Source organism: Chiroxiphia lanceolata, chromosome Z (genome assembly GCF_009829145.1).
Source record: "Chiroxiphia lanceolata isolate bChiLan1 chromosome Z, bChiLan1.pri, whole genome shotgun sequence".
Classification (NCBI taxonomy): Eukaryota; Metazoa; Chordata; class Aves; order Passeriformes; family Pipridae; genus Chiroxiphia; species Chiroxiphia lanceolata.
Window position 1 is genome coordinate 34,302,055 of NC_045671.1, and position 253,046 is coordinate 34,555,100.

General features: G+C 39.2%; 3 protein-coding genes and 1 long non-coding RNA gene across 16 annotated transcripts; 2 read left to right on the top strand and 2 right to left on the bottom strand.

The window, feature by feature from the left end:
• Window positions 1–2,202: 2,202 nt before the first annotated feature.
• On the bottom strand, window positions 2,203–9,245 carry RFK (riboflavin kinase). The gene is made up of 4 exons (XM_032675816.1): window positions 8,940–9,245; window positions 7,184–7,335; window positions 5,768–5,870; window positions 2,203–5,221 (listed from the first exon to the last, which is right to left on the bottom strand). Exons 1-4 carry the CDS (start codon window positions 9,145–9,147, stop codon window positions 5,091–5,093), a joined length of 594 nt encoding a protein of 197 aa, XP_032531707.1. The 5' UTR covers window positions 9,148–9,245; the 3' UTR covers window positions 2,203–5,090.
• On the top strand, window positions 8,953–27,845 carry LOC116780613. Its single transcript, XR_004354534.1, has 3 exons — window positions 8,953–9,507; window positions 27,090–27,213; window positions 27,524–27,845. It is a non-coding gene; the product is annotated as an uncharacterized LOC116780613 (long non-coding RNA).
• A 2,443-nt stretch (window positions 27,846–30,288) lies between these two features.
• GCNT1 (glucosaminyl (N-acetyl) transferase 1) lies at window positions 30,289–41,985 on the top strand. 6 transcript variants are annotated; one of them, XM_032676528.1, is made up of 3 exons: window positions 30,289–30,401; window positions 33,117–33,239; window positions 39,597–41,985. In XM_032676528.1, exon 3 carries the CDS (start codon window positions 39,735–39,737, stop codon window positions 41,013–41,015), a length of 1,281 nt encoding a protein of 426 aa, XP_032532419.1. In that variant the 5' UTR covers window positions 30,289–30,401; window positions 33,117–33,239; window positions 39,597–39,734; the 3' UTR covers window positions 41,016–41,985. The 6 variants fall into 6 exon arrangements, with proteins under 6 accessions (XP_032532419.1, XP_032532418.1, XP_032532421.1 ...); XM_032676527.1 differs by lacking the exon at window positions 30,289–30,401 and adding an exon at window positions 30,779–31,219; XM_032676530.1 differs by lacking the exon at window positions 30,289–30,401 and adding an exon at window positions 30,779–31,012.
• Window positions 41,986–79,748: 37,763 nt separating this feature from the next.
• Window positions 79,749–224,634, bottom strand: PRUNE2 (prune homolog 2 with BCH domain). Of its 8 annotated transcripts, XM_032675252.1 has the most exons (20): window positions 224,527–224,634; window positions 189,916–190,019; window positions 189,246–189,447; window positions 187,650–187,813; window positions 180,992–181,144; window positions 178,456–178,550; window positions 139,895–140,053; window positions 132,423–138,918; window positions 131,141–131,972; window positions 108,510–108,589; window positions 107,424–107,624; window positions 102,112–102,288; window positions 97,792–97,894; window positions 94,095–94,226; window positions 93,862–93,948; window positions 89,021–89,119; window positions 87,056–87,091; window positions 86,503–86,541; window positions 84,940–84,987; window positions 79,749–82,686 (listed from the first exon to the last, which is right to left on the bottom strand). In XM_032675252.1, exons 3-20 carry the CDS (start codon window positions 189,254–189,256, stop codon window positions 82,665–82,667), a joined length of 8,934 nt encoding a protein of 2,977 aa, XP_032531143.1. In that variant the 5' UTR covers window positions 189,257–189,447; window positions 189,916–190,019; window positions 224,527–224,634; the 3' UTR covers window positions 79,749–82,664. The 8 variants fall into 8 exon arrangements, with proteins under 8 accessions (XP_032531143.1, XP_032531144.1, XP_032531145.1 ...); XM_032675253.1 differs by lacking the exon at window positions 87,056–87,091; XM_032675254.1 differs by lacking the exon at window positions 86,503–86,541.
• Window positions 224,635–253,046: the final 28,412 nt, after the last annotated feature.

The following is a 253,046-nucleotide window of genomic DNA, read 5'->3' on the forward strand; positions in this document are numbered from 1 at the left end:
AGGCCCCACCACTAGTCTTCAAGTTTTTCTAGATGCCAGAGTTAAAAGTGTAAGTATTTCTGAGTGTTTTGTGTTTCTAGCCTAAGGTAAGAAGTAAGTTGTGTTTGTTTCCCTGTTAGCTTCTCTGTTTCTGACTACCCCTAATCTAATAAAAAAACCCCTTAGCTGTCCTACCAACTTCCTTTGTCTTTAGCCTTATACCATCACAGCAACAAGAGCACAACTGTGGTACTAGAAGGGTAAAACAGTACCTCTGACACATTAAAAAGTGTACACTGACCTATATGTTCTACCAGGTCATTTAAAAACAAGACCCCTCCTACTTGACCTCACATAGTTTTGGATTTTTAATTGATGTTATCAGATGACTGTGTATTATGATACACTCTACCATCAGAGAGCAAAACCCAAACTACTTACTTTCTTACCAGCTGATTTTGCTTTTCCTTTTTGTTGGAATCATTACACAGATCTGGAGAATACAGCAAGGCAAAGCCACAGTTTTTCATGAAGGTGGGTATGAGAAGCTGTGAATCAATCCAAAGCCTTTCCTCCTCACATGAGCAACTACTTCAAGAACATCAAGTGATTGAGACTGGAGATGAAGATATGGTATATACGGGATAGGATGGCAACAGTTCAACATATATTTAAAAAAGGTCTCCTGGGAGACAATGAGGAAGATAACCTTTGAATAGGATGGAAGTTATTTATTTAGAGATCTCTTTACTACTTTATAGATTTTCCGCTTTGATACCTTTCTTACAAAATTATTGCACTGTATTTAATAATTTTCTAGCATGCTAAGCTCAAGATTTCAGTCAACATAGATCATGAGAGGGGCATAATTTCTAAAACCATAATTTTTCTAAACCTTTACATAACTATTCCGTAGGTTTTTAGGCAGCACTCTAGATGTACGCTGGTTTAAGAGATATATTTCTGTCCATTCTGTAGAGAGCAAATAATTTGCCAATACATATGTGTGTACATTGTAACTATTACTACCACCCATTCAAATGTGCCCTAACACATTTACCAAGAACCATGCTAATCACTATGAAAGCATGAAGAGATAAACAGAATGGGCATATTTATCTAATGTCACTGGGATGGGGTGCAGGTAGTTTACTACTGTGGAATTACAGTTGCAAAACAATTCATAATACAATAGCTGTTTCTTTGTTGATATCATCTGATGCACCTATGCTCCTCCAAAGCCAATGTTTTTCCTCATAATCTTTTCCAGTGGAATTGCATTTATGACACGACCTGTTCCACCAAGTAATCCATAGTTTCCATAACAAACTTCATTGTTTGTATGAAAAATATCTGAAATATTCTATACACCATCAATACCTAAGTAATCTTAATTCCAGTGGTTTTAAATAGTGTTTCATCACAAACAGAGAGTTTGGATTTACTGCAAAGTGAAATACAGTCAAGAAGTACACTGGCAAAAGAACTTTTGTCCTTTTTATGATCTTCCTGGGCCACAGAGAACAGAAATAAGCACAGAGTACTTACAACAGAAAATTTCCATTTATCTTTTAAATGGTTCAGAAGTCTGTTGTCAAAAGCATGTTTTCTGACAGATACCAGCCTACACTGAAAAATCTACATGTGACATAATAAAAGTGATCCTTATCACATATACCACCCCAAAGTGTTACACTCTTTCCTGATGTAACTTCAGCGATGCTACAAAGAGGTTATATAAAGGTTTACATATAAACAGTTGCCAAGTGTGGAAGTATGAGATTTTTTTTTTCCAAAAGTGGCCAGAGCCATCCTAATGTGTTTTAAGATACAAGTTTGACTCTCCTTCAGAAGCAGCAGATAAATCTTTGATGAATGTTTGACAGTTGAAGCAGAACATAGAAGAATGCAGTTCCTTCCATCTGAATCCTAAAAGGAACAAGCAGCTTTTGAGAAAGCTCTGTAAAAGAGTGTATAGACAAACCAATTCAGGGGTTTCAGGCTGTGAATTCTAAGGCTCTAGCTTCTGCAAGCTCAGACCGAGGCACTGAAGTCCCCAGAGTGGGGCCAGTTTTCAAAAACAATAAGAAGGCTGAACAATATCCCATTACTCTTCCATCAGTTCAGCATTTTAGGCAGTCACCTCTACAAAGCTTTGCACAAAACCCAGACCACTAACATTGCAAAGAATGGCAAAGGAAAGGAAATCCAAGACAAGAAGGATAATTTTGTCAATTACAGTTCCTTTAGTAATTGGTACAGTGTAGTAACATCAACCAAAATAAATACAATTATTTGTACATAATACAAAAATATAACCCTTCATAAATTTTATACTGTGCTAGGAATTATGCATTGAGCTTAAGCAATGATATATAACATTTTCTCTTAAATAATATGGACAGGTATACTTAGCCAAATGAATGTAATAACATTTTCTCGAATTTGAAGACAAACACATGAAGAGCAGTTTATTAGTTCAGTGTATCCATATACGACATCTTAGCCAGGATTTGAGAGCAACCCAAGTCTTTCAAGTTTTCCCATCGCCACTGTTCTCTATCCATAGCACAGTAGTTCTATAACCAAATGGTGAATTCAATTTTTGATAGTAGCATTTATTTGCAGATACAGAAGAGTATTATTCAGACAACCAGCTTAAGGCACCATGGTTTCCACAACTGACACATGACATTACTGGAAAAAAGAATTTTAAAGGCAGCTATGAGTGTTTAACTATAGTACTACAATGAACAACAATCTATTCTTGACAACACACTTTGTTGACTAGTGTGGCTTTTGTTCTCTAAACAGAGTAGTAAAATATATGATTTTAACATTAATACAATCTGAAGAATGCATAAACTCTTTGCACAAAAAAAATAATTCTCCCTTCATCCCTCCATTTTAAAATGTAAAAAATTCCAACCACCACCCTTGTAAGACAATTCTTTTACAGACTTTTTGGAAATACAGTTTCCAACAAATTATATAGTAGAAGTCCACTAAATCATCTCCATTATCCTTTAAAAGAAAGTATATCTAACTGCTGATAACTGTTGTCCCATGTCCCTCTCCCCCAGTTCTGTACTGAATCTATCAACTCTGCAATCACCAGCACTGGTGGACAATTTATTTAAATGAAATCAAGTTTCTCCTGGAGTCCTAAAGAACAAACACAAGTCCTTGACTTCCTTAAGACCTCTTGATCTCTTCCCTAGCAATAGCCCATGATACTGGCTAAAATTTAAAACAATATGAAGTGAAACTATCATCCTGACAGCACCTGCCACAAAGACCCAAACAGCTACCTTGTCAAAACTCTCTTAAACCTCAAGAGTGAAAAGTAGGATTCAAATAGAATCATAGAATCAACTGGGTTGGAAAAGACCTCCGAGATATCAAATCCAACCCTTGATCCAACACTACTGTGGTTACTAGACCATGGCACTAAGTGCCACATCCAGTTTCATCTTAAAAATCTCCAGGGACAGTGAATCCACCACCTCCCTGGGCAGCCCATTCCAACGTCTGATTACTCTCTCTGTAAAAAATTTCTTCCTAATTTCAAACTTAAATTTTCCCTGGCAGAGCTTAAGACCATACTAGGATAGGACCGTAATAGGATAGAATAGGATAGGACAAGGAATAAATTAATTAAATTTCACTACAGAAATTGTGCATTCCATACTGTACACGGTAGTTCAAAAAACCACAGCCGAGACACATTCACAGAATCATTCAGAATTTCAGAATATGTTTCAGACACATCACAGGCAGATGTCAAAAGGCTATGGTCATGACAAAGTCACTGCAGCTTACTTGCTTCCATTCCATTTATCAGAGAAAAACAAGAGTAGATTTGGCATCACACCTTACATACTTGGAGAAATATTTTCCAAATTACTATCAATTCTGATAGTACTCCCTCCATTTACCTATCACAGAATAGCCAGGGTTGGAAGGGAGCTTCCGAGATCAGGTCAAATCCCCATTTGTATTCCTGCATTTCAGAGTAGGACTGTCTGCAACTACTTGTAATAAATAACGAATATCCACTACAGTGTTGACATATTATGCAATGAATCCCCAATGGCTTTCATTTGTGTACTTGTCTACTTGGTCAGCCAAAACTTTGGCTCTTACCTGCATGTCGTGCAGAGCATTAATGAGATTTTTCTGTGCCTTACAATAATGCCAGCCTTGAAGTCAGACATTTTATTGACAGTGCAGAGAAAGACCTCAAGATTTTCCCCATTTTCTCATAACAAATACCAGCAGCATATAAAATGCACATTTGCCTCTCACTACCTATTTTCCCTTTAGGTTCAATGAGCAGAAATCTTGTAATATTGTTTCTGCATCTTTTGCCCCTGAACTTTTACAGTTTATTGACTTTCACATTCATTTCCTGAAATTAAGTGAAACACCCCCCCACAGGTCATGTGCTGTCATATGTACAAGCAACTATGAAAAAGTATAGCTCAGATTCCAGTAACATAATGAGCAACAGTGATTTCCTCCATTTCAAATAAACTTAAAATAAATAATTTCAATTAAAGCAAGAGCTTAAACCATGACAGCAATGTAATATATAAAAAATAAGACCTATAGAGAATTAATCTTGCTATTGTTACCTGATCATATCTAACCACAAGAAATTTCTGACTCAATCAACAGCAAAATTTCCTAAGCTAAAATCCAGATCTAAGAATGACATAAAACAGAAAAGAAGCTGGAATAACATTCTCTATGTTAAAAACAGACATTCTTCATTAACTGAACTATCCATACCCTAGGTTTACAATTAACTTTGGTCATGTTCTGAATATACTCCAATTTCTGAACAACTGGCAACTTTAGGATACAGAATTTATCTGTAAGGACCTATTACAGCCTTCTAGTCCTTTTGCATGACTGGGTTAATGTTGAATTAACCAAAGAAAACTGAAATCATCTTGTATGATTGGTTCCAATCTCAGTTACCTAACAGATATACGACAAAAAAGCACCTATGAAAGCAGTGCAAACGTAAAGGCTCCATGACAGGGAAAGAAAATAAGAAAAAGAAGTTCAAACAAACAAACAAATAAAAAACTGTATTGTTTTTCTCAGTGGTTGTTTACTATTTTGCCTTCTGGCAGATGAAAGAAGTTATCTTCTTTGAGTTTAAGATGTTCCGATAAATCTAGCTGTCTTTTTGCTTCTTCAATGTCTTCCTGAATTGCTGAAATGAGCGCCTCTGAAAAAGGTAAGAATATGGGTATTTAAAAGTTGGTCTGAATTTTGAACACAGTATCAAGTGAAAACATGGGGTACCACAAAATATCAAAAAACAATCACAGAAGTAGAATACAATTATGAGGTCTAAAGGCAGAGTTCTTTGGGTTTTCAAACATGACAGAGTTGCATTTTTACTTGTTACAAGCACTACTCTCTTGCTTTTCCAAAAGACTTTAGCAGTTCTGTTTTAATACTAACAGTATTGAAATACTATCAGTATTGAAATACTACTGCATTTGAAAGAGAAATTAACACGTTCAACTGATGCTTCTACAACAAGTCCTTGATTTTAAATTACTCCACAGACAGGTGACTGAAAAATAGTTTTCTAGTGGAAGATGTGGGGGTATGGGTTTGGGTTTTTTAGATAATGAAAACGTTTTACTGAAATTTCAAAGATTAATAGATAAAACATCTCATAATAGAAGGAAAGACAAGGAAGACACAGAACTTGCATGAGTAAGACATAAAAGAGATTAGTTCGAGGGAGACCTCCAATACTGACCTAAGGAATCAAAGTTTTTTTCCGGTCGAATATATCCAACTATGACTATACTAAGAATTTCTCCATAAAAGTCTTCCTTGAAGGTGTGGATAATATGTGTTTCCTAAAGGAAGAGAAATAAGTGGGCATTTATTATGAACTTAAGAGTTTCTTTCCCTCTCTGTAAGCATGTAGACCTAATATCCATCATTCAAATTTTCCTCAACAGAGAACAATAAAAGGGACGTTTAGTTTAGAATGTACAATGGAAGATTAAAACACTAGGGCTTTAGTTTATATCATGAAGAAGAATTACATTTTGCATGAAATTTAAAAAAAACTACTCACTTAAAGAGTATTCTGATAGCCAAAAGGGAAAAAATAACCAAACCAGAGAGACGTTACTCAGGAGAAATGCTTCACCACTTCTCAGAGGTAATATTTCCAAGGCAGGAAATCTCAAACAAAGCTTAATGTTTCATCATCAAGTTGATGCATCCAAATAACTATGAAGATTTTGATTGAAGCAGCTGGCTTAAGGTGAGCTTTTACAACTAGCTCACATTGGAATTTAATGATAAAATTCAAGAACAAGTGCAGGCTGAGACGCAGTTCCACCTTACACTCAAAAACATTTTATTCACATCTGCCTCTTCAAAATAGGTCGACCCATAGCATATACCAGCAGAGCTATCATATGGGAAGCTTTGAACTACTTGCTCAGGAAACTTATCTGCAAAAATTTTTAAAAGTATACATTTGCCTAAGACAAACACTTAATAGCGGAGATTCACGCCCAAACAAAATTGTTTTCAATAAATAAAACAGAGCTCTGCAAGACTCAGGGAAAGCACCAGCACCTGATAGCAAGAAAATCACAGCTCGAGATTTTAACTTCTCCATCCTATTATTACACACCTTCAAATATTTATTCTGTATATAAAGCCACATCACCTCATGTTTGGATTCCATAATTTAAGAGAAGTATTAATAAAAAAATCATTGAAAATTAAGATGCTCCAACATCTCTTATTTGAAAAGCAGATACACTGCAGAAAACTATAGATTATTAGTATGTTGCAGCTCATGCTAGGGCTCTCATAAGCGGTAAATTCAATGCATTTATCAACTTATGCTTAACTTGCTATCAGCAATTCGAGCAACCATCATTTCAAGTAGTGTTATACTTTTATTTTAGAAGTAATTAAGAAATGGTGGAATAGAAAGAACAAAATAAATTTTAATCACCTACATGTCTATACTTGGGGGATAGAGAGAGTATATTCTTTATAGAATATAAATATGATATAGATACCAAATGCATTTCTAAGAGCAAATTCCTAGATCTCGTTCATGAATTAAATTCTGCTTATCTTATTAAAATTCAACATCTGGCTCGTGTTACAATAAAAATCTCACACAAAGCAAAATTCTTACCACTGATTTCTTAGTATTCCTATAGAAAGGGTTCCATCCTATGCTCAAAACCATTTTATGTACATCTCCATTTCCAACACAGGCCCATCCATAGTATATACCAGTAGAGATATCAGGTGGAAAGCTTTCAACCACTTGCTCGGAAAAGTTAGCTGTAAAAATTTTAGAGAGTGTAAAATGGGAGTGAATCTGTAAGTCAAGGACATAACAGGATCTTCAAATACTGAAAAGCCAAACTCTGCCTATGTACTACTTATAAATGTAACACTGGCATTCATGAGAATAATGCAACATGCCATTTGGTAAAGTATAAAACAACTTCATAAAATTCAGCCCCTGTGGCAATACCAGAGGTATTACATCTATCTTGCATTGGCCTCTTTAGCCACCAGCACGCTTGTAGCAAATGTGGGTAGAGTCCTTCCCAAATCTTCATTCGCGAAGCCTGGCCATGATGATGACATCTTTTACACATGCTGCATTTTACAGTTCACTTTCTCTTCTTCAATAATAATTAATAAACATGCCATATATCCAGTCAAAATGCATTTCACCTTTAGGATAACTATCATAGCTTTAATATGGTGAAAGATGAATTAAAAAATTTAAGTTTTTTCTGCACTGTAAAATAGCATCCTAGAACTATTTATTTGTTAGTAAAATACTTACCTATGAAATAAAATATGCAGGAATAAATGCAATTATTATTTAACCACTTGTCAATTTTGTACGAGTTGCCTTTTGGAGACATCTGTGGAATTCTATAATTTTCTTTGAAAACTACAAAATTATAGCAAAATGAAATTCCCCTCTGATTGAATTTAACATTCTCTCAAAATTAATATCCTACTTCTATTTACTAGGTGGGTAAATGTCTTCATGCAAGACATGAAGTTGATTTAAAATATACATTTACTGCATTTTTATCAAAGCTAAAAAACAGTGACCCCCCTTCCCTGTTCCACAGTACCAACACAGCATTTATAAGCAATCAAGGGAAAAATGTGAAATCTTGTCAGAAATTCAGCACCACGAGAGTGGTCTCGTAGAGTTTCACATCTGTTACAATTAGTGCAACATGACTGCTGACTTCAGTGGTTGTTTAAGGCATTCAGACAACTGAGAAAGATAAGGAATAGGCAAATATATTCGCTGTAGGCGAAGCCCACCTACTCGGTTTTAACCTCTGTTTTATTCCCCCTGAATCTTTCTCCTTAAAGCGATTCCCAATACCTACTCCCTTTCATGTTCTTAGATTTATCAGAACGGTGCCATAGCACCGTGCATGTGATCACTTATCTACATGCTGCAGACCATCATGACTAGACAGAGATCGCTCAGAGAAACCGCTTAACAGACCGAGGGGCGGGGAATAACACAAAAGGAGAATGCAAGACTCTAAGCAATGCAGGAGGAAAAAAAGGCTCAGGAAAAGGCTGACACGGCACAAGGCAGGGCTGTTTTCGGGAAGCCAAGTCACGACAATAAGGCAGCACTGCAGGGCAGCCGGGCGGCTCCTGGGCTGAGGCGAGCTTAGTCACGGCGCTCCCGCACCCTGACGGGCAGGAGCACGGTGCGGATGCGGGTCCGGCTGCGCTCGGGGCCCGACAGGGACCGGCTGCAGAACCCCCGGCCTGGGTTCTCGCCGGCGGGAGCGCTCCTGGGGCTCCGTGCGGACCCCCCGCCGGGCCCAGCCGAGCTAGGCAGACACCCCGCCCGTGCCCTTCCCGGGAGGTGCCGCCCCCGCCCCGCTCACCGGTGGGGATGCCCAACTCCTTGGAGCCTCTGCCGAAGCCCTTCACCACCTCCCCGCGGCAGAAGTACGGCAGGTGCCTCATGGCGCAGGGCAGAGCCGCCAGCACCGCCAGCCCTGCGCCGCCGCCCCGCTCCGCCGCTACCCCTTCGCACAGGGCGCTACCAACTACAGGGGAGGATGGGGCGGGGCGCTCTTGCTTTCTCTCCATACGGCTCTCCGGCGGGGCTTGCCCGCCCTCCGGAATGGGCTCGTCCGCCCCGCATGCCCAGTGCGCTGTGTCCGGCGCCCGGAGGCGGTCTCGGGCGGAGCGCGAGTGCCGGCGCTGTGGAGGGCGGCGGGCGCGGTCCCGTGTTACGGTAACAGCCGTGGCCTTCGCTCCTGCCCGCGGGACTCTCACGCTCCGCGCCCCGGGGACAGCAGGGCCCGGTCCCTCCTGCGGCTTCGTGCCATGGAAACTGAGCAGTGGCAGCTGTGACTGTACTGCACCAGCTGCCACATCCTGACCCTCTCATCTGAAAGGCTGCGCGTCGCACCCAGGGCCCACGCGATAAGGATCGCCGCTCCCTTGGTAACTCTGGGTTTGCCTTTTCGTTTAGAAAAGGCCAAATGCTTCACTGCACAGCAGACATTTGTGAAAACTGAGAGCAGAACTTTTTGTTATGTGGTAGTAACCCACTGTAGTTGCTTGTTTAAGAAAAAAAAGGGTCAAACTGAAACAAAACCAAAAACTCCAAACATTTTTACTCACGTCTGATTTACCATCATGCTCACATTCCTTTTCTGTCGTTATCATCGGTAGTGCAGGGATCTCCTTTGGACAAAAAAGCACCAGGAAGTGCTCTTCCTGTGTTCACTCTATATAACTTAAAGAAAAATGAAGGGTAACAGAGCATTTCCCTTCAATTCCTGTCTCCAGTTGTTCTTTATCTTTTTATGTTGATAAAGCTCTTTAATGTATTTAGGTGATTAAACCTCTTTTCTATGGCCCTCATCTGGCTCAAATAAATTTGAGTTTCTCTAAGTTCAAAATAGTATTAGGTGTGAAAAATGTCTATAATCTTTGTAAATTACAGAGCAGCTAGCCTGCCAGCAGACAGTCTGTATCAGTGATACATAAGGCCATTTGAGTTCTAGTGTCTCATTCAGCACTGCTGTTCTGCACATAAGCATATTTGTGTTTAAACGCATAAGTATCTAGGAACACCATCAGAATCCCTGAAGTGAATTTGCAGTCTTTTCCCCCTTCTATTACACACTTGCTGATTTCACCAGTTTGATACAGGTTTCGTTCGCGAAGCCTAGCCATGATGACAAGAATATTTCAGGACTTCCTTCTAATTTGGTTAGCTATTTTTTAATGGGGAAAAGCTTGTAAACATCTATGACTTATGCTAGTATTTAATTGCATTCCAAGTAAATAACTTTTGAAAAACGGGACCTGTTCTGAGAAACTGACTTATATGTCATACTTTTAAAACACTGTTACCACTTCATGGAAGCTGAGGTCACAAGCTATTTTACATAAGAAGGCAAAACCAAATTTTAAAAGTGATTGTACCTTAAACTTAACTTCTTCAGTTTCTTTTATCTCAGTTCCCCACCATCCTTTTTAGGCAAATGTTTAAATTCATTACTTCAGTAGCTTTTGAGTAGCTTTGACCGACTTACAGAATCACCATATATGTAGCTGTTACTGAGTAACAGAGTGGTGGTAGTATATATGTAAGGAGGAAAAGTGGAAAAGAAAGATATTCTGAGTATGTACTACCAGATCTATTCTGTTCTGCTGTCTCTGAGCATGTAGAAAATAATGCTACAAAAAATGTTTTAAGTGGTATTTCATAATGGAAGTGTCTTGAATATTAAGTCCAAATCTTGAAGTCATTGCCTAGTTGCTTAACTAGTGACAGACCATTAACAGTTGACAGTGTGACCCCATGGCCACTAGTTTATTTCAGCCGAAGCAGAAGAAACCCTTATTTTCCAAAACTTGTTTCTTCCTGATAGCAACGAATCATGCAGCAGGTTCGTATTTAAGGACATACATATTTGTATTCTTTCCTCCCCACGCCTTTTTTTTTTTTTTTTTTTTTTTTGTAACGAATCCATCTTTTCAGAACAAATGTTGATGTTCTTGTGACATCCACAAGATGGCACGCGTGGAATTCTTTTTCAACGTCTATAGGTTTGGGCAAAAGGTTTACAACCTCTGTCACCAAGAAGACCTTGAAAAATACTAAGTCGAGGAACTATTTGTTTAAGAACTACATGGTTAATTAATTTCACAGAAGTCTAAACGACGATTTCTCTCTCATTCTGTCAAATAGTTGAAACATTTTTAATTTTTATCAGTTTTCATGATGGGTAGCTGTGATCCAGCTACATTAGCCCCCCTTGATACTACGTCCTTGTTTTTGTTTTGTTGTTAATTATATCTAGTTCATATTGGAGGGGGGGATCTTGAACGAGTAGAATTTAGTTAACTAAAATTTAGAGTACTTAATTCTGCTAAAATTTAGTAGAGTTAGTAGATATGTTTCCTCCAAAAGCGTCATCAAATTTTAGTGATGAGCATGTCTGCTGGCATTGTCAGTCAAGAGAAGAACAGTTTGATAGTTCCTACTTGCAGTGAGAAAACTCGTGCTATTTCAGGCAGCTAGGGAGGAACTTCTGTTCCCTGCTTATACTACTGTACCTACAGTTATTGTTGTTAGTGGAAGGCATTTATATTTTTTTTCTAGGATGTATATACCGCCATAGAAACCAGAATAAAGAAAACAGAGCATGTGTTATGTGTAGGGCCCATGTCAGGGTACCTGATTGAATATAAGCTTTGCGGACTCATCATACCAATATTTATTGCACTGCAGAACATACTCTGTTCCTGTTGGTTTGCAGTAAAACGTAAGACTTGTATCGCATTACAGCCCTGTGCCAGAGTCCCGTCTCCTGCTCGCGTGCTGCAAAAGCCTGCATTTTTATGCAGGGCTTAAGGTGAGAGCAGGAATATCCTGTTTCCTCCATGTGATATGGAAAAATAGCAAAACCATATCTGTTGGATACTGGGATATTCTAGCCAGACTGGAAATTCTGGTTACACTAGGCTCAGTGAAATATTCAGGAGCTGACTCAGAGAAAAAAATGCCATGTAGTAAAACTAGCAGCATTTTATCCAGCTCCTTGGAAGTTTCCATTCCCAGAGTGACAAAACTCTCATTGATTCAGGAGTTCGATTCAAGGACACTCTGGCAATCCTTAATATTAGTGTGCTGAAACCAGGTGATGAAATAAAGATATGTACTAAACAGTCATGTAAGTCACTTGTTAGACAAATGACAACAAATACCTGCTTTGAAAGTATTTTTTCTGTATTTTGGTCTGGAATAGGAAACCAGAGAAGTTAATTTTTTCTTTTTTTCCTTTTATTTTTTTTTTCTTTATTAAACAGTCTGAAGTTTTGTTCTAGTTAAATAGACCTAGGTATTTCTCCAAGGAGAAATACCTGAACTTTAATGTAATGGCTACCAAGACTGCATTAGATTACAGTGAAGCAACAGGTATGATTAATATCTGCATAATAAGGCGTAGGTGATATTATCTACTGAACATCTTCTAGTAATGACCAATCATTCTAGCAACTACCATTTGAATGGTGCTAAACTATGTATGAGAGACAAAACTGGTTTGATTACTACTGGTTCAATTCAGATATTGCAGAAATATAACATAAAGGTATAAAGCTTCATGCTTTTGAAAGTTTATATCCATGTGTTCAAAAATTCCTTCAGCCTTTGAATCACTATTTCTCTCTCTACTGCCTTTTCTCCACACCAAACCCTCAACTAGCTTCTTAAAAATGCGTAGCATTGCTTTCAACTAGCTTCCCCTTTTCTCTGCATAGCCATTGTATTGTGCCATGTGGACCTGCTTCATGTTTAGTGCTCAAAATTCTCAAAATTTTAATCCTGCTGAAGAACCCAAGCTTTGCTTTTTTTTTTTTTAACAACAAGTCTTTAAATGCATTTTAAATGCCCCCCTAATTTTCCATTTTCCAAAAATAGTTTAATAGATGTCTTAGATTAAATAACTGTGACCTAACTAGCTCTAATTAAGTTGGATCATAATGATCATAATGGTCCTTTGAATGTCAGGTGTGTATCACACATATTTTTTTTCCAGCCACAGCTGGCCCAGATCAAAATGTTTGTAACCAGTCAATCCCATATTATAAAAGCAATTAAAACCTTTGACTTAAATTCTAAGTTGCTACAAAAGGAAAGATACAACATAGCCCGATTAATGGTTTGGCACAATCCTCAGGAGAATCCTACCAACGGAGGCTTTGGTAGCACAAGAAAAGTAATACAGGGCAAGGCATCTCAGGGAATTTATTACCTTGAAGATAACTAAATGAGATTCTCATATGTTTGAGAGTCTCTGTTCCAAAATACCTTGAATTTCTCAACAATCAACACAGATTGTTACCCGGAATCCCACAATGAAATGTAGAAGAACAAGACTAGGGATCTCAGTGACGTACATTAGGAGATGTTTACTGTATTGTCATGACGTGTGCAATGCCTTGCAGGTAGAAAGATGTTAGACAACTTGGAGGTTCCTGTCAAGCTATTTCTGAACAGTATTCCTGCAGAAATAAGTGTTTTCAGCTCATTAAATTGAAGAAATATCAGAAATAACTTCATTTCAGATTTTGGTGAGTATGTATAGTTTCTGTTTCTGGTAAGTTGGAAAGCAAACAAAAATTATATACCGAAATATTTTCTGACCTAGAACTTAATACTACTGGGCTCTTAATTTCTGCTCTTCATTGGGAAGAACAGAAGGCAGAAATGCTAAAGGCTTACAGAAAAGGTAAGAAATCTGTCAAAAGGAAGAGCCTCTTAAATGTGCATAAGCTTAAATGGGAATGAGTACAGAGATAAAAGGAGCAGATATTTGATGTTTATGAAACTTCACGAGTTTGGGAAGACTTTACAAGAGAAAGTAAACCAGTTTGTCAAAACAGTTGTCTTTACTGCAAGATGACAGGAAGAATAAAAAATTGAACCAGTGACCACTGAATTAATTCATGGAAATACTGTGAATAACAGTACCCTCTCAAAACCACAAAGATGTATTGCCCCAGTGGGGGCAATAAATTTGCTTTTTTATGTCCAGAAATAACCTGGATAGGCCCTCACCTTATTCTCTTTGCAGAAAGCTGAAAAGGTTTTATTAGTGTTCAACCTACATAGGACAAAGCTTTTTTACACATACAGTAACATCAGAAAGAGTAGAAGATGAAAGTTATTGTCCTAGTGACTGACACTGCAGAGAAGAGGCAATGAAGAAAATAGCTGTAATGTTGATTACCAGTTTTTAAGATAATTTTCTTTTTCCTTCCTTGAGCTTGCTTTTCCAGCCTTGATCACACAGTAAGCAATGACTGAGCAAATAAGAAAGATTCTGGTGAAAATATCTCATTGCTAAAAGGAACCTGTAGTTTATAATACTCCTGCTGTCACCAATATATGATGCTGGTTCCGAAGCATGCCTGCGTTTGTGACAGCACTGCCATCTATATAAGGCAACCACTCTTACATTTAGTGATCTTCTTTCTGTTGCCTACTGAAGAAATAGGAGGTGATTGTCCCGCTCTGCTCTGCACAGGTGAGGCCTCACCTTGAACATTGTGTGCAGTTTTGGTCACCCCGATATAAGAAAGATATTAAGCTCTTAGAGAGTGTCCAAAGGAGGGCAATAAAGATGGTGAAGGGTCTTAAGGGGAAGCCGTATGAGCTGCTGAGGTCACTTGGTGTGTTCAGCCTGGAGAGGAGGAGACTGAGCGGAGATCTCATTGCACTCACAACTTCCTTGTGTGGGGAAGAGGAGAGGCAGGCACTGATCTCTTCTCTGTGGTGACCAGTGACAGGACACAAGGGAATGGCCTGAAGCTGTGTCAGGAGAGGTTTAGGTTGGATATTAGAAAAACCGTTCTTCACCCAGAGGGTAGTTGGGCACTGGAACAGACTCCCCAGGGAAATGATCACAGCACCAAGCCTGACAGAGTTCAAGGAGCATTTGGATGATACTCTTGGGCACATGCTGTGACTCTTCGTGATTGTCCTGTGCAGGGCTAAGGGTTGGACTTGATGGTCCTTGTGGGTCCCTTCCAACTCAGCATATTCTGTCGTTCTGTGAAATAGCCCTAACCATCACTCATGTCTGCCACTGCAAAGAGATCCTTCTCCATACATGCTATTTGACCACAACCGTGTGTTTTCTGAACAGAGGAAATATTTGCACAACAATGAGGGTAAGTGTTAGCCATAATTTCCACAGTTGATTTTCAGGCTGCATTCCATATGCTGTGCACACATCCTGGTAATCCTGCAAGCAGCCTGTGCCAGACGCATCAGTGCTGTGAGTAGAATGGTTGCTCTACGTCAGCTTCCCAAAAATTGCCTCACTATGGACAGACTGCAGTCACTTGCCCTTGCCAGTAAGCATGGCTGGGTGCTGCCCTAACCATTTGCTTAGTCAAACTAAAGCTATGAATACAAAACGCATGTACAAAGAAGAATCCCAGAAGCAATACAAGACTTGCTCTGAATAATGCAGCTGGTATGTTTGTTGCTAAATTAATTACATTGTGGAAGCAATGTGTGCTACTTCTTCAATTCTCCCAGTTAAGCTGCACCCATCAGAAATGAAAAACTTGTTTTTCTCATTGGGAATTATAATTGAAAATCACTCCTCCCCCCTACCCTCCCAAAAAAACCCCAATTAAAAAAGCCCCAAACCAAACCAAATAAAACTAAACAAAACCCCAAACCTCAGGACTGTTTTAGGGCATCTCCTATTCCACTTACTTTTTGAGGGGTATCCTGAGCTGCAGAGGTTCAAAATAGCTCATCTGACTCCCTGCTGGGTTCATGCGGAGATGTTCTAACCAGTTTTTCTACATTATTAATATCCCTACCTCCTGCACTTGGATTGCGCATTTTGCCCCACACTATTTACCTTGGCAAAGAAATAGCAGTGGGAACCCATAATTTATGCTACTAAACAGGTTGAGCAGAAGATTCAGTAGAGCCTGCTTTACCTTACAGAACTAACCATCTCCCAAACTCAGCATTTTTCAAACCCATCATCACTGTAGTATCAGACAGGTTTAATAAAAAGAATCATATATCCCTTCGTTGGCTAAAAAAATAAACCAGAGATTCATGACTGTTGTCAGCCCTGTACTTGCACTTGTACTTTGCAACCAGAATGTACTAATGTGGAATAAATATTTTGAGATATTGCAAAATATTGTGAGTGAAAAAGAGCATCATATTCTGGGGTGGTTTGAGTGATCTTCCACTTCCTTCTTTGACAGAAGAGAAGAAACAGTCTTTTTAGTTTTCAGATTGATATTTTCTTACATCAGACTAGTGAATTCAACTGTAACTAACTGTCTCTAGAGATAAGAAGGTGACACAAAAGCATTCAAACTGTTTTGTCTGATATAAAGAGTATAAAAAACCCTAAGTAAACAAAGATTTTCTTCTTTTAAGGAGAAATCAAGCCATGGAAGAGAATCTGTACAAACATCTGTTTTGAACTGCATATTGGTTTTTATGCCAAATATTTAATAAATTTTTACAGCCTATAGTAGGCCTGTAAAACAGAATATAGGTTTCTAAACCTGTTGCCTTTTGGAAGAACATAGAATCATATAATAATTTGGGTTGAAAGGGATCTTAAAGATCCTCTAGTTCCAACACCCCCATTACGGGCAGAGACACCTTCCACTAGACCAGGTTACTCAGAGCCCCATCCAACCTGGCATTGAACACTTCCACAGATGGAGCACCCACAACCTCTCTGGGCTACCTGTTCCAGCACCTCACCAGCCTCACAGTAAAGAATTTCTTTCTTAGTTTGAATATATATTAACAATTTAAAGCCTTTACGCCCTGTCCTGTCACTACATATCCATGTTAGAAGTCACCCTCCCCCTTTTTTATAAGCCCCCTTTAGGAACTGGAAGGTTGCTATAAGGTCTCTGCAGAGCCTGACTGATCCAGTCTGATCAACACCAACTCTCTCAGCTTCTTATTCATAGGAAAGGTGCTGCAGCCCTTTGATCATCTTAGTGGCTCTCCCCTGGATTTGCTCCAACAAGGCCATGTCTTTATGTTGGGGACCCCAGAGCCGGACACAGCACTCCAGGTGGGGTCTCATAACGGCAGAGTAGAGGGGCAGAATCACCTCCCTCAATCTGCTGACCTCACTGCTTTTGATGTAGTCCAGGATAGAGTTGGAATTTCTCATGAGCAAACACACCCAAGTCCTCCTCAAGGCTGCTCTCATTCCATTCTCCTCCCAGCCTGTATTTGTGCTTGGGATTGCCCTGATCCAGGTGCAGCACCTTGGACTTGGCCTAGTTGAACTTCATGAGGTTTGTGCAGGCCCACCTCTCAAGCCTCTTTAAGTCCCTCTGGATGGCATCCCTTCCCTCCAGTGTGGTGACCACACCACAAGCTTCATGTTGTCAGGAAACTTGCTAACCTAATACCAAATGACCTAGCTGTTTGATATATTTAGAAAAATCTTTGAGAAGAGGCTGTGAAATAACATAACATTAGCAAATAGAGTTATGCTTTTTCTAGCCTTCCGGTTCACCACACTGCCCTGTTCCTGGCAGCTCACTCTCCACATCACTCCTCAGTAGACAACTCATAATCCTCCAAAATGTCAAATTTAGAAACAAAGGAACAAACAAGGAAACTCCATCAAGCTTGGTGCTGTGACCATTTCCCTGGCGAGCATGTTCCAGTATGCAACCACCACATCGGGCAAAGAACCTTTTTCATAATATCTAACCTAAACCTCCCCTGACACAGACTCATTCTGTTTTCTGTGGTTCTATCACTGTTCACCACAGAGAAGAGATCAGTGCCTGCCCCTCTGCTTTACCTTGTGAGGAGGCCATAGACTGCTATGAGGTTTCCCCTCAGTCTCCTCTTCTCTAGGCTGAACACACCAAGTGACCTCAGCTGCTCCTCATACAGCTTCTTCTCAAGGCCCTTCACCATCTTCATTGCCCTCCTGCGGATGCTCTCTAGAAGCTTAATATCTTTCCTACATTGTGGTGCCCAAAACGGCACACAATGTTCAAGGTGAGGCCACTCCAGTGCAGAGCAGAGCGGGACAATCCCCTCCCTTGACCAGCTGGTGATGCCCCCCAGGACACGGTTGGCTCTCCTGGCTGCCAGGGTACTGCTGACTCATATTCCTTGCCATCAGCCAGGACCAGGTCCCTTTCTGTGGGGCTAGTCTGCAGGCTCTCATTCTCCAGTGTGTCCACCCATCCAGGGTTGCTCCATTCCAGGTGCAGAATCTGGCACTTGCCCTTGTTAAAATTCATATGGTTGGTGATTGCCCAGTCCTCTGATTTGTCAAGTTGTCCATATATATGTTTGCCAGGAATACGGATTATATTAAGTTCTAACTCATAAAAAAAAATAAGTAATTTTTATTCAGAAATCCCAAAGTTAAGGTAAATATTTCCTGTGCATTATTTGGTATTATATCTAGTGATTTTTATTCAATCAACTCTTGGTCCTGAACCAATTTCTGAAGAATCATGTCTGATACAGAAAAGGTCCTTTAATGTGTACTTGCTTTATTAGCAAATCCTGAGTATGTTCAGCAATAACCAATGTGATTAACATCTGCTACTTCACTTTATGCCCCTTCACAATTAGAATGTGCAATATTTTGCTGTGGTGAGAATGACTATTTTTTTTTATCTTTTTGACTTCTAACATAGGAGAGAGTTTCTTTCTTTTTGTGAGAACACCAGAGTAGTTTCCCAGAATAGTCTAGCAATACATTACTCTTCTTCATACAGAAGGCTGCAGCACTATGACAGAGAAGCATAATTGTCAACTCTGGACTTCACTCTAAGCTTTAAGTGAATATGTTTTGGGCCCAGACCATAAATTTTCTTGAACATATCTTGAAGTATTAGTCAGAAGGTAGCTGCAAGAAGCAAAGGCTGCAAAAGATTTGGACAGTCATGTCAATGACGGCAGCAATGCAATCTCTACATCTATGCAGAATATTTAATCAGTAAACCTAAAAACACTTAACAGAAGAAATAATTGCCCTAGCTATTTAATTCAGAAACCATAGATACCAGAAAATCTGTACATCAAATCCTCTTTCTTCTCAGTTTATATTAGAAACACATTTTTGCAAAGGCACATTTTCAAGTTACAATATTAGAAAAACTTCATATTTACTTAAGTACAACTTTTCAGATTGAGATAACCTCTGTTTATTTGCCATCCTTTTCTGACTTAGCACTAGAAAATAACAGACTACAGGTCTTCTTACACAACAGCTTTTTTACATCAGATTATTGAGAGAATGGTGATTTGCTTCAATGATTTTCTCTACTGTATCCATTTATATCACTACAGCTTGCTGGTGTCTGCTTGAATAGAGATTTTTAGCATAGCACTTGCTTATAATCTTCATTTTCCTTACTTTAGACAACATGGGGAAGAACGTGCTGTCTCAGAGTATAGGATGGTTTCTTTGATGGTAAATCAAAAGTTCATTGATTTCCAGGCTGTTTTAAACCCTTCTGGTGAACACCATGCTAAGATACAGCTAGCAGCCAATCAACAGATTAAAAAACTTTAGGAGTAAATAGAATGTCAAATAAATTGATTAAATGAAGATATTTGAGTCACAAGGCTTTTGTACTGGACAGCAGTCTCTTCAAGGATGCAGTTCAAATCCTCATCTGTAGATCTTGAAGGAAAAATGGTTTTCTTCGGGGTGGCAACAATCTGACTTCCTAGCTGAGCTACAGAGATGATTTTTAAGTATGTGCCAGCAAACAAAGAATATTTGGTTATAATATTTTTCCATACTAAACATTTTTACATTATAGTGCAAAATTCTGAATTTTGCTTGCAAGTCAGGTTTGTTTGTTTCTTTGTGTGTTTGTTCATTTTACATAAATAAACCCCTTTTTATATAGAGTTGTTTTGCAGTTTCAGTAGGTTGCCAGCAGCAAAAGATCCCTCTGAACTTCTTACAAGGAAAATGGTGTGCTATTTTTCAACAGTTCCATTCTCTCATTCTTTTGAGGACTATTGTGGACTTAGTACTGATAACAAGAAATTAAACCCTTTCTTTCTCACAAGCTTCTTACCTGTAACTCATCATCAAGAGAAAAATACTTCCTGCTTTTTTGATTGTTTCATTTTTTAAAATCTGCCATAAAACACCACCACCTATGAACACTACATGATAAGACAAGGCTTAGAAATAGAAGGACCAATGGAAAAAAAATCAAAGAGATCCAGCAGAAATTCTGTCCCTCAGGAAGGTATAATGGAGCTGCTGGGAAAAAAAAAAGATGAGAAATGTGCTTTTTCTTTTTCATATTGGCTTGTATGGGGCTGTGCTTTGGATTTGTGCTGGAGACAGTGTTGATAAGTCAGGGATGTTTTCATTACTGCTGAGCAGCACTTACACAGTGTCAAGACCTTTTCTGCTCCTCACCACACGAGTGATTGGGCTAGGGATGCACAATGATCGTTTAGATGAGGGGATTGAGTCTACCATCAGCAAATTTGCAGCTGACACTAAGCTGGGGGGGAGTGTCGATCAGCTGGAAGGCAGGAGGGCTCTGCAGAGGGACCTGGACAGGCTGGAGAGTTGGGCTGATTCCATGGGATGAGGTTCAACAAGGCCAAGTGCTGCACTTTGGCCACAACAGCCCCCTGCAGCGCTACAGGCTGGGCACAGAGTGGCTGGAGAGCAGCCAGGCAAAGAGGGACCTGGGAGTCTGGGTTGACAGGAAGCTGAACATGAGCCAGCAGTGTGCCCAGGTGGCCAAGAAGGCCAATGGCATCCTGGCCTGGATCAGGAACAGTGTGACCAGCAGATCCAAGGAAGTGATTCTTCCCCTGTACTCAGCGCTGGTGAGGCCACCCCTGGAGTACTGTGTCCAGTTCTGGGCCCCTCAGTTCAGGAAGGATATTGAGGTCCTGGAGCAGGTCCAGAGAAGAGCAACAAGGCTGGTGAAGGGACTGGAGCACAAGTCCTATGAGGAGAGGCTGAGGGAGCTGAGGCTGTTCAGCCTGAAAAAGAGGAGGCTCAGGGGAGACCTCATCACTCCCTACAACTACCTGAAGGGAGGTTGTAGCCAGGTGGGGGTTGGTCTCTTCTCCCAGGCAACTAGCAGTAGGACAAGAGGGCATGGTCTTAAGCTCTGTCAGGGGAGGTTTAGGTTAGATATTAGGAAGAAATTCTTTACAGAGAGGGTAATCAGGCATTAGAATGGGCTGCCCAGGGAGGTGGTAGATTCTCTGTCCCTGGAGGTTTTTAAGATGAGACTGGATGCGGCACTTAGTGCCATGGTCTAGTAACCACAGCAGTGTTGGATCAAGGGTTGGACTTGATCTCAGAGGTCCCTTCCAAGCTGGCTGATTCTATGATTCTACGGGTTGGAAGGGGACACAGCTGAGACAGATGAATGCAATTGACCCAAGGGATATCCCAGATCATATGGCATCATGCCTAGCCTAGAAACAAGGAAAAGAGAATGAATGTTTGGAGTGATGCCTGCCCATGGGAAGGAGGGAATGAATTCCTGGTTTTGTTTTGCTTGTGTGCACAGTTTTTGCTTTACCTATTAAACTGTCCTTATCTCAACCCACAAGTTTTTTCACTTTTACCCTTCTGATCCTCTCACCCATCTTGCTGTGAGGAAGTAAGCAAGCAGCTGGATGGGAGCTGATTCCCAGCTGGGATAAAACCATGAAAAGAAGAAACTTGGTTTATCCTGCATATTTGAGATTACTTTATTAATTGATATGTAAGTGAAACTACATGTTTATCAGACTGTACTAAGGAAATATACTAAGTATTCTTGACCTAGAAAGTATGAAACTGTTTAAAGGTATCATGTATGAAGAAGAAACTTAAGAAATTCTCCCAAGAGACCTCAATTTTATAGGCAGTCTTAAAATCTTAGGGAAACTCTTGTTCAGCATCTATCTGTGACAGACATGAGACACTCAAACCTGAATGAAATGTTTACATAAAACCCAGATTTAAACTTTAGGGGGGGGGAAGGTGTGGTGAATTGCAGAATGTAAATTGACTAGTCTGTAATTAGGACCCCACATGTACCCTCCAGGGCAGAAAAATAATGGACTATGTGACCAAACCACTAAATCTTGGAAGCATAAAGAAACAAGACAGATTTGGAAACTTAAGTCTGCAAAATCAACAGGACGAGTTTGGAAAGGGCACTGGGAAAGACTGTATAAGGTATAGTAGAATACATAACCCAGCAATATCCATCTTTTTGATAAAATTGCTCCATTTCCATAGTAGAAAAGAACTCCTACAGAAGTACTGGAAAATTCATGTGTTCACATTTCATACTATTGTGCAGTTTCTCAGGAATCACATATATGGTGTGTATGTGTATGGAGACTGACTGCCCAGAGGGACAGAGACAGACATTCTGTTGCCAGCAGAGCAAATTTTGTTTAAAAAAAAAATCCTTAAAATTGAAATCCTTTTGAAAAATTTTCAGCTTATGCCAGCAGAGCAACCCTGCTATAAAACAGGAACCCACAATAACAGATAAGATACAGGGAAAGTCTAACTGAAAGAAAATCCAGAAATAATAAAAGTACTGTCTATTTCAAAGAAATTAGACAAAATGTCATGAAGAAAGCAATATGAGGAAATTATAAGTAGGTGTTGAGAGCCTGATGATAAAGAAAGAACAAAGTAAGGCAAGAGGTTAATGCTGTACATATAAATAACATCCAAAGGCACTTTATATTCATGGTCCTAAGCTGGCATTAATGTTTGCATATGCCCCAAAAAAAGTGTTGATACAGAATTCGTTTTTAATCCTGTCTACAAGTAGCAACACTGGACAGTATAACATGAAATTGTATTAGCTATATATGCTATACTAACAACCCTGAAGTCTGCGATGTCAGCAAAATGCATATAGGAAGCTTAGCACCAGACTAGCAGTTGTATAAAAACTAGCAACAAAATACTGTCATTGTAAAAATATTATAACTTAAAGGTGCTGCTCATGTGATATAGGATCACATGAGTTTACTGTTCATAGTGGAAAGAAAATAGATGTTTAACTAGCAAAACATGAGCACAAGAGAATATAAACCAGTTTATTGTGAAATTGTTCTCACAGCTTGTATTGACTTTGCATGGCAAGGTTTTGGTAGCAGGGCGGCTGCAGGAGTGTTTTTTGTGAGAAACTGCTAGAACCTTCCCCCATGTCTGACAGAGTCAGTGCCAGCAGCTCCAAGATGGACCCATTGCTGGCCAAGGCTGAGTCCATCATTGACAGAGATAGTGCCTCTAGGATAGCATATTTGAGAAGAGGAAAACTTGCTGTGCAGGAGCAATTGCAGTCAGAGAGAGGAGTAAGAGTATGTGAGAGAAACAGCCCTGCAGACACCAAGGTCAGTGGAGAAGGAGGGAGAGAAGGTGCTCCAGGCACCGGAGCGGAGGTTCCCCTGCAGCCCTGGTACAGACCATGGTGAGGCAGCTGTGCCCTTGTAGCCCATGGAGGGCTGTGGTGCAGTCTATGGAGGACTGTCAGAGCAGGTGGATGCCTGAAGAAGGCTGTGGCCCCATGGAAAGGCGCCCACTCTGGAGCAGGTTTGCTGGCAGAACTTGTGACTCCACAGTGACCCATGCTGGAGCAGTCTTTTCCTGAAGGACTACATCCTGTGGAAGGGACGCATACTGGAGCAGTTTGTGAAGGACTGCTGACTGTGGGAAGGACCCAAATTGGAGAAGTTCATGGCAGGGACCATGGCAGGGACCCCCACTGGAGCAGAGAAGAGTGTGAGGAGTCCTCCCCTTGAGAAGGAAGGAATGGCAGAAACAACACATGATGAACTGAACACAGCCCACATTACCCATCCCCATGTGGCACTTGTGGAGAGGAGGTAGAGAAAATCAGGATTGAAGCTGATCCTGGGAAGAAGGGAGAGGTGGGACTAAAGGTGTTTTTATGATTTAGTTTTATTTTTCCTGAACTTAATATTGGTAATAAACTTGTTTCCCCAAGTTGGGTCTGTTTTGCCCGTGACAGTAATTGCTGAGTGACATCCCCCTGCCCTTACCTTGACCCACAAGCTTTTTGTTATATTTTTTTTCTCTCCCCTGTCCAGCTGAGGAAGGGGACTGATGGAGCAGCTCTGGTGGGCACCTGGCATCCAGCCAGGATCAACCCACCAGCAGCTGTAATAACAGACCACCTTCAACAAAGAGAAGGAGAAATGAAACAAACTTTACTGGGAAAGCTGAGTTATGAAACAGTTAACAGACAATCATAGGAAGGGCTTGAGCAGAGCATTGCAGATACACAGTCTGCAGTCCTTTCAGCAGTTTGATCACCTTTTAAGCAATTATGAGATGAGGCTCCGAAATTCATGAAATGTCTCAGAAGTGTAGATGACAAATGAAACTGACTCAAACATTAGTTCAGAATTCCTGGTGTATACATAGACATACGTCTCCATGTATGTATGTATGTATATATGTATTTATTTACATTTGTATACATAATATTGGTATTGATTTATTATTACTTTGGGAAAGGGGAATTTCTAAGACAATTGATACTTTTCATAAATAAAATTTGAAATAGTTAGAAAGCTTCAAGTTTGTGTCTTTTTTTAGTATCTTGGGAGGACTTCAACTGATTCTCCTTATGGTCAAAGTACTAGCTTTGCCAGGCTACACCAGGCTGATTTTTCACCACTTTTGCCAAAGCAGCCAGCAGGAGGGGACATTCATTCCTCCAGCAGAAATGTTAACGCCAGGCTTGCTTCTCACATTTTCAGTGCAATCAGCAAGTCACACTTTTTAGCTGGATCAGAGTAACAAAAAATAACATAAGTGGTTTGATTCGGTTTACTTGGCAAAGTCAGTGGGGTGAGGTGGTGGCTGCAGGGGGAGGCCTTGTACAGGACACAGCTGGTTCCAGACAGCTCCAAGATGGACCCACTGCTGGCCAAAGCTGAGTCTGTCAGTGATACTGGTGGCACCTCTGTGATAATGTATTTTAAAAAGTGTAACAACCACTGTATAGCAGCTGTGAGAGAGAAGAGTGAGAAAAATGGAAGAAATAGTCCTGCAGACACCAATGCCAGTGGAGAAAGAAGGGGAGGAGGTGCTCCAGATGCTGGAGCAGAGATTCCCTGCAGCCCTCTGGAGAAGAACACAGTAGAGCAGGTTGTCCTGCTGCACCCCATGGATGACTACTGTTGAACAGATATCCACACGCAGCCAATGGAAGATCCCATTCTGGAGCAGGTGGATGCGTTTTGAAGGAAGCTGCAGGCAGTGGATAGGCCATGCAAGCTCCTGGCAGGAGCAGCTGCCCAGGGCAGGAAGCCATGCTGGAGCAGTCTGTCCTGAAGGACAGAACCCTGTGGAAACGACCCACAGTGCAGCAGTTTGTGAAGGACTATATCCCTTACAGGGACACGGAAAGGAACAGCATCAGGATGAAGGAGTGGCAGAGAGGAGCAGTTGCAGACTGATCACAATGCTCTTGCCTCATGCCCCTGCACCACTCAGGGAAAAAGAAGTAGGAGAAGTCAGAAAAGAAGGGGTGAAGTTGGGCCTGAGAAGAAACCAGAGGAGCTAAGGGGAAGGTGGTTATAGTTTTTGTCTGTTTTTTTTCTCACTATTCCACTCTATTTTTAATTGCAGTAAATTAATCTTTCCCAAGTTGAGTCTGTTTTGACCATGATGGTAATTGCTATGTCCTTGTCTTTATTCCAACCCATAAGCTTTTCCCTCTAATTTTCTCACCCTGTTCCATGAAGGAAGCAAAGCAAGAGAGCTGGGTAGGCATGTGGCAGCAAGTCAAGGTCAAACCCACCACAATGGTACAATGAGAGGCCCCTACTTTACTCAGTATATGTTTTACAGTTAATTTTGTCAACTCAAGGCTCCTATCCACTCCACACAGTTTTCAATTCTGTAATTAGCACTAACTGCCAGCCAGTGTCCAGGAAAGAATTTGTCCCAGGATGTCCTTGATCATACGGTACTGACGTAGTTCATTCATACTAAACTTATTTAAACTTACCTGAAAAAATTGTCTTTCAAAAAGTATGACAATTCTGTGTAAACACACAACAGCTAAAATAAAAGAATATCTGTAGTATATATTACACATGGTCTGAGCAATAAAATATGACCTTCCCTTATTAACTTTAGGCATGAGCCATGCTCGTCCCTACAAATTAATACTCACTCATACCAGAAGACACTTTGTTCCAAAGAGAAGAATGCTACAATGTGCTTCAGATGTATTTTTCTTTATTTTCTTAAATGGGTTGAGGTGTCTTCCTTCTGTCAGACAATGTTTTGTGTTAAAGTGGTTTTGGCAGCTGTGATCATCTTCTTAGGACCTTTTATTTCAACACACGGTGTTTGCATTTCTCTGGCCCCACCCTTGACTTATGTAGAGGCTCAGCTTTCAGCAGTTCATCTATTTATTTTTTTTCCCCTATTCAGGTAAAAAGCCAGAAGTATGGGGAATCTAGGGCAAGAGCATCTCTTAAAATTTACAATAAAAGGAAATGTTACTAGGTATGTTTCCAGAAAAGACAGTACGAATTTCTGGATTGTAGCAAATCTTTCCTTAGAGAAGGCTAATGTAGTAAGATCACAGTCTCTTTATTTGAGAAACCTTCAAGCCCTAGTAGAATTCAAACCTGAGGTTAAGATCCTCTGTCTATATGAGGTTATATATATATTAGGATCTTGTATATTCCTAAAGCTAGGTCTGAACTACCACAAGAAACAGATATTTACAGATATTTATAACAGATATTTATAAGACACAAAAACTCAGTTAACATTACAACATGCTAGACCATGCTACTTTCAGGAAAAGGAAACTTTTACTTCCTTAAAACCGGTAAAATTGAGATGATACAAGAATTAGCAGTAAACACTAGGCTTAAAAAATGCTTTGCAGCTTAAACTTTTTGACATAGCATTAAAAAAATCTAAGGTATTTAGAAATGTTTTGTATTCTTTACGTTTTCCAAGAAAAAGCCTAAAAGCCTGAAGGCAGCTGTCAAATTACAAATGAGATCAACTTGGAGAAAGCATAAAGACAGCTGTCCCCTTAGTGGAAATATATTTAAGCTATATTCCCCTGCACTGTAACTATGTAAGTTTAGCCATGCACAAAAAACTATTCTTGAAACTTTCTCAGTGTTGTTTGTATGCCCTGTTCACACTGGATTCTTGGTCTTACCATATCTATGAAATACTCTTGTACAAGCTGATTTCATTCCAACCAATAAAAATTCACAGCAAAATCATTTATGTATTTTAAATTTCTTATATTTGTGACTTGCTTTTTGTTCACTTTTGTCTATATTTTGTCCCTAAGTTCCACTTTTTCTACTGTTTTAATTTCTCTGTCAGTACTTCCAAAATTGTAAATGACGTAACCTCTTTTCACTGTTGCTTTACAGCTGCCATACAGTCACATCTGTCAGTGGTCTGTCACTGACAGATAGCAGGAAGGGCAGCTTGTGGACTCTGTCATCTTCATATTCCGGACTCAAGGTTAGAAGAGTAAAAACCAGGTGCAAACCCACTTCATCCATTTTTTTTCAGGATCAGTTGACAAAAACTATCCATGAAAGGAACCATAAGCCAAACACTTATGGTCCTTGAAATGTTACAAAGCTGCAATAAACAAATGAGTCTTTGACAGCATGGTCAGCCAAGGATCACCACCTCTGTAATCATGTCAGTCTATGGAGAACTTCACTTTCTATCTGTGCAAGAGTTAGAGAATAAAAGACTTCTTAATTTCAGCTACCTGAAATAACTACATTCAGTAATAACTTTAATGCTTTTTTTTTTTTCTCTCACAGGAAGTACTTGTTAGAGGTACTTTCTGTTTCTGCACAAATATTCATCAACTCTGGTTGATGACTTTGCATCACACACTTCTTTGCATCTTTAGCTGTGTAAGTAATTAGCACAGGGGGGATGGAAAACCATGAGAGTAAACATCTGCCCCCAAAGCTTACCCAATTCACTCTCTTAAGAATACTCAGTGTTGAGCTCTGCTGTTACTTACTTGTACTGCAATTGCAATTCTGCGATGCATTGCAGGTGGTTTAGCAAGAGAACAAACACTTAAATTTATGCTTTTATTTTTCTAATTTGCAAGACCAACAGGATACAGTCACTGCTTGTAATCATAGATCATTACTGATGATAAAACATTACTCTTCATGGGAAAAACTAACAGGAAATCTTGCTCCCTCCCCACAGATTTCTCTCTCCTGTTACCAGCCTCTGCTGGGTTTAGAGACAAAAAGCTTTTTTGGCATGGTGCTCCACAAAGAACCAGAAGTTCAGCCCTATAAATAACAGACACACTAGAAGACTCCCTTTCCTCCCCCAGATCTGTTAGGAAAAAGGGATGACTGCCAAAACAGCACGCAGTTATACACACAGGGTGTACATACAGTGAAAATTTTCTTGACAACTAACTATGAAGATTTGAGGTTATGCAGTCCATTCCTAAAATAAGCTGTCTGATCCAGGTGGTGACACATGGAGGCAATTCCCCCTTCTTCTGGCAGCTATTTCCTAGTGAAAACCTTGAAGCCCAATCTTCTCATTTTCTTGTCAGTTTCCAGCCTCTTGATCCGTGCAGATGTAGGACCTTTCAGTAGGAGCTCACAGCTGGGATGAAGTAAGGACAGGAGAGTCTATTAGATGTGCCTTCAGCTGCCAAATCATGGTGCACTCCAGATAATGCTGATGTGCAGGGATTTTAGGGGAATCTACAACCACTGTTCAAGCTGCTGCAGGCTGCAGCACTCGGGATTTTTTAATGAGGTACATACTTTTATTGAACTTCCTATTTCCTTGAAATTAATTTTCTGTTTTCTTTCTAAGTACTTTGGTAAAATAATAAGAAGCTGGTTGTCTGTAAGCTCCACATTTATGTTTCACAGCTCTCCAACTCCCGTGGAATATGTATCATCGGACAGATATCTGATGGGAAAAAGCAAACAAGAAATCAGAGTCTTCTTCAGACTTTGTCCAGGCACGTTTTTACTCTTCACTGCTGTTAAGTTTCACGCACGGCTTCCCAGCCAGGCCAGGTGCCTTCCCACCCCATCCTCTCTTCCATCTCTTGATTCTCCCCCACTGACCCACTTCAAACCCACATTGTGTGCAGAAGGCCAGCTCTGGGTAGGCTGGGGAGCACTAGCCCCACTGGGTCCCCCTGCTCATGAACGCTGAGCCCGCTCAGCACCTAAATGGTTGGACTGCTGGGATTCATGGCTGGGCTTCGCGAACGAAGATTTGGGAAGGGCTCTACCCACGTTTGTTGCAAGCGCGTTGGTGGCTGAAAAGGCCAAAAAGGCAATACGAGATAGGCATGTCCGGTTGCATGTTGGGATTAGAGAGCAGTGATAAGTAGCATGGAGCTCTTGGGGACTTCAGGTTGGATATCAGGAGGAATTTCTTCGCTGAAAGGGTAGTCAGGCATTGGAATGGGCTGCCCAGGAAGGTGGTGGAGTGACCATCCCTGGAGGTGTTCAAGGAACTACTGGACGTGGCACTCAGTGCTCTGGTTTAGTTGACATGATGGTGTTTGGTCAAAGGTTGGACTCAATGATCTTGGAGGTCTTTTCCAGCCTCAGTGATTCTGTGAACCTGTGATTCTTCGTGGTGGCTTTCCCCCTTGCCCCGAGGTGGCACCCGGCCACCAGCTCCGGTGGGTCCGTGGCCGTCTGGGGCTATGCCCTGCGGGTGTTTTCTCCTCCTGACGGGGAACCGCGAAAAAGCCCTTTGTTGCCTTGAGTCGCACAGGAGTTGTCCCCGTCCTACGTGGGTTTCAACGCTACCGGCATTACCAGAGGAAGCGTTAAAAAAAAGTAAAAAAAAAGGACAAACAAGGGCCATTGCCAAAACTACTGGCGGCGTCTCGATCCAGGTAAAGACGGGGGCAGGGATGGGGCGGAGAGGCGGGGGCGGGACACGCGGCCCGCGGAGGGTCGGGTCGGACTAGGAGGTGGATGGGTGGGTGGTGTCGTGAGAGGTGCGGGGCCGTCCGGTGGTGGACAGGCCAGTGCAGGGGCCGCAGTCCGGCGCCGGCCGCAGGCGGGACGTGCCGTGTCGCCGGGCTCCCTGCGGGTCCCGGGGCTGCCCCGCCCTGCACCGAGCGCGGCCCCGCAGGTGGGCAGTGCCGCCGGACCGGGAACGGCGTGGCACCGGAGCGGGTGGCGGCTCTGCCGGGCTGGCGCATCGGCCTTCCCGGGCGCCCTGCCCTTCGGAGCGGAGCAGCGCAACTCCAGGAGCGGCAGGACCATCGGGCAGGTGCGGCACTGGAGCCCAGGGAGGTGCATTTTTGTGCCTCTCTCCTTATTTTTCTCCTCTCTCCTCCCTCTTCCCTCCCCAAACCTTCCGTCCCCAAACCTTCCCTCCCCTTCTCTCTTTTCCCCCCTTTTTTTCTTTCCTTACCCCCTTCCCCCCTCTTCCCTCTTTCCCCACTTTCCCCCTCCTTTTCTCTCCCTTTATCCCCCTCTCCCCTCTCTCCTTTTCTCTTTGGTTGTAATTATTTTGTTTTCCCAGTCTTTTCCCTTTTCTCCCCGTTTCCCTTCTGCCTTTTTGCTCTGCTTTTACTTCTCCACGCTTCCTTTTTTGTTTGTTTGTTTTGTTTCCCTGCTTTCTGTCTATCTCTCTGTCTTCCCGTCCTCCCTTTGCCTCTCCCCGCGGCAGTGCGTGCAGGGGAGCCTGGGGCAGGCCGCTGCCCTCGGAGGGTGGTGGTTGGGTGTGAAATCTGTTAGCGAGCGCAGAATTCGGGGGATACCTGATGCTCGAGGTGTTGCAGTCCTGGGGTGTGGCTTCCCCTCCACCCCCCTCAACTCACTGGAACTACCTTTTTCTTTCCTTTTTTTTTTCTTCAGAATTGAGAAACTGTTTAGAAGGTTGTAAATAGTTTTCTGTGGCCCAGATTGGGTGTGAGGACTGTGAAAGAAGCCTGACAGGAGTTTCAGTTATGTTCTGGCACTTTGCCTCCTTTCAGTGTTGCTCAAAAAAGTAGACTTCTTTGTGGGAAAGGGGAGGAGTGGCAGCAGGAGGGAATTGCCATTTTGGAGTCTGCTATTTTAATTTCGTTTTTAATGGAATATGAGGTGGGTGACCACAGAGCTGGCAAGAATGACAGTCAGAAATGGTAGTGAGACAAGAGGGGACAAATATAGCTTTCTTGTCTATTTCAACTTGAAAATCCTTGTGAAAAATAATGCGGTATTTGTAGCTCCAGCTGGAGCTCAGTTATGATGGTACATTGCTTTTGAAAGTATCTGTATACAAAAGAAAATACTACTTATATTTTGTCTCCTCATTGATTTTCTACTCTGCCTATAATAAATGTTAGTTATCAGCATAATGTCTTTCCTATGAAATCTGAATTGTCTGGGGTAATACTTAATTCCTGAGGCCAGAAGAGCCAAAAGTTGCTTAATAGAACCCTAATGCCTTTGCCAACTCTACCTTTTTTCTAACATAAACCAAATGCAGAGGCAAACATACAAGCTAAAGGTTTACAGTCTATCTGCTGAGAATATGGTGTTCACGGAACAAAATCCCGCTCTTCAAATTTATTACCATTGTTACTACGTTGGAAAGCCCACTGCTTGTCTTATGAAAAGATTTAATTTTGGTTTTTTTAATAATCTCCTCTCTGTTTTCCTTTGGCTTTCAACATCATTCAGAAGTTCTCCACTTGCTTTGGTTTATAAGCTCCTGAAACTTGCTCTTGAGAACACCTAACTATCAACCTAGAATTCTGTCTTAGGAATGGTGAAAAAAGGTAGTTCCACAGAAATGCAGCATGCCCAACAATACAAGTAACTTGTACTATTAAGTTTACTTCATAGCTCCAAGGACACAATTTCTTGCACTGTAAAGCATTATTATATGCAGGTTAATTGTGGTGCTGTTAGAGGAACTTGATAAAACAAACAGAAACCTCATCTGTGATAGGTTATCCCAGAAAGCTCACTGAGGAACTCTTAAGTGTAGACATGGCTTTAAAATGATGGCTTCTACATAGGGCTAAAGAATATCTCCTCAGAATATTTTATATGTTGTGCTTGAAGAGGGATCCAAGTAAATTTGACAGCCTCTTCCTTCTGCCATGAAATTTAGTTCTGTTTTTAGATTACCTTTCCTACCAGCGTGTCCCATTCTGAAATACGGCATTGTCCCAAGGCAGCAATCAGCAAAATTTTGTAGGTGGCCGTGAGAAGTGCAGTGACTGCTCTTGTTTCTGGTGAAATTATAGTTCCTACTTTAGAATTATGTGAAAAAACTAGATACATATTTTACTTTGAAGTAGCCAAATTACCTTGATAAACACCGGGCAGTTTTACTGGGTGTTAAATAGGATGACATTACTTTAAAGATTTTGTGATTTTTTTGTTTTGGGATTTCTGTGTAATTTCAGTGTTAATTGCCTTAAGGTAAAACATATCTTTTTGTCCACGCTAAGAGTCACAGAATTCTTGAGGTAGGAACTGGGCACTGAATGACTTTGCCTTAACATCTTTACTCTCCTTAGTTGAAATTTCTTACCATTAGCTCTGTTGGTGGGGCCTCTAAGGATAGACAGGAATGCAAATAGTAATCAGGCTTTGAACTGTTCTGCATAAGATTTACTTGATACAGTAGTACAAGAGTATACTAGAAAGGCTAGTAACTTTTTTCAGTTTACACTTTACACAGAGTGTATGTTCATGTGGGTTTTACTCATTTTTTTAAACACAAATATTTTAGTGTGTCAGATTCCTAACATTTGAACATAAGCTCTCCAAAAATAACCCAAGGGTTTGAATTTATTTTCATCCTTTTTTTAATCTCTGAAAAAAACAGCTATCTACTTTTATCTACTCTCACTATTAGATTTCCATGTAGTGGTGAATGTAGCAGTACTAGCCATTTATGGAGTTTTGTTTAAAAGGGACTAGAAATGTGTGGATTTTTTTCTATAAAAAGGGAGTGCATTTTTCTCTTTTATTATTTTCTTAGGCAGCTCTGAAAGAAAAGCCCTGCTCCTGCAGAGTGTTGTCAATTGCAGACAACTGTACCCACATGAAACCCTGCTGCTGTCTCTGCATGATTTCAAAGTTAAGAGTCCCATAAAGCCTAATGGTAAGCCAACTACTCAGCTTATGACCAGTTCTCATTTGCACTAAGACTGAAAACTATCTAATGGAACAAACATGAGTTCTCTGATCCAGCTACAGGCGTACCTACTTTCAAGATTGTGCTGCTTGATATCATGGAGAGGCTGAGTAAATGTGACTTTGCTCTGTCTGGCAGATCTCTGCCAATAGCACTGTGTCTGTTCAGTCTGTCTGTGCTTAGGCATGTTTGTGTTCATGCAAGGTGCTTACAGCTTTAAAAATCACTTCCTCATCAGAATTAATGTTTTGCATAACTGAATCTGAATGGAAGCAGGCTAATTGTAATAACTGGGATCTGTGGCTTGGAAGCATCCCGGCTATGCCTTGGTAAAATTCAGGGGCTTTCCAGCAAATCTACCCTCAGTAGAGAGACTTATTCTGTAGTTTTGAGGAAAAGGTTTGTATCTCAGGTGGAATTTGTGAATGGGGAAAGAGAACAGCAAGGTCAACACTACTTACTGTTCTCAGGGGTAGCTGAAGTTTCCTTATATCTTCCCTTCCTCCAAAGTGAGAACAGAGAAAAGTAAGTAATTTCTGACTCTCACTCCCCACCCATCAAGATGATTACTTGTCTCCTGGCCCATCCCAACTACCGCTTCGGACATGGATGTACTCAGTACTGTATTTTCCACTTGGCTTTTCTTCAATACATTTCTGTAAAAATAAAAGTCTCATGTTGTCATGCATGGATGTAGGATGTTAGTGCAACTGCCAGGGAGTTTTCAAGTAACTGCTGTAAAGCTTTGATTAAAAGCTCATGTGTCTGTGGACATAAAATAGAGGCCTATGCATAATGTTCATGTTGCTGGGTGCTCTCCACAGTACCTTTATGCCAAAAATCACTGAAGCAACTACAACACAGCAAGCATCACTGTCTGCTTCCTCTGATACTTGTTAGAGGAAGCAGAATAGGAAGAAAAATGAAGGAAACTTTAGTTTAGCAGCCCACAAGGCTGAGAGAGTCATGACACCAGGACATTGCAGCTAGGTCTTCAAGACCTATCAGATCTTTCTTGCTCTTGTTAGAACTCGTTTTGATTTCCTACCAGCCTCTGTGATGCTTCCTAACTCTAAGGTCTTTCCTGCCTTTTTGCCAGCTTTTAACAAAATGTACAGGCTGCTGAAGTACCCCAGAGTACTTTCTTACCGTGTACCTGCTGCCTTCTGAATTTCTGGTGCTGATACTGGCCCAAGATGTATTTTGGAGGCTGCAATGCTTCTGCTAAATCAGTGTTTGAAGTGTTGCATCAACTGTTTTTCCACTAATACAAGAGAAGAATGAAGTGCCAAAATTGAAAGATAACTGCTTTTTCTCTTTTATTCCTATGCCACCAGCCCCTAATGATTTTCATCTTATTGTGACATTGATCTGTGGACCATTTCGCTGCAAGCCCTAACTGCTTTTTTGGAGGAAAAATTATACTTTGAGTGAAAATGTATTGGTAATTGATTAAATACAAAAAATATTTACTTAATTTACTATTTCACTCTGCTTTCTAAATTGCTTCAGGTAGGACAGAGGAGGACAATGTGTTTTAGGTGAGCTGGCATGAGGGAGGCCCTGGAGTGCCAGGAGTCCCCTTTTCCCAGTACTGGTGTTGTAACTCAGGCAGAGTGAATAGCCACCCTCGCATAAGGCTGGTTAGAGGTTGCTGTTGCTTTTCACCTCATTTAGGAAAAGCTGAATCTCTCACTCCCAGCTATATCAGTCCAAGTGAGAGCCTACAGCCCTGAGCCTGCGTTTACTGGACTGTGGCATGGCGAGGGGAGATATCCGTGGCACCGCAGGGCTGGTGGCTCCCCATGTCAGGTCTGTCAGGGCCTGGTTAGGAGCTGGGCAGTTGGTGGGCACAGACATGCCCTGACATCAGGCACCTCCCTGGCTGACGCTGGACTGGATCAGCTTGTCACTGTCTGTGGCCAGATTGTGGGGCTGGAGACTGGCCCTGCAGTGGTGTCACTGGTGTGCAATGGGGTCACAGGGGAGCGCAGAGGGGGCTGGTTGGAGCTGTCAGGGGCTCTTGTGGCCCTGCCAGCAGCCAGGATAGCTGATGTTGGAGAGCTCCCTAGAGCCCAGATGGTTCAGTCTGTTGTTGTACCCCTCCTGGCCTGATGTGTGGTTGGCAGAAATGTGGGGTCATTCCTTTCACCACCAACACATCATGGTGTCAGACCAGTTGCGTTGTGAAACTTCAGCTGAAGAGGTCTGCTGTGCTGGCAGCCAAAGGCTGGTGTCCACGATGCTGGACTGAGGCTCACACCCTTTGTCAGGGCTGGTGTAGCAGTGCTCTACTGGCTCTGTGCCCTCACAAGCATCCTTGTTCTTAGGACTGGCAGCTCCAGTCCAGCCTGTCTGCATAAAACCTTCATGTGAACTTTGGTCTCCCTCCAAGTTGTGGTATGATCTTGTAAAAGTTTTTTGTTTAGTTGTTTTTTTGGGCTTTTATTTGAAACCTAGGTTTCTTTTGGGATTTTGTATTTGCTTTTAAGGGTGGGTGAAGCCAAACTTATCTAAAATCATATGCTGAGCTGGACTCGGAGGGTGCTGCTCCCTCCTGTCTGTGGCTCCTTTATCATAAATATCCATGTAGTCTACTGCTGACTCATTTCAGTCAGTTCCATGGGCAGATTAGTAATTTAGCGTGTACAATTAACTCAAATTTATATAGTGACCAGCTAAAGACATTATTACTGAAATCGGCTGTTTTACAGTTGCACCTTTACAGTTAAATAGTATAAAAGTTAAATCAGAACCTAGTTTTTACCAAGACTGCTCCCAAACTACCAGGTGCTTAATACTTGTTCACAAAACAAACTTAAGATGCAAATGAGCCAAGTGATATGCTCTCTGACACCAAAGAGGTGTCAGAAATGGAGATTTAAATTAGGTATAATAATACTTCTTTCCATAAGGTCTGTTTAAATGGTGAACACGAGTTTCTAGCAGAAATCAAGTTGAAATTATCTTGGATTTGTTTAATCATGCTGTACAGTTTGTATACAGCAGTGAAGAATAATTTTGGCAGGAAAGAGGGAAGCGGGCAGCTAACTCAGCCTTTGTACTAACTACTCCAACTACCAGCAACTGCTCTAAGTTTCCCCTTTTAATGACTACTGCATCAGAAATACAGACTCTGACTTGAGTAGGAAGCAGTAAAAAAGGAAGTGGGTCAGGTATGTAACTTCTGCAGCTGAACTTCAGTTGAGAGCAAGATGAAAGTTGCCAAATAAAGCTGTTTCTCTGTGGCGGCACAAACGTCTCTCGGCTCTCCCACAGTGCAAAGTGCTGCCTCTGAAAGGGTATTCTCGAGTATGCACACTAAAACTACGCAGAGCTAAAGAAAAAGATGTTAAAAGCTTTACTGAATGTAGTCGAAAGCTATATTAATGAGAATTCTAGGCTTGTTAAGAATATTAGATGCATTATTAGATGGAAGGTACCAAATCTTACCCTGTAAAGGTCAGCTTCTGTGAATGGGATATGATCAGGTTTTAGGACTTAGAAATTGCAAGTGTAAACAAATAGTAACTTACTGTTAAAACTGGTCAGAGAAGGCAGTGTGTCAGTGAAAAAAAATTTGACTGTGGGGAAAAAAATCTCCATGTAAAGATAAGAGCCACATTAATGTGTAAATGTTTGCAGATCTCTCATTTTGGTATAATGAACATGCAGGGTCTTATTACAATAGGGGAATTGCACCCAGCTGGGTATACAAGGCCTTTCGGAAAGAGATTCTTTATCCTGCTTTCAATTAAGGTTTATTCTGAAACTGGAGTGGGAAAGACTTCTTAGCAAGCTTTATTCTCTGAAAATTTTAGAAGGTGAAGACCACGATGGTCACTTTCAATTAAGACTGTTTCCCTGCATTGTAAAAACAGCAAGGGGGTAGTAATCTTCTTGAGTGTGTGTTACTCTTCAGAGATAGTGGTCCTCTGAAAACTAAGAATAGGATAAAATGGTAGTGCTAACAGCTTAAAGAAAGTATTCCGACTTCCGTCACCTAAAGCGTCACAAATATAAGTGTATTTGAAGTACACTTTAAGTTCTAAAAAAGTTTTAAGTTGTTAGGCAGAAAACAGTAATAGACAGTGTCACATACATAGCTTGTATCCTTCCTTTATTAATTTAATATATGATGAATATTATTTTTATTGGATCAGATCTACCAGTCAAAACTAGCAGGACATCAAGTAAGCAAGTGTGTGATAAAGTTATAAAACATGTTAAAACTTGTTCTGACTTACGTCATTGTGTTCAATGTCACATTGCAAACTGAAAGCTGGAATTGTGGAATTTTTCTTTTAAAATTTTATTTTAATTCAAAGTGTGAATGTACCTCTCTATGTTTTCAGCTGTAATTGCATGCTAGCTCACCTGGCTACTTGTCTTAAGGGTTAAAATTTAAATTTTCTTCCAAACAAATGTCTACCTTCCCTAAGATAAATAAGAAATGCAGGATATAATAATTAGACTTGCAACTCTGAAAACGAAGTACACTTTACAGTAGTTAAGATGTTTATATAATGCTGTTAGTCACAAATTCATGTCTAGTTTGTGGTCTCTGCTTGCTCTTGGCTTGAGCTACAAAATGCTTGATTGTAGCAACTTATAATACTGCTGATCCTCATGGCTGTGTCAGACATTTGTGCAGTGATCCGCACCTGCCCCCCATCTCCTACACGTGTCAGCTCCCTCAGTTTGCAGTGCTGTGGGCAAAGTGGTGGACCCAATGTATAGTGCATCCCAGTGGCAGCATTACTAATAAAAAATTCTGATGCCAGGCCTCAGTTTCTTAAATGTACCTATTCTGAGATGTGCAAGTAGCAGGTTAAGAGCCACAGTTGATGAAGTAAAAGCTAAAATGACACTGGGGTAGCTTCAATAAAAGAGGGCCAGAAGAAGGAAATTCTTATGCTAAACAGCCTATTGCAAAACCCAGAAGTGGATGCAGTACCATTTCTTTTTCTTAAAGTTTCTTACCAGTTTTTCTGAGTAGCTGTTATTCTTAGAGCTGTTCAGAAAGTTATTCAGAGGTGCTGTTTTTTTCTTGAAAGTAGCAAAAATTTAAGGAGCTTTATATCTCTCAAATACTGGATATTTCATTAACTTACAGATTCAAATTTTGGAAGACATTCTCTGAAAACTGTATAGGCTTTTGCAGTTAGAGGTTGAAATTCAAACCTGCACTAAGTTATTAGGCAGTGAATTTGTGAGTAGAAATGGCACTTGAGTAGCAATGTTAAGTTGTTTAAGGATATCCTGTTCTTGATATTCAGGTAAATATCAATTTACCTGCTTAAGGTAGTACTTAGAAAAAAAAAAGATATCCAGTTCTGTAATACACTTTAGTTTTCTCAACAGCTACAGCTGTAGCAGCTGCATTACTGTGCAGTGATCCCTTCACAGAATATCTGAAACAGAAAAAAGGTGCTTAAGAGGAAGAAAAGCTAACAAACAAAAATGATGTAGTGCCTGTGAAAAGATGAAAATAAAATTGTCATATTAGAAATCTTACTGCTACTCAACCTTGCAGCACATTTCCACATAAAAACAAGTGTGTTTAAAAAATGGTAATACAACGCTGCTGTGCTCTTAGATTTGTGCATTTGCAGTGACTTCACACACGTCAGCTTGAGATACAGGTGATAAGTATTATCTTTTACCTTAAAAAGGTATTTCAGCAATTCACTAACAGTTGTTCTCACAGCTCTCTCAAAACTGAGGTGCTCTGCTATACTAATTTCCCCCCCTCTTCTCATCAGCTATTTACTGCTGGTATTTCTAAGCTCATGCACAAGACATTGAAGAGACTGTACCTCACATAAAAATGTTGAAAGGCCTCAGGATCTTCTTTGCCTTTATTGCCTTCTTTTATTGTGAGAAATAAAGCATGACTACCATCCAAGAAGTGTAAGTTTTAATGATAATGTCAATGTCAAATGTCTGTCAACACTGAAATGGGTATAAAACGTTCCTGTCAAACTCTGAAGCATGAATTAACAAGAAATACTTGCTTCTCAGTAATGTATCTGACTTAAATTTTGTTAGATGCAGCTGAATCAGCTCTGTTTTCTTACTGAACTTTGGTTTGTAGTCTTAGTACTGTGGAAATAGGATTTCACAAAAAACTATCTGCTTCTCCCAGTCTTTTTCTCGAAAAATAAAATAATTTTATTCATTAATTTCTGATTTTCAACAGAATATTTTTGGCTGAACTATTCATCTTTTTACTGTCACTAAACAACAATGTGATTATTAATTAATAATTTTTTTAAGAAATGTTTTAGTCTTTGAATGACATCATATTTCATTTCTTTTTAGGATTTTTCCTTCCATTTTCCTGACAAACTCGTCAAATTCCTGAGAAACACAAACTTGTTTCTGAAGTTGTTGATGCTGATATGAGCAGAAGGGAGGACATTTTCTTTTTTAGCCGTGCGAAGCTACCTGGTATTTGAAATGCTGAAGAGGAAATTACGGTTTTGCCATAATTTGCGCTTCAGGCTTTTCTTGGGTCTAACTCTTATTTTAGTAATCATTTCAGTTTTGAAAGTTAACCAGAAAGAAGACTTCTTAAATCAGAGACATCTAGAGCTAACAAAAGAAGATCCTATCAGCAATGTTAACTGCACCAAGATTATTGAGGGGGATGTAGAAGAAATACAAAAGGTAAAGCTTGAGACATTGTCAGTGTCATTTAAGAAACGCCCCAGGCTAACAACAAATGATTATATTAACATGACGGCAGACTGTGCCTCCTTCACCAAGACTAGGAAATACATTATGGAGCCTCTCAGCAATGAAGAAGCAGAATTTCCGATTGCTTACTCAATAGTGGTTTATCACAAAATTGAGATGCTTGATAGACTTCTAAGATCAATCTATGCTCCACAGAATTTTTACTGCATTCATGTAGACAAAAAATCTCCAGAATCTTTTTTCACCGCTGTGAAGGGAATAGTCTCATGTTTTGATAATGTCTTTATTTCAAGCCAGTTAGAGAGTGTGGTATATGCTTCATGGAGCAGGGTGCAGGCAGACATTAACTGCATGAAAGATCTCTACAGTAGAAGTTCAAACTGGAAATACCTAATAAATCTATGTGGTATGGACTTTCCTATAAAAACCAACCAGGAAATAGTAGAGAAATTAAAAGCCCTTAAAGGTGAAAACAGCTTGGAAACAGAAAAAATGCCTGTTTATAAAGAAGTAAGGTGGAAAAAACGCCATGAGATTATTGATGGTAAAATAAAGAACACAGGCACAGACAAACAACTACCACCTCTGAGTACTCCAATTTTTAGTGGTAGTGCCTATTTTATAGTTAGCAGAAGATTTGTAGAATATGTATTAGAAAGCAGCAAAATACTTAAGTTCATTGAGTGGGCAAAAGATACTTACAGCCCAGATGAGTACCTGTGGGCAACAATTCAGAGAATCCCTGATGTCCCAGGTGCAGTTTCTTCTAGTGACAAGTACGATGTTTCTGACATGAATGCGCTGGCCAGGTTTGTCAAGTGGCAGTACTTTGAAGGTGACGTGTCCAAAGGTGCACCGTACCCACCATGCAGTGGAGTTCACATTCGCTCTGTCTGTGTTTTTGGGGTAGGAGACTTGAACTGGATGCTACGAAACCACCACTTCTTTGCTAATAAGTTTGACACTGATGTTGACCCTTTTGCAGTAAAATGTTTGGAAGAGTATTTGCGACACAAGGCTTTGTATATGCAAAAGAAGTGAAATACTGTATGCTCCTGTCATAAAACATAGGTACAAATACTATACTGCTAAGTACTTTGACACATAACAGCAATGGTGGTGATGCTGATGATGGGTATAATAAACCGTGTTGATGTAGTGGTGCTGATGCTGTCCCTGCCTTGTCCATGGACAAGGGGAAGAAAAGACATGTCTAAAGTGAATATGGGGATCCCTGGTATTGCACACTGAGGCTCAGAGCTTTAGGTACAAAATCACAACAGCAACTTTTGGAAGGCCAACTATTTGGAATATTTATTTTCTAGAAGATGTAATTAATGGATTTCCTTTGGCTAAACTGTTTGTTTTAAGGCTTGGAAAATGCGTGTTATTCATGGTTATTCTTTATTTTTTTCCCATGAATGCAATGCTAACTGGAAGAGAAAGATGAAGGGTTGGGGGGAATGCAGCTGGACTGCACAGACTTTGTTCTGAGTACTGAAAGACTCAGGAATATAACATTAGAAATTATCTGAAAACTATGCAAAAGGGGATATTCAAAGCCAGCTGTCATAACTCAAGTTAAGTCTGCTTGCTGCAGTTCTGTTACATGTAATTCTTAGTCCTCTTGAAAATTTTGTCTTTAGCATGGAGTATTAAGGAATTGCATTTAAATTTTTGTAGCCAAATCTTGCTTTTGTACTCTCAAAGCCCCCTGATATTGTGATATAAAGTGTATACACTAGTTTGTAATTACATCTTCTCAGGGAAATTTCAGTTTTATGCCTGATGAGATTTAGACTTGTAATTTTACACTTTTTAGTGTACTGGGAGTCTTGCTTTTGGATTCAAAATGACTCAAATTTCTCAAAAACTTAAATGCAGTAGTGTCTAAATGTCACTGATGGAACTGCTGGTTTCTGCTTTGTGTCAAGCTCAACTTGCATTCCAGATTATTTTAACATTGAGTACAGAAAAATAAAGTTATTTTTCTAAATGATGTTGCCTCTTCCCACCATAGAAGAACCTCTAAAAGCACCACCAGAAAATCCTAATGATGAAGACCTAAAATGTTTTTACTGTAGGTTTCCATACAATTGAAGCTGCAGCTGAGGTAAGTCCTACCTTACCTCCATATTAGCATTCATTCATGTGTCTGTGCTTGTTTAGGTTTAGCCGGTGTGTTTATTTGCATCTTGTGGTGAAAGGGAAAGGAAGACGTCAGGATGATTTTTGTTCCAGTTAGATCCCTGCTTAGTTTAGCTGCTGTAGTGTGGCACAGAAGTGTGGGGGTGAAATAACAGGATATTGTGAGGGATGATATTTCTTTCTGTATCAATTCTGGTTTGTCATGCATAGTTACTGCCAGGTGTCTCATCTTACTCCTGAGATGACAGTGGAATTCATTTGAGGCAAAATAGACTAAAATTTTTGTTTTGTGAACTGTTGCTGTAATGGTATCATGTGTTTCTTACAAAGGTGGTTTGTCGTGTTTCTCCTAAGGTGTGCCTCAATACTTAGACATTAACATAATGAACTGCTTATTGTTCATCATGCAAACAGCTAGGGCGGCAAGCAATTTAATCTGAAGTAGAGCCTATTCTTGCCAACCCCTGCCTTCAAAACCACCTGAAAGCTGTTTAGGGAGACTTCAGAGAGTTTCACGTTAAGAGGTAATTAAAGCCTCTTAGAGCTAAGAAATGAGCTAAGGCAGTTGAGGAAAATTCCCTGTCTTCCCCACCCTTTGGCTTTTCTGCAAGAATGCTCTTGTAGACAGTTATGCTCTACCACCTTTGCACAAGCTACGAAAAGGCTTAACTTCACTGCATATAGTATTGGGAAGTTGCAGGAAGTCATGCTATATTTTTAGCAGAAAGGAAGTCATTTGTTGTTAAGAATTTGCACCTGAAGACAAGCTACATGAATAGCTTCTATTGAACTGCTGGTTCAAGTAGACTGAAAAAAACTGATGATCAGTAATAAAATGTTCTGTGCACAGGATGGACTGCTGACTCAATTGCTCGAAATCTGCTAGATAGTTAGAGCATCAGCCCCTTTACCTACCTATTTCAGCCTGCTTTTACTCATACAATGAATACTTGTCTGTATCTCTGTCGTTAATGATACTGCTACTATAAATAGTGAACACTTGATATGAAGACTAGTGAAGCGCTTGACTACCTGCTTCAATTGTTACTGTTTAGATAGTCAGGAGAGATCCTGTGTAGGCTCACTGTGTCTTCTGTACAGAAGGAAAAATAGGAGAATATTGCTGTTTAGTGTACATTTTCCGTAAGATGAAGAATTTCTTTTTCTTCTGGGGAAAGTGAACTACAAAAATCCCACCTTCTGAAAACTTCGAAAAGAGACACCTTGATCTGTAGAATTTAAATGGTCTAGGAAGATATTTTCTCAAAAGAACTCTTAATTTCTTCAGAAAGTACCAAATGTGCCAAAGGAAATTACTGGATAAATTAAGGGTATTGCAGCTACACAAGCAGGAAAACCACCATCACCAGCTATAATGGGTAAAGAAAGCAATTCAACTTACATTAGTGCTGTCCACACAATCAGATTCATTACCCAGTGTGCAACAAGCTAATAATTACACTGAGAGAGACACGGATTGTTTATTCCAGATGTCTGCAAGCCTGGGTGCTCAGTGGTGGTCCACAAATCAAGCATGACCCTCCAGACTTTTCATGCCATTATTTATACGCAGAAGTTCAGAGTTAGTAACTTTCCAAGTACAGTTCCTCTATTACGATCGGTTAGTAATTTCTATACAAGTTACTTAACCCCTATACATGCTTAGGAGAGGGGGTCTTCACGGGGTAGGGGTCTTTTTGACCTGTAGGCATGAGTTTTAGTATTATAATGAACATAGTTCAGCTATAGGATCCATGGACCTTGAGTATTTTACCAAGTTTGCAATGTATACGTAGACATACATCAACATCTTGATTTAGTACATTCTTAAAGCTTGTTAGTTCCGGGATGTCGTTTAGTAAGGGTTGCTAACTGCTGCCTGTTCCATTTCACAGAATATTCTGAGTTGGAAGGGACCTACAAGGATCATCAAGCCCAACTCTTAAGTGAATGGCCTGTACAAGGATCACACCCACAACCTTGGTGTTATTAGCAGCATTCTCTAACCAACTGAGCTAATCTCAGGGTCCACATTGATTAGGTCTCCTTTCTTGCTGATTAGGCGTGAAAGTTTATGAGTATCTTACATCAAAGAACATCCTGACTTAAGATAATCTTGACATATTCCACATTTTGCAACATTAGTTTTCACTGAATCTGCCAAGAAACTTAGGCAAAATAATCATAATAGAATCAGGCAGCAATAAAACTTGAAATCTAGATTATATCCCTTACTGATATCTGCAGTTTGTTTTGGTTTTTTTTATATCTTGTCTCAGTTTTCTACTAGATGCTTAGAAGACGGGAGTAAAAGTCTAATACTGATGTGAGTGAACATGAAAGAAAAATGCTTCACTGATACTGCAGCAAGAAGTTGATCTTGATGCTGTGCTGAAGACACTGCAGGCTCCTGTCAGGAATAGCCAAAAATTAAAAACTTAATAATTACATCAACCCTTCAACCATTAATTCTGAATACAGTAATGCTCTAATTCAAGAAAACTGCTGGTTTGCTCTGATCACCTTCAGGTTCCAAATCGGGAAAGAAGTGAACACATAGACTTGTGGCAAAATGGATTGAACGTGGAAGCTCGCTCGACAGAGGATGGAGCACTAAAAATTAAAACTCTTATGGTGGGTTCAGCTATGGTGCTGCCCAGGGCACTCTAGAGTACCTGGTTTTTCCAGTTCCTGCTGCATGTACCCAGCTTACACCAGCTTTCACACAGTGATCCTGTCATCCTTTGGGCAGCCAGGAAGCGAAGTGTTTTGCATTCTGCCTACTGCATAACGCTTTCTTTTCCCTTCCCCCCCGCCCCCCGTTTTACTTTTTCTATGTTTCTGTGTTTTCTGTTTCTGTGTTTTAAAGCTGGTTCATTTTCTCAGTCCAGCTCACCACCATTGCTGGGAAGCAGTGATTAGCCACTGAAATTGTTGAAGTACTATGTATGCTATTCAAAATCCCCTAACTTTTCATTTAATTTTCAATACCAGATTTTCCGAAAAGAGCTCAGTGCTTTGAAGACACTGCCCTAGTTCAGTCCCCACTTAACACATAAGCATTTTGAGTGGCATTAATAACAAAAATTTGCTTGGTTTACTGAAATTACTTGTGGTAACATAGTATCCTCTGTCACTAAGGGTCATGGGGCTGAAAGCCTTTTGGGGTCAAAGGCTAATTTGATCGCAGAACTTAATACTTGTGCTTTCATCTCCTTCCTGCCTGAGGTTTGGTTTGACAGGGAGCATGTATTTGGCTCTCACTCCTTGCTATCTAGCATAAGAGAAAATGACAGAAAAGCTACAAGATGAACACCGCAGTTATAACTAAGGTCACTAGTCAGATCACCATTACTTGGTGCATTTTCAAGTGGCCTAGGTTATAACATGAGTGCATTACAAGACAAAAATGAAAGAAGAGGCCATTTGCTTCAACATACTTGTACTGTGCTGATCAGAATGATATAGTTACTATTGCTAGTTCTGAATGGCTGTGACAGTCTTTAAAAATGTTAGTGGTGGATTTTTTTTTTAGTCACAGAATAAATAAAATATTGTAGTGAGTACCTCTTCAATCAATTAAAATGTGGAAAATTGTATTACATAAAATGGCTTCCCAGTTCCAGTTCCTGTTCATCCTTAGCTTAACACTTCAATAATCTAGATAAGTTTCCGTGGTTTTCAAATTCTCTTCTTTCCAATAGATCATTTTAGGGCATTTTAATGTCCTAGACTACAGTGTGGTGAATTAATAGCAACCTGCTTTTGACAGACAAGGAGCCCTCCGTGTGCCTTAGCAGACATAACAAGCAATACCCTTTAGGTTAAGTTCTTTATTCCAAATCAAGCCACTCAACTTTTTCCAGATATACTTAGTTTTCAAGAACCTGCACTAAGTTATTTTCCTCATGTGTGTCCCAAATACGTAGCCTGAGTTTTTCTGTTTTGTAACTGAAACGATTCAGTTTCTTACTCTTTGCATACAAATAATAGTTCAGGGTTTTTTATTCTTTTTTCCCCTTTATTTTTCCTTTTTTTTCTTCCCTTTTTTTTCCTTTTTTTTTTTTCTTTTCTGGATCAGCCAGTAACCTCACACAGATCCTTTGTATTTGCATTGTCTCCCTTATTTGCCTTGCCTTATGTTTCAGTGTCTTCAGGCAGGGAAATATGTTGCTCAGTGCCCTCATTTAAATACTGTGGCTTTCAAAGTGAGTTTTGCTCTTGGAGTCTTAAACATGGTTGCATTCTTCTAGGATCTGCCAGTATTTGTTTTAGTTTGTCTGTCTTCTGTGCCTGTAATGGAGCTTGGCAAGCAAACAATGCAACCAAGTCCTTGAAGTAAACCAGCATATTTAAAAATATATTCTTTTACTCAAAAAACTTAACTTTTCTAAGATTCCTCAAAAAACTCCTAAGTTGTGCAAAAGATGAAAACAAATTCCACTAAGCAGAACATGTCAGGATGGGCTTTAAGCAGATGCCGCTTGTTAAAATCCATGTCACATACTGCAAAACAGGATGCTGGAACTTTTTGTGACAGATCTAGCTATATTTTTCAAAAATAATTTCCTTTGGATTTAGGAATCTGGGCCTACTGTGAGATCTAGTCACATATAGCTGATGATAATTTATCCTGTACCATGAAATCATACTAATCTTGCCTACATTAATATTTTATTTTTTTTATTACTTTTCAGGGACTTTACCCCCTCATTATCTCATTTAAATAATCAGTATTTAAGACATCTTTTAGCAGAAAATGTCTAGTTACTAAAATCTTCAGTATCTTTATTGAAATAGTTTGTCTACATCAAACATCTTTATTTCTCTTCCTTTCAGCCAACTTGTCTTTGCTACTCAAGGGAATGGGGAGCAGAAATGGTCATAAGGCTTCAAAGTGTATTTTACTAATTGGTGTGTGATAAGGAAAGTGATAGTTGTGGCTTAGCATGAACAGTTACGAGTGAGTCTTTAGTATATTTTGGCACCAGCCCTGTGAATTGCATTAGTGATGCTGGAAACAGGGATTTTCCAGTGTTGATGTGAAATCAGTTTAAAGTAGAAAACATACTGGAAGAGTATGTTGATACACATCACGTATCACTGCTCATAATCCCGTTTAACAACAGACTGTTGTTAATTAAACATGTTGCTTTCACCAGGCAATTAAACCTTAATTACCTTTTTGAACCACTACATTATTAGGATGATTTTGTAATACCTCATCTACAAGCAGGAGTTGAAATGCTGTTGACCTCAGTCCCAGCCACCCTTTATGCCTTTTCAAGTTCTGAAAAAATCAGCAAACCTGTTTTTAACAACATACCAAGCAGTGCTGTTGCAGGTACCTGTATGGCATGTCTTTGCCAAGCGTACAGAGCAAGGAGGTGCTCTTATGAATTAACATACAACACTTGTAAGCCTTGCATCCTGACACATACAATTTTTGTTGCTACAGGGGCCCCCAGGAGCAGAGGGGATTTGCTTTTACATTAGAACAAACCCAGGTGAACCTACACTGGGGCAGTGAGACTAGGAGCATTTATTCTTTCCTTAGTGCCTTAGTTGCACCACAGCACTGAGCAGCTGTTGCTTGTGAGATATATAAAGCCTTAACAACAATCAGACAGCAATGAAAAACTAAATATCCAGACTATACAACTATTTTATGTCTTTAAGCACTTATAATACAAGGTAAAATACAAGCACTACACATACTCTTTCCTTCCTGTCTTCCTCTTCCCTCTCCCCTAAATTTAATTTGAATAGCTGCCATGCCAGGAAACTCAGCAAACAAAATATTTAACTGAGATAATGTCCCTGCTCCCTAGGGCAGCAGACCTCTGAAGAGCACTTATTCTTTTCAAATGACCAAAACCAGAAGGGCTGAAGAGAAAGTTAAGTATGTTTTCACAGCACCTAGTCAAACCTTTTTGCCTTTGCTGCTTTTTAACTTCTTCTGCCTGCTTACATAACTGAGCGCACAGTGAAGGAGGTCTATTCCTCAGTATCTCTAGTTTCATAGAATACAAGATTTCTCCCACCCTTGCCTCCTCAGTTCATGGTCTTCTGCCTTCTTTTCTCTCCTCCTGCCATGAAGAGAGGGGACATGTGAAAGAAACACTAACAGACCTTGCCAAACATTACTTCAGGTGGCCAAGGTATAGGGAGAAGTGAAGTTTCAGTGAAACTACTTTCAGATGGGTTTACAGATCCTACTCATGGCAAGGGTACTTCACTGGTGTTGTCCTGAAGGCTGTCTTTCCCCCATTCCCAGCTTTCCACTCCAAGGTCCCAGCAATATCTAGACTGAAAATATGCTGTAAGTCTCCTCTACTATGTACATAAGCAGAAGAATCCTTTGGTGGATTATCTGAAAATCTTTCTAAAATGATGCAATAATTATATATTCAGATACACTTGGGGAAAAAAAAAAAAAGGTTTTCTTCAGCAACTGAAATCTTTCTGGATACTTCCTAGGACCTAGAGAATGGATTAGATCTTGTATGTAATGGGTGACTTTGTTTCTCAACTTGGTAGCTATTTTTAGCTTATTTTTTTATTAAATCCAGCATCTCAAATGCTTTTAAGAATAATTGCTTATGCATGTCTGCCTTTCATTTGTCAGAGAACAATTTTTAAAAGATCCAGGATTTTCTTTTAAATGAAGATTCCTTAGCTGCCGCTGTCAAGGTCAGTTGTCATCAGGATTCTTAAAATAAATACTCTGTGAAAGAGGAGTTGTTCCTAAATGTCCCTGATCTATCCCACATAATCTCAGTATTGTTCAGATCTAGCTAAACCAGTATAGAACTACATACTGCTAGGGTTTGGAAGTCACATTGCTTTTACCTATGAATGTATCAAAATCTGCAGTCAATATAGAGGCCTTATGCCCTTCTTGACCTTTGAGGGTTGAATTTTTACTGAAGAGGTACTGAAAGCAGCCTGAAGAACACTCAGAAAGTATTAAATCTGCTAGACTGCAGCTCAGCTGTGTAATCTATGCACTTCAGTTGATTTGCATGAAACTATGACAACATGAAACTATTTTCACCAACTAAGCATCTTTCTAGCACTAAAAATGTTCACATGTAGAAATTTTTTAAATGAGAGGAAAAATCCTCCACAAAGCTACCTTTCAGCGTCTTAAGATGAATAGACTGGAACAGTCTCTCAAGAAATTAAAACTACATTAAGAGCAGAAAACACTGTAAAGTGACAATTGTAGTGGAACAGAATGACAGTCAAGATATCAAAATACTTCACATAGCTCTGTCAAAGATGCTATAGTCATGAATTGCTTTTTAGCCAGTGGAGGTTAAACAGCATATTTGGACCAGCTATTTGATGGAGGGCAGTGATGTAGTGACCGAGTCTGAGGTACTTGATGGCTTTCAGTCAACATTCCCATGGCCCTAAGACCAGTTGGTCTATATCCAAGAGTGCTATGGGAGCTATCTGACATCCTCAAAAGGCTGTTCTCCTTCAGTTCTGACAGGTTGTGGAGATTGGAGAAGGCCCCAAATGACCAAGGCAAAGCAAATGTATCCGTCTTTAAGAAAGGGCAAATGGAACAATCGGAGGAACTACAGGCTGGTTGCCTCATTTTCAGTCCCTTGGAAAATCATGTGTGACACAAGAACTCTTGGGCATATATGGGCACACAAGGCAGAAGATGGAGATGGGCTAAATCATGCCTGATCCGATGGATGATCATCTGTGATAAAATGACTGGCTTTGTGGATGAGGGGAGAGCAGTAGATGATGTTGGCCTGGATGTACATGAGCAAGGCTTCAACAGACACTGTGAGGAAAGGCAGCAAGCTGGACTGGAGGAGGGCAGCTTTGAGGTGTCTGCTCTACCTACAAGGAGGTTACCAGGGGCCAGGCATTTTTGTCAGTGGTGGCTTAAGTAGAAACAGGAGACTTTCCAGATAGAGAAAGCCGGCTTAGGGAATTTCCATAGCAGGGTAACTAAGTACTGGGACAGGCTGCCTGGAGGGGCTGTGCTTTCTTTGCCCTTTGTGGAATTCAAACCCTGGCTACATAAAGCCCTGAGCAACTGTGTCTGACCCTACAACTCAGCCTGCCTTGGGCAGGGGTTTGGACTGGAGACTGCTGCACTCCACACCAGTCCATATAACTGTTTTCCTATATTCTTCCAGCAGTTATGCAGTTACAAAACCACTCCAAAGGAATGAGAGCTGAAGAAAATATTTCCAGAGTCAGATAACCCATTTCTTATAAACCACGTTTTAAATAATATGTAGTACCTGAGGTTTGCTCATTTTTCCTGTTGCACATACCCACTTTGACACTCCCTTTAAATATTAGTCCCCACAAAGTCCCAACATATTGCTCATTTTTCACCTGTTATTTTTAATTTAGTATCCCTTTCCCAAGAAAACTGACATATCTCTGTGGTGGGGGAAAAAAAGTTTTCCCCCTGAAGTTATAAAATGGTAAACCCCCAGGGAGTGGCTACCCTTGGGGTTGAGCCAATGAGCACTTCTGCAAAATATAAACATATCACCCAGACTGGAAAAGAAAGGTTGTAGTAGTTGTTGTTGGAGAAGTGGCCATGTTTCTGAGGCCACGAGGAGAAGGGGCAGGAGCCCCTCTTGGGGGCTATGCCCCCCCCACCCCAGCCTCTGGCTTGGAGGGCTACAGGGACTTGGAATAGTGTTAAACTGGACTAAGGTCTGTAGCTGAGAAACTGGGAGTTTTTATCCTCCACCGGAGCAGTGGCAGAGGCAGCAGCATACAGAGGACAGTGGCAGAGAGCCAAGAGATAAGAGAGAAGCAGCAGAGACAGCCAAGGAAGACACAGAGTTGTCTGAGAGAGAGAGCCAGCAGCAGAGAGAGAACTAAGCTCTACAGAGAGAGAGAGAGCTTGCGTAAGAACTGAAACAAACTCCCCAAACCCTTCTGAGACCTCCTAGAAAGGAGGAGGAGACAGACTCTTACTTGAGAAGAGTCTTGGAGTGCTATAGCACTGAAAAGAGAGAGCTGAGAAGCTTGGGCATCCCGGAACTGGACCAGGAGGGCTGAAGGAATGCAGAGGGGGGCTTTGCCCCCCCCCCCCCCCCCCCCCCCGCTGTTAAGCAGAGCACAGGAGCTCTGTAAGGGAATTTGAATCCCCTGAAGATAGGGACCGTCACGAAGACCCCTGACCTTCGTGATATGACGTAGTGAAGTGACCTGTGTCCCTGTGAACACAGCCCACGGAAGAGAAGACCCTCGCTTAAGTCGAAGGGCCGAGAGGGGCTTGGATACCCCCCTCATGTGTACTGGCAGAGATCCAGCTACAGCTGCTGCATGAAAGAAGAGAGCCTGCTGCCCTAGAGACACTGCTGCTCTGAAAGTAAAAAGGATCTCTTCCTTCTTCCCTCCTGGACTTTTATTTGGAGAGAGAAGAGATTTGATCCATTGTAAATACTGTTTTATCATGGTAGAGATAGTTGAGATTGTGTGTTTAATGTATTATAATATTCATTTGTACAGAGTACAGTCATTGTAATATAATCCTTTCCCCTCCCATTTTAAGTCTCATGTGTTGTCTGGAAAACCCATCTCACATTGGGCTGAGATGAGGGAGGAGAGCTTGAACTCAAGAATTGGATCTTGGGGCTCACAAACCATGACAATCTCTCAGGGATGAAATTTTGTCAAATGTTTGCTTACATGAGTGGCAGTTTCACTCTAAGGTGGGCACACTGCTTGCTACTTGTAATGTAAAGGTATCTGCCCATTACTGGCAGTTGCATTTCAGAGAATCCACTTAGCCCAGGTGAAGCTGGGAATAATGATTATTTGAAAAAATCTGGAAAATAATGAAGACACTTAGGACTTTCTGGTACTGTTGTGACCACTGTTTGGCTCTGCCTGTCTCCTTAAATGAAGCTACAGACGAATCCATTTGTGAGATACAACAATGGGATGGTAGAAGATGGTTCCTCACTTTTTCTTGGAGTATAGTTAGAAGGAAGATGTACTCTTGTACAAGTTCCCCTTTGGACATAAAGAGGAATCTGCACAATCAAGTCAGTCTTCTCCTGTGTGCTGCTCTAAGAATGTATTTGGCTTTTGGCCATTTAAAGATTGGTTAGTAGTTATAATAATGATGTAGCTGCTTCATAAAAGTAGATGTAATGATGGAGGAAAACAAATCTTTTTTGTGTGATTATTTTCATGTGTGCTCTGTCTTGTCGAGGAAAATTTGTGTATCTGGACTTGTATGGTATTTTTAAAAACAACTGTAAAAAAGGCTAGCAGCATTTGTGTTGGTGCAGCTTATAGTCTCTTTGTACAGGAGCTGATACTTAAAATAGTTTAGACTGAGAAATTACATTATGGAGGCCCTTGATGGGAACTTAATACCTAATATATAATCTTAACAATCCCATGCAAAATCTTGTTTTAAAATTTGTACATTAGAATATACCAATGGTAGTAGTATTCTTTATATAAAGGCATTGGAGTTAGAGTAGTATAGATTATTTTTGACAGAAGAGAGTATTTGGTTAATATTTGTTAAGAGCTACTTTCCTTAAGTGATGGAAAAAAGGAAATATAATTCCACCAAAATTATTTCACTTTCTACTGAGTGCTCCATGTCATTTGTTGGCAAAGGTAATGGAAGAAAAAAAAATCAGCATCAAAAAGGGAACATTAAACAGTTTTTTAGCATTAACAGCACTGGCTCCAGTTTTCTTTCCCATATTTGATATTGCCCAAACTGCAGTAAAGGACTATGATTCAACTTGTATTTCAAGCTCCTAGCCTTGGCCAATTCTCAAAAAGAACTGAAAGCACCTATATACCACATTGAATAGTTATGTTCAAAATTACATCCATACCCCACTACACCTCAAGTTAGAGGCATCTTCTTCTATCATATTCTTACCTTTGGACTTTGATCCTTTGCCTAAACATGTGTATTTACACATCTCTTTCCATCCAGCCTGGCCCATGCAACATAGCCCAGCACCTAGTTAATTTTTAAGACTGCACAAAGACATATTGCTGCAGACACATCAGAAAGCTTTCCTTTCCTTCTCTTCCCCTCCCCTCTGTCTCAGACAAACAGCACACACTCTGTTTTTTTTAAAGAATGAGAAATACATGTCTCTGTCCACACAAGAATTTGGTCTCTCTTCTGAAGAAGTCACCAGCTTTGTAGATGCAAGTGGGTTAAAGGTAAACCCTTCTCCATATTATCTATTGCCTTGGCCAGCCCCATGCAGGTAGGGAATGATGCACATGCTGCCAACATCTCTCTGTAAAAACCTTTTAAATGCAGCTCATTGTGTACATCTTCACTGATGTTTGAAGATCTCTGTGCAGATATTGCATGCTATTCACACTTGTAACTCCTAAGGAGGAAGTGTCACTCTCTCTGTTGCCAGGTTGCTTTTGTCTTTCTCTGAGGTTGTGGTACAAACCAATAATATCAGAGGCCCACTACCAAGCTGAAAGGGTAGTTCAGACTGATGGTAAGTCTCAAGAACTGACATCTGAAAAATGCCAGACAGGAGAAGTCAGGAAAACACAACGAAGGAATACAGGATACAGTAGGCTGGACTTTGCATAGTTTCAGAAAGAAAAGTTTATCAACCTCAAAATGCTTATGCAAATGAATCTTAACTGGAATAAAAAACCCCAACCTTCACTACCCTGCCTTTTGTCTATTACCAGATAGAAGATTTTCTGTCTTTATTAAAAAAATTGAAGAATAAAATTTCAGCCAAGGTGTTTAATGAGAATCTGCAGAAAAGGATTACACTGTTGGATAAAACATTGTCAAATAACACTTAAGTATATATCAAGAGGCCCTTTGCATTTTTTCTCACTGAATAGATTCCAGTGCTGAAGTTCAACATGCAAATCCTGGTTTCACAGCTACTCAGTGCACATTATCATGTTATTCCTGCCACAGGGAGTCCAGCTGCTGGGCAGATCTGAGGCCCTGTGATGTCAGTGGCTCTACAGTGTATTATATGAGGGTCACACAGTACATTTTTTGTTAGACAGAGAACATCAGCAGAGGTTTGCAAAGCACAGTGACCTGTAGGGAAATTGAAGTTCTCTACATTAACTTAGAGCCAAAAACAAGTCTTAAAAATAAGCAGTGAAAAGCAGAGCCAGTGATGAGACTCTGCTTAGCACAAGCACTTGCTTTTTTCCAGATAGCAGGGAGGTGCTAAGAAGGGACAGAGCAAGCAGTGTTACATGTGAAGAAGTAAAGTGGCTAGGGAAGCCCATGTAAAGCTTGGGAACGCAGTAGTGTAGAAAAGAAAATGGCATAGATCCATTCACTTTTTATGGAGTCCTGGCAGTGAACACATACTCAGTGTGTCATGGCGGGGGGGGGGGGGGGAGAAGAAAAGTTAGCTACAGTATGACTTTTACTAGAGCTAAATATTGAATTATCTAGAGGAAATAAAAGGCAGCAAAATATCACACTGATTTTACTGTAACTTTATCCAAATGCCCTACTGTGGCAAGTATGTAAAATAATAGGAAGGAGAGCACTTCCTCCAAAGGAAATACATCACAAAAATCACAGAGCAGTGCACTAAAAGTCAAGTGAGATTAATATATTTTGTTATACTGAGGAAAACAGAATGAGAAAATAATGTGTAATAAAATAGGTTGGAACTGGAAAAATGGACAAAAAGAACCAGAAAACAGGAAAGCTGACAAGAGAGAGCAGAAGGGAGGAACAGAAAAACTAGTAAGGGGGTGACAATAGTAAAATGGCAGAATATGGTGGAAACGGTTGTAATGAAGTTTTGACATCTTAAAAAGTTGTCTATTCTGTCTGTTCATCTGTAATCATCCTATCCACCACTACTGTGCTGAAGTGTTACAAATGACTTAAAATTTTACTTGTGGGAAACTACAAGTTTCTGGAAACAGAAGTTGTAATGATCCTGACTGAGAGACCACTGTACATTTAGGAGCCAGTGATTCACACCACAGCTATCCCAGACAGGTGCTATATGCCCAGTCTGGCTTCCATGCTGCACTGAGTGGTGCCATGCCCTGTCATGCCACGACGTGCCTTGCCACACTGTGCCATGTCATACCATGCCACACACCTTCCTCTAACACAGCCTTTGCTTGGTGCTGGAGGAGCCTGTGGGCAGCTCCCACTCAGCGCTGTTGATAAAGCCTTGTCTTTAACAGGGCACAAGAAATTCTGTGGAGAATGTCTTTGTCTTTTGACAGTAGAAATTATGAATACAGTTGCATTCTTGTTAGGAGATTCTGTAACAGCTTGAATGACTGGCAGGGGTGACTGGCTTGCTCTTTCTGCAATGAATAGTGTCTGCAGGGTGTCTTTCATATGTGTTAGCACTAATAATTAGCATTGTGAGTGATACCTTACTACATCTGAGCACTTTTCTTACTGGGATGCCAACAGACCTGCATCTCCAAGGCAAAATGAGAAGTCTAAATGAAAATCACTCTAAGGAGCTAAAACCAGCACATAGTAATAAAACTAAACCAAAATAAAGCTAAAATCTTTACACTATGTTCCTAAGAACAACTAATACAGTCCCCTTCCACCTGCAAAGTAGTATGTATGCATTCTGTATGAATGACATCAGGCAGCGCCAGAAGATTTGACAGTAAATGGAAATAAAATCCTTTCAGAGAGACACCTAGGGCTTTTCCTCCCTGGAAAGCTAAATTTCTAGCTTGCCTAAAATGGAACAACTATTTGGGAAAATCTTTCCTGGTGGGAAATTAATTCAATGTAATAATGCCTTGATACTTTTTTAAATTTAATTCTGAAATAAGGCCATTCACACTGACTTTCACTAACCACAAAAGCCTGAGATAGCTCCATAGATAGAACAGTGCAGATCAGGATGCTCACTTTCATCTGAAAGTTGAAAGAAAGGAAGTTAAGCATCACATATCAATCATCTGCAGCCATATCCTAGTGTTTTCTCACTGTGCATCTATTACCTTGCCTAAATCATAGCAGGAAGGCCTCTGGTACCCACTAGTACCTTTTCACCTAGTCTGTTTTTTAGACCTAAAAGTAAAGTAAATTGAATTTTTAGGTTTATTACTACCAGACAGCTAAGACGGCTTTTCTTCCTTTGGGAACACACACCCTGCTTACTATGGTGATTTATGAGATACTGTAATCCAGACATTTTGTCATGAGAAGTACAGTCATTACAACTAGTATTAAAATATATTCCAGATAATTCATATGCACTAAATGGAGATCAAGCTACATTATGTGCTTATACTGCAAGAAAACCACCTTTTCCTCTGTATCCTCAGCATATAGGTGATTTTGAGATATTGGGTCCAATGTTAATGAATTACAAGAGTGCAAACCCAGCATCAGCAAAGACCTGAATCAGTGCAAGAGGGCTGCGTCTCAATATTTTTTTCTATTGCATACAGATCAGAAAATGCAGTCATAGCAAGCAGGTCTGACAGAGAGTCATGGACATAGGCAACACTACTCCAGCCCTCCTGCTACTGCCAGCTCTGCAGATTTAGTTTCAGGTAGCCCTAGGTGAGGGGACTGGTCCCCAGCATGATGGTCTTCTGGGGCTGCACATGTTTGGCAGTGGCCACTCAGGCACTGGGTTGGCCTTGGTCCAGGGGGCAGCCAGAGGTGAAAATAAACAGGAGGCTTGTGCATCCTGCACCTTGACTGAGGCAGGCGGGCACCAGGTTGGGGGACAAGGTGCTTTGTGTTTTTTCTACACTGATGCTGTGTTGCGCTTGATGTGATAGTAAAGATCGATTTCCCCCATCTCCCCTCCAAAAAAGGCACATACCTTGTCAGATTTAAAAATCAGAGAATTCTAGATACCTTAAGAACTAGTGTAAGTTTTAAAATACTTTTTATTCACCAGAAATGGAAAAGGTTAATGGTAGAGACGGGTTACAGCCATCTACTGCTGGCAAGCTAAACCACCAAACACATAATATACGTGTTTCAATTTATGTTATCTTTCCTCAGCTAGGCTGCTCATGTTTAACAGTATCATTGCCACAAGGATTGCACAGTATCTATTCTTAGTTCTGTCACCACAACTAAGGAAACATTAAAACCCACGGAATATTTTTTTAAAGAAGCTGTTAACTGACTCACTTCAACAGAGCCAATTGAGGTGTGTCTGACAGTACCAGAAAATCTTCAAACAGAAGCCTTTTAGCTAACAGTAACCAGCTGGCCCCATCTCACTATTCTTTCACCAGTGAAATATTCTCAATTCCTCCATTTTATATATTTTTCCAGTCCTTCCAGGATCATGTAGCATCACATGTAGACATGCAATTTTTGTAATGTCAGCCACTTATAAAAATTAAAAATAAGGCATTTAAAAATCTAATAGTACATTATTCTCACCACATACTTGAAACAATGAATACAGTTTTATGCCTTCATTCATGTAGACCTTTATGTAGTTAATTAAAAAAACCCCATGCATTTCTAGATGAAAAATTTTTATTTAGACCATTAAATAACATTACTGTCTTCCTAACAGAGAAATGGAAGAGAAGTACAGCAATTTATGTTTGTGTTTAGATAGACGCATACCTGTGCAAACACAAAAAAGTTAAAAAACAGGCACAATGTCTTTGCAATAAAGAGAGCTTCTATTGCACTGCACAATACATAATTTTTCAAATGCCAGAGACGGTCACACTATTTGTTAAGAAACCCTGGAAAGAACAAAATAACAGGAAGAAGAGAAAACTTTTCCCCATGCCCCTTGCACTGCTTTTTATTTCATGTGCAATACCTGACTCCACATACAAGACTAACAGAAGAGCAGCCCTGTGCCTAACCTTCTCCCAGTAATGAGGACAGTTTCCATGGAAGAGGACATAGGAGTCTGAATGCTCAAAGCCTAAGAAGGATATTTGTAGGTGAATATCCTGCCCACAGAGCAGATATTCAAGCTTGCATACTAACGAGGTCCAGTTGTGCCAATGCAAAAGAAAATCTCCTTCAGCCCCATGCCTAAGGATTTACTTGTCTCATCTGTATCTGGATCCTGGTTCAAGCAACATCTAGATAGATAGGTACTAAGCAGCTCAAGATCAGGTAGTTTTGGGTAGCAACTGAGTAGCAGGTTTTATTTTTGAGACCAGGTTGTGGAAAGAAACAGATTGCAGTTTAGGGCTCATCCAACAACAAAGGGACTGAATCCTACTTTACCTGTGCGCATCATTCAGTGGATCTAATTCAAGGTTAAACTGACAGTCCTCTGAAGAAACACAATCCCAAACCCACTAGCATGTCAAGTCCTTTTCCCCTAGTTTACTTTGAATCAGTAAGTGTCACCTACTTGAAACACATTTACCTTCCACATTTCTTCAGTCCCCTGTTTATTAGCCTTGTTCTGAACACAGGAAGAAGCTGTCTGGAACAAATTGGTCTCGGACACCATCTCACCCGTCACCTCATCAGGACTGTTGAGGCCATCTGACATGCATTTTTGGCTCCAAAAGTCACAGTACTTGGCTGTAGTGTGGTGCACAAGAGGACTTCATGCCAGCCTGGTCTCCTAGTTGCTATTCTACAGGTAATTTTAGCTCTACTTGCCTCAACCAGTCTAGCTTTGCATCTTCCTGTTTGTCTTTGCAAGGACATACTAACAGCCTTAGAGAACACTACATGGGTTAATTTCATTTTTCAGAGCTGAACATTCGCGTATTTTCAGCTCCCTTTCTTTTTCCATCTGGTAATAAATGATGGGAAGTCCTGCAAGCAGTTGCAATACCTTTGGGAAGTTTGGTGCCTATAATTTGTTTCATATATATTACCCACTTGTAATTTGTTATGTTGACTGATGACTTGTTCAAAGACCTTTTAGGCTCAGCACTGACTCTAGCACTGCCAGGAACAGGCTAAACAGAATAAGGATTCACCTTGTCTCCTGTACAGGTATATTAGGTAATCCCAATCTTGTTTATAAATCCAGGGTAAAGAAAGATACCTGCAGATGTCATCATGGCTAGGGTTCATGAACGAAGATTTGAGAAGGGCTCTACCCACAATTGTTACAGGCACGCTGGTGGCTAAAAAGGCCAATACGAGATAGACATGTCCGGTTGCAAAAGGCACAGCAGAAAGACTCCTTAGGTGGAATATTCTGCAAGACACGATTCTTTCTGCGTTGTCTTTTCTCCTCAAGGGTGATCCTGCGTGCTTTCTCAAAAGAAGCAGCAGCATTATAGATGGTGTGTCTCCAGACCTCCCAATTGGAGGCCAGAGTAGACCAGTTATGTTGATCAACATGGCCAAGGCTGAGATGTTGTTTCAGGGAGTCCTTGTATCTTCTCTTCAGGGCTCCTCTCTTGTGGCAGCCGGTGGCACGTTCACCACAGAGCAAGATCTTAGGGAGGCGGTGGTCCTTCATCCTTGAGACACCTGCAGATGTATCCTATAGGGAATGAGACCAATACCTTGACTACCTCCAACTGGGTAGCAGTACTTTGTATTCTCAGGGTTTGTTCCATGCCTAGACTGAGAGAATTACTGTGCTAGTTTTGGTCCCTGGAGGTGTTCAAGGACAGAGTGGATTGGGCTTTGAGCAACCTGGTCTAGGGGAAGGTGTCCACTAGTCCACAGCAAGGGGGTTGGGACTAAATGATCTTTAAGGTCCCTTCCAACACAAACCATTCTATGATTCTATGATATGTTTATGTTTGATAACTAAACCAAATATGAGACAAATAATTCTTGTTTTTAATTTTTCCATGACTTTGCATTTGGAATTTCATCATCAGTAGATAAGGACAATTTCTTTATGGTAAAAAAAAAAGGTCTTAATAATGCAGTGGTCAAGAAGAGCTTTATATCATGAAATATCATGATATTTATATCATGAGCTCACTTCCCATCAATTTTTCCTTGAGGCATCTAACTTTCATATAGCACTTTACAAGATTTATCCCAGATCTGTCTCTATTGAAATCAATCTCATGCTATTTTTATTCTATTGGTGGTTTCATTGTAAATGGAAACTACCAGCAAATTCTGATGTACAATTACAGTGCTGGTTTACCTATATGCAGAAAAGGACCTATTCTGCCTTTAAACTCGTAAATGAAAGCTGAGGTACAATTGTTTTTCTTGGCTGGACATTTGGTTACTAGTTCAGGCTGCACAGCATAAAGCCTGTTTGTTTAAGACTCATAGGAGAGCAGAGGTCAAAAAGGAAAGCCAATAATTCATTTACATAAAAAAAAAAATCCTTAAAAGTTTAGACTAATTGTTATGACAGATCAGGTTTTGAAAAAAAGAAACAAAACCTGTTTTGTAACTTACAAACCAAAAGTCATCAGGAAATTCCAGTTCCACAGATGTTCTACCATTACCTTAAGGGTCACTATTTGCTTTAACTTCCCTGGCTTTAAAAAGGCTGTAGTAGCTCTTTACTTTTATTGGCCAATTTACATTTAACTTTTTGAGAGCAGTGGGGAAATCCTAAGGAAATGGGTATACATTCTTTAATATTTTATTGATTTAATTTCTTACAGAGCACCCTTTCTGGGATAATTTTTTTCTGTTTTAAATTACTCAGATATATATTCTTGTGGCAATGAATTTGCTTTAATGATAAACTCAATCTCAGTGCTAGCCATCTGTAATAGGTCATTTCACTCCTTAGTGACTTCACTGACTTCAGTTAGTGTTTCTGAATGCTGCTAAACATGCTGACTGCAAAAAAACAACTGGATATTTGGATTTAGCCAGGTGTTAAATTTCAAACCACTTTGTTACTTTACTGTCCTGATTACAAGCTAGCTCTTTTTCTGTATAAAAAGGGAAAAAAACCAAACCAAACCAAAACAAAACAAAACATCCCAAATGGTCACTCAACAGTAGCACTTCAGCCACAAACCCACTAAATTGGTGGTGACTGGTGAAAGGTTGGACTCAATGATCTTGGAAGTCTTTTCCAACCTAAATGATTCTGTGATTCTGTGAAATGACCCCTGATTATCCAACCCTCTCCAGCTGTCCAGAAAGCTGCGGGGCCATGGCACAGATCTGCCTGCTCTGAGGCTCATTCCAGCCTTTCTGCTGCTGCCATTGCCACATCTCTTCCCGCTCCATCCTCTGCAGGAACAGCAAGCCCAGCTGAGGGCAGTGGCACTGGTGATGCCAGCAACAGCAGAGCTGAGGATCAGAGCAGCAGCAGGGGTGCCCAGAAAGGAATAAAACTGAAGCTAAGTGTGAAATTAATTGCACACAACACAAAATATTAAAATACTGGTTTCAAATATACTTGTTTATAGCAAATGCAAATATTTCTGTCACAACTATAGTAAAACAGAGACAATCATTGTGCCCTTCAAGGACAGGGATGTGTCATGAACCACCCAGTTGTCTTAGTCACTTGCTGACACACTGGGGTAGCTGAGGTTTTCTGTATCTAGATTTGAAACTTTCTTTCATAGATTTCCTAAAAATTGGAACTATGTCTCTGCAGATGCTTTCCCGGGTACTTTATTTTACTTTTAGGTCTAAGCCCTAGGCTGCCCATTATTTTGTCAGCTCAATTCTCAATGAACTGTTACTGCCCAGAGGAAAAATATGGTTTTATTATGTATTATTTTCCCTGTAAGGGATTAGTCAAAGTGAAGATGGTTAGCAATTGTATCCTTTTTAACCATTTTGGCACCCCATCCAGTTGTACTTATATCCAGCACCGTGTCATGCTGGGCTGTTCTGGGCACAGCATCACAAACATTTGCCACATGCTGTGATTGTGAACCCTTCAAGGAAACAGGAGAGGCAAACTGAGAGGCACTACTGTTTGGATGCAGGAAATACTACTTAGCCAACTTTCTGCTCTGGTTGTGGTGGAATACAAGTTCTCCATGTCCCATCCCCTCAGGATGCAAAACAACCACTCCAGTGCCTGAATTAGACCAGGTTAGCTTCAGGAAATGTTTATCACATTGAGCAGTGAATTCCTGTTATTGTTTCTTGTCTGTTTTCATGGAATAGATCGGCTTCTACATCTTTCCCTGTAAATATGTCTAACATTTGTAAATACCTCGGCTCTCCCAAGTTTAAGACTCTAACCCAGACAGATCACTTCTGTATCCATCTGAAGGGAATTCACTGATGTAAAGGGTGTCTCAACTGACTGTGACGTGATCCTAAAGTCACTTCTGTTCACTTCAATCTGGAAATGAGGATTCAAAGCAAAATAATTATACAGGCCTGACTACAATGACACACATTTTCCTTCTGTCTAAAGGAATGTGAACAGTAGTTAAACTGGAGAAAAATAACTGTTCTGTTGAAAAGTTATGAGCACATACCTGTGGAAACTTTCAAGAGATTAATAAATAAGACCATCTGAGTGAAAGAGGCTTTTATTCTCAGCTTGAGACTGCAGTGGGTGAAACTGATACATAGCCAGATTAATATCAGGCACTCTCAGCAGACCTGAACTCTCTCATTCAGTAGCAGTTACTCCTGTTCTGAAGTAAAAGGTTTAGCTAAGCTGTGATTAATATTGTATATTGATTTGGTGTGAGCACAGTGAAAAAGAATTTTGAAAGTAATTATATCTGCCAATTTGAAGAACTACTTTCCACATTTGATAAACAGAACAGCAAACAGAAGACAGGAAGTCTCTGAAAAGAAAACTGGTTCACATGTGTGGAAATGTATGTATACTGAGAATGTCTGGGGGCAGGTACTGAGATAAGTAAGCCAGCTGAGGTTGCCTTTATGCTCCTGAGCAGCAGCCATCAGTGGGCTCACCCTCCTGCCACAGCCTCCAAGTCAGTGCACTTACCTTTTAAAATATTGCTGGTTCTTAAAAACAAATTTATAGCACATCATAATGTGAGGATATAAATACCTTGGCAACACATGGTATCTTTCCTGAGAAAATCTGTGTGGCTGCTCTTACACTGGTTAGTACTTACCAAAAAAATCATCTAGGAATGCAAAGAAACCTGAGCTTAGATTTTTTAATTCTATGATGACCCTACTGATCTTACCCTCTGATTATAGCAAAGAACAAAAGCACAGATACAACCTTCTGAAATTTTTACACTGAAATCCATGCAGATACATTTAACCTTCAAAAGGTGTTAGCTGACCATTTCAACACTATTGAAATTAAATTCATGACCAGTGTGCTCACAGATTAAATTTCACGCATTATTTGATCCAAGTCACAAAAAAGAAAGAAGCAGAACCACAAATGTAATCAATGTGTCACGTGAAGCAACACTTCATCCTAGCATTCATACAGAGAGCTTCTGCTCACCAATGTAAGTGTTCACATTTGAGGAAATGAGAGAGGTTAGCTGGTTGTGTTCAACTGCACACATTTGCATTGACTCATTCTGGAAAGTTTTTGTCAAGATGAGTATCCACGTATTAACTTGTACTACTTATCAGGGTACTCCCCACCTACCTGCAGTAGGGATGCTAATAAAACACTTTGGTCTACTAAAAATAATAATTGTTAGTAGACCAGCTCCTCCTGGTCTTTGAAATGGAAGATTGTTAATAAAAATAATGAGTGAATTGTTAGGGGATTGCAGTAGGACTTGAAAAAAAACCATAAAAATAACAAAATGATTCACCTTTTGGCTAAAGGAGTCTGAGTTCACCGTTCCAGTTAAGCAATCTCTTCTTAAAAAATGCCAAAATAAGTATTCAGATTAGAAAGCAATTTCAAATACATTATTTTTGTTTATCCAGACTACATTTAATCTGGTGCTAAGCACAAGTTGTGTTACTTAAGTCATCTTTGCTCCTAGATGTAAGCAATGAGTGTTCAGGACTTACCATGGTGTTGTGCTGGCAAGCACCAAAGGCAGGTAGCCAGTACTGCTGCTTATAAATGTAGTAAAGCATGTGAATGAGTATATTGCTAAGAAAGCTATTACAAGGATTACAAGGTTTTTTTATTACATCCTTCCATTCCTTGGCTTTACTTTCTACCTGAACCTTCCCTCCTACATTGTCAAAATGTTACCTTAAGGAAAAGAGGAGGATGATACCATCCTTCTGAAGGTCTGAGAGTGAGGCAAGGGGACAGGCATTCTAGTTTGTATGGTCTTGTAAGATTTTCTTTGTATTTGTAAGGTCTTGGCTTAAGCTGTGCTATTCCACTTGCTATAGCACTGGAATAGCTACAGGCCTACTTAACACACAAAGATCTTTTAAGAATAATACACCTAATGTTTATCAAACACTGAGATATTCACAGGCTGAGTCATGCCAATGGGTTTGGCGATCTATTTCCCCAAACCTTCCTCTTCCCAGAAGTAAAAAAATAAACCATGAAAGGACATTTAATAGAAAAGGTAAGGAAGTAAAAGTGAAGGTAATACACAGAATAATTGGAAAACTATGTAGCCAGTATTGAAATGTTGAGAGTTCTGAAACTGAAAAAGGTCTCAATGGTGAAGTGCGGTAAAATTTGCAACCAGACTTTTCCTGTGGGATTTATATAGTTGTAGAAATTGAGCCAAATGAATATGAATTCAGCAGTGTTGTCAGTAGCTACCACAGATTTGTTACTTGATATATTTTCCCACCTCACGATGCCTGCTTGTCCCAGAGAGAAACACTGTTCAGCAAACTGCAAACCTGGAGGAGCTTGGTTAGTTTTATTAAAACTATTTCCTGAGCTAAATACAAGAGCTGATATATACTAGATAACCTTTCAAATGAAGTTGTGTAAGAAAGCCTCATAATTAAGTCTTGCATTAATACTTTCATTATGGAGCAGACTATTCCTGTATCATTCAGGCCAGTCCAGAACTAGTTCTATCTGTTAGCAGTTTTCTCCTTAAGGAGCTTTGCAATAACCTAATACTACAATGCTCCTTAAGGAGAAAACTAGAAACTAGTCTTTCCTAGATTTCACTACAGTTATGGTAGACTGTTCCATTGTTAATAGAATAGCCAGCAAATGTAGGTATGTAAGTGTACTGGCCCTACACTGGTATTTTACCAATGCAAATAGTTACAACCTATTACACACACTCTCAGAAATGCGAGAACAGAGGGGAAGAGAGGACTAGAGGAAAGCTCAGGGAGGGGTGTGCAGTGAGGCAGCAGCAGCCAGGCTGTGTATAGCCAGAGGTAGGAGTGGATCTGGCAACTGGTAAAGAGGTGATGTTGCTCTGAGCAACAGCCTCCCCGCAGGCTACTTGGGAAGCAGAAATAGCCCAAGCCTGGCTTATGTGAACCAGCGGTGAAAGGAAGGCATTTGCTGCCTGCAAGCTGTGAGCAGAGTAAGTGAGGTTTCTGTGTCTGAGCCACTGCAGGGTCTTAAAGGCCAATTCTTTCAAGAACAGAAAAAAAATTATGTCTTTATACGTGTATTTAACTTTAAACTGTGATCTGACTATAAGGAAAGAAGCTACCAGCAGATAGGCATGGTCAGGTTTTCATTTTTCTCATCAGTATACTCTGGAAAATCTCAGCTTTTCAACCTGCATCACCAAATGACTAATCTGTATTTTTGACTAACCACATGCACCCAGTTTCTAATTCTTGAGTGATCTTTGGACAGCTGACAGAAATGAATGTCTGCTAATGACTGCAGCAGTTCATGACCAGTACTTCCACTTGTGTTTCCCAAGCAGAGGCACTGAACAGGCACCTATGTAATTTCCATGTTGTAGAAGTTACATAGTTACTCCTATGTAACTGTGTAACTTCTACATGTTCAAAAGGAGGTGCAATCAAACTCTGTTCAACTTTTTGGATAGAGCTTAATAAACATAAAAAAAAAAATAATGGAGACTCACAGAATTTTAAACTTATTCAAATCAATACTGAATTTAGGAAGGATGTTTAAATAATCTCGGGTTTCCTTTTCTAAATCCACTAAAAATGTTTTCTGGTTCACCTCCTTTTTTATGAAGTTATTAGACTTGTTTCCTCTCTTCTCCTCTTTCTTCTCTAACAGCTGTTGTCAGGGCTACTTGTGTTGACTTCCTTATTTGCGTTTCTTTAATGAAGACAAAATCACCAGGCACCCAAACAAAGTCTTAGGTGAAAGCAACACAATATTAATCAAGACTTTCTCTCTCACACACTTGCACATCTCTATCTGCCTTCAGCTGAGCAGTTTTAATCTACTGGACTAAGAACTACTCCATTTGATCATAAACCTTACCAACCATACATGGAGAGACTTGTCTACCAGATAAGTGGGCCAGCTCCAACACCAGTTCTTCCTATTATTTAGGACTCAACTTTTCCATACAGTAAGCTCAAAACTTGGTTTATTTATTGAGGTCCCCAAAGTGAAAAAAAAATATCCTCCAACAAATCTTTGAGGTTTTATTGCCCCTCTATCAATAGTATATAATGAAAGTGAAAGAATATATGTAGTAGTGAAGGTATTAATCATTATATTTTACTTTACCTATTTGAATATTCTTAATCCCTGTGCATGCAGAGAACATCCCTCATATAGACTTTGGATCCTCCACAATATTAAGTACAATATACCTGATTTTAGAAAGACATTTAGCTAAAATACATGGTATAAAAGAATTCTGAAGGGATAGGAACAATAATGATAACATGTTCCTGCCCTGGGTCACAGGCTGCAGCTCACCTTCTGGGTTAGGAGGCCACCCAGTATAGTTCAGGAGTGTATGGGCACATGGAAGGCCAGAAGAGCCTGAGGAAAATATCAAGGAATATTCTCTCATTTCCCCTCACCAGTAACTCTGAAGGGCTGTCACACATTTGCTCTGCCATGCATGCCACATGGATTAGTGGCATGACAACAACTTCGTTGAACCAGTTGCCAGTATATGGGGTAGGTTCCTTACAGCCTCCATGACAGGAAGAGAAATCCCAGAAATCATGGAGGCAGGCCGTGAGCACTTGCAGCAGCTTGGTGGCCTCCATGCTTCTCCTCCTGTGGGAAGGAGGGAAGTGCTGGAACCAGTTGGGCACTTCATGGACTTCAGATCAGGATGCATGGAAGTGCAAAGTAACTAAAATAGGTAGCCCCTCCAAATATTGTTTCCCTATTAATTTACAAAATCTGCCCACAATTCACACTAAAAATAAATAAGGAAAAAAAAAAAGGCAGCAAGTAGCAGTTAGATGTTGTGTTTTCAGATGGTGAATTATCACTGAAATAAAGTTAGAACTAAAACCACTGCATTTTTGCAGTATACCTAAAGAGATTTATAGATTTATCCTGTTGGTCATAAAAATATTTGTACCCCTGGAACACCTAACTTGATATCCAGCACAGCATCAGGCAGAGCAAAAGCTGCAGATTTTAAAGCTTGAATGCAACATAATCTTTTTCAGCTCTGGCTGTGGTCATATGTTTATTCATCTATACAGATGTGCATACATATATATATATATACATGTACCAGATGCAACATGTCATGGCATATCATGTCTGTACACCTAGCTGAGTTGTCACCGCTGTTTCACAGTGAGCTAGTCCAGGAGCTTCAGGCCACTAAAGATCCTAAGAAACCTTGTGCTCTCCTTGAGATTCCCACTGCACCACATTCCTATTTCAAGAGAAGGCACTTAACAAAATAGTGATGTTTGAATTAGAAATCTGAAAAGACTAAGCCTTTTATCAACAGTAATTATTCATTTGAAGTTGGCATAAAGTTAGGAAGCTTATAAATAGAAAAAGTGCTAGGAAGTAAAAACACCTAGTATGGAGCAGTCTTAGTAAACAAACAAAAAAACAAACAACTTATCAAGCTAAACAAGCCAGATGGAAAAAGAAATCAAGAGTAAGCAATTATGGATAAAAACCAGTGTCTCTTCTGGATTCTGTTCAGCATTCACAAAAAAAAAAAAAAAAAAACACATTCCTGCCCTCATCCTGCTCTCTTTCCTGTGCTGTTTCTGCGCACAAGAGAGGGGAATGGAGCACCAGCTTTGCAGAAACGTGCAGCAGTTGAAATCACAGTGGAAAATGAGAAGGGTGTCTAGACAGCGACAAGAAGGTGATTCTGAGGGGACTTTGCCCTGCTTTGTCCCTGTCTGGTTTGGCACAATGGAGTGCTTTTTTTCCCCCCCACCCCCAGGACTTGTTAGACCTGGAAAATGAGTTAACAAAACTGGTGACAACATTGTGTGGGTTCATTACACTAGTCTCATGCTTTTTTGCTCACTTCACATTCTGGTAATTACAAAAACACTCCACAGCAGTACTGAACCTGCCTGACAATCCTCCCATTAACTGAAAATGTCACAACACCAATAGCATTTAGATCAGTGTCTAGCTGATCACTGCTCTGTGTATGGCAGAACAGGCGCCTAAATTCAGGTTTAGCAGGCTAAATTATGCTTATTAACAGCAGCCTGAGTTTGATCTGGTGTACTGGTTTTGGCTGGGATACAAGTTAATTTTTCTCATAGTAGCTTGTATGGTGCTGTTTTTGATTTGTGACCAAAACAATGTTGATAGCACACAAATCATAGAATCATAGAATGGCCTGGGTTGGAAGGGACCTGCAAGATCATCTAGTTCCAATCCCTCTGTCAAGGACAGGGACACCATCCACTAGACCAGGTTGCTCAGAGCTCCATCCAACCTGCCCTTAAACACTCCCACGGGGCATCAACAGCTTCTTTGGTCAACCTGTCGCAATGTCTCACCACCCTCACAGTAATGAATTTTTTAGTTATTGCTAAGCAGCACTTACACATAGTCAAGGAACCTTCTGTTTCTCACCCCACTCCACCAGAGAGTGGGCTGTGAGTGCACAAGACATGGGAGGGGACACAGCCAGGACAGCTGAATCCAACTGACCACAGGAATATCCCAGATCATATGGCATCATGGTCAGCATATAAATCTGGCGAGAAGAAGGAGGAAGGGGGTGTAATGTTTTTGTTCACAGTTTTTGTCTTCCCAAGTCACTGTTAGGCGTGATGGAGCTCTCCTTTCCTGGGGATGGCTGAACACCTCCCTGCCTATGGGGAAGGGTGTATGAATTCCTTGTTTTACTTTGCTTGGATGTGTGGCTTTTGATTTACCTATTAAACTGTCCTTATCTCAACCCACAAGTTTTCTCATTTTTACCCTTCCAAATCCAGCTGTGAGAAGTGAGCGAGTGAAAGAATGTGGCAGGACTCAGCTGCCTATGGGGGTTAACCCACAACATCTGTGAGATGCGTAAGGAAAGCAGAAAGCTCCAATGGAAGCTGCAAATGAAGAGACAATTCTTACAGGTACTGTGAGTCACAGCCTGACAGACAGAATAGAGATTCCAAATATCCAACTGCTGAAAATTGGACAAAATATTATTTGAAAGGAAATTTTTCCAAAGAAAATTGTTTCCAGAGAAAATAGCAGCAGCCAGAATCTATGAATCTTTCCTTCTGGGAGTACAATGATCATCTGGATAGCATAACTTCATCGGCAGACCAGGTTTTGGGACTTGTGTGTTTAGTAAACATGATCATATCAGTGATGGAATTCCACCAAAGCCAGCTCTTCTAGTTAAAGAGTATCAGACCAGCTTTAATGGATCAGCAAGGTCTAATTTTGCTGCTTTATCCCCAAATCTGTGCAATGTTAAATTCAATTGCTTTCACCATACTGGTTTTCTTTCATCTTCCACTGGTAATGCAGTAGGAAGTGAGTCAATGGACAACTTGAGGTCTTTTATTGCTATATACATCTATACCATCATTTACCACTGAGACACCTTCAAGAGATGGCAGCTTCTCCACTGAGCACTGCTGTTGACCCACTAAGTAGCACAGGAATTCTCTTCTGAGGCAATTAGTTTTGAGAGGTTTGTATGTTTGTTCCCTTCCCTTCCCTTCCCTTCCCTTCCCTTCCCTTCCCTTCCCTTCCCTTCCCTTCCCTTCCCTTCCCTTCCCTTCCCTTCCTTCCCTTCCCTTCCCTTCCCTTCCCTTCCCTTCCCTTCCCTTCCCTTCCCTTCCCTTCCCTTCCCTTCCCTTCCCTTCCCTTCCCTTCCCTTCCCTTCCCTTCCCTTCCCTTCCCTTCCCTTCCCTTCCCTTCCCAAACCTTCCCTTCCCTTCCCTTCCCTTCCCTTCCCTTCCCTTCCCTTCCCTTCCCTTCCCTTCCCTTCCCTTCCCAAACCTTCCCTTCCCTTCCCTTCCCTTCCCTTCCCTTCCCTTCCCTTCCCTTCCCTTCCCAAACCTTCCCTTCCCTTCCCTTCCCAAACCTTCCCTTCCCTTCCCTTCCCAAACCTTCCCAAACCTTCCCTTCCCTTCCCTTCCCTTCCCTTCCCTTCCCTTCCCTTCCCTTCCCTTCCCTTCCCTTCCCTTCCCTTCCCTTCCCTTCCCTTCCCTTCCCTTCCCTTCCCTTCCCTTCCCAAACCTTCCCTTCCCTTCCCTTCCCTTCCCTTCCCTTCCCTTCCCTTCCCTTCCCTTCCCTTCCCAAACCTTCCCTTCCCTTCCCTTCCCTTCCCTTCCCTTCCCTTCCCTTCCCTTCCCTTCCCTTCCCTTCCCTTCCCTTCCCTTCCCTTCCCTTCCCTTCCCTTCCCTTCCCTTCCCTTCCCTTCCCTTCCCTTCCCTTCCCTTCCCTTCCCTTCCCTTCCCTTCCCAAACCTTCCCTTCCCTTCCCTTCCCTTCCCAAACCTTCCCTTCCCTTCCCTTCCCAAACCTTCCCTTCCCTTCCCTTCCCTTCCCAAACCTTCCCTTCCCGAACCTTCCCTTCCCAAACCTTCCCTTCCCAAACCTTCCCTTCCCTTCCCTTCCCAAACCTTCCCAAACCTTCCCTTCCCTTCCCAAACCTTCCCTTCCCTTCCCTTCCCTTCCCTTCCCTTCCCTTCCCTTCCCTTCCCTTCCCTTCCCTTCCCTTCCCTTCCCTTCCCTTCCTTCCCTTCCCTTCCCTTCCCTTCCCTTCCCTTCCCTTCCCTTCCCTTCCCAAACCTTCCCTTCCCTTCCCAAACCTTCCCAAACCTTCCCTTCCCTTCCCTTCCCAAACCTTCCCTTCCCTTCCCAAACCTTCCCTTCCCGAACCTTCCCTTCCCTTCCCAAACCTTCCCTTCCCTTCCCTTCCCTTCCCTTCCCTTCCCTTCCCTTCCCTTCCCTTCCCTTCCCTTCCCTTCCCTTCCCTTCCCTTCCCTTCCCTTCCCTTCCCTTCCCTCCCTTCCCTTCCCTTCCCTTCCCTTCCCTTCCCAAACCTTCCCTTCCCTTCCCTTCCCTTCCCTTCCCTTCCCTTCCCTTCCCTTCCCTTCCCTTCCCTTCCCTTCCCTTCCCTTCCCTTCCCTTCCCTTCCCTTCCCAAACCTTCCCTTCCCTTCCCTTCCCTTCCCTTCCCTTCCCTTCCCTTCCCTTCCCTTCCCTTACCTTCCCTTCCCTTCCCTTCCCTTCCCAAACCTTCCCTTCCCTTCCCTTCCCTTCCCTTCCCAAACCTTCCCTTCCCTTCCCTTCCCTTCCCTTCCCTTCCCAAACCTTCCCAAACCTTCCCAACCTTCCCAAACCTTCCCAAACCTTCCCAAACCTTCCCAAACCTTCCCTTCCCTTCCCTTCCCTTCCCAAACCTTCCCTTCCCTTCCCAAACCTTCCCTTCCCTTCCCTTCCCTTCCCTTCCCAAACCTTCCCAAACCTTCCCTTCCCAAACCTTCCCTTCCCAAACCTTCCCAAACCTTCCCTTCCCAAACCTTCCCAAACCTGCCCAAACCTTCCCAAACCTTCCCAAACCTTCCCAAACCTTCCCTTCCCAAACCTTCCCTTCCCTTCCCTTCCCTTCCCAAACCTTCCCTTCCCTTCCCTTCCCAACCTTCCCTTCCCTTCCCTTCCCTTCCCAAACCTTCCCTTCCCTTCCCTTCCCTTCCCTTCCCTTCCCTTCCCTTCCCAAACCTTCCCTTCCCTTCCCTTCCCTTCCCTTCCCTTCCCTTCCCTTCCCTTCCCTTCCCTTCCTTCCCTTCCCTTCCCTTCCCTTCCCTTCCCTTCCCTTCCCTTCCCTTCCCTTCCCTTCCCTTCCCAAACCTTCCCTTCCCTTCCCTTCCCTTCCCTTCCCTTCCCAAACCTTCCCTTCCCTTCCCAAACCTTCCCAAACCTTCCCTTCCCTTCCCAAACCTTCCCTTCCCTTCCCTTCCCTTCCCTTCCCAAACCTTCCCTTCCCAAACCTTCCCTTCCCAAACCTTCCCTTCCCAAACCTTCCCTTCCCAAACCTTCCCTTCCCTTCCCAAACCTTCCCTTCCCTTCCCTTCCCTTCCCTTCCCTTCCCTTCCCTTCCCTTCCCTTCCCTTCCCTTCCCTTCCCTTCCCTTCCCTTCCCTTCCCTTCCCTTCCCTTCCCTTCCCTTCCCTTCCCTTCCCTTCCCTTCCCTTCCCTTCCCTTCCCTTCCCTTCCCTTCCCTTCCCAAACCTTCCCTTCCCTTCCCTTCCCTTCCCTTCCCTTCCCTTCCCTTCCCTTCCCAAACCTTCCCAAACCTTCCCTTCCCAAACCTTCCCAAACCTTCCCTTCCCTTCCCTTCCCTTCCCTTCCCTTCCCAAACCTTCCCTTCCCAAACCTTCCCTTCCCTTCCCTTCCCTTCCCAAACCTTCCCTTCCCTTCCCTTCCCTTCCCTTCCCTTCCCTTCCCGAACCTTCCCTTCCCTTCCCTTCCCTTCCCTTCCCAAACCTTCCCTTCCCTTCCCTTCCCTTCCCTTCCCTTCCCTTCCCTTCCCTTCCCTTCCCTTCCCTTCCCTTCCCTTCCCTTCCCTTCCCTTCCCTTCCCTTCCCTTCCCTTCCCTTCCCTTCCCTTCCCTTCCCTTCCCTTCCCGAACCTTCCCTTCCCTTCCCTTCCCTTCCCTTCCCTTCCTTCCCTTCCCTTCCCTTCCCTTCCCTTCCCTTCCCTTCCCTTCCCTTCCCTTCCCAAACCTTCCCAAACCTTCCCAAACCTTCCCTTCCCTTCCCTTCCCAAACCTTCCCTTCCCAAACCTTCCCTTCCCAAACCTTCCCTTCCCAAACCTTCCCTTCCCTTCCCGAACCTTCCCAAACCTTCCCTTCCCAAACCTTCCCTTCCCTTCCCTTCCCTTCCCAAACCTTCCCTTCCCGAACCTTCCCTTCCCTTCCCTTCCCTTCCCTTCCCTTCCCTTCCCTTCCCTTCCCTTCCCAAACCTTCCCTTCCCAAACCTTCCCTTCCCTTCCCTTCCCTTCCCTTCCCTTCCCTTCCCTTCCCGAACCTTCCCTTCCCTTCCCTTCCCGAACCTTCCCTTCCCTTCCCTTCCCAAACCTTCCCAAACCTTCCCTTCCCTTCCCTTCCCTTCCCTTCCCTTCCCTTCCCTTCCCTTCCCTTCCCTTCCCTTCCCTTCCCTTCCCTTCCCTTCCCTTCCCTTCCCTTCCCTTCCCAAACCTTCCCTTCCCTTCCCTTCCCTTCCCTTCCCTTCCCTTCCCTTCCCTTCCCTTCCCTTCCCTTCCCTTCCCTTCCCAAACCTTCCCTTCCCTTCCCTTCCCTTCCCTTCCCTTCCCTTCCCTTCCCTTCCCGAACCTTCCCTTCCCTTCCCTTCCCTTCCCTTCCCTTCCCTTCCCTTCCCTTCCCTTCCCTTCCCTTCCCTTCCCTTCCCTTCCCTTCCCTTCCCTTCCCTTCCCAAACCTTCCCTTCCCTTCCCAAACCTTCCCTTCCCAAACCTTCCCTTCCCTTCCCTTCCCTTCCCAAACCTTCCCTTCCCTTCCCAAACCTTCCCTTCCCTTCCCTTCCCTTCCCTTCCCAAACCTTCCCTTCCCTTCCCTTCCCTTCCCAAACCTTCCCTTCCCTTCCCTTCCCAAACCTTCCCTTCCCTTCCCTTCCCTTCCCTTCCCTTCCCTTCCCTTCCCTTCCCTTCCCTTCCCTTCCCTTCCCTTCCCTTCCCTTCCCTTCCCTTCCTTCCCTTCCCTTCCCAAACCTTCCCTTCCCTTCCCAAACCTTCCCTTCCCTTCCCTTCCCAAACCTTCCCTTCCCTTCCCTTCCCAAACCTTCCCGAACCTTCCCTTCCCAAACCTTCCCTTCCCTTCCCTTCCCTTCCCAAACCTTCCCAAACCTTCCCTTCCCTTCCCAAACCTTCCCTTCCCAAACCTTCCCTTCCCTTCCCAAACCTTCCCTTCCCAAACCTTCCCTTCCCTTCCCTTCCCTTCCCTTCCCAAACCTTCCCTTCCCTTCCCTTCCCTTCCCTTCCCTTCCCTTCCCTTCCCTTCCCTTCCCTTCCCTTCCCTTCCCTTCCCTTCCCTTCCCTTCCCTTCCCTTCCCTTCCCTTCCCTTCCCTTCCCTTCCCTTCCCTTCCCTTCCCAAACCTTCCCTTCCCTTCCCTTCCCAAACCTTCCCTTCCCTTCCCTTCCCTTCCCTTCCCTTCCCTTCCCTTCCCTTCCCTTCCCAAACCTTCCCTTCCCTTCCCAAACCTTCCCTTCCCTTCCCTTCCCAAACCTTCCCTTCCCTTCCCTTCCCTTCCCTTCCCTTCCCAAACCTTCCCTTCCCTTCCCAAACCTTCCCAAACCTTCCCTTCCCTTCCCTTCCCAAACCTTCCCTTCCCTTCCCTTCCCTTACCTTCCCTTCCCTTCCCTTCCCTTCCCTTCCCTTCCCTTCCCTTCCCTTCCCTTCCCAAACCTTCCCTTCCCAAACCTTCCCTTCCCTTCCCTTCCCTTCCCTTCCCTTCCCTTCCCTTCCCTTCCCTTCCCTTCCTTCCCTTCCCTTCCCTTCCCTTCCCTTCCCTTCCCTTCCCAAACCTTCCCTTCCCTTCCCTTCCCTTCCCTTCCCTTCCCTTCCCTTCCCTTCCCTTCCCTTCCCTTCCCAAACCTTCCCTTCCCTTCCCTTCCCTTCCCTTCCTTCCCTTCCCTTCCCTTCCCAAACCTTCCCAAACCTTCCCAAACCTTCCCAAACCTTCCCAAACCTTCCCAAACCTTCCCAAACCTTCCCTTCCCAAACCTTCCCAAACCTTCCCAAACCTTCCCAAACCTTCCCAAACCTTCCCTTCCCTTCCCTTCCCAAACCTTCCCTTCCCTTCCCTTCCCAAACCTTCCCAAACCTTCCCAAACCTTCCCTTCCCTTCCCTTCCCTTCCCGAACCTTCCCTTCCCTTCCCTTCCCGAACCTTCCCTTACCTTCCCTTCCCTTCCCTTCCCTTCCCTTCCCTTCCCTTCCCAAACCTTCCCTTCCCTTCCCAAACCTTCCCTTCCCTTCCCTTCCCTTCCCAAACCTTCCCTTCCCTTCCCTTCCCTTCCCTTCCCTTCCCTTCCCTTCCCAAACCTTCCCTTCCCTTCCCAAACCTTCCCAAACCTTCCCAAACCTTCCCTTCCCTTCCCGAACCTTCCCTTCCCGAACCTTCCCTTCCCTTCCCTTCCCTTCCCTTCCCTTCCCTTCCCTTCCCTTCCCTTCCCAAACCTTCCCAAACCTTCCCTTCCCAAACCTTCCCTTCCCAACCTTCCCTTCCCTTCCCTTCCCAAACCTTCCCTTCCCTTCCCTTCCCAAACCTTCCCAAACCTTCCCAAACCTTCCCTTCCCTTCCCTTCCCTTCCCAAACCTTCCCTTCCCTTCCCTTCCCTTCCCTTCCTTCCCTTCCCTTCCCTTCCCTTCCCTTCCCTTCCCTTCCCTTCCCTTCCCTTCCCTTCCCTTCCCTTCCCTTCCCTTCCCTTCCCAAACCTTCCCTTCCCAAACCTTCCCTTCCCTTCCCTTCCCTTCCCTTCCCAAACCTTCCCTTCCCAAACCTTCCCTTCCCAAACCTTCCCAAACCTTCCCTTCCCTTCCCTTCCCTTCCCTTCCCTTCCCTTCCCAAACCGTCCCTTCCCAAACCTTCCCTTCCCAAAACCTTCCCTTCCCAAACCTTCCCTTCCCAAACCTTCCTTCCCAACCTTCCAACCTTCCCTTCCCTTCCCAAACCTTCCCAAACCTTCCCTTCCCTTCCCTAACCTTCCCTTCCCTTCCCTTCCCTTCCCTTCCCAAACCTTCCCTTCCCTTCCCTTCCCAAACCTTCCTTCCCCTTCCCTTCCCTTCCCTTCCCTTCCCTTCCCTTCCCTTCCCTTCCCTTCCCAAACCTTCCCTTCCCTTCCCTTCCCTTCCTTCCCTTCCCTTCCCAAACCTTCCCTTCCCAAACCTTCCCTTCCCTTCCCTTCCCAAACCTTCCCTTCCCTTCCCTTCCCTTCCCTTCCCAAACCTTCCCAACCTTCCCAAACCTTCCCAAACCTTCCCAAACCTTCCCTTCCCGAACCTTCCCGAACCTTCCCTTCCCTTCCCAACCTTCCCTTCCCTTCCCTTCCCTTCCCTTCCCAAACCTTCCCTTCCCTTCCCTTCCCTTCCCTTCCCTTCCCTTCCCAAACCTTCCCTTCCCTTCCCTTCCCAAACCTTCCTTCCCTTCCCTTCCCAAACCTTCCCTTTCCCTTCCCTTCCCTTCCCAACCTTCCCAAACCTTCCCTTCCCTTCCCAAACCTTCCCTTCCCAAACCTTCCCAAACCTTCCCAAACCTTCCCTTCCCAAACCTTCCCTTCCCAAACCTTCCCTTCCCTTCCCAAACCTTCCCTTCCCTTCCCTTCCCAAACCTTCCCAACCTTCCCTTCCTTCCCTTCCCCTTCCCTTCCCAAACCTTCCCTTCCCAAACCTTCCCTTCCCTTCCCTTCCCAAACCTTCCCTTCCCTTCCCTTCCCTTCCCTTCCCTTCCCTTCCCTTCCCTTCCCTTCCCTTCCCTTCCCTTCCCTTCCCTTCCCAAACCTTCCCTTCCCTTCCCGTCCCGTTCCCAAACCTTCCCTTCCCTTCCCTTCCCTTCCCTTCCCAAACCTTCCCTTCCCAAACCTTCCCTTCCCTTCCCTTCCCTTCCCTTCCCTTCCCTTCCCTTCCCTTCCCTTCCCTTCCCTTCCCTTCCCTTCCCAAACCTTCCCTTCCCTTCCCTTCCCTTCCCATCCCTTCCCTTCCCTTCCCAAACCTTCCCTTCCCTTCCCTTCCCTTCCCAAACCTTCCCTTCCCTTCCCTTCCCTTCCCTTCCCTTCCCTTCCCTTCCCTTCCCTTCCCTTCCCAAACCTTCCCTTCCCTTCCCTTCCCTTCCCTTCCCAAACCTTCCCTTCCCTTCCCTTCCCAAACCTTCCCAAACCTTCCCTTCCCGAACCTTCCCGAACCTTCCCTTCCCTTCCCTTCCCTTCCCTTCCCTTCCCTTCCCTTCCCTTCCCTTCCCTTCCCAAACCTTCCCTTCCGTTCCCTTCCCTTCCCTTCCCTTCCCTTCCCTTCCCAAACCTTCCCAAACCTTCCCTTCCCGAACCTTCCCAAACCTTCCCTTCCCTTCCCTTCCCAAACCTTCCCAAACCTTACCTTCCCTTCCCAAACCTTCCCTTCCCTTCCCTTCCCTTCCCTTCCCAAACCTTCCCTTCCCTTCCCAAACCTTCCCTTCCCAAACCTTCCCTTCCCAAACCTTCCCTTCCCAAACCTTCCCAAACCTTCCCTTCCCAAACCTTCCCTTCCCAAACCTTCCCAAACCTTCCCTTCCCAAACCTTCCCAAACCTTCCCTTCCCAAACCTTCCCTTCCCAAACCTTCCCTTCCCAAACCTTCCCAAACCTTCCCAAACCTTTCCTTCCCAAACCTTCCCAAACTTTCCCAAACCTTCCCTTCCCTTCCCTTCCCAAACCTTCCCTTCCCAAACCTTCCCAAACCTTCCCAAACTTTCCCTTCCCAAACACCTTCCCTTCCCAAACCTTCCCTTCTCTTCTTGTTTTTTACATTGCATTTCTGGTCTCTGTTTATCCTCCTTGGCACAGTTCACCTCCTATTCTGTCATTTCTCTCCTACAGTTATTTTCCACTATGAAACACTTTGTTCCACATGCCCCTCCTATTGCATCTTGCTCTTTCTGTATTTAATTTGTTTCCTTATTTACACTTACATGATGTCTTCTGACTCAGGCTTATTCTGTGCAAGTCACTGAGAAATATGTAAAATTTAATTTTCTGAATTTATGCAACATTTCCCATTTTTTCATCTTTCTCTTCTATGATGTCTACACAAGGGCTGAGAGGGTTTTATTCTACACTGAGTGAAAACCAGATTAAGCCACTTATCTCCAGGGATTCCATCATTTCTTTAAATGAGGGGGAAAAAAGAACATTTGGAACAGAGCTCACGTGCTTCTTTCAAATAAAGGCTCCAGGCAAACAGGCCTGCTATGTTTCAGCAGCTCTCCCCAAGGAGAATCAGAATTTGGAAGAAGGCTGGAGCCTCAAGCAGAAAGATGCCTGTAACCCCACCTTCCCCCAGTCATTGGTCATTTCCCTGACCTGTCCTTCCTTCCCCTAGTTTTTCTTTCCCTGACTGATAATTTTAGCTGTGTTCCTTTTTTTTACATCATAAACCCCAAATCTCACATTAATATTCTTTCTGTTCCTTAGGTTGACTGTTTGATGCAACATTACTCATATTTCAAAGGGATGAAGACAGACATGAAATTTTACAGTTTCAATGGCTTAACATTGTCCTAAGAAAGCCAGTACTTTGTTTTCTGAGTCACTCTCTCACTGAGGCCTGCTTTACATACCAGGCCTCAGGGAGGAGCATGGCAAGTACTCTGTGGATTATTTTCCTACCATTGCTGGAGGCTGCTTTGCTTGCTGCCTATTGAAATACATAAAAGAGAGGCAAGCAGATAAGGTTTTGACATCTCTGATCTGAAGTTTCTTTTAACAAAACTGAATCTATTTTAGTAGTAAGTTATGACCTGGCTAAACAGATAATACTGGGAAGCAATTTTACGCTTTTTAATTTTTCACCTGAAATAAAGAAATAAATTTAATTCCTTTGAACAGTGAGCTTGACAATCCAATAGTTTTTCTGACAGACTAGATACTGTATGAGAGACACAGCACACTTTTTTTATCTGCAGTAGCCCACCACGGAGGTCACATCTCAAACACAAAAGAAACCTCCTTCTCTGGAGTCAGCATTTACTCCCAAGACTGTTCATAGATTACTAGCTAGAGTTAGGAGAGGCACATGGGTCTATTGGTCTCGAGGCACTTAAAAATCATTTAGAAATAGTACTATGCTGGATTCAAATTACTTGTTCATGATACAGAAATATTAGCTTCAAATGCCATTTCTTCTAACTTTATAATCCAAATATGACACATTACAGTGATAACAGAGTATGGTGCATTCTCACACCTAACATATTTCTGGATTTAAGACCAAAACCTTAGTTACTTAAAGAAGCGGCAGTATAAATTGACCCATTTGAAACAGACTTAGATTGGGATGTCAGTGGGCACAAGGTACCATGCAGGTGAGAGGACTGAAAGTCCACCAGGTCTGACTCCTTCCTTCACTGCAGTCAATAAAGTTGTTAATCTGCTCAGGATGGTTTCATAGTCAATCTGCCCTGTAGCTTCTGTTTTCTGCCTACTATATGAGATGGACTGACACTATCTATGTATTTGACCTTCAGATAATAGCATGGACACAAAATAGAAAGCAATGTGAAGAGCTCCTTCTGCTTTGTTTCAGGAAAAATATTCCTAGTATCAACAAAACAAGGATTTGAATACATAGAGATGGAGACTAACAACATGAGACACAAAAGTGACTCAGTTTCAATTTCTGGAAGGACAGGTAGGGAATGGAAAGTAAAAGAATATTTGTAACTATGCAAAGAACTGTGATTTAAAACAATCAAGTGTTTCTACACATCCAGGGAATAAAAAAACCCCACAACTTGGAGTTGAAAGGAAATAGTTCTAGTGGTTGGTTGCAGTTCTTTATTTCTGATTCATATGTGTATATAACCATACAATGATATTAGATATCCTTGTATTGCTTAATCTATAATTTAAGTCAGCATAGGTATTTTAACAAAAAAAATTGCAACTATTCTTTTATATTTGATCTGAGCGCTCTGATACACATTAGAAAAAATCCATATATAAAAGCTTTTATCTGTGCAACTATACATACTATATTCCTCTTTCAACAAACTACTGATTTAATAATATTGATACATTATTGTTAGTATAATATAGAATTGCAATATCATAACATTAAAAAACTTTCCAAAATATATTAATAAGCAAAGATAATCACACCTTGATCTTGCAATCATTTTTGAACCATCACATTGAGGCCCCATTTTGTTTTAATGTGACATTTGGCTTAAACAAATTCCTTCCATCTCAGGCTGCCACTACCAGTCCACCCACATTAATCAGGTTAATTCATATACGGCTTTACTGTTTAGTAATTTCATACAAAGCCTTTAGAATTAAATTAATCTCTGAACTGACATCCACCACTAAAATCACAAATCTCTTATACCCACTTAAGTCTCAGACAGTGAATAAAGATTTTTGATGAAGATCTGCTTTGTGCAGAAGTTTAGCAAAAACTTCTCTCACCTACAGCATAACACAAGTCATTGGGCTCATCCTAGGTGGCCTAAACTACAGGTCTAGAAAAGATGCGATTTCATGCTACTAAATGCTTTTAATAGTTTAGATCCTTGTGAAGCTTAATTAGCATCTGGAAGTCAATACAAATATTAATCTGTACATAAAACATTATCCCCAATGTACTAAGTGACAGCACTTTTATAAGGCAGACACAAGCCAGGATTCAAATATCTGAGAAACGGTGGAAACTACCAGGTCCTAATTTAGGGCAAAGTTATAGAGCAGCAACAATGGTCAGCAGGATTAGGTCCTTCCTCTGCAAATTAACAGGAACTGACAGAAAGATGTGATACACAGCAGACTAGCAAGTATGACAGAGATACCAGGCACCACCTGTCAGTACAGACTGAAGAAGGGCACACATTTCAGTTTTTTATGCTGAGCAATAAGAAAGCCTTCTTTTGCTTTTCTAACAACATTTTCAATTTTCATTGCAATAGCTGAACAACTATGCACACAATGATGGACTCTTGCTTCATTGCTTTCAGGCTATCTTGCAAATACAAGATAGAATCTGACAGAGTCGGAAATGTGCAAACCACAGAACAAAACCATTGAACTTCTAAATGAAGGACAAAAGAGAATTTTCAGTTTAGATCCTACTGAAAAATCAAGGCTCATGCTGTCCCGCCTCTGCTTAAATTTTATTTCCCAAGAAACCTTTTGCTTGTTTTCTCCTTCATTAATAATTCCAGACTGAACACAGGACTAGAGCTAGAGCACACTTAAAAGGTGCAATTTATCTTGAATAGTTATGTCCAAGGACTTATTTACAGACGAAGTAAAGAATCGACAGATATAATACTAGGGTATATGAGAATCTTGTGAAGAAAAGAGTAATATTTCAGAGAGTTTGTAATACTATTATTTTCATTAGGACTTCCCAAAAGGCAGGTGAGTCAGGAGGTTTGAAAAGTGCATGCGTGTGTTCATTAGGGAAAGAGAAAGCATTAGTCATATTCTTGACTCTTGTCTTTTTAAAGCAGACAAACAGTATTCACTTGATAATTAATCTGCACTCAATGCAAAAGCACGGTCTGAAAAATTGCAGATATTTTCCAGTAAATATGAGTATTTACCGTAGTGACTTTTATGCCAGTACACAGGACAGCAGCAAACAAGAAATGCTTAGGGCTTTTTTCTTTTTCATGCTTTTACTGCTGTGTACTGTGACACAGACAATAAACTGCATTGTAAGATTTATTTTTACTTTAACATGTATTCCTAACAAATGACTGTGACTTGCAACTTTAGATTTACATGTTTAACTTTTGGCTGTTAGTAGAAAATACTATGTGATTCATATTCATAGCATTAATAGCCTTTACAATTGGAGACAGAATGTCATTTGAAAGCTCTCAACTTAGAAAAAAGGTTCTGGAAAAAGCAGATTTAGAAAACAATAATAAAGTAATGCTCCAAGGATTTTAGAATATATGACAATCATTTACAGAATTAGTTGATTCTTCCTCTGGGAGGTCTATTATTTTTCAGTATATCAGTCTTTTCTCTGACCAAATAAAAAAAGTCATTAGGGTTAAATGAAGATAGAAGGGCTTTTCAGATAGCAGGAAACACAAATGCATAGAAGCATGAATGCTTTGAGTTGGAAGGGGCCTTAAGAATCACCTAGTTCCAAAACCCTTGCATTGGGCAGGGACATCTTCCACTAGACCAGGTTGCCCAAAGTCCGATCCAACCTGACCTGTTAAATTCAAGGAAGTCCTGCATCATTTCTAGAATTATTTTTAAACAACACAGTTGCTGCTGCTCTGTGACACAAGCAAACTAACATTTATTGTAACAATAACTATTCCACTCAGCTATGCATAAACACTAATATGCTGAAGACAAAAATGAAAAAATCCCCATCCTCATTGACCCGTTCATGAGGCACACTGTTGGTAAAATGGTATCCTTTGAAACAGAAATTGCACGCACACAGAGAAACCAGTGCTAGATGATATAGCTTTCCTAAAGAAAAATCATTTCTGAAAAACAACATAAATAACCAGGCCCCAAAATTCTGCTGTCTCCATGGCAATAGGACTTCTTTTGGTCTTCTTGAATTGCTGAATGACATGGAAAAATTATGAACCAAACACAGTTGACCAAATCACTTATTGTACACCATGGTCGCGAGTGTCTGGGTGATGAAAATCCAAGTGAACCCTCTTCTTCAAATGCCCGGCAGGGATGCTTTTTATTTCAGGGTCATGTCGATGCTATTTATTAAAGACAGAACAACAAAGAACAACAACAACAATAAATTAATCAGCACTATGAAGCATGTGACTAGTCTTTTTCCCAATCCTAAGCTCCTGCAAAGTGTTGAGTATCCTCATTTCTCATTTACTTCAATGCAGTGGTGTTCAAAGATTTACACACATCCTATCTACCATCCAGGAAAGTACGCACCTTAATAAGTTGCATTACTATTCTATGGAAATTAATTACTATTTTTCCAGCAATTCCAATATGAAGTAGACACCAAATGTGGGAAGATCCAGTGCTGGAATGACACAACAGTGTCGCAAGATATGTGTGGCCCTAAAAATGTTTCTAAGAGTACAATTTTGCTATTTAGTGCAAAGCACGTCATCAAATACTTTAGAAGCATTCTTTAAAGTAAAAAGTTGTCATCATAAACGTTGCCTCAAGACAAATTTTCCTAAAAGAATATGTAACTATTTAAAGTTTCCTTTTTATATTTATATAAAAATATTTTATATAAATTGTGTAACAGTTTATTTATAAACTGTTACACAATGCACAGGGTTACTTAACAGTGACTAGTCTTTTTTAAATCATGGGATTTTTTTAAGTCATGAGGAAGTGCAAGGAGTTGAATGAAATAGAAGACAAGGGAGCATGACAATAGACAAAAGCATTTGGAATAGGATGAAAAAGACAACAAAAGCAAACTAAGAGCTGGGCAGACTCCAGAGATGTTCCAGCAGAAAGCATACAGAAGAAACATCTGTGTAAAACTGCTGTTCTCAGTGTGGACAGATTTACACGAGAAATTCTTTTTCCTGAAGAAGTGACACAAGAAATAAGGGATATGATCACAGGAAAATTACTGTCACTTCTGATGACAGATTCATATTTATGCAGAGAAAATAAATGGAAGGAATTAACTTTAATTTGGCCTCAAGTATATTTATTTTAAATAAATATAAATTCTTCTCTCATATTGCTTTTTGCTGCTCAGCTTATCTTTTGAGAAAAACAGAAAAACTGTTCAAGCCACAAAAAGATCAAAGTCGTAAGTAAATAGTCTTTAACATGTTATTTTCTGTTCCTATACTTTCAAAAGCAGTCCTCATATTGATTCATTACAGAGTAAAACAGCACCCTAGGAAAAAAAATATGCTCAGAGATATAATGTTAACTGCTCCAGGAATCAGGAATTTAGCTTATGGTTCTAACATATGTATCAGATATGAAAATGTGACAGCTTACTAGAGTACTGTTTTATTTTTAAAAACCAAAGCTACATTTTATTTATGCATCTTTTTGCTACACGTACTTCTAATTATTTGCCTGCTTATCAATACTCATGTTATTGATGGAATCTTACTGAGGAGTCAGGTTTACTATATGATAGTCCCTGAACAACATTCCAGGGTGAGACACCACTATATTTCTACACACCAACCAGATGGGTAGGGATAGCAAAGTCCTCAGTCACTCCTCCCCTGTACACACTAGCCAGGAATATACTCTCTGCTGCAATAGCTGGTTCTCCTGACATGCTGTTCTAGCAAGGAACTGTTAGTGCTTGTGTGACACACTACAGCTACAAATACTCTCACTGATGAACAGTAAGAGCAGTGCAGGGTTTTCCATTTTCATGCTTCAGTTACAGTATCAGACAGAGGAGCAGCATACCAGAGGACTGACACATTCCCATTTCCAAGGGAAACAGTGCAGCTTTGAAAGGAAAAGATGTAAAGATGCTTGAGGTTTAATCAGGAAAATAACTATGAAAGAAGCTGAGAAGCAGAAAAGCAAAGAGAAGGCAGATGATGAGAGCGTGGTCCAGAAATCAAAATAAAATACAAGACTTTTTAATCTCTGAATGAGAATGGCAAGCTTACCTCTTTACTTTTAATTGAGGATAAAGCATGGGACCATCTTCACTCTGATCATGCTGCACTTTTTCTACCTGCTTTTCACATAACTTAACCTGAATATCTTCAGGCTAGGAATTATATCTGTCTCTGCTTGGAAATGGTCAAGGACACTTCAAACACTTTTGCAATGCAATACAAATATAATAAATATTCAGTACAAAATATATAAATTATATAAAATACAAATTTGATAAAGCTTAATTGCTTTTTCCTGAATATTACCATAAAAGTATTTAGGTCTCTAAAAAGCTTTATGGAGTCTACCCAGCCTCAGTTCCTAGCAGCATGGTTGTAAAATAATGTTAAACTGCAATGACAGTATTAGGCATAAGTTCTTACTCCTGCTCCACTGAAGTAATTTCTGGATCATTTGAGAGGCAGCTAGTTCTGGATGCAAGGAAAAAGAGGAGTAAACATTTCTTCTGTGTTTTTTGTCTCTTTTTAAATATGACATAAAATTTGAGGATGTAATAACTAACTGTAGTGAATATCTTTAACAGCACAACACATAAATGTTGTTAAAAATGTAGTGATCTTAGTGATCGGAACACACATTAGTTTGAGTAATAAATTTTTAAGCTATTTCTTTAAGTCGGGGAAGGGAAATGCACTACAGTGACTTCATACATCCAACAGTAACAACAATCAGTGATGCCTCACATGAATATTTAGTTCCCCTTTCACTTGCTATGCTTTCACTACTATTTTAAATGGAGTAACAAGAAAGCAGCTTTCTTCCAGAGAGTTTTCACCGTCACATATACAATGCATTTGAAAATGTTTGAATAGAAGAGACAGAAGTTGCATTTCAAGGCTGGGTGGGTTTCTTTGTTTAACAAAATATTCAGGTGATATCAAATAACCACTTATGTGAATGCATTGCTTCTGAGGCAGTTTAACTGCTAGAATCAAAAAGCAGTGGGCAGTGATTTGGATATTTCTCTATGGTTGTTTTAAAAACCAGTCTCAGGAGAACAGGAGGAAAATGTGTACTGCAAAAGAAGAAACAGTAGGAAAAAGTACAGCAGAGCAGAAGCTGTAAGATGAAAATCCTGAAGTGCATAAGTTGAAGGAAAGAGACTGAAAAGAAACTCCAGACCTCAAAATCTTTGGTTATAAAAACAAAAATGGGAAAATGTTATACTAGAACCAGCAGACACAGGCTCCTTTTCCAGAATCTTTTCTAAAATACACATATGAAGAAAGTGCACTGGATACTTTCTAAGCTCTTCTCAATGAGTCAAGTCCTTCTAGTTAAGGATTTCTTTGGTACCTTATACCATACTGCCTCAGTGTCAAAGCACATAAACTCATAACTCATAAGGAGTTATGAGTTTAAAGTATCTGAGCATCAGCTGCCACTGATTTATTAAGTGACCACATACAGTACAATATTATTATCAAGTAGTACAATATTATTACCAAATATTAATTCCCTGGCCTATCCAGCCAATGCTGGAAAAAAAGGAGAATTTATGTACCTAACTTAACTGAGAATGAGGTACAAGAGCTAGACCTAATTTAGTAAGTTGTAAAAAAAAAAAACAAACTACTTTTTTAAAACTGACATAACAGATGAAGGGTAGAAAATGTTTAATGATCCATTTTAATGGAGTAAATAAGTGATTTCAGTCATCCCCATGACTACAGAAACCATAATCAAAAAACAGCAAAAAAGTTTTTTATAGCGTAAGGGTGTGATTCCTTCTTACTGAGACCCAGCAGTACAAAAGAAGGCTGCTTTTACTGAGAGGGGAAATCAGTTTACAAATATGACAACTTACACAGTAATTGAAACTACAAGCTGATTGTTGTACCAAACATATAGCGTACTACTACATTCAAACTATTCCTGTGAAACAAGTAAATATAACGCCAGCATCCAGCTGAAAGCTATCTTACTTAGCTGTTTCTGAAGCTTCCCTCAGCTCTTCGTCCAGTCTGCACGAGTAAAAGTTATTGATACAAAGAAACAGAGAAGCAAGCAGAGCATAAGAGAGAAGCAGAGCAATAGCAGAGCAAAGAACAAGTATAGTACATGCTTCTAAAATAGGATTTAGGGCACATTGACCCTAAAGCTCCTCAGTTCAGTATGATACCATTTATCCCTGTGCTCAACCCACCTTAAATTTGTAACTCTTACTGAGCTCATTTGGAGGCAGACAGAGAAGCAGCAGGGGTCTGAGGCATGCCTAGTGGACAAAGCTGAAAGCATTTAGTTGCTCTATCAAATAATATTAAACTAGCTGCAGCCTGGGCCAAGTCAAGGACATTTACAGTTCAGTGAGTTTTATTTGCAAGGGAGGCTGATCTCAACAGCTTGAAGGGGAAAGTAAGATTCCACATCATTGCAAGTCCTCTCTCGTTCAGCTGTTGAGGTCGCCTGCAGGTGAAAGGCTGTCACACAGATTCACTCCATTATGAGAGGCAGCAGGGGCTAGAAAGCAGGTTTTACCTCATTCTTCTCTTAATACACTTCTCTTCATCATACCTTACAAGATAAGAGTGGACGAAGGAAGAGAAAAGATGTAAAATATCATATATACAGCAAGCACATTGTATCCCACTTCAGTAAAAACTACCAACTAACCACACAACCCAAATACTATGTACTTTCTACAGGTGGGATTCCTCTTGAGCACAGGTGATGTATTTGTTCTTGCCAATGGAGCAATTATGAGGCCAAAAGATTAAATGTAATTTTCTACAGGAACCTTTCTCAACTTGCAGTAGAAGGGAAACTATCAGCTGAACACTGCTTTCCTCCCTGTGCTTTCGGAATAACCACTCACAGTGTCTTCAATACACAGAGCCACTAAATCTTGACATCACAGCATCTTGAAAATGCTTGCCACCAATAGGCACAATTGTCACCTTTCGAGTTCTATCTTTTTCAGCAAAATCATGATCTCTCATCTGGCTGCTGATGACATGAAGTAGGTAGTTCCCTAAAATTTCTTCAGTTTTAAGTACTAAAGTTTATTTGGCACTAATGCTGTGATCTTTTCACCTTTGGTCTGAGAGGTGAATGGACTTCCCCAACACTACAAGGAAGTAAAAATGTGTATAACACAGATGTGTATGCTGCTGCAGCCTAACAGTAAACACAGCAAGGAAACAGAGACAGAAACTGAGTATCACGCTAAGGTTTCTATCAAAAGGAACTATAAGAAATTAAAATTTTTATAGGAATCAAAAGAGGGAGGGAGAGAGGGAGGGAGGAAGAAAGGGAGGGAAGAAGGGAGAGAGGGAGGATGAAAAATTGTTAGGGATGTTAAGACATTATGGACATGTCTTTCTCAGTTGACTAACAATCTCTGTTCCACATTCTTAGCATCACTCCACCTCTGAAAAAGTTACAGCAGCAAATGAAATTGAGTGAAAGTCTCTATGACCTCTCATTTCACAACTGTAATTTGCTGCTTTCACAAGTGCCATTGCCAGAACTGAGCTTCCCACTTGCTCTCTGGAATTACACCATTAGCTCGATGAAGGAAATTATGTTGCTTTGCAACTAATGTGAGACAGGTATGAAAACTCCTGCCTGGGTCGAAGAGATCTATGACAGCTCCAAAAGCTGTCACTGAAAAACCATAAGGAAAAGACAATCATACTTATGTATCTGCTCATCAAATTACTTACTAGAACAGAATGTTTCGCTGTTCAAAACCTAAGACATTTGATAAAGAGAACAATTAAAAAACAAACAAACAAACAACATCCCTGAGCAGGATTGTCTATTTAATAGAAACTACATGAAACCCATGAATTTTTCAATCAATCATGTTTTCTGTCTTGGTATATGATTCCATTTTGTTGTTTTCAGGTCTGAAAAGAAGTCAGTTAGGATGAGCAATAGCAATCAACTTCCTACAATTTTTTAATATATACTTTCCTTACTTTACTTTCCTTTTAATAGATACTGCCCTTTAAATGCCTGCATTTAAAAAACTTCTGGACATAAGTGGCAAAAACTGAGAAACTGTCTTTCAGTGGTTCTGGATTTAAACATGAAAATCAACAAGATAAGGGAAGGTGAATGTACGGACTTTCGGTGGTCTCCTATTGAACAGGCTATCTTTTAGTTATTGTTTCAGTTCAAAGCCCTGTATGACTAAAACTTAAAAACACTTTTACTTAAAAAAGTATGGAAAAATATGGCATAGATGATACCCGTGGAAAGGTTAAACTATTCTCCTTCTCCCCAAGGAGAATATCTTTATTGTGTTTTGTGTTTCCATTATACAGTGGCTTCCTGCTTCTGAGTTTGACAGTAAAATGTTTGTGGAACAACACATAAACATTTTTAAGATTATCAGGAAAGTATTTTCTGGTTTTTTTACAGAGTCTTAAACATTATTATTAGTTTGTGGAAATAGTTTCCATTAGAACAAGTACATGCTTACTGTACATCACTTACTTGACAATACTGTCTGGTATTTGCACATATTCCATTGGAATCATCTCATGAAGCTCTGCCAATGTGTTGACGTACTGTATCTTACTGCTGAACTTAGAGCTGAAACACAGAAAAAACCGTATTAATTGACTTTGTCTCCCAATCCTTTATGATATATTAAAAATAAATGAAGGCATGTATTAAATAATTAAGCACTTTGATATTCATATTTCAATTACAGAGCTCAGCTAATCATGAGCCTACCTGAATTCTAGTGACGCTGAAATTGAGTCTAGACCTTTGGCTGTTCCTTTCTTAGGCTGAATCACAGTATTTAGGACATTATAAATTGTAATGCCTACCTGCTAGACAATGCAATTAGCTTTACAGTTTGAAGGAGATGTGTTAAAATTCTGAAAAGAATCTCTTAGAGAATACTTACATATAAAAAGAGATGGGAAGCATTCACTTAACATGATCATAATCATCACGATGGTTAACAAGTGATCATGATGACTTAGCATTTCTATTTTACACTGATTCTCAATCAAACATAATAAAACTGAACTTCCTCATTTGTTCAGACAAGTACAGATATGATTGTGTCTATTCTTACTGCAGAGCCTTCTTATGATGAAATACCTTTTTTATTTCAGCTGTGCTAAATGACTCATTTATTGTGGTTGAAAAATGATCAGTTGGAAAAAGGCTAAATTGTCCACAAAACACACTTAAAAACATAAGGCTATTCACTTGGCTAACCTAAGTTATTTGATATGTATGAGGTTATGAGAAGTCCATCTCATTTGGCTCATACAGCAAGGCACGCACACTGGAGCAGGCCAATGGTCACATTTAGGATGCAAGCATCACTCACAATCGACCAGTCAAAGCATGATAACATACAGGTAATTCTTAGCATTTTATTCAAAATGTTAATCATAGACTGCAGCATCAGAACTGCCAGCTAAAGTAACTTGGCAAGCTGCAAGCCAATCAGAAGCTTCTAAAGATTGGGGAGCAGGGCAGATTTAAAAAAATCTTTCAAAGGTTACTTTTTCCCCTTGAGGATTCTCCTGGGTCCACTAACTCCACTACAGTGACTGACTTCTAAGGAATTCCTTCATGTAGAAGTCAGTATATGGGCCAAAGTAAGTCCTTGTTTCTTTCAGACTTCAGGGAAAACATGCTGCTAATAGTAGTAATTTCCTATTATTAAAATATTTCCATCAAGTGACAAATACGTTTCACAGATACTTATTTTATTAGAAATCTAATTCCTTACCTAACACAGATCAAATGATTTTTGGTGTGAGCATCTGGTCCTAAAAGAGTACCTAGGATCTCTCTCTGCTACCTCTAGTTCTTTCATTCTGTTTTTTCAGACAACTGTTTGTAAGTTGAGTCCCAGACTCCACCAAATTTGCTTGACAGTTTTTGAGGTAAAATTGAGATAGACTTGAGATTAGCACACCCTCAGTGACTTGACTGTCCCTTGCCATTCTGATGTCTTTCAGGTTCTTAATTTCTACTGTTTTGTTCTGCATCTCAGCTGAAATACAGTTAAAATAATGTTGCTCACCTTTAGCTATCTCACTGAAATCTCTGCTTGCCTTGTGACCAACTCATTTCTTACTCCAAAATTCCCACTGTGCCTGTCAGTAAACAGCTTGGGGCTAGCAAACTAAGTTATAGCCATTGGGCTTCAAACCAATCAAGCTTCTGTCTCCTTAACGCTGCTTATTACTGAATTGACTCTCACTTTTCACGCCTCAGGGAGTTGTTTACTCAGCTTTCTCATAATGTTCTTCTGTCCTCAGTAAGGGTTCAAACACCTCATGTCATTTTTACAAGTCACACTGGCCATGTGTCCTGCCCACCTTTTTCCCCTCTCATTTGTTCTTCATTTTCATCTTGCACAGAGACTCAGTCTACTTGGCTGAAATGGAGAGTTTTAACTGGTCTCTAGAACCGTGTAGTTCAAGACTCAGCAATTCAGTACATTACACAACAACCAGTGAAGAATCAATTGGATATTGCCCCTACTGTGGGAGAAACTCTTAAGGCCATACAGCAGGTGAAAACTGGCAAGGTGGCTGGGGTTGATGGAATTCCACCTGAAGTCTGGGAGTATGGGGGCCAAGCACTCCATGCTAAATTCCATGAGTTTGTGGTGTGCTGTTGGGAACTAGGCGAACTACCATCAGAGCTTCGTGATGCAATCATCATCACTTTGTATAAGAAGAAGAGGGATAAATCAGACCGCTCACATTACCGTGCTATTACTCTGCTCTCCATTGTTGGAAAAATCCTGGCAAGAATACTCTTGAACAGACTAATACCTGCCATAGCAGAACTTCTTCCTGAAAGCCAATGTGGTTTCAGAGCCAATAGGAGTACCACAGACATGGTATTTGTTCTCAGACAACTGCAAGAGAAGTGTAGGGAACAGAACAAAGGTGTCTATGTAACCTTTGTTGATCTTACAAAAGCTTTCGGTACTGTGAGCAGAAAAGGTCTGTAGCAGATTTTGGAACGTTTAGGATGTCCCCCCAAGATCCTTAAAATGATCATCTCACTTCAGGAGGATCAGCACGGCCAAGTCAGATATGGCAATGCACTTTCTGAGCCCTTTCTAATAACCAATGGTGTGAAACAAGGTTGCGTTCTTGCACCAACCCTATTCACAATCTTCTTCTGCATGATGCTCCAAAGGGTCACGGCAGACCCTGGTGAAGAAAATAGTATCTACATTTGATATTGTACCGATGGAAGCCTATTCAACCTAAGTCGACTGAAGGCCCACACTAAGACCTTAAACCATCTTGTCCATGAGCTGCTTTACACTGACACCGCCACCCTCGTCACTCACACAGAAGTAGCTCTGCAGGGTTTAACATTCTGCTTTGCAGAGGCTGCTGAGCTTTTTGGGCTGGAAGTCAGCCTGAAGAAGACAGAAGTTTTCTATCAACCAGCACCTCAGGAAGTCTTCCATCATCCCCATATCACCAGCGGCCAATCAGAGCTCAAATCAGTCCAGCAGTTTAATTACCTAGGTAGCCTCATCTCCTCGGAAGGTAAGATTGATGGAGAGATAGACAACAGATTACCAAAGGCAAATAGAGCTTTCGGAAGACTCCATAAAAGAGTCTGGTGAAATAAACACTTGAAGAAAAGCACAAAGATCAGTGTTTACAGAGCCATAGTGCTGTCTACTCTCTTATATGGGTCCAAATCATGGCTCATCTACCGCCACCACCTGCAACTCCTAGAATGCTTCCATCAGCGCTGCCTCCGTACAATCCTAAACATCCACTGGTCAGATTATGTAACTAACATGTCTGTTCTAGAATAGGCAGCACTTATGAGTATGGAGGCCATGTTGCTGAGAACACAGCTGCGTTGGGCAGGGCACGTCTCAAGGATGAAGGACCACCGCCTCCCCAGGATCGTGCTCATGGTGAACTTGCCACCGGCTGCCGCAAGAGAGGAGCCCCGAAGAGAAGATAGAAGGACTCCCTGAAGCAACATCTCAGCCTTGGTCACATTGATCTTCATTGCTGGTCTACTCTGGCCTCCAATCGGGAGGTCTGGAGACACACCGTCTATAACACTGTTGCTTCTTTTGAGAATGCATGCAGGATCACCATCGAAGAGAAAATACAACACAGAAAGAATCGTATCCTGCCGATACCATCCAAGGAGTTTTTCTGCTGTGCCTTTTGCAACCGATCTTGTCTATCTTGCATTGGCCTCTTTAGCCACCAGCATGCCTGTAACAATTGTGGGTAGAGCCCTTCTCAAATCTTCATTCACAAAGCCTGGCCATGACATGAGTATCTATAGTTTTGTACCACTAATTTGCTTTGCCAAACTATTTAGAGCAAACATTTTCTCCTGTTTGTCAATGAAAAACCTGTAATCACTGCTGCTCAGTGTAATCATTTTGAATAAAATACCAATGAATCATAATTACTATTGATAATTCCAAGTATTGTTTCTCTGTTACTCTGGTATTTTGAATTGTCACTTTCTCCTCGGTCTTAAAAGATACCACATCTGAAAGAAGAAGCTCCATTATGACACTCTGCCTTTTGCACTTTGGTAGTGATAGGAGAAATCATGTTTCCCCATCCAAATGTTACCCTGTCAGGCCAGAGTACTCTGTGACAGACACCTTCAGTGTCTTCATCTGCAGTCTGGGAGCAGAACTCTCTGAGATCTGTCATGACGTATGTCATTCACTGTGTGGCTTCAGTAGAAGATGCTTCTTCTCTTGCCTGAAGCATCTTCTCACACCTGTCAGTCTGCTCTCAGGATTTCAACTGCATACTTCCCTATCTGCTTCAGTGATATGTGAGGTCTTCAAAGTCAGTAACAAATTTTTCTGCCTTTTTACTAATCAAAGCATATTTTTTGGAACCAGAACTCCTATGCATTTAAACACAACAGGTTGCAGGCAGTCCTCCAGTATGAGCAGCAACTGATTTTTAAAAACCAAGAACTGTAGCTTAATATGGTCCTATAGCCAGGATTTTTTATATAAGGTGATTTTCATTACATGCAGTCCCCTTTTCTACATGCCTTTGAGCTGGGCTCCAAACAAGACAATTTCAAGAGACTGAATTCCCAGTTCTCCATAGGCATACCAGCATACAAAACCATCCCTATGCTGTCTGCAAGTAGATACTTCTTTAAATCACTTTTTTCCCCCCACTCACTTTAGGAAACTGAATTGTCAAAATCCAAACATAAGGTATAAAATGAGCACTCTTCAGTGAAAGATTAACAGCTATGTTTGATGATTTAGGGCACTTATGTATTCTTAGGGACATAGAAAATCACTGCTATTTATTACATACCTTATAAAAGGTCGTGTCACAGCCAGAATTGTCCTGATAAACCATGATGGATGAACAATTATAAATGATTTCAGATTCTTCCGTAATCTAAGTAAAAAAGCAATGGTTTCTTAAAAACAACAGAAAACCCCACAAAAGATACAGAAAGATCATATACAGTGAACACTGGCATACAGGGGAGTAACAGAAATGGACAGTGTTTAAAATAATGGATTAAGGAAAATATTACTGACCGTCGATCAATCATCTGGTAACATTTTTTCATCCAACCCAATCCAGGCATCCTCCTTCTTGGTGTTGCTCCATTCAAGTAGACAATCATATAGTCTTCAGCTACCATCAGCTCCAAGGTACTGATTACATAACTGGTAAAAGTACACATGTCAGTGAGCACAAACTGTACACTACCTGCTTAAGTCCAAACTAAATCAATCTACTAGGAATAAATCAAGGCAGATTAAGCAATTTATTACAAGAGAAGCTTATCTTTTCCTTTAAACCGAAGCAAACATTTAGCACTGGTCACCATGGTACCTGTAGATGTATAACTAGAAAGCCACCGTCTTACCTCTGTCTTCAAAAATATGTGGTTTCCTTACAAAAATACTGTTTCTTAGTGAGTTTTCAAATCTCATTGGAGACTTTGCCGTTTCTTAAAAAGACATTAAATCACAGGATTTTGCAAGGGAGAACATGGCAGGACCATGTGAAGCCCTAAGAACTTCTAAAATTAACTACTGAGAAACTTCCAATGATTAAGTTTGTTCAATGCAAAAATAAAAAGTGTCAGGAGAAGACAGGGGTGAACTTGTTTAAAATTTTTGTGATCCTCACACTACGGCTACCGAGTCTGTGACTGCAAACTACAAACACTTTGAAACTCAAAGCTAATAAAACTTGTCCATCAACCTGACTTCTGATGGGAGAGATCACTCCATGACATAACTTCATTCTTCATTTTGTGAGCAAAACACTCCAAACACTCATTCATCCTACCCAGAAGAGCACACTACTCAGTCAAATGCGAGGACAATTTTAAATTCTTGTCTGGGACGATATGTGCAGATGCTCCACTCAGTAGTCCCTACCTCATCTGGCAGCTGATAATCACAGGAATATTCAAATTGTTTTCTCTACTAAGCAGCCTCAAGGCATGCCTCTGTAAAAACTCGAATGAAAAACCACAAGTCACACCTTAAAAACCTGAATGCCTAAGTGCATTCACTACAAAAGGCAGTTCTATCCCTCAGCACAATGGCACCTTTCACATGTGTGTGGGAATGTTCACAATCTAATCTGACCCTGAAATTCCTTAGGATGCAATGTCTTTAAAAGAATTGTAGGAAATCTAGTTCTGACCAAAGAGAGTGATATTTTACCTGGGCATAAAGTAGGCAGCCATTAAGTAGACCAGTTCCATGCATTTGATAAATCCCATCTAAATCACTACTCACTCAATGCATTTCAATGCTCTTTCTTACCTTGCAGTTGTGCATTCCCTGCTTTTGCCTGATACTTGTAAAGGTTCATGTCTAACAGTGAAATAGCAAAGCAAGGGATTGCATGGAGATTTTGATGCATAAAGCTTAATTTAACTGAACCTACTGACCACCTGACAAGTTACGAAATTAGCCCTTCTCACAGGGCACAACATCTAGTGCTTTAAAGGCATTGAACCGTACAGAAGTTTGTGTAAGTACTTACCAAAACAGTCTGAAGAATATCTGTGTTTACTAAGGGCAAAGGGAATTGTGAATATTATGAATAATCAGTTATAATAAGAACAATCATAAAGGACTGTTATGGCAAAAAAGAATCTCTGCTAGTTTTTTAGTCAGATCCCACTTATCTCACATACTTTCATTCAACAGCTCTTATCCAATTTAGATTGTGTTAGACCATTTGCCATTTTAAGGATGCTGAGCTTCCTTGCAAAGCTTACCTATCTAGTAATTTCTTATTATTTGATAATAATGGCAATTTCTTTATTATTTGAAAAGGTGGACAGAATTTTTCTCATTGACTAGAACAAATTCCTCACTCTGCAAGCAAAGCAATGGTTTTGTTTTCAAAGTGTGATTTTTCAAGTTGAGATTCTTCTAAAAAATTTTTAATGTGTTGACTGTGTCAGGCAGCCACAAATTAAACAGCAGAATTTTTTGTGCGGTGCTTCATTATCTAGAAGGAGTGTTCTAGAAGATGTCTCAAGCGTTTTGGCCCAAACTCCATCCTTCAAAAACAGTTTTACAGGAATAGTCAAGATAACAAACAAGAATAAGATAATGGGAAATGTGAAAGGAATCCAGATGGGAAAGTAACTGCAAAACTTGGCAGCAACTGAGGACACTTATTAAGCAGAAACTAGAGGTGGCCTATACATTGCACGTACATTATTATCCATCAGAAATATGCTGCATTAAAAATGGAAAGAGATTCAGTGATTTGCAGGTCTCTCCAGATTGCTATATAATTCAATAGTAAAGAATTAACAAATGTTTAAATATATGAGTTATTGCACATTTAGTAAACTGTTGCAATCCCTCTACTTCTATGCAATTAAAAGGCCTACAATTGGAAGAAAGGGGCGAACTAATTTTCCCTTTTCTTGTTGTCTCAGAGACAGCAAAGAGATAAGCCTTAAAATAAGCTGAAGGTTCACAGCCAACCTGAACACTCTTATACTACTACTCCAGACAAAGTTATTTTAAAACTGACTTTGGCAGTAACCTCAAGCCATGTGGAAAAGGCTCTTAGGGCTTTCTCTGCAAAGTCCATTTACCACCAGCTCTATCTGGACAAGGGTATTGGTGAAGACAAAGAAGAACTATTGAATGCCAGTCACAGTTATTCTCAGCTTTGTTCCTTACTTACCAAGTTGCAACCACTGTAGTAATTCCTGCCTACCTTTTAAATCACTAGGCATTGTGTATATCAGTTATCAGATATAGATTACATGGGGCTCTTAGAGGCTCTACCAGGCAAATGATAGCAGTTGTTCTGACCAGGAACTAAAGCACCCATTCTTGTTTTTCACTCATAAAGACAATGTTAAAGGCATTGGCTATCACCAAGTGCATCTTCAAGGACTGGAATTTTAAGGAGACTTTGGTCTGTGCTCTAGTGCCCTGTAAGCTGCAAATGGCAAAGGCTAGGTCTCCTGCTGGCTTTAGAAATGACTTACTGGGTTTTAGCACAGAAAACACTAGATAGATTGATTTTTTAACAGCTGTAAGTGGAAGTAGCTGGAGATACTTGAGGGTAGTGTTGCCTTCCCAATTTTTGGCTGCCAAAACAAATTGCTATTAGGAGTAATTTTCCTGTGATAAATTTGGGGGTTTGTGGCCAAATTTGTGTCCTGCCCAACTGGCCCCTGCCACTTCTAGATGAAGCAGAAGCAGCTGGAGTCAGGAAACATACTTAGAGCTGTTTGTGTCAGTAACTGCCATTTATCCTGTGTTTTAAAAACAAGTGTCAAAAAATGGCCCTGTGACTTCTGAACACAGTACAGCATATATTAAAAATATATACAGTGATACATCATGATAATATACAATCAACAACACACAGTGAAAAACAGTCTAGTGGTGTAAGCTGATTGTTCTCAGCGAGAGATGGAAATCACTAGTGAAACAGTGCAAAGACTGTAGTCCCAAGGAGTTGAAGATACTGCATTCCTTGACATTTAGGGAAATACTACAGTCAGATTTGGTACTGATAAATACATCTTAATTTTGGAAGGTGAATGCATAAAAAATAACAAAATAATACTCCAATGAGAAGTTTATCTAAAACTACTGTTTTCCTTGTCATTCAGATCACTCCACTTCTAATGACCAAAATTACCTCTTAATTAAAGACAGGTTACCTCTCACTGTATAATTACGAGTACTAACTCAAAAGACTCTGCTACATTGCTTACGTATCACTCACAGGAAAAGGTTTTCCATGACATAGTTGTAATCAGTTCGACTGCTGTCTGGCAAGAAGCATGCTGCAAACACAATGATAGCATTCAGACCATCACCATAATATCCTGTGGAAAAAACCAAAAAGGCATTTTTATCTTTGTCAAAGGCTTTTAACAGGATAAATTTAAAAAGAAATCTCAAAGTCCTGTAATAGAGCTACTATGTCTAATGCTGAAGCAGACTGAAAATGTACGAACTATCATCAAGTCATAAGGACGTATGAGAGTCAGTTGAATTCTCAAAAAACACACTTAGCACAACTATTAGTAAACTTTTTATAGAGACCAGCAAAAACACCTTCTAAGCCTTCTACTTAAGGTTCATTGCATCTCTGTGGCAATTATGTGCTGAATGCTCACCTCAGATTGAGTAATAAGGGGCTAAAGAAAATCTCCTACATTTGCTGTCTTGCATTGTTTGAATGATGTTTCGCAAAGTCTTCCAATCCAATATCAGTTGGTTTGTGCAGCTCCAATGGCTTTAGGATATTACAATTATGACTCCATACCACTATACCTTAAGAGCTCCTGGGGACCAGTTAAATCCTTTCTTGCAAGTTTTGTGTAAATTACTTTTTTACCTTGGACACTTCCAATCATCCAATTCTGGCATTCTCTGGGCTGCACCACTGCCTAATAACAGCTGTAAACCCTCAAAGCTGTAGCACTACCATTCTGGGGTCCAGGATGTTCCTTGTTACCCAAAATAAAATATTATCTTCTTGTGATGGATTAATGATGGTTAGTCTTCTCCACAATCCTGTATTAGTAATGATAAATAAAAAATACTCCTGCATTTCAGTTTTAAGTTTTGCTTAAAGGATACATGCAATCAGGAGGGAATTTATAAAGATGCTGTAGAAATGGTTGTAAATAGATAGCACTAATGATGCAGAGAGACAAAGCTGGATATACTCAGAGAACAACTCAAAAGCTTTTCAAAAGAATCTATGATGATAATGTTTGTGAAGATGATAATGTTTGTGAAGGAAGAAAACTTTCATTTCCCTCAGAGATAGAAACACATTCCTGACAAAAATTAAAGGATAAAACCACGACTTAAACAACCCTTCTAAAAGGAGATTTTAAGACTTCCACAGTGCTTTTTTGATATCAGAGGACAGCATCTAAGTCTAACTAAAATGCTCATGGTCCTGTTTTTGGCACAAATTATTGTTTCAGCTAGATTATTATAGAATTGTGCTGTGTTTGACTGGGATACACTTAGTTTCCTTCACGGTGGCTAATACAGGGCTATGTTTTGGATTTGCACTGAAAACAGTGTTGATAATATAGAAATGTTTTTGTTATTGCTCAGCAGTGCTTGCACAGAGCCAAGGCCTTTTTCACTTCTTGTACTGCTCTCCCCCCCAGTGAATAGGCTGGGGGTGCATAAGAAGTTGGGAGGGGACACTGCCAGGACAGCTGACCCCAATGGACCCAAGGGATATTCTATACCATATGGCATGATGCTCAGCATACAGAGCCGTGGGGAGAAGAACGAAGGGGGGAAGCTGGGAGTGATGGTGCTTGTCTTCCCAAGTCACTTCTACTCACAATGGAGCTCTGCTTTCCTGGTGATGGGAAGCAGTGAATGAATTCCTTGTTTTGATTTGCTGGAGTGCACAGCTTTTGCTTTACCTCTTTAACTGTCCTTATCTCAACCCATAAGCTTATTCACTCTTACCCTTCTGATTCAGCATAGGGAGGAGTGAGTGAGTGAGTGGCTGTGTGGGGCTTGGTTGCCAGCTGGGGTTAAACAACAACAGGAATAAAGCAGTATTTCTTTCCTCTTCAGGCTTCAAATAGGGAGGACATTTCTTTCCTTCCATAAAATTAAAAGAAAACTTTAAAAGATTTTATATCATGCTGCCGTAAAGTAATCTGTCCAGCTGGCACAGGAGTTTGATAGTAAGAGCACATTGTGGCAGGTGTGCCCACTAAAATACACAGAACAGTCCAAAGTTCATGGAAAGCAAAATGATTACGTGCAGATGCTAACTAACAACCCATGGAAGAAAAACCCACAGATAAGCCTAAACCACTTTTCCTCACACATGCTTGAAGAGAAGGAATGTTCATCCAAGGGAGAAGTGCATTTTAATTCACCACTAGAAGGCAGTAAATGCCATTTGCCCAAATTCTCAGCCTATGCAAAGAGAAATATGTTGAAGACAATCTCATGCCTACACTGCCAAGTCTACTCTCCCCTTTCTTATTTTGTGGCTACCACATAAATTCTGCATTTGCTGTTGTCTGTCATTTGTCAGGGAGGAATATTCAATAGACCATCAGATCATCAAGATTGCTTGACTTCCAATTAACTAATTTTAGTCAGAATCTATTATTAATCTTGAGGTTAAAGAAAAGATTCCTGGCCCTCTAAACACTCCACTAAAGTATTGCCAAGCGAACTTCATACAGAATAGGCCTAGTTGCCATAATGCAGAAACTATTAGAGCTGTGCAAAGTCTTCCCACAATCCATGCAACAAAATGATTTTGGTTTCCACATCTCCAGTTTGCCACTTCATTTAATCCAGTCCTTAACCTACTTTGATTTGGCTAGATATGAGGCAAAATTTCCAATTTAGGCACCGGCAGACTGAAACTTATTGTTCTATCTCACACTGTTTGTCTAATGGCTAACTCCACTGACCAGCACCCTTTCAAAAGTAAAGGAAACTTAATGCTCTTTATCTTAGATTTGAGTGATCTAACAAAACAAGGTGTCAGACACGTAAAATTTGAATTCAAATTATTTCATACTGAGAGTTGAACTGAGTTACCTAGACTCCCATCGATAACTGTGCATTATTATGTACCTCACAATTGCCATCAGAGATGTCTGCCAGAGCTACTTATTCACTCGCTAAAATGGACTAGTATCTATTCTTCACAAATGCTGATATACACATATACACCAGCATCTACTAGGAAACAGTTTTAACCACAAATGTATATTGACTAGTTTACAGCATAAAAAAATATATAAACACAATTAGCAAGGCCCCAAAGTATTTTGTGTTTGTTTCCTAAATTATGCCATCTGTGTCTGTTTGCTAAACTGTGTCTGAGGTGTCATCATATTCATAAATCTTTGATGGTGGTGTGGTAGTGCACAAATGCTTGGAGGTTTGAACATTATTAATTCTGATTTAACCTTCTGCACACTGGTCACCATTAATACCTGTAGGCTAGCATTTATCTGCTTTTTAATGTAAATGCGCAAATCTGAGAACCACATCCTCAGGTAATATAATTAACCATAATTTATTTATGTCACTTTTACCAGATAGAGATTCAACACTGAAAATATACTGGAAAAAATGGCTGACCTTTAAATGATGTTACAGATCAACAACACTGTGACAAAAGCATCCTCATATAAACTCACAAATCTCACCTCTGAGAGGCTGAGTTGCCTACCTCAGGTTTTGCAGGAATAGAACAACTCATCCTTACACAACACTTTACTTAACAGAGAGTAAAGAGAGTCCTTGAAAGATACAGAGTCCAAAGATAATCTAAACCTGAGACAAATAGGAAAAGGCACTTAGAAAGCTTTGTTTCTCTTTCTTACGTTAATATCTAGAGTAATATTTAGCCATTTGTATTAATTTATACAAAAGTGTACTAGTAACACCAGAACTACAAATTCTCCAACTCAGCATATTCTGTGATTCTCTGAGGAGGCTGCGGAGCAGATGAGCAAATTAGACAATATAACAAGCATACAAGGTCATTCTCCTACTTTAAATGTTTTTTCGATACATTATTTGATTTTCATTAACAAATTACGTGAAAAAAACCCATAAACCAGTTCCTGGTGAAATGCTGCCAACAACTATAAATGGCAGAAAAACAGCATAGGGAGCTTAGCCAGATGAATGAAAACCCCAGGGCTTTCTGTATCTTTGCTTTTGCCACTCTACTTCCTCATGCAAAAGTTTTTGTCAAAACCCACAGAATAATGTTTTCAAAATTTTATTTTGCTGTAGGTCAAAAGCTTTTTAACTTGTTCAAGACAATTTTAGCCTACAATGACCAAATTGCTCCTGACACATGTATGTCAGTTTGCTGCTCCTGAAATAGCTTTGAATTTAAAACACTTATTAGTCATTGCCGCACTGAATTGAAAGCCAAGTTGATTTTAAGCCAAGGCTGAAAAATAAAATTTTCTCTCCCCCTGCCAGTATGATAACAGAACAAAACCAGAAATCATGATCAATAAAGCATGATTTTTTTACATCAATTTAAAAAGTACTTATAGGCTTTTCCTACCTCCATGTGAAATGACCTTTTTGTATGGTTCAATGACTTTCATATCAATTCTCTGTTCTTGTTCTCCAATAACGACCGTTCTCCATAACCTGTTGTCCTCTCGCTCCTCTTCAGCAGTGTACTCTGGAATTGATTCAGATTCTTCCTGAGAAGCATCCTTCGTAGCAGTATGCTCTTCTAAAAAACAAAACTGTATATATTACCTCCTCCTGTATATATTGTATATATTACTTCTAAATACTGTTGCTGTTACATACACTTGAAATGAATGACTGGAATTAACTGGATTCTTACAGTACTAGTATAAGTAAGAGCAGAATGTGATCATCTGACAGCCAGTCAATGAGAAGTATCCATTTTGTAAGACTTTTCATTATTACGAACACAAAAAGAACATCAGCAACTATCACTGTGAGGAATATTGCCATGGTATTTTTGGTTTTGCATCCACTTGGTAAAACTGAGTAGCTGCTCACTGGTTACTGCACCATAGGCCTTTTAAAATGTTTGTGTTGCAGGTATAAGAACTATGCTGGAAAAAAAAAAGGAGGAACTAAAAGTGAACACAGGAGTACCTCCTGTCTAGAGAGGAATTATCAGAGAGCTATAGCTTCTCAACTTTTTCCCAGTTTGTCTCCAATCTCTTCACAATCACCATCAGAAAACATGAAGAACACCCATCTTCCTCTGCTTCAGTCATGCTGACTCCTCATGTAAGCACAGTAGTTGCCTCCCCCAAGGACTGTGGCTGAGGTTAAATACCAGTTTTCTCATAGATATGAAGTACAGAGCAGTCATGCAGTCCGACTCGTTCTATGAGCACCCTTGAGAGAACAGGCACATGTAGTCCACAGGCACAATGACCACAGTAAATAAACTGTATGGCTGACAAGTGACTAGGAAGTCTCAAACACAGCCCCTCTGCTGGATACTCTTAGTTTCAGAAAAACTGTGATGTAAGTAATAAAATCTATATTTCCATTGCACATGGACGAGATGGTTCTTAACTGCATTCCAGTTTTTCAAATTTAATGGCTGTTTACAGAGAAAGTGACAGGAAAAGTGATTATGTCCACAGCTGGAAATACTTATTTTCCCTCTTTAGTTTTTGTTACAACATACTGTGTTTTCCATGGGGTAAAAAAAAATTCCTCTTTTGTACTATTTTGCAATATTCTGTATAGATATTGTTAATTTACCTTCATCGTAAAGATTCTGCACATTTTATGCATTACGCATATTTGAAGTAAATTGTTCTTTTTAAAGCATTATTCTGGCTGTGAAGTCATAAGAGCAGAATTTTATTTGCAAATCAATAAGCGAGGTAACAGTAAACAAAGATACATTGAGATACATAATGACATACACGTGTATACTTTAAAAGCTGTAAAAATCCTATTTGAAAATACCAAAGAGATCTATGAGATTTAAGAATAAACTAAAAGAAGCAAGTTTAATTGACAGGAACTAAAGAACACAATGTTTCATAGATGTCCTCAAACCCTTCTATGTATTGGGTTATCTACAGATGCCTCTGGTTAATGTTGCTTCTTGAACTACTCATACAAACTGAAGTATATGATCCTTAAAACACACTAGTTTATTGTAAAACTTAAATCAATTATCTTTATGAAATTAGGAATACGATAGTATACTGTGTTTATACCACATATATCTACACAGAACCTTTAGGCACAAACACATATGTGTACTAACTCTTAAACTGTAAACCTTGCTGATAGTTGCCTGGGAGAAGAGACCAACCCCCACCTGGCTACAACAAGGTTTTCTCCGTTAAAATCTATCAATAATTTCACAAAATTTGTTAGAAATACCAAATTTCTCTAAGTACACACAAAAAAGCTATTAAAAATCTCTATATTAGGTTGAGTATATATTTTTTTGTTTTGTTACAGTATGACAGGAAGCTGAACATGAGCCAGCAGTGTGCCCAGGTGGCCAAGAAGCCCAGTGGCATCCTGGCCTGGATCAGGAACAGTGTGGCCAACAAGCCCAAGGAAGTGATTCTTCTCCTGTACCTGCACTGGTGAGGCCACACCTGGAGTACTGTGTCCAGTTCTGGGCCCCTCAGTTCAGGAAGGATATTGAAGTCCTGGAGCAGGTCCAGAGGAGAGCAACAAGGCTGGTGAAAGGGACTGGAGCACAAGTCCTATGAGGAGAGGCTGAGGGAGCTGGGGCTGTTCAGCCTGAAAAAGAGGAGGCTCAGGGGAGACCTCATCACTCTCTACAACTACCTGAAGGGAGGTTGTAGGCAGGTGGGGGTTGGTCTCTTCTCCCAGGCAACTATCAGCAAGACAAGAGGGCACGGTCTTAAGTTGTGCCAGGGGAGGTTTAGGTTAGATATTAGAAAGAAATTCTTTACAGAGAGGGTAAGCAGGCATTGGAATGGGCTGCCTAGCGTGGATTCTCCATCCCTGGAGGTTTTTAAGATGAGACTGGATGTGGCACTTCGTGCAAGGGTCTAGCAACCACAGTGGTATTGGATCAAGGGTTGGACTTGATGATCTTGGAGGTCCCTTCCAACCCAGCTGATTCTATGATTCTATGACTAACAAAGTCTGAATTTCTACTGCTGCCTGTCTTGTATTTTCTGTCTCTAATATGAAGTATTGTTAGGGAATTATACTGACAGAATATCCCCCTCTATAAAGATCATGACTGAGGCAGAGAACGGTAGCTAGCAAAACAGTTTTAGTGAAAAGAGGCTGGGCTAGGTAACTTGCAGACTAGTGCCAAAATTGTGTTTGGGGTCTGATAATTATTTTTTTTTTGGTTGGTGAAAGCGCAGATGATGAAGAATGACAAAGATCCTGATAAAACTTCTGATGCTGAAATCAGACACATGAATTATTTTTTGATAGAAATTATACAAGACTGCCTCTTCCTCATGAAGTATCTCTGCTCTACTGCCTGGAGTGTTGATTTTGCAGAGAAAGATGCACTAGTGTGAAATTCAGAAAGGACATAAACATCTGCAGACAAAATAATAAACACTTTTACTTTACAAATAATGCTGATTTGGGGGTAGGCCTTTACTGATATTCATGTATGGTCTTCAGAAATGCAATTCTTATGCCATCTAAAGCAACTATAATAAAAAAATTATTTCAGAAGCTAGCATGGGTTCTGAAAAAGAATGTTTAAATGTATGGTATTAGTGACAAAAAGAAAACCACTCTGTGAAACTGATGATCAACCAATCTCTAAACAAGTCAGGTGCTAGTTTGAGACAAGTATTTTAGTGTTTCTGCTCTCATCTATTTTCTTGCATATTGCAGTTATGATGATTCTTCTTCAACATTCTTTTAGACAAACGGGTTTCAGTATTACTTGTAATACAGACCCATCAGTTTTTCAGTGATGAGGAAGACCCCTGAACCATGACAATAGTCTTGCTTTTCTCTGTTGTCTTTCATAGCTTAAAGGGACTTTCAACAGTCTCATCATGACAAGTTAAAAATCATTGCTCTCTATGGTCTCAGCAGCTACGTCTTCTCGTTATTTACTTTCCTGGGTTTGACACCGGTTAGAAACATTAAACTGTGGGAGACTCCAAGTGCTGGTAACATCAGAGTGCATACTAGTTAATGGCAGAGTACAAAAGTACAAAGATAATAAAGGCTATTTACCATGCAATTAAACCATTCTTCACTTTTCTTAAAACTATAATCTTAGCTATCAAATTCATTTTATTTATAGCTAACTTCTTTTATTATTCTTTTATTATGCTGGCTTCTTTTGATAAAATGTTGACTTTTTTCCTTTTCTACTCTCTGTTCATGGCTCTTTTTAAGTGGAAGACATTTTTGTTACTAAGTATGTCTTAAACCAAACTACACAACTGCAAAAATGTCACTAAAAACTCAGGGACCTTGAGCTCTTCACACAGGAGTTCAGGGAAACTGGTCCAACTTTAAGAACTGAAGGAACCATCACATTCAGAAAGCAGCAAAAAAAAACCACTGGGAAGAATGCTTGCCAGAAATACATCTGCCACCAAAATCACTAGAGCTGAATTTAATTATTTGAGGGCTTAAAGGCAAAATCTGTTCTACTGCAGGCAGAGATTTCTTTTCTCTCACACGGTAGTCACAACAGTCTAAGCAGGTTAGCTCGCGCGTGTGTGTGTTAACCTTTGCTATAAAATCTTCTAACCATCAAGCAACTCATCTCTATGCTCTGCATCTACCCATAAGGATATCGGCCTTCTAATGAGAAGTAACATTAGAGATGCTCATGCATGATTGAGTACACAGTAATGCTTCTTTAGCAATATCACTTAAAATGATGAAACTGTTCTTGTATGCTCAAGTGACCTCACTAGCACTAGAGAATGTAAATGCATGGGAAAATTCCGTTTAAATTGATCCAGTTTTTAAAAGTTTCTTTCTGCTGTAGGTTGTAAAATGATCACACTCCTTTTTCTGTCAAATAGCTTATTATCTGTATGATCACATCAGTGATTACAGGTCTTGTATATTTTATGAGGTACCAGCGAGGAATGAGTGTTAACACCCTATTTTGTACATCACGAGGGTAAATAAAGTGAGTTAAACAGTGTAAAACACTTTCACATCATATTTCTTTGAGAGAAAATCCTTAATATGCAAAGGAGGAGTGAAGGGTGTATCTATACTGCATGGCTAGTTCTCCTGAGAAACGATATTTAAATAACTGGAATGAAGAATTCTGTCGTTCCATCACCTGAGCTGGCTTTATCAGGCTATGCACACCACCTTCCACATCTCAGCTTCTCAATCATACATGGGAATAAAACGTCGACATTTCTTCCTAACAGAAGACCTCTCAGCACCTTGTGTCTACCTCACTTATACACTGCAAGATCTTTGGTGCAGCTTATGTCAGCTGCACAAAGTTATATTCCCAAGTACTACTGACGTAACTGTAAGCTAGAGCTGCCCAGCGCTGCGCTGCGCTGCAGTTAGCTACAGCGTTCTCTATAACAAAGATCAATTGCTTTCTTCTTGTTTTCAGACAAGTCCTATAGTACTGGACAAAGACGGGACTCTGAATTTGATTCTCTCTAGGTAGCTGCTCTTACTTTATTAGATCAGCTGTACTATTTTTTTCTGCACTCTAAAAAAGTAGAAGTATACTGTTTTACACAGGTGAAAGGTTAAAAAATAGCAGACAGCAAAAATAACCTGGATGCCTAGCATTAACTCTCAAATGCTTTAACCATCCTGATAACCTCACAGACATGAGACTGATCATGTAAGCAGTAAAAAGAAAAAAAAGATGAACTCTGTGTTTACAATTTAAAATATTACCTTGTCCAGTGTATTCAAAAGAGTCTGCTTCATCAGGAGTGTCAAGGTCATCTACATTGATGTCAATTTCATCTGGTGTATCCAAATTGTCATCAGAAAGCACAGACCCTTCACTCTGGTCCAAAGAGAGATTGATGTTTGGAGCAGTGAGCTTTATCCTTCGGGGTTGGGAACCATTAAGATCAAGAGAATTGGGAGGTTCTTAAAAAAAAAGACGAGGAAAAAAGGAACTTTATCTACTCCACACACAATTCACCTCCCATACACTTAAAAACCACTTCAAACACACTGAGACAGATCAATTTTAGTAACACCATGACATTTAAGACCACCTAACACAAAACACAAATATCAACATTGCTATTTAGTGAAATAAAACAAGCATTTACAGGAACAGTCAGTGTAGCTCAGAGCTGCTAAATTATGCAAAATCCAGATTCTGTTTTCTGCAATCATCAGACAAAAATCAGGTATTGAACATGCTCTGACCAAACTGCTTAAGAATTTAAAGAGCAATATACAAGTCATTTGAGCTATGAACCAAGACACTGCTGAGTTCTGGGAAAATTCATAGGAGTGAAACCCCCAGTAAATATTTATTTTCTCATGCACTTGGTGCTACTTGAATGGTGCTGATTTGCAAGTAGTTATGTCTTTAGTTTTAACTATGCAATATCTTAATACAATAATAGAAATAAAAAAACCTTCAGTCTCTTAATCAGTCTTAAATAAAAATAGTCTTCAAAAAGACAAAAGCTAGGTATGCCTTTGCCCCTTGCCTATATGTTGTGTGGCCCATTTCAAGCTGTTCTAACTTGGTTCGCTTAGACAGCAGTCAATTATAAAGTAAATAATACAGATTATTAAAACTTCACAAGGACTAAACAATGCACAAGAGAAAATGTAACACTACAATTATTATTTCTCAAATGAAGAAAATAATTGACTAAATAAAGCAAACTTAACACTTTTTTCTTTTTGACACTGAACTGATTCTTTACCAGCACAGAAATATCTTTCTCACTGCAAAATTAAATGCCATGGGAATAAGATACAACTAAGAAAACGAGTTAGAGCTTCTCTCACCAGGTCTCATCTCTGTAGAACTGGGGCTTAGTACACCCTCAGATAAGGGGATGTCCATTCCCACATCCTCTTCTACCAACCTGAGAGGTAAAATACAAAGTAAAATCTTAAAGAGATGCATGGCTTGACCTTGGTATCAATACAGCTCATGTGATTACAGGGAACCGAAAAATCCTTCAGCATAGCCAGTTCAGAGTCTGATCACAAAACTGATGTGAGAAGCAAACACAGCTGTTGTAATTGTACTGTGTCATTTTTACCCCTAATTTACACACATTTCTGTAGAGCCTTTGGAGACTACGGGGCACAGATATCCACTTTTACCTGTATCAAGACACAGGTTGACAAACAGCAGTGTTTCTCATTTTATGCAAAGGAAGTTGGTCTTTTGTCATCCAGCAAACTAGATACATGATTGCAGAGAGCTTCAGTTTCTCTTTGTACAACAGTATATTCACAACTGTATATACATTTACTGTATAGCAAAAATGAGATGAGTAGGTTTTTTCATTCTTTTGGTATCAATTGTGTTTTAGAACAATTCTGATCCAAATTAGTAGTACTGAAGCAGTTGATGTACTGCACTGAAAGAGCTCAGAAAGTACAAAAATGAAAACCAAAATTACATCATGGATTTTCAAAGACTAAAATGTTGCAAAATATCCTACCTAGATTCCATTTTTAGGATGGTACTAAGAAATTACATTTAACTTTCATACATATATAAGACAAGGAAAAGGCATTACATGGTGAAAACAGCAACAAAGGTGGTTGAATGCTTAAAGAAATTGACTTGAACTGTTTTCATGTCTATTTGCTATTCAAGCATTCTACAAAATACTTGCTGGAAGGATGGTTCAACTGTAAATAGGAAACAATATTTTACATTTTCAGGACACTCTTGACAACTTCCAAACCATTTGCAATGAAAACGTATGATTTCAAGAGAGCTTCATTCACTTTACCAAAATAACTGTATTATTGTATAAATTATATTACTATCCCAAAGTGTCTATTCCCACCCCCCCGAAAATCTGAAGAATAGACCATTTTTACACTTTGACTAACAGAAGTGTGATGAGTTCAAAGAAGGTACTTTTCTCTGCCACAGCATCAGCTAGCTATGTTATGAATGATTCAGCTGAATGGACCCGAATAGGCTTGGCTTGTTGCTCCTGCAGTTTCTTCCTACCTTCATTTTCCCAATGAGAAGGACTATCCTTATTATCTTACTGTGTGCAGACAAGACTCTTCTGGTCAATCATTGTATCAGACTGTGAGTACAGTTTCTCTGATTTCTTATTAATTTCATACAAATTAAAAGTAATTGTGTATATGTAGGCCTGCCAAAGGCTTCACTGTGTTAAAAGTTGAAAAAGATCTTTACCTCAAGCCCCATGCCATCAAATTCCCATACAGATAGGGAAACTAGTGAACTCCCACATTTCTGTGGGTCCATAAAGAGTACAGAAAATTTAACGCTATGGTTAAACACTGTTGTGCTGCTCAACTCATAACCAAGCCTTCTCTCTCAATAAAAACTTGTTCTACTAATTTTGATTTTATCCCCACATTCTCTATACTGTATCTTTCACAAGTACAGAAATGAACAGCTTAATAATTTTTACAAAACATGCCAATTGTGGAATACGTTTAATTACTGTCAAATAAGGCTTGAATAATCTTTCTCTTTGGATACACAAAATAACAGTGAAAAAACTTGATCAAACTATCCTGCTTATGAATAAAAAGAATGGCACAAATTGTCTATAAAGTACCATTTCCTTTTTTTTTCCTACTGTAGTGGTTTGGATCTTGTTTTCCCCCCAGAGGCTAAGAAAAGTGGTAACCCTCAAGGGGTGGAAACCCCTGGAAGTTTTGAAGTTCTGCCCAATGGGCGCTCCTGCAAAAAATGTAAACATATCACAACCAGACCGGAAGAGAAGAGTTGTAGTTTTGGGTTAGAAGAAGTAGCCATGTTGTAGAGCCACGAGGAAGGGGCTCTGAGCCCCTCGGGGCCTCTGGGGCCTCCCAGCCCCTGGCTGGGGGGGACTGCAGAGACTTGGAACAGTGTTAGACTGGACTAAGTGTCTGTAGTATGCTGGGAGATGTTTTTCTCCATGGGCGCAGAGCAGCAGCCGGCACTGACCAGAGAAACGGTGGCAGAGAGCCAGGACAGATAAGAACTGAACCGAACAGCAAACGGCATGCAGCACACTGAGAGAACTCCTGGAAGGAGACAGAGAACCAAGAGAGAGCCAACAGCAGCAGATGAGAGCAGAACTAGCTCTACAGACAGAGTTTGGGGTAAGAACTGATACCAGACCTCCCAAAACTCCTTTGAGACCTCCTGGAAGGAGGAAGATGATGGACTCTTACTTGAAAGAGCCTTGCAGTGCTACAGCACTTGCAGAGAGGAGCTGAGAAGCTCAAGGCGTCCTGAAGCTGGACCGGGACAGCCAAAGGAATGTGGAGGAGGCCTTCGCCCCCCCCCCCGCTGCCTGGAGACAGAGCACGGAGCTCTGCAAAGGGGAATTTGAATCCCCTGAGGAAGGGAAATGCCCCTGCATTTCGTGATATACCTGTGGTGACGCGAGTCTGGTCCCTGCTGGCAGTCCACAGGTGAGGCCTTTGCTTGGAGACCCCCTTGTGTGTATTGAACAGAGATCCAGCTACAACAATCCAGTTACTGCTGCATGCATGAGATGAGGAGACCTGCTGCCTTAGAAGAGACTCCTGCTTTGAGACTGGAAGGGATCTGTCCTTCTTTCCTTCCTGGACTTTTATTTGGAGGGGAGAAGAGATCTGATCCATTGTAAATACTATATGTCATGGTAGAGATAGTTGTGATCGTGTGTATAATGTGTTATAATATTTATTTGTACAGTCATTGTAATATATTCCCTTTCCCCCATTCTGAGTCTGGTGTGTTTTGTCTGGAAAGAATCATCCCACATTAGATTGAGATGTGGGAGGGGACTTAGACTAGGGAATTAGGATTTTGGGGCTATCTCAAACCATGACACCTACTCTGTAGAATTATCTGTGTTCAGAAGCACTCAATACCATCGCAATTTACTTAGAAAACATAAATAAATCAGTAGAGTATTTGGCTTATTTTTTGTGTGTCTATTCAATTCATAGTAAAATACGTATAATGAAATATAATTCATTCAACTGAACTCACTATAGAAAAATTTGAATTCTGAAGAAGTTCTGTAGGTAACAGCCAGATAAGGTAAGAAATCATAGTAGTGGAAAGAGTGTGGGGAGAGGATGAATACTTCTAACCCATTTTAAATTCAGAGTAAGACATTATTTGGTGCATTATTAACCTTTCTAAAAATAAAACTATGAAGAGTTCTTTGGTTACAGCAGCTCAGGACTAGTCAGATGATGACTTATGGGTACTCAAGGGTTTATGTTTTGGTTGGACAGAACAGGGTTGTGATACAGTCACATAAACCATTAATTTATAATACTTCTTACAGCCTTATCAGACCAAATGGCAATTCCTTACTGAACAAGCTTTGGAAATTACTGCAGGACATTATTTGAAAGGAAACACTCAAAGTTGTGTGAAGACTAGGATACAGGAGAATAGTGAATTTTCTGGGTTTCTGTATTAAAAAGAGACACTATTCTCTGCACAAAACAAAAATGTTTGAGCAGAATGAAGATCGTCTCTGTATGATAAGATCATGACTAAATTTTGTATACTCTATCCCTACAGAAACAGTGATAATCATAACATGAAAAAAGCAATTTCACACAAGTCATTAATTCACAAATTTAGAGTTGTCTAAAATATTTGCAATGCCTGGGACAGAATTTTTCTAAGTCATGACATTTCTGGGAATGCATTAAGACTGCTTTTCTCCCTGTGGCATCTCTATTTGCTGCTTTCCGTAGAGTCTCTTACACTTTCACAACAAAAATTCGGCTTTCACTGGGACCACTACAGCTGAGTTATACCAGAATTTTATATCATAGTTGTGTTTAGAAGAAGACTACATTTCTAGGGATTGAAAGATATTTGTGTTTCAATTTCTGTTGAAATACAGCTACAGGCAGTATACTAAAAAATACCCCTCACTTAGGGATTACAGTTAAACAGCATCAGAATTTGTCTGTGAATCTCTAATTTTATTTTGTTGGCACAGTGTTATTAATGTCAATAATCCATATTGTTCATATTTGGTTATTTAATTTGTTCTGTGGTCCTGAAAACTCTGGACCAAAGCAGGCATTTAAAAATCAGTTTAAGTCCAGTACCAAAAGCTGGCACAAGCTTCTCCATTGTATCTTCAATCACATAAAAGATGTTACCACCTTTCAGAAGATTTTTAGCAGCAATTAAATTCCTGTGGGTTTTTTCTCTGTTTGTTTGGGGATTTTTTGGTGTGGTTTTTTTTGTTTGGTTTTTGGGGGTGGGGGGATGGGGGGGTGACTTTTTTTGCTTCTTTTTGGTTTTGTTTTTTTAAATTGTGTCAGGTTCTTACTTACTGTCAAATACAGCCAACAGACTTTTTGGAGAAGAGTCTGACTCGGAAGCTAGTCCTATTTTTCCATATGCCCTGTGCTTTGCCCAAACAGATTAAATTGTCCTTGCCAGACATACATGCCTTATGTTCTGTGAAACTTCCTATTTTTTAAATGCCAAGTTAATATTTGTTCAGTCATAAATTAATAGGCAATACAGGCATCTTTCAAATCTCATGGCTTTAGAAAGCCAGTCAGTGAGTATGACTTCTGTGACACCACCTTGACATATGGCTCCAGAATTGCCATCAGAATGAACAGGATATGGATGAAGGTTGTTTTCTAGAGATATAGCTTCTCATTTTCTCAGAAATTGGATTTTTCTCAAAATTGGCTTTTGAGAGCATGTTATGCTGAGCAGTTCAGCACTTTTCAGAGTAATTTCCGGCTGTGTAGAAGCTCTCGGCAGAGCTCAGCAAGAACTCTAGTAATGGAAGATAGACTCCAAAAACTTTAAAATAAGTAACTATCTCCTCTTCCTTTCCCACAGACTACGTCACATACTTCCAAAATCCTGGCTTATAAAATTGCCTTCCATACATTGCAACTGATGCCATGGATGATCTGGTCAACAACATTAGAGAAAGAAAAATATTTTTATTTTTAATCCCACCTTAATAAACACTCCTTATTGAAGAAATAAATTATGTTACTTTAGAAAGGTCCATTCTAATCAGATATGATTTACTGGATTGATAAAAAAAGGTTCTTTTACTTGGAACAGAGGTCAAAGTCAATTAAGGGGTTTTGTGTCAAAAATGACTTATTTTATGTTGTACACAGACAGGTCATTAAGGATCAGGTACACTGGGAATCAAGTTACTGATTATTTGCTCTGATATTCAGGTCAACATACTTGTTCAGAAGCAGCTAAAACACCCATTTCTCAAAGGTGGATCAGAGGCAGACACTAAATTCATATGAAAGGAGGAGAGTTTGGAGGCTGAAACACTTTCCTTGCTGTTTTTGTAAAACATTCTTACAGCTCAATAAATTAATAAGCTTTAAAGAATTGAGTGCCCTCTCAAATCAGTGTTTCTCCAAATAAAAGTTATCCTTCCTGACTTTTCTAGGTACAGTAGCATTCTGCTATTTTGGAAAGAGCAGCTCTGAATTTCACAGCAATATGTCATAATTCCTATGGGCTGTGCTGCGTCTCCCTTGTGTCATCTGTGATATATATCACCAGTTTCCCAAGGTGCTCTACAGCAATTATATTTCAAGAAGTTAATTTCTTTAGTCTAAAACAAGAAATGTCTACAATGCGCTGCTCTGAATGAACATCTACAACCCGCAAAAGAGAACAACATTAATCCAGCGGTGACTGTCACTTCTATAAAGCAAATTCCTCCAGTCCAACCTAGCACAACTTACCAGCCTGACTTTAAATTGTACACGTTTTCCCACACTTCTGTACTCACCATTGCAGAAATTTATTCTGAAGTGAAGCCCACAGCTGCCAAACACTTTTCCTAGATAAGTAAATCACATTTCCTCCATGTTGTTTCCTCTATATACAGAAATACTTTTATACTTAATTTTTTACAAGATGTCAGAAGTTTTTTATGAAGTTTCAAAGCACGATGAGTAAAAGGAATGACCTGGATGAAATCTCCTCCACTCATATTAATACTTGCTTGGTTTGGATATTAAATGGGAGGAGGGGAGATGAAGTACAATGAAAAAGTTATTCAGAGACTAGACATATAGGCTTTTTTCATATTCTCAAATCCACACATAATGCAGGTACACCCTGGTCTTGGAGGGAAATAAAGTGGGCTATAAGTCCTGCTTATAGTCCACTTCCTCACTGGTTTGCAGTGAAAAATTGAGCTGTTTTGAGAATGAATGCACTAATTATGAAATTTTTGGTATGAAAACAAGAAAGGGAACTTTAACTCCTCCTCCAATTACTTTTTTAGCACGCAGGCAGCACAAAGTCCTTCTCCTTTGAACTCCTCCTGTCTCCACCCTGTGAGACCACCCTTACGCAAGTCCAGAGCCCAGGAAAACAGAAATGAGAACTGGAGGGATTGAACATAGGAGTACAGTATTTTCCTTAGAAGGTATTAAAAAGTATTTATCCAGTAATGCCTGTCCAATGACTCTCAGCACAGCTCCATCTGTAAATGCCCTTAGGATTAAGGAGTGTTAAGTGTGTTGCTAGGCCAAAGGCCAGTATCTTGTGCAAACCCATCTGTGGCCTTTCTGCTGCCTGAAGCAACCTACTGATGGGTCTCGTGGCATTTTGATTGCTCCACCTGGAAGATGTCTAACCTCTTTCAGACAAAATGAGAATTCTTTCCTACTAAGGAGCAATTAAAAGCCTCAGAAGTGGAGCCTAATGCAAATGTTCAAGCACTCCACAAACTACAATTTACATCAAGAAAGAGTTTACACACGGTGTTTCCTTAATTGCTATATTATTCTTTGTTTACAATTCTGTGCTACAGAAATTCATACGAATTTAAAGCCAAAATATCTCACCAGATATCTGACTTAGAAGTGGTGCTTCACTATCACCCATCTCTGTAGCTACTTGTCATGGTTTAGGTTGAGCTGGCAACTAAGCACCTTATAGCAACTTGCTCACTTCCCCTCACCCCAGTGGGATGGGGTAGAGAATCAATACTAAGACTTGGTTGAGATAAGAACAATTTAATAATAATAGTAATTAATAACAACAACAGCTTTGTTCTCAAATCATGATTGGTCCCCTTTCTGGGTAAATCCCCAGTTAATATACTGGGCATGATGTTCTATGGTGTGAAATATCCCTTTGGCCAGCTTGGGTCACCTGTTCCAGCTATGCTCCTTCCTGACTTCCTGTGCACCTACTTGGTGACAGGTCATGAGACACTGAAAACATCTTTGACTTAAGGTAAGCACTACTTAGGAGCAATTAAAATATCAACACTATTCTCATACTGAATACAAAACACACTATTGCATCAGCTACTTAGAAAAAATGAACTCTATCCCCACTGAAACCAGGACACTACTCCAACATTCATCTCATTCACCTCACCTCATATAAAAGGTATCAAACCCCACTCTGTTATCACAATTAAACATTTCACACTTTATTTCATTTTTAGAAATGAAACTGTTTTGCTGTTTTGCATTTCTATCCAAATAAAACATCTTTCCCTTTCTTTTGTACATTATGTATGTGTGCTCCAAGTTTGTGGCTTGTAATTGCTATGCCACTTCTGCTCAGAAAAAGATATGAGAAGTTCACAGACCATCACTACAGTAGTATGTTTTAAAATAACAGCAAACGTCTACTTTCTACTTTCACTACTTTTTCTTGGAGTGCTCAAAAAAGACAGAACATAGTCACTGTTCTTTGTTTTAAATAGAGGATGGTTCTTCCAGTTAGAGATGCAACTGCATAAACTATGTCACAACTGAGATATGTTATTTCATAGACCTTTAATGCTAATGGACTCAAAACAAATTCTAATTTAATCTGTGTGTGTTTGCATGTTGATACTTATCATCCATGTAAAATGGGAAGCAATGTTCTACAAACTCAGAGAACTGCTGGACATACTTCAATATCAACTGTGTCTACAGACAAAAACAGGTGCTCTAGGAAACAGTGTTACTACATAATGTTGAAAAATAACACCTGAAAAAATATGGGCTTTAGTGTAAAGAAAGTTTGATGAAAACACACAGAAAAAAAAACAGAGAAAGAAGTCAGAAACATTAGTCGCCAAAACCCCAAATGGATTGTGCACTTAGAGATAAAGAAACCCATTCGCAATAAACCCAAAATTACTTCCTAGTCCTTTGCTACAAAACTTCTGGACAAAACCCAAAAATTTACACTGATGCCTACCCAGAGATAAGAGACCGTGGTGTGAATTTTTTAGGTTCAGCAGAATTAATGATCCCTAAACTGTAGCAGAGTATGCAACAAATCAAAGTGACATATACTGTACAAGATTTAGTCAATATCAGTCAGAGACTATGCTTCAACTATATCTTCATATCAAGAAAATGAGTATATGGGAAGGAATCCACTCCAGGATATCTGAGACTATAAAAAAAGTAATTATTTTTACTCACAGTTGTGTAAAATAATTATACTGTATACAGGTGACTTGTAAAATGGATTACTTTTATAACCTCCCAAGACCTGCATTTAGCAACCATGTGTTAGTATACTAAATTAACTGTGTTTCTATTGCTATTTATTTAGTAACTTTTAATCATAAATTAGTTCAGGAAAAATCTATAGATTGAGTACTAGAATTTATGCATAACATGAGACTTTTATTCCTGTATCTGGATGCAAACCAAAAAAAAAAAAAAAAAAAAGCTGTGGTGATTTGTATGAGCCAAAAGGTTTACTAATCAAATGTCAACTAATCATTGTCATACTGCTTGCTGCATAGTAGATAACATGCTCATAATCCCGTTTTACAGAAAATGATGTCACTTACAACAGGTACAGAACAAACCATTGCTAAAAATTAGTAAAAATCTAAGTTCCTTGGTTTTCATACTTCATTTTTCAGACTTAAGTCTTCTTTTATTGGTTATGCTGTTACTCCGTGTTTTCCATGTACTGACAGTTTACTTCATTTTCAGCATGACAGTCGGATGAAAAGGTTAGGCATGTCAGCAAGAGATAATATTCTCTCTGTAGAAAAATCCTGTATTCTAGCCACAAGATTTGAGAACATGTTAAAATTCTCACTTTGGGCCATTTTTAACCATTCTTTATGAAAATGTTTCCTATTCTCCAATCAAATTCATTGTTTAGTATTTATTTACCTACTGATCTTTTTCCTCTTTTCAAATCAGTACTGTAAGCCTCCTTTTTTCCCCAGGTCATAGTAGTAGGCTCTCCTGGCTGCTTATATCACTTTTTAAGACTGTTAAAAAATATAAAGCACATGCCTCTGCTTTCACTGCTGCTAGGCAGCCACATGCTGTCTGTCCTCACTCCCTGCCAGCTTCCTCCCTGTGCCACAGCACAAGAGAAGCAGGTAAAGCCATGGAGGGACAAATCTAAGTAAACAGGCATAATGGAATTCACTAGGCTATTTCAGCAACCTTATGCATACGCCCATGGATGAGGCTGGCTTATGGAAGGAATCCAAGGCTCCAGGCTTCTTCAATTACCTGTGACTTCCAGCCATATGAAATAAAAACATATCTTAATACAGAATGAGGGAAATTTAAAGACCCAAACCTAGATGTCTTGCTGAAATGGGGTCTTAGAAATGCAAGCCAGGCTGATGCTGCCCACAGGAGAACCCAGAGTCTCCAAAAGTCTCTTCCTAGAGGTTTGTCACCAGCAGGCCATAGGATGCTACAGCAAAGACAGTGCAACCCAATGCACAACTATTTCTTAACTTATCTTGTCCTTTCTGCATCCCCTTCTGCTCTAGAGAGAGGGCCATCATCCCTTCATGGTGCTTTTCAGAGCTACTAATCATCTAAATAATATTTCCAAAAATAATTTACCATACTTTGGGCAACAGCTTTATGAGTTAAAGACAATAAATTATTCACTGTTACAGAAGAGAATCAGAGAAATTAACTTTGAGAGTGTCCATTAGTTGTGAGTTCCTGATACATGATGTCTAATAACCTTTGGCTTTTTTTCTGAATACGTAGCATTTTATAACATCTATATGGCATTACTGATCCTCATGACTACATCCCACCAAAAAAAACTGGTATCATCAGATTCCAATGGCTTCAGTTTGGCATCCAAAAAAACCGAACTCAGTTAACAGTCAGTGGAGAGGGACATATGCAATTCAAGCAGCCTCTAACTCCTGTGACCTGCCCCACACCTCATAATAACTTCACGGCATAAGCACAGACAGGAGCCAATTCTTTAGGGCAATATTTTCCAACTGTATCCATAAAATAGTACTGTCTCCAACTACATATTTTCCAGTCAAGTGCAGAACCTGCTGCTTCCTAATACTACCAATATTACCACTCCAAAAATATTCCCTTAAGTCAATATTCGGTGTGCAAAAACAGGTAGAGAGTAACAAATGCTAAGACAGAAATAACAGGTCACTAAACATCTATTTCTTTGCTTTGGTATTGCATTCATATACCACCATATAGTCTTGCCCTAAGAGCAGGGTTAGGTGCCTCTGTTAGGTGCCTACATCAGTGCTCCTTAATCTTTACTGAGACAGTGGAAAATTGCCAGGATTAACAACTCAAACGTGGTGAGCATGCATGATGGGTGCTCCTCCATCAATACTGAAAGATCACAAGGTCTGGCGAAGTGCTGTGTAGGTTCGAAGCAGTATTGGCATTTAGAAGGCATGTTTCAACTCATCTGATCTCTCTGCTCTTAATAAATGTTGTGAGTATTGTACAAACAATATTCCACAGATCTCAATGATCTGTTAAGCAATAACGACTGCTGAACAAACATTACAAATATACTGTAACATGATAATGCCAGAAGGGAAAGTAGAAGTTAAATCAATCTGATTCAAAAGATTTTTAGGTGTAACCCGAAAATATATTTTCTTTGAAATTTGTATTTCTAAAATTTATTAAGATGCCAGGCATAATCATATATCTGGGACCTGATTCTGACCTTTTACTTTCACTGAGCAATTAATTATTCCTTTAGAAAACTCTGTTTTAGTTTTCCTCACCTTAAAACCAGTTTTCTTTCCAGAATGTGGAGTTCAAAGTGACCATTTTCCTGCCATACTGTGCTGTTCATCTGACCATCATCAGAATACCTGCAGCTTCAAATGATGCAACTAGCACATGAACAGCACTTGAAAAAGCAGTGTGCACCTTCTACCCAGTGCAGCCACCTGTACTTTCAGGAAGTATGCTAATGCTTTAAGAGTAGTTGATGGGGTAGAGTTTGCAAGAATAGAAGCTGAAAAATCTCTAGGAAGTTTGAAAATTCTCACTGTACTTGTGTGTGGGGAACTCCCCTCCAACTATTATTACAATCTACACCTTATCAAACATATTTGTTTCCAAAGGAAGACATGCTCAAATAACACAGTCATAACCATTAGTTCTGAAACTGAGGAACATCTGAACTTCCATGGCTATTTCCTGGGCTTTTCATAGAATCATAGAATCAACCGGGTTGGAAAAGGCCTCAGATCATCAAGTCCAACCCTTGATCCACCACCACTGTGGTTGCTAGACCATGGCACTAAGTGCCACATCCAGTCTCATCTTAAAAACCTCCAGGGACGGAGAATCCACCCTAGGCACCCCATTCCAATGTCTGATTACTCTCTCTGTAAGAAATTTCTTCCTAATATCCAACATAAACCTCTCCTGGTACAGCTTAAGACCATGCCCTCTTGTCCTACTGCTGGTTGCCTGGGAGAAGAGACCAACCCCCACCTGCCTACAACGTCCTTTCAGGGAGTTGTAGAGAGTGATGAGGTCTCCCCTGAGCCTCCAGCCTAAACAACCCCAGCTCCCTCAGCCTCTCCTGATAGGACTTGTGCTCCAGTCCCTTCACCAGCCTTGTTGCTCTTCTCTGGACCTGCTCCAGCACCTCAATATCCTTCCTGAACTGAGGGGCCCAGAACAGGACACAGTTCTACAGGTGTGGCCTCACCAATGCTGAGTAGAGGGGAAAAATCACTTCCCTGGTCCTGCTGGCCACACTGTTCCTGATACAGGTGAGGATGCCATTGGCCTTCTTGGCCACCTGGGCACACTGCTGGCTCACGGTCAGCAATGTTTCTGTAATAGTGTTAACTTCTTGCATTGCTTAATGCATTTGTTTCTCTTTGTGTATGAAAGATGACATGTATAATGATGATGACACTTATTACCATCCTATACCAGCTGGAATCAAATGTTTTAACAAAGTATCTTACAATAGGTGACACCTGTGTTGATCATATGATAAAATGTGTAAGGGATGATGTTTAGAGCTGCTAATCATAAGAACTCAACATCAAGATGCACAGGTTTTTATTTATCTGTCCATTAAAGCATTAGTATTTTTCTATCACTCCTTCCATCCTTTGATTTCAAGTTCAGCCTTTGTACAACATGCTGATAGACAGGGAAAGATACATGGCAACATTTTTTTTTTTATACTGTATGACTTCTATCTTTCCTCCCCTCATATTCCCTTTCTCTGTTCCTATGACCTTATTCTCTATTCTTCTCAAACAACTTTTATTCCTTCAATACCTTAAATATTGTCAATTTCTTTTCTGACTTCTGTGCTACTGTACTGCCAAAATTTCCACCCTTCCATCTTTTCCATGGTAATGTAACTAGGATTTCACAACTTATAATGTTCAATGTTACTATAATTTAGATTCATATCTTACCTACAATGGCAAACTTACGAAGAGTAACTAGCAGCTACATTTTCCCTATCTTGGCTATGGCTGACCTAAAGAAAAGGCTCTAAAAAGGCTTTAATGTTAAACTCTGGTGTTTCTTAAAGCTGCGGTTGCCAGAGACGTAATAAAGAGTAGGGTGATTTAAGTGACAATGCAGAATGTGGAGCGGTAATTTTAAGCAGCAGATTAAAATGGAAATATCCTAATGGGTGTAAACTGGTAACTGAGAAGTTCTTATCCATATTGGGTGACTTGCAGCTTGGGAAAAACACATGGGAAAAGCCCCAATCAGGAGCCAGAGAAGGCTCTTAATCAGGGCACATACGCTCTACTGAAGCAATAAAACTGGCATCAGACACGCTATCCTGCAGTTCACTTGCACTGTCAGGAGGTGTTCAAAGCAGGAAAGACTGTCAGACCCTGCAGTTAGCATATGCAATGGGAGATGGGAGATGCAGAAAGCCAGAAGCATTTTCAGAAGCAGAACTTTGTCACTGAGCTGGAAGGACCACAGAAGCAGTAGGAAGATAAAAAACAACTTAAGTGTGAGAAAGAGGATAATGTCAGACATAGCAAAAATGCTGTGAAAGACTCAGAGTGACAGGAAATGCCAGACTGAAGAAGTAATATTCAGGAAGAAGGTGAGAAAATGGGGCTCCTTCTTCCACATGGCACTCCTCACATTATAGCTTAGGAAATACAAGGACAAGCTTAGTTATATGCCCTACTGCTTTAGAAACACAAAGGTGTATCCTTCTGGGCTGCTGCCCATCAGACAGCTCTTTTAGAATTTGCTGCAAGCGTCTTCTGCTGAGGAGATTGATCTTATTCTTGTAGGACACAGTCAGCTTTCATCTGTGAGAAATGAGGAAGTCTGATCTGCTGCTATTTTTCATAGGTGCAACGGCTATAGACACCACAAATTACAGGATATACTAAGAACTAAAAAGTAATATCTGAATGAGTTAATTCATAAAATCCCATAACACCTAAATGATTGCCTTCAACGTCCAAAGGAAAACAAAGCAGATAAACCATGAAATCTGTCAAGTAACTGGAATGTCACTGCCATCCTCCCCTCTGCCTCTGTATCATTTGTTGCTGCAATAGCACTGTTATTTTCTGGATATCTGATCTGATAGGAAGTGTCTCCAGCCCTGATGACACTACAGTGATAATAAAACCTTAATCAATATTCACAGGTGCTATCAAAATCATATTCTCACCTATTCATTATTTCTAAGTTTGAGAGATGCATCCTTTGCTGGAACAAAGATTGCGGCTTAAAGATGACTTCGTTTTTTTCTACTCTTTTCCTACAGACATATTACAAACTGTTAAATAACACTGCTCTGCTCTACCATTACTGCTGAATACTATAAGGAGATGCCACAAAAACACAACAGACTGCTCGTAGCAGGATCTAAGCTTTTAAATTTATGCAACTGAGGTTGTCGCTAACTACATGGATTTTCTGTAATATTGTCAAGATTTATGTAATGCCAAATAAAAAACCAGACTCATCAAAGATAGGAAAAAAGAGAGTTATTTTAGATTTTTGTGCACCCCTGCCACACATGAGATACCAGTGGAAAGCACGGCTGGGAATAGTGGAATGAACACGGAAGCCCTAGAAAAAAGAAATGTTTGGTACGGTAAGGATTGGTGTGTATTGTTCCCCCGGTCTGAGCCTCACAGTTGCTTTAATGCCTCCTCGCAGTGCTGCTAGAGGTGTGTGCATCCTCCCTTTCCGAAAACGGCTCTGCTTCCCAGCTGTATTAATTAAGGTAAGTCCAGAAATGACATCTCTGCCTGCCTGTTCCACCCGCCCCCAACTTAGAACAATTCTGGCTAAATGTACCAAACAACCCTGCATACATTTCCTTTCAGTGTTACTCTAAGTAGCCAATATTTAAACACTCTATACATTTCAATGCATCCTGAAAATCACTATCATTTGTTTGCTAACCATACTTAAAACTGAAGAATATTTTAATTCCTTCATCACAGACAGAAAAGCAAGCAAGCAACTGAATGGAGCTGAATCAAGCTCCTATAATTAAATTTAAACAAAAACACTGCCTGTTAAAAAACAACTTTTGCAGTAATTTTTCAGTCCTCTTACCACTGAGATTATTGCTGCATCCTTGATCAGTTAACCTTCAAAGATTACATATACTGTTCACTGCAACATTTTAAAAGGACATTGCAAAAAAATGCAAAACTCATATGCTTCAATTTATAGGGAAAAAAAGAAAGCTATGTCAAGTAGTCTACAATGAGAGCTATCAGAGCCAGGCGAGATACTAGTAATTAAGCAGTCTTAAAAGCAAGCTATCTGCTGACAATGCCTTTCATTCCTTTTTTGTCCACCTTTTTTATCCTTAGAGCTAGGCAAATAAGCTGAAAATAATCCAACACCTTAGGTGACTGTGCAGTGAAGCTTTGTTTCCTAATTATAAATACCATGCCTGTGCTCAGACAAAAGAAATCCCATTGAACTGATGTAAGCTTCTCTCATAAAGAGCTGCAGAATTAAAATACAGCTGCCCTGTTTTCAATAATGAGGTCCTGTGTGCTTTGCTGACTAACATTTACCCTTTTTCTGTCTAAGGTAACTGCAACAATAGGGTCATTAATCAGAAAACCTTCTGCATATCTGTCTCTCCGAGTAAAGCAATGCTTACCTTCTAAAGACTCGAAAAGGCCTTTCTACTGCAAAAACAGTAAAGATGCGTTACTGCTGCACTTCAACATCCCTTGTTCTATAGCAGTTTACTAGGAATACAGATCCTCCACCATTTTCTTGTCACGTGGCCAGTGGTACTGCTAAATAAGGGTGATCACCTGCCTTCACACAGCCGGCTGTGTGAACCAGCAGCTACTGGGGTTTTGTTAAAGGTGCACCTAAATAAATGCAGAGCTGTGCTTCAGCCATGAAAATGATTTTTTTTTCACATTCCCTGTGGAGCTTTGTCAGAGCATCACCAAATTTGATACAGCAAGTCAGCTGCCGGTACTGAAAGGCTCCCTGCTGTTTAATTTCAGTGCCTGAGGAAAGCTTATGATGAGACTGCAATGACAGAAGATCCTATGGATTCAATGCATCTCAACCCTCATTTCTGTTTGCATCGATGGTTATAGAGCACATGCATATTCAGATGTGGTTTGCATAATTTTTTTGGTTTGCAATTCAGCAACGGGAATGTAGGTGTAAACTTTAAAAAAACCAACCAAACACCAATAACCACCAGTTCAGAAAGCAGGGTGGATTCTGGAAGCAGAAACTGTATGTGCAGCAGGAAGCAATGTTCACAGCCTGTGCTTCTGATTGTTTTTCTTAGGGGTGTGCTTGAAGGAAGGACATTTCTTCCCGGGCAGTGCAGTCCCATAGTCTCTTTTTATAAAAGCTTGTTGGGGCTAGGGTCACTAGAAACTCCAGATTTCTTTCCAAATGTAAAAGAGCTTCTAATCCTAATCCCTACAGCAAGAAAATAGACCCTAAACTGGCTTAACTTTCAGCTAGTTTCTCCCTTCACACTGTGCAGATTCTCCTGGAAGATGAGTTACATGAGAACTGGAGATGCTTTCACATCAGACTGCTTGACCATAAACTGTCAAAACCAAACAAAAGCCTAATCCCATTTTCATTTGTCAGTACAGCTCCATGCACACCTACAGCACAGTGTAAATAACAATTCAGTAGCTCCCATCTCATTCTTCATGGTAGTAATCCCTCAGGAAAAATGCCCATCATCTGCAACTGATGTCCTGAGAAGTCAGTCTTGAGATGCTATTTTAAAGGACAAGAAATACAACGCATTTCAAGAAATTAAAAAAGTATTGCCAATATGTAAATACATTTCTAAAGAGGACACTGCTGCAAACACGTTATCTTTGATGTTTCTGTCACTTAGGTGTACATAAAATTTCCAGTGGTGGGGGTATTTTTAGCACTTTTTCAGCTGGCCAATATTTAATTAATTTAAAAGTCCATACACCCATAAACTGTATCCAGGAAATAGAACTATAAAGTATTTATGTGCAACAGAAGTCATTAGTAGCAAGATTATGATGAAGCTATAAAATGAGTAATGTGGCAAAAAATACAGTCTTGTTCCTCCATGCTCAGAATAACATAGAAAACCTTCGAGATTTTAGGACACTTTTGAGGAAACTTCCCTGTCTGACATCCAGAAGCCACTCTGGCAGTCACACTCGCACCACCCCTGAGCTGGGACCAGGCCCCTTTGCAGCTGCACACCCCACACTAACAGTCAGACCAGGTTTCCTTACCAGCTGGACCCCAGGTTTCCCATGGCAGAATCTCAGATGTCTCAATCCTTAAAATAATCTAATCATGGCGCAACAACAAAATAACAGCTCAAGCCGAGTGTCTACAAGTGGATCCTGAACAAAGGAAACCCTGGGCTTTTATAGCCTCGAAGTCTGTGTGTGCAAAAGCCTGTGGGTCGTCCAGTAGAGTCATCGGCCCCTGCCGTGTCTCTGAGTATCCAGTCACCTGCCAACACCGCAGGTCCCCATGCCCTTTGTCGTGCAAAGGTCGGCACCAGCTCACAAGCCTCCTCAACAATTGCTCTGCTGGGACCACTTACCCCACAGGGATCACTGCCAAAGTGAGGTGTGTGTCAACAGGGTTAAAGTTTCAAAGCTCATTAACACTTTAGGCTGAAATCTAATGTCATTGACCACTGATTGGAATACATTATATACTGAATTAGCTCAGAAAACCGTGGAGTTTTTAATAGCGGGGGAGTTTTTCATGTGACCACTAAACCATACAGTCCAGGTTTTCTTGCTTTAAGAAAGTGGCTCTATCAGCCCAGCCTCACAATTTAAGTAAAATTTCAGGACCACTAGTGAATAATAGTAAGTAGGGTTTTTTTTCTTTTAAAATTGTTTTTTGATAACTAAAGTGCTGTTCTTGTCTTAAAATATTTTTATAAAAGTCTTGGTATTTGGCATGTAAATATTAAAGCTGTTTTTACAAAAATTAGATCATCTGCAAGCAACCCTCTCAGTTGTTGCTCTTTTACTTACATGTTTGGTTTTAACCTTTAAAGTACAGTCCTTGTTTTAAGCCAAATGTCATGCTTTGTGCTGCCAAGTAGGAGATCTAAGCTCAATTCCCATTTCAAGTCCATAATCTCGTAGTTCAGCAGGAGCTACAAGCATCCCTGAAGCAGCATGCCTAGTCCCTAGAGTGCCTGGAATTGTCTTCCAGCAAATCTGGCCAATTAATAAACCATCTTGACAGGAGTGAAAGATGACAACCCCACAGGTATACAAGGAAAAAAGGAAACAAAGGCAACTAAAGAGAAGTAATGTTACTTTACCTTTTCCTACAACAGATTTTCAATCCTTTAGGCTTGCTATATATAGCAGCCTGCTTTGCCCATAAAAGTACAAGGCAAACCTGGGCTCCCCAGTTCATTACTTTATTGTAATTTTGTCATGACAGAACAGACATTTTGAGAAAATATTGAGTGAAACCTTTGGTCACTGGGGTCAATGTGAATTTTTTTCCTTTGTTCTGGTCCGTCAGTATTTCAGTTCAGTACTGGACACTGATATTGACTTGAATCATTAATGGCTTAGAGATTTATTTGCATTTGGCTAAATCACAGAGAGAGCAGAGTAGTTTCAATCTTGTAATAGCCACAAATTTTTATTCCATTACATTTAATTATCTTTATTCACTAGCAAACAGAGGCAACATGATGAAAAAAGGCTTGTCTATTAAAATTTTACTGGATTGCTTCCACTGCTGGGCAATTCTAATAGCCAGCAGTACAGCAATGGTCACAGAGAGATATTCTGGATATTTTGGAAAGAGGCAGTGGAAGAACTATCTTTTCAAAAACTCATTATATGTAAGTGAGCAGAAGAGAATGATTCCTGCTTCTTCGACAAAATGTTATCAGAAAGATAAATGAAGCTTTCTTTTGAAGGTTTATTCTACTGGATTAAAAACTGTGGTAGTTCTTCAAGGGAAATCATCTTCTGCTCAGTTTTGCCACCAGTTTTCAAAGCTCTCCCCCAAACCTTCCAAATATCAGTGTTCTTATTTCTACTGTTTTGCTTCTTGTTCCTAAAGTCAATATATCATTTCATAGTATTTCCTTCAGCTCTTTCTAACTGTTCCTGCTAAGGAAAAGGATAATCCTTCCCTACAACAAAAGTAAGAGCAAGAATGATCTAGTATACACAACCACTAAAATACTCTGAGAAATGTGCTGGTGGGTAACAGCTAGCATAGTCATCTGCAGTTTCTCCTTCTGCCTCCTGACCACTGCATCACCACCAAGCTTCATACAGCTCTGTAAGACAAGACAGCTTCTATCAGGAAGAAAATTACCTCCAGCCTTCATAAATTCTACTGCTGCTGCACCTCCAGCCAGCAGCAGGAAAGTATGTTATCCTGCCTACCGAGCATTTATACAGTGCTCCACAAATTCTTCCTTTTTAAAGAAGCTGCTCACATATACAAAGCTATTTTCTTTCTGGAAAGATTGACATTAATAACGTCCTCTCAAATATTTTTGTATTTTTTTATGAGACCAAAGAAACCTCTCTGGTTTATTACTTCTGATGTTTGTGTATTTCTGAGAAAGGTTCATATCTTTTCTTCAGTGTTTTAATGCCAGCAAGCATCCTTCTTCTTCTCTTGCTCATGCTGCTTTTCATTGCAGAAGAAAAGCAGGACAGGATGGAAGAATTTTACCTCCAGTCAGAGACTTCCTCAAAACTGACCTTAAGAGCCTAGAGAGAGTCTTATGTTTGACAATGGGATGAAGGGGGCAGTGACTAGCAGACATCGAAATTTTAATCCATTTCATTCTAATTTTTGTTTAAGTTTTCCGTTTCAAAATTTCAATTCCCTCTTCTATGTAACAGTAATTTTTCTGAGGCAAAATGACAGACACCTTCTGGATGAAAGCAGAAAATACTGCAAACCATATCCTTCACTGACCCTTATTCCACTACTAAAGGAACCTACTTCAGCCCAATATGCAAGCAGGAACTTCATTATTTTTTTTACTAAACAGGGACATATGGATAGAAAAGGGCTTAGAAGACAGTTACTTAGTGAATGCCTCTGTAAACTTTGGACTGCTAATTCAGTCGTTTATTGGCTGGGTTTGAGTACAAATGATGGGGGTTTTTTATTCTTCAAAGATGACAGAACCATAGAATGGTTTGGGTTGGACGGGACCTTAAAGATCATCTAGTTCCAAACTCCCTGCCGTGGGCAGGGACACCCCCCACTGGACCAGCTTGTTCAAAGCTCCATATAGCCTGGTCTTGAACACTTCCAGGGATGGAACATCTACAGCTTATTCTAGGCTCTCTTCCAGTGCCTCACCACCTTCACACTAAAGAGTTTCTTTACATCCTCCTTTGATGTATATCTGTGGCAGACTCAGAGCCTCATACCAGCACCATCAAGTGCCATCCAGAAATTCTATTGCAGTAATAAGAGAAATCTTAGTTTCTTCTCTTATGTGATGACTCCAGCGTTTCTAACCTCCCATAGGCTGGCATCTCTGCTGTATGACATTGTTTTAAACTTTGTTGGCCAAGAACAGCAGTTCATTTCAGACTTAAAAACTGCACACTGACTTATGTTTTGAGAATGAATTTGTAGTTTTAAAACTGTCAGTGAAATGCATTAGAAAGCACTTCTAATTACACGGACACTTCTACTATGTCCGTTGCTGTTTTTTCAGCTGTTTATGTAAGAGGTTTAATGAAATGGGTATATCATCTAAAAATAATGATTCCTGTGTGTTTCATCATAATGTTTTTTTGTGTTTGCTTTCATTTAAAAAGAATCAGGGCCTCTGTGATCATGATGTGGGCATGCATAGGGACATCTGCATGTGTCTCTACTATTCCTAAAAATTTTTTCCTAAAAATTATCTAACTGACCAAAGACATAAGCTCATTAGAAGTTTATTGAACATCACCAACCAAACATAGGGGAAATGGAGGGGGAAACAGCACCATAAAAGCAATCTCTATCGCATAAGAAATCTTCATACAAGAGAATTAACTAAATACTTTTAATAGCATTAATGCTGGAAAAAACTTCCATTAGATTTTACACCTTATCAATAAAAAAAGTCTAACAAGAAAACATAAAGCAAAAGGAAAGTAGATTTTACTGGTTCCATGCTTCCACAAGTAACTGTTAATGTGGAAGCTGAATAACTTCCTTGCTTTTCTTTACTTCTTTGAGCTTCAGTATCACTAATGTAAAGGACAGAATGAACACTGCTACCTACTGAAAAGGTATTTGATAATAGTAATTTCTGAATGAGATAAGAAAAAGACTAAACTGGAAGCTGTAGTGACCATATATATTCTATATTCTATATAATCTTAATAAAATGTGAACTGTTTGGGGTGGGGTGAGGTGTAGCAAAAAGCTGTGCTTTTCTATCACAGATTATCTGTATATGCTGTTATCAGGGTTATACTGTCATACACAGGAATGACAGGTTTAAGGGATAAAAAAGCCTACTGCTAAAACTGCAAAATTGTTAGGGAAAATTTTTTAAAAAGTAAAGTCTAAAATAAAATGCAAGACAACTAAAACCTGATAATATAAGTTGGGGATGTGATGTGTATTCTATACTGAACTGGCAAGTGCTTGGAAGAAACTTGGGAAAAAAAGTAAAAAGTAACTCTTGCATTTCACACAAACAGTATATTTCCACACGTTCCAAACCACATGCTTTTGGGTAAGTGCAGTTAGAAACCTAGTTTTATTTGTACTGGGAAATTCCATTTACTCCTCATGAGAGTTTCTCTGTATAGACACAATGCCAGGTTCCTCCATTGTGAAACTGCAACACATCAGTTGCAGATGCCCAGGAGAAAGGAGGTCAGACTTCCACACTTGCATCTCTGGCACTGCCTTAGAAGTCTGCTATAGTAGTTACAACCTCCTGGTTGTAAAAGAAGTCAACAATAGAGGCATCCTCTCCAATATCTTACAATAAATTGAGTCAAGAGGGCCACCTCTCTCTCCATCTGGTGACAGAGCAGAGAGACACCTGGCAGCAGTAATGCTGTCAGCATAGAAGCTGCATGTCCACCCAAAGGCAGGTCCATATATACTCAAACTGCCTCAATTGCCAGTTCAGTTCAAACAGTCTGAAATGCTGCTCTGACCTGACTACAGCTTGAAAATAATGACAAAGACCACAACTTTCCCTCATGCTTTTCTTTCCTCTGTAAGCACCACCATTTTCTGACTCTGGGCCTTCACTCCCTCCTATCTTCCTTCCCAGCAGTTTTGCATTAGGCAGAGATAGTACTTCACTTTGATCCCTCCATAATCTCATCATTGGCATTGTATCTGGGCTGGCAGTATCACTGGTACCTGGTTTTGGCCTGTGTTCCCTGGCTACATCTGTTTTAGATTTAAAGGTAGGTTACGCAGTCTATGGGACTTCACAGAAGGAAGACAGACTTATTCCTGCAAGGAAGCGGCCTTCAAAACAATTGCAAAACAATCCTAATTTGGTTTATATGAAGCAACCAAGAATTGAGAATCTCTTTTTAGAAAGAGAGAAATACAGTGATACCTAAATAAGGTAAATATAATGTGTACTTTTGACTTGAAAGTCTTGCCATCTATTCATAATGGCTTACACTTCAATAACATAGATAACAAATAACAGAAGACTTTTGAAAGAAAATAGGTTGATTTTTCCTTACTCTGACTTTTGACTCAGTTCTCCGCCTCTGTTGAGAAGAACCGTTTCCTCCTTCATTTCTTGTTCTGTTGCTACATTATTTCCAAGTTTCTGGTGAGCATTTGCTTCCCATGCACCATCGCCACCAACTGCTTGCAAAACACGTGTTCCTGCAATGCCTGAACTCTCATCCTCAAGAGTCAGACTATCTGAAGGAGAACAGACTTCATGTTCAAAACATTTCTGAAGGAGAGTTTCTACCCGAAATTCTGTCCAAGTGTCAAGAATCAATTCCTGTGCTACAACAGCTGCCAGTTCTTCGCCAGGATGTCCAGACACTGATTTTGGCATCTCTGACTTGGCAGAAATTTCTTCAGGTGGTATGTCACTTACTTCATTTTGGCCCAATATAATCCAGCCCTCATCTTGTGCACAGCTTTCCTGTGATCTCCTTTCACCATCCACCTTTTGAGGCACAATAGAAGAACTTTTCTCTTCTAAGTGACTAGAGTCCCATAGAGTCCCACAAACAGGGTGATCTTTGCTTTCATTTGTAATGGAGATTGGCTGAAAGGTATCCAAGGAGCCGGGTAAAAAGCCTTCATGAGATTCTCTTCGTTCAGCTACATTAGCTTCTTGAACTGCAAAATTACTTTTGCTTCTTTTAAGGGTTTTTTTCGTTGAAGGTGTATTTTCTTCCTCAGTAACAAGGATGTAATCTGTCTCCAGAGAAGCTGGATCTTGGAGCACCTGCATTCTCACATCTTCCTTACCCTCTGCACTTTTCAGTTCAGGGCTTTCAGAGGAATTTCTCAGCTTATTCTCTTTACAAAGTAGAGAATCAGTCCCAGCTTCTAAAAGAACAGGCAAACAGAAACTCCTTTTAGTTTTTGAATTACTGTTTTAATCACCATGATTTCCTTAAATCAGTACAGTGAGATAAAGCTCCTCACAGTTTGCTTTGCTCTGTTAATGTGTACTTGAATTTTATAACTTCATTACCATCATCGTTATTAAAGATTATACATTAACATTGCAATCATTCCTAAGGGACAAATGATTCAGTGTCCCATATGCTAGGCCCTGTACAAACAACAGAAATGGTATTCCTACTTCAACGTTTAAAAGCTTCAGAAATGTCTGAGAGAGCGGCACTAGAGGTCTTCCCACAGTACAGTTTTGTACATCAGAGAGACACAAAACCTCCAAACTTCACTCAAAGCCTCCTCATTAAGCAGTAATACTCCAAACACTTCTTCCTTTCTGTGTCCCATGGATTTGCCCTGGAAAGCATGTTTTCTTACCATTGGGTGATCTTCTATCTCCCTCTGGCGGTGAGTTTGGATCGGTTGTTTCTGCTTCAGATTTTCCTGGTGAAATATCAGAACCTCCTGGAGTTACTACAGACCTGGAGAGCAAAGGTACTGAGATATGATTTTCCTGAAGGCACTCTATGGATGTTTCAGACGCCTGATCTTTAACACTGCTGTCTTTGGTCATTAGGATGCCTTCTGCACTCTCTGGAGGTGCTGGCAGTGGTAAAGGTTTTTCCAAAGAAACACTGTCATAAAATGGCTGCCGTAACAAGAGCTCACCCTTTGCACGCTCTCTGCTGCCAAAGGATTCAGCATCAAAAGATGCAGAGGATGGTGGATTACACACCACTGGCGACTGAATACTGGGCATTTCTTTAAGCACAGGAACGTTATTTTCAATTACAGCTTCATATGCTTTTGTTGTGTCCTTAAACAGTTGATTATTTGAATCAGAATCATGACATTCATTACTATCAGGTAAAAACGATTTGAGAAAGAGTATCTCTTTATCCTTTGATTCCCCTTCTGCTGCTTCACTGCCTAGTACTGCCAGTGTGTTCATTCCACCATGTGTTTCTGCCAGGACATTAGTCACTGATGCATTTCTGATGTTATGTTCTACTCCTGTCTCAGATTCATCCATACATTCTTCTGACATGTCTAGTTCATTACCAGTTATTGCTGTATGGTCAATATGCGAATATTTTACAACTTCAGCCAAGGCACTAATTTCTTTTAAGCTTTTTTCTTCTCTATCAGGCTGAATTAAATCGCTGGAAAACAAATGCATTTGGGAGGTTGCTATTTGATCTGCGTCAGTTGGTGTTCCTTGATGGCTTGCATGAGTGAAACTTTCATGGAACATGTCTTTCTGATCTAAGGATGTCACTTGAATAACTTCACTGGCAATTTCTGTCAACTCAGCTGGGTCAATAACCAGTTCATTTTCTAGACCATATTCTTCCAAAGTTGCAGATTCAGGAGGCTCCTGAGTATTAGAAGAGATGAGCTGATAGAATTCGTTGATCTTTCCTGGTTCATAGTCCTGGAGGCTACCACTTTCAGAGTGCATCTCCACCTTCTGCATTACTAACTGATGTTTTGAATCAAAATCTACCTCTTTACTCATATTTGACCATGTGTGAATTGACTGACTGTTCTTGTCCTCGGGATCCACCACAATCTGAGAAGATGGGATAGAGGCATGCTTAGCTCCATACTCCTGGCACACATCAGGACTGTTTGAAGACTCTGAACTATTATCTTGGTTACAGCTTAAAATATCAGGATTTTCACCATCTGGTTTCAAAGTGACAACCTGCTCTGCATTAATCCACAGGTCAGGTTCCACTGAAAACAGTTGATTACTTTCTTTTGTGTTATCCTGTAAAATATCTGGGATAAGTGCAGTTTGGGGAACTAATATATTCCACCCTGAACTTGACTTTTCTGCCATTTCAAAAGATAAGTCTTCTACGGTGAAAGCATCTGACAGGGAGTTGTGCACATCTAATCTTTCACAGGTGTCCTGCTGCTGTTCTTGAGGAATGAGACTTACATTTCCCTCATTGTCTTTTGGTAGATCCAGTACAGTAATTGCTTGAACTGATGTATTTGGTATAGCTTGTTCCCCATCTGCAAAAGAATTCTGTGGAGCCAGTTGATTTTCCTTATCTGTAGAAAACAACTGCTCTATCACGCCCCCTTCTTCTTTATCCAGTATGAAAGCATCAAATTGTTTGAACTGTACAATGTCTTGATTTATCTGACTATCAGGACTATTGATAGGATGTACTAGCCTTTCATTTTCTTTTTCACCAGAGTACAGGGGGGCAGGCTGATTTCCATCATTATCTGCTTTAGTCAAATCTGCTTGTGCTAGATCTTCACCTTGGGAAGGTGAACAACATGAGTCCTCCTTACTGTTTGTTAACTGGTTTGTTTCAGAGTGACTTGAAACAGAATACTGATCTTCCAATTGCTTTTCTTTGCAAGGTTGTAAATTCCACCATTCTGAGCTGTTATCTGGAAAACCAAATGTTCCTACTATGGATTTTGGATCAGTTCGTAAATCAGCTTCCAACGACGTACTCCACACAGCCACAGTTTTTGAAGAGTACTCTTCTTTATCACCAACAGCAAAAGTTGGTGTTGCATCCTTATTCATTTGATACAAATATGTGTCTTCTCCACTACCTGTTTTTTCATTGAAAATACTTCTCTGAGTTTTTTTCTGAAGTGTTTCACAGTGGCCTAAATATTCAAAAGTCTTGTGATGCTCAATAGAGTCAATAGTCACATCCTCCTGGAGTACCTTCCTGGCTTTAATTGTTTCAGAATTTTCATTGAAGATGCCTACCTGGGCCTCCTCTCTCACCCGAGTCTTTGCACCTAAACTGTCTTCATTTGCTTCAGTATTTGTTGCATTTGACTGAACATAATCCTCTCCAATTTCAGATGCTTTATGCTGTTTGTTTTCACACAATGAATCTTCATGAATCACTTCTGGACATGCCCCTGAATTCTCTGAAACCTCATTTATGTCAGGACTTGATAAAGAAGATACAGTATCAACATCTACATGGGCATTCCAAAAATCTAAGCTCTTAGGAGCTTGGTTATGTTCAGCATTTGTTTCAAATCCTTCTTCACATTCATTCCTTTTACAAGAATCTTCAAGATTTTTATTATTTTTTATCTCCCACATATCTCTACTTCCTTTGTGATGACTGGCAGCTGGAAGGTCTCCCCACACATTCACAGATGCATCGCTCAAATCAGGACTTGTTCCACTTGAGTGTGCATAATCATTTATTGAATTACTCCACACGCTGTCTTCTTCCAAATAACTTTTGATCTGTATATCCTTCAAAAGGCTGCTTGTGGTATTTGCCATTTCAAGGACTTCACTTGCCTCAGGACTTGTTCCAGGAGATTGCAAATCTTCACATGGCTCTGAATTCCAAGCAGTTTGAGGAAAACTGTCACTAAGCACTGCACATGGCTCTCCACAAAGAGTATTATCAGGTTCTAAATTTTCAGAGTTTTCATTTCTCCCAGAACCTATTTCACGTAAAAGTGAATTCTCCATCACAGACATATGTGTAATGTCAGGAACAGTGACATATGCAGAAGGACTTCTCCTAAACTTATCTATGAAAGAATTTTCATCATTCCCCTTCAGTTCTGAGCTACTTGTGAAAGATACTAACTCAGAATTACAAATGCCTAGATACTTAGGAGCCACTTCATGTAAGCCTTCTTTCTCTTCTCCCAGAGCTTCCTGTGGTTCATTCACTGAAAGAACTGGTGTGCCTACGCCACAACCATTCTTTCCAGAGTCATTCCAGATGTCTGAGGTTCCAGGCACTGTAGAATAACTATTTTCAGGATTATCACTACCCGTATTAGAACTTTCAGAGATACTTTGCATCTGGGGACTTGTTGCATCCTCTGTCACTGTAGCCTCTTTTTCAGCTCTCTCAGAAAGCAGCTGTGACATTTCACTGTAACTGTAATTTTGTGGTGTGGCATCATCAAAAGATTCATAATTTCTGCCTTCTTCAGAAGCACTTGAAGAAGATTCTACATTATTCTGCAACAAGTCTTTCCTCTCTTCCTGACTAATTGGATTGCTTTGATTGGAAAATGACTCATTCTCTGTGACTAACAATTCCAAACTAACACTATTCCTCATTTTTTCTGGGGAGGTGGAAACTTCAGTTGACCCATTTTCTTCCAAATCTGCTTTACATGAAGGTTCACTGTCCTCTTGCACTGGTTTATTACAAATGTCACTAATCATCTGCGGTTCACTTATCTCATGTGTCTTCTTACATTCTTTTCCTTCCTGAGAGATGACAATGGCATTGTCCCAGGCTTCCTTACAACCCTGTTCACTCTGCAAACTCCATGAGTTCAGCTGCTGCACTGAAACCTGACTATCCAGCTCTCTGTCAACACCAGCAGTGTTCTGTGCTGCCTTCTTACTAAGCATCTCACTCCCTAAGTCACATATTTTCAGATCTAAACTATTCCCAGTGCCCAAGGTTGTCACAGATGTGTCTGTGTCTTCTACAGGAACACTGTCCACTGTTTCTCTGTTGTCAGCTGCCATCTGTCTAGTATTTAATTCATTCTGTGGTGGTGATAAGTCATTTACTGTTTGACTATATGCCAGTCCTGGTCTTCTGTTTTCAGATACAGAAAAACTATTTTCACTGGTATGTATCCCAGTTGAAAAACACAGATTAGCTGTTTGTTCTGAATTAAGAAGAGGTTTAGCAGTAATTTCACAATTTCTTTCTTGTAACGGGGTGACATTATTTAGGGGAGTGTTCCACTTATCTGTATTTCTGGTGCTTGAAAAAGGCACATTGCTAGGAGATGATGGTTCCTTACTTGCTTTCTCAAGTACTTTTGGCTCAGCCAAATATGGGTTCATGAATTTACCAGTAACTGTTTCTTCATCAAAATCTCTGTCCTCATTTTCTCTTCCATCTTCCACATATGTAGGTGATACATATGAATCAGACGTTGAATAATTGGTGTCTAATGGAGAAACAACTAAATCTTCCCCCATATTTGAAGAACTAAGATCTAAGTTTTTATACAAAAAGGAATTCTCCCATGGCACCACTACTTCTGTTACTTCCTTCCTGATGTTTTTATCGTACATGTTCCAGGTATCTATATTTTCAAATTGTTTTGGTCTATGTTTAGGGTCACCAAATAAATTTTTTTCCCCTGTTTCCAGCCTGGAATTATTTTGCATATTATTGAAAACAGAATCTGTACTTTCAGATTTTCCATATTCTTCTACTGCGTAATATCTTCCTTTATCCCAGGCTTCTAGATTTTCAGTCTCATTGTCCACTGTGATTTCTGAAGAATCTGATAAACTAGTTTTTGATATGGCCCATTCCTCAGGAACATTCACTGATTTTTTTTCTCTATGCAGTTTGGGCATGTTCCGTACATTTTTTGAGGATCTAGCAGCATCTTCTTCATCAAACTTGGTCCAGATTTCGTAAGAGTCTCCAGCTAGCAGACTACCTTTTCCTTCATCACTACACCATGCATCTGACATCATAGGTGTTGGCTGACTGACCTTCCACGGGTCAGTAAATCTCTCCAGTTCTTGCTTTGTCTCATCTAAAGAAGCAGTTTGCAAATGTGGATGTTTGCTGTTTTTCTCTTGATTCTCATGGTTCCAATTATCTTGTTTAAACTGTTTATTCCACAGACCTGCTCTCATGTATTCCATTTGCTTTGGCTGGTTTTGGAGGAACATAGAATCTGAGGCTCTTCTATCAATATGTTCTCGTAGCAAGGGACTTTCTTTAGAATCTTTCCATAAGGCAGGACTCTGAAATACAGACTGCTGCTCACTTGAACTCCATGCATCGGCATTTCTGGACTCTAGGTCAAAGGCATCCCACCAGTTTCCATATTTAACACAAGACTGAGAATAATTTGTGCCATCTATTTCATTAATTTTTTTTATAACATCTTGCGGGAAAATTAAAGGCTGTCCATTATCTAATGGTGACATTTCTACAAGACTGTTCATAGGAGTGGGTGGAATTCTTGAATCAGCAGATTTCAACATTTCTGGTGAAAAAGAATCACCTTCAACTAAATTAATCAAACTTGAAGTTTTTTGACACATTTCTCCTGGATTCTCATCAAATTCAGCCGAATTGTCATCCTCGTTTTTTGTCATAAGTAAACCAGTTGAATAATTTGCTGTATCATTTTCTAATAGGTTTGCCTCATCAAGTTCTTTCTGCACATTGAGCCGATGCCCTTCTGACAAATCACTGTTAAGGAAATAGTCATCTTCTGGGGAACAATCAACAGAATGAGAAGATGACTCAGATGGAGCTGTAACCACAGATGCTAGATCAAAATTGAAAAGATCAAAGTTATCGCTGTTGTTTCCTGATTGAGGCTTTTGTTCTTCAGCTATTGCTCCTTCAGGAATAGGGCTATAGGAATCAAAGCCAAGCAGAAGATTGTGATGGGAAGCAGCACCTTCTGCAACAGGGCTATCATCACTAAGGAAAACAGAACTCTCCTTGGAAGACCGGCTGCTTCTAATGGTAGCCAATCCACTGTCTGGACTCACAAGGTCTATATTAACATCAATGTGGGCTTGCATAGATCCATTTAGGTCTTGAGGATTTTCTATAAAATTGGCAGAACTGGGCTGTGGTTCTACATCAGAACCGTATAACTCCATAATACCAGAAGATCCTTGTGAAAGTGGAGCACTTCCAGCAACAGCTTCAGTAGAAGAAGTTCTACTGTTTGATACCATTTCTGGTTGTCTTCTATTTATAACTTCCTTAACTAGAAGAAAAATTTGATCACAGGTAACCAAAGAATTTTCTTGATGATAAATGAGAATTTGGTCACATTCACATTCTAGAGGATCCAGCTCCAAACAAGGATTCTGACATTCTTCTAATTCACAGCAGATCTGTTGAAAAATAGGATATTTCAGAAGTCATTGCAATCATGGACATAAGGGCACATATTGACTACTTCACCACATAACACAGCTATACCTATCTCTTCCTATTAACCTATTTCTTGGTCATTTTGCTGCAGCATCCTTATTATAATACCTAAATAGATGAAGTATTAGAATATGGGTTCTACAGACAAAATATGGGTTATAGAATTGGTCAAAAATTATACCATTGACTTTCCAGTTCACTTCTTGTTATAACAGAAAATCCAAATAAATGTTTTCTGCCTTAATAACTCTGAGTAACATAGGTAAAGGTACACTAGAAATGTATTTCCAGAATGGGATAATGTATTCATAAAATAAATGCATTTATATTGACCTTGAAAACAATGGAGTCATTTAACCACCTATCCCTAAAATTAGAACTTTTTTCAAGACTACGAAACGGGTGCAAAAAGTTGCCACTGAGATGGTTTCTTCCATCTGGGGATAAATATATATTAAAAAAAAAAAAGGACAGCACCTAGCTTTGGATAAATGAACATCCTAGTAAGAATTTGGTTTCATTTCAGAACTTGAATTCTTTAGGAATAACATACACATATATGAGTTCTGGTCATTACTAGTTACAATTTTTTTATCCCTCATTACCAAAGACCCATTTGTGTAGATCACAATACAAACCCAAGCCAAAACTAATGGGGAAAAAAAAGAACATTTTAGCTGAACTGAGAAATCTTATTTCTTTTGATATTTTTTATAACCATACACTTTTTTATTTTTAGCTTGGTTGGAAGCAATAATAAATATCACAGTCTTTAATTTTGTATCATATAAATAATGCAGCCATTTTAAATAGCTGCTCAGTTGCTGGCCAACTGTTGCTACTTTTTGACCTCAGTTAATCAGCACCATACATATTTTTTTAAAAAAAATGTTTTTCCCAAGAAAAACATTATCTGATTTTTTTCCAGGAACTTACTTGATTGCCTAGCTCTACATTTTCCAAGTACACTGCTATTTGTTGTTTTGTTTGCTTCTTCTCTGACAAACAGTTGGCCAAAATGACAAGTACATCAAACCTGTATTTATCTATGAATGCTTTCAGGTCACCAACAAGACTCCTGTGTAACACGCAGTCCTGAAATACAGTAAGAAATTGAAAGAAATGTCATCATCTTTTCCTTGTTCTTTTCATCCAAATCTGTGGTAAAAATAGCAAGAAATGTTAATAAGCATCAGCATCTGTAACAGGCAAAAGAATTCCATTCCATCTGTCAAAACAACTACGTGCCCCCCAAAAAATCAAGAACCCATCTCACAGCACAGTAGTGGACAATTATTTCTGAAGATCACTAAAATACTAAATGAAGGTTTTGTCTTTTTGAAATTGCTGGTGAAACATAATTCCTACTTTTTCCTGCTATTTGCTTTTGCAAGGTTGCTTAAAAGTACTTCAAGATCAAGACTAGTGTATCCCCATGATCAAGAAATCAGGTAAAGGAGCAAGAGACCTGCATGGATGAGCAGGGAGCTCCTAGTAAATCTCAAATGCAGGAAAGAAATTCATGGGATGTGGAAAAAGGAACATACTACATGGGAGGACTATAGAAACACCATCAGAATATGCAGGGATGCAAAAGGAAGGCCAAGACCCTCTTGGAATCGAGTCTGGCAAAAGACATCAAAGCCAACAAGAAGGGTTTCTACAAGTACATCAACAGCAAAAGGAAGATTAGGGAAATTGTGGAGCTGCTCCTGAATAAGATGGATGTCCTGGTAACAGAAGACACAAAGAAGACAGAATTACTGAATGCCTTCTTTGCCTCAGTCTTTACTGATGAGACTGGCCCTCGGGAACCCCAGATTTCAGAGGAAAGAGAAGAAGGCTGGAAAAAGGAAGACTTCTCCTTGGTTGCAGAGGGCTGGGTTAGAGATTGGCAAGGCAGATTTAACACCATAAATCCACGGGCCCTGATGGGATGCACCCGCAGGTGCTGAGGGATCTGGCAGATGTTATTTGCTCTGCTACTCTTCATCATCTTTGAAAAAACGTGGAGAACAGAAGAGGTGCCTGATGACTGGAGAAAAGTCAGTGTTACTGCCCTTCAAAAAGGGCAAGAAGGAGGACCCAGGAAACTATGGGCCAGTCAGTCTCACCCCAGTCCCAGGAAAGGTGATGGAACAGATCATTCTGGAGGTCATCACCAAGCTTGTGGAAGACAAAAAGGTCATTGGTAGTAGTCAGCATGGAGTCATCAACGGGAAATCCTACTTTACCAATCTGATACCTTCTGTGATGGCATGGCAGGATGGGTTGATAAGGGCACGTTGTCTACCTTGACTTCAGCGAGGCTTTTGACACTCCTCTCACAGCATCCTCTTAGGTAAGCTCAGGCAGGACATGCGGGTTAGGTGAATGGACAGCGAGGTGGATCAAGAAATGGCTAAATGGCAGAGCTCAGAGGGTTGTGATCAGCAGAGCAGAATCCAGCTGGAGGCCTGTAGTCAGTGGCATTTCCCAGGGATCAGTACTGGATCCAGACTTATTTAACCTGTTTATTAACCACCTGAACGAAGAGATAGAATGTACCCTCAGCAATTTTGCTAATGATACAAAGCAGGGGGAAGCAGCTGATACACCTGAAGGCTGTGCTGCCATTCAGTGGGACCTTCATAGGCTGAATATTTGGGTGGAGAGAAACCTAATGAGGTTCAACAAGGGCAACTGTAGGGTCCTGCACCTGGGGAGGAATAACCCCAAGTACCAGTGCAGCTGGGGATTGACCAGTCCCAGAGCAGCTCTGCAGAGAAGGACCTGCGAGTCTTGGTGGATGACAAGTTGACCATGAGCCAGCAGTGAGCCCTTACAGCCAGGAGGGCCAACGGTATCCTGGGGTGCATTGGGAAGAGTGTGGCCAAAAGGTTGAGGGAAGTGATCCTCCTCCTCTACTTGGCCCTAGTGAGGCCACATCCGGAGTGCTGTGCTCAGTTCTGGGCTTCTTAGTACAAGAAAGACAAGGAGCTTCTGGAGAGAGTCCAGTAGAGGGCCACAATGACGACCAGGGGTCTGAAGCATCTCTCTTATGAGGAGAGACTGAGGGAGCTTGGCCTGTTTGGTTAAAAAAGACTAAGAAGGGATCCCATTAATCATATAAATATGTCAAAGGCACACATCAAGAGAACAGTGCCAGACTCTTTTCAGTGATGCCCAGTGACAGGACATGGAGTAATGGCCATGAACTAAAACGCAAGAAGTTTCACCAGAACATGAGGAAGAACTTTATACTGACTACGGCAGAGCTGTGGAACAGACTGCCCGGGGAGGTTGTGGAGTCTCTTGCTTTAGAGATATTCAAAACTGATCTGGGTGCCTTCCTTTTAATCTGCTCTAGGTGACCCTGCCTTGGCAGTGGTGTTGGACTAGATGATCTCCAAAGATCCCTTCCAAACCTAATAATTCTATGATTCTGTGATACTATATAGCTATTGCTATTTCTTGAATAAAACCCCTTTTTTATTAGAAAAATAATTTATGAAATTTGTCATAAATATATGACAAACATATGCCAATATTTCATCTAAAATAATAGATATTAAAATAATAGTATTGAGATGCAAAATCCAGCACTCAAAAGGAATTTGTATGAGCTAACTTAATTTTGCAGCCCTTTCTATGTGTGCATGTTGATGTTATGTAATTGCATACAATTTTATCAGGGATTGTTACTGTAGATTATTTTTTCCTGCTCTTTGAATTCTGTGGAAAAAAAAAAAAAATCCCTCTACCTGCCCCCCCCCCCCCCCCCCCAAAATAAGGACTAAGTGAGGCAAACTAGTTTTAAACTTTTTGTATCAAAAAAAGTGCTTACTTTCACACACACCCCCCACCAAACACACAAGAGGTAAACATTTGTCTTTCCATTCTCATTTATGCTTGGACTAGCTCAGTTTTCCAGATTTTTAAATAAACCATACATATCCACCTTTCTCAACTGGGAACATAATGCACAGAGTATAAATGTCTCTCTTCAGTCCTCAGTTTTGATAATTACGAGTGAACAAAGACAGAAATTTTATTTTTTCCTTTATGTTTCTGCTGTTTATATTTGAGATTTTTTTTTTGTCATCTTCTAGCTAAGACTTCTTTTGTGCTGCCAAGCTACACTAGCCCTGAATAAACAGCAGTTCATCATGAACACAACATACTGTATGCGCAGCTTGGCATGTTATTCCCCTGCATCTGTCTCCTACGTAATAAATTACTGTTTTGGTTACAAATATACAAACACTATTTATTAATCTACTCAAATGTGTCCATAAAATGCATTCGCTCCCTGTAAGTTAAACTTAAACCAAAAAAATATGTTTGTCAAATGCTTTGGAAAGAGATTCCTTTCTGAGATTAGACACAAAGTTCCACTTTGGTGATTGCATAGCACCTAAAAATGAGGCTTATGTGAAATTCACACAGATTAATGCACATTCAGCTACCAGTTTACTGGTGTACACTCAGATGTGAAATCTGAATAGGGGGTTATGGTGAGGAATTATTGTGAGTAAGGTTTGAATGTCCAAAATGTCCTTAAGTATGGAAAAGTTAATTCAGTTATCCTACTCCTAACTGCAATTAGAGCAATTAAAATCTATTCAAATAAAAAATTTGAACTAGAGCAGATTCAAAACCATCTGAAAATCCCTGACAGCTTCTTATCTTAGTTACCCACTCACAGCCAACTCAAGAAAATTGGGGGGTCACAGAGAGGAACATGGGCAAATCTAGGAACTAGTCTGCAAGGTGTGTTATGGTAAATAAAGGTAAAGAAAGGTAAATAAATACGGTAAATAAATGATCATTCTAAACAATTGCCAGTCTTCAAGCTTCACTTTCATGAAGCATCACCTTATGATGCTTCACCTTCTTGTATCCACTGAAAATGCAAGCAATTAGAAATTTTCAGTTAAAACTGTGTGACTGAAATGTAAACCTCATGAAACTGACATTGACTGATAATATCTGCCATCATATCAATCTGCATTTGGTACTGACAAAATGGTAGGTTGAGGAGTGCCACAAATCCTATTTTCTGCAGTATTTTGAGCAAGGAACCTCTTAGCCTGCCAACATGGCAAAGGAAAACTCCCTTGCCATGTCTACACGAAGAGCCAATATGTACCTGCAGGGCAATCAGAGGTTTATTTCCAGAGTCTAAGGCCAAGAAACACTAGGGCATCATAGAGAAAGACTATGAATAGAATGGAACAAGATACAACATTCACATGCTAGAAGTAGGAATGGTTATGACAATGGTTATGGCACAAAATGCCATACATGAAAGGTCAGTTCTACAAGTCAGAGCAGGAACCAAGGAGGTAAACGGCTGTGGTAAAGCCCCTGAAGGTGATAAAATCTGAATTTGCATTGTGCTCTTTTTTTGCTAATTTACATCGTACAGTGAAGGAATTGATGTAGCAGCAGGTGATCCAATAGCATGTTGCTGTAAGTGGGGAAGTTGTCAAGTACGTATCCCTGGTGGAGCAACAGGACTGGAAAGCTTCACATTGGGCCACATTAATACTAACAATAATGGACCTATACTACCTACATGATTACCTGATCAAAGTACTTCAGGTTCTCATAATTTCTTCCATGCTCTCAAACTTACTTATTCAGTGTGTATTTTTTAATTCCTGAGGTTCTCAGCCTGTTGATGACTGTGCTGGTTTAAAGGTAAACCAGCAGGGGAAAATGAACTCAACCCAAAAGAGAGATTATAAGTCAGAATAACAATTTAATAAAATAATACAATAAGTACAATTATACAGACAAACAATTGGTTTTAACCCACTAAACCCCAGTGTATAACCCAGCACCCTGGGGCATGAACAGAGTGGTGTTATTTGGGTCCCCTGAGTCCAAAGTAAAGGGAGAGGGGGAAAACCAGTTGGTGAGAATGCTGTTGCAGTCTGGTCAAAAGTGGTGATTGCAGTCTGGTCGAGGGTGGTGGTTGCAGTCTGGTTGAGAGTGGTGGTCTGCAGTCTTCCTCTGGATCCCCACGAGTGGTTAAAAAAGTCCCAAGACTCCAAGATTATATATTCTCCAGTTCAGGCAGGAATGCTCAGTACTTCCCTCAGGGCGGGGGGTTCCTCAATGGATGTGAGGACAAAAACACCCTTCTATCTCGCAGGCCTCTCAGCACCTAGTTTGTAGCCTGATGAGTCAGGCTGCTCTGGGCAGAGGGTGTTAATAGTCTATTGACAACAGTTTCTGGGAAATGGCATGGAAGGCTATAGAATACACAGTTTTGGGTTACACCCATACAATGATGAACTGGGCCTAGCTGTTCTAACTAGGACAATGACTGAGGGAAGCACAAAGATTAACTGAGCAGTCTACCTGTCCCTCTCCATTGGGTACAAGTTGAGAAGGAGATCACTCATGTACTAAATGTTTTTCTCTAGCTTGCCCTTCAGACTGTGTTGTTCTAGATATATTCCTTTGGTGCAAAATAAACCTGGCCAGGTAACTGTACCAGAGAAGCCTGCAGACAGCATCCACTTGATACTAGTAATTACTTCACCTGTGAGTCTTTGTCTTTATCTAAAAGTGCAGCAAAAAGTTCTCGTATTAACATTCTTTATATCTGGCAGTAGAAATTAGGAACAGAGTTGTTTCCTTGTAAGAAAATCCTATCATAGCTAAAATGATAAAAAGGTGAAAATATCTTCTATGACCAGGGTGTCTCCAGCATGCTGGTGCATGGACTGGAGGCTTATTCAATGCTACAGCTCTCAGGGAGCCCACAACTTAAAGAGACATACAATTAACTACAGTGTTTTCTCCTTTATAATGCTAGCACTAATAAACAGGGTTTTGGAAGATACTTCACAGAGGCTTTTCTTACTGGGTTCATAATGGACCAGCACTTCCTGGTGCAAAACACTATCCACTGATGAGAGACTGCTCAGAGCAGCATGAAAATGGGTATAGGTGTGCCAGCACCATACACCTCATTGAAAGAAAACATTTTTAAAGAAAACGTTAATTAGTTGAGGATTTAGAAGTGCAAGAGGGCAAGAGATGCTTTACAGTGACATACAATTGATACTACTGAGGAAATTATTAAGGCACATCAAGTCACAGTCAAAGAAAAGCAAAATTATGCTGATCACATCCCATTTATTACTAGACTCCATAACCTGTCAATGAGAAAAACTTTCTGACAAAAAAGTCATTATTCTGCAAACGTAAAAAACACAATTCCTCATTCTGTGGCATGAGGAATAACATACAGGCTTCTTACATTACTACTACTAACCAATAATTAATGTTCAAATAATACCTTACAATGTAAGTTACTCAATTTTCCCATAAAAATAATTTTAATAAGCAACAATAAATGTTTCCCATAAACTTTTACTTCATTAAGCACATCCAGAAATGAAACACAAGGCAAATAGAACTTTTTACAAGAATAGGTTAAAGAGTAAGTTTGCTATAAAATGCTGTTATAACTAAACTATTGAAAAAAGCCAGATTTGATTATGTCTTACACATCATGAGCCTACTTCATCAATTTTTTTGTTGACTAGGCTATTAATCAAAACCTAAAATTAATAATTAATTTAAAAATAAACAAAGGTAATTCTATTATTGTTAGTTAATATTATTAACTTAGGTAATAATTTCTTTTAAGAGTTTAATTCCATCCTACCTCCCAAATATCCTTAAAGTTTACTCTTTTAAACTAGTATCAACGCAATTTCAATATTCCCTTCATAAGCATTCAAACATTCAAATAAATAAAGACAGTTGCAAACAAGAAAGCCTTATAAACCACCAAAGAGTATATATTGAAAGACTTGTAGACATATGGACTCTTGCACAAATTTGCTAACCTAAGTAAAAACCAGAATGTTGCACATATTATAAATGCTTACAGAAAATAAAACATTTTCTTCAGAAGTGAAAAAATGCAAATCAATTCAACTGTTAAGCTGAAATTACAGTTTAACAAATCCTAAATTAATTACATTCCAAATTAATTACAAGTACTGTAAAATATGCTGTTGATGAATTACTGTAGAAAATACACTGACATAGCCAAATGATGACAAAGGTCAGTCAACTATTCATGCTTATACTACTTATCTTTACTTTATTAGCATGTACTGGCTTAAGCATTAACTAATAAACAGCATATGTAAACATTATTAGTTGTCATAAGTCACCTATAACAAAAAATGGATTGTAAGTGTACTTGAAATGTATGTACTTGAAATAAATAGAATCTAGTAGTAAATACATTTTGCATAGTTCACAGTAATACGACTACTGGAGAACTTCAGTGTCATAACTGTGGCAAGAGAGCCTACCTCCGACAACACCTAAAATCCAATATAATGCAAGCTATCAACAGATGGCTCCAGGTGCTGTCTTGGTGTTAAAGACCATCTGGTGCTAAGACCATCCTGGTTCACCAGACTTTGAATACACATCCTGCTATTGCAACAGGATGTGACAGATAAGCTAGTCTGCTGGCTTGTAGATCTGTGACTAGCAGTCAGTCACCTTATACTATAAAAGTCCAGTCCCCTTTCATACAGTTCGGTTTTTCTAACATAACCCTTCTTGTGGTGTATGCATGAAGATTCCTCCCTTGGCTGGGGATGCCCACCAAGGATACTCCTCGAGGTTGAGAGAGAGATCTCCCCACCAGTGTTTGTATGGGTGAGTTACATCAAATTTCTACTCAATAATTATTTCTTTTTGCTAGCATCAATATAATTGTTTCAATAATTGCTTCAATATAATGCACTATCCTATCCTATATACCATACAAATAGCAGTTTTAGCTTTTATGCTGTGTAGTAAATAGTTCCAATTAAGATCTTCTGTGTGATCATTTGTATAAAATGAATTATTTATTTTATATAAATATTCTCATTTTGCCAATCATTAAAACCCGTGGGACAAAAGTTGTTCAATCACACCTCTATAATTCCTTAAATTTAAACTGTTGACACAATCCGAGGCTAAGATAGGGTTTAGCTGCACCTAGACTCCTCTCTGAAAACGGGTTTAAAAGCAAGGAGTCCTTTCTGCACCTTGTGATACAACGGCAGGGTTTTTAAATAAATTTTGACTAAACCTTCCATTCCCACCCCTGACAATAACATGTGTAATAAAATGGTGCTTTTTTTTTTCTAATGCATATATATCTTATAGCTTATGTTGTAACATAACAGTATGATGAACATTCTGAAACTTACAAATATTTTTCTTATCAATTAGAGAAACAGTATGAGAAAGTTTAAGAAATCCACAGACTTTTGAAGGATTTTTGAACATGGCCTGTTCAGTTATTATGTATTTTTGTTCAGAAATACCATTTTATCCAGGCTATTTATTGTGAAACTTCTTTCTCTGAAACTCAGTTTTCTTACAGGAATCTCTTTTTAAAATTTAATAGTTTACATAACTATAAATTTGGATGATTCTTTAAAACAAGTAAAATCTCCAAGAAATATTCAAAGAGAATCTGTAAATTCTGTCTCTTGGAATACTTTCTGAGTCATGAAGCCAACAGCCAATTACTGAAGTGATCACTGCAAGTGTACATCACATACACTTCTGACTCTTCTAAGCTAACTGTGTCAATATTAACCTGACCAAATTAAGAACAAACTGTCTCTTTTGTTCTTCACACTCCTCACATGGAGAGCACAATATGGCTTTTGTCAGAGGTGCTCCATCATTTTGGCTCAAGGAAACTGTCAGTACAGTTTGGAATTCGTTATTCATGGGCAGATACCCTGATGGGTCTAATGAAGCCTTTCTGCTGACAACTCATTTGGTAAAAATACCCAACCGTCAGAAAATATAAATGAGGAATATTGTATCCCATTACAATTTTCACAACTGACACAATTATCACAATACCGAAGTCAATACATATTGCTTCACACTGCATTCTCTTAATATTTCATGGTTGGTTCTTCTGCATTCTAGTTTATTTCTATATGATCACTGATAAAACTTTATGACATACTTAAATTGCAATATAATAGGGTAAACACCAATGTTATAGCACACATGCAGAGCTAACAGTCTGTGTGCCATTTGTTGTAAATCCAGCTAATTACAAGGCCCCCTCCTTTTTTTTTTAAAAAAAGGCAAAAAAATACTCATTTTTTAATAAAAAGTTTTTAAGGTAAGGTCACTAAAAATTGAAAGAACAATATAAACAGTATGATCTTTATAAGATTCCAGAAACACAAACAAGTGTATTTGTTGTTTTACCTCTTTTTTTCTATCAACACAACTGGTGAAAACACTCTACAAAAAATTAACTGTCTTTTCTGTAAGGGAAGACTGCATTTTTCTACTGTGCATTTTGATGACAAAATAGCCGCTCTTCTACACTGATACTTATCAGTCTTCTGAAAAGAACAAAGTATCTTGCTGTATAACAACCCACACCTTTTGTTTAACTTTAGGCATCTAAATCATTGATTTAGAAAGATTTTGAACAGGAAATACTATAGCATTGTGAATCACTGCATATGGAATAATGCAATGAATGCCTGTTTAGAACTGAGCTCACACCCCTTACTACTGGTGACGGATGTGCTTTTACAGTCTATTATTTTCATAAAATTCAGATAGCTAAAAAAAAAAAGCCAAGAAGAAAGAAGGATTCTCCTATAATAATAATAATAATAATAAAAATTATTATGCTTTGTTCAATGAAGATATATTTAGCCAGGCTTATACTGTAAACAGTGCCTTTTGTACAGCACTGGTACATTTCATCATAGTGTCTTAACAATGATCTCCTCTTTATGAATTCACATTGAAACTAAACAAGTTTTACTTGTATTTCATACAAGTACAAATTCTGTGTATTCAAACTCAGGCTTATCCATTTTAACATGTGATTAACTAGACCTTATACAGATGTCCATGTTTTGTGTGTGTTTAGCACAGCACATCATTTCCAGGAAAGACTGGAAAGACTCAACTCACTCATAAAACTTGAAATATAAAAACGTTGCTCAGCTAAACTGCCAAGCTGCAGTTCCATTATTCCCCATTTACAGAACTACCTGAGATAGCTTTGAATTTAGTACCTGGGGTATCTTAATGCATCTTAAAGGACATTATGATATCAATGTAATATAAGGATATCATAATGGCCCATTTGGCTTAGAACATTCTTCCTCCAGTTGGAATACCTACAACCAGTGTCCATCACTGCCATCCACCTGAAGGAACACAAGTTCTTCCATGAACAAGGCAGACTCCCCAGAATGCTGAGGTGTACAAGTAACTGTCTGAAATAAAACAGTCAGAAATGCTCCCTGGTGTGGGGGGTGTCCACAAATAGTTGAAAAAGTAACAGATCAGAAGGGCTGGAGATAAAGCCCTGTTAAGGCACTGCCACTAATGCATAAGATAAGGCCACATTGAGGGCATAGCCTAAAGACATTACCATAGGCAATGGTCTGCATACTGTTGTGTGTGCACTGAAATGACATAAGATGCTGTGAAATTACATTAGATTGCTGTGACTTCAAAATCTAGAAGAAAAAAAGTTTTGCAGCAGCACAGGAATCAAAGAAGGGATGTACATCATCTAGTCTAGTGATACAAACATGAAACTGCTTATTTATTTCCATCTTTAAAGGAAGAAATTCAAAGTGCTTGTAATTAGTGGATGTTTTCTGTAATAAAAAACCCATGACTGATTAAGACAAAGCTGCCATTTTTGAGCATTTTTGGTAGTTGAAGGGTAAGTAGTTTTGAATTAGTAAAAATGCAAAATATAGCAAAACATATAGCTGTGATTTTCAAGTTTAAAGGTTTAAATGCCACCTCTTTTTTCAAATTTGTCTTTCAAACTCTGCCTCTGTAAAACATTAAAGGGACAAACTAGAAAACTTGCAATCGTAACACTATGACTTTTGCTCCAAGCAGAGAAATACAGGGAAATGTTCTTGCACTATGTTGAAATGTACTCTCTCCAGATAATATAAAGGTTGAAATAAGTATGTACATATTTTTCTGGAGGAAACTGAATGCAGAGGGAAGTCTCTTATTTTGAAACCATAGGTATCCAACATCCAACATCTAAAGGACCTCCTTTTGCACCACATTTATAAGCAAATATGCATAAAATGTCTATAAAGTTAAGAGGAAATATCTCCATACTAAAGTACAATGCAGTATACACAATCTAATACATTATTTACCTCAGAAACTTATATCAGAAAAAGAAGCACTGTTTCTTATTAATCAATAGGCTTTGTGGACATAGGCTATGATACACTTTTTTATTCTCCTTTATATTATCCTGCTTTCTGATTCTAGGTTAAGAACTTCCATCTGATTTTTCCATAGTTGTAAATCAATTAAAAATACTGAAAAAGACACAACATACCACTTCATTTACAAGGTTCATTTAGTCACACACAATATTTGATTTCACTGTTCAGTGATCAGCAAGTGGCAAGAAGCAAAAGGCTGACTTGCCAAACTGATGAATTAAAACATATGAAACATTACAACCATATATACACTGACCAGGAAGTGTCTCTTTTAGCCAGTTAAGTCTCAGGTGTAAGGTTATATGTAATAATTCATAACTTACAAAAAATCCCAGTGCAAACATGGTAATGCAAAAACACATTTCTGCCTGTCAAGAAAATTTCTGGTAAAATTAATCAACCGTTCATCCATTCAGGCTCTTTGCATATCCTTTTGTCAAGGAGGGAATACTAAGAGATTTCTTTCCTCTTCCATACGCTCATTGCAATGGTTTGTAAAATCCATCAAGCCTGAGTTGATTTATTGAACTGTCTCTTTGCTCAGCAGTGTAACTATAGCAAATGAACTGGTAACTTCCTAAAAAACAGCAGTGATTCAAAAAATATCTGGTTTATTTGATTTCTTCTAACTTCAGATTAGCAATTTCTTAAAGGCACTGACTTGCATTGTTTAGGAGTTCTATCTGAAATTTGCCACCAGCATGTTTTGTTTCTATTCCCCCCCCTTTTTTAACATATGTTTTGACACTTGACAAAGGCATTTTTGATTTACAACTGATGTTAGAATCTACCTAAATCTTCACATCTTCACACTAGCTAGTATGCTTCTATTGCTCGTCAATAGAGCTTTCAAATTTAAATACAATACTGCTGTGTACTGCTATGTGAATCATCTTAATCATTATGCTATGAATACTGAAAACTAATTACCCACTCAGAGTCCCCACCTATTTCTTTATTTAGATAGACAACTTTGCACGCATATTCAACTATTTCTGTATTTATCTATTCCCATCACTAGTAATGAGCACTGTTATAAAAATTAGTTAAGGCACAAAACCCAGAGATATGCCAAGCCACTTGAAACACTGTTTAAACATGGATTTTATCACTAAGCATCGTCCATTGAACCCCATGAAGCACATTTATCACTCACTAGCTTTGCATTTTTCTTCATAAAGATATATGACCTTTGCCTATTAGATTTCATTAGCAGGGCACCATACAAGGCTCCTCTGCAGATGACAGGATAGAAAGCTAAACAACCTCGCCTGAAGGATTTGTGAGAATAAGCCTATCTTCAATCTTTGTCCCTGGGAGGCACTTCTAACACCTGCCAACCACAGCACTATCATCAGAAAAACATTTAGAGATTTATCTTCAGGCTGGTGATTATAAGAGATAATTTGTTTGGGGTATGGATAAAGTTGGTCTAGCATAAACAAACTACAAGCTCAAATTATATGACGAACCTCATTAACTACTCATTTAACCACTGCAAACCCATGAACAAATGCTGTATCAAAATGTTAATTCTTCATAAAGATATAATCAAAGAAAAAACCAAAATGCCAAGGCAGGAGGGCAGGCTACTCTTATGTGCATTTTTAATGCTTGCAGTTTAAATTGGGAATGGAAGCTTGCTTTGTCATAACAATGACATTATACTATTGCCACTTTCCCATACACAGGAAGTTTTGTCCAGCAAAAAGCGCTATATCTCTTTAGCTGCTGTCACTACAGAAGAATGAAATAATACTTTCTCTCCAACTTTGGGAACACTTTATTTTGGAGATAGCAAGACTAGATGCACCATTAAAACCACTTTCAATAACAAGAAGCTAGCAATATTGTAAACAGATACCATCACAGGTGGACAGTCTGAAAAATTATATATACATTAATACATTTCATATTATACATATCACATATATCCTCTGTGTCTGTAACAAGAAATAACTTGCTCCTAAACTTTGAAAATTACTTTCACTCAAGCTAATAATAAACCATCAGTCTTCAGCCAAGAGCATATTTAGAAATAATATAGCCGCATTAGTCCTGAGGTCTTTTTTGGGGCAGGGCTGTTTGTGTCTTTTCCCTTCTTTTCTGATGGAAGCAAGCCCTGTCCCCTCTTCGGTAAAAGAGAGAAAAAATGCTGCCACACTTTCTATTGCAATCCAAAGAGAAGAGTCAGCAAATGTTTCCACCCGATGTCGTTGGGATATGGCCTAGCAAAGTTTCATTGTACCCCTGTCACTGACAGTAGCCCTGTTCCTTATTATTACTACTGAGAGGAAAAGCTTATTTCTGTATAGGAAGTAGAAGGAAACCTACAACTACTCCTCCAGTGCAGAATTCTAAACAAATCATTCAGCGCAACTTGATAACAAAATACCAACATTTTTAACACTAATATAGATTGTAGAAACAGCAAACATCTTTTGGATGGAACTCAAAAACTTGCAGATAAAACTGTCAAAAGAAGGAGAAGAAATTCTGAAAATATTTTGTGGGATGACATCTCTCATTAATTGCATTAATGCATTAATTGCTTTTAAATGGGAATGGTATTTAATGTGAAATTTTTAGTCCATCAATGAAAAAAAAAAGGCAAACCAACAAAATCTGATGAGGAATACAGTTTCTGTTTGATGGTTCAGTTAACAATTTTTAGCAATTTATAAGCCCTTAATTTCTCTAAGTTGTTTAAAACTTAAATGGTAACTTTAATTTTTTTTTTTTACTTTTTACCGTTTTTTCCCCATCACATTTACTTTGTTAATTTATGCAAGCAACTCTCAATCTCACCTCAAGAATGAATAGTTACAAAATTGTTAAAGCTATTTCACCCCATATATATAGATGGAGAAATGAAATTGCAAGATAATTGATACAAAACAAAAAATCTTGCTTTGAAAATGATCAGCTGATAATAAATCAAAAGAACCATTCGTGCAGGATTCAGATCTATCACTTTTAATATATTCTAAGTTGTTAATATGCCAGCTTTGGATTGTTACATTAAATTTTAGTAACTGGTGAAGCCTTCAGTTTCATCTAGCCACATCTTCTTCTGCCTTTTTAAAGGGGCTGTTTGATACCTCTTTGAATTACAAATCATTTTTCTCAAAAACATTACTTTTTCTATTCACTCTCTTGACTCCAAAATATTATTTTCTCCTACAAGTTTTCTTCCTCCAGCGCTGCAAATTCTTGACTTACATTACTTTTTATTTGCCCTATCACCTGTCATGAACTCTCTGTTACCAATTTCTCCATCTCCTTCCTATTACAGTTAAATTCTTAGCAAGAACCACTGATGACATTCTAAAAATTTATCTTTAGCTAGTCTTTTTGTATTGCCCCATATCTCTCTAATTGCAAATACAGTTTCCCATTGAGACAGATTTACCTTGATTGTACCTCAGTCTTTTTATATTTTCATTTTCACCCTTTGGTTCCCAGTACAGTTCTCTTTCAACACCACAGATCCATGGGTTTGAAATACCCCATTCTAAATGGGTTCTCTGCATATTGAAAAATAGAAAAGTAATTATTACCTTTAGGTGTTCATTCTGCAAGCCCGAATGAATAGGCCAATTCAGAATCATGCAAACCAGAAGTTAATGGGAATCCTCTCAGTGAATTCAGAGGACTTGGTACATGTCAGTAATGTACATGTTAAGTATTCTCCAATCAGTTCCAGAATACAAAAAATATTCACACTATTTCTTAGGCACTCAAGCTTCATAAAAGGCCCTTCTAGGAAGTAAAAGATTAAGTCAGTTTTGCACTTTATGCTAAATCATTGGCACTTTGCTTGAACCACCCATAATGACTTGTCAATATGGAGTAACTGTCATCTGGAATGCAACTGGAGATGAAAGAGAATTCATTTTCCATTCAATCAGTTAATTTGTCTGCTAGGGAAGCTGAACATCTTCCTCCAAGACACATAAACAAAAAAGGATCAATGTATTACCAATGGAACGGAGTTAATCTCATCTGCACTGGCTGTTTCTGAACTAGGAATTAGACAGAGGTGGTCAAATACTGTACACTAAACTTTGCCACCAAAAAAATCCCAGTCTTCTTACAAATAAGAGTAGCATTCAGTTTCTTGTAAATCATTTAAGTTTTCCTATGGATTCTTCTGATAAGCACTTACAGTTATGCAAGCAAAATGCCTTTAGCAACTCGTTTATTAAACAGTTAGTTCCCTCCAAAGAGAGAATAGGAGTCATTATCAACACAAGCAAAAACAGGATAAGACAAAGTTCTTTGCAGATGCCTCTCAGGGGACACACACTTGGTTACATGGGACAAAGTTAGCTTTGGCACCCTTGTCTTACATGTACAGTAGCTAAGACAGCAGCTTCTACCATCGAGATGGTTCAACTTTCTGAGAACCAAATACAAGCTGTATGTAAAGATTTTGGATTAACAGGACTGAGTTCTCCAGAATACATGCTTTCTTCAGGTTGTATCCTTAAGAAAGTTGCACTTTGCTCTTCCATTAGACAAATAAAAGTGACAAATGAAATGCAGAGCAAGATAGTACCCTAAAAACAACTCAAAAGTTAACCACTCTGAGGCACAGGACCATTGCTCTGATGATACTGCCATGTAAAGGCAGTTAAGCAACCACAACCCAAAAAAACTGGAATACGTTTCATATTATTTTAGTATTACTTGATACTTACATGAAAGCTTCAATGTCTAAAAAAATTATGACTAAGAGAACGTGAAGAAAAAAATATTTTTTTTTTACTAAAGAACAATAATACAGCGATTTTGTTGGGATCAGTAAACAAAAATGTGCTTTAAGATTTTACAGTACAGGAAGAGGGGCATGCAAAAATCATTATTTTTCAATATGTTCAGCAGACAGACCAATTAGTTTCCAAAACTTTCTGTTGATTCTAATTATTTTAGGTTGGTACCATCCCCGAAGCATAACACAGGTTTACCAACTGCTGGCAATTCCACTGTGTACACTAGTGACTCCAGCTAGCACAACTGAGTCTTCTCACACCATTACAGCTTTCTTCCAGGCACATAAATCTTGAGCCATTCCTAAACATTTGTTTACTCTCTGCTTCATTGTGACTGAAGCATCTTTCTAACACACTAAGGAAAGACACTAGTACTTCTGAGCAATGTGAAAGCAAAATTTCATCCAATAAGCAAGCGGTTTATTTACTAAATTTGATAATTTGAGGTTTCAAAACTAAAGTTTTGAATACAATTTTTTATCATTTTGAACTTGTGTTGTCTGAACACTGAAGGTAATAAAGATAAGTTGGTCAATCTGCTACTATACTTCAGGCAAAATGTCCTTAAAATGTATTCAGATCTTACTGAACTCACAGAACTGAAGAAATCCATGGAAGTAAAAATTAACCTCATTAATTAGGCCTGTAGTTAAGGCTTTCTATCTTGCTGGTTCATTTTTAGAATTCTCTCACTTCAACCTCTGTGAAATTAATGTCTTTTAATTCAGGGCCTCATTTATTTTCTGAAAATATCATTAAAAACATTAACATGTAAATGAGAAAGCTGGACTCCAAATAGCATCCAGTCTTCTTTGAAAACACTTAAAAAATCCATATGGAATGACACAAGGGCTTTACCTCTGCTACACTTTGCATTACAAGACCATCTATTGCTGAATGCTAGAGAGATGCATACAGTGGAATGCATAATATATTATCAGAACCACATAGTACCTGCTAAGTAGTAAAGTAAAGGCTCTTTTAACAACATGCATGCTAAATAGTGTATCTACTATTTAATCTAGTTTGGGCTTCTTGCAACTCTGTTAAGACAACACCAGAATAAAGAGCAGTATCACAGACCTACAGCTCCTTTGATGGAGCTGTATCATAATCCTTAACAAAGAGAAAACTTTAAATGCCCAGATTGCAAAAGATAATGAGACGCAATGGTCCAGAGCTAAAAGAACATTAACACACTGACTTACATCTCTTTACACTAATATGGCAATGCACTTTCTCAGCCCTTTCTAACAAAGAATGGTGTGAAACAAGGTTACGTTCTCACACCAACCCTTTTCACAGTCTTTTTCAGCATGATGCTCCAAAGGGTCACGGCAGACCTTGATGATCAGGACAGTATCTACATTCGATACCGTACTGATGGAAGCCTTTTCAACCTAAGGCGACTGAAGGCCCACACCAAGACCTTAAACCATCTTGTCCGGGAGCTGCTTTATGCTGATGATGCCGCCCTCGTCGCCCACACAGAAGCAGCTCTGCAGCATTTAACATCCTGCTTTGCAGACACTGCTGAGCTCTTTGGGCTGGAAGTCAGCTTAAAGAAGACAGAAGTTTTCTATGAACTGGCACCTTGGGAAGTTTTCCATCATCCCCATAGCACCATTGGCAAATCAGAGCTCAAATTAGTCCAGCAGTTTAATTACCTAGGTAGCCTCATCTCCTCGGATGGTAAGATTGACGGAGAGATAGACAACAGGTTAGCAAAGGCATATAGTGCCTTTGGAAAGCTTCATAAAAGAGTTTGGCGAAATAAACACTTGAAGAAAAGTACAAAGATCAGTGTTTACAGAGCCATTGTGCTGTCTGCTCTTTTATATGGATCTGAATCATGGGTCATCTACGCCACCATCTGCGACTCCTAGAACGCTTCCATCAATGCTGCCTCTGTACAGTCCTAAAAACATCCACTGGTCAGATTATGTGACCAATATGTCTGTTCTAGAACAAGCAGCAGTCACAAGTATTGAGGCCATGTTGTTGAGAACACAGCTGCGTTGGGCAGGACACGTCTCCAGGATGAAGGACCACCGCCTCCCTAAGATCTTGCTCTATGGTGAACTTGCCACTGGCTGCTGCAAGAGAGGAGCTCCAAAAAGATACAAGGACTCCCTGAAACAACATCTCAGCCTTGGCCATATTGATCAACATAACTGGTCTACTCTGGCCTCAAATCGGGAGGTCTGGAGACACACCATCTATAACGCTGCGGATGCTTTTGAGAAAGCACGCAGGATCACCCTTGAGGAGAAAAGATAACACAGAAAGAATTGTGCCTTGCAGAATATACCACCTAAGGAGTCTTTCTGCTGTGCCTTTTGCAAATGGACGTGTCTATCTCGTATTGGCCTTTTTAGCCACCAACGCGCTTGCAACAAATGTGGGTAGAGCCCTTCCCAAATCTTCGTTCGCGAAGCCTGGCCATGATGACATCTCTTTACACTAAACCACAAACCCTTCAATTTCTCTCTTTTACAAAGTGAAACGACCATAGCTCTGCTGTACACTTCAGGAGAACAACATTCTACATGCAAGGTGCGGTTTACTTCAACCACTTAACATCCACCAGGAATGAGAGGAGAAGTGATGAGAGGGAATAGTACAAGGCATTCTTTGCCAGACCTTTTAGCAAACAGCTGTTTACAGATATCAGTGAGGAGAAAGAGGAAATGACAAAAAAATTGAGGACAGATAAAAGGAAAGGGGAGAAAAGAGGTTATCCACAAAATGGGCAGGAGTTTATACCAAAATAATACTTATAAAGAATTCTCTGCTTTGTAGAGTTCATTGAATAATTGAATAAAACATTGAAAAACACAAGGTACAGGAAGAAATAGGAAACTAAGTATGTACAATAACAAGCATCATGTCATCTGCATAAGAACATTACAAAAAAGTCTTGATTAAAAGACATTTAAATCTGATTGCTCTACCAAGCTTTAATGTTTATCATTCACCCACCAGATGGTGCCCTTGCAGCATCCACAAACAAGATAAGCACATCCCTGCTTCTGTCTACAGACACAGACACATTACTCCATGTGTTCTCATACCTGTTTCTGAAGGGACAGTTTAGCTTTATCACTGACACTTGAACTGTTCATAAAAGCAGAGTTTTCAGATAGTTCTTGGCATATAGATTTTTCAAAATCTCATTAGAAGTCTGCCTAATTTTAGTAGCAGCATGATCTACATGCCTTACCTACTCCTATAGCAGCTGGTATCCACTGTGGTATATGGATCTGTGAGCGGAAGAATGACAGTTTGGCATCAATTAGGAGAGCACATAAACTCTTAGAAAACACTGGAGATTTATTTTGTTGCCTGAAACATGGTTTTTAACCTGGAACACTTCATCTCTGCAGAGCTGTGTATTTCTCCCACAGTGATGGAGAAAGCTTTGCAGCTGTTCAGGTTAACGTGTTTCTGTTTGTTTGCTGACATTTAAACTGGAGGATACACAGCATTCTTCAAAGCTTGATTGGCACATGGAAGTAAAATGTGTATTCAGTGTTAATCTCCTAGTCTATTACTACTGTCTTTCATAATCTACATATATTTTACAAAATTGTTTAGAAAGAAGTGCTGTCAGAGCAAATGATGCATCAAATTCAAACAGGCCATCAAGATTGCTAATGGATTTTAATAGCAGCTATTACACCATAATGGTATTTTCCCAACAGCTGTTTGTTTATAAAATTTTCAGTTTACAAGACCTTTATGTCCAATCCCAGGAGACATCCCTCAATTCATTTATAATCATTTGGTTCAACCTACATGTAAATGCTATCTTATTCGCATTGGGTGTGATTGTATATGTGTATAAGATATGAACAACTATCACAGCAATGAAAATTATGGGGAACTTTACAAGCTAAACTAATTAGTGTGTATCTTGTGATTCTAGCAGCAAATAAGTGTTTTTCATGTTTCTTCTCTCTTGAATAGCTAACTGCAACTAAGAAACAGCTGCCTGGATTATAGCCTATTTTATATCTCAAACTGACATATGATTATTTGTTTACTTCCAAGTCTTCTGTTTAAGACTTTAAAGCATAGTACATAACTGGGGATAACTAGCCAGCAGGCATTCATTTTTTAATGTATAATTAAATATTTTTTGATATCTATTAGATACAAAATCAGGAAGAAATAGGGAACTAGGATCCTGGAATGCTTTTTCCACTGAGTCATGTTCAGAGTTGAACTGTATAAATGAGATTGCTTTTTTTTAATTATTGAGAAGATAACCAGTAATGGAAGTTAACTATGAACTGAGCAGAGAAATTGTTAATTTTATTGAATGAGTTTTTTAGACCTTGCACACTTGCAGATTGCTGTTTGTCCAGTTCTTTTCCTGATTTTCAGGCTGCCTATGTAATATAAATTTTTGAAAAGCAGTTAATGCTGAAGTCTGGATGAATGCCTTTTAGTATATGTACTAATGGATAAGTTTTTTTCCAGAAGCATCTAGACCTAAATAATTTTGTTTCCATGTTGTTAATAAATATCCTACTAACAACAAACACCAGAGAAATTTTGAGGATATAGGACAAGACAGAAAAATCATACACTTCACCTTAAGCAATGCCCTCTTCAGACAGCAGAAGGCTCCAATTTTCCACAGAAGAAGGCTACCACTAAAATTCTCAGCCAAGACTGTAATTTCCATAGGGCAGTTGTTAAGCAGTAAGCAGGATATGGATAAACAAGCTGTTAAGTGGATACTGTTTGTGCGTAGTGTTAGGGAGCCACCTTACAAACAGGCACCCTTCACCCATACTGTAGATATTCTCCTGAGTAATTAGCTTATAGTAAATGTTAACTACAGCCAGGCTCTGGAGGTTCAGAGTCTATCTCTGTGCTTGCTAATCTCTGTAGTCTGATAAGCACTGACACATCTCAAGTAATCAGGAAAATTACTAAAAGAACAATCTTTATTTTTTTCTTGGAATATCTTGAAATTTATGGAGCTTTACTATTTAAAGAACTCAGAGTACTTAATTCTCACCATAGTTACATGCTTCCCATAGGATCTGAGACATATCTTGCATTCTTCACCCTGTGTACCATGCTGACCCACAGAAATTTCAGTTGAATGATAAACTAGAGAGATTCCAAGAAAAAATTGAAGATACAAGGTATTTTACAGATTACTACTCCAACAAAAGTCTCAGCACTTCAGTATGTATACCACATCAGCTCACTCTCTGAACAGTTTTCTGTACAATAAATAAAGGGGAGGGAGTGGGGAGCCAACACTCTTTAAGAGTTTTCCTTGCATGTTCCTTGTACTTTCATTGTAGAATAAAACAGTATGCAAATATATCATATTATATATACATATAGGAATCCTATCTCTTCTGTATAGAATACATATTATTAAAATCTTCTTCTGAACAGTGCATTATATTTCCTTGTACTACTGAACAAATACTGCATTTCTTGCTGACACTGATGAGTGAAATGGGAATTATGTGCATCGGATACTCAGAGACAAGAAGATTAAAAGAACACTGTTTTTTCTCAGTTCATAAATCATTATGTGATCTCTCAAGATTCATAATGATCCATAAGAATAACATTTCAAAGAAGTAGTACAAAAATTGCATATTATGTTATACTCCCCCAGAGTTTATATGTCATTCATACATATCCACTCAAATATTTTGCCTCAATGGTAAGAAATTTGTCTATTCCACAATGGGAAATACATGTAAAATAAAATGTAAAGCAAAATTTCTAACAATGCCAAATGGATGCAAAGCTGGAGCAGAAAACATAATGTATTACTTGCTATGGCCATGATAAACTGGTAGCCTTTAAAAAGGCACAAACATCTTCAACATTTTTTAGCACAAACCGAATATGTACCCTGTTTCCACCAATCACGTGGAAGTAAAATTCTTTTGTCTCACTAGCAAGAAAGCTAGTGGATATTTCCATGTCTTGGTTTCTACTAAATTCTCAGTTATTTTTACTGAAAAAATTATGCATTATTTATTTTATTATTAGAAACTCCTCCTAAGTGTTCACAGAACTGTTTAATGAATGGAAGATAATCTACCAATGCTATCATCACACTAACAAATTTAGCTGTCTAGTTTTATTGGCACTAAGTATTATTTTAAGAGAGAGACAAGTAGAGTTAACTGTAATAACACCTGATAACAATCCTCATCTTCACAGACCTTATAAATACTGAGTAAACATGTTCTGCGTTGTCCCTCAAACAAGTCTACATCCTGTGTTCTCACCAAAAATTACTCCCTTTTATGTATAAATGGAATTTACAACATTGAATAACTGGCTGTCTACTTACTTAGATCAGATTGTGATTTCAATTATATCTCATAAGATGAGAAAAACTGGCTTCAAATCATTTAATATAAGTCACTGGAGACAATTTACATTGGAGTTATACCAATGCCAATGCACTGAAGAGATATCAATATATCTAATCAAGCATCTTTTCAGATAGAATGAGTATTGATGTCTTTCATGCTTCTCCCTTTTTTATTCTACATTATATGGAGAATTGTTAGTACTGATTTACTTCACATAAATCAACGCAGAAAATGTTTCTATACCAAGATATTTCATCAGAGAATGCAAAACAATGTCTAGGATTCTAATAAATACTGTTATGTCTGAAATGAGTTATCTCAGTAGTGACTTGGGCTCAGATTTATTGTACAGTTCATCAACTTCTCAGCATGCTGGATAATGAATGTTTCATTTACATTGCTAATTGCCAAGCCATGGTTCCTTCAACCTTTAACCCTTACGCTTTATCACATTATCACCATATGTCAATATAATTGCATTCAACATTCCAAACAACTAACTTTTTCACGAGGTCAAGAGGTCCTCTTTTTTAAAGCTTTACCAGTGGGATATCTTTAAGACTACCAAGAAAACCGGTAGTATACAGATAGTGGAAAACTAAGGCAATGTTTTCTTCAGGGAAACAGCTTCTAACTTCTGACCCAAAATAATCTCTTTTCTGTTAAAATCAGCATTTGCCCACTGTAACTAAATCTTTCTGTGAAGAGCTTTAACTCTACTGTTTGTAATTATGAAACCCTATTAACTAAGACCTAATATGAGATCTTTTCTGTATCTCCATGTGATTTTTGATCTGTGGAATTATGCCATTATTTCTACATCCTGATCTTCATTCTGATTTGCCAGAAAAATTAAAATATTTTACTGTAGATAAAAGATAGTCTTAGGCTATGTCTCTGTTATAAAAGCATTGCTACTCATCTGCTTACAATTACACTTGCCCTCAGTGGAAACTGCACTGTACCTTACCTCTAGAATAACTCACTCTGCACCTGAAAATCCCTCTCTTTCAGTTGACTTTCACCTGGAATGTATCTTCCATCTCTGAAATCTGCATTGTCAACAGTAAAGTTTAGGCCACACAGAATAAGCTGTTCTGAAAAAGGATTTTACTACTGAGTATAACTGAGTCAGTTTTACTGCTTGTATATGGTCAAACTTAAGACAGAAATGTAGTTCTAGCTGGTAACAGTACATCAGCAACTCTGGCCTTTCTCCATTTCTTTGGAACAAGAAACTTTGGCAAGGTGCCTTCTCAGAACATTTATGAAATTCAGAAAGACAGAAATTTATTTCTCATTATCTGAGTCAGAAATCTAGATGCACCCTCACACACAGAATTAAGCACCAAATTTCATTAGAATAAAGAAAATGAGTAATAAAGATAAAACAGAGTGATCAAGATAGAACAGAGTGAGCCTAATTAATTTTCCATGTAGCAAGACTTGCACATTATATGGCAGGTAGACAGCTCATATGTCTCAGATATATGTGGTGCATATATACATATATACACATACATAAATGTACGGTACACTTTTACATGGCAGAAACTTTGCAGAGAGAGCTACAAAATAATAACCACATTTCAAAATTTTAAAGTATAAAGGAGTTACAAGCACAAAATACCCAGCATATCTTATGAGGTTCATATACCCTTCCTTGTTTTAGCATATACTGCTGTTATCATGACTCTCTTCCCAACCTGTAGACAATTCCTTTTCAATTCACCTGCAGCATCTACCCAGTAAACATCCATTCATCAGCGCTCAACCAATCATCTTCCTGGATGTCACAGAAAAGGACTGTTCTGCTCCCTGCTAGGTTGGACAAGACATAACCTTCTGATTTACCTATCTAAAACATGAGAAAAGGCTGGAATTAGAACCATAAAACCCCTTTGAATAAGATTAGGACCAGAAATGTATGTAGCTTTTTGTTCAAAGTGTTTCAATCCACTAAATTTATAAAAAAAATTTTTAAAAATCAAATTCCATGTTACCGCTGAAAAATGAATATTCCCTTAAGCACACCAGCTGAGACACAAAATAAGTATTTCACTTAGAAGAATTCCTAAATATGAGGAACTTTTAGCAGTATATGCCAAACCAAACCAAGAGATCTAAGTATATTGTGGTTATTCGTTTCCAGCCACTTCTACAGAGCCAAACTTTGTTTTTATGTTAACAGTTAACATTATTATCACATTTTGCGAAGAATAGTAACATCAAGCACAGGTATATCACTGATGGTGAAGAAGGCTGTTTGAAAATATGCCTGTTTTTTGAGTCTTTCATATGGATCAAAAGTACAGTCAAATTCAACATCGCTTTAAATATGTTCAGAATATGAGTTTATGATGACTGAGTGTACAGCACACAAAGGGTCATTCCTCGCTTAATTTACTTGTACAGTAGTACACAAAGGATCACTTTTCACTTAATTTACTTTAATCTTCCAACCACTTCCAGTTGACAGTAGACACTGTAAATTAACATTTTTCTAAAATAGCTGAAGTATAAAAACCAGAGAGTCCTAAATAGTCACTAGAGAGAATAGTAACTGACTTCAGCTGTTACTTGTAGAAATTGAAATGCATAATTAGGAATTAGTAAAATGACTACTTTCATGGTTCTGTCTGCCTGGGCATCTTGAAAATCCTATTTTGACTTTTACTGTATGCTGCTAGTATCCGAAGTCCACAGCAAGCAAGGCTAAGGTTTGACTTCTGAGTAAATATTGGTTTATACTACAAAACACAACTCCATTACCTCGTAGGATCTGTGTAAGTGTAACTGACTGGAACACTGTAAACAAATAAGCTAATGATATAGGATGAAGGAGGAATTAGTACTAGATGATAAAACAACCAATATTTTCTATTTGTTCATCTACAAGTATTTGCGGATTAGTTTGTAGAGAAGAACAACAAGATGCAGCACACTAGAGGAGTATTAAATACCCAATAACATGGAGAGAGACAAAACTGGCCATTTCAATTAATCCCTGTTCAAAAGACTGAAACAAGGGGAAATCAAACATAACTGCAAATACTACTATATAAGCTAAATAAGCAACCTGTGGATCACACTGGCAGCTTGTGGCGACCATGCTGAGACAAACATTTTGCAGGATCCAATGACAGACTTCCATATTTATTTGAACTAAATACCTGCAGGTGTTGTAAATTGAATATTTCCTCTTGAAGACTTAGAAAAAACGTTGCCTAAAGGAAATTATATCATGATTGTACAATGCATGACTATTGCACTTTCTTCTAAATCCAAATAATGAACAATTCTGAATTATCACAGAATCACAGAATGGTGTGGGTTGGAAGGAACTTTAAAGATCATCTAGTTCCAACCTCCCTGCCATGGGCAGGGACACCTTCCACTAGACGAGGTTGCTGAGAGCTCCATCCAGTCTGGCCTTGAACGGTTCTAGGGATGGAGCATCCACAACTTCTCTAGGCAACCAGTTCCAGTGCCTCATCAGTCTCACAGTCAGGAATTTCTCCCTAATATCTAATCTAAACCTCTTTCAGTTTGAAGCCAATCCCCCTTGTCCTGTCACTATATCCCCTTGTGAACAGTCTCCATCAATCTTTCTTGTAGGCTTCCTTCAGACACTGGAAAGCCTCAATTAGGTCATCCTTAAGCCTTCTCTTTCCCAGGCTGAACAACCCCAAATCTCTCAGCCTTTCCTCACAGGAGAGGTGCTCCCTTCCAGCATTTTCGTGGCTTTTCCCCAGACTTGCTCCAACAGGTTAATGTCCTTCCTGTGCTGGTGATCCCAAAACACAGTATTCCAGGTGGGGTCTCACCTGAGAGAGTGAGTAGAGGGAGAGTGGAATAGAGGGGGCAAATCCCCTCCCTCAACCTGCTGGTCATGCTGTTTTTGATGCAGCCCAGGACATAGGTGGTTTTCTGGGCTGTGAGCATACATTATCAGCTCATGTCCAGCCTCTTGTCCACCAGCAACCCCAAGTCCTTCTCGTCTGAATCCAGATCTGGAATGGGAATGTGCAGGTTTCTTGCTAGGTACAGAAAGTACCCAGACAGAAAGGAAAGTATATGCATTACAAAGGTTTACTGTATAACCATAATGCAGGAGGCAGGACGCAAACCACTGCTTTTTAAAAGAATTTCCTTTTGTAGCCATTTCCTTTTCCAATTACAATATCAACTGCATAACGGCAGCAATTTCTGTTATTCAGAACAATGCATCTGTTTATGCCATGGAGTTTCTTTTGATCAAATATGCCTGCTACTCATTGTAAAACACATTTTAGAGTATTTTTTAATGTAGCAATGCAGACCCACCTGTAAAAAAGATTCAGTCTCTGAGCTGGAAGAACTGACTAAAGAGTGCTCACTTGGGTTGCTGATACATGCAAGGAGTGGGGATGACCAAGTTCTAGAGTCCTTGAAGGACAGTTAAGAGCAGCGAAGTCCCTAGAGCAAGAAGGCAATCCACAGAGACAAAGAAAGCAACAAGAATTTGTGGGAGATAGGAGATTTTCCAAATATTTATGCTGTGGATTTCCATGGTTGTGAGTCTTGAGAAAAATCCATACCATTATTTATTTTATATTGCTTTCTGTGCCTCATTCAAATGCTAGCAGTGGCCCAGAAGACAAATACATTTATTCAATTGGTGGTCTTCTCGTGGAGGCTCAGAGAAAAGCTAAAGCACGCAAACCACAGCAAGAAAAGTAATGTTTTCACCAACTGCCCTTCATGGAGAAAGCACAGCCCTGGGGCAGCAGGCAGCATGCCAGACTGGAGCAAGGAAGGTATAATTTACACACTGCCATGCAAGCTTCAACAAATCGGTATCGTGGCAAGAGAAGTGCAGCATTTCAGTCTCCACAAACTCCCAGGAGAGTGGCAAATACATACACACTCAGCTAAATGCCACAACTATATGGGTTGAACCTGAATAAGTTCAGCTAGGTTTAAAAAAAAAATAGAGTGAGGGGAGAATATTAATATTTTCATTGCCCTTTTTTTTCTGTTCACTCACTGTGTGTTTACCATAAATTAGACCTGCTGAGAGTGTGATGCTGAGCAACCCATATGGCAAATACTCAGCTGAGAGATATGAAAGGAAAATCACTTTTTTCTTTCTGAATTATCTCTAGCCTCTTTATTTAGTCTTGTTTAACAGCAAATGCCAAGAAGCAACCTAGCTAAGATTATTTATGTAGAGAAGATGAGATGACAAACTTTTTAGACCAAAACAATACATTTTCAGTAGAATATGATTCAGTATGTGATGAAATTTGATTAAAAATTACACTTAAATCAGTGCTCAGTTAAGACTTTTGGTTTTAAAACACAGTTACAGGAGTTCTTGGTTGTACAGTTGCTCATCCTCAAATCTTTCTTCTGATGAAACAATACACAGTCCATGTAAGTCCATGGTGTTCTAGCAACCAAGGAGGGTGACCTAACAGTTCCCATTCAAGGTACAAAATTGACCCATTCCAACCTTTTTCCTTTCTAGTCTGTGACAAACACTCTGAGAGTGAAACAAGCATACACAGATGTCTGGCACCCATGAAATCTCAAAAAAAAAAAAAAAAAAAAGAAAGAAAGAAATCAGATTCTGGGTGTGGAATCCAGGCACAGATTGCTGACTATATGTCTCTGGCAATCTTTCAGTGGGGAAAATAAAGAAGATTGGACTGAAGACAATTCCCTGTGGACCTTGTTTACTCTTATCTTTCTTTTTCTGTAAGTCTATGTCTTTTTCTCCCCCCCCCCAGAAAGGAGGGAGAGAAACCACGTTTTATAAAAATTCTTTGAAAATGTGACTGCAAAAAAGGCAAGTGCAGCAGGAAGAGAGGAATGGTGCAATGCAGTCAGGTTACAATATATCTAGTAGTGAGATTGGTTCTTCTGTAGAAAGTGCCAAAACCAGTAACGAATAACTACCAACTGATACATTTTGTTGTCAAAGGCAGAATCCAAGGAAAACGAGATTTTCTTTAACAGATTTTATTGTTCATGCAAATGAAGAAGAAAAATCATCTGGCAATTAAGACATAATTCTGCCAGGTTCTCTCTTTCATTTTACCACTAAGTCTATAATCCTGTTTGACGTGAGCCACAGAACCAAGCAACATGTATTCAGATTTATTAATTCTTTCTTACAGAACAGATGATAACATCCTCCCAAGTGTGTAAGGGTTGTATATATGCCTCAATTCCCCATCACTGCAATGCAAAAACCATGATTTTTCTTATTTGGGGAAGATAAAATAAGCAGATGCCACAGGTTTCCTCTGGCATAAACTTAGTGGCCTCAACAACTTTTCCCTTATCAGCATAAGTGGTTTGTTACATTCTGTTCAGAAAGAAAGGGGACTGTAAGAATCCTGGAAGACAGACACTCAGCAGGCGTAAGAAATTCTGATTGAGAGCTACACGATCATAGCTGAAGAAAGTATCCTATTCTGCCCTTTTTTTTTAAAACCTAAGCAGTAATGAAAACTCTGTGGATTTGTATAAAATCACAAGAATTATAGTAGCATGAGAAAAAAAAATATCTCCATAGCTAAGTTTTCAGTCAAATGATGATTTAGTTATTAACCACAGATCACAAATATGGACAAAGTTATGAACCTCAAAATACTGAGACTTATTCTTCAGATAAAGTAATTAAAAAAAACCCACAGCAGATATAAAAACACAAAATGCTATAATACTTCTGACTCTTTTATTGTAATTAATAAATCCAATCTGTACTTAGCCGCTTTTTTTAAAGATATTGTAATCATTTCAGAAATGCAGTAATTTCAGGACTAAATGAATATATATTATGGAAAAAATAATGTAAGTCTTTATCTCCAAAGCAGTGCAGAAATACAGTGCAGGAATTTTCATTTCATACTTTATTTATCGAGTCTGTATGGAAAAAAGAAAAAATTGTCAGAAAGTAAGATGTTGAAGTACTTGCAATATACACAGGAGTTCTGAATGATGGTCTTTCTAGGATCAAAGAGACTTAACTTGTATTCATTTAAACACAAAAATAAAATTTACACAAGCAATTTAGCTATGGAGTAGATAACATTTTGGTAGATAACATTCATGCAGTATCTCTATGGTGAAAACTACATTTCATTTCAACTACAGTTCATTCACAATAGCTGTGAATAATTCTGAATACAGAAGTGGTGATCTTTCTGAAAAAATTTTATCTCTCTCCTAGAAAGAGAGAATGGAAAATTGCATTCTTTGGTAGAATTACAGCTAGATTTTTTTAGCTACTCTGAACTTGAGAATTCAAATAAAGACTGAGGGCTTTCAACTTGAATAATTTTGTACTTTTTAATCCTTGTGTTATAAATAAAATATAATAAAATGTATATAAAATTAAATAAGCCCTGATGTTTCCAGTCAGACAAAACACTTGAATTTAAGTGAGCCTGAGAGCATATCCAGTTACACAGAGTCAAAAGAAGAATCTTCACTGTCATCATCTAACCAGAGAACATACATGCTGAAAAATCTTACAGAGCACTTGATCTGTTTAGTTCTAAATTCCAAAATGTTTCTACATCTTAAAATACCCAACAGGTTCAGGACTAGGCTTCTGATATGTAACAGAAGGTATAAAATTCAGTGGTGCATGATAAAAACACAAGTTATTGAAATGTTTACAAGTGATAAGCACTCACAATTCCAGTTCAGAAGGTGTCTTAGGGACATGCTTTGCCAAACAGATGGAACAAAATCAATATTTCAAGACATAGCAGATATATTTTACTGGTTTTCTGCATCAAAATATCACTATTCTAAATAAATATTGCATGATTTTAAAAGTTGAGGGATTTTTAAATCTCTAAATTAAAAACACAAAAGGAGTCACCACAGCAAGCATTTGCTTAGAAATACCCTGTATCTCAATCTTCACTTCCTGCAAACAGAATTGCTGACTTCTGCAGTAATGCAATACTACCACTATCAACCCCAAAAATAAGGCCTTTTATTTATTTTATTTATTGCTGACTTCTGCAGTAATGCAATACTACCACTATCAACCCCAAAAATAAGGCCTTTTATTTATAGTTAGACTTATATTCTAATATTGGATCAGCAGTTCAATATTCTAATCAATTTGTTTCCCACACAATAGCAAAGAAATAACTAAATAGCAGAAAATAAAATTTCTGTAATATTCATATTGTCATCCCTATTATCAGTTCTTACATTCTCATGCATTACAGTCAGATCTTAAAATATTAAAAATTCACATTAGATTTTACATTGATTTTTTTTTTAAAGTGTATTATATCTCACAGAAACAACTCTTTATGCTGAATGTTTCTCAAAACAGCACCTCCCGCTGTCAATGTCTATGCCCCATAAGCAGCTAAGCTGAGTGCCACTGACAAGAACTAGAAGAGTATACAAATGATAAATTAGTCAGCTTCGTAGAAGTCAGAAATGCAGTCCAATAATGATACTGTAGATTATAGCATTTTATTTAGCTGGTAGTGCATATTTTACAGCTGTATTTCACTATCTTAATTTATTTAAACACATTTCATATATGATACGAAAGAAAACATAGTTTTTCTTTTTGAAAAATGTACTTGCAAAAACAAGCACATTTTTACTGTAATGTTAGTAGATTAATGTTTATGCTTATTCCTTTAATAATTCTCAGTTATTTTACTTTGTTTATTAACTTCTGAACCAAGATTGAACAAAACCATTAAAGGTAGAATCATCAACAATAGCAGGAGCCAAATTTAGACCAGATGTCACACAACTTATAACTGATGACATTTATCCAATTTCTTCAGATACCAAAATAAACTGAAATCTTAAATACATACCATTGCAGACCTGATACTACTGTATACCTTGTAACTTTTTAAAGTGATACTGCAAGTGCAAAAATCTCTGATGCTTCTGGCTTACCATTAGTTATGACAGCAGTATAGAGTAAAATAATCCAATACACCTCGCAAAAAGGACAGTTGAATAAATCAGCACAGGTTGAGTTGGACAGGTTGATACAAGTATAAAGGTCTTGGTCAGTTTTACAACTTTACATTTTTCTCATATCACAAGGGACCATAATGAACACTTTGCCATAGAAGGTGATCAAGATCTTCTTTGTCAAGAACAACTTGCCCTTGGCGAACCAATGCTGTCTTTTCCCAATCATGTGCTTCATCTGACTTATGATAGTTCCCAGGAGGCTTTGTTTCATAATTTTTCCAGATAATGAAGCAAGACTGATGTACTATAATTTCCTGGATCCTCCTTTAAGCCCTTCTTGTAGATGGGGGTGACATTAGCCCTCTCCCAGTCTCCCCATCTCCACAACTTCTCAAAGATTACAGAGAGTGGCCTCACAATGACGTCATCAAGCTCTACGAGCACCCTTGCATGGATATTGTCAGGATCTATTGACTTCCAGGGGCCAAGCTCCTGTAATAGCTCACACCCCAGTTTTTCCCTCACTGACACTGGGTCTGTGTTTCCATCAACCTGGATTTTTGTTCCTGGGCCCAAAAGTACTGGTGATGACAGAAGTGAAGGAAGTGTTGAGAACTTCTGCCTCTTCAGCTCTCCTGTTTAACAGCAGGCCAATATTTTCCTTCTGTTTCTGCTTATTGTTTACATACCCAAAGAACCCTTTCTTGTCCTTCCTCACATCCCTTGCTAATTTCCCTTCGAGCTGAGCCTTTGCCTTTCTAACTGCATCTCTGCATGCCCTGGCAATGCCCTTGTAGTTCTCAACAGATATTCATTCCTTTTTCATTTCTGGTATGCTTCTCTTTGGTTTTGAACAGACTCAGAAGGTCGTATTTAAGCAAAAGGGGTCTCTTGCTTCACCTACTTCCCTTCCCTTCCCTTTAAAAAGGATAAACTGGTTTTCTGCTTCCAGGAGAGCGGTCTTGAAAGACTCCCAGCTCTTGTTAGGTCCTCTATTCTCCACAGAAGCTTCCCTCTCAACTGAGCTCTGAGCAAGTTGAAGTTCACTCTTCCAAAATCTAAAAACTTTGCCTTCAAAAAATCTAAAAACTTTGCCTTTTACTAACCTTCAGCATGCACAGCCAGACTCCAAACTTCACAATATAGGGATCACTGCAGCCAAATCCATCACTAAGTGAGATATTACAACGCAGGTTTCCTTGGCTTGTGAGTAGCAAGTCCAGCAGTGCCTCATTCCTGGTTGGCACATCTAGCGTCTGTATGAGGAACCATGTATGAGGAACTTGATGGATAATGTAAGCTGCTGTATTGTTCTACCAACAAATCTCTGGGTAGTTGAAGTCACCCATAAGAACCAGGATCTGTTATCTAAAGTTTGCTTAAGTGACACAGATATTGCTTTTCTGCCCTTATCATCTTGGTTTAGAGGTTGGTAGCAGATGCCTAATCTAAGATCTAAGATCTCCCTTGCAGATGACCCCTCTAATCTTGACCCAAAGGCATTTGATAGGGTTTCCATGGTTGCTGTAGTTGACTTTTATACATTCAAGGTTCACATTAACAAAGTGCAATTCTTCCTCCTCTACTTTCCTGCCTGTCTTTATGGAAGACAGGCAGGAAGCCTATAGCCATCCATCATAATCCTCCAGCCATATGATTTGTCCTATCATGTTTCAGTTATTCCTATAATACCATAACTTTCTGACTGGGTCTAGAGCTCCAGTTCCTAGTATTTGTTCCCCAAGCTGTGTACCTTGGCATATGTATTCTTGAGGTGGCTGGTCTCATTCTTATCTTGGGGTACGGCTGAGGAACAGCTGTTGCTGCTCTGGTTGGCCTGGCTTATTCCCCAGTTGGTTGCAAAGGCAACCACTTAAAACAACCACTTAAAAGGTTCTCCCCACCAGATTCCTTTCATATCTTTAGAGTCAACTAACTTTAACAGAGAATTCAGCTGGTCTGTCTAATCACTCCACACCTTGGATTGTAATCATTACAACTGGGGTACTGAGGCATCAATTGAACAGCTATTGTCCTCCAGAAGACAGCAGTCTGATGTTTAAACATGAGAATAGTATTTACATTAATGCACATTTGGCTGCACTATTCAGTCATACGAGGTGATGATTTTACCCTCTTAATACTTCTAAAAAGGCAAATGAAAGTATATTCAAGCTTTGTGTATTATATATAAGTTTTCCTAAGGCAGATCTCACACACTGACATTTTAAGACCTTAATTAAGGTTGATTTATTTACAAATGGTATGTTTTCAACTCTCAGAAATGTTGTATTTAATGTTTTATTTTTAAACACAATTAAAAAATAATATATAAATATATACATACTGCAAATGTAATACAGATAACAAATTCATTTAAGCCCATTTATGCACATTAGTGACACACCATGTGGCAGAAAGACTAGGACTATGAGAAGACCCCTTGGCGATTTATTTTATATTAAATCTCTAATGGCCTCTTCTCATCTTTGCAAAAATATGCACAAAAGTCCAGACTATGCAGCCATTGAAATGAATGGTTATTTATTTGCTAAACGAGAACCCTATGTTTAATGTTCCTTAGACATAAGGTAGTCTGCAAAAGTCGCATTCCTACAGCTCCATACATCATTTATTTTACATACCCTAACTTCTCACAACAGGCATCAAAAAAATACTACCAAACCGCATTGCTCTTGTAAGTTGCTGAGAATTTTGTTTCCAATTCCATTACTGGAAGATTAAATGTTAACATGTTTACTTCGGGTTCGCTTCTTGTTTTGTTTTTAGCATTAAAAACAAATTCATGGACCAATCTAATGCTATTTAAAGCACATTTACATTTATACTGCAAGAAAGTTCCCAATACATAATATATACACATAATCATTACAGACAGACAACAAAAGTTCAAACCCTCAAAGTACCATGTTGTAACCTCATTTATTTGGGTGCAACAGTCTACCCAGCACTTGTTTGACATGCTTCAGCTAAGACAGAGGTTCTTGATTTGCTTTACAGAAGTATTAAAAGCATCACTTTTCACAATACAGAAATAAGATTGTCCAAATTTGTAGCATAGTGGTATGCCTTACTAATACTACAAAGTAGACTGAAAATTAAACCATCTCTCTGAGATCAGACTATTATTTCATAAGAAGCAGATCCACTGTGCACCCAAACATTTCTAAATCTCCTAAGTTACTTTTGCTGGAACAGCCACTGTGGGTTCCTCTGAGGCGCAAAACCACAAAGAGGGAAATTGTTACAAGAGACAGAACTTTCCATTGGTACCATCCTCAATGCATCTGGACTACTGGAGGCTACCTAAGGACAGTCAAGCTTACAGTGGCAGCATGAATTTTCAGGTCACTTTCTTAAAGAAACAGTGCTGGCGGCAGCAAGCCTCCACTGAGGCTTTGACATATTCTCTAAACCATTAGCTTGGCACCCCCGTAGAGGTGCCACAGAGATTACACAATCTCTACAACCTGGAAACTGTCTTTATGAGATGTGTGGATGCAATGGGCAGAAACATGAACAAAAACCTCAACAGATCAGTCAGCCTTCAGAACACGCATCTTCCCTTGTCTATATCAGTCAGTAGCAGACAATCATAGATCTTGTTTTCAACTGACTGACCTGCTTCTTTGTGGACTCACTTGATTTTCTATATTCCTAAGTTACTGCAAGTTCTGTGAAGAGTTAGAAGAAATTTTCATGAATCAAAAGATAAAAGACTTACTCCAATAAACACATTATTGATCTATATCATGAGCCATTTCAACTAAACTGAACACTCATGAAATCTGGATTGTTCTCCCAGTGCACTACACTTAAGAAAGCAGAGAACAGAGTTCAGTTTACAGAGGAAGTATTCCTTTCTCAGGTAAAAAAATATATTACTTTCACAGGAAGTTATATTGAGAAGATATTACTTGTTTCCAAGAGAATTCTAGCAGAGGAGAAGCAAAATATACTCTCAGGGCATAGCATAATGTAACAGAAATTAACTGCAACACATGCACTGAATTTTGCTACAATATCATATGCGTAATCATTATTATGACTTGGGGAAACTTTCTGACAAAAGCAACAAAAATGAATGTAATTTGGGCAGTGTCACTTTTCTTTTGTGGTTCTCTTGAAAAAAAAGTGGCTATGCATGTCAAATCCAAGAAGTATATACTCTGACAGCCAGTCACTGCAGAGACAGGTCTGATTTCAACTTACAGCTTTTATGCAACATAAATCCAGGAAGGCCATATCCAAAGGTCTCAAGAAATACAAAGCTGCATACGGACTCTTACAGAAACCTAAACACATCCACACAAAATGACTTCGCTATAGAAAGCACCGTAATGGAAGATACTTTTGCATATTTGTTGATTACTTTAAAAAAATGACCTTGTGATACTTCTGAAAAAACAAATACATTAGAGATTCAATACTTGTGCCAAACGTGTTCTTTACGTTTCCTTAATATTTAATCAGGTAATGTCTGTGGAGCAATTTGAAGATGAATAACAAATTGCCATTATTATTGCTGAGAAAATCCTGAAGTCATTAAAGTTTGTGTATTCTGAGCTCATAACAGAATTCTAAACTGAACAGAGAGATAGGTTTGGACAGGGTTGTTATTAATTCTCTTATATGTATTGTGCTTCTGACACTGGGTGAAGCAAATACACATGATCCCTGGCTCTAATAAGAGCAAGTTAAAAAGGTCTTTTGCTAGTCAAGCACTGTAAATCAAGTGAGTTCAGAACATGTTTGAACAAAGAGCAGTAAATACAGTAAGTGCAAAACTGATCTCCATTCCAATTTTGAAACTGAGTCCTTTTGTTACGAAGTATAACTTTGCAAACATTATAACTAGAAAAAAAAAAAAGGCAGTTACATCCCTGAAAAGTTAGCCCTTTCTGATGCAAACTATTCACAGCAGAACAACAGACAGCAAATAGCAGGCCAAGGTATCTGTAAATTCCTGAAAAAAATCCCATCAAAAATACTAGTAATAAAAGTACTTAACAGATTGGACCTAAAATCCATCCTAACACCAGTAAAACACCGGTCAGTTTGTTCTTACATGCCACTGAATCTCCTTTTTCCTCCACAATGTTCACTAGATATGTCCTAAGAAAAACAATTATGAAACATGTACTGCTTGATCATCAGATCTTGACATGGCTTGACCAAGGTTTGTCACCATCAAATGTTACACTATCACTTAAAAAAAAGATTTAAAATTGCCTGCTTTGAGGACTACAAAAACCTAATGTTGCTGAATTCAAATTGTGAGTTTCAGCTAAGAAGACACATTCTGAGTTACAATTCATTTGAGCGTATAGAGTATCAATGTAAGGTCAGCCATACTTAACTGGAGCTTAGATCTGTGGAGCCAAGGTCTGCATTCTACATAATCTATGAAACGCAATTAAAAGAAAAATAAATAAAAAGAAAATGTAATGCTAAAGCTAGCTCCTAATTACTGGCTCTGTCCACCATTCATTGAAAGTAAAGAGAAAGATTTAAAACAAAAGAAGAGGAAGATTTTATTAAGAATTTTTTAAAATCCCATTTTCTCTTTTGGGTATTTTACTTAACATACTCTTTCCTCATCCCTTTTCCTCCCAGCCTTGGCACAATTTTCAGGATCAAATGGTTCATAAAGCAGTGTATGTTTGGTGGTAAAGATTGCTTAACACTGAGAAACTAATCAAGAGACTAATAGATTCTGCTTCATTTCTTCAAGCTTTCCTACCCAACTTGCTTTGTGTATTTTAGTATGCTAGTAGAAACCTATGGATTATTATTAGCTGGATTGCACCACAAACTTTTTCAACCACAGAAGCACCTTATTTTTTGTAAAATGAATTACAAGAGATGTACTGTAAGAAATCTCATAGGACATAGAAGGGAATCACAGAATATTCTTAATCCAACAAGGATTAAGTCCAGCTCTTAAGCGAATGGCCCATACAGGGATCAAACCCACAACCTTGGTACTATTAGCACCATGCTCTAACCAGCAGAGCTAATCTCAGAGTTAAGAACTATCCAAAAGATATTTTTCTTTTTTAGTACCATTTGAGGTAAACAAAGTTTTGATTAAAATAAACTGCAAAATTACAAGATGACAATTTCTTGTGCATTTCAAATACTTTCATATGGGTGACCTTTGGACAAACGGACAGATTGAAAATTACAAATATACACTCTATAAAAGTGCTTTTGTTATTGAGATTTTCTTCAGTCTGCTTAGTTTTCTTATTAATCAGTGTATCAGTATGCAAACTTCCATCAGAAGTAAGTGTCATGTCATATTTGTTCAGTCATCTAAGCACTAATATTTTTAAATGCCAGTAACATTAATATGTATTTCAGATAGATAGCTACTGACAGCCATAACACAAATTGTCTTGAGATAATGATACAAAACTTATTACACAAGAGTTTTCCCTAACAAATTACACAATGTTTGGGACTGTTCAAGAAAGAAGATCAAAGCAGTCACTTTCACACTGTGTCAGGGATACTCATAAAAATAAATCTATAGTTTTGATTCAAAGATCAAAATTTTACAAACTTCTGCCCCACTGAGGTACTTCTCTTTCTGGCAACAGACATTTAATTTAGGCAATGTGGCAATGGACTTCAATACACTTCATTATACAGTTTCAAGATGGGCTTTTAGAAGGCATGAAGGCATATCCCTCCCTCTCAAAAAGCCTAGAGTGTGTTAGAATGGCTTTATAAATTATGTGCCATACTGTAAGCGAAAGGTAGGACAAAGTCCTGGTTAGTAACTACCTACTGAAGTATGACAGAAAGCTCACAACTGCAATTCACCCAAAGGCTGCAATTTTCTTATGCCATTGTTTGAACACACCATGGTAAAGTCTAATGGGAGGGAATAATCAGATGCATAATAACATAAGTCAGACAACAAACAGCTAGTGCTTCTACCAAAGTTAATTAAATCACTGAAAATTCTGCTCATGTGTAATATTGAGAAAAAAACTTGTTCAAAATCTTTATTAAAGAACTGCATCCCTATGCAATAAGGCTGTTTAACCTACTACGTTGTTTAAGTTTCCTCTTACCTCCAGTGTCACGTACACAGTGCTAATTGCTACTTTGATTTCTCCATCCGAAATCACCTTGAGATCCTTCAGTATAACCTCCTCAATACTCACACCTGTTTGAGAAGAGACAGGAATTTCAATATATACAAATATCTACAGCTGACAGATGCATCAACACAAATTAAAAAGACAGCTTAGACCTCAATGCTGAGGCTTCTGTATTTCAGGACAATCGTATGAGAAAATTAGAACCAATATTAATATTTCAATGCTTAATGTTTGTAGAGGGTTTTTTTTAAGAAAGGAAGAGATTTAAGGGAGGGGACACAATAACAACGAAGATGAAGAACTAAGTCTTCTGAAACGCAGCTCGTATTTTTCAAGTCAGCTTTACTCCAGTTGATGATGAATGTATAGACAGACCATTCCTATGGTCTAATACGAAATCACTAATACGAAATCACTAATATAAAATACTTCTGGAATGAGCAATACATTGAAAAGCACCTGTGGAATACCATGGTGTTTACAAAATACTCAGAAGCAAAACATTTAAGATATTCTCTAAGCACAAAGTCATTCAACCTTTCTAACCTTTTTCACGAAGAGATAACACCAGTAGGTTTTTCTTATGTACATCAAATCATTAACATACTGAGTAGATGTTAACGTACCATACAAACACTAACATCAGAAACAATTGTGTAAAATTGGAATTATTTCACATTGCAACTAGACATATTGATATGTATAAGCACAATGTATTGAAAATCGAAGTGACTAAGTTTCCCTAATTGAAGATGTCTGCCTAAATGCTGTAAAGATTCTCAAAATAAACACATGTTATATAGAGGAACATAAGACATATCAGACGATAAAAAATAGAGACACGATAGTGAAATGTCTATGTAAAGAATGCTGCTAGCCATGTACCCCAGTGTATGGTGGCATTTAAAATGTCCATTGACTTTTAAAGCTTAGCAGCATAACATCCAAAATGTGTTTGCATGACTGATTTTTAAGAGGGAAAAAAAATACCAACTTAAGCCTAAGAAATTACTCCTTTCATTACTGTTCCTGTACAGAGTCCAGCTACTGCATTCAGTCTAGTGACAAGACAAACATATACTTATCTGTCATTTAAAAAATACTTGTACATAACTCATAGACTTTCTGATGGGTTGCAACCTACTGGCTCTCAAATAACAAATGAATTCGTGAATTCAAGCCACTGAATCATTCTTTCTGCATGAAACTGAGAACTTTGTTTTTCTGAAATGTCCTAATACTGCCTCAAATAACAGGTAGATGAGGTAAAATATTCAGCAGAGTTTAAAACCTTCAAAGGACTTCAGAAACTCAGCAGCACCTTAATAATACAAATGTCATATGAATAAATGTAGCGTTAAATATGTACCTTGTAATATACAGAGAACAGCAGCTATGAGATAAAAACAGGGCATGACAGTGCCCACCTTATGCGGCATATATAAATTACTGGCAACTGATACCATGCAGACTAAACCAATTCTATCTACTTTGCATTTGATATTAGAAAAACTACATAAGCCAAGTACTGAAGCATCTTCCTAGGCAACTGGCAGAACTAAGAACAGAACTCCATAAAAGCCACTTTCACTGTGTCTCTCCAATCTAGACTCCATTCAGTTAATTTCTGAACTATGATTATTTGACTGGAAGAACTTTAGGGAACTATGTGAAGATTTATTGCCCCAAAGTAATCTAACTTGCAACCTCACTGAAAGAAAGGGCAAAGGAAGCAGCACTTCAAAGTCTGTTGTTATGTACCAGATAGGGCAGCCATCTCAGGCTGATGGTCTGAATTCCTGACTGATTTCTGCAGATGGGTGAACAGAGAATGGTCAAAAAAGACCATGTGTCTGCATGAACCCTGTGCATACTTGACATACCTAAGAAAGAAACATCTCACTAATTTAATACTTGCTCTTTGGTAACAACTTGGTAGCAAATGCCAGTAAAAAAATTTGAGAGTTCTTGCAACAATTGTCTTCCAGCTTTTAAAGCATCCCCTCAAAAGCCTGCTACAAAATTTTGGGTTCAAACATTCCCACTTTTGATCACTAAATATTTTAATTTGATATTTCTAGCAGAAGAAAAGAAAAGAATTGCAATTTTCCCACTGCTTCCTTAATCTTAGTCTGGTGTCAAATTCACTTCATCTATACACAGTCCTTGGTAAAACTGAGAAGGATCTTAGAATAAAATCCACTTCCACACCATGTAGGCAGTTTCAGCACAATTTCTGCATGAGGGCTGACGCATTAATTAATGATAACTTTATCTGTAAAAGCAACATAAGATTATTTATGAGTTTAGTAGTTCCTCAACAGAAATCACAATTTCATGATTCAGAATGTAAGCAACTTAATTTAAAATTAAATATAACATATTTAACTGTCACTGAAGAGAGCATGCTGCAACTACTTTCACCACACACACTAAGACAATATTCTGATACAGTTATATAAATATATTTGTAACAAGTCTGAAAAATGGAAGCAAGTTGCATTACCTTGTACATTAAACTGAGTCTCCTGGAGTACAGAGATAATTTCCTCTCGTGGGGGAAGATCTGGAAACTTTTCCTCTAGGATTGACAGCACTTTCTCCTGCTCCTGTGTGATACTGTCAGCTTCCAAAGACATGCACTTGAAAAGAATGCTTCCTGAAACATTGAAAGACAAAAATCAATGCCTCCTGTAAATATCAAAGAGGTACTACAGAATCAAGAATGTTTACTGTATTGCTATCCAAGCCCCTTCTTTCTTGGAGGTTGTTTCCACTGATGTGTTCACTGAATTAGATATTGAACTCACACAGAAACATCCTCCTAACGTGAAACTTCTAAAATCTGAACTGGGTGCCTTTTCAGTGCCTACGGTAGAGCTAACTGGCTGGTCTCAGTGCTGCCACAGTGTGCAGTATGCTTCTGTACACCTACAGTTCTGCAGCATGCCCAGCAGCAAGTGGCAGGACACCAGGGTTTATCCCTCTCTCTAAGCATTAGACCAAGTGCTGGTATACTTTGAAACAGTAAATCCACATTGCCAGTCTTTCTTCTACAGACATGTCAATTAACTGCTATAATGGTCAAAAGGAAAGAAATACTTTACTGTGAGGGTGGTGAGATAATGGAACAGGTTGCCCAGAGAAGTGGGTACCATACTGCTGGAAGTTTTCAAGACCAAATTGGATGGGGCTTTGAGCAACCTCATCTAGTAGAAGGTGTCTCTGCTCATGGCAGCGGAATGGAACTAAGTGATCTTTAAGGTCCCTTCCAACCCAAACCATTCTATGATTTTAACTCCATGAACATAGCAAAGAAACACCTATTCAGTCAATCAAAATGATGCACTCAAAATTTAAAAGAAATATAATCCAATAACTTCAACTCTTAAAATACAGAGGTGAGAGTAATGTCTTTTCAGACAACTACGTACTGCACATATTCCATCCTGAATGTAAAAGAGTCCTGATTGTTTAGGGTATAAAGTCACCCTTTCATTCCCTGGAGATTGAGGTCCCATTTGTTAATATACCCAAACATAGCGTTCACTTCCAATTACTCACGGTAAATTAAGGATAATAAAATCTTATACTTCAGCATTGAAATTATTTATTACTCTACTGTGCATAGGGATTTCAAACAAGTGTATGATTGCATTGTATTGTGTTGGGTCAATGAGCAAATCAGTACAATAACATAAGATAGTTACTATAAACCGAAGTGTTTAGTCTTTAACACAGAGTGAAGCAAGTAAAAGAAAGCCCTGGACACAGCCATCCTCAATCTCACTAGATGGACTAGGACCCAAACATCTAGTATGTATCAGTTTTTCTCCTATATTGTTATCACATAAAATACCAAAAAGCATTTCTTCAAAATTCACAAAACACTTGCAATTTTGCAATGCTAAGTAAACATCTCCTTATTAGACACATCCTGTGTGAATTAAATAATAAATAATGCTTAACAAGAAAAAACTGTTCCCTGTCAGATATTAGTTTCTGGAAATTAAAATACACGAAGTTCCATTCTGTGTTTCTGTTACAGATATTTTAACTCCCAATAATCTTTTAATTTGCAGCAGCTATTTCTTCATGCCAGTCTTACAATCACTTTAAGACAATGCTCCTGCTCTATTCGATAGCATTAAATATATTAAATAAATACAGACTGCATGAAAATCATGTATACTGACTAACATTGACATTTGTAGATTTAGGTACACAAAATATGGCTCCATAGCAAGCAGATTTCAGATTTCTACAGGTAAATAACTGATATATAAAGGACTCAGGATATCTATACCCATTAGCAAAGCCTATTTTTCCTTTCATAGGAAGAAAGTTTCTCAATCAGCAGCCTCCAAGATAATTCATCTAAAAATCCCCCTGTGGCGTTCAACCTCTAACCAGGTAACAGTGTCTGTGCTACATATATACGCTTGAAACATATAGCTATCCATACCTTGGGAAGGGTGGTGACCAGAATGAGTTATACACCCCATAGCACACTCCCAGTCAGCACAGAGCTGCACCTCGATAAATGGCAGCTCAGTGACCAGGCTGTATGAATTATTTTAGCAACAGCAAATTTCTGCTTTTTCAGCCTTCCTTTTATCCTCCTCCAGGAGCAGAAAGGAAAATTGCTCATGCACACACAAAGGAAATGGAGACTCCAGAAGAAAGTACTGGCTCTACAATGCATGCTCAAATTCATCATACAATTACCTGCTGGAGGGAAACTGCAGCATATCCCATACAGCCCTCCAGCAGCACTAGGATGAGTTAGGCAATCTATCCATTTGCACAGATCCTCAGATATGCAGTATGTAAAACTTCTATCACAGTTGTGTGTGCTCCAGGGAACAGAGTATTTGGGTAAGACCAAGAAGATAAGATCTTAATACGAACACACAGGAAAAAGCAGTAGAACAAGAGATGTGAATTGTATATCCAACCAAGCTCAACATTTTGGAAGTCAACATGATGTGAGCTTGACTCACCGTAGGCAGAGGGCTGAGAGAGCTTTTTAAAAGACTGTTTTTCTCACTTGTCATAGCAATACTGTAGTGTTTGCAATTGCTAACTTCTCTACTAGGGTGAAATCAAGAAAAGGATCCTTCTCATATTACTAGGTGTCCACAAGCCCTAAGATGAACATTTATTCATCCTTTAATATTATGATCATTCTTTAATACTATGCTCATCAGCAGGAAAGAAAGGCACATCTCTTCTCTCTCGGGCATCCTCAACATTCCTGTGAGGGCTAAGATTCCAGGTAGTTTAGAAAAACAGTTCACTTAAGGTACTTTTGACCAAAGGTCAGTAGTCTGTTTCGTCATGTGCTGTCTTGGAAGTAACTGCTGTAAAAGCAATACACGGTCTCAGAAATCTCCTGCAGATTTTACTGAGTGCTTGTGCAACTCCCCCAGGGTTTCTGAAAGCATAATGGAGGCTGCTGTTTGCTGACAACCACAGAAAAAATATATAATAGGCAATACAAGATTCAATATTATTTCTTGTGTACCTCACATCACTTTACATACATTTTTTTCCAAAGAAGAGGCCACTAGAAAATAGGTTAAGGCTCTTAAAAAAATGTGCCTTCTGTTCTTTTTTTGCAAAGTGGTTTGGAAGTGAAGCACTAGTTTTGCCAAAAGCAATTGCTGTGCATTAATATTAAACATGATCTAATGAAAGCAGAAGTCGTTTTGGGAAACCATTATGAAAAGCACAAGCATCTCCTGAATTATAAGTTTATGGCTGAGAGAAACAGTACAATGAAAATATAGGCATTTCTCCTGTCAAGGAAATATAAAGGACAGAGAAAAGAGGAAAACCAACAGTCCCTCATGGAAAGTAAACTTCAACACACTGCACTCCCTCACAGCCTCCACAAACCCAAACTGTAAACAGATCCAAGAAAGCAATCTGCATTGTAATTAACATGAAAAGCCATGAAGCTGCAACACAATGTAATATGGACGAAGAGAGTAGGAGTACTGTCTCCAAGAAAGCTGCTTCCACACATTAAAAAGAAAGGTATCTGTCCAAGTAAGTGCAGTGCTTGGTGCAGTTAAAAATGATCCTTTCTTTCTGGCCTATATACTAAGGATGCATCAATCCAGGAAGATGTGAATCATCTGATCAATGTACAACACAGAAAAAAAATATTGGCATAATTCCTAGAGTCCTTAAAAGGACATTTCTTAACATTTGTCTGGGTGGCTAGAATAGCGAACTAATCTTCTCTAATAAAAGTCAGACTGCCCCATCAGGGCATGAAAAGACCTCAACTATGCAACTCATAACTAGCAAAAGCAGATTCACATAAAAAGATTGCTGATGCTCTTGCTGTAAATCTGTCTGTATTTACATGTTGCAGTTTGCACCTTGTGGCATCCTTCAAGGCCTTATACAAATAAACATAAGGAGGTATTTTTGAGAGTGCACTGACCCAAGCTACTTGACAGTGAGTGCTTGGAATCACATTCTTGCCAGCTGGCTGCAGCAGACAATGTAATGATTCAGCAGTTTAATGGATCTGAGTTTGGCAACAGTCCCCTTCTAACATCTTTGGGGAAATAAAATAATACAGGCCCAAGACTCTGGCAGGTTTTATAATTGTTTGCTTCTGGCACAAATCCAGGAACAGCACAAGCTCTAACTTAAGGCAGCTATGGCTATACAACACTGACTCTCTAAGCAGGCTCTAATCAAAGCCCAAAGGTAGAATTAACTTATATCATGCCTGATGGGGAGACAAAGATACCAGAAAAGCAGTCATCTGGAAAAAAAATCCTTAAATATTAAAATGCCTAAATCAATAATGCTGGGTTTCACACGAAAAGTCTTTTCCTCTTGACTTTTTTTTTTTTTTTAACACAGACAAGCAGGTGAAGCTTGTTCAAAGTTGAAATGTGGCAGGTTATAAACATCTGCCCTTGTTACTGAAATTTAAAAGTTGCTAACAGACTTTGAGAAAAAAGAAGTTTGGAAAAGAGGCAGTAAATGGAGCTGTCATGGTCACTACACGATAATTACTAAAATTTTAGATACTTCTATTGTCTTACTCCCTGGAAAGCCAGAAAATGAAAGAGGACTTCCCAGCTCAGAGACTCAGGTGTTACCATCTCTCAGCTGTTTTACAAAAATAAAATCCTAATCCTTAGCAATCTGACTTCTACTTTGGCCTTCTCTTCTGAACTTTGCCCAAAATTTAGACATACTAACTATATACAGATTTACATTGGAAGTAACATAATGAAGCGTGAAAAACACAGTAGAGCCTTTTCACTGCCTCTATGCCTCTGAAGTGCCCCCAAACAGAGGGGATATCCTGCGAGCCTCTACATACTCAGTAGCAAGAATGAAACAGCCACCCCTCCTTCCAGACCATGGTATTTGGTCCCTTTATTTCCTGGGCTTACAGGTAAAATGAATTTCAGAAGCTATACCTCATGATAAAAGGTCATAATACACACAGAGAAACACAAAATCTAGATATCGTAGGCTGTATTTGATATTTTATTTTCAGACTGCTTGTAATTTGATCTGCTATCTACATACATTTATGTCTATGATTTATATTTTTTTATGACTCTTATCAAAACCAGTAATGGGATTCGCTGGCTTTTCTGAACTTGGTATGGAAGATTCTTAAGCACCAAAACCTTTTTCTATTTTAAGAGACCCACAAGAGGACTTGCTGCATTGCTGGGAGAAGTAGAAAAGCATCAATCACAAGTGCAGCTGTGTTGTGTTCTCTTGGCTTTGCCAGTCACTTCTCATACTATGCAAAAGAAGGTGCGGAGGGACTTCTGTGTCCAATAAGTTCCCCAAACACAATAATGAAAATGTAGTTCCTAGTTGTTAAAAAAACAATTAGCTACTATCTCCCTCCAAACTTGAAGTGCTATCTCTAACGCAAACACTAATAAAAGTACTTCATTTTAATTTGGATATATTAGAGACACAAAACATGTGGACATTTACATCCACTTATAGTACTTGATCATGCTCTTGAACATTATTCAGAGCACTCCCTCCTGACTCCTTCAACCAACAAACAAGCATCCTGAGATTCCCCCAATGTCTTTTTTTTTGGTTCTGCCTCCAAAATCAATTATTATGCTTGGTCCTTTGTCTAGATTCCTGGGGAGCTACTCACAGAAATTTGGAGATTACAAAAATATTTCAAGGTAGGTTTACTAAAGTTTGAAGCATTGAAAGATATTATAAAAGTAGGCTAAACGCTGTGTTACTGTTAATGCTTATTCTATAGAACATTAAAAAAATAAATTAACTTTTGTAGTTTCTCATAACATGCTCATTACATTATTTATCACAGTGATTACTACAATGAGAAGCCAAGATTGCAGTAGCTTCTGAAATCAAAGTGTAGACAAGTTTTCATAACCCTCATTAAACATGCCCACACTAATTTCTTAAAAGGGCATTTAACAGTTGCACATCAATCAAAACCTAAAACTATAAAATTTATTAAATTCTATTAAAATTCAGTAAATAACTTAAAAGCAGTGATCAGTTCTTTTCAACCCTGGTTTTATTTTCAACTGAAGAGTTCTGATGCAGCAAACAAACCGAGAAAATTAATAAAAACAATGAACTATGAAGACAGAGCAGAAAATACTTCTGCTCGCCTCCTCTTTCTACTCTACCGGGCATACAATAAAAGAGAAAGGGAAAGCACAACAAAAATTTGGTAACAGTGGTTTTAAACAGTAGAAGTTTTGCATCATACCATTAAAAATTATTCTATTAAAAAGTACCACCATTGGGAGGGAGAAGCTTTAACGTGTAAATATTAGATTCCAATTCATATTGTTGTCCACAATGCCCCTGGAATCAACGAACTGCACAGCTTTTCCAGCTATCCAGCTGGTGTGTCGACAGCTCCATCTAATATTCTTGTCTAGTGATACAGCAAAGACCTCTCATGCCTATTTTTAAATGCACATTTTTAATATTCAATATAATGTTACTCTTTAACAAACTCTTTACTCCCTGCTTCTTTTATGAAGCTTCCCGTGGTCTTTAAAGGGATTGTTAACCAAAGAATGGATCACACTCTTTCTGCATGAGCAGATTCAGAAACACTCCATTAAACCTTTCAGTATTTAATATAAAGAGTAATCTCTCACCTCTGAGGAGATAAGCCAGTTGCTGAGTGATTAACTCTGGTGCCTTTTGAAGAATCTCTTTTACGACTAAAGAGGAAGAACATGCTTGTAACTCCAGGCTCCTGTCACATTGCTCATCTGGATTGATGACTTTGACAACAGCTGATTCCAAACTTTTATCGTCACTATCAAGCAAATTTAAAAGTTATATATGTTTATCTTTCTAGCTGTTTAGACAACCCATTAAAAAGAGTGAAACTTTTTTCTTAAATTCTGGACTAAAACACTATTCCTATTGCTACTTGAAGTCTGCTATAAAGCTAAAGAATGTCACAAAGCACAGTTCTTTTATTGCTTGATACATTCATCATCATCATCATCATCATCATCATGGCTAGGCTTCACGAATGAAAATTTGGGAAGGGCTCTACTCATGTTTGTTGTAAGCGCGTTGGTGGCTAAAAAGGCCAATATGAGATAGACATGTCCGGTTGCAGCTTGATACATTACTAAGACTTAAATGTTTACATTTCCTTCATCAAATCTATAAAATTAATAATTAAAAAAAAAAATTCTACATGTGCTGAAAATATCCCTCTTTATACAGAGAAGATCTTGCATTTTCTCCACTGAATATTTTGAAAACCTACAAAAATACTTACAGTATTTTTTTTGCATTTAGACACTTTACATTTCTGTTTACAATAGCAGTAACAAAGCCAAACTAAGTTTAATAATAAAATGCTAATCATAATTCTTTAGAAAATAGAAACACAGAAAGAAATAGTAATAAACAAAAAGCAAATATTACAGACACTTTTTACTGTGAGAAGTGAATGAGGCACCGAACTGATGGCTGATAAAGAATCAACAGCTATAAGATTTACATTATTTCTCTCTTCAGATTTCCCCTACTTTTATTCTTATCCACAAACCTCTCAGAATAGGATGCGGCCATATCACAACAGGATGTTACTCATCTTCAATTAAGTTCTAAAAGGAGTTGGAAGTAAGAAGAATTCTTCACTCTAGGCAAGACAGGCAGACCATTTTACAAAGGCTTTCTATAGAAGATTCACTACGGACTTGTAAATAGTCCCTCTTAAGAATAGGAATACAGACTACGGTCTCCCACAGAGCAACTCTGAGCCTCTGGCATTGACGACATTTTGAAAAAAAATGTCGTAGTTGGTAAGGACTACAATAATCCATCAGCCATTTTAACAGCACATATGGAAGTGTCTGGGCACCTCCAAATCAACAAAGAGTTTTAAAGCTAAACTAGCTAAGAAGCGGGAAAAAAACTCTGATCTCTTACTTAATGGTCACATGAAACTTCCAGACTATCTGAACTAAATTAAAAATCTAATCTAAGCTGTGTGAAAATACAAGATTCTTAAAAATGGAAGTTCATTAGAAGTGATTGAAATACGACTATTCAGCTTCTCACATTCATTGAATGTAAGGAGAGACAAAATATATCTTAACTTCCTTAGCATATCAATATTAATAGCAGAATATCAATATTAAAGCAATATAATATTACTGTAGAAAAATGTAATTTTTAAAACAGTTTGAACTAATGTAAGCCATTTTATTGTACATAAACCACAATACCTTGTCAGCATGTTGCTGTTTACAAGTGTTAAAGACAACTTCCCTTCAGCATTCAGCTGGTGCAAATTGATTTCATCTCGGAAGATATGGAATGACTCTGGGATATTCAGCTCTTCCAGTATAAATTGTGTCTCAGTGAAATAGCTAAAGTCTTTTCTGGTATGTTCAATACAGGTAAGCAAAGAACGTCAGGAGGACTGACCTGTAACACAGGTGCACATTTGTCAGAATTGCATAAGACCCATTTTTTAATAGGAAGATATTTTAACTGAGTGACTAATTAGAAACAGCCTGGATTTTCTGTTTGAGTTTTTCTTCCCCTTGTACTTAATTTAAAAAAAAAAAAAGCCTTTTTATTTTTGTTCATCTGCTTCTGTTTGCCTCCTACAGAGTAAGTGGGAAAGCCAGAAAGGAGAAAGTTTAAAGAATGAAGTACAGGGGTGATTTTTTGCTGCTATTCAATAAGCCACCTAACTGCTATTCAATAAGCCATTTCTTTGTATGGAGGAAAACGTAGATTATTATATTCTAAAAACTCACCTCTAATAATAAGAAAATCATTGTTCAGGATAAAATGTTTTTACAGTAAGTTTAATTGACTTAACAATAAGATGTCTGTAACAACCTGGAACAAGTGAATTAAGACCAGTCAGTCCAATTTTTCCCATACCTTGTCCAGAAAGTAGGCATAGGCCAGGGTAGAAATGAGCGAATCCAAATCACAGGGTTTATTCCAAGAACAACATGGACTTTTTCCAGGCGTTTGCTCCTTTTCTGTAACAAATTACAAGACAATTGCAATGAGTGACGATGAGGAAAAAAAAAGCCAAATCACCAAGACATTCAAACACAAGTTAAGTATCAGGTGTTGTTTTCAGTTGGAGCACTTTCAGCACTGGATGAAGGAATAGACTTACTGTGGGATCAGACATTCCTTGCTTTCACAGCTCCCAAGAAAGCCAAGAGCTCTTAAGTTTCATAAGAGACCAAACTTTAGAACCCAAATGAGGTCCAATCTGACAGAAGTCCCTTTCGCAGCAAAGTAACAGATAAGCAGCAGCTTGAACGTACATGTGTAAAGCTTTTCAAAACACCTCACAAATCTAGTAAGAAAAGCAGTCCTAAAGAACATGGAAACACACATGGTAAAACACACGCACACAATATGTAGCAAGTCATACTTTTATTTTTACCTTTTTTTCTTTACTCAGCTGAAATCAGTAAACAGACAGAGTAACTGCTTTCACCCTGAATCTTCAGAAGCTGAACACAGCTGAAGTACCATGGGTTTTGAGTTGTTCTCACTAGCAAAGGGAACAGAGTCTGTTCTGCTCTTAATAAAATCAGGAGCCTTCCGAACAAGAGGAAAAGAGAGACCTACTGTGTGAAAGCAAAATATATCAGGGAAGTTTCTACCTTTTCATAATTGCACACGCAAAATATCAGATGACAATATTCTCTTGTGCACACCATTAATGTCCAGCTAGCTGCACAGAAACATTACAGTTTATTTTTCTTTCAATGAGCTATGCTTCTTAATTGGAGAAATTACCTGACTAAGCTAAGGGAGATGTTTCAGAACCAAATACATGCAACTAAATATTTTTGTTGTTGGCATTACAGACTGATGTACTTTTTGCTATCTTGAATTAGGATTCTGGACAGCAAAAAGATTTCAATCTTCCAACAGAAACATATAATTGTTTTATTTCCTTAATAATTATAAATGTGCATTTTTTTTTTTAACTAACCTTTTTTCTCTGTGTTAGCCTTAGCTCTACCTGGATACAAGGAATTAATTTAGTTCTCTTTCCCTTTATGGAAAGCAGCCATCAAAAAATACCTTTGGGTAATAAAACCAGGACGTATTTTCTTCATTCCCTGTGTATTGGAAAAGACAGTCAGCTTTCTGAAGAATACAATGACTGGAACAGATATGTTCATTTACACTCTAAGTCTTCACTAGCAACAAACTGTCTCCATTTTCCTCTTTTCAATATAATTTTTGTAATATATTCTTCTGCAGCATACATTTCTGATTGACCTGCCACCCTAAAGGATGAAAATAAAGTTCATGAGTTCATCCTTTTTTTAGTATTTTTTCAGTGAATAGAAGTCTTTTTCTTCAGGCTCATATTAACTGCATAGTAAATGACTCAGCTCTAAAAAAGAAGGAAATTGAATGAACTGACAAATTGACTATTAAATCTACAAAGTTACCCACCTCTAAGAATCCAGTGCAAACAACAATTCTAAAAACTTTCAAAAATTTGCTATTCTATCTCTACATATTCAGTACCTATAAAATTAATTGCCTCCAATTGCTCAGATTCCACAAAACACTATCCCATGTTGAACTAGCAACCGTCATATGTGTTTGTGATGAACCCAGACATATCATGTCATCAGGTACATGAGTATTTTCTCTTGAAAAATGAAGACATTTTTAAATCTGCACACTTGTTTTTAGAACTCACATACTAGCTGTAGTCTCATTATGCAGTTATATTGCAGTCCTAAAATCTGTAGAAACTCATGTAGGAGAACTACTGAAGATGGAAAATTGTCTTTGTCTTAAAAGGCGTTTAAAAGAAAAAGAACAATTCACATTCCTAAAAAAAAAAAAACAACCCAAACAAATAACCCAGCATCTTTTACTCATTTGTATGTATTGGTATGCCTCACACTCCTTATTGCCTCTTCAGGAATGGGGACAGAATAATTACACAAATATTGAAGAATTCTAAGGCTGAAAGTTTCTTATTCCTACACTTAACTTCTGAGGAAATGACAAAGCAGGACAATAAGGAGCAGAATACAAGAGTATATAGTAGAGCATGAAGGATCTGGAGAACATCTCTTTGTAATCCAAACAGGTTAACTAGCCATCTGAGGGACTGATTTTTTTACTCCAGCACACTGGAATTTCATCAAACATATGAACCAGACTGTGGAAGGACAGGCTACGGCCCTTGGACTTTTCTCAAGAGCTTAATAAGAACTCTGAGATGGAACTTACTAAACTGAAATTTTAATATGACAGACTAACAGTGAGATGGGTGTATTCTGGTCAGGTTGTTAACATACTATCACTCCAAACAACTGCTTTGTTCTTCCAGAATATTTTAGCCTAAGACAAAATATGCAGTCGAGGTAACCCATTAGCTACTGTTGAAGCAATGGGAATGAAAAATAAATTTCTGAAGGCTTTCAGTGGTTTCTGTTGCACACTGCCTTTCTCTAGTCACTCCTGAGAGAATATATTTTTGTTTCATCCACTTCAATTGGTTGTTTTAATGACTGTACCTCTCCCTAAGTAAGAATCTGTACATTTGCACAAAATTACTTTGTTTCAGTCACTAATCTCTCATTTTTGACTTTTTGCACAGTGATTTTGCTATGGGGTTTTTCTAATAAAATATGAAAGCTATTCTATTAGTGTTAAAATACAAAGTCAGCCTGTAGGCTTAGTAAGAAATTCACATTTCTATTTTGCAGATTTCAAGACCAAAACTGGCCAGAACAAACAGCAAAGACAGCCTCACATCCTGATGTGTCTCACATCCTGATGATGTAAGACATACTGATGAGAGAGAAAAGTGATAGCTAACATCTTGTTTCACCAGTCTGAAGAATTTTCTTCATTACAAGAAATGTAATTTTTGAAGGCATGCCTTCCAATATCAAATCACCTATAACCAAACTTATTACTAATGATAAAGTAAATAATATTTTGAGAATTGTAGAATACGTTTGGTCAGCTAATTGTTCTTGTAGTTCTGGAAACTCATAAGGGAACAAAACATTACAAAGACAACCTAAAATGCCACTCAATTATTACTAGAAAGCACAAGATGATGTTTGTTACTATAATTGAACCCTCCATTTTCTGAACAATATTCTTATCCACATAAATAATCTCTTCTCCCAAAGACAAGTCTGATTTATGATCATTGTGGGTCCTTTCCAAATTCTATGATTCTATGATACCTTCCCAAAAAACTGTATAAATTTGATATAGATAGAAACAGACCAGACCTGTAGACAATCTGCACCAACCACATTTAGAAGTCTCATGCTAGCAAGTCCCATTAGCGGTAAAGTTAACAGGAAGGTTAGAACCATTGGGCTAAGCAGCAACTCCCATAAGCACACAGATGCAACTCCAACCACACATCAGCAGCTATGGTCTGAGGGCCACCACATGCAAAACTGACCAGCTAAAGACATCTCTGTAGGGAAGCAACTAAACAGGTACTTGCTATCTCTGACACAGCTCAGTATATTAATACTGAATTATTTATCTTATTCCCAGTGATAACCACCAAAACAGCTCAGTGACACAAACCCACACCAACCAATTCGTATGGACAATACCTTCTACTCCGAGCATCTTTATTATTTGAACTGTGGTTTTATCTGTTGCCAGAATCATTGGCAATATATTTCAATATATTTATATTTTAATAGATTACTCAAGACAGCATCTCCCTCATTCTATTTTAACACAGGAAACCTTCTTGTACCAACAATACAGATGCTCAATCTGAAATCTGTGCATCGGGTAAAAGATAACTCTGCCAAACTGCAGAATGCTACTGCAAACATTCATCTTAGCATAAGCTATCCTAGGCCTATGAAAGCAACATTTTTAACCCTCAATCTGATTTGTAGCATCTTAGAAGTTGTAGAAGTCAGTACCTTCAGCATGACATCACTTCCTCAGATAACCATTACTGGCAAAAAGGCATCACTATCCATGGGCAAAAATCATGAAATACTCTTTCAGGAACCACCAAGTCTTGTTGTCTGTAACCACAATGCAGCTTACTACAACTTTTAAAGTAATCAAAAGCTAGCAAAAAGGAGAGCACTGATAGATGTGGATTTATGTTATGAGGAATAACTGAATAAATTGTTACAAAACTATTTACGTATTCAATAAAATTATATTTTAAAATCAATGGAGCCCTCAGAAACTTTGTTTTCATCTTTCAAGGCTTATATCTGAACTTATCCTTAATAATATAAACAAAACACTGCACAAAATAAGTGTTCCTTGCGACATACTGCCTTTTTTTGTATATTTGGAACAAACATATGCTATCCCTCAATTCCCACCTCAGACAAAGGTTTTCAAAGAGCATATAAAGAAATGGCACTCTAGCTCAGGTGACTCCCTCAGCTCTGACACACTCATATGGGAAGTCTCCCCTGTTAATTTGGTACCAGCTCTTCTGAGGCTGGGGAAACTGTCTCCTTAGATTCTATGGCTGCTCCTGGTTCAGGAACGAACAGGAATCCAGCATGAGCTACTGTCTGTCATTGTGACTTGATTTCTTATCTATTTTTTCTAGAAGAACAAGGTCTAAGGTAAGCCTTCCACTGACAGTCCTCACATGCTGTTTTAAAGATCTTAGAATCACAGAATGGTCTGGGTTGGAAGGGACCTTCAAGATCATCTAGCTTCAACATCCCACCCATGGGTAGGGACATCTTACATTAGACCATGTTTCTTCCAGCCCCATCCAGCCTGGCCTTGTACACTTCCCGGGATGGGGCATCCACAGCTTCTCTGGGCAACCTGTTCTATTGCCTCACCACCCTCACAGTAAAGAATTTCTTCCTAATATCTAATCTAAACCTGCCCTTTTTCAGTTAAAGACCATTCCCCCCTGTCCAATTACTACATGGCCTTGTCAAAAGCCCCTTTCCAGTTTTCTTGTAGGCCTCCTTTACGTACTGGAAGGCTGCTCTAAGGTCTTCCTTGAAGCCTCCTCTTCTTCAGCCTGAACATCTCCAACTCTCTCAGCCTGTTTTCATAGGACAGGTGTTTCATCCCTGTGATCAGCTTAATGGCTCTCCTTTGGACTCACTCCAACAGGTCCACCTCCTCCTTATATTGGGGACCCCAGAGCTGCAGGTGGGGTCTCACCAGTTGAGTAGAGGGGCAGAATCACCTCCCTCGACCTGCTGGCCATGCTGCTTTTGATGCAGTCCAGGATGTAGTTGGCTTTCTGAGCCCCAAGTGCACATTGCTGAGTCATACTGAGCTTTTCGTCCACAAAGACTCCCAAGTCTTTTTCCTCAGGGCTGCTCTCAGTCCGTTCTCCACCCAGCCTGTATTTGTGTTTGGGATTGCCACAGCCCAGGTGCAGGAGCTTGCACTTGGCTTTGTTGAACTTCATGAAGTTCACACAGGACCACTTCTCAAGCCCTCTGTGGCAGTAAGAGTCATCAGTGATATCTTTTTTTCCACCCTTCCTGTTCTTCTCTTCACTGAGCAGAATTTTCTTCTGTTCTTCCCCTCTTACAGATCCAATATAGGATTTCACCGACATTTCCTCTCCCCTTATGTATCTCCTTGAATGGCTTTTTAGTATCTTACTCCTACTCAGTAATAATAACCTCCTAAAACTCTCCATATATACTCTCCAAAAATATAACTCTGGAGCATGCCCTCCAAGGGTCAACCAAGCTTACTGCTTATCTTGGAGGTCTGAGGCTGTTTCCTTTTCCACCATCTCATATAGAACTAGTTTGCACAGTCAACTGCTTGCTAATCAGCCAGCTTTGAGAAAAGCAGGCACATGGATGTGAGGCTTCCTCTTGCAGGTCTTTCCAAGCAAAGACCCCAGCAGAGAAGCCCGCAACCCAGAAAAAAAAGCTTTAGATCCATAAACTCTATGAGGCTTAGCTGCAATAGGACCAAAATGTGATTAATTCCTACAGTTATCAGAGCTAAACCTAAGAGGAATCATGAACTCTCAATACCTCTAAGAATCAAAAAAATGTAAGAGGTTAATGATGAAACTAGAACTCATAAATTAAACTACATAAGAGACCAGTGACCTCTTAGTGCTGACGCTTTTTTGTTTAGCTAGATTAAAGGTAAATTGTAAAACACAAACTCTGGATGCCTGGGATAAAATGAATTAAAGAAATTATGTGTCATTTTCAGATGACATCAGTCAGGATAATTCAATTTAGATCAGACCTACACAGATTAACATTCACTTCTTGTGCTCAGAAAAGAGATTTATAAACATTGAGCTACTTCTGGAATCTAGTAAGAGATCTAATTCTTATATATTTACTACAGGAAAACTCTCATATCTGCTCAGTTTGTTGTCTATGAACACATAAAGCCTTAGTATAGCACAACTGCATTTTTATGCAACTGCAGTAAGAATACCATTTCATTGCAAAGATTTTGACTAGGACATATTACCACAGTGATGGATCAAACTACAATATTCCAGTAAAAAATTACATTGTTTCTACTTTTTTCTTCTGTTAATACAGAATCTGAAATCATCTTGCAAAATAATAAATCCTGAAGATTCAAAATCACAGAATATGCTGAGTTGGGCAACATCATCGAGTCCAACCCTTAGACCCTTACAGGATGATCACCAAGAGTCACACCATGTGACTGAGAGTATCATCCAAACACTTCCTGAACTCTGTCACACTTCATGCTGTGATCACTTCCCTGGGGAGCCTGTTCCAGTGCCCAACCACCCTCTGGGTAAAGAACATTTTTCTAATATCCAGCCTAAACTCCACTGACGCAACTTCAGGCCGCTCCCTCGTGTCCTGTCACTGGTCACCACACAAAGAGATCAGTGCCTGCCCCTCGTCTTCCCCTCATGAGGAAGTTGTGACTGCAATGAAGTCTCCCCTCAGTCTCCTCCAGGTTGAACACACCAAGTGACCTCAGCCACTTCTCATACAGCTTCCCCTCAAGGCCCTTCACTAGGTCTCTTAAGAGGTTTATATCTTTCTTACATTGTGGTGCCCAAAACTGCACACAATTGATGCCATGGGGGATGTGCAGGTGCTAAAAAATCTCTGAAGCAGTTAATTAGGGGTGAGATAAGGAAAGGGTTTATTTTACCAAGGCTAAAGATGTTATGACGCGCGTGCCCGCTGTGCCTGAGATGTTACATTTTATAATACCATCTATCCAATCCCAAATGTGTCCACCCTGTGGCCTTTGCTCTGGACTGCCCCGGGTTCACCCCCTGAGAAATGGGTCTGAGGGCTTTTACTTCATCATCTTCACCATCTTCAGAGCACAAAGGGTACATAGTCACATAATTTTTGACCGTGTTCTGCAGTTTAGGCCAAGACACAAGCATTCTCCAAACAATCTAGGCCTTGTCTTGACAAAAGACTAAACATTTCTACTGGATTCGGGGGTAGGAGTGATATGGGGTGCATAGAATGGGGTAAGAGGGCTAAGAAATGAGTAAACTATTTGTACTACAGGGAAAGGGAGTGGGGAATGCTGCTTTTAAAATCTACTTCCACTACTTATAAAACTTACAAGGCTTACAAATATTAGTAAAATAAAAAACTATTAGGGGCTTAAGGCATCACAATATTCAAGGTGAGGCCACCCCAGTGCAGATCAGAGTGGGACAATCCCCTCCCTCGACCAGCTGGTGATGCTTTGCCTGATGCCCCCCAGGACACGGTTGTCCCTCCTGGCTGCCAGGGCACTAATGACTCATATTCAACTTGCCATTGGCCAGGATCCCCAAGTCCCTTTCTGTGGCAATGCTTTCCAGCATCTCATTCCCCAGTCTGTAACATGCAGGGCTGCCCATCCCATACCTTCTAAGGTAAACTCCATCTGGTTGGTGATTGCTTAGTCCTCTAATTTGTCAAGGTCTCCCTGCAGGGCCTCCCTGCCTTCAAGAGTCAACAGCTCCGCTGAGTGCTTTGTCAGCTGCAAACTTGCTTAGTATCCCTTCCAGTCCTGCGTTCAAGTCATTTATGAAGCTGTCAAAGAGCACAGGGCCCAAGACAGAGCCCTGTGGAACTCCACTAGTGACAGATCACCAGTCTGATGTTACCCTATTCACTGTTACCCTCTGTGCTCAACCCGTGAGCCAATTGCTCACCCACCACACAATGCGTTTACCCAGCTGTACATTTTGCTGGACATTTTGTCCAGAAGGATCCTGGGAGAGACAGTATCAAAATGAAATCCAAAAAGATTACATCAACTGGTTTCCCTTGATCAACTAGGTCAGTTGTCATAAAACGAAAGCAGGTTTGATGAGCAGGACTTTCCTCTCAGGAGGGTGCTGGCTGTGACCAATGACTGTGTTGTCTTTCAGGTACTTTTCAATATTTCCCAGAATACTCTTCTCCCTAACTTTACCAGGCACTGAAGTGAGACTCACAGGCCTGTAGTTTCCAGGGTCCTCCTTCTTGGCTTTCTTGAAAATCGGAACAACATTCACCATTTCCAGTCAGCTGGGACCTCTCCAGATTCCCAAAACTTTCTAGCATAAACAGAAACACCTACAAAACGCTCACTGTCTCAAGGCAAAAATGTTATCATCTTCCCTCTCCTTCAGACACATTTACTCCACACACTGACATACCACAAATGCGCACACAGCAGCCACACAGACTTGCTTTCTGAGCTTTTTGCCTCTAATTTCACTAGTTCTTCAGTCCATCAACTGCCATGAAATGACTGCATTTTAGTGCATGGGATGGGACAGTACTTGTCAAGCATAGCAATTCTTTCAAGGAAGGAGCAATATGGCTCAACAGAAGCCTATTAAAAAGAAGTTGCAGAGTCACATATACATCAGATACAACACTGAAAGCTTTTCCAGCCTTGTGGCTGAAGCACTAATAAGACAGTATAAGCTGCACAGACATACTTAGCTTTTCTGGAGATGCACAAGGGAAAAGCCTAATGATTCGGACAAAGGCCAAGATAGTAAAAAAATCTGTGTTGCAATATTTAAAGTCATTTACTCATGTGAGAGATGATTTTGTACCTACTTGGTAGGTCTGGAATTCTACCTCCAAACTGGAGGTGCAATTTAATGAGTAACCATTTTGGAGTGCATCCTGCATTTGTCTTGCCTACTACATTTGCAGTATACTTCCATTGGCCTGAGGGTTTTTAAGGTGATTATCCTTCTCTGTTGTCAAAGAAATGGCTTTATGCCAAGACAAAGTTAATTTGTCATGAAAAGTTCAAGTTAGTTAAATATTTCATAAGTCTTTTCAAAAGAAAGCTTTATACTGGCCTGGAAAAAAAAGAAAAGATGGTCTCTTATCCTGATAAGTCTTGGTTTTCTCCAATTTTTGAGAACAGACAAAAAACTATTCCATTTCTTTGCTCCTGTACATGTATAGTATATAATATATAGTAATTTACGGTACTAGTTGTAAAACACCTGGTTACATAAGCATTATTCCCTAAGGAACACAATTTAGTGGCAAAAACTTCAAGTGTGGCATATTTAACCACTAGCTGTTGAATATATATTGTACAATATTGCTTTACTTAAAAATAAGATTAAAAAAAGTGGAATAATCAAGAACTCAATACCATTCTTAGAAATGGCTGGATAGGCAGAAAATATCCCCTGATACTTTGCTTTGAATAAGATCTGATGACAAAAGACCATGACTAGTCTATAACAAAGATAAGGAAAAGACCTTCACATCTTAGTCATAGAATTTACCTGGGCTCTAACTGATACATGTAATTTACCCAGTCTTATTTGCACTCCTCTCTGTACTTCCCGCAGCAGGTTGAACACAGCCTTATGGTTATGTCTGTCTTCTGAAATTAATACTTTAAAAGCTATATTAAGAGTCAAGTGCTTGATAAAAAGAGTTTATTTAAAAATGTCACTTTCCAATTTCACGGTATTCCATAGAATTATACTGTTCCTTCAAAATTAATGATGGAAATGAGGCAGGTTAACTATCTAGCATGCCAGACAGACAAGGAAGTCCTATCCCTAGATCATTCCTGGAATTTCCACAGGACAAGAACTCTTTTTTCCAGTCATTTATAATAAAGATTTGGCATGGTCAACTATTGCTGATGAGAATTCAGTTCAATATTTCTGCATTATCAATAGGCCCTGATTTGGCATTCCGCAGACAGATAAACTTAACACTGTTTATCTACAAACATCTACTCTCTTTTCAATTTTAATTAATTTTACAGCCTATAACTACATGCAAGTCTACTCTGCCTGGTTTTGGAATACCTTCTCTCTAACTTATCACATACATTTATTCACATTGCAAAAAACCCAGAAAGGAACAATGACTTCTACAAGCAGTTTTTATTTGAAAAAGAATAGTTGGCGTAATCAAATAACGCATAAATTTCATTTAAATATAAAAAGAAGGACTACAGAATTGAGAACATAAATCAAAATCTTGTTGGCTCCTTTTAAAATTAGATTTATTCCATCAGTTGGATTGGCATTGATTTTTCATCATGTTTTATAGGCTTTACATGTTCACACTCTCTTGCTTCTCCAAATTTTTGCCTTTAGGATCAACACTTGAGAGACCACTTCTACTCAGTCATGGGGTGTATGTATACAGAATACCCGATAGTATGCGGTTTTCAAACTGAATCATACATGGTGTACACATACACGCCCACAATCACACGTATTTTGGAAGCTTGACTTCGTCTCCATGTGTTTTGATTCCAACTCTGCTGTTAAACTATGGTAAAAAATGCATTAACTCAGACAGACATTAAATACACTTTTTCTCAGAGAATTAAAGAAATATAAGTTTTTATGATACAACATTAAAAAAGTGATAAAAGGAAATACTTATTTTAATGACCTTAGTCTCAGTAAAGATATCACATTACCCTTCCTGACAAAATAAAACAGGATATACTCTGCTGTTGCTGAAAGAGAAAAATGTTCCCAGCAGAATGATTATTTAAGCTTGACTCAGCAGTACTTCAACAGCCTGTCAATAGGATTCTCTATCACAGAAGTTACTGAAGTAAAAATCCAAGTTCCCTCTTCCTTTTATGCTGCATTAGCTCATTTCTTGTTCAAATTAATGCATTCTGTGGAGGATTAGTGCTCTCACCTAATAACTGAGTATGAGCAATACAGTATACAACAATTTAACTCTACAAAAGAACAAGTTATATTCCTGCTCTAGGTCATCTTTAGTATCTAAAGCCAGCCCCATCTTTGAATTTGCAGTTCAACTTACATTACTTCTCTTCCTTCTCTTTCCCCATTTGCCACTTAACATGCAGAGGTGAGACCAGGATACCTATCTAGTTTACAGGACTTGATAATATTCATCTCTTTCAGGAATTGTTTGGCTTACTGTAGGATCAAAGTGTTGTTTGATATATTAGAAACAAACCAGTTAAAAGTAAGGAGCACGTTTACCTGAGGAGCAGTGATCCCATCATATTAATTGTATCAGTTCTGTGTTTTGTCAGGAGGTGACTGGTGGCAATAAAACCCTACATCATACACTGCAGAGCTGAATGAATTATAGAGAGCAAAGAGAAAGCCTACTGGAGAAAAAAAGCTGTGTTTGTTTTGGTGAAGGTAAGGGAATGCAACTCAAATAATGCAGTTAATTTACCTGCCTCTCACAGGCTTAACATCTGACCTTGGAGTGTTTGAGCAGTTTAGCTTCTTTAAAATGAAGGAACCAACTTGGCAAATGAGAATACGAGTCAGTAGGCACTTGAACACTGTGTTGTACAGGAGTCCTTGGGGCTAAGCTTCATGTTTCTTATGTCAGTGTAACCCTTAGGTGACGGGCACCAAGCTGAACAGGAAACCATACCCTGAAGTGAGCCAACAGACCAGCAGAAATATCATGAATGAGCAAGAAAATCATAGCTGGAGAAGATGATCAGGAGGCCAAAGCCATTTCCACTTTTGCTTTTCTTGTTCAACAGTTTTTATCACACTATAATTCTAAAACGGCTTACTCTCTGATAAGATTGATACAGAGAAAACATCATTTTTCTGTTTGGTTTGGGCGGGGGGGTGGGGTTTGACTTCAGTATTATTTTAGTTACTCTTTCTTCTTCCACACTAAAAATCAGAAACCAGTTAACATGTACTCCTCTGTAGAGTACAGCAGGCAATACTGCTCTGCCTGCTCTAAACACCATTCCTCAAAACCTCCTTTCTTATCTCTGGCAGCTTTGTCTTCCATGAAGGAATTCTATTACTGTTTTACTCCTGTTGTCCTTGTGCAGGATAGATGTTTGGCTGATTTGCTGTAAAAGCTGAGCACAGATCAAAAATTGCAATATTGTGCTTGTTGGTAAAATGACAATGCACTCAGAATGAAACTTGACTTTACAAAACCAATCCTTTTTTTTTATTTTGGATGTTATGAGAAGAGAAACACACACTTCATTATGAGAAGGCACTGCCTTTTTACTCATACAGTAGTTACGTCTATACCATTCAGATCTCTGAATTGCCCTCACCGTAATACTAGTATCAGAGCCATAGACATATTGCATATGAGCAAGAGAAAATCCATAATTACATTCCAGTATTACTTTTAACATGCAGTGTATGTCTAATAAAATCATGTAGCTTTAACGTCTAATACCCTTTTTTACGTAGATGGCACTAAAGCAATAGAAATTTGGAAGTAGTTTATTTAGTACGTTAGGCTGGGTTCAGGCTGGAGACAGAGGAAATATGTTACCTCTTGAACACACATGCAAAGGATATAATCCATACATCAGAAGTCTCCACATATGGAGTAATCCTCTTTCTCTGATCATTTGGGCTGTGTCTGAGTATCCATTCTGTTCATGAAATCCAAACAGGTCATTAAAACAATGACCCACTGAGCACTTCTTGGAACAGTGTGAAACCACCTTGGTCAATTTGCCTCAGCAAAAAATTCAATTCAGCCGTTCTCCACTATGACATATCTCCCCCGCACACAAAAAGGCATAACCCAACACCTATGCCAATATTGTTGAACTCGGACCTTAACACACGCTGGTGGGATCTTCTCAATCACTCATGCTTCCTGTTGGATTGTCTGTTTTTTGCCACAGCAGAAACAGTGCAAAAATGTAGTGCCAATGTCTCCAAAGTCGGACACATGAAATTTAAGGGCTGATGCTGCATTCCATTTCATCAGCTAATGCCAGTGTATTTCTTCAGAAGTCAGTAATCTAGACATATCATGTATTTTGCCTCTGCAGTCCACGTTCCTACACATCTTCCTCTTATGATGGCAAGAAGACTCCACAGAGCTTTCCAAATTGCTCTCAGGTCACAAAGTATGTTTCAGCATAAACATTAACCAAAATCTTTTCTGAATCAGGCTTCCCCATCTATCCTTGAAGCATTAAGAAGGCATTCAAACATATTTCCTTGATACCATTTGGCTCACTGCAGATTTTTGCTGTGTTTTAAGCACACTATTGACTGCATTAAATAACCTCATAATCACATTTAAAGGCTTAGTGATCTAGTGCCACCAATACACTAAAATATATGATAACAAATGCAGTCAGCATTTTCCATACCATATGCTTGTAAATATTATTCTGCAGGGAACCAATTAAAACTATGGAAAATTTGGAACACAGGCATATGGAACAAAACAAAGCAACTTATCTTGTCACCATGGTGCTTGCTCAGTACATCAATTAGGGAATGGTGATATTATAGGACAAACAAATGTCACTTTAATTAAAGTGTGCTGAAAGGCAATATACAATAGCAATCTAAAACATTCATTTTTGCTGTGCTGATGTTAGTTTTCCTTCTAATGAGATACAACAGGTAAAACATACTCCTGTAAAAACAAAAACTCCACAAATATTCCTATTTGAAGAAATGCAACACTAGTCCTAATTTATTGAAAAAACTGCCCATTTTAACATTCAATGAGAAAAGGGTAGGAAACTTAAATGGAATACTTGGGTTTCAGGGAAAATATTTAAAATACTGCTAAGGATATAAGATTCTTTCAGGGGAAAAATAGGTTTGAGCAGGGACTTAAATGTTTTTCTCCAAAAATGCAGTGCATCATGGAAAACACTGAATCTAGTTCTTGTATTCGTCCAGCGCAATTGACAATGTAAAAATAGTAAAAGAACTGGAAGAAATATCACTTTAAAGCAAAAAGTTATCAGGAGGTGGAACCATGATCATCTGATCCCTGAGGCAAGCTGGAAAAGATTGTAGGAGGAAAAATGCTCAAATTTGCATTTCCCATTCCTCCTTGTACTTCACAGTGCAGCACTGCAGTAGTTAAAGCCCCACAAAGCACACAGTGCTCATTAGAGAGATTACCAAAAAGGTTAAGAACCTAGAGGTTACATATTTTGGGTAAGACTCCTGCATTATTTCCTATATAGTGCCAATGACACCTTGAATTGACATACAGATGATGATGCTGCAAACAATATTTATAATGATGATTATTATTGTCCCTCTGACGCACAACTCCATTTCACATTACTTTGTCTTGACATGGAATATATGTGTAATCAAGCCATGTTTAATTTAATGCACTTGAACAACTGGTACAGAAAAAAAGAGGGAACTAATTGTGTTAATCCTGTTGGTCATCAAGTAACATTACAGCACAGCCAAGATCTGTCAAGAAACACAATACAATAAACACCTTTGTCTCATACAGAATTATAGCCAGATTGTCACTAGCTACTAAAAAACCCCACCTTGAATGAAGGTGAAAACTTCAGTAATAGTAAAGCCTATTGATTGCACAGACAGACTTTTATCTATCAAGGTAGTTCAATATCATCTCATAAAAGATACGTTATAGAAAGACGAACCATAGAATTAGAGAGTAAAGTATTAAAATTACCTTATGGTAAGCATATCAACTATTGCCTTAAAAGTGCGGAAAACATTAGACAAAATATTTAAAGTGTAATTACAAAGTAAATTCAAGCACTGTTTGTATTATAAAACAATTTCTTTAAAGGTATCACATTAATTTCAATTAAAAAAATGGTAAGCACTACAGAATATAAAAGCAACAAACACAACTAGCAGAGATTTTTTCATTTCAGATTTGGCTCAGTTTCATTCATTTTGATTAAAGTTTTCACAATGTATTATTTCAAATTTTATTAAGCAGAATGAAACAGTAGATATAAATTGACAAATTCACATATGAAGAGACACTAATGACTGATTAAGATATCTTCCTCAATGACAGTTTTGCTGAATCCTCTCAACACCAAAATGGGTAATTCATCATCCTGCCAAATCTGCTGTCCTAGCTAATTCAAAAGACAAGAATACTTTAGAAAAAGATATGGTTACAACAAACTACATTAACAGTTCAACTTTACCTTTCAATATCTTCTTGTTTTATATTGACCATGCTATGATGTATTTTTAATCTACGTAAAACACAGGTAACTGTGCCTTCCCCCACGCAGGGACTTGCTAGATTTTCCCCAATAGTAAAGGTCTTGGTTTCCAGTTGAAGAGCATACTGTTAGGAAAAGCAATGTTCATTGACTTCTATGCCTGCTGTAGTTAAGAACAAAGAGTACAACGGTAAGGAGAGATACGTAAGCTAGCAAAGAAAATCTGCTTACTCTCAGAGTTACTTCCACTAAACCACAGAGCTCTAAGCTTGTTTAAATTCTGATTCGAGGGTAAAAAAAATCCGAGAGCACAAGATCTTTCTAGGTCCTAAATCTTTGGGGGTGACCTCAACCAACCAAAACGAAAAAAAAAAAAAAAATAAAAAAAAGTAAATAAAAGTAAATAAAAAGGACATATACAAGCCAAAATATCTAATGCAGAAGGCTGTTCACAGCAGCCAGACCCACACTTTCCTACTGGTAAAGTCTGAGAACACTGGTAGGGCATCTAGAATTGTAATTCAACCCTACCTTGGCAACTAGCAATACAACTTACTCCACCACATGGACAAGCACTATGTGCCAATAAGACAATTTCTGTGTCTCCAATTATGAGAATGCTGCAACACATGAACTACAATTTCTCTGTATCCTCAAGAAGTTCAAGGTGTTAAAGGGATTCACTGCCCTTGGAGATACTGACCAAGCATCCAGATTAACACCTGTTACCACAGGAACAGTGGTAACATTAGAAACTTTGATGTCATGGCTTTTCAGTGTAAGGTCACTCTCCGTTCTCAATTTGATATTTCTTTAGCTTATTATTTCTGCTTAGTTAACTGCATAAATCTCAACAGATCAGAGGACCACTACACAGAATTTTGTGTAATACAAGCATTTATCACTGAAAGAACAAAAGGAAAAACTGTGTAGTTTTCTTTCCCTTATACGGGAAGCATGTAGTGGCCTTGTGATGCTATTGAAAGGGTATGTGTTCAGCGTTAATGGAATTAGGAAAGTCTGTTAAAAATAAACACAGAGTAATTCTTTCCTTTCTTTTAGCAGCTAAGTAGAACAATAATTTCTCTTAGGATCACTCAAAGAGGATATGGTATAATGGCAACATAATTATACACAGTCATATTTGAACATTAAATCTCTAGCTGTAGATAGAGTTTATACGTATAAGCACCAACATATACTTGCAACTCCTGAATAAAAAAAGCACATAATGTCTTAAAAAAACCATACTGACTTAAGAGAGATTTGAGATTTTCCACTACATGATTATTCAAACGTTATTAGTAAGATGCTTAAATTTATACAAACCCACAGAGGTTTTGTGATTTGAGTCATCTATAATACAGATGACTATGAGAAGCAAATTTTGAGAATGAGATCTACTTATAAAAATAGAGTGCAATGCCTGTCAGAGGAGATCCATATACACTTGCTGAAATCACATGAATATTGCATTCCTGTAATTTAAAGACCAACCTTACAAATACATTGTAATGATGTCCAACAATTTGGGGGACAGGAATGCTAATAATTATGCTTTTTAGTGTCACAATTAGGATAAAAATAGAAAGTTTAAATTTTATTTAACTTTTTTCTTTAAAACCAGTCTGTAACATATACAGATAACAACATACATACATTTTAACAAAATGCATGACTTAAATTAGCTGTTTTGTTATGAAGGGTATATCATGATGCATTTGGGCTGAGCAACATGCTTAAGATAACATTAGCAAGAAAACCTGCAGTTCTTGCTCTGCTGACAATTACTTTGTGACATCAATTAATGTGATATAAAGTGATAGCTGTACTTAACAATAAGACAAAACCTAACTTTAGGAGCCTTTTAAAAATGCACAACATGGGGAAAGTTAGTAACACACGAAATCTACACTTAACTGCTCATCACGAAGAAATTCTCTTTTCAGGAATGCTTCATCATAAAAATCAACATTCAGAGAACGTAGTAAAAATATTTAAATAACAAGAATTTTTAATTAATATGTAACACCTCAGAAAAATTTGCCATCCATTTTGGAAGTCTGAATACTTTGCAAATAGCAGGACACAGAAGAGAGATGCTATCACTGTCTAAGCACTTCCTTCATCCATCATCAGCCTTGGCTCATACCAATAGCATGACACTACCCAAAAATTAAACTAGCAGAGTCTCAGTATAAACATTCCGAGAGGAAAAGGAAGGGGAAGGGGGGAAAGGGACATTTCAGAAATTCTGTCCTAAGCAAACATAGCAGTATGGTGTTTTCCCAGATACAAAGTATTATTATTCCCAGACACAAAAGTGCCTTTTTTAAACATTATGTAAGTGCAACTGACTCTCCAAATACCAGATTTGACAATATCAATTACAGTTCAAAGTGAACCTCAAATTAAAGTTGTAGAAAGAACATGAACCTTAGCAGCTTTCTACAACAGTATTAGTATCTTTCTCCTATTTCCTCCAAAATATCTTTGGTTTTGCCACATAGTGTCAAGCTGTACTAGTGCTACTTACTTACCTTAGTATAAGTTACTTCACCCTTTTTTCAAGTTTTACTCTACAAATTATAATGTAGCCAAGATCCCATCTCTAAATTACCAAAAGTTTGACTTCACTTTTCACTCCTAAATGTCTTTCACTTTTTAAAAATACTTCTACATTTTATGGTTTTGACGATTTATACGTTTTTATGAAGAAACTAAATTTAAATGTCTGTGGTGGAATGAAGTTACAGTAACCTCTATGTAGCACAGTTTTACCATCAAAAGGTAAGAGCGCCCACAGGTATGAACTCTGGACATTTTACAAGTTGAGAGTTGGTATGTGCATGTACATATTCATGTAGGCATGCCAGCTATGTTCAGACTATCCTCCTATTTAATAACATGGAATGAGAGAACTACTTCTATGTAAATTTCTAATACTTCAAAGATGAGGAATACCTGCTTAGGTATTAACACTCCACATAGAAGTTGTGTACAGAGAGGAATCTTGGTTTCCATCCCCACCTCAAAGTTTATATGGTCAGTCCTGTGCATCATTGCTCCAATGCCCTCACTACCCGGACTGCCTAACTAGAACTAGTTAGGCCCAACTCCATTCTCACCCTTCTGCTGGTTTCCTGGCATAGCAGCTGTGTGGGTCTGAGGACAGGGACAAAACAGGTATCACAGCTGACTTACTGAGTACATTCACCTTAGAGATTATCATAAGCTTAAAAAATCATATTGCACTGATGTTCTATGTCTTCCTTTTTCTTCCCACTGATAGCAAGTCCAATTCCAGGATTTTTAATTAAATAGCAGATGATAAGGAGCTAAAATCAGACCTGTTGATTCTCTCCTTCTGGAACACTTCAAAAGATGCACTTCCAAGAGATGTGTTTTAAGAGAAAGAGACTAGACAGCTTTAGTATTAGGTGCTGGATGACAGACTGCCCTGTAAAAAATAGAAATAACACTGTGGCTTAACATGGCCTTCTTCAGAAAGAAGAGAAAAAAACTCTTCCCACAGGCGATTTAGCAGCAGAAGCTATGAGCACCATAGAGGATAGGGAAGGGAAAACCCATCTCTCTGTGACTGGAAACACCCCACTATTTTCAACTGACATTTGGTCCCCTTGATTTACACTGCTCTCTGGCCTCCCATACAACTATCAAATTTATACAGGTGTTTGTAAAGGAGCAAGATTCATAATGGGAGAGGTTCCAGGCGTGGAGAAAAACATACAGCAATTGACAGGACTTTATTATATGGACTTTACCGTTATTATGTGGTTTCAGATATGTGTATTGCATTGTATCTACACTACGCAGTGCACAGCCTGGGCATGCCCAGGCTTGCCATGAGTTTGCCTGCTCCCTGCTTCCCCACTCCCCTCTCTGATAGGCTGAAGAAGCTCCAGAGAGGAGACAGTTACCATTTGCCCTTTCCTTCCCTGGTTCCTCCCATGTTCCTCCCCCTTTGGCCGTGTCCCTACCCCGGTTTGTTCCCCAGTTTGTCTCTCTCATGCTCCACCCCATATTCTAGCCCTTTCCCCGCCTGAACTCATAAAACCCCGGCACGCCTCAATAAAGTGTTCCATTTGCACTTCTACCTTGTCTCCGGACTTAGTGATATGATTCAGGCTATAAACGCCTCACAAATTTAATTACTAATTAATTTTGAAGAAAAAAACCAATCTGTAATCCAGGTAAACTTGAATTACAGTATTTTTGCTAGTCAAAACATTACCACACCTACTATTTCGAATAAGTCAAGAGAAAGAACATCTAAGTCCACCTGTGCAAAAAGGGAAAAATTTTTTTTCTGCACTACAGTTATTTCAATTGAATAAGTAATTGCATTTTCATGCTTGTTGAAATAAAAAAGTAAAAAAAATAATTGAAGAAATACAGAACCAAATACAAAAACAAAGAGAGGCCAGAAGTGAAAAAGTGGGGTTGAAATCATATCTGGTGTTTTAACTTTATAAGGCTATTCACACATGCATGAAAAACAGGCAGGAACCTGGCAGGCTAACACTTCCATGATTTCATATAGACCTAAACATCCTCTTACAGACACGATATACAAGTACATCACATAAAGCCACTTGTTCTTCTAAGTAATGTGACAGCCCAGGATACAGCTGAAACAGATTTAAACTAAGTAAACATATATGAAAGTTATGCAGACTGCATACAGGCATTATCAAAAAATAGTAAACTTTTCCAGCAAGTTAAACTATCACTGCACTGCATCTGACTCGGCTGTTATATAGCCAGGCCTGCAAATGACTTTGACTCAATATTAAAACATTTATTAAGTCAAAGAAAGGCTGATTATTTGCCAGCTGTCTATATTTAGGACTGGCCCTCCAAGTATTTAAAAGTTTACCACCAAGCAGAATCTTTGGGCTGGAAGTCAGCTTAAAGAAGACAGAGGTCCTCCATCAACCTGCACCTCAGGAAGTCCCCCATCATCCCCACATCACCATTGGCCAATCAGAGCTCAAATCAGTCCAACAGTTTAATTACCTTGGTACCTCATCTCCTCAGATAGTAAGATCGACGGAGAGATAGACAACAGGTTAGCTAAGGCATATAATGCTTTTGGAAAACTCCACAAAAGAGTATGGCGTAATAAACACTTGAAGAAAAGCACCAAGATCAGTGTTTACAAAGCCATAGTGTTGTCTACTCTCCTATACGGCTCCGAATCATGGGTCATCTACCGCCACCACCTGCGTCTCCTAGAACGCTTCCATCAGCGCTGCCTCCGTACAATCCTTAACATCCGCTGGTCAGATTATGTGACCAATACATCTGTACTAGAGCAAGCAGCTGTCACAAGTATTGAGGCCATGTTACTGAGAATGCAGCTGCGATGGGCAGGACACGTCTCAAGGATGAAGGACCACCGCCTCCCTAAGATCCTGCTCTATGCCACTGGCTGCCGCATGAGAGGAGCCCCGAAGAAAAGATTCAAGGACTCCCTGAAACAACATCTCAGCCTTGGCCATGTTGATCACCATAACTGGTCTACTCTGGCCTCCAATCGGGAGGCCTGGAGACACACCATCTATAACGCAGCTGTCTCCTTTGAGAACACACGCAGGATCACTCTCGAGGAAAAAAGGCAACGCAGAAAGAACCGTGTCTTGCAGAATACACCACCTAAGGAGTCTTTCTGCTGCGCCTTTTGCAATCGGATATGTCTGTCACGTATTGGCCTCATAAGCCACCAGCGTGCCTGTAGCAAATGTGGATAGTGCCTTCCCAAATCTTCGTTCGCGAAGCCTAGCAATGACATGATATGACATGACCAAGCAGAATATGCCTGCCTCTGTCAGCGCTCCAGATTCTAAGTCTCCACATATTTCCACAAGTTTTAAAAGTATAGTAGTAGCTGAAGAAACAATTTAGAATTTTCTTCTTCCCTAACAATTCATCTTTGATCAGGATTTTTTAATCACTATTTGTACAAGTGCAAGAAAGTATTTATTAAGAATGATAATTCTTATGCTCTGTATCACAGTGCAGCACAATAAGATTAATCATAAAGGAAAACGTCACTGCTGCCTGATGGTGTGTCACTCAGTGAAAGGCTACTTTAGCAGCTAATTTAGTTATTTAGCAACAGAGACTGTATACAGAGTCACTTCCACACAGAAGACTAAATCAAAATCAAAACTGTTCCAATTACAAACAGACATGCACACAATTATTGCTATCAAAATGCAGCAAAATCAAAATTTCTTAAATAGGACAAACCGGGTAAATCATTTCAGGTACATGGCAAAATCTCACTGTGCTCTAGACAGAACTTTTAATAAGAAGGCTTAAGACTAATGAATTCAAGCTAAAGGGGAAGGTACCGAAGCAGGTTATGACTGTGCAAGATGGAACTGGGCCAATGCATTAGGTCTATTAGGTCTACTACACGTTATTCAGTTACTGTCAAAAAATAAAGTAAACAAGGAAGGAGAACTATCTGATGTCATCCAGACATCACCATTTTCTGAAATGTTCCTAACCTTTTCACTGTCCGTCTTCTGTCCTTACTGTGCTGCAATATATTCATATCTCATTAGAACAAGTGGTATCATTCCAGTTATTAAGGACTGTGATTGGTCTTACTGTTGATGGCACCATGATCCCTTTTGGAGAAAAAGGATGTAACAGGAATGTTATGAAATCAGTTAAACTCGAAGCCTCATCTTCCTCAGGACTCCAGGCTGGCAAATGGGACTTCCATGCTGTTCCAATCCTGCCCTTTCCCCAGTAAAATCCACACCTCTCCAGCATAAACACTTTATACAGTCCAACTCAGTATGGTTAAAGCTGAGGTTTTACTCTCCTTTATTATACCTCTCACAGAAACATATATAACAGATACATAGGGATTAACAAAACTATCCTACATGCAGATCCAGCCCGCAATCTTGGCATCACATTCAGTTTAGACACACACATCTTGCCTATTGCAAAGTCCTGAAGGCCTGTTTAGCTCACTAACCTTCCCTATTTACTCTCACCTCACAGCTAACACTCTGTCTATCATTACCTGATGTGATGTTTTAATCACATAAAAGTTATTTAGCTTCAGCAGAAGTAACATGGCAGCTTCCACAACCATGCTGTGGGAAGCCTCGCCCTAGCCTTTGGCTCTGACTCTGCCATATTGTCTCTGCCCATACAGACCTCTCTCTTCCAGCTCTTCTTGCTCCAACACATGAAAGAGAATGCCTAAACTACATCTTAAAACATTTTCAAACCTTTCTCTGCTTAGTCTATCATTTCCTATTCAATAACGAAATGCTAACTTTTATCTCCAGCCAGTCAATAGCAGAGAAATGGAAAGGGTAATTCGATCATCTCATTTCCTCTGATGTTGCCCCTATACTCAAAGACGTTTCCAAACCTCAGCATCTTCCGTTTTATGTTACTCCTACTCAAAACTGCCCTTTGCCATGATGCCTTTGAATTTTTAGGATTTTAAAGCTTTTTGTAGGCTTTAATGTAGCTGTATAGTCTGTCACACTTTAGAATTGTAGTCAAACACTCACCAAACCCTATCTCCCATTTCATATCAAATTTTCTAAATTCTTTAAGCTTGTTTAGACTTCTTTTCAAGGCAGGCCTTCATGCTGTTTAAGGATATTTGCACCCCAGGCCTGAACAACAAGATACCATCATAGTCAAAGCAACCTTCAAGCCTGGAAACTTGAAGCCTCCAAAAACAATACGTGCTGTGAAGAAGAGGAAGATGAGGAAGAAAAGGGTCTTAGGACCTCGACCTCCAACTCAACTTCCATGGAGGCGTGCCTGGGGGGCAGATCTGGGGGCAGATGGTTCTCGGATAGGACCATAAATTGTGGACATGGGGGGCGTGCACCATTCATACTCCTTGCTCCTGAAGGCCTTCAGTAAAGAGCTGCTCTTATCTAACCTCTATTAAATTTGCCTGGAGAGTCTTTTCTGGCTCCTGATTTTAAGGCAATAGCCAAAATTCTAACAAACAGGTTAGGAAATATAGATGCTACCACGCCTACCTATTACCACCATACTACTACTTTGGATTTATCTGCTTCCTCCACTATGTTTTTCAGCTTACTTAATGGACTCTTCAAGACAGGCACTGAACAGATTTTTTAATGTAGTATATAATCTAGTACAACAGAATTCCGGCCACACTTAAGTAGTAGTATGGATAGTGTGATATCTTAGTAAATACCCTACTATACCACACTGAAATGCTTATTGAATTTATTTCTATGTAGAACAATGTACAAAGTATGTCAACTACATATGCAATGATTCAACAGCCCAAAAGTTAATCGGGATAGAATTTGGCTTAATCATGATTAATGTGATGTGCTTCACCTCTCCCAATGGAAAATGTACCAATGTGTGCTTTACTGCTCTGTTTACACTCTTTTTTTTTTTTTTTGAAAAAGGGAAAAAGTATCATTGCACCAGAGACTGATGAAAGGCAAGGTATGCATGCTATTGTTTAAAAATGCTATTTCTGTCCTCCAAAATGATGAAAATTCGAGGGGGGGAAAGCATTTTAATTCTCAGCTTCTGCTACATGTTTGTAGTCTGTATAGCTTTAGTGAAACTGTATGAAGTTATTAAATACTTAAGGTTATTAAATATTTTCCTTACAAGTACAGATTGGTTTTTAAAGTAGTTTTACATATGTTCATCCAATTCAGGTTTATTTTGGTTTCCTTATATGGGGAGGCTTCCTCTCCTTCCTTGGGAAACTTCCTTCCTAGCTAAAAGACCCCATTTTCAGGAAATATTTTCTTTATTAATTGTTTTGCAATTATTTATTTATACCTATGTACATGAACGAATGATTCCTTCCTTTCTTTGCATTGCTTTTAGTTACCCCATAGATCCAGACTCTCATGTCTCAGTGCAGCAGTAATTTAATCAAGTTTTATATTTAGTTCATTTTTATTTTTCTTGGAAGTCAAATCTTCAAATAATTTTGCTATGATTCGCTGAATTCTTCCTCCTGTTAAGAAATACTTATAGTTATATGGTACCCATAAGAGACTGAAGTATTCCACTTTAAACTGTATAACAATGATGAAAAACAAAGAGAGAAAGCCTACAGGACATAACTTTACTTAATAAAGATGTGTGTGTGTGTGTGCATAAACATATAAATATCTACTACTGTCGTGCTATGGGATATGAAGACTGTATCCCCAAATTGCATTTTTAAGACATCTTTCACCATTCATGCATGTCTTATTTGCATTGAAGTGGCCCTTGCATCTATCTCCTTCTTCCTACTTCATGCTCTCTGTTTTTCTTCCACATATTGAATGTATATTGGCATTACTCTTCAACAGAATTTCACAAAAATTTTTTCTAATCATTTCACTCAATTCTGTAAGCCCTGTAATAGCAGTGTAACTGCTCAGCATGTTTCACAACTATTCTCTGGTTAAATATTTACTTCAAAATTATATTGGTGCAATGTTTACACTTTTTTTCCACATTACTAATGAATGCTGACTGTAGTTCACACTGCATGGTTTCTTCTGACAGATTTAATTAACAAAAGGTTAATCAGCTCTAAGACTGATTCTACAACATTTCTAGGTGTATGTACAATTTACACGTGAGTTTTCCAACTGAAGTCAATATCATTACTCATACTCTTTATTTCTGTACATACTGTAAGTGCCCTGCTAAGTGGAGTCAAGTCCCCTGTGTGCTGCTGGATTAATGCAAAGAAGATACATGAGAGGGTAAGACTTGATTCCTTGTCTTAGTGCTTGAAAGCTTTTTTTCTCCTTGGCTTGGAGAGTTTAGCAATTTCTGGAAAATAACTTCTGCTTCGCTTCTGTAACATCTCTCACTTCCCATAAAGCCACAACTTTATTCCAGTTAAATCAAATATTATTTTCAAAGCAACCACTGCCTATCACTGATAAGAAAACTCCAGACAGGAAAATAAAAGGTAATATGAATAATTATCTAAGTGACTTGACTTGTTTTAAAACTGTGGTCACATAAATCTACTCATGTCATGCCATCACTACTAACTGCTCTTTGAACTTCTTTGCCTCAGAAACAAACACAACATTCATTTTTTGTATCTATCAAACCAATGCCTTGAAGGCCTTTTTTACTATTCTCAAGGGCATCTCCCTGGTGGAGGGCTTCCCCTTCAATCTCGAAAACGTCCAGTTATGCAGTACAGTATTTCCCTGTCTAGGGGCTTAACTCCCCATCTGTCCAGTGTGTTATCCTGTCAGGCTTAACAGTGGCCTAGAATTATAGTCTCTTTTCTTATATCAGCAAGGGATTAAAAGAATTCAAGTTTTAGAGAGTTTGGGTTCTTTTTTCCAAATGCTGTTAACTGCTAAAGATGACACAGCATTTAGAAAGATCATTTCCCCACCTAATCTACTATTCTCTGCAGGAGGAGGACCATCTTTCAATTATTAGTTTGAAGTAGTTTTCTGTAATATGTGGATCAGTATTATCTGCGCATTAAGCCCTTCCCAGGGCTAATTCTGTTCTTTCTGACTTCCCTGAAGCCAGCATATGAAGCATTAGGCTCTCCATTAAGCACAGATCTAAAGTCAGGGGAAAAGCACGGTCTGGCAGCCCTTGGTCTCAGCATCTCATGGGGGAATTTTGATTTTTTTTTTTTCTTTTTTTTATTCCTACAGCTACTTTCTTGGGGGACTCCCTTGATTTAACTTCTCACAGTCATTCAGCTTCACTGCAACAGCCTGAAGAACATGAGATTACTTGAAAAATACCAAACTAACTCCTGTAGTACACAGTATTTCACAAGAGAGAATTACTAAAGAAATACTTACTGAATGTTTAGTTCTCTATTTAATTGACTAACCTTTTGATAATAAGTCTGATAATCATTCTGAAGTTACACCACTGCAGCCTTAAATATTTGATTTATTTTCCTAAAAAATTATACAAAATTATGTATTGACTGATCAGTCACTCTTCTCCAACCTGAGAGCTTAGCTGCACCTGAAAGAGTATAATCCAGAGAGATCAGTAACATAATCTACTGGGGAAAATATAGCCATGTTGTGAAGTATGACATTTTTGTACAAAATTGTTTAGATTTCGTTCTTGAATAATTCAACAAACTTGCACAGAAGGACAAGTAAGTCAATGCATTGTATTTGAGTCTTCAAAAACATTATTGAAAAGTCTAGAGGCCAGTAAAGAAACTAAATCACTAAAGAAAAAAGGGGTGCAATGTTCTCATTACATAGTACACAATTAAAACTAAGGAAAAAAGGACAGGAACAAATGGTCAGTTTTTACAATGATAAAAAATAACAATGAAGGATTCTCCACGAGGATATGTGCTGGGATATGTGCTGTACCTCATATCCATAAATAATAAATAATATTATTTCCAGTTGGACACGCAGGCAAATAATGAGGTGAAAAAAGCTGCAGTCAATACCAGATTATTCAGGAGAGTCAAATCTAAAACTGGCTAAAAGAACAGCACTGAGGGACTAGGTCATAAAACAGTAAACAGAAACAAGGGCCAAGAAGTGTAGACTAGGGAAAACATCAGAAAACAACACATGTCCCTTTTTTAACTGTATTGAGGCACTGTAGACTGTCAGATGAGCTTTAAAATGGGTACTACACAGAGAAAACATCTTGTATTTCTTTTACCTGATACTCCAAAAGCATCAGAAAACTGCTGTAAAACAGTAAAACAGAGTAAGTACAACAGCAAGAATTCTTAAGAAAATGGAAAAAAATAAGATGTTGTTATACTACTGTCAGTCTCTTATGCTGTCATGACTTAAATCTGACAGGCAGTTCTGGGTTCCACAACTTTCAAAGGGTTAATAGAATTATAAAATCTTCAGAGAGAGGCCACAAGAATGAGCAGAGTGATAGAATTATGCTCATGTATGAAGGAGCAATAGAAAACCTTAGCTCGGAAATGTCAGAGAAGACAAGGAGGGTACGGTAATATTTAACCAAAGAAAGAAAACAAAGAAAAAAATATTCAGATAGAAGAATTCTGGAAGACACACTAAAATTGTCAGACAATTTAAAGCAAACAAACAGGGATACTGGCCCACTCAGACAGAGTACATGACAAAACTGTAAATCATAGAATCATAGAATCAACGGGGTTGGAAAAGACCTCTAAGATCATCAAGTCCAACCATTGATCCACTACCACCATGGTTATAGACCATGGCACTAAGTGCCACATCCAGTCTCATCTTAAAAACCTCCAGGGACAGAGAATCCACCCTAGGCACCCCATTCCAATGTCTGATTACTCTCTCTGTATATTCTTCCTAATATCCAACATAAACCTCCCCTGGCACAGCTTAAGACCATGCCCTCTTGTCCTACTGCTGGTTGCCTGGGAGAAGAGACCAACCCCCACCTGGTTACAACCTCCTTTCAGGGAGTTGTAGAGAGTGATGAGGTCTCCCCTGAGCCTCCTCTTCTCCAGGCTGAACAACCCCAGCTCCCTCAGCCTCTCCTCATAGGACTTGTGCTCCAGTCCCTTCACCAGCCTTGTTGCTCTCCTCTGGACCTGCTCCAGCACCTCAATATCCTTCCTGAACTGAGGGGCCCAGAACAGGACACAGTTCTACAGGTGTGGCCTCACCAGCGCTGAGTACAGGGGAAGAATCACTTCTTTGGATCTGCTGGTCACACTGTTCCTGATCCAGGTCAGGATGCCATTGGCCTTCTTGGCCACCTGGGCACACTGCTGGCTCGTGTTCAGGTTCCTGTCAATCCAGACTCCCAGGTCCCTTTCTGCCTGGCTGCTCTCCAGCCACTCTGTCCCCAGCCTGTAGCACTGCAGGGGGTTGTTGTGGCCAAAGTGCAGGACCCGGCACTTCGCCTTGTTGAATGTCATCCCATTGGAATCAGACCATCTCTCCAGCTTGTCCAGGTCTCTCTGCAGAGTGCTCCTGCCTTCTAGCAGATCAACACTCCCCCCCAGCTTGGTGTCATCTGCAAATTTGTTAATGGTACACTCAATGCCCTCATCCAGATCATCAATAAAGATACTAAAGAGGACTGGGCCCAACACTGATCCCTGGAGGACACCACTACTGACCGGCTGCCAACTGGATGCAGCCCCGTTCACCAGCACTCTCTGGGCCCGGCCCTCCAGCCAGTCCCCAACCCAGCACAGAGTGCCCCTGTCCAAGCCATAGGCTGCAGCTTTTTCAGGAGTATGGTATGGGAGACTGTGTCAAAGGCTTTGCTGAAGTCCAGGTAGCCCACATCCACAGCCTTCCCCTCATCCTCCAGGTGGGTCAAGTTGGTCAGACAGAACCTGCTCTTCCTAAACCTGTGCTGGTTGAGTCTGATCCCTTGTCCATCCTGTAGGTGTTGTGTAATTGCACTTAGGATGATCTACTCCATAACCTTGCCAGGCACTGAGGTCAGGCTTGTCGTTTCCTGGATCCTCCTTGCAGCCCTTTTTGTGGATCGGTGTGACATTCACCAACTTCCAGTCATCTGGGACCTCCCCAGTGAGCCAGGACTGTTGGTAAATGATGGAGAGTGGCTTGGCGAGCTCTTCCACCAACTTCCCCATCACCCTTGGATGGATCCCATCTGGTCCCATAGACTTGTGAGTATCCAGGTGGCTCAGCAGGTCACTAACTGTTTCCTCCTGGATTACAGGGGGGCTATTTGGCTTCCTGTCTCTGTCTACCAGCTCCAGAGGCCAGTTGTCCTGAGGACAACCTGTCTTACTGTTAAAAACTGAGGCAAAGAAGGTGTTAAATACCTCAGCCTTTTCCTCATCTTTGGTGACTATGTTCCTCCCCATGTCCAGCAAAGAATGGAGGTTTTCTTCCTTGCCCCTTCTTTTGCTATTGATGTATTTGTAGAAGCACTTCTTGTTATCCCTAACAGAAGTGGTTAGATTGAGTTCAAAATGTACCTTTGTCTCTCTTATTTTCTTTCTACATGACCTAACTATATTTCTAAACTCCTCCTGAGTAGCCAGCCCTTTTTTCCATAGTCAGTACACTCTCTTTTTTACCCTAATTTTCTTCAAAATCTCCCTGTTCAGCCAGACCGGTCATCTTCCCCGACAGGTCACCTTTTGGCACACTGGGACAGCCTGCTCCTGTGCATTCAAGACTTGTTTCTTGAAGCATGTCCGTCCCTCCTGGACTCCTTTGTTTTCAGGGGCTGTTTCCCAAGGTACCCTCTGAACGAGTCTTCTGAGTAGGCTGAAATCTGCCCTCCAGAAGTCCAGGGCAGAAGTTTTATTGAGGGCCCTCTTTGCATCCCTGAGCATTGAAAACTATTATTTCATGGCCACTGTGCCCCAGACGGCCTCTGACCACCACATCTCCCACCAGCCCCTCTCTATTTGTGAACAACAGGTCTAGCAGGGCCCCCACCCCTGGTAGGTTTCATTTACCAGCTGGAGCAGGGAAATTATCCTCTATACACTCCTAGGAATCTCCTGGACTGCCTCTTCTCTGCTGTGTTGAGTTTCCAGCAGACATTCAGCAGGTTAAAAGTTGCCCACGAGAACAAGGGCTGGCAATTTTGAGACATCCACCACCTGCTTGCAGAATAAATCATCACCCTCATCATCCTGGTTGGGTGGTCTGTAACAGACTCCCACCAGGATGTCACCTTGTTGGCCTTCCCCCTGATTCTGATCCACATGTACTCAACCTTATTGTTACTGACTTCAAGTTCCACAGAGTCAAGAGACTCTCTAACATATAGAACCATCCCTCCACTACTCCTACCTCATCTGTCCCTTCTGAAGAGCTTGTAGCCACCCATGGCAGCACTCCAGTCAGGTGAGTCATCCCACCACGTTTCCGTGATGGCAACTACAGCACAGCTTTCCTGCTGCACGATGGCTTCCAGCTCCTCTTGTTTGTTACCCTGCTGTGCGCATTGGTGTACATGCACTGAGCTGGGCTGCTGATTTCAGTTCTAACTCTGGCTTTCCACTCTCAGGCTCATCTCTGGAGAGCCTGGTTTCAACCCCTTCCCCTTCAAACCTAGTTTAAAGCCCTTCTGATCAGCCCCATCAACTAGGGGCTAGAGTCCTTTTGCCCTTGCTAGACAGATGAAGCCCATCTGACTCTGGCAGGCTTGGTACCATACAATTTGCCCCATGGTCAAAAGAACAAATTCTGCCAGTGGCAACCAATCCTTTAGCCATCTATTGATAACACGGGTTTTCCTACCCCTCTCCTCATTCATCCCTGCTACTGCAGGAAACTGAGGCAAACACACACCTGTGCTCCTGTCCCATTAACTAAATCAACCCAGTGCCTTGAAGTCCTTTTCAATTACCCTGGTATTCTTTCATTAATATGCTGCTGCCAGCCTGGACCACCAGCAGTGGATAATAATCACAGGGCCAGATTAGCTCAGGGAAGTCTCCTACTAATAATCCCTCACCCGGCCCCAGGAAGGCAGCAGACCTCCCTGTGGGATGGGTCCATTTGGCACATAGGGCTCTCAGTTCCCCTCAGAAGGGAGTCACCAACTACAACTACCCTTCTTTTTTTCTTTATAGCTGTGGTTGTAATCCGTCTGGTAGACGGGGTGGAACTGGAAAACCCTCCAGACAGATCCTCTTCTTGACTGCCCTCTGCCTGGCTCTCCGGGTCCAGGCCCTCATACCTGTTCTTTAAGGGCACCGTGGGAGGTGATGGGGGTCAGGAGGAGATTCCTTTACCTCTCAGGAGGTTCCATTCCTCCCCACCTACTTGGTTTGCTCCATCTGCCTGATGGTAGGAGGGGCAGGGCTTCACCGTCTCCTCTTGGACTTCTTTTGGGGTTGAAAGGGTATGATTCCACCAGCCTATTTCCCTTTCACTCTCCCTAAAGCTTCTTAGCCTCCCACTTCTTCCTTGAGCTCTGCCACCAGGCACAAGAAATCATTCACCTGCTCACGCCGTATGCGGGTGTCTCTCACACTGTCCTCTGGGATTTTGTCGAAGGCAAAGCACAAAAAACCAAACACATAACATAGCCAAATATGTGGAAGACGGTTCTAGCTGCGGCTAACATAGTAGTTGAGCTATACGTTTTGAACCAAGCTTTCAGCATTTGTTCAGCGGGCCTGTGTATTCTATGGCTTATAAACCCCCACTAGACAAGATAGACGCTGGTTTAGAAGCACCTTTGGCCTCATGTAATCTCACCCTATTCTCACATTATTACTAGACTTAAGAAAAAATGTGGAAAAACCTGCAGGACTGAACATATATATAAAAAAAATCTCAGTAGGGCATCTTTTACATTCTGTCATGTTTTGCCTTGTAACACTTTTCTTCCTTGGTTTTACATGGATTACATGTAACAATTTTAAAGACTGTTAGTGAAGATTGCTGAGGATGTTTTACCACTACAGGACAAGCCACAAAAGCAAAATTCATTGTTCTTTAGAAAGAATAGTCTAGTGGAGACTTTATTATGAATAGATAATATGCGAGAATTTTCCTCTGTAACAATCAATGAAGGTACATAATACAAGAGTCTTAGAAAACAAAAAAAAGGTGCATGTCCTTTGTGCAGCACACTCTGAGGCTATAATTTCCTCCATGTGGAAAAACAGCCTTGAATAATGTTGTGGCTGGATCCAGACCCAAACGAATGACGAAGCACTTGCAGTAATAGGTTCTCCTGAACAGTCTGGAACAATCGTTCATGAGTAAAGAAAATTTTCCTTTACTCATGCTGAATAAGTAACTATATAACCAGTGCACTGTTACCAGTTTAACCTAAGAAAATTACCTATGCTGTGAAATACTAGCACTGTAAGATTGGCATCATCAGGCCTCTGAGATACAACTGTAGGGGTTTTAGCTCTTCCACAGACACAGCTGCAGTAGCATAACAAACACCAGCTCGCTCATTCTGAGCCATTAACCCATTTACTGGGCAGCTTTAACTTCCATCAGTGGCAAAACAAGATAGCCTGTTGTTTGTCCTCAACTCAGTCTATGGCTACCTTGTACCAGCTGAGAAAGATTCCCACAATAGGCTTGACCAAGCCAGAAAACACATCATCAACTCTCCATGTAGCAGAATGCAAATCCTGAATTACTTTGAGTTATCATTTTCAGGCTACTGTAGTACAAACTAAACTGGCAAATTGAAGTCAACCTATAAGATTTATAGATCTGTTTTGAACTGAATACACAGTGCTCAGATGCTTCTTCCCCAGCCATGCTCAGCTGACATGACCATAAATGAAACATCACAGTCAGAAAGACACTTGCCCCAACAATACTATGCTCCAAACATGGCTTTCCCTCCAATGATTCAGAAGGTGCAAAGAGAATTCTGCACTTCTTTTGAAAACCCCCATTGCAGGAATTAAAAGGGCTGTGCTCTTGTGTGTTCAGTTAATCAATTAATTATTTAATAATTATCTAATTAATATTATCTACATATTATATAATATCCATTCTCCTCGGGCCTCTTCAGACTAATAGTTTTCTAGACAACACCTTTTTGACTATCAACAGATATTCAGAAAGATTAATGCAATACTTGCTTTTAGAGGCAAAATCAAGTTGTTTTTAATGCTTGGTACTCATTAGTGGGAACCACTATCACTGCATAAGTAATGTCTATTAAGTAATATCACCTATGGTGTACTTCAGCAGAAAGTTTGTCAAAACCAAATCTCCAGCTCAAATTTCACAATACATGAAATGCTGATGAAAAAACGTACTAAGTATTTGTAACTGCGCTATCCACTATCTTCTAAGAGGGCTACCAAAATTCAGACTGTGTATACAAAAACATAAGGGAAATACTTTATAAACTCTTAAAAATACATTGTATAGCAACTTAGTTGGCATGTGACCAGGATGACATACTTCATGTTTACCCTCGGCATTTGCCAGTTAAATATTAAGGGAGCCATTAAGGGATTAATTTTCTCTTCTATTCTGCCAGTCCTCTAAAAAATTATTTAATTCTCTGATTTCCAGCAATGCATGACAAAAAAAATGACAGTGTAACAAATCATCCTTTACAAATCATTACATATAGAGAACCATGTTAGTCAAAGAAGAACATCTTAGGTTTAGGATTGCTCATCCTCCACAGATTCATAACAGGTCTACAAAACTGGGAAGGGCCTACACTTTAAATTATCAACAACGAAGTTCACATTTAGTTATCTACAGCAATCTCAAAGGGATGGGGAGGGAACCCTGTAAGCACATAGGTTCCAAGTATGCAAAAATACAGGATAAAACTAGCAGCCATAGGATTTTATTTACAACCTATATTATTCCTATAATTGAAAGCACTTAGAGCTGGGATAGCTAGCGGGAACGCAGGCTACACATGAAAGGTAACAACTCGATAAAACTGAGTTTTGCAGAGAAAATCAACCCTCTTTATTGTAAACAAGCTGGCCTAAGACCAGTTTGCACTGTGCATAAGAGGGAAAACAGCACTAATTACTTGGGGCTAGATTATCAGGCAAGGTAATAAAAATAAATGCACTGCAGTTTTAGCTCAGCCTGACCATCAAGTCCTTTGAGAACAGGACCTATATATCTCTGAGATTCCTAACACAGTGTTGAATACCTATGGCAAATAAGACACAATTATGAAGCTGGACCTTGATAATCTTTCTATTTTCCTCAGTTATTTTATGTCTTGCTTACGGAAACTTATGCCCTATTGCTAGTGAAATTTAGACCACACAAATAATAGACTGTCACTGACTTCTCATATAACTATTCCTCCATTCAACTACGCAACTTGATGCATCTGAAAGTCTCTACAAATGTGCAAATGATCCCAAAACGACATGCTGCCATTCCCTACGTGCCTGCCAGATATGGGTTCGCATATTCGTACAGCAGAGCATTATTCAGCAATAACCAGATGGCAGAGAAGGTGCGAAAAGAAAACGCATCCCCAAAACACACCTCAGCCGATGCTAAGGTCACTAGCCCAATTACTAGCCCAACTGGGACTAGAGCACTGTTGGAGCTCTCCCAGAAGTTTCGGGGAGCACCCGCGGGGCCACAGTTACCGCAAGTCGGGCGAAGTTCCGCGCCCGCTGCCCCCGCCGTGACTCACCAGCTTGGACTGGGCGCGCTGCAGGAACTCCTCCATGGCGCCGGAGGGCCGAGCGGCCGGGCGGCCGCGAGCAGGGCAGGGCACAGCAGAGCAGAAGCACCACTGCCGCCCCACTCGGATCCGCGACTCCCGCGCCCTCCGCTGCGGAGCAACCCCGCCCCGCCCCGCCCCGCCCTGCCCCGCGGGCCGTGACGTCAAGCCGTGCTGCAGGGGCCGCGCGGAGCCCCGCGGAGCCCCGCGGGGCGCGGGGACGGGAGTCCTGTGATCTGCGTGTCCCCTGGTCTGCCCGTCGCCCTTCTCTGCGCCTCCCCTGGTCTGCCCGTCGCCCTTCTCTGCACCTCCCCTGGTCTGCGCGTCCCCCTGGCCCGCGCGTGCATCAGTCCCCGGAAAGCAGCGGTTTGCTCTGTGACAAGAGTTCGTGACCGAAGTGCAGAGGGCGCCCAGACCCGCCTCGGGGTCTCAAAGCAACAGGCAGCAGTTGGTGTCTGTTGGGGGCCCTTGGACAGCGATGACTCAGTTTTCCATTTCCCATCTGCTAAAAATCAACAATGGAAAGCTCGAGGGCATCAGTCAAAGGCAGTGAACATTTCGGGGTCTCCTTCCCATGGTGGCACAAGGTCTGGAGGGAACCAACCAGTGGGTTCAAATCGAAAAAGTCTAGGATTAGATTAAATAGTAGGAAAAAACTCTTTAGTGCAAGGGTGGAGAGGCACTGGAACACATTGTACAGGGAACTTGTGGCCGACCCATCCCTGGAAGTGTTCAAGGCCAGGTTGGATGGGGCTCTGAGCAACCTGAACTAGTGAAAGGTGTCCCTGCCCATGGCAGGGGGGTTGAAACTAGATGACCTTTAAGGTCCCCTTCCAACTCAAACTATTTTATCATAATTCCAAGATTCACAGTCAAGCCTCCAGAAAACCTGCCCTCTACCTCAGACCTAGGATCCTTTCTAAATATAGTGCCCACAGTCACATTTCGTTTATATTTTCAGTTGCACAGCTCGCAAAGGAGTCTCCTAGACTAGCATCCACTTTATAGAGAAATAAAGAGAAATGTCTAAGAGCTAGAGTCTGGAACTACAGAAGTCAATGGAAAGTCACATGACGAGTGTAGAGTAGACCAGGAAATAAACTGTAGGATTTGCAGCTTCTCTGATGCTATCACACCACTAGGATTCACTGGTGTGGGATTTTTTTTCCCCCCACTATAAATAACTACCCTGGATAGTACAGATTTATTATTCCAATGAAGCTGGACCTCACTGAGGAGCTAGTGATTGCTAATTGTTAATAAATTCAGTGCTGTGAGATCTGGGATTTTTCTCTCTTGTGTATTATTTTACAGCTCATTGAAGATATTACTGTAAAAGCTAAAAGCTCTTGCTTCCTTATTAACAAACTTTTTTTATTAGCGTAATCTACTCTCATTTGATTTGTTGATTCTTTCATGATATCCTGCAGATCCTATTACTGTGTTTCCTGTCATGATCAATTTGCTGTGCCCAGTCATATGTTCCAATTACAAATTGTACTGGAGATCAGAAAAAAAAACACTAACCTGTATCAGAACTATTTAAAACTGAAAGGTAAATCTTCATTAAAACATTAGAGTGGACAAATTACATGAAACAAAGTACTCTAAATGACAGTGTTCTAAGCAGAAAAAAAGAATTCTCTTACATTTACTGGAACATTTCTTCTTCTGAAATACATTAGTGTGTTATTGTGTTTTAGTACTAGGCTCGAAAACATTCCCACAGATTCCTCTCCTGAAACAATCTGGCTTCATATTAAAAACAGCATCCTGCATTCCTCTGAAGAATCCTTAGGGTTCTCCCTCAAGAAGAACAAGGACTGGTTTGACGAAAACAACCAAGAAATCCAAGACTTGTTGAGGAAGAAGAGAACCGCCCACCAAGCACACCTTGCACTGCCATCCTGTCACGCAAGAAAAGCAGCCTTTCGTCTCGCATGCAGCAAGCTCCAACAGAAACTCCGTGACATCCAGAACAAGTGGTGGATCGATCTAGCTGAAAAAACTCAATTATGCGCAGATACAGGTGATCACAAAGGTTTCTATGAGGCCTTGAAAACAGCATACGGGCCTACATACCAGGTCCAAAGCCCTCTACTCAGTGCTGATGGTCAAACGTTTCTCACAGATAAAACCTCCATTCTGAATCGATGGTCTGAACACTTTCAGACTCTTTTCAGTACCAACCGTGTAGTCCAAGATTCAGCAATTCAGTCCATCACACAACAACCAGTAAAGTATGAATTGGATACTGCCCCCACTTTAGGAGAAACCCTCAAGGCCATACAGCAGGTAAAAATAGGCAAGGCAGCGGGGGTTGATGGAATTCCACCTGAAGTCTGGAAACATGGGGGCCTTGCACTCCACACCAAATTTCACGAGTTTGTGGTGCGCTGTTGGGAGCTCGGTGAACTACCATCAGACCTTCGTGATGCTGTCATCATCACTTTATATAAGAAGAAAGGTACTAAATCAGATTGCTCAAACTATCGTGGTATTACTCTGCTCTCCATTGCTGGCAAAATCCTGGCAAGAATACTCTTGAACAGACTAATACCCACTATAGCAGAAGGAATTCTACCTGAAAGTCAATGTGGTTTCAGAGCCAACAGGAGCACCACAGACATGGGATTTGTTCTCAGACAACTGCAAGAGAAGTGTAGGGAACAGAACAAAGGTCTCTATGTAACCTTTGTCGACCTCACCAAGGCTTTTGATACTGTGAGCAGAAAAGGTCTCTGGCAGATTTTGGAACGTTTAGGTTGTCCCCCCAAGTTCCTTAAAATGATCATCTCACTCCATGAGGATCAGCACGGCCAAGTCAGATATGGCAACACACTTTCTGAGCCCTTTTTAATTAACAATGGTGTGAAACAAGGTTGCGTTCTCGCTCCTACCCTATTCACCGTCTTCTTTAGCATGATGCTCCAAAGGGCCACAGCAGACCTCGATGATCAGGACGGTATCTACATTCGATATTGTACTGATGGAAGTCTATTCAATCTAAGGCGACCGAAGGCCCACACCAAGGCCTTAAACCATCTTGTCCGGGAGCTGCTTTATGCTGATGACGCTGCCCTTGTTGCCCACACAGAAGCAGCCCTGCAGCGTTTAACATCCTGCTTTGCAGATGCTGCTGAGCTCTTTGGGCTGGAAGTCAGCTTAAAGAAGACAGAGGTCCTCCATCAACCTGCACCTCAGGAAGTCTTCCATCATCCCCACATCACCATTGGCCAATCAGAGCTCAAATCAGTCCAACAGTTTAATTACCTTGGTAGCCTCATCTCCTCAGATGGTAAGATCGACGGAGAGATAGACAACAGGTTAGCTAAGGCATATAATGCTTTTGGAAAACTCCACAAAAGAGTATGGCGTAATAAACACTTAAAGAAAAGCACCAAGATCAGCGTTTACAAAGCCATAGTGTTGTCTACTCTCCTATACGGCTCCGAATCATGGGTCATCTACCGCCACCACCTGCGTCTCCTAGAACGCTTCCATCAGCGCTGCCTCTGTACAATCCTTAACATCCGCTGGTCAGATTATGTGACCAATACATCTGTACTAGAGCAAGCAGCTGTCACTAGTATTGAGGCCATGTTACTGAGAACGCAGCTGCGATGGGCAGGGCACGTCTCAAGGAAATAAAGGCAGAAGGCAGACTCTGGTCAGCAAATAGTTGAAGAATAAAAAGCTGAATTTGCTAAATAGGCAGCAAAGTTGTATTCTTATGCCTCATACCAATAAGCACTCTTACTCCCATACACTGTAAATATAGTGTGTTAACTAATTACTTCTTTGTGCATCCACTTAATAGGTCTGTGTATGTGAATATAGCCTTACATAATGTACCCTTACCCTTAGCCAAGTGGTCTTTCACTGAACACAGAGGAACTATGTGGATCTTTGTGATCCACGTGCTCGAATTCCAGAGATGGCCTCAGTACAGCTGCATTGGAAACAAAACAGAGTGCACCTGAGCTCCTGAAAACATGAGCAGTAGATAGCTTTTGAAACTGTTTTTTAAGTAACTTGTTTACCTCCATAATTATTATGTAAGTTAGATATTGAGGACTTAATTATTCACATCCTATTGGGCAAAACCATGAAAAGAGAACTAGTCTTTTTGTCTGCTTAACATTTAATAGAAAGTCCTTAGCCTTATTCTCCTTTTTTGTACCTTACTTACACCCACTAGATTACTTTCACTTTACCGAAGCTTAAATTAGGGATCAATCAGGACCCAAGTAATTTTTTTATCCATCTGTCTAAAGTACCTAAGCCAAACCAGTTCACAGTGATCCAGGAGCTCTTCCTAAGGGGTGTTCTTCACTTGTGTATAACGTAGTTCCTTATGAAATCAGTGGGAATCATGTATGTGTCCCAAAGTGAGAATTTGCTCCATATCTCATTCATAGAATCTAGTTATTAAAAAATAGACTTGTTGAGCATTGCTGATTTTTTTGCTTGTTCATAAGCGCTTTTGCAATATGTCTTGTCACACTGAATAGATTTAGACTGTGAATTATGAATTCTGATTTGTATGTCTTTGTTGTTTGGAAAATATAAATACAAATATTGTCATACTTCTGCAAGATAGTATGGTTTGGATGTGAATGCTGCTCTATTCAAGTGACAATGGAAAAGTTCATTTTTTAATGTTAGCCGTTGTTCAAGCATATGTGAATACACGATTATTTTGCTGTGTCTTTTTACTGTATCCTAAAAACCCCTGTAACTCTACAGTGAGAAGTGCTGAAATGCATTGAATGATGAAGATCTTATGCTATAGGATCTTCTAAAACCTCTCTCATCTTCACTGTGGCCATCCAGGAAAAAGTAATTTATATCATATACAAAATATCCTAGTAAAACCTTACATCCTTGTACGTACTATGTGCTACCAAACAATGCAGACTTTTTGATATGCCATAGTTTCTGTAGTTCTCATCCATTTTTTTGTTCTCCAGGCACACAGTTGAGATTGTTTTACTCCATATGATGGAGAAGCAAAACCGGAGATTACACGTCTTGGAACAACTCAGTTATGAACTCTGTAGCTCATCTTTACTATTTAGCAAGGAATTTGCAGAGCTGTCATGATACAGCTGCCCAGTGATTTAGCATTTCTGTCATAGTGGTGACAGAATCTATTCACTTTGATAGAATATTAGCAATCATTTTCCTGTTACATAAGGCTGAGGTTCTCATTGCAAGAATTGCTGTACTACCACAGTAAGAATAAAAATAATTTCTGCCCCATAGAATAAGTATGTAACATAATCATTTCAATAAAATAATAAGAAAAAAGGATATTATTTAAAACTTTGAAAGGAAAAATTAGTGAAAAAATAATTCTTTAGTCAGCCATCAAAAGAAACAAAAAATAATGAAGTTGCATGTAGCAACAGCAGATTGACAGGCATTGACAATGGCATTCAAGCTATTTTGCCCTCAGAGTCTCTGCATGATTTCCACATACACTTAAGAAAGCTGCTACTTTTTTCTTACAGGTTTTACCAACAGGACATGTCTTTGGAGTCACCAGTTACCCAGTCTTCTATATCAAGCATCTTCACTTCCTATGGGGAGCTTTTCCACAGTTTTACATATTTCAGTTACACTGGTCATAGAATCATAGAATCATTAAGGTTGGAAAAGACCTCTACAATCATCAAGCCCAACCATCAACCCAACACCACTGTGTTCACAAAAAAACTGTGTGCCCTAACTGCCACATCCACTACGTCTTTTCTCCAGATTAAACAACCTCAGCTATCTCAGCCACTCCTGATAAGAGTTGTACTCCAGATCCTTCATCATCTCCATTGCCCTTCTATGGACACTTTCCAGCACCTCAGTGTCTTCCCTGTAGTGCGTGAGGGACCCCAAACTGAACACAGAGTTTGAGGTGAGGCCTCACCAGGGTACAGGGGAATGATCCCTTCTCTAGTCCTGCTGGCCACACTATTGCTGATGCAGACCAGGATGCCACTGGCCTTCTTTGGCCATCTGGGCACACTGCTGGCTCATGTTAAACCACTGTCAACCAGCATCCCCAGGTCCTTTTCTGCCAGGCAGCTTTCTAGCCATACTGCCAAAATCCTGTGACACTGCACAGGGTTTTTGTGACCCAAGAGAAGGACCTGTCACTTTGCCTTATTGAACCTCATCCCTCTGGCCTTTACCCATGGATCCAGCCTATCCAGACCCTTCTGCAGAGCCTTCTGCAGAGCCTTCCTTCTGCCCTCAGCAGATCAACAGTCCAACCCAACTTGGTGTCATCTGCAAGTTGACTGAGGGGACACTCAGTCCCCTCATCCATATCATTGATTAAGATATTAAATGGGACTAGTCCCACCACTGAACCCTGGGGAACATCACTTGTGCCTGGTTGTTGGTCACTCTATAATGATAGATAGAAAGAAATAGTCTCAAATATCAGAAGATTCTTCTCCTCCAAATGTGAGGACTGTCCATCAACAATTCATAAAACTTTTACACTGTGAATGCCTCCTGTCTTTCTTTACAGAAGATGGGGATGAAAATTGAGTCAATAAACTCAGTGTCCCTGTTGGATTCCTACTAAGGTACGATTAAGAAATTATGTTCTCCAAGGGACCACTGTTGCTTGTTTGATTACTTATTCTCAGCCATAAATTTCAAGGTGAAATTTGGTAACAGTCCCTATTGCTTTTATGGAATATTAGGTATGGAAGATGTAATTACCGTTGCTTTTTCTGAGGAGTAGAGGAAGAGAAGGGGAAGCCATGCCTCATTAGGACACGACTCGTAAACATCTTATACAAATATCTGTTGAGGTTTTCAAAGACTGAACGCATTAGTCTCACTTTAGCAGTGAATAGCACATAATCCTGTGTTACCATAATTGTCTATTTTGTTGCTCCTTGCAAAACTGTGTGAGATACCATAGTGTGCATTTTTGAGCCAAAGCTAGCTACTAATTCAAAGCCAAAAAACACCACTAAATCAGTACCAAATGTACTTGGAGGTATCCCAAACAATGGATGATGAATGGCTTTCTCTGTGGAAAAGTACAGGCTGAAGGCAAACAATAGAACTGCAGGTTTAGTCCCCTCCCAAACTCCAACTTGTACCAAATAAACATAAAATTAAGAGTACGAGAAGCTAGAATTCAAATTCATCTCCCATCAGCACTATGGCCATGGTAACCGACTTTCCAGTTTGTTCATCGGATTTCAACACAACGAATTCTAAGGCAGGTTATTATAGAAGTTAACCTTCTTTGCTACTGCCTCTTTCTTATTCCACTTATGCTGAAATTTTAGGCAAATTACATGCCCCATGTAAATACATCCCTAACTGTACAAATGATCAATCTACTAGGAGTCAAGAGATGGTATTTCATTTGCACAGCCTCAATACGGACTACTTGAATGAAACTAATCCCAGGTCGAAGAAATAATTCTAGCAGATATACTCAGCTTTGCAGGTTTAAACTGTTACCAAAACTCCTGTCAACCTACCCCTCACTTGGAAGTTAGTTGAAGGAAATTTATTCCCATTATCCTGCCATTTACTAGTACCATTTAAACCAGGCAGAAAATATGTCTCCAAGGAATGGTAATCTCTGTTAAAATACAGAGAAAGGACTTAAGACATCTAACTTAAATCACTAGCACTGTTTCCATCCCACGTACATGGGTCAAAGTCCTCGAACACAGAACTCTTTCTCAGCAATATCTAGTCTCAAGGTTTTATGCTGCAGTGAGCTCAAGGTATTTCCAAGTTAATTACAAGAAAATTATAGTAAACAGTACATAAAACTTCTTCTGTTTTATAGATTACCATTAGTCAACTGCCAATAGTAAATTATTATTTTTGGAATTGTTTAGCAAAAGTGCACAACGGAACATTTTTACAGATAAAAAAAGAAATAAAAATTACCGCCAAATTTCAAATTATAGAATATAATGTGAACACAATATTGGCTCTGTGATAATAATTCTAAAACATATTGTGCTGAATAATATACTAGTTACTCTTTGAAATCCAAAGAGTAATACAAGAACTTCTCATTTTGCAAGCTGACCAGAGTATGCAATTACTCATAATAGACCAGCTAAAAGTAATTTGTAGGTTAAAAATTACTTAATTAGTAGAATACATATTATAATTTTTAGACAAGTGTTCTCATTCCTCAGTCAAGTAACATAGCTACAGTTTCTTTCCTGAAATACCATATTTGTACATTGAGTACAATTCTTACATTGACCTTTGAAATTCATACATACTCAACAAACTCAACAAATTCATAGGACCTCTACCTTGCAGAAAATATTAAATGTTTAGTAGACATGCCGAGAATAAAATGAAGGCTTGTGGATTGTAAGTTTCTTTATCCTGACCATGGCAGGGGAGTTGGGACTAGATCTTTAAGATCTTCCAACCCAGGCCATTCTCTGATTCTATGATATTATGAAGGTCCCAAATACAAGTAAAAATATTCTATGTGATTAATAAAGTACAATAAAGAACATTGTGTCAACGACATCTCCATGTTTTAATGAGAGAAAGATATTTATGGGGGGAAAATTACCCCTAACTTTTTTTTTTTTTAAAGGAAATACAGTTCTTCCAATGACACACAAATATAAGAATAGAATTACAAAAGCCATAGTGATCTGAAGGTGCAAGTGAATGGAATTCATGTGTAGGTAATCGTGGTTTGGATGAAAAAAAGATTATACCAGAAGAGCGTAGAACTTGCAAAATACAGTCTTTCCTTTAAGTCTGAATTACATTTGCTGATTCTGTATGCCTGTCGTACTTTTGGCCAGTACCCAGAGGTTATTATATATCACCTCATGTCATTGCTAGCTCAGTCAGTAAAACATGAAACTCTTAATTCCAGGGTTGTTGGTTTAAGTCCCACACTGGGAGACAGGTAAGACTTTCATGGTTTCAGAATGGTACTCCCCAATTCAGTGCTCCCACCGAGACTCTCCCAAACCAGACACTGTGGAGCAACAGTAGCAGCAACAGTATTAATAACAAAAGTGTGCAGAAGAGAGACTGATTCACACACAGAAAGGCTCAGCGCAGAGCTCAAGACAATGAACACTGGCAGATGGCTTCTTCCCTCTGGTTATGTGTATTTCAATGAGAAGCCATACCCTTCTCAGAAGCGAGACCTCCTGCCCCCCAGCCCCACAATGGTGTGAGGTGGTATAGAATAACCTCCAGGTCCTAGCCAAAACTAGGACAACACTTCAAAAATTGTCCGATTTAGGTGCATCATATTTTACAGACAAGTATTGTGAAACACTTACCCACAGCTTTGCTGTGTTATGATTACTCTGTGCACAGCTTCAAAATAAGTAAAAAATTGCTGGCATTTAGACAACTCTTTTATACTAGGCACAGAAACACAAAGTATTACCCAAACAAGGCCAGGGAAGTGAAATTGCCGTTTATCAGCTATTTGAAAAATGAATGCAATAGTCTAATGTTTCAAAAAGTAATTAAAATCTTCAGTGTTGGCAAAGCAAATGTTTGTGACAGATTAGCTGAGGACTGGCCTGTTTACAGGCTAGAACAGTATACTGGTACTAAATGGTACTAAGATAACTCATTTAAAGGTAGAAATTTTGAAACTCATGGAAGGAGGTAACATATACAATGTACTCCTCTGTGCAGTGACTACTAATGTTGCAAAAGACTGTTTTTACTAAGACTGTGGCTATTAACTTTTCTACTAACTCCTTCCTAAACAACTGCAGCACATTTCCTCTTTTATATAGATACTCAAATAATAACTGTTTCTATGGAACTCAAATGTGTAATATTAAAATGTCCTCATTTTGGAACATTTTAAGGGAATAATTACTGTGTGGCACGCAAAGTAAGGTACACGTACTAAGTTTAATTTAACCTTTACATTGGTGCTAAACTTCATCATGTCAATGGCAAATTTTGTAAAAAATCCCAGGGAGCTTTAATATCATAACTATGGCTAAATGGAAGATATTGGCAACATTTCAATACATGCTTCACTCACAATACATATGGTTGTTAGTTGAAAAAGAGGAGTATTAAATTGAAGCACATACAGAATATATGAAGATCATTCAAAATATGTCATCAGATACTGAAGATAATACTAAAGAATACTTTTGAATCCACAGATCCCCATTCTAGATGGGTTGTATTCTGTATGGCTGTAACGCAGCATAGATGCTGAAAATGATCACTACTGAAGCACAGAGTTCCTGAACAGATTTCAAGTCACTACAGAATTCAGTTAATTTCTAAAGGGTTTCAATTTTTTACAGAGAGAAATGGTCTCAAATATGTCTCATCATCTTTTTATCCTTTCCTATGGAAAGTCTTATTCATTTATTCCATCACACTTTCCCATTATAAGTGAGAATAGGTCCTACAACACAAAATTGCAAATACACTGCCTTCCTATAAGCTGACAGAAGGTGGTTTATATGGCAGAGCTGGAAGTCTTCTTACAGATTTATTACAGCCCTCTCACTGAGGAACTAATAAGCTGAAAAAAGACAGCAAACCTGGAGATGATCTTTCTTTATGAGGGTCTGTGATTCTCTCTCTGTCGTGAGCACAGCACATTATGCATTATGTATACCTCTTGCAAAACAAAGCACAACCAATCTCACATAGCACCAACAGTGTGCTGTACATCCCTGTTCCTACTAGACATTTCAGGTGTCATTCTAATACTCCATGGCTGGATAATTTTGTTCATGAAAAAGTCCAGAAAGCACATTGTTACACATTTCTTTCATAAAGTATCTGTAAATCATTATCCAAAGAGAATCTTCTGTAATATACTTCATCTGTAGAATGCTGTGTATTTAATGATTTTAATTGCATTTTAATGACCAAAATATCTTTTTATATTCAAGGGGAGGAATATAGAAAAAAAGCAAATAACTCCACAGCACAGAGAAGCAGATAAACAAAGTGTCTTCTAAGAACGGGTATGTTTCCTTTGTAGCATTTTCTGGTATCTAAATGGGAATTCTGTAGACTTTTGATGGCTGATATACTCTTTGTATGGCCTCCTCAATGCATAATCTTACACTTAATCAAGAAAAATTCATCTCCAGCCTTTAATTCTGAGCTCCAAGTTAAATATATTGAAAATTCTTTCAAGTATACTTGAAACAGGTCAATGCTGTAGAAGTTATGGCTGTAAAACAGTAACAGACATGCAAGTAACCATTTCCAAATGAAAATACGTCTAAAACAGACATTTTTCTGCCAAAAGTGTTGTTAAGGCCAGCAAATACTTTAATCAGTAGCTCACAAGAGGGGAAAATGTCTAATTGTCATTATAGCTTTAAATGTCCTGCCCTAAGGAATACATGCCACTGTACATGACTGAGCTCTCTGAAGACAGCATTTAGCACAAATTTCTGGGAAACTGTCTCTTTTACTTTCACTACCTCAAGTCTGTATTATTAAGGCTGAATAACATAACTTTGGAAAAGTGTGGAACCTCTTCTGGTACTTGCTGTGTGTTGTTTAGAAACCTGAGAGAGCTGGAGCACAAGGGTAGCTAGGCTGCATACAGTGAGTAAGCACGGTTATATGGAATAGAGCTGTGTCCACACAGCCTCCTATTACTTTTGCATGAAAACCAAGGGGAAAAAAAGGGTTTGCAGCATTTTCTGTTATTTCTTGTCGCAGTTCGAGGGGTTTCTGGGGGTTCACTGCCAGCCGCTCTGTGAAGGTTTTTGGGGCTGGAACCATCCCCCCGCCGCCTGTCCCTCGTGGCAGGGACAGGCGACAGAGGTACTTAAGCCAGGAGACAAGAGACCACGCAGCACACAGGGAATCCAGCAGCGAAGAGCCTTTATTCAAATTTCCCACAGCTTATAAGGGCTGCTGGCCAAGCAGGGGGTTGGCCATTTGGCTAGCCAATGCAAGGAGACAGTATAATAACTATGGCAACACAGACACCTATGGTAGACAAGTGAGTTAACAGCTTCCAAACCCCTGCAATTTCTGTCTAATATTTTTGAGGATTATCTTAGACCAATGATTAATGCCAAGGATTTGCATTTATTTTCTCTTTCAAAAATAGTAAGTCTTGTATTCAAGACTTAGGCTTTTCAACTAAGAATTTGTACTGTAAAGATAACAGGCTTGGCCATTAATGATCATTAGTGTCACCACTAAGAAGAGATTCATGTTGGTCTTATTTAATAAAGCAATCAAAATGTGCTATTATATTCCTAAGTATGATATTTATTCGAACTCCCCTACTTACCCACAGTATGAACACAGTGCAGGCAGCTGTTGTAGAAGCTTTTCTTTCGACTAAGGACACTCTTGCTCTTGAAAGGAAAGAACAGAATAAATGTGGATCTTAGCACTGTGAGGCAAACACTGGTGTTGGATGCACGAAGTTGTATTAGGGATAAAACCAGCAGAAGCAGAGAAGTGGCTAAGAACTGTAGTAGATCAAAAAAATGGTCTGTTCAAGCTTCTACCTCTGGACACAAGCACGTAATTAAAAAAAAAAATTAAAAGCAATCAAAGAAGCAAACAAAACTTTGTCACTTGTAATGTAAATCATCCACAAGAAAGAAAAATATTTCAAAATAATACAGAGTATTTTATTTATTCACTTCCCTTTAGAAGATAAAGAACACCAGTGTCAGAATTTACTAGCAGAGATTTGGTATAATAAAGACCTCTACTGAGAGCTGAAATGAGAGGCTTGCCTCACTGCTATGCAGCACAGTGGCAGAAATAAACACAAATTATAAAACTGGGGTTATCGTAAACTCTATCACACAAAATATCAAGAAACAAAAATGTGTAATAATTTATTTGGAGAACTTCTATTTAGAATGCTTTAAAAACCTCTTTACATTGATTCAGTGTCTATTGATAGTGTCTATTTTTTGCTGAGGTGTGAGCAATGTGTTTATTAAGTCAGTATTATTAATTTCAAACATTGTTAAGCAGAGACCACTAAGACAGCTAAAAAGATAGCATTCTGCCCTCCTCATATGAAGCCAACCCATCCAAAACAAAGAATTATATGGATCCTAATATGGATTGTCAGCATTATTTGCTCCTTTTGTTTTTAGGAAATACAATTTGAACATATGCTTTTTCTGAAGCCATCCCAAAGTAAAAAACACAGTTGAAAGACACAATTAATGTCTTGATAAATAACCTAAATTATTGTTTGTTTGAAAAGATCAATGTTCTAAATATGGATTTGTAGCTGTGAATGGACTTGCAGTTAGTGATATTTTTGAATGGACAGGATACATTTTGCTAGCAATGTTGGTCTATGCTCTTATGTACATTCTCCTATTAATATCTATTCCTCTAGATTATCTCTGTTTGGATGTTTATTGCTTCTGGAAACAGGGAGAGAATCCAGGATGCTCTCATGACACCCCATCTCCCACTCTAAGCCATAAACTCAGACACAGTGAAATATATTTGTTAGTTATTGGAACATTATCTCAGAAATAAGGGATAAGGAAGTAAAATTTATTTAGCAAATCAGTACAAATCTGTGGTGGGATAAGATTGCCCTAATTTTTTTGAGAAAACATTTTTCATGGAAGTAAGAAAAGAGACGTTATGTAGTTGAGGGGATTATTAACGAGTAACACAGTACTTAGGATCCTCTATATCCTCACTCCTAGTATGTATAATAAAAATAGAGCAAAAGTTCAGATTAGAAGCTGTGCCCCTCTCATCTGCTAACTGTATATAAACAGTGACTTCATAGTCCCAAGATATGGTTAACATGCAAGACAGTTAAATATATACCTCAACAGGCTTTTGTGAGTGCTGAATTCAGTCTATTTACTTCCTCAGTGAGCAGTTCTATTCACTTTAGTAGGTACGCGGTTTTGGGTTTTTTTTGAGAAATACTTACAGCCTGGAGAAAACTGTAAAATGCATGTAAATCACATTTTAAAAAATGTTACTTGTAGTAACTAGTGGAGCCAACACTAAGCCTGAAAAGAATCTTGTTGGCAAACTGCACTGTTGTAGAATAAATAACCACTGAGAGTGATGTGTATGGGAGGAATAGACTAAGCAGTCAGTGTACGAGGCTCTCAGAACTAATTAATCTTTGAAATAAGAAACATAAGCAGCATAAACATATATACTTTTATCATGAGCCCCTGAATATGACAGTCACATCTATGCTTCTACATAGATATCCCTTTCATTCTAAAAACGGAAAATGGTGGTTTATATTACATTTCTTTTCTCCCTTGAATGGCAGAGAATTTTGTTGTATCATCTGAAGGTGAATTAACTGGTCATGCCCCAATGGCAGTGCTTTCTCAACAATGATTTAGCTATTCATTTTTTTTTAAGAAGAGATGGAAGACTGCATCTCCTGTTGATGAGAAGGTTCTCCACCACAATTAGTGGGGGCAAGATTTCCTCCTTCTTACTTATCTTCATTTTCTCTTCAATCTTAAAAATTGTCTAATCCACAAGGATCCTTGCTCTATCCTCTATAGAGCAAGGAGGAAGAGAATACAGGACCAACCAAGTGCTCACTTTCAGCTGAATTTGAAGATATTGTAGTGCTTCATGACAGCCACAATTCCTGTGTTTGTAATTAAACTAAAACTTGACATTTGGTATTGTATTGTTCTCACAGTGTCTCAAAATTTAGCTATTTATACTAATTTTCTTTGTTAGCATTATTCTATCATGTCATGTTTATAGGTTTATATTTGCATGACACTATTAATATAGTGATACGTATTGCCTCCTTTATAGTTACTATCATTGTAGTGCTTTCTTATACTTCCCTTTTGGATCCTTTCTTTTGGCAGTACACAGATAATCTAATTGTACATTACTATAGTCACTTTACTTCTTAAAGAGCTCATATTTATCCAGAACATGTGGAATGATTGAGGAGAAGAGATATTTGAACTGTGTTATTACAGGCAAAACAACGGGATTTTGTTATATAGCCCAAAGCTTCTGCAAGCAGAAGCAGAGAAAGATAGTTCTTAGAAGATGGCACTCAGGCACCTCCATGCCTCTCATTTCTTATAGTCCAGAAACTTCCTATAGGAAAATAACTGTTTGTAGTCTGAGTAGTAGTCAACTATTACTCAAACTGATCATATTATGAGGGCAGAACTTCTTTGAAGCTGTTCAACTTTGCAAGAATATCAGCAACACATTTTTTCTCAAGACTAATTACTGAATTAGTATTATTTGCTTCAAACAGGAAAGAATATATATAGAAAAAAAGAATACACTATTGATTTTTACAGCAAATTCTCAAGACACCCAGAAATTACATGCTTGGTGGGAAAGTGACCTATCCACTTGTCTAGCTAGACTGTACTTCTACTTCTCGTATAGCTGTCCTTCAGATGAGTAAGTCCAAGGTGGGGATGAAGGATAACAGGCTATGGGATCTGTCTATATAGAATTGCTTTCTACCTTGGAAAGCCAATTAAACAAAAACTACCAAGGGCTTTTAAGTGCCTTCAGAACTCCAAAGCTAATGACCTCTTCCATATCATTCATAATTTTAATACTCAACAAAAGTATTTTAGTTCACAAAACCACAGAATATGTTGAGTTGAAAGGGACCCGCAGGGATCCCTTGTGTGGACCCTAAGTCCAAGACTTAAACCTACACAGGACCATCCCCAAGAGTCACACCATGTGCCTGAGAGTATGATCCAAATGCTCCTTGAACTCTGTCAGGCTTGGGGCTGTGACCACTTCCCTGGGGAGCCTGTTCCAGTGCCCAACCACCCTCTGGGTGACGAACATTTTTCTAATATCCAGCCTAAACCTCCACTGACGCAACTTCAGGCCATTCCCTCGAATTCTGTCACTGGTCATCACGCAGAAAAGATCAATGTCTGCCCCTTCTCTGCCACACACAAGGAAATTGTAACTGCAGTGAGGTCTCCCCTCAATCTCCTCTTCTCCAGGCTGGACACAGCAAGTGACCTCAGCTGCTCCTCATACGGCTTCTCCTCGTTGCCCTCCTTTGGACATTCTCTAGGAGCTTAATATCTTTCTTCTATTGTGGCACCCAAAGCTACACACAATATTCAAGGTGAGGCTACCCCAGTCCAGAGCAGAGCGGGACAATCCCCTCCCTTGACCAACTGGTGATGTTTTGCCTGATGACCCCAAGGACAGGGTTGGCCCTCTTGGCTGCCAAGGCACTGCTGACTCATATTCAACTTACCAAATTGACCAGGACCCCCAGGTCCCTTTCCATGGCACTGCTTTCCACTCTCTCATTCCATAGAACAAGTGTTATTTCTGTAAATAGTAGCTGTTCAGAAATGTTTCTGATTTAACTGACAAAGTAACCAATTTTGACATATGGTGATTTCCCTCTTTTGCTTTATCATAGATAACAGTAGTCACAAAATTAATTAAAAAATTATGTATCTATATATATCTGGCAGGTGTTACTCTTTTTCCCCTTACCTGCACTGAGCTCTGAGAAAAGCTTTTCTGATTTTCTTCCATTGACTTTAATACATGAGTACCAATACTGTCTCAAACCATTTGTAAGGCCCACAAGGCTCACAAGCATACAAACATACCAACATTTATATAAGTCCAGTGAATACGTGAGTTAGATTGAGCACATTCTTGTACGTGTTTCAAACAAATACTTCAATTCCCAGGACTGCTTAATGAAGTTACTCTTTTATTTAAACTCTTCCTCTTCTATTTAAAAAGGTTCAACCAGTCTAAGAAATTATGTCAGAACATCCTGCTAATGTGTTTTTCTCTTCCTTTTCATATGAAAAAATAGTAAGAGCAGTAGCACTGATTTTCAGTACAAATTGTATCATATTTATCTAAGTTTATAATATTATTTGACTGTGATTCTTCTTCCTTTCAAATACAAGAAAAACATCAATCTCGGTATTTTTTAATTATTCATGCTTTGTTCATATTTTTGTCTCAGAATTTCTAAAATCTGTAGAAATAGCAATGCCATGCACAATGGAAGTCCACGTAAACTAAGTGAGAAGCATATTTGTTTTAGAAATATGCCAATTGATAACAATGAAATAATTTTTCAGTTAGAGGTAGTAGACTGAAGGACTCATTACCTTTTCAGCTGAAGGACATGCTGCTTGTCTGTATCTTCCCATACTAGTGGTGCACAACATCATAGACCTTTGAGATATACAGGCTATTTCATGGGATTCTGCTGTGGTCACCAGTGGATTAATTAACAAAAGTGATGAAAGTTAAATTCTGCTCTAAGGCTTAAAAGAAGGACTGAGATTTTGATGGAAAAAATAAAATAAATGTTCTTCATATTAATTTCAACTTTCAGAATCAATTAGCATTGACTTCTCTGTTAAAAGTTTCATCTTGTAAACTGTGATAGAACACAATCAATTCCTCAGTTTGACTCTCAGGTCCTATTGCAACTAGATCACTATAGAAAGATCATTTCATGAATAACCAGAGTAAATCTAGATAAAATGGAAACCTAAATTATTTAAGTAAATTTAACTGAAGGCATCTGAGAAAACCACAGTCAGATCATGAGTGTGTATAGGCAGATAGAAAATTACAATAAGAATATTTATCTGATTACTGAGTGCCCTTCTTTACATTCCAATTCTGTGTCTCAGTGATCACACTGGTGATCACACTAGTGATCTATGATTTACCATGGGACACTATACAGGAACTTTACTACTGATTTCTGCTAGAATGTCTTCTGGTCTTTACTGGCTTTTAGCAAGACTTCAGTAGTGAGGGGTGGCTTCTGTGAGAACATGCCAGAAGCTTCCTCCATGTTTGACGGAGCCAGTTTCAGCTGGCTTAAAGAGCCAAGTCCATCAGCAATGGTGGTAGTGTCTCTGGGATAACCTGTTTAAGAAGGGGAGAAAAGAAGTGACGTAGAAAGAAGATGAACCAAAAGTGAGGACTGAGAATATGTGAGAGAAACAGTCCTTCAGTCACTGAGGTCAGTGGAGAAGGAGGGAGAGGAGGCGGTCCAGACGTCTCTGCTCTCTGCTTTGGAGCAGAAATTCCCCTGCAGCCTGTGGTGAAGACCATGGTGAGGTGAGCTCTTCCCCTGCAGCCAGTGGAGGCTGTGACTGTGGGATCGTGCTGTGGACCCACTCTGAAGCAGTCTGCTCCTAAAGGACTGCACCCTGTGGAAAGAATGCAGACGAGCAGTTTGTGAAGCACCACAGGCTGTGGTTAGGAGAAGGACCCACATCAGATAAGTTCATGGAGGGCTGTCTCCTGTGAGAGGAACTCCCATTGGAACAGGGGAAGAGCGTGAGGAGGAAGGAGCAGCAGAAAATACGTATAATGAACTGACAGCAGCACCTATTCTCCATCCACCTAAGCCACTGCGGGAATGAGGTGGAGAATTTGGGAGTGAAGTTGATCCTGGGGAGAAGAGAGGGGTGGGGTGAAGCTGTTTTAACATTTGGTTTTATTTCTCATAATTGTACTCTGATTTGATAGGTAATAAATTAAATTGAATTAATTTCCCTTAGTTGAGTCAGTTTTGGTGAATAATCTCTCCCTGTCCTTATCTTGACCTACAACCCTTTCATTGTATTTTCTTTCCCCCTGCCCAGCTGCAGAGGGGAGGGATAAAGTGGCTCTGGTGGGCATCTGGTGTCCAGATGGGGGCAACTCACCCCACAGCCATAACCATCAACATAGTAAGAAATTATCAGCCCAAACAATTTATACCACATTGACCATCCTACAGTCAGAGTAGGTTTCTTCCTATGTATTTAGTACCATCTATATTTCCATAGCAGGACCTGAAAGGAGGTAGCAAATCAAAAGCTCTTTCTGCCTGTCTCATAGAGGCATACAAAAAGAAGAGGGAAAAATACAACCTTCTTAGGTTTTGCAAACTTTAGACAATTTTTACAGCAGGAGCCTGTGCTGGCAATTCCTATGTGTTTAAAGCTAACCAAATTACAGTACAAAATAATGAAAAATCTCTCCTCTGAACCTGTTGAGATCCCATCATAAGTACTGTAAGTGTTTATGTATGTATGTAAGTATATATGTAACTACTATTCACCCATAATGAACAACAAATTGAGAGAGGTGTGGACACTGATTGTTTTGAGCAGAAAAGAACAGCGGAGAACTCTGCTTTTAAGTCCATAGCTTTAATATAGCAGATATAATAGGAATTTTTTAAGATCTTGTAAAATAACAATGTAGTTCAGTGAGGTATTAAGTGCCAGAAAAAGCTGTGCTCTAATAGGAAAAAAGGAACAGTTTGTTCTCAGGGCTATTTCATGCAGGACGTTCATGAAGGGAACCAATCTACATCATTCTACTATGCTGATTAATGTTCTTAATGTCCCATTGCCTTTAAAAAGTTAACAGCCTGGAAGGCTTTTTTTTTTTTTTTAATTATTTATTTTGAGGGATTATTTGAGATGATGTTGGGAAAGGAGAGTATGTGTGCCTCCTTTGGGAGAACAGTTCAAAGCTAAGACTAGATGAAGCCTATTCCAGTAAATTTCTAGAAGTTCAAAAGGTTCTGGAATTAAAAACAGTTATAAAACACAGCAACTATGTTTTCAAACTAGGAAAAATGTAGTCTTATTCTCCTAATTGTTGGGGGTTTTTAACTGGAATTCAATGATGGGACAGATCTTTCCTAACTCATCAGTAGAATATATATATATAAGCAAGTTAACATCAAGAATTCCTTATTTTCTCAATGTGTTCTATGAGCTATGAGTTTATTTGGGAAAGAAAACTGGTTTTACACATGAAAACCGTTGTGTTAACTTCCTCCTGCTATAGCACTTCAACTCTGAAAATACAAATTCCTGGAATGATGCCATGTGTACATTTTGTCATGCAAACCAAACAGGTGTCCTTTGCCCAGAAATTACTGTTTCAAGTTTTATTATAAACTTCATGTTCTGCTTATTGAACAGCTAACTATTTCACAAGTAGCCTCAAAGCTAGCTAGAGGCAGGACGTTTCCATGTTAATTTTGCCGAATGAAAGAAATTCCTATTTTCAAACATGCTGCCATTTACATTCGTAGCTTTTTGGAGGTAGAATGTCCTAGCACTTTGCCAGGTGGAGAAGGACCTGTATTTTGAAAATAGTCTTAACAATAATAAACTATCATACAAATTTGCCTGCCAGTATCAATAAAAGAACTCTGCAATAACTTCTCGATTGAATACTTACCTATAAAAATACACTACCATTTGTGAATAGCTACAGCTACACAGTTTGCTGTTCTGGTTTTCTGAAACATTCATTTCCTTAGTGTTAGAGGTAAGTCATATCACTTACAAGCTAGGGCATTTATTTCCTTTCAATGAAATTTTTAAAGATTAAAAGGTTGTATCCTTCAACCATTTCCCAAAATTAAGATGTTTTTAAAAATCCCAGGCTCCCTGTTTCTTCCAAGAATTATTTGTGATTAATTATGTCCCATCTGGAAGCTGCAGTTTTGCTTTATAATGCTGCCCTTTTCTTTCATTGCAACTGATACTCTGACTGCTGAACTCTTTGCACTACTTTTACATTTGCACAGAAACAAATAAAGATATTTCTTTGTTAATTGGCTTATTAAAAATTATGGTGCACTTCAATATTTAATATCTAAACACAATGTTTAATGTTTTCTACTGCTATTTTTTCCTGAAAAAAGAAATCAAATATCATAGGTAATGCAGTCCTTTTCAAGACAATTACAGAGATTTCATTGTGAGTTAATATTCAGGATAGATAATATCATTACTTCAGCATTAAAAGTCTAAGATCACACAAGTCCCAAGACAGTCAGCCTTGATATACTACAGTAGTGAAAAGCAATCTGTTTTTTCTTTTCCATTTCTTCTCAGGACTGCTGCTGACATATAAAAAGTATTACCAATCAACTACTTGAGGGGAGTCTATATTTCCTGAAGGGAACCTACAAGAAAGATGGTGAGAGACTTGTAAAAAGTCCCTCTCATAGTGGCAGGACAATGGGGAATGGCTTCAAACTGGAAGAGAGTAGGTTTAGATTAGATACTAAGAAAAAATTCTTTACTGTGAGGGTGGTGCGGCACTGGAACAGGTCACCCAGAGAAGCTGTGGCTGCTCCATCCCTGGAAGTATTCAAGGTGAGGTTGGACGGGGCTCTGAGCAACCTGGTCTAGAGAAAGGTATCTCTGCACATCCCATAAAAGGGATCTTTTAGGTCCCTTCCAACCCAACCCATTCTATGATTCTATTATATACATCATAAACATTAGACTTGAAAATATTTTATTCAGAGAACTTTCCATTTCCTAGTTAATCTGTTAAATTCTTTTCACCCAAAGCTTTGAGTCTACTAAGCACTAAATTCACTGGTGAAGCAGCAAAATGCGCAGTCAAGATTTCAATCTTCCTGCTTTAAAGTAAAAAGCAGTATGTGACAATTTAAACTGAGATAGACTAGTGTTTAAAGCAGAATATGAAGAACCTGGGACACTTGCATTAAATTGCCTTCTCACCCCAACTTCTCTGTTTTTAAGCAAATCAACTGCAGCCCGCTGACTTTCATGGACCAATCTTGAAACTAAATTCTCCTATCTATGCACAAATCAAAAAATGCAAGTACTAAAGAAATCATGTTAATTTATTTCTTAACTCCCTAGGGATCTTTGGAAGCACTGAGAAAACTGCCTACAAAACTGTTTCACTAAAGTATAGAACTGCCAAGGCTGAGTAATGAAGTATTAGAACTTGCCAAGACCCGTAAATGTTGCATTCTTTTATCTAATGCACCTGTGACTCAGCCAATCCAGTAACTCGTGTAAAGATCTTTCTATGCTCCCTAGCTTTTTTCCACTTACCTGGGACTGAAGTCATAGGATGAAGCCTACCAATCCATATTCCAGAGGATGAGTCAGATGACCCACCTCACAGCTCTTCACTTTACAGAGATCCTGTTTTCTCTTGTCTCACCAATACTTCTTGCTTTGTACTCCCATCACCTTTCTTTGCACCAGAAGTGCTTATTGGGCCTTTTCAGTTAACTAATTCTAAGCAGAATTCCTCCTCTCCGTGGGGAAAAAAAAAAAAAAGGTTGATTCGGGCTTTTCTCAAGTTATTTCTCCACAGAAAGCCCTTTTTTTTATTTCAAGTCTGGGAACCCTCACTACAAATGGCAGTGTTGAGCTGGAGATAACTTTTCTTACCATTACTCTGTTGGGACACTAAATGTCCGATCTCTGATATGCTCTTTGCAAGCATGTTAATATGAAAGAAAAAATGTAGGGCAGATATTCTAGCTAAACCATAAACAATAAAATTTCCAGCCTCAAAACAATCTTCAAAATTCCACAGCTGAAGGAAGCTGTGATATTTACTTTTCAAGATTATTTTATTCTTTTACATGTAATTAGAGTCTGGATGTGCCCAAAATCACTTGTATTCTGCTCAGTCATCCTCAGAAACAATAAGGGTTGTTTTGCAGAGTTAGATTCCTGAATCTAATAAGGTTATGCAAACAAAAGATGTTTACTTAAAATCAAAATAGGCAGGAAATATTATGTGGATCAGTAACTCAATGACTTGGGAAAGTGTTCTATTTGCAGACATTATCTTAAATGACTATTTTGAAGGTTTGTAATACCAGAGGAACTATTAGTCAACTGAAGAGGCATTACATTCTGGACTTACCCCTTTCCAAGGAAAAAAAGCTTTTTTTCATCATTCATAACCAATTGTTATTTTTTACTAATAAACACTAGTGTGTTGTGTTTGGTTGAGGTCATTTTAAAGCAAACAAATATCATGCGTAAAACCACTTTTACCAAGTTGAAGAAAACTCCTGAAATAGAGATCAATAGTTTTTTTCTAAGAAGGATCTAACAGGAGTGCTATACAGAAACAAAGCAGTTGGTAAAATTCTGAAGCAAAATTTGTGCAGAATTAAAACAATAACTCATCAGATATCAAATTAAATCATATAAGTAAAGCAGTGATATATCCGATTACATTCTGTTGTTTGGCTCTTCTGGCTTCTTCTTACATTGTCAATTATTATTACTCCCATGGTGTTTCTTTTTAGTATACAGTCAGTTTATGCACTATTGATGGCAGGCAACATCAGAGAAAAATTATAAGATAGCAGGTGTGAATCAGTAGGCAAATGCCCTGCAAAGAAGTTTTATTTTAACATGTTTAGCTGCAACATCATGAATGTAACTGCAATAGGCAGCCTTAAATTTAAAATGTAAACATTTTAATATCTGGTATCAGTATTTTGTTTTGCCAATGTTATTAAAGTGCATATAGACAGAAATATTTCAGTGTCTGTGCTGTTTCATACCTCACTTGCGATTCTGCACAACCCAGTGACGCAGAAGATGCTAGACTCACTAAGATAGCCATCTTCTGAAATGAAAACCAGAGTATGATGGATCTGTCTATGCCTAATATCCACATTTAAAAACCATTTAGTCACGTTGGTTTCACCTGAATTTAAAAGACAGAAAAAGCCCTCAATCTCCTCACAACAGAGGAACACTTAAAAACATACCTTTGAAGTATCCCACATGTGTCAGTTCTCGGGTAAGAGGAAAGCAGCATTCAACAGCACCAGAAAGGTAATCCATGCCCACTGCCGACTTTTGCTCTGGAGGCACAGCCCCCATACCTCTATCCAGTGTGGGGCTCTGATTGGACAGTCTCCGGACAACCTAATGGAGAAGTTCCAAACTTTGAATGGGAGGGGTCTAGTCCTCAATGTCCATTTTCCCCAGAAAAGGTAGCATTTTCTAAGTGGAAGGCACCACACTAAACTTAATTTCAAACAAGGATAGGTTAAGGATGTCAAAACCCATTAAAAATAATACACCCATTGGAACTTTAATAAGGTTCCCAACAACTCCATTTCAGCATTTATGGTCTCAAAATACCTCTCCAGCTGGTATATATATATACACTTTGCTCTAAGTACTATTAAACACGTTCTTGTTCAGATAATTGATTGATCATACCAAACTTAGAGATAACTGAATTTATGATGAATGCTGCAGAGAGAATTGGAATAACTATATAAACTTTCATTTATCCAAAAATATTAAATAATTAAAACCATATACAATTTTAGTAATTCAATACTCAACATTAAGCAATATATTGCTCATTTGAGGTAAGAATTTATCCCTTTATCCTATCTCCAATATCTACGTGTGAATGGCCTACATTTAAAGACAAAAAGGAACCAAGAACACCAACCTGCTAAATAAAATACTAGTCTTTTAAAGAAACTAATGCCATCTCCTAAAGAAAGAATGCCCTCTACTGCTTGGTTAGAGAGCTGCTCCGTAGTAAAAGAAACAACGGCTCAAAACCAAGTTTCATATGGATTGAAACCTTTGAAAAAGAGCTATAACAATAACAAGTAGTAGTACTAACAGTAGTAGTAGTAGTAGTAGTAGTGGTAGTAGTAGTAGTAGTAGTAGCAGCAGTAGTAGTAGTAGTAGTTATTATTGTTATTGTTGTTGTTGTTTGTTATTGCTATTGTTTATTTTTGTTATTGCTATTATTATTCCTCTGAAATGTTAGATGTGAAATGCATGTATAAAATCAAATGTTCCTGAAAAACAGCATTTCTATCTGATCTACTGCTCATTTTTTTGTTATACACCTGCATAACATAGCCCCAAACATCTCACTCTAAATATATAAAATCATGAAGAATATTTTCTCCATAATACTCTAGCTCATAAATTTTAAAGTAGCTAATGTTGTTACTTTCAGTAATTGTTTTGGCATGCATTTTCCTTAAACTTTGTATATTTGATGCCTGTTCTTAAACTTAATACACCCCACCTTATTAGTGTATACAGCCTCATTTAGAGACGTGTATATTGTTTGTCCTCAGTGGTTTCCCTTTGAAAAACAACCAGCTGAAATTCTTACATCTCTAGAAGTTACATTCACAGCATGCAATTTTGCAGCATGCTACCACACAGAAGTACTCTAAAGCATTGTCAAGAAACAGCAGAGACATGCATGCTGATTTATTTTACATCAGCAGAGAAGAGACTCATGAATGCTATTCTAGAAAAGTTTCTTCAGACCTGATTCTGTTATATATCAAATTTGTTCCCAAGGAAACCCTGCATTTTCTTAAAATAAAAGACAATTTTCTGAAGTGGGCCTTAAACAGTCACCAGTTAGTACCTCCAACAGCAGATACTCATCTTTTTACTGCCATTTTACTCCTCACTTATTTGGCTGTCCAAGTAAGTAGAGAGAGAATCCAGGGATCTTCACAGCAGGCTCACTTTGGTTTCTCTAATAAGGGCTTTTTTAGTTGCACAACACCTAAAAATGTAAACTAAAAGACAGTTTAGCTCAAACTTGAAGACTATTTAAAAGCACACAAGCAATGAATTTCTGGAATACACAATCCTTTCTGTTTTGTTCTTGACAGTCATTAACATGGTCCATTCTCATGGCATGAGCTCCTAAGCACTGTGGGAATGAAAAAAAGTTAATGTTGAAAAAAAAAAAAAGGGTTTGTACCCCCTGCAAATGTATTGAAAGCTAAAGCTTTATCTCGCCTGGCCTTGGATGTGGAAAAGCAAACAGATTTGTGACCTTGAAATAATTCTTTTTCTGCCAAATTAATTTGAATTTTCCTTCTTTCCCAATGTCACACTAGCAGTATCTGGAGAACTACATGACCTGGAAGGAAGATACTATATTCTCAACTGGAGAAATGTAGAGAAAGTCAGATTTAAGACCAGACTGTTAAATCAGGTAATTCTACCTTAGCTGAGAGAAACCGACAACACATACTGTAAGAGAAAATACGAGAAAAAGAATTTCACATCAGATATGACATGACCCAGCATTCTCCAAGCACTTTCAGGTCTCTACCAATGATAACACAATTTCTAGGAAAAGAAATTATGTTTTAACAATTCAAAAATATAACAGAAACTTTTGTATTTACAGAAAGAATAGAAGGCATGTATAACTTGTACACAGAACTTCATTCCATTCAACTGAAATAAAACAGAAAAGCCCACAGTTTTATACCAAACACAGAGAGAACTTCAAAAAAGGACAACCTATTTAGAGTGATCTCAGGTATCTCCCAGTCTCTCTATTTAGAAAATTACTTTATTTTGAGAAGGAAGGAATGACTAACTACCTTGCATCCATGTGTTGACTAGTGTTGTTTTAGTGCATGTATAAAAGGACCAACACTTGATTTTGGACTTATTCTACATTATTCTTAATCTTTAACAAGCAATGGCATGTGGAGCTACCACCAGGGGTATTCATTGATGCTCATACATATTTTTTGTAATTGTTCTTACGTTCTAGCCATGAACTGACCTGACAATTTCAAGGAAACACTTCCCTGAGCTGGCATAGCAGAAGCAATCACAGTAAGAATGACTGCAGAGTGTACAAAATTTTTTTGTTATTCTTCAGCTTTTCCCATTATACTCACAAATGGATAAATGTTTGAGATAGCCTTCATAGTAATAATAGTGAACATGCCATGGTTTGCAGCTTTACAGAATAAGAAACACTTCCAAGATTTTACAAATCTAATAACAAGTTGCATTTTTACCTTTATGTGAGGAAAAACTGAACCTTCAATTTTCATCAGAAATAAATAAAAATCTTATAAAAATACTGTCCCAAATAAAACACAGTATCTCCCAAATAGAATACAGTATCAAATACCTTTTGCTTTCCAATAATATATACAAACTCTGTGTGCATTTCCTCACAAATACTATCCATTACCTACCAACATATGTATGTGTGCGTATATATGCATACCAATATATTTATGGATGGATGGATAGATGGATGGATGGATGGATGATTTTTCCACTTTGAGAACCAAGGATTTAGAGGTACATTGAGGTAGCATGGAAATTTAAAACAAGATTAAAGATTTAAAATCAGATTCATTGTTACCAGGACCAAATCTACAGGAATAATGATTGCTATCCAACCTCTGTTTCCTCTGCTGGATGTATCAATGACATCACTTGCTCCAGAAAGGACTGTAACTCAAAATAGTCAGGCATGTTTGACAAACAAGAATTTTTTGTCCTCATACAAAATAATGGATCATTGAAAACATTGTTCCTTAAATCAGAAAAAATATTTTTATTACAGAAATTTTTTTAATTTTGTTTTTATTTAAAGTTTATTTTTAAGCACATCCTCCAGTACAAATGAATTGCCCCATTTCCACAAAAATCATGTCAGCGGTAATGATAAGCTAATTTCTCTTAAAACTGTCTCCAACAGAACCTCAAAGGCATTAAGAGTGATTTAAGGTAATGAAATACACATTAATATGGTCCATAACAGTGGAAGATCCCTACTATAAAAGAGAAGTTATTTTTTCTGAAATCATTCAGATATGAAAGGCTCTTTATTGAATTCTTTAGGAGCAGAACTACAATTCAACAAAAAAAAAGTAGGAGAAGACTGGCAGTGAAACTAATCAGCAGCATAATGGAAGTGACATAAAAAGATATTGCATCCTTGTACATTTTGCTATCCTGTCTTATGAAAGGGGGAATAACAAACATCTCCAAATATCTGAAGGCCATAAACTCCAAAATTAAAATAATTACTTAGCATTACACATAAAGTATAATTAAGAATAGTGGGATTACTGTAAACAAAGTGGGAAAAGCTTCTTGACCAGAAATTTGTGCAAAATTGAAACAGTTTCCTTAACAGGGAGATCTGTTGCTCAAGTATTTTAAATTAAAATGCAGAGAGCACATGAAAATGCCCTATAGGGAGTACTTTGCATTGCTTTGGCAATAAACCTAGTATGTCTTTTGGCTATAATTTGTATATTCCTTGGGTTTGGATATAAAACACATGGGAACTCAAGTCAAGAGTTCATGTAACTATTGTTTTTGCTTGAGCTGAGTACCATATGGTGCAATACACACAAACTGATGAACTGATTTAAAGTTAATGTTAAGTTATGGAGAGGCATGTATTCCTGTCAATATTTTAGTTTAAAAAAAAACAACAGCAATGTATAGAGTCATTAGATATAAAATAAATTTAAAATAAAATAAAATACACTGGCAGAATCTTCTTCACATATTAATCACATCAAAACATTCATGTTTCTATCACTGTCAGAACTAGCCTTCGAACTATCTGTAAGCAGTTCTGTGAAGGCATACTAGAAAAAAATCAAAAGAGACTTCTTACGCAGATGTTGCATCCATGTTCTTTGCATAAAATACTGACTGCACTGTGTTTTTAACCAAAGTAAGTCTTCTAGGTCTCCATGGCATCTCCACAGACTCATTTATGACAGTACTTCTTGTGGACTACTTATTTCAATATGTCTTCTAAAGGAAGAAGGGAAAGTCAGCTGTCTCTGTTTCTGTATTTCTTACCTTCCCTTTTGTCTTTAATAATAAAAACAGGACACACAACTATAACCTGGC

Bases quoted from the DNA above. Each gene is read 5' to 3' on its own strand.
- RFK (XM_032675816.1), bottom strand. From the start codon at position 9,147: ATGGAGAGAAAGCAAGAGCGCCCCGCCCCATCCTCCCCTGTAGTTGGT. The intron at 5,871-7,183 runs GTAAGAATTTTG...CTCTTCCTTTAG, and splicing joins GGAATACTAAGAAATCAGTG to GAAACACATATTATCCACAC. The intron at 5,222-5,767 runs GTCAGTATTGGA...TACCTTTTTCAG, and splicing joins AAAAAACTTTGATTCCTTAG to AGGCGCTCATTTCAGCAATT.
- GCNT1 (XM_032676528.1), top strand. From the start codon at position 39,735: ATGCTGAAGAGGAAATTACGGTTTTGCCATAATTTGCGCTTCAGGCTT.
- PRUNE2 (XM_032675252.1), bottom strand. The intron at 138,919-139,894 runs GTAAGTTCCTGG...ATTTTTCAACAG, and splicing joins ATGTAGAGCTAGGCAATCAA to ATCTGCTGTGAATTAGAAGA. The intron at 84,988-86,502 runs GTAAGATAGCTT...CCTTGCATCCAG, and splicing joins GAAGCTTCAGAAACAGCTAA to AACTAGCTGCCTCTCAAATG.